General features: G+C 43.4%; 5 protein-coding genes across 8 annotated transcripts in view; 2 read left to right on the forward strand and 3 right to left on the reverse strand.

Moving 5' to 3' along the window:
- Positions 1–3,460, forward strand: part of POF1B (POF1B actin binding protein) — a 54,090-nt gene extending 50,630 nt beyond the window's left edge. The window contains exon 16 of the mRNA XM_044427174.1: positions 204–3,460. Coding sequence (XP_044283109.1) covers positions 204–209 — 6 coding nt within the window. The 3' untranslated portion in view covers positions 210–3,460. The remainder of the gene's footprint in view (positions 1–203) is intronic.
- A 2,944-nt stretch (positions 3,461–6,404) lies between these two features.
- ZNF711 (zinc finger protein 711) lies at positions 6,405–31,659 on the reverse strand. 3 transcript variants are annotated; one of them, XM_044427261.1, is made up of 9 exons: positions 31,487–31,659; positions 27,214–27,315; positions 24,665–25,195; positions 17,001–17,159; positions 16,402–16,548; positions 14,687–14,824; positions 11,389–11,436; positions 10,398–10,541; positions 6,405–9,234 (listed from the first exon to the last, which is right to left on the reverse strand). In XM_044427261.1, exons 2-9 carry the CDS (start codon positions 27,296–27,298, stop codon positions 8,057–8,059), a joined length of 2,430 nt encoding a protein of 809 aa, XP_044283196.1. In that variant the 5' UTR covers positions 27,299–27,315; positions 31,487–31,659; the 3' UTR covers positions 6,405–8,056. The 3 variants fall into 3 exon arrangements, with proteins under 3 accessions (XP_044283196.1, XP_044283197.1, XP_044283198.1); XM_044427262.1 differs by lacking the exon at positions 10,398–10,541 and having other exon boundaries at positions 31,487–31,658; XM_044427263.1 differs by lacking the exons at positions 24,665–25,195; positions 27,214–27,315; positions 31,487–31,659 and adding an exon at positions 22,204–22,845.
- Positions 31,660–37,300: 5,641 nt separating this feature from the next.
- SATL1 (spermidine/spermine N1-acetyl transferase like 1) lies at positions 37,301–41,982 on the forward strand. Its single transcript, XM_044427175.1, has 6 exons — positions 37,301–37,384; positions 38,525–38,576; positions 39,740–39,820; positions 40,357–40,458; positions 40,905–40,945; positions 41,812–41,982. The coding sequence occupies exons 1-6, from the start codon at positions 37,301–37,303 to the stop codon at positions 41,980–41,982; spliced, it is 531 nt and encodes a 176-aa protein (XP_044283110.1).
- Positions 41,983–42,768: 786 nt separating this feature from the next.
- Positions 42,769–56,921, reverse strand: APOOL (apolipoprotein O like). Of its 2 annotated transcripts, XM_044427523.1 has the most exons (10): positions 56,895–56,920; positions 51,862–52,020; positions 49,684–49,788; positions 49,428–49,547; positions 47,470–47,524; positions 47,147–47,245; positions 44,969–45,060; positions 44,479–44,592; positions 43,794–43,959; positions 42,769–43,403 (listed from the first exon to the last, which is right to left on the reverse strand). In XM_044427523.1, the coding sequence occupies exons 3-10, from the start codon at positions 49,786–49,788 to the stop codon at positions 43,306–43,308; spliced, it is 849 nt and encodes a 282-aa protein (XP_044283458.1). In that variant the 5' UTR covers positions 51,862–52,020; positions 56,895–56,920; the 3' UTR covers positions 42,769–43,305. The 2 variants fall into 2 exon arrangements, with proteins under 2 accessions (XP_044283458.1, XP_044283457.1); XM_044427522.1 differs by lacking the exon at positions 51,862–52,020 and having other exon boundaries at positions 56,895–56,921.
- Positions 56,922–74,757: 17,836 nt separating this feature from the next.
- LOC123021920 (connector enhancer of kinase suppressor of ras 2-like) lies at positions 74,758–211,737 on the reverse strand. The gene is made up of 24 exons (XM_044427176.1): positions 211,683–211,737; positions 210,880–211,043; positions 197,897–198,099; positions 196,337–196,424; positions 187,030–187,071; positions 185,522–185,641; positions 178,314–178,373; positions 166,101–166,169; positions 155,931–156,077; positions 149,690–149,823; positions 146,264–146,475; positions 136,892–136,978; positions 135,364–135,617; positions 118,046–118,080; positions 110,445–110,493; positions 100,732–100,780; positions 97,354–97,529; positions 95,933–96,006; positions 86,812–86,883; positions 81,609–81,679; positions 80,847–80,950; positions 77,009–77,516; positions 75,759–75,958; positions 74,758–74,991 (listed from the first exon to the last, which is right to left on the reverse strand). The coding sequence occupies exons 1-24, from the start codon at positions 211,735–211,737 to the stop codon at positions 74,776–74,778; spliced, it is 3,189 nt and encodes a 1,062-aa protein (XP_044283111.1). The 3' UTR covers positions 74,758–74,775.
- Between the last annotated feature and the right edge of the window lie 76,621 nt (positions 211,738–288,358).

Below are 288,358 nucleotides of genomic sequence, written 5' to 3' on the forward strand. Positions count from 1 at the left end.
TGGGACAGTTTTAATTTGGTGCCGGTGGTGGGAGGGGAATGCAAAAATTGCAATTAGACTGGTTTGAGCATGAGATCAGGATAAATAGTATTTTATCTTTTCAAGCATCTCCCTAATGAGCACGTGCAGATACATAACATGTCTCGCTTGTTTTGAAAAAGGCACCGTTTGCTTCCCATTAAAGAACTGCTTGCTTCTTTCAGGAATGAACAAGTCCCACGGACAAGTCGCGGCTGATCAGAGGACTTTCACGTACAAATGAATCTTGTTAGAATATTTTTCGGCTTGTTTGTTCCCCGCCCTATCGCTTCAAGTCTAAGACGTTAGAGCAGCCAGGTTTGAAGGAAACCATGCCAGGCACAAAGGTTTCATGGTGGTGGGTGGGGTGGGTCAGTCTTGGTCCTCCAGGGGCCTTCAGCCTCAGCTTCTCTGCCGTGCTCCAGCCAGGCCTGCTTCCTTTTCCCATTAAGCGATGGGAATGGAGAAGCTGGCCCAGCACAGGCGTGGGCAGCTTCTGGGCTTGCAGGAGCTGATCGAGTTGTTCACAAGAGCCCTCCTACGGTCTGCAAGCCAGAGTGAGAGGAAACACAGTGGCTCAGCAAGCAGGGCAGCTGAACTGCAGCACCCTGTAAACCATCCTTTGGGACTATGTAGAACTCTGTGTGAACTCCCGTGTGTTATCACGGTCTTTGGCCCGGCAGAGCTCATACAGATGTTGACTAAAGCAGCTAATTACTCCTCACCTTTTATTCCGACAGATGAGAAATGAGCCTGAGAGTTAAACAAACAGCAGGAGATCAGCCACCACAGAGATGTTTCCTCACAGTTTTGCTTGCTCTGGTTTATTTGATCAAGCTGCATCTAGAGCGCTCTAGGCCCATGGCAGAGAGATCGGTGGTGGTGGATCAGCTGTTTTCCAGGAACTCTCCTTTGCTGTCACTTGCCCCTTGGTGAACCATGCCATTAGGTAGAGACACCTTTCTGCCCTCCAGCCTCTTCTTTGAAAACCAGACAGCTCAACAGAAGCAACCGTTACCCTTTAGCCAAAGTAATGTCCTTCCTGCATTTTAAAGAAAGACTTCAGTTGTACCAGTTTTGAAATCTAATCCTGTTTACTGCTCTGTCCTTTCATTGTTATTGTCACACTGCTCTCTCTGGTCAGGTAGAAAGGCTTGCACAACCAAAGTTAGGTTGTATGTAGTAAACCTGTAGTGTAGGTTGTATGTAGTAGATCTGTTGGTGTAAGGAAAAAAAAAACCCCTTACATGGTCAGTGTATGAATTGATCATTTTCCATTGTAGAACATGCATGGAAAAACTTAATGGATGCCATCCAAAGTAAATTACATCCGGTGTATGGGCATTTTCAGAAGTGACTTGGGAATTGTATTATCACCGTGCGATTTTGAGTTTGCCAGCACTCTTTGGATTCACATGAGCACAAGCAAAGTTTCATCTTACTCCACTCAAGCTATTGCTGATTCTGCGCCGTGCCACCTAGCTTGGGAAGTATGTAACTTTAGGATTGTGGTAGGGGATGGAAGAGCAGTGACATGTTTACAGAGGATGTCTTAACTATGCATGTAGCAGCATAGATTTCCTCCCAGTTGGATGCAGTTTGACCCAGCTTTCTCTGGACTGCCCTCATAATGAATGAAGCCCCTTTCTAGGTGGGAGAGCAGAAAGGGAGTGAACTGCCTTGTGCTTTCATGCTGAAAATTATGGGTGGTGTTGCAGCAAAAGTTTGTATCACTTCCCAAGTCACTGATAGGAACTGTGTTTGATAAACAAAAGTGGACAAGGGGAATAAACCAAAAAAAAAAGTCCTCAGGAGTGCTGGAATAGACTCAGCTCTCAAGAGGACAACGCCTTTTAAAAATACTGGCTCTGTTTTAACAGTGGGGACTGTTAGGAAGTGTACTTAAATTTTCCCGATACTGTAGTGACTGTATGGGATGCAATCCTATGCATGTTTAGATAATAATTTTTAAAATCCTGCAGTTCCCAGCAGGCCTATATAGACATTGTGCCTTAAATTTTATTTTCCTTTGTCATTTTCTATACTGAAAAACCCAGAGCCCAATAAAGCTATTTGTTAATGAAATAACAACTTGGCATTATTAGTGTGAATTGATTTCCTGATACTCCCTAGCAACTGCTTTAAGAGTGTAGCTCTGTTGATGCATATAGAAGTTATTCCTGTTGTAGTCTGTGGAATTTACTTTTGGGTAGACTTGGCCCTGAAGTATCCATATGTGAGTTGTATGTTTTGAAGGAGATTTGGTGAACTAAAAAACCAAACTCACTGGATATCTCTGTTCACACTGAGATGTCAGTGCGATCTGAAACTGCATGGAAATAAAATGTTCCGGGTGGTGGGTGGTTTGTTTCTATTTAATGTGACAGGAGGGCAAACCAGCTTGGAGCTCATTCTGTTATACATAAGCGAGTGAATTACTTGGAGGCTTATTGTTTCTTCTATTCTTTCTTTAGTGGTAACAATTACAAAATGGAAATGTCTCAATCATAATTGATTTAGAGAAGATTCTGCAATTCATAGGTCACAATGTCTGACCACCACATACAGGCTTGTGCCTCTTGTATTTATTACACTGCAGTTACACCCCATCTTTTCCTCTTGTGAGCAACCCAAGGTGACTTAGGTCCATTTTATCCTCGCAACAACAGCCCTGTGAGGTAGGTTGAGCTGAGAGCAAGTGCCTGGACTAAAGTCATCTAGTGTGCTTCAAGGCTAAGTGGGGACTGATCTGGGTTTTCAGCCAAGCGCAGTGGCTCTCAGTATGTTTTCTCCTGTTTTTTCCATTCCTGAGCAGGAAGAAAAAGCTGAGTAAGGCCCCCTGAGTTGGGTGCCATATGTGAGTAACTGATCTCTGCTGTCAATTGAATGGGCCTATTTATATTTTAAATATGTTTTATATTTATATTTTTGAATAGACCTATTTTAAAAGGGGAAAAAAGGAAATGGAATCTGTTTGAAGCTCTCGGTGTTTTTTGTTGTGCCAAAATACAGTTTGAAGTGCACCTCTCTGTCTCTTGCTTTCTTTTCTATACAATATTGCTGGAATCTGGGAAAGCAAAGTGTAGGGCAAAGTTGATTGTGAAGCCAGGAAATCACATGGCAAGTGGACAAGTATGCTTGGATATACCTGGCACAATTCCCAAGTACTTCTCTACTACAAAGCCAGAAGATGGAGAGTTTTGTGGCTAAATGGTTCAAAGTGGGAGTTGGGGTATGTAGTTTCAAAGCGTTGCTTTAATGGGTTTTTGCAATGATTTGGTTTGTGGGTGTGGATTCTCCTTTTCTTTTCTCCCAACTTAAGGGATAATGACCATTTTGGAGTCAACACATATAGTCTGTATCTGTATTGATAAGCCTTGACATTGTATAAAGGCAGATCTGACTGTCTTTCTTAAATAAAATAAAGATATTTGTAAGCTTGGTTTCTTAGCTATCCTTGGGACATCCTATTACTTTCATTCCTGGTGGTGAGTTGTTGAAAGTTGTTGCTGTTTCCCAGCTGTTAAAACCATATGATACAACATGATAACACAGAATATAAAACAAAATGTAAAATGTTTAAATGTACAGAATAAAAACAAGGTAAAATCTAAAAACACAGATTTTCAAGCACTTTTTCCTAGTGGTTTAAGTAAAACAAGCATGCAAACAAATGTGATGTATCTGGTAGTCAAGCTGCCAGTTTTGGGTTTACATTGAGAGCTAGGTGGACTCTTGCAACTGTAGCAGTTGCTTTGCTATGCAGGAACTTTAGCTGCTGCTAAAACACAGGAGCTCTCTGTGGGAGGGGTGTTGGCAACTCAAGCGTCAAAAGAGACCAACTACATATGGCCAAGCAAGCTGCTAATGTGGTCTGGTGCAGGCTCCCTCAACCCGGTCCCTTACCTGGGGTTGGGACTGGACTACAACTATCATCTCTCAGCATCAAGCCAGTTGCTTCTTTAGAACTGTTAACTGGGGCAGAACCTGTTTCTCTAGAATCTTTTTCCCGGTGACAAGGTTAACTGTTTTTAAGAATGCAATAAATTATATTCATGACTCTTGAAGTGTTGCTTATACTTTGCCCCCAAGATTCTGTGGAACAATTAGTCAGGCCCAATGACTTGAATACAGTATTTCACTTTGTCGCATCACAATGACCATATGAGTTGCTGGACCAAGGATCTACATTCCACAAGAAGGGCCCAACTTGGAGAAGATTCCTTTACCTCATTTTGAGAGACCCCGTTTCCTCTTCGTCCATCCTGCACTGTCTGCTGACATTGTTGCAAGGTGTAGGGAACTTCAATTCAGAGAGCAAAGTTGATGAAGCATCAGGATGGATCCAACCCTGATTTTGAAAATGCTCTTGTTAGCTTCAGAAGAGGGATTGCGTGAGGGTCAGGAGCTACCATTTGAGAAAGCTGAGCCCAGTATTTGGATCCTGATCAACATTTAAAAAAACATTTATCAAGTCAATTAGTACAATCAATGACCAACATCTTCAAGCACTAAAGAATTTTACAAACAAATAGTGGCAAGGAAGAAGAAAGTGAATGAGGTGGCAACATGAGCACTTAATCCAGGCAGTTTAGGACAAAAAACATAGTACTTTTCTGGAGAATGATATCTAATTATTCACTTAAGGATTTCTTCCCTTTAGACTCTCTTATATTGGTGATCAACTGGAATTCCTACTTTCATGCATTATATGTAGATTCAATGACCTTCCCCATGGCTCCATCAAAGTAAAAGAAAAATGTTTTTATGGCTGAATAAGCAGCTGTAAAGTCTATATGCTTCTGTGAAGAAGTAATCTTCCACATAAAGTATCAGTGATTTTATCATTATTCCAGTAAGGGTATCATCAGCATCATCTCATTTCATACTGCCCTTCTGTTAAAGCTCTCTGGGCAATTTACAACCGGAAAAAGACCCAGACAAAAAATACAGAAAAAGTCATAAAACGGGAAAAAATATACATTTTAAACTCCTAAAACAGACAATAGCTGAAATTACTTTGCAAAACATGTGGCTATGTAATCTCCCTCAAGCCCCTGGGTGGATTATGCTTTTGATAACATGGAAAGACCTTTTTCTTCTTTCCGTTTTATTAACTAGTTTTTATTGATACAAATTTTTAATTGTACATCCCTCCAACAGCTATTAATTATAGGGCAATTTTAGAAATAAATGACCCCCACCTAAAAATAGTACTTTTAACATTGGAAAACTGCATTTTCTTGGAAAGTACTCAAATTCCATTTAAACCATTTCTCTACATGAGTTTTTGCCCATTCCAAGAAAATTCAAAGGCACAACCATTTCACAAGCTTACTGTGATTGTGCTTTAGAGCATATTCCATTTGCTAGATGGAGAATTTTGATTTCAGAGCCATTTATTCTCAGCCCTGATCAGCAGGGTGAGGAACAGAGGCTTTTGCTTCCCATTTCTCCTTAAACGGATTTTGATCTTGATGGGTTTAGAGGCCTGTTTAGCTATTCTATCTTCCTAGGGGCAGGGGAAAAGATGCCCGTGTATAGATCCATGCCTTCTCCAGTCCCCTTTCACCCTTCCCTAGCCTTTTCTGAAGTTGCAAGAGTTTTAACGGAATAGGAGCTGTTGAGCAGCCATTTTAAGGGTGCAAGCCTATGTCCTTCTGACATTGTCTGAGGGGACATAGAATCTTTTGGCATCTGCAACCTTGGCACTGAGATTACCCAACCCACTTGTGACTGGCACAGGAAGAACTGTGCCAGCTGCCTCTCCAATAGTACAAATGTGCCTTGAAGCAGGGCCGGTGTGTTGGGGGCTGGGGCCATGCTTGCTATGCTACTGGTACCTCAACCATGTTCCCTCCCCTCCCCACCACTTTATCTGGATGGCTGAAAACAGGCATCTAAATGAAAGGTACAGGGCAGGGCAGTAGCCAAGATTGCTGCCGCTACCTCACCGGAGGACCATCATTTCGGAGGCTTGTGCGCTTTGAAAGCAGGAAGCACTCAACTGCACCTTCCATCACAGATTCATAGAATAGTAGAATTAGAAGGGGCTAAGAAGGCCATCGAGCAATCCCCTGCTCAGTGCAGGATTCCAAGTTAAACCATCCTTCTCAGATGGCTGTCCAGTTGCACATTGAATGTCTCTAGTGTGGGAGAGCCCACAATAACCGTAGGTAATTGGCTCCATTGTCATACTGCTCTAACAGTCAGGAAATTCTTCCCGATGTTCAGCTGGAACCTGGTTTCCTGCAACATAAGCCCTTTATTTCAGAAGGCAAGACATGGAATAATCAAGAAGAGATCCTGGCCTCTTAATAAATGGTTAATGATGAATTCATACTTCTCAATTAGCATGATCAAGGAATGCAAATTTTGTCAAAAAGTTTGGAGTGCAAGAGATGCATTTTATTGTATGCTCGTTACAATGAGTAACACATTTTGAAATAATAACCCCACATAACAGTGACAATCTTATTTTACAGCGTGTACATCATTTTTTACAGCCACATAAAACACAAGTAGTTTTCTAAGGTTTCCCAAAGTTAACTTTCTGAAGTTTAGAAATATAAAAAAAATTTATTCTCAAGGAACTGATTCTCATCTGGTGCAAAAACAAAGTATGAACATTATCCGAAACACAAACCCACAATAGAGTAGCATGAAGTAAAGTTACACTTTATCATGTGAACAGCTGTGTGCAAACATGAAGCAACTTAAAAAAAGTTTAAAAAAGGACACATTATATGCATAACATTTATGAACAGTTTTTAATTATTAAATAGCCCTAGACCAGCTTGTTATATTAAGCGCCATTTGATTTGCAGCATGCTAACACAAAGCATTGTTTAAAGGGATGCATATTTCAAATGTATACACTGTAAACTGAAAATCCATCTCCAAACTCTAGTGGCAGCATATTGTTCTGGTTAAATACTGCATATATAACTTTCTTACAGATTGAGAATGCATGTTTATAGTATGGTATACATTTCATATGAATTGATTAAAAAGGTGCAATTTTCATGTCTATACTGATTTTTTATTTGCAAGTAAAGACTGCAGTAGTCCTACCTTGCTAGGAACGCTGCTCCCTAAAGATTCTCTAGCCTTTCCCAAAAAGTGATTGCTTTCTATAGTGATACTGTTTTTAAGGGAAGATAGCAAACTAGCAAGAAAAAGAACAGTGCCAAGTCTTAGCACCAACAGCTGCATCCATCTATTTTTTTTCCTTTTTTAAAAAAATAATAATTAGATCAGTCAAAAGGTACTTTTTGTCATATGTGCCATACTGAACATTCAACTGCAGTTGCAGATAAAAAGGGAAATTATATACATACATGTCTTTAACCCTAGCACCGAACAACACCTTTTGAGTTCAAAACCATAATGCTTAATTTTTAATACCATATCTTGCAATAAAATAGGTTAGCATCTCTGAAACAAATGCTTAGAAATTGCTCATTGAACCTAAATGAACAAAGATTCCCAACAAAATATATGCTTGCTGTAAAAATAAACGAACAAAAAAGACCTAAAAATTGGATCAATCCTTGGATACTATTTCCAAGCATAATTAAAACACATAATGACCAAATTGACTGACTTCTATCTAGGTTCACTGTTCAAAAACTGCATCTGGTAGCCTTTCCTTAGCAAATATTTTTAATGGCTCCCATCCCTGGTTTTCATTAAGGAGGTAAATGGCGTCATTGATAAGGGCTAATGATTTTAGTGTTTTCTTTAGTTGAATAATGTATAATACTTTAAACAGAAGACATTCAAGGTCTCTTTCTGCAGCTTCCCAAACATTCATTCATCTCTCTGCATTTATAGTGTTCTTTAAGTTCTGATGAGCAACAATCATAGGGCTATGAGATCCTCTGTCAACCCTAAGACTTTTAAGACTTTTAATACAAAGAATGTAAAGTTATGATTTAATATCAAGCTTTGAAACCAGGAGAAACAGTTCGTGAGAGTTTTCTTCCCCAATTAGCATATCACAGTTTCTAAATTGCTTTCTTCCGCAGCTCATATTTTATATTTGGGCCTCTTTGTGGTGCCTCATTATATGCTGATTTTTCTCTGAAGGTCTACGGAATCCCTTTTTGCAGTACTCGCACCTGTGTGGATAGTCTTTTGTGTGTATCGATATGACATGCCGCTTGAAGCCTGATGCGTCTGTAGTGCTATACTCACAATACTGGCATTGATAGACTTTCCTTCCACTGTGGGTCTTCATGTGCTTCTTCAGTTCCATTTGCTGCCTAAATCCTCTCTTGCATCGCTTGCATTTAAAAGGCAGGTCCTTGGTATGAACTGAGAGGATATGCCCACTAAGTACAAAAGGATCTGAAGTCTTAAAGTCACAGTGCCTACACTGATGTATCTTTTTACCTTTATGGGTTTCACTGTGCTTTTTGAGCTCCGACGGACGATGGAAACCTTTTTCACATACCTCACATTTGTGAGGAAAGTCTTTTGTGTGAACGGATATTATGTGCCGTTTCAGATCACTTGAGTTGGTGCTCTTGTGATCACAGTGTGGGCACTGATGGGTCTTATGCCCTTGAAACAATTCTGTGTGCTGCTGGAGTTCCTTCTCATCTGTGAAGGCCTGTGGACAATGTTCACATTTAAAGGGCAAGTCAGTACCATGCTTGGTTTTGATGTGTGTCTTCAGATTGGACTGATCGGCACAACGGAAGACGCAATGCTGGCACTGGTAAGGCTTCTCCCCTGTGTGGGTCCTCATATGCTTTTTGAGCTCGGAAGGGTGGCGGAATCCTTTCCCACACTCAACACAGACGTGTGGAAAGTTCTTGCTGTGAACAGCGAGCAGGTGCCTATTGAGCAGTCCTTGCTCCGCAGTCTCATAGTCACAATATTTGCACTTGTGCAATTTAGGTTCCTTATCCCTTAAGATCAGTTTATTCGAACTAAGGGGGCTTGCTTCTCTGTATCGTCTGGTGTACTCCGTGAATTCGTGTGTTTTGTCAACTTTGTTTATAAGCTTATGGCTTTCCAGATGATTATGGAAGCTTACTTTCTTGTTAGTTGTGAAATCACAGTCTGTGCACTGGTATTTCTTCTTAATCATGTGATCTGGGTGGTTTTTCATATGCCTTTTTAAGAATCCCCTGGATTTAAATTTTTTCCCACATATGTGGCAAGGGTAGACTGTTAAGGGTTGTCCATCAGGACCTATTATAACAGCTGTTTTTAAAAAACAGAAAAATCATTTAGTAAATCCTAAGGAAAAAATAAGACTTTGAGGCATGCAAGAACACTGCACAGAAAGCAACACTCCCAGTAGTTTAGAAAGCTAACAGTGCAATCCTACACTTAATCTACTCAGAAGGCCCCTTTTTATGAGGTACTTGGGATTTACTCCCAGTAAAGTGTGTATAGTATTTCAGCCTGTGACAGCAAAAATGTTTAGAACTATGACAGTGTGGTCACACATTCTTCCCATTCTTCTATGATCTTCATTAGTTGGCATAAAGGATCCTTGCTTCAATGTGTTCTTAATACACTTCTCTATACGTGCACAACAGCTTCTGCAATGCATTGTGCAAACACCTTGTACAACATGGTTGCACAAACTTGTAAATGAGCTTGTGCAGGGAAGGTGGGTTTGACACTTGGATAAGGATGAACATGGGGTTTCTGCAAGCAATAGAAGCTTTGCACCAGCAGAATTACACCACTGGCCCCAACCCAGAAGATCTGCAATGATAAGTCAAGGTTCCCCTTTCTTTAAAAGAATCCTATCTCTATTTTCTTTTGTTCTAATATAATGAGTTAATTTAGTCATTACTGCCATCTATTGTACCAAACTTTCACAGAAGAAAGTTTTTAAGTCCCTCAATTCAATATCCTAGCCTGATCTATAGATTCCATTTCTAATTTTATTTAAGTGACAATTTTTACCCAACCAACCATAGATAAGGGAAGATACATGCTTTCTTCTTTCATTTCCTACTGGATCCTAAGTATTAGCTTTAAATGACATATTTTGTTTACACTATCTATTTATGCTATTAGCTACTGACATTAAATAATCTTCTAGGAAGGCCACTTTGCATGCACAAAACAGGAGAGAGAACTGCACTTTGGCCATTTTCAGCCAAATAAACCTAGAAATACACTAACATAAAAAGAACGTAGCAGCTACAGGAATGCTAGATGAAATGGTACTGTGAACAAGTCAGGAAACACACTGCTCACTTGAAGTAGCTGATAAAATGTAAGGAGACTCTAAAAAAGCTTGTGCTAGTTTCCAGTCAGAAAATGTCCAATGAGTCAAGCATGCAGAAACAGCTACACCTCTCTCTCAGTTTAATAATGTTAAAAGCTAGCCAAGAAAGTTGATTTACCTGTTTGCCACTGCCTTGCTTCCCCTCTTCTCCTTTTCTTGGCCTTCTGTTTAAGCAGTCTATTTGTGCTAATACTATCACAGATTTGCAGGTATTGTGTTGCATTACCATTTTTGTTTTCTAATCTTGCATCCAAGTTGGTTCCTGATATGAAATACCAGATACTCATCACAATGTTGCAAGCAATTTCCTTGTAAGAGCTTATTTAGAAAACTGAAGCTGTTTGCAGAAATTATGATCTGTTAGGTTTGTGTTTGCACTGAGACTTGAATATAACTTTGCTAGAAGCAACAGAATATACTTTTGTTTGATAGAACACATAGAAGGCAATGATTTGTTGCTGTTTTTTTTTAAATTTGGTAAGTTGTCTGGGAACATGGTTGGCTGAAGAGTGGGGTTAAAATACTTCGAATGAATGAATGAATGAGCAACAGGTATTATCATCCTCATATATTTTTGCTACATTCAGGCCATAATCCTATACACACTTACTTGGAAATAAGCTCCACTGAAATCAGCGGTATTTATTTCTGAGTACACATGCTTAGGATTGTGCTGCAAGTGTCTTATACTGAAATATTAATTGGTTCTAGAACTGGATGTGGTAGAGAAAGACACAAAGAACTAGTCCATCACAGACTCTGGACAGCTCTGTATTTCAATTCTGTTTCCCTCCCAGCTTCTTTCCTCTATCCATCAGCTTCCTCATGCAGCATCCTTACCCACCAATGAACCCAAAAGTTGTTACTTGTACTAGCTAGTGTCAGGTTTAAAGTCAAGAAGGAAGAACTGTGAGATAGTTTGCTTTGGTATTATCACAGCAGTGGCAGCTCTACACAAGCAGCACTGGAAATGATCAACGTAACATTTTTTCCTTTTAAATTTAGTTATCTGTAATGTTAATAGTCATATATAGATCGTGATGGAGCTTGTGTGTTGTTAAGAGCTCCTTTATAACAGCAAACATTTCAGCAATTCTTCATCATCTTACCTGGTATCTGACAGTCTTCATACCTCCTTGGAAGTCTTCTGTCATCTCCTAAAAGAGGAAAGTGTAGTTTGGTTCACAAATAGTAAGTTCATGAACATTTTTTGGAACAGTCAGGTAGAGAAGACAACTGAGCTAACAAGTAGCTTTTATAACTTGGCAAACTTTTTTCAAACACTCCAAGGGTGCCAACCCAAACTAATTTCACACAAAATTGTACTTAACATGTATGATTTCCACCAGCTACATCAAAAAATATGCATATGTCAGTTCTGAAGCACTCTTATTTTTATGCCATTAATGACCATCGACTTTTATTATGTGGACAAATAAGCACTAGTTGGCCTTTAAATGTCCACAAACACTTGTCCGATAAGTGCAGTTCAATAGAAATGTCATGCTATTTGGCAATCTAAATGCAAAGCATTTAGTTACTCTTTGAGGCACATATGACTCTCTCTTGCAACAAGTCAAAAGATTTGGTCTAATACTGTCTGCTCTGGGAGTAACTTCCAGGAATTAAGGCCTTTTCAATTTTTTTCATGTACCTGCCTTTGCTACTGTCCATGGGTAGGCAAGCTTTTCAGGTTGCAGGCACATTTGGCAGTTCAACAATTTGAGGCACCACCACAAAATGACATCCATGGGAGGCAAGTAACCCACCCAAAAGACTAAGCAAAGGGCAGAGGTGGGGTGAGAACTCCAATACACTAAGGAAGTCCTATGAGCCCAAAGATTTCAGCACCAACAGAAACAGGGAACTAAAAGGGAAGTTTTCAAAAGCTGCTGTGTGTATCTGCTCAGTTAATCAGAAGACTGTGGGCACTGGGCAGGTCTAAAGAAAGCATAGCAGCAGCCTCTTTGGCATGTTTGGTGTTCAGTTGCTTAAAAGAAAAAAATCTGAAATTTTCTTTTAGAGTGGGAAACATTAGCTTTTCCTTGCTGGTAATTTTGCCAGAAATACCATGGCAACTGCAGTAGCTATACTGGTAGATTCTAGCTTTGTACTGGGCTTAAACGGTTTGTACCTTCATTACATAACACTGTCTCAATTTGCCATCTAGTGGCAATACCTTTCAAAAGACGGAGAAGAGAAATGTTCAACTTCTCAATGTGGAGAGCAAATTGGTAACAGATGACAAAGAAAAGGCCAAAGTGCTCAATTTCTACTTTGGCTCAGTCTTTTTGCAAAAGCAGTTCTAAAACCACCACGGCAGAAATGAAGTACAAACTGAAGGGTCAGGACTGAAACTTGAGATTAATAAATGAAAAGTCAAGGAACACCTAATTTCTTAGAATGAATACTAATCTCCAGGGGTGGATGAACTGTATACTACAGTAATAAAGGAACTGGCAGAAGAACTCTCAGAACCACTGTCTGTTATCTTTTGAAAAATCATGACGCATGGGCTAAGTGCCAGAGGACTGGAGGGGAGCTAATGTTGTCCCTATCTTCAAAGAGGGCAAAAAGAAGGATCCTGGAAACTACAGACCAGTTAATCAGACATCAATCCTCGGGAAAATTCTGGAGCAGATAGTGAAGTAGTCAGTCTGTATGCATCTTGAAGACAATCGAGTAATTAGTAGAAGCCAGGATGAATTAAGAACATGTTTTTTTCAGAGCTTTTTTGATCAGGTAACCACCCTTGTGAACTGTGAGCTGTGGACCTAATGTATATTAATTTCAGCAAAGTTTTTGACAAAGTGCCAATTCTGGGCAGAGAACTAGACAAAAGTGAGCTCAATGGAACAACAATCAGGTAAATCCACAGTAGGTTACAGAACTGGAGTCAGGCTCTTCAATAGCACCCTCTCAAAGTGGGGAGAGGTAACAAGCAGGGATACCATAGGGCTCAGTCTTGGGACCAGTTCTCTTCAACATTCTTATTAATGATTTGGATGAGAAGGTGCAGGGAACGCTTATTAAATTTGCAGATGACACAAAATATGGAAAACAGAAATAAAATTCAATGTGATCTTGATAAGTGGAGCACTGGGCTGAAAACAGCAGAATGAAATTCAGTAGGGACAAATGCCAAGCTCTCCATCTACAAAAAGGCAACCAAATACACAGTTACAAGATGGGAGATATTAGTTTCAACACTACTACAAATGAGAAGGATCTTGAAATTGTTGTAGATCACAGCTGAATATGAGTCAACAACGTGTTGTGGCTGCAAAAAGGGCAAATGCTATTTTAGGCTGCATTAAGAGGTAGCATTTCCAAATCAAATGATATTTTAGTTCCTTTCTACTCAGCACTGCTTAGACCTCATCTAGAACACTGCACACTGCATCCCGTTCTGGGTACCACAGTTTAAGAAAGATGCAGACAAACTGGCAAAGGCTCAGAGAAGGCAACAGAGGTCATCTGGGGATTGGAACGAAGCCCCATGAGAAGTGATCAAAACAACTGGGTGTGTTTAGTCCTGAGAAGACTGACCATAAGTACAATAACACTCTTCAAGCACCAGAAAGGAGGGCCAGGATCTCTTTCAATCATTCCAGAGTGCAGGACATGGACTAATGGGCTCAAGTTACAGAAAGGTTGATTCCAACAGGACAGCAGGAAAAAATTCCCAACTGTTCAAGCAGTAAGCCAATAAAACCAATTACTTAGGGAGGCCATGAGCTTTCCCACACTGGAAGCATTCAAGATAAGAGTTGGAAAGGCAGCTGACAGGGATACTTTAACAAGAGTCCTGCATTGATCAGGGTGCTTGGACTCAGTGGCCTTATAGGCTCCTCCCAGCCCTACTATTCTGACTCTATGAAAAGCTTTTGTAAAGTTGTTTGGAAATAGAGCTTAGGTACCCTTTAGGTAAATGAGAAGGAGCTGGATTCATAGATGTGTGAATGGGTTTTCTACATTCTGCACATCTATACAGAATATCATCATTCATTTAATTTCTGTACCATCCAATAGGTAAAAATATGTTCATTGAGCAAAATCTGTGGCATTCCTTCACTAAATACTAAACTGAAAGACATCAGTTTACAAATACTATTTCAAGTATTTAATTATTATTTCAATCCATACAGGAACAGGAAAGGTCGAGAGCATTCTGGAGCACCTTTGAAATGTTGGCTGTGTGCTCCCAGCTCCAAAGTCATATTGTAAATTGAAAAACAATGCCAGTCATGCTGATTCATGCTTAAAACACCCAAAATCCAGAGTTGGGGGGAAAGATAGAATCCCAAAGCTATGATGGTTTTGGGATTTTTTTCCCTCCTGGATTTTGTTTATACATTAAAAGAGCAGGGAGAAAGGGGAGAAGAGACTCTCATGAAGTCACCCTACCATAAGCAGCGGCCCATGCAACAGGAACAAAAGTTTTATTCACACCAGAGTCTTCAAGCTGTGCATCGGGAAGAGATGTTGCTTCCTCTTCACCAACAATAACTTCCATGTAAACTTCATCTGCTATTTCAGCACAACCTAGATTTGGTTTTAAAGGAGACTTAGTTAATGACACTATCTATGCTACTTTAATTCTAGCCTACATAATTAAGGAAGCACTTACTCATGGGTACATATAGGAAATCTTATTTGTGTATGTTATTTATTTAGTGTCTATACTGCCAGACAGCTGAAGTGGCTCACAAAATACAAAACAAGGTAACAAAAAAAAATGTTTTTGGAATGTCCAAAAAGGCAGACATCAGAACAGTAAATTGTGGCAATAACTTACACTGGAAAGTCAGCATTCCTAAGGCTATTTCTATGAACACATGTTCTTTGCTGCAGATGGGTCCAGTTAGCAAGGCACCACTGCAGATGGGGGTCCAGTGTGGCAAAAAGCCTTTGTTAGAAGATCAGGGCTTGTATGGGATGAACATTTGTAGATGTGGTAAAATCTGATTACATTAGTAAGGGGATACAGACATAAAGAGAGGACCCAAATAATGAAATCCACAAGAAAACAGAACAAGGGATTACCAAGGAGATACAAGCAGCATAAGAAGTTTAAAATCTAAACGTGCACGTATGTCAGAGAAACTTGAAATGATTTCAGATTTCAATGAATTCTACAGAGCGGAATCTTTTGATGTGTTAATTCTTTTTACTTCCTGGAACTGTACACAAATTTAATTGTGAAAAAGTTACTGGGCAGAACAGTAATATACATACATTTGAAAACAAACTCATGGTGTATGTTTTTGCATACTTTTCTCAAGGGAAACATTCTGATTTTATCAGTGATTGAATAACAGAATGAAAGGCAGCTGACAATCATCATCATCAAAATGAACTGAAAGGAAAATAGTCAGGACTCACTTTTACTGAAGAACAGACTACTCTTACCCTTTCTTGGAGGCAGCAACTAAGGTTTTAGTTGTTTGGTCATTATAATCCTGCTTTACAGTCAGGGTCAATTGTAATATATGGAGACATGGGGGGCAATGCTTTATACTTCAAGCAGTAAAATCAAGCTGTTCTTTTTCCCTCCCTTCTCTGGTCTAGATTTCTGCACCTGAGTACATACATGGTCTGGTAATCCCTTACACAGACTGCTGATAGGTACCCATTTTCACACATTTACAAAACATCTCTTATTCCTATGCAAATGTCAACAGCAAGAAATTTCTGACATTCACTGTAACATATAAACTAAATCATACTGTACATGCTGTATAGGTATAAGCAAATCTAACAGCATAAAGGATTGTGCTACCTATAGCAGTTAGATAAGTGCCCATATCAGATCACCAAGTCAGTGATGTGGCAACATAATACAGAACCACAGCACACATGACTAGCTTTGTGATGACCTCTCAGTATGGATTTTGCAAATGCTAAGATTCTATTTTTTATTGACTGACATGCAAAATATGGCTTAAATAGTTGGAGAGCTAGGAATGGGTATGCTTGTTAGAACTTCTGCTATCTTTTGAGGCACAGAATCAACATTTTACAATATGAAGAAAAAGCCATTAAAATTTATAGTTCAAAAGTTGTAAAAGAAAGAAATGACAAGGTTAATTTATTAATGACACAAGAAATGTTGTTCTTACTAATATCTTCATCCTCCTGAGAGGAATCCTTAACCGCCATATAAACCATCTTCTCTCGCTGTACTCTGCCAACACCTCCTTGCTCTAGAACTCCAGCTACAGAATGCCCATTATGAAAGTCACTCTCTGTTACAATTTCTGTTCCACCTTGAAGAGAAGGAATAATTTTCATTTTGGTAAAAGTAACAGAAACAGTAAAATGTTTTGATTTCTCTTCTGTATGCTAAGTGAAATAAAAGGTGAACAAATGTTTTAAAGTACGATTAACATGTTTAATTTGTTTGTAGCATGATACAACAGTCGTGGGTTTAGGTATATAGCAGGAAAAACAAAATTAAAGGATTCTTTATAGAGCTTGGGAAGAGAGGTAAGTTCTAGAACTGGAGTGAGCTGACCAAAGCAGGAGGCATTTCAATCCATTTCAAATGTATGGACACACCATTCTTACTTTGGATTTGCAAGTTACTTGTTTAGCTTTTCTTATTAAAGGGGGTTTCACTGGAGGCCATGACAAAGAAGCATTAGTTTTACACAACGCAGGCAGTTAAATTTTGTTAAATATTACAAGCTACTGCAGGAACAGGAGTTAAAATACATACCTATTTCTACATCATCCTCAGCTTCAGCTTTAAATATGTAAACTTTAATAACTTCAGAACCAAACCCATCGTCTTTAGATACATCATCATGTGAAACCTCAGTGCTGATTTTTAATGGTGTGTTTCCAATATGGTCTAGCTTTTCCCCAACATCATCCACTACAAAAATAAAAAGAATACAGTTAAATTTGGGACAAGTGCAAAACAATTATTAGCAATGTTGCCCAAGCATTCTTAATTCATTTATGCCATTATGATTGCCATTACAAAGCTGGCATGCAAACCAATCATCTTTGTTTATTTTGTGAAGTTTTCACATAACAAAAATCTATTTGTTTTAATATTTATTATACAGTTTTAATTAATCAACACTGTTAATTTCACCACCAAAAATGATCAGCAAATGCACTGTAGAATGTATTTGTTACATTATAATATCTGATTAAGCGTCGAATAAGCCATGGTATTTTAACTTTGTATTGCTGGTTTTTTTCCTCCACTTCAAAATAAATAGTATTAAAGCATACAAATGCTATGCTACCAATTTAAAATAGAAATTAACACTGTCAATATTTATCTTTGCAAAATCTTCAGTATATCAAACAAAGCTAAGATTTTAATCACACAGATCTCGCTTGCTTTCCAAGGTAAAACATTTTTTTAAAAGATGTAATTGTGACAAAACTACAACAGAGTTGTAGAAAGTTACCCTGGAAGGGGTGGGGCAGAAAAATTAGTGAGTCACCCTGTAAGTGGTGGGGCAAATGTAAAACTTCCAATTTCTTAAGCCACAAAGTGCGACTGCCTACTTAATCTCCAACTCTCTGCTGTTGCATATTAATCCCCGCAAAAACATCCAACTGACCTTAAGCACAAATATGGCTGACGCAATTTCTTTCTTAATTCAAATATGTTAATGAACTACATATAGCAATCAGCGCATCTTGTTTAAGAATAAACCATGGCTAACACCAGTTCCAATGAAAGTCTTAACCATAGTTAAAGCTTGCAATGGAAAGGCAAGAAAGATGGTGTGCTGGGGGAAGGAAGCCTCTAATAAAGGGCTGGGAGCATTATTACTACATTGAAACTAAATCTTAATTGAAAAACAACAGCAGCACACTTAATTACTCCCTTTCAACAATTAACTGTAACATTAAGCAGGGATGCTTTGATCTAAGCAAATTTAGCACAATTTACTTCACTGGAAGTTGGAACTTCAGTGGCCAAAATAGCACTTCTGTGTAATAGCACTTCAAGCAAGAGGCCAAATACATTTGAAGAGATACATTCTTCCAGGGAAGTAAGCAAAGATTCACATATAAATACTTTTCTAAACACTTTTATAAAGCTAAGTACAACATGTATAACTAATAATATATAACACTAAAACAGTGCATCTTTTGCTTCATGTGTGCTCATATTGCCTATGCTGGATGTCATTTAATGATACCTGCTAAAACTGCAGCAGTTTTTGGTGCCACTGATGAAACTTGTATTTCAGAAGTCTGTGAACGAGTCAGAACAATGCTGGAGCTACTGAAAACAGAACTAAATAGAAATAAAAAAGCTAATCACTTAAAATTTTTAAAAAATTATCAGTAGTGCTACTGTTAACCATTGCAAAATCAAACTTCTGTCTTAATAAATGTTGTTGGATTTGTTTGTTTTTAAATGGGAAGGTTTTTTAATGGGCATAATCCATCCCCTCCTGCCTGTACAACTTGCATTCCTGCATGTATGTGAGGGCATCACCACAGATGAAGCCCTTCTCTTCAGCTCAGCTCAGAGATAAATGCAACAGTTCTCCAAACATGAACAGTGTACACACTGCAGACTTGGAGAAGAGTAAGGCTACTGGATTTGCATACAGAAAGTCCTTCCACCACAAGAAATGGTTAACTTGCCAAACAGATGAGGAAAGAAAAGGGCTCCCTCATGCAGTGGGTCAATGCTTGTGACTGTCATGCCTAAGGAGTATCAGGCTCTTTAGAAGCAGTGAAACTCCTGTTAGACTCAACAACCAAAGGATCTGTACTAAAACAGATGCTGTCAAAACATGCATAATACATGACATTTGGAAGACAATATTGCATTACTATAGTTTCCTTTAAACAAGGTTCTAGTTGAAATATTTTTGTTAGCCTTTTTGATACATAGACAAATTCTGCAAATTTGCATGCAATGGTTTATTTTTAGTCACAAAAATAATTCAGGGAGAACAAGAATGAGGATTTTTATGTGCAGTAATAACATAAACCTGTGGAACAAAATAAAGAATGCCATCTTGCCTTTTATGGTGCTAGGGAAGCCAAATTCAGAGGATAAACCAAAAATAAAGTTAGAAATTTCATTTATTTAGATACTGAAAGCTATTTGTAGTTACTTTAGTTATGCCACTTATAAACAAATGCAATTTTCATGCAAGTACCATACAAGTTTTGATTTGCTTTTTATTATCTTTTACCATTTTTATGTTTAAGAAGCAGAAATGTTGATTTTATAAGTTGCTCAAAAAACAGACAGACATGGGGCTGACTCTGTGTCTTTCTGCAAACAGAATGACATATGTCAACAGGAAATGTTATCAGTCTTTATCCTGAAGCCCCCCTATCCATGTCAGAAGGATAAAGAACCCATTGGAGTAATTTGGGGGAAAGGGGAGGATTGCAGTGGGAGGAGAGGAAGGGAAAGTTATGCTGTGCAAGTCCAAGTTGGCTTGCCCAACACTGGTGCCATCCATGGTCTCCTGCTGCACTGATCCAGTGTAAATTTCAGTGAATGAGTTCCGTATGAGAGAGATTCTAAAAAGACTGAGAGTTTGTTATAAGAACTCAAGTGTTCCAGTTGTAATTACAGTATTCCCCATTTCTTGACCACATGCTTTATCACAAACATGCCTACTCTAAAATAGTAACTGCATTGGGGAAAAAACCATTTAATCTGAGATAATCTACTGTAAAAATAAGAAAAGCATTTATAACATTATGTATGGTGGCATAAAAAACACAGGAGTAGTATCATACCTCTTAAAATACTCCCTGCTCCACAACATACTTGTTAGAAAGTGTTAACTTTCTGGTCTGAAACTTACCAGCCTTACAACACTTAATGTCCTAATTAACTGATACTTTGAAATAATAGCCCTGGAATTAGAGTTGAAAGAATTAACATTTGCTAAATTTTTAAAAATTCTATTTATACCCTGCCTTCTTTCCTTTCAAGGAACACAAAGCAACTTGCGTAATTCTCCTCCTCTCAGTCTTAGCTTTACAGCAACAACCCTGTGAGATTGAGTTGAGAGTATGCGACTGGCCCAAAGGTACCAGTTTGCTCCATGGCTGAATGGGGACTAGAACCCAGATCTCCTGAGTCCCAGTCACACACTCTTAACCACTATGCCACACTAGCCCTCAGTAAAAACAGTTACTTAAAAGGAAGAAAGCTTTAATCCAGTGATAAAATATCCTCAATGTAACCAAGAGGCAAGGCTAGGGTGTTTTAAATCAAATAAAGTGATCTAAATTTATAGAACAGAGTTTGCTATTAAATTTCTCTTGGTAATAGTTAAATATGAAAATATAAAAGCTGACTGGAACAATACTAGCTATCTGGAATAGCAGGTAAAAAACCTTTCCTATACTGGTGGTTTACACAGTAAGGAAAAGTGTTTAAATGTTTCCTCTATATACCCCAACTGAAACATTTAGGGTACAATCTTATGCATGTTAGGACAAAAAGAAGTCCTTCAACTCTCAGCATTTATGAGAGTTGAATGTTTACACCTGTCTAAAGGTGCAATCCTATGCATGTTAACCCAGAAAAGAAGTCCTACAGTGCCCAGCAGCCACTCATGCTGGTTAAGTTTACATGAATTTAGACTGATTGGGAAAAAGAAACCTTTAGGCTACATTCTATATACACTTACATGGTGGTAGCCCGACTAAACTCAGTGGGGCATATTTCTGAATAAGCATACAAATGAATATAGTGTAAGGTTGCAATTCTATATTCACTTACCTTGGAGTACAAACTCCATTGAGTTCAACAGGACTTTCAAGTAAAGTCCTATTACTTTCAAGTAATGCATAGAATTGCACTCTTAAGCTATAAGGCAATATATGATTCATTAGCAGTCATAGATGATAAGGATATGTTATGTTTTCTTAAGTAGTTAACCATGTTTTATTATATTTTAATTATTCTACTGAGTACAGCAGGACCCCTGTATCTGCTGGCTCAGTTACTCTGCATTTTCAGTTAAACATGGTTGATCTTGGCCCAAAAGAATCATAGAATAATTGAGTTGGAAGGGGGCAAGAAGGTCATCAGGTCCAATCCCCGGTTGTTGCAAGACACCAATGTATACCTCCCACTCAGTCAAAAAGTGTCATAAAATGCCAAAGGAAGTCTTAAAGTGCTTCCTGTAAGTGAACATTCTTGATTTAATAGGGCAAGAAAAATACTGAATGCTGAGGTAAGAACGAAAGAAATTGGGGAAAAGAAATGTATATAGTTTGAGTTTATTTTGCAGCTGCCCACTGCCACCACCATTTTATTAAGGGTTAGGATCAAAGTTAGGGTTAGGTTCTTTTATAAAAGTACAACAAATCATTTTGTCAAGGAATACCTTTTCTTTTTTTGTGGCTGAGGACAAAATCTGATGTAAAAGTATTAAACAAATGCACTGCACCTGTCAACTGAAACTTCACATCTGCTGTAGCTATATAACTGTATATTACTAAAGCAGACACACAAGTCTCCCCCCGCACCCCACTTAGTCTCCAGATTCAATGTTTCTTTATTTAGATGTTAAACTCACCTAGATTTAATATCCTTGCATTAATAATACACATGGGAAGATGTGTATAAAAATAAACAGGATTATAGAGTTATGAATATATACATTTCAGTCTCAAACACCTCAAATTTCAGTTTCAAAAGGCCATGATGTTGTTGTTAGTCGTGAAGTCATGTCCGACCCATTGCAACCCCATCCAGGCTCAAAAGGCCATACTATTCACCAAAAGCTTTGTTTTAAAACTAGTAGTGTCAGGACAATTACCTTCTGGGCCAGACAGTAAAAGCATGGAAGGAGAAAGAAACTAATTTATTCCTTAAAATAACAGCAATGATTGGAATATCCTATTAAGCTGTTCACAGCACAAGTCATAGTAATGAAAATTTCATTACCCCAGCTTACCTTTTAGCTGTTTCCAGGTGTGAGATGTTCAGATTCACTGTAGATTGCCAGCTCCCAACTCATGTGACGTCAAGGCATGCACTATGCTGGTGATACCCCACAGAAATCCGTGGGATACATGCCATAGTTTTATAGCTGTGCAAAATTTTTGAAAATTTGATTTTCCCAGTTTCGCTCTCACAGGGAACAATATAGGAATGTATTTATATTTTTAAAGAACTATGCAACATGGTATTGCAGGGGTGGATAACTTTGGGCCAAATGAATGATGTGGCCAGTCATTTTATTGCCCGTATCATCTTTTGTGAACATGTGGGCTGAAGCTTACATGCTCATGATCCATGGTGTAACTCTAGGCATCGGTGGTGACACACCTCACCATCCTGCCATTACTAGGGATGCTGGAACCCTAACAGAATGAATGAAGACATGCTCCTTATTGGGGGTAAATGACTCAGCAGCAAGAAAAAAGTTGCCCACCCTTGCTATACTGTAATAGATTTTTAAAAGGAGGTGGTGGTGATATATTACCTTACCCCTAAAAGACAGGTCCAGTGTGGTTCTGTAGTGGGCATAGGATCACCAGCATTGTGCATGCAGTGCCATCAAATGGATCAAGAGCTAGCAATCCACTGTGGGTGCCTGAACATCACAAACCTGAAAAACAAACAAACAAAAAAAGGAAGCTCTGTGTTACTTGTATGTTTTTTTTTTTAAATTCTACACTGGCTATCCAAGTTACACTTTGTATTTTTCATGAAATTCCTGTGACTGGTCATTATGAAAGTTAGATAACTTTTATAAATTTACCTTTCAAAAATGTACCCTTTTTTTAAATACATGAACTTCATTTGGAAAAATGTTCTCAAGATTTCAAAGAAGCCAAATTCGTGATGTCTTATGTGGCTATGCCACAACTGCAAAAGGTGTATTTGTTGGGGTGGGGGGGGGGGCAGTCAAAGATTACTGTAGTTTGTATCTTCCAAAATGTTACATTCTTGCCACGAATCCTTTTGCTTAACTATACAGACAGAATTTCAGTATAATACACATATGAATATTTGAAATTAATCAGATTAATTAAATTATATACATCTAATTTTTAGGAATCATTTATATTTTATTGATCAATACGTTTAATCTGGCCTTTCAGAATATGGAAATGTCTGCAATCTGGAAGCACTTCCACTAATTAGTCAGAATAGTCATTTCAATACATTTATTAGAGAGGACTCACTGTCTCAAAATGAAATAACACAATTTCCAAACTCTGAATAGTCCAGGTATCAGTGGGTAAGGGTAGGGGAAATAACAAACATATTGTCTGGAAAACTAAAAAAAACTAAACATAGTGTTTTCATCTCAACTGGCAGTTTGAAGTATACTGCTCATCTCTTGAATTATAAATTTTATTGAATAAAACTGCTGCCCATACAATTATCAGGAATTACAAGTCTGCACTGGGAATCAAAGGTTCATTCCCTTATGGATTAGCTGCATATGAACATACAACTGTTTAAACAAGCAACAGATCATGGAACATATGGGCTGTGTGATTATTTTATATGTGAGGTTAGATATTATCTGCTATCCAAAAACTGAACATTTTCTGATATCCCTTGAAATTCTGAAAAGGATACCCTGCTCCATTTTCATTGCATTTTCCCTGAATTTGATCTCCTGACCATGGTTAAGAGATCAGAACATCTCTTAAATGTGCTCAAGATACCAGGTATGCCACTCAGGCTCCACACACTCCTCCGCTTTCCTTTTAGCATCAAGCATGATCAGCTTTAAGGTCTGCAACATAGTTTAGCATTTTAGCAGCTTTACATCAAAATCTTTCAAGTTAGGGCACAATCCTATGCCTACATTGCCTAGGGAACAGTGGAAGCTGTTGGACTGTTTGTTTGTTTAAGCGGGCATAGGATTGTGCCCATAACCAGTTTTACATTCTGGTTTAATGCAAACTGCAGTTAATGAATGATTCTGTGCAGATGCAGCCACAGGTTGTGCTGAAAAGGAAGGAGAGGAAGACATTCAAGTGGGAGAGGGAAGAGCATTTGAGCACAAGTAAAGAAAAAAAGTACAGGATTCTGATGTATCCTGCAAACTCTGCATTCAAAAGAAATTGAGAACAGTGTATTGATACAGAGTCTCAATCTTCTCCTTTGTAGGCTACACAATGTCCAGTTCTGCTCACATTTTTTGTGTTCTAGATACTGTATCAGCCCTGTGGCTTTCCTCTGAATCCTTTCTTATTTCTTGTTATCTAATACCGGAATGCAATACTTCAGCATAATAACTACTGCTGAGTGAAGCTATTCTATTTCTTCCCTAATGCTAACAGGAAAGTAATACTCAAATTCACAACGGATTATACCGTTCATCATTAGATAATTTCTTGCCCAACCAGGCTCAAACTTGTGTGCGTGCGTGTGTGTATCTTTACTTCACTTACAAGATATCATTAAATAGTCTTCAGACGTGCTCTTGCCATCATCATCATCTTCAGTCTTGATAGTAACTGTAGAACCAGGAACAGTGCCAGCAGCTTGAATTACAGTTTCTGTATCTGAATTGGTTACAAGCACCTCTTCTGAAACCATTGTGGGAGAGTCAGCTCCTGACACAGAATCTTGTACCACATGTTCCAAATGTCCATCGGGGCCCGTTACCAGGTCAGCCACAAAAACCTGATCAGGAACTCTAACAGTTTCTGTTATTAGATCTGAAGTCAAAACATGATCACTGGTATCAAGTGCTTCTTCAATAGCAACATCAGCTTCCAATACAGATTCAGGAACTATCACACCTTCTGTAACTACATCAGTTTCAGTTATGATATCTGGTCCTTGGACAACTTCAGCTGCTAAGCCATGATCAAGGGTTATCCCATCATCTGTGACAACATCAGAAACTAGAACAGCTTCAGGGACTGATACAACAATATGGTCTCCATCAATATGAGCAGTACCAGCCATTCCAGTCACTGTAGAACAATTGTGAATGAGTAAATATATTAATACAGAGCTTCAACTATTTACTGGTATAGAAATGTAATAACTATTTGTATTGCTGTAGCACAGTAACATGCATCTAAGGAGTACAGCTAAATAGCTATCTAAACTCTTACAATATGGCTATAGTTCGTTCGTTCTCTCTCTCTCTCATATCCATATCCATATATATATATATAGACATAGAGAGTAAGAGTTCTGTAGCTGAGTGTGACAACAGAACACTTGAGATATGGCCTTCTGAAGGAAAGGATGCATGACAAGTTCTTATACAGTGTATACAAAGAATTCAGCTACACTGGTGAATATTTAATTGTGACTATTTGTTCAATTTCCACTTGTGCTACCCCAGAACTAGCAAATATTTCTGTGTCAACATAGAATTATGATGTCACATTCAAGCTAAGAAGGGGGTAAGAACCAAAAAAATCACAGGATTTACTTTTGAGTAAACATGCTTAGGATAGTTGTACATAAAATACAACTAGCTGAAAATTAATGTATGTGCTCTCCTGCCATCGAATATAGCAAGAATGGCAGATTTCAGGTCTGTAGGATCTATTTTGCTAGAACCCCAAAATCCAACCAGAGTAAGGTGCAAATGGCACACAGAAACTTGGAATATGTTGCAAATATGAGAACCGCATAGTGCTCATGTCCTTTCATGTCCCGAGGGTGTGGAATGGGCTTCCACGAGAGGTCGTTGAGGCCCCATCAGTGTGGCTGTTCAAGGATAGGCTGGACATCCACATGGTGGGCATGTCGTGAGCGGAGCCGGCTGGTGCCGGAGGTCAGACTAGATGGCCCGGGAAGCCCCTTCTGACTTGCTTTGTTTTCTATGTTTCTATGTTTCCACACAAAAACCTGTCTCTATTCATTTTTTATAAAATTAGCACCATAATTTAAGTGTGAGGGAATGATTTTGTTTCTGCTACTGTTAAATAATTAAGAATCTGAAATACTTGCTCATCTATCACAAATCACAACAGCTTTAGCAACAGATAGAGATCTACTTTCTGCCCACCTGATATAGATACTATTGTTTAACTAGAGGGCATGCTCACCTCCAAAAAGGTTGGGGCAGTCCTTAGTATGATATTGAAGCCTTCAGAATTGGACACACCATGTCCACCCCATCTGAATAAAGCAGTAGCCTCTGGGATCTCTAAGTTGTTCCCTGCCATGGTGTATCCCTATAACCCCCTTTAAAGAGAAGCCTACTGCTCCATTTTTCTAAGGGAATGCCCTGCCCCAAAGCAGGGGGCAAGAAACAACCACATAACTCTGTCCCTCAGATTAATCTCACCACCTTGGCTTTAAACTATTGACTACAAAGCTATGCAAACTGAGAGACTGAAGATGATATAGTGTGGAGTTCAAATATGTGGACATATTTAAATTAATGTAAGATGCAATCCTAAGTATGTTTAGACAGGAAAGGTCCTACAGCTCCCAGAATTCTGAAGTCAGTCAAGCTGGAGGGAATACTGGAAGCTGTAGGGGGGTCTTTTTTCTCCCAATCTAAGCAGAGGTCATATTATCCCCTTAAATTTAATCATGTACTTCACCAATCTGATAACCATGAGGTGCACATTTTAGCATCCCTTTACTATATGTCATGTCTGAGCTGTTTAGGCTTCATGGTCTTGGACCTGCAATGCTAAAAGGGCACACAGCCTCTTTTATGATGACAGAACATCAGAAATTGTTCTGCCAAATATTTTAGCAAAACCAAAATAAGAGATAGCAGCATTCTAGTGTGCACTTCAGTCCATATGCATCCTCCAGGCCTATACAAGGTAGAACTTGCAGCAGTACAGCACATGAGAGGCAGTCAATACCGGCATGACAATGTTCCATAACCAGGAATGCCAAACTCCTACTCGCTGCCCCACTTTTGGTACCCATGCCCTAGACTGTTCATTCACAATACAATGCAAACAATTAGCAACTATATTAAATAAAATAGAAGTTTATATTGCATTTTTACCAAAATCCTGCATAATCATAGTGTGAGGCATTTTAGATTCCTGTGTCTGCAGCCCAAGACTTCCACCACCTGGATCCATAATCATCTATGCTCATTCACAAACTGCAAAAAGGAAATATACAGAAATTACTATTTGCACTAATATTATACAGGTAATTGACTTAAAATACTGTTTTACCACTATGCAGAATTGAAAAGCAAATGTGATGTGCTCTTCCTCCTTTCTCAAAAATTATTTACAAATAATAGTTCAGCCAGCATCTCTTTTTATGTAAGCTACTCATATATATACAATGCTAAACATGCTTATGCAGAAATGAATCCCATTGTGATAAATTGTGATCAATGAGACTTACTCCCAGGAGTATATGTGCCTAGGATTTCAATCTAAAACATTGCTATTTACACTGAATATAGAGTGGTGCAGCTAGATAAAACACCATATATTGTAGATATGTTCAATTAAATAAGCAAATACTGTGCCTGCAATTTTTGGAGAACAAGGATTTTTTCACTGTTTTTACATGTTTAGAATATGAGGTAAGAGAGTTATGCAATGGATCAACTGCTGTCAAAGAAAAGGCTGATGTGCTATCCCACCACCACCACGAAAGACCATTTCTGAGCCTCTGCTCTTCCAAAACTAACCCAAACAATTTTATGGTATGTATATAAAAGTCTAATTCACCTCCAAAACTTCAACCCAAATTTCAGAATTTTCAGAACCAAATGAATTCTGAGACTTCATTAACTAGCAGTGCCATTTCTCAATACCATATTAATCCACTGGTTTGCAGTACTGATTCACTTTACAGTCCGTCAACTTTTTTCCTCTTATATAAAAAAAATAAAAATATTAGAAATGAAAAAATGGTATTTTCATAATGACATCAAACAGATGCATTTCTAAAATGTTTAACCTTTCAACATTTTAACCTTTTTATTATTTGGGGGCTCTGTCCATAATCTTATCATGACTTGCCACCTGCTGGATGGAAACATCCACAATTGGAGGTTTCTAAGCTTCCTGGAAGGCCAGGGTGTTAAGTGGAGGTGAGTCTCACTTTGTCCTTCCTTTAAAAATGGTGAAAGGCCTCTTAGTGGGTCTAATAGTTATGCTGATAAGAGAGATACATCTCTCCTCCTATTGGCACACCCCATTTTTCTTTTCTCTGTCTCAGATCAATGCTGACTTCAGAAGATAAGCCACCACAGAGCTTCCAGAGAATATTTAAGAAAAGATCTTCTCTTCCAAAGCTCTGGCTCTGTCTATGGCCTTGAAGGTAAAAATATGCAATATCCTATGGTTTCCCAGACACTATCTAGTTTTGTAGGATTATACCACAAAGGAATTTATTTATTCTTTATAACAAAGTTCATGTGAGCAATACACAGAATACACAAGCAACATTTGGCTTTTGCAATATTTGTAATACTATTACAGACATACATTACTATTAAATATACAGAAACATGAACCCTGCCACAAATCTTTGTTTCTTGAAGAAACACCACATTTGCAAAGAATTAAATGTATACTACCTATGGCACAAGCCAGTTCTGTAAATTAATTATCAACTGCCAGATATGTGCTGGAGAAACTGTAGTTTAAGGGGTTCACTTGAACATATGTGGTTATTCTATCTAAAAATCAAATCTTTCTGGCATGAATAGCGTGGTTAAATAAACTAACACAACAAACAATAATGATGAAACCCTATTACTTTTTTTCATTGCTTACTGGGGAAAATGAAGGACTGAATTGTAAAGATGGCAGTACTTTTGGGAGCTGCAAGAGCTGAGATTGTAAGGTTTCAGAAAGATGCCCAAGGGCTCTCATTTAGGAAATACCTTGATAGGATATGGACAATGGCATTGCTGGAAAAGCTAGCCATTCCCTTCCATCTGGATAGAGGGAAATAAAGATGATTTCATTAGAATTTGGTATCCATTCTTGAACTATATCAGATAGTCTGATAAGAGTGGATGGACCTCCTGCTGATTACCTGGATTTCTGGACTAGTAGGTTTTAATACCACAGAAACAGATCATTTAATAACTGGTTAACTTAATTGTTTTAATTGTCAATATTATATCAGTGAATTATGTATATAATATAAAAAAATTAAAAAAATACAAACTAACCATTCTCACTGAACAAAGAACAATCTCTAGTTCTTCAAAGTGCTCTCTCTCTCTCTGATAAATTTTGTATCCCCAAATGCAGGCAGGGCTGCTACCCAGCACTTAAGCAGCAGTGATTTGTGAATGGCTTTTTAAAGGATGCAGCTACAAATGTCTTTCACAGGTCTCAATGATCATGGCAGTGGGCAAGGCAATTTGGCAGGTTCACTATCAACCAGCTGCCAACTTGAGGCTGGATGAAAAGCTAATAGGATGGATGTGACCCACACACCACAGTTTGACCACTCTGAGACACAACACTGCAGGCTAAAAGACTGCCTCAAATTCTGTAGATAGTGAGATGCTGGATGATGAAGTGTAAATTGCAGTGCGAGACACACATATATTATGCATCTAAAAAAAGTACAGGGGCTCAAGAGAATTCATATCACCACATGTTAAGCCTATCATAGAATCATAGAATAGTGGAGCTGGAAGGGGCCAAGAAGGCCATCTGGTCCAACCCCCTGCTGTTGCAGGACACCAGTTGATGGAAGTGGCTTGATATACCCCATGAAATCTCGGCACGCACACATATAACTACCCCAAGGAAGGAGGAGGAGGAGGAGCAGCAGCAAGTATGCTCGCTTAGAGCTGGAAACCTAGTTCTCAATTCGTTTTCCTATTTACTTGAGAGTAAGTTCCACTGTGTGCCAACAAAGCTTGCTATTTCCCAAGGGACAAATTCCAGATTAGTAACCATGCAAAAAAAAAAATCTGTGACAGCAAACACGAAATGAAACGCATTTTATTATACGGATGTTATGAAGCAGATTTACGCCAACATTTTCTAAAGAAAGGCGTTTTAGAATTCTTAACACAAGCAGCAGCACAGGCAAGCAGCTGCAGTCCTACTGCACACTGCCTTCCGCGTAAACCTCAACTGAACTCAACCCGGAGCCCGCATCGGAGTCAGCGTGCGGAGAAGATCGCTACAGTCTCTGAGAAGTTAAAACTCTGCTCGCAAGCCAGCGGAGGGACTCGCGTCTTAAAATACTGTTCTGCAATGGTTTCCCCCCGCGCGCCCAGATCCGCGTTCGTGCTTGTGCCAAAGCAAGGGCTTCTCAAGTGTGCGCAAGAGGCTTCACAAAAATGCGCGTGCGTGAGGCGGCGGCGCGCATACCCACGAACACCACACACTCACTCGCACACACACAGCCTCCTCATCCTCTCGCTTCCAATCAGCGCCCGTGATGAGCAAACAATAAAGCGGCGCTTTGCAGCCCGAGTCGGGCGAAAGGGGGTGGGGTTGTACCCATCCTTCCCCGGGGCGGTGTTGCGCGGCCGAGGGAGGGCAGGGAGCCAGCCAGCGATGCCTAGCGCGGGGCCCGCGGACGAGACGGACAGCCGGGGGGCCCGTCGGCCGCAGGAGACACAAAGGCGCGCCCAGGGCAAGAGGACACGGGGCGGCTCTGGCTCGCAGCCCCCTCCGCGGAAGCCAAGGGAGGGCACTAGAGCGCGGGGGCGGCGAGCTCTCCCCGCACCGCCGGGTCTCGCTTCCACCCGCCGGGGCTGCCCCTCCTATCCGCCCATCTCAGCGTCTCGACACGTCCCGCTGCCCTACGAGGCCGCGGTTAGAGAGGCCTGGTACGGCGGCCGCTTAAAGCGAGGAGTAGAGGGGGAAAGGGGGGTGGGCGGGGAGAGGTTATTGCTGAGATCTGTTTTAGAAGAATCCGCTTGGGGAGGGGAGAGAAAAGGGCCGCCAGGCTGAATCTCGGCCGCCGCCATTTTGTTTTCCGCCATTTTCTGGCTGCCTCTCAGGCCTGGCCACAGCCCCGGCCGAACATTATGCGGCATTGCCGAAGCGAGGTTTTCACTCACTCGCTCCCTTCTTCGGGGGCCGCGCGGGTTCTACGCTGGGGCCAAACGAGAATCACGGTTTAAAAGCAGCGTAATAACGGCCGGCTGCGTGGGCGGCCCGCGTCGCCTCGGGTAGGCCTCGGGGCGCGGCCTTCGTCGAGGCCTAAGCGGCCTGGCGCGCCTCTACCCCCGCCTCCGCCCTTTTTTATTCTCAGTTTCAGTATTTCTCCCCCTTCGACCCCCGTCCTGCGACTGGACGCCCTTTTCACCCCACCCCACCCCTCCTCACCTTCGCTTGGCGGGCTCGGGCCCGGGCGGGTGGGGTGGAGGCCGGAGGACTCGGCCGCCTCGGCTGCCGCTTTTCGGGGCCTGGCATTCGGGGTCCGCCAGGTCCGAGGCCTGCACCAATCACAGGCTAGGGCTAGGAAACGGCAGGCGGGCGAGAGCGCGCGCGGCCTGCTCATTCACTCACACAGTCCCCCCTCCCTTCCCTTCCCTTCCCCTCCCCCCACCAGCCGCCTCGAGACCGGCCGTTACTGGAACACGTCATTCAAGCGCAGACGGCAGGCAGGCAGGCGCGCTCCCGCGCGCGCCCCGTTAGCTGCGCTCGCCTTGCCGCCGTCCCTGAGCATGCGTAGCAAGGCGAGTGAAGCTAGCGGCTGCCAATACCCTTTTGCCATTAGAGGTGAGAGAGGCAGCTGGGGATCGGGCGAACCGTAAACATTGGGGGAGACCCCCGTCCCGCCCAGTCTGACTGCGGTGGGAGGAACTGGGAGGAGGAGGGGATGGGAACCAAAGAAACGGGCCGTGATGGTGCATGGCTCTGGCTGCTGGCCTCCGCCGTGGAAGGTGTTCATACGATCTGATGGAATCCTAGAATAACGCCTGGCTGGGCACCGTCTCCTTTGTTGCTGTTGCAGTGGTATTATTTTTAAGGAAACGACGGAAAGTGCGGAATTTGCTTCAGGAGCATAATCTCAGCTTGCTTATAATAAGGCTAATAAAATTTGTACAAATTAGAATATATTCTTGTTTTAATAAAGCTAATTTGTGCAGGAATATATTCTTGCAGAATATATCAAATCGTTACAAAATAAAGGGTATTTTAAGCACAACTGGATTCAGTAGTTTTACTTGCACAGAACTGGGAGGGGGGTTGGGGGGTTGAAACATAACTATCCCTTCATAGAGTCTATAGGATTGTTGTGTTAAATATGGCATGTGCTATTGATGATGTTGCTACTATGCTGCAATTATGCGCAACTTACCTAGAAGTTGACTCCCATTAAATGTAATGACATTTGTGAGAAGCCATGCATAAAATTGTGCTCTAAAGCTCTCATCTTTACTGTGGAATTAATCACCAATGATTAGAGAATAACAGCTTATCCCACTAAACAGGGTATTTTAGACTGTAATCCTAAATACACTTACTACAGAGTAAATTCCACTGAACCCAAGGAGAGTCTGAGTAAAGACTCCTTTCACATCTTTTTGAACAGAAGCGATAGGGATGCATGCAGTCGTTGGAGGATTCTAAGCTCTTTTCCAAAGGAACACTAAAAACATCTTTAAAAATCTTAAATAAAATGAGTATGCATGCATTTACACAACCCCAGTAAATGTTAGTATTGTTTGCTCAGACACATTCATAAGGTCTAGAAGTTCCCCTTTCCAATGAGGTGGTCGTATACTGCAGTCACAGCATTGTAACAAGAAATGGGGCAGCTTTTTCACTCACTATACCTGTTTTACTTCTGTCTGCAATGCATGCCGCAGCATGCCCCTGACTGGCAGCAGGCATACAAGAGACCATGAAAAGGAAGCTTTGTATGGTGCGATTTCTCTGTTCTCTATCACAATCCCAAAATCTGAAGCTCCCAGCATTATCTTTGCAATGAGAAAACCGCACTTCACAAGCATGGCTTCACAGTTTCACCTTGATTCTCGCCTGATTGTGAATATTGTATTTATCACTTTTTAGGGGTTGGATGGATAGATGAAGCTGTGCCTCCAAGCCGCAGGAATTTTATTTTTGGAATCCTTGAATCGCTTAAGATTTTGTTCACATCCATATGACCAGAAGTGAGGGCAAGGGATATACTGTGTTGTGTGCATTCTCTACCAAATTTTGGAATATAAAACATACTGTGCAACTCATAGTCCGCTGGAACTCTTGCAAAAGGCTGATCTCTCTAGTTGAATAGCTGGATTCTTGTACATCCTTGCCATGCTACTGGTCATCTGGAAAGAACTGCCAAAGGATATTATTTTTAGAACTGCAACACTTGAGTTAAACAGAAGTAACAGTTGGACAAAAAAAGCAGGGCAGCATTTTAATTTTCAGTCTGGATTTTAGTTACCGATTTCCTAAAATTCAGGATTACAGTGAAACTCTTAACACAGGTTTCACAAGGGGGCACGACCAGGACAAAGATTTTCAAAGTATTGTTCAATTAACACTCGAGATCTAATATTTTGATGCCCTAACTTCGCATTCATAGCATCTGCTACTTGCAGTATTAAACCTGCACAAAATTCAATCACTATCGTTTGAAACGAAAAGCATGTGGGCATGGAGTTTGCTTAGGAAAAAACGAAATTGCTGATCTCGGGGAAACAATCCTAACATTCTGAAAATGTCTTCATGGACCACAACCCACGGATGGGTGTGTTTCTTCCCATCTTAACTGACATTTTGAAAGTGTACAAGATGACTCTGCTGAATACTTTCTGCAGAAGAAATACACCCAATGGAATTTATAATTCAATACTCCTCCAAGAGGAAGAGGTGGCCTTACTGTATTTCTCAGCTTTAATGGATGTGTGCTGCATCATCTTGATAGGAGTAGCTCCGCTGAGTCCCACTTAATGATTCTTTTTAAAGAAAACTGAAGAGGCTCAATGATAGATTTTTCACAGAAGAATGTTAAACCTTGTCATCTTGTGTGTTTTCCATATTCCTTGAAAGCTTCTAAGTGTATATATTTGGTCAGTGCCCAGTTCTTAAGGGCTGGTCTCATGATAGCCTGAGCAAAAGCTGATACACCTGATTTCTGTAAACAAAAAGGAAGATGAACATTGGCTAAGACACGGGAAAGATGACGAAAGGGAGGTGCAGAAGACATGAGAACCTGCTCCAGCTGCCTCCCATCTGGACCACTGGCACCAACTCCCGCTTCTATCGTGGCTACACTAACCACTATGGCTTAAGTTACTTCTCAGTGCCAGTTGCTGGTAAGCCCGGATGGGGGGGGGATGGGGGGGATGGGGGGTGCCTTGATCCTGCCTAATCTCAGAAGCTAAGCAGGGGCGGGCCTGGTTGAAATCTGGATGGGGGACTTCCATGTTGTGAACCACCCAGAGAGCTATGGGTGTTATAGAAATGGAATGGGTGAGTGGTGGTGATGATGATGATGGTATGATGATGATGACTTGCTTGTGAACTTCCCATTACAGCTTCTGGTTGGCCAAGATGGGAACAGGAGGCTGGGCTAAAGCGATTTTGGCCTGAGCAAGTGCAATTCACCATTAGGCTCACAGGTCATCAAATAGGTCCTTTTTACAGGGCTGCTATGGTGCAGAAGCGTGTTGGACTAGAACTTGGGAAAGCGGCGTTTTGGTCCCCATTCTGCCATGAAGCAACCATGAGCCAGTCAATGACTCTCACTCTAATCTCCCTCACAGGGTTGTTGTGAGGATAAAATGGAGATGAAAAGGATTATTCCTTTTCATGGATTCCTTGCAGGGAAAAAGTGGGATGTGAATTTTATAAATTTGTTTGCTTTACATTTCTATATTGCCCAATAGCTAAACATGCCCCTTTTTTCAAAAACCTACAAAACACTGCCCATTTTTATACAGATAAATTTTCCTTTCTATTTGTTTTTTACTCGATTTCTATCCCACCTTTTCTTTTTTGAAGAACTCAAAACAGTTTGCATCATATTCCTCCTACTGTCAATGTCATCCCCACAACAACCCTGTGAGGTAGGTTGGGCTGAGGGTCTGTGACTGGCCCAAAGCCATTCAGTTGGCCCAGCGGGCTTCCCACTCCCAAGCATAACTGCCCCCTGAAGTAGGGGAGCTTCTGGAAAGCCTGTACCCTCCCGCTCCCCTCACTAACTCTAATTGTTCTGCCCTTCCTTTGAATGTATCCTTTTCACTTTTTCCGCCAAGCACGATCCCACTTCTTGACTATCCCTGCACTTCCTGGGCTACGAAGTGCCATCTTTTTTCACCCCTTCAAAACCTTCTGCAAGACATACATTTTTCCACTGGCATTAGGCTAATCCACTTAGGATGCAATCCTATGCAGGTTAGACAGAAACAGAAACAGAGAAACAGAGCGAGTCAGAAGGGGCCTCCCAGGCCTTCTAGTCTGACCCCCAGCTCCGCTCACAACATGCCCACCATGTGCACGTCCAGCCTGTCCTTGAACACCCACACCGATGGGGCTTCAACCACCTCCTGTGGAAGCCCATTCCATACCCTAGGGGTCCTAACCATCAGGAAGTACTTCCTGGCATCCAAATTGGACCTCGGTTCCCTGAGCCGTGCTCCATTGGAATGCGTCCTGCCCTCCTCCGCAGAGGAAAACAGGTCTCTATCCGTAAGGTACCCATGTATACTTGGATTTTTACTTCATTTTTTAAAAAACATTTGTATACAGCTCTTCTTATAATACGAAGGATCGTTACTCTTGGCAATTAATGACATCTTACACATAACAGACAGCCAGTGCAAATGTCCATTGCGGGATGGATGGGGAAGAGGCAGAGGCTGGGAAGCCTCTCAGAAGTGAAGGACACCTTGCCCACAATTCCGGGGTATTTCTAAAATTAAATACTACCACCTACTGGTGGAAACCAAGCATCGCATGTATGGAAAAGCAAAAGATGCGCACCTGTAATAACAAGGTATTTGTTCCAGTCTTCGGTGTGGAGGGCGACATCTCCCTCCTTATCAGTCAAGATAGGTTATGTTGTGCTTGCAACCTGGGCTTTCTAACCCTAACCCAGCTGCTAGAACTATTCCTCTTCACCGGCACAACCTGCTTATTTACCTTCCTTTCTGTACCCTGCAATGGTGGTCAAGCACAAAGCCGAGGAAAAGATTCTTTTGCCTTCTTGTTCCCAGGCAGTCAAGCCAGAAAGAATTTTCTAAGAAAGAATATTCTGCCTGTACTCTCCCAAACAGCTCTGGAAAAGCAGAACCCAGAACAGTTCAGTTTCCTTCCATTTTTAACATTACAATGCACCTAGGGACCTGGTGCTAGTGAAAAGGGCCACAATGAAATGGGTTGAACATGCCTCCCTTCACCCAATTTGACTGAAGAGCAGCAATACTTATCTGGTCATGGAAAACCCTCTCAGATGGGGCTTCAACCACCTCTCGTGGAAGCCCATTCCATACCCTTGGGGTCCTAAGTGTCAGGAAGTACTTCCTGTCATCCAAAATGAACCTTGGTTCCTTAAGCTTGACTCTGCCGGAAGGTGTCCTGCCTTCCTCTGCAGGGGAGAACAGGTCTCTACCCACCTCCGTGTGGCACCCCCTCATGTACGTATATGTCGCCAACAGATCCCCTTGGAGTCTCCTCTTCTCCAGGCTGAAGAGACCCAGTTCCCTCAGTCTCGCCTCCTACAGCTTTCCCTGCAATCCAGCCACCATCCCTGTGGCCCTGCTCTGCACTGATTCCAACCTGGCTGTATCTTTCCTGTAATGTGGAGCCCAGAACTGAACACAATCAAGGCAGGGCAGGGGAGGTAAGGAATTGTGATGCTGACCTCATTGTGACACTTTGTATGATCAGTGCCTGCTGGCTTAGCCTTCAAGCAGAGGATCAGGTGGGATGGAAACTTAAGGACAGCAGCAAGAGGAGTGAAAACGAAACCCCCACGTCTATAAAGAAGACAGAAACAGAGAAGGCAAAAAGAGAGTGGGGAAAGTGGGTGAAGAAAACACTGTTGTTCTTTTCTCTGTCCTGCCTTGCCTCACAAAATCCCTTGGAGATGGTGAATGAAGGTCCCCTAGCAAAGGCTCAGCAGCACTTCGGGTCCCTTGTGGGAAGTGACCGACCTTTCTGCTGCTCTGGGGCCTCATTATGTCAACTGTTACTACCCTGAACCGCTTCCGGGTGCGTCCAGCAGAACCACGGGACTGCCCAGAACTCCTGCGTCTCATCAAAGTAAGAGGGAAAGCAGAAGACAAGCCCACCTGACCATCCCACCATGGGCCAGCAGATGGGTGCAACATAGTTGGGTATGGGGACTGCACTATCTAAGAGTGCAAGGTGCGATGTAGTTTTGGCAACCACGGTGCACTTTCTGCTGGCACAGTTAAACTCAGTTGTGCAGCATCTTAGGCCCAGGAGCCAAATCTGACTTGCCCCAGGTTCCCATCTGTCCCTGCAGGATTCCTGAGATGGCCATGGGATTCCACCACTTCCTACTGTTTGTGGTTTCCTGGCCTTTTGTGCAGTGTGCTCCCTTATTCTGGAAGCTTGGAATGCTTCTCCCAGGCTTAGTGGCAGTAAAAGGCTTTAAGGCAGGATGTGCTTGGATGCTTGTTCTTTGTAGCCTGCTGCTCCACCCCATAATGCAGCCTTCAAGAACTTTCCAAAATGGTATTGTGGTGAAAGACACTCTGTTGATCTTATGTGCTCTCAAGTCATCTCTGACTTATGGAGACCCCATGAATTAAAACCTCCCAAAATGTCATTATCTATGACAGCTCCATTCAGCTCTTTTCAGTTCAAGGCTGTGACTTCCTTTATGGGTTCAGACATCTCATATTTATTTTATTTATAGCATTTTTATGCCGCCCCCATCGCAGAAAGCCTCAGGGAGGCTTACAAAGAAGAGTATAAAAATATTTGGCCTTTTCTTCGACCTCTGACTTTCCCTAGCAGGACTGTTGTCTCCAGTGAGTCTTGCTTTCTGAGGATGGATCCGAAGTATGACAGCCTCACTTTCACCATGTGGTCAAGGACCCACTGGTTCATCATTCTGTCAGTTCAGGGAATTCACAAACCTCTCCTCTAGCACCATATATTACCAGCCATCTAGTGCAGAGTTACCTGAAAAGACCAGGCAGAATTATTTCTCTGTTGTCCAAGTGTTTCTGCACTATTTGGTAAAGACACCTACATTCCCTTAGGCTGTATCCCTAATATAGGGGAATCTATCTTTATATCAGGAGTTGTAGAAACTTCAGTTTATATACACCAGTGAAAGGACTCTGATTGACAGCAGTGGATAGGTGATATGTGTACTTTCTCCAAAGTTCTTCCATTATTTTCGTTGCCCTCTCTTTCTTCTCTTGGAAGGAACTAGCTGCTTATGAAAACATGCCTGAAGCTGTCAAAATAACAGAAACAGGTAAGGAAGAAGTGTAGCATGTTACAATGCAGACATTTTTAATTTATTGGCCTACTGCAGTTTAAACCTCACCCCTTGCCTCAAAAGAACTTGTAGAAGCATAGGCAGTTAACTTCTGTACCCCACCCTATCCACACATACATAGGAAGCACATTGGAGACATGGAGAAGGAATTTAACCTTTCTATTCCTTGTTGCAGCCCTAGAAAAGCTGTCCTGTTTCTACAGGGAGATAATTGCCCTGTTAATTTGTGGAAGTTAACTTCCTTTTCCGTATCTCCATTAATTATCCAGGTTGTCTCAGTACTGGCTTAGAGCAACAGACTAAGTTTTGGTTCCAGGCCAGGAGAGTCCTTCTGGGAGCTGTAGGTAGTTCCTGGATCCATCCATAACAATCCAGGAACTTGTTCTATTTCTCGGAGCTGGTGTACCGGAAATATCAGTCTTAGAGGGCTCTAAATCATGGCCCATGATAAGATTCTAGGCTAGCTTTCTCTCTAACTTGCTGTCTACACGCAGTCCTTTTATATCCTCTCCACCTCTGGGTGGTGGGGGGCGGGGTCCAAATAATTTTACCAAGGGATCTTCTGCCTGCAGAGTCCTGCCTTGCATCAGTTCTGTATATGGATATTAAAATCTGCCAAATTAGCACAGTAGCCTAATACAGTTTGTGCATGTGAAAGTTACTTCTTATTGCCAAAGAGGTCTCCAACAAAATTCCATGACTGGCATTCTCCTAATATTTTTGTCCTCCTAACCCACCATGACAGAACACCCAAATCTGCCCAGAGTTTGGATTTCTCTGGATTTCTTTTGCTATCACCCCTGCTGCCCAAATTATATTACTTCAGAATACATTTTCATTTTTTTAACTTGACTACCTCAACCATTTGTAGATTGCGAATCCTACCAAAGAAGTCTTTCTCTGACCATACAACTTCTCGATAGAGAACAAACACTTTTTCAATCAACCTATCTGTGCAAGGTTAAAAACTGCTTTTTATTGTTCTTGCCTTACTTAATTGGCAGCTTGTTTCCCATTCTGCATTTGAATGGCCAGAAAAACCCCTTCAGTGGGATTAACGGCCTACAAATCTTTGTAGGGGGACAGGTGTATCTTTGCTGAATTACCAGGTTACCTGCCAAATGCCTGTAACATTTCAGATTTACTTCAAGATGGGTTTGGAGCACGTCCTTTCTTCCAGTGTTTAGTAGCAGAAGCAATAAAGGAAGATGTAATGGCAGGTAAGCTTTAAACGGGAAAACATGGTGTCATTGATTTCCGCAGCAATCATTTTCACTGCTACACTTGGGCTGTTACGTTTTAAGGGGAAAACCCCCATACACAGTAAATCCGATTGAATACATGAAAGAACAAATTATTTGTTCTTGTTTCCAAGAGGCTTAAGGGGTAAGGGCAACTTTTCAACCAATAATAGAATAGCAGAGTAGGAAAGCATCTTGAAGTCACTAGTCCCACTTACTGTCAAGTGCAGGATTTGCGGTGCTGCAGCCCTGGCTTCCCCTCCATCACATCACACCCTTTCCCCCATTTGGCGGTCCCGCCGTGCAACCAGCACTCGTTCTTCTGCACCAACAGTGAGGGGACAGAGCAGGGGCTTCACCGCCAGGGCAAGCACGGAGGGCAGACAACTCCATGTTTGGGCTCTGAGCAATCACATGGCCTCTTAGGCCATGGCAGGGTAACCCTAATTAATTCAACATTCTTGAGTTCACAGTGGCAGGCGATTTTCTTACATATCAGATTTGTTTCTTCCCAGATCCTGATATTGTAGGTTTTGCTATGTACTACTACACCTATGACCCTTGGATTGGCAGGATGTTATACTTAGAAGACTTCTATGTCATGGATGAATATAGAGGTAAAGATAAAACTGCTTGCTCACAACCTCATTTCTAATGGAAGGCACTAGAATCGAGTGGCTAAACTGTTGTCCTAATCTTGGGAAGCCCAGGTTCAAATGCTGACTCAGTGGCATAAGCCTACTTGCAGGGTGGAGGAAGATGTGACGCCTCTTTCTCCACCTCTCCAGCATAGCCAATGGTGAGGGATGATGGAAATTGCAGTTCCAAAGCATGGGGGAAGAGCACACAGGTTCCATTCATGCCAGGCCTCCTGTTTTCCATCCCTAAAAGAAAAAGGATGTACAGCTGGGGGGGGGGGGGGGGGGGATATCATGCACACTCCTCAGAGCCCTTGGGAAGAAGGGTGGCGTAGCTATATGAACATTTTGCCAGTTAACTATTCATTCATATTTTTTGAATGTATACACTTAGGTAACTTGTATATTCAACTGTGTTTTGGCAGGCTGGGGCATTGGATCGGAACTCTTAAAAAGATTAAGCCAGGCAAGTTATTGTTGGAATATATGTGTATATATATATTCAATGGAAAAGTCATTCTGTACCCCCATATGCATGAGTACAATTCTTTAAAGGCAGCTGGCAGAAGAATAACCCTAAAAGCACTTTTTCAAATCTGCTCAGAGAAGCAGAAGGAAGGGCTGGGAAGGCTCCATGGTCAGTAGTTAGAATGCTGCTCCCGTTCACATAAGCCAGAGTAGTTGGAGGGTTGGACAGGCCCTCGCGAGACTTGAGAACCTGTGGGCTAGGTTAGGCTGAGAGTCTGTGACTGGCCCAAAGTCACCTAGCTGGCTCCATGCCCAGACGAGGACTAGAACCCAGGCTGCCCAAGTCCTGGTTTTGTGCTCTTAACTATGCTGGCTCAACTTTTATGCTGAGGCCTTTAAAGAGATACTTGGGTTAACCAGAGGACTGAGGGGTTACCCATCCTAGGTGTTTCACAGAGTCATTCTTCATCGTTGTTTTTAGCTGTTTTAAACTGTTTAATAGTGCTCTGATTTTGATACTTTTACTGTATTTCATTACTTTGTTTGAGGAACTGTTTCAATCCATCCAGAGATCTTCAGCTAGGGGATGGAATAGAAATGAAACAAATAATATTTGCATTGCTATCTAGTGTCCTTGGTACTAGATCTTTTGATACAAATAAACCAATCTGACTTGCTAATCTAGACGCTTAAAAATAAATTGCTTTGGCACAGATACAAGGTACAGCAGCCTTCTTTCACTAGCTCCAGGAATCATTGTCACTAGTACAAAAGTTCATTTTCAAATTATTCGCACTTTTCCTCTCCCCACCTGCCACGGGAACCTGAACCCCCAACACTGTTATCTCTCTTGGCTTTTCACAGATCGCCATCGATGCCAAATGTAACTGCATGCATTTTCTGGTGGTTGTTTGGAACCAGCCGTCCATCGAGTACTACATGAGACGAGGTGCTTCAGACCTTTCTACCGAAGAGGGCTGGCACCTCTTCCGCTTCGACAAAGAACATCTCGTCAAGATGGCTTCGGGAGAGTAAAAGCAAGATTTGACACCTGAGTGTCTGCCCCAGCCTGGAGTGCAGTCAAACTCACCAGGTCAGCAAAACTACCTCAACACAGGGCAGCAGTGGCGACAGGGATTAAAAGTGCTTTGCTTGTTTTGCAACAGGAATTCAATCGATACGATGCTGCCATTATTATTCAGCCTGCTATTCTTTAACTTTTCTTTTTGCTAACATGTCACACCTTTAAGTGCCATCCAGATTTCAAGTTCAAGCACCCATGTATATACATCAAGAGCACAGAACCTTCAACTGAAGGCCCAAGCCATGTTTACTCAGTTTCCCCAGATGCCCTTGGTTCTTTTTCTCAACCACCAAGGGGTGGTTTCTCTGCTGTTGCAACCCTAATCCCAGAAAGTTTAAAGGCTTCTCCAAAAGCTTAGTTACTGACAGTGAGGTTTCATGCTGAAATATGCGGTTACGTTTGCCCATCCTTGGCTCCGCCCCATGTACATTCGGCGCTACCTGCCCCTGGAACGGAGCTCCAAAGAGCATCTCCCAAACTGAACTCATCCTTCAGACCAAAACAGGTTCAGCAACCCTGTTGTAAATGGTGGAGGGAGGGAACGGGGGAACTATTTCCTTGCAGCAAAACATGCCGGCATGTTAGTTCTGCCCCCTTTGCATTTGCCTTCACTCCTTTTCCCGTCCACTACGAAAATGTGGCCTATGAAGAGCTTCTCCAAAATAGATTTTGGCCCTTGTGCCAGGGCAAGTTAAGCACCTTGTATAACACTACAATTATGCACCGAACCACAAGCATTTTGGGAACGTGATTTAAAATAAATCTTTAGTTTATATTTTATATATTTTGTAACACATCCTTTGTCAATATACTATGTCATCAATGTCCTCCCTCGCAATTTTTTAAGTGCTAGTTATATTTTAAAAGCCGTTTTATTAACTGGACGTTTTGGTGAACAGCTTCTTCCATTTCAAAAATTAATATAAAGAAAATAAAGAATATTTACATACTTTTTAAAGTATTCTTTCATCAGCTGAGCAGAAGCAGTACAGAAAACACTTTACCAAGTGATTCCCATTTATTACTTGCTTGACAACAACACTCTCATCTGAAGTCCTTTGCGCGCCTTATCAAGTTATACTTCCCAAAATAACTGTAAAATATTTTTCTATTTCCAGTAGAAAAAGGATACAGTGGGAATGATTAAATTGGCTGTACAGGACGGATTGAGAAAATGCTCAATCCAAGACTGGCACATAGAGTAGAATTACAAGTTGCATAATGCTTCCATTTTAATGTCCCATCATATTTTAAAGACTGGAGAGTTTGGCATATTAACTTCTGGTACTGTACATATCCACATCTTCCGGGCTGGACTGGCCATGGTCCATGAGGATGGGGTCTGGCTTAAATTTCGAAGTCTTCAATGCATCTGTTAAATAAATGGCACTGTTATGGTCTCTGTGTTTGGAATTGCCTGGTTAGGGCTGGCACCAGGGCCTGGCATTCTTGGGCAGCTGCTAGGGCTTGAGGCCCTTGGCAAGGCCCACAAGTGATACCTGACCCACCACTATTAATTATTTTCTCCTGGCCTGGCACCCAAGCAGTTCCCAGTTGCTGGGACTAGCTCCATTCTGAGTCTGACGCAGTGCCCTGCTTGGGCAACGAGGGAGATTAGGTTCAACTGTTAATGGCCACTTTGCCCAGGGCTTTCATACCCGGAAGTAGCCCTGAGTCGTGATAATCAGGAAGGGATCTGGTTAATGAAAACTGAACTGTGTCTACGACGTGAATGGCAGGGAGGACAATCTGAATGTTCTACCTGTTCTAACACTTGGCACCTTCACTTCAGCTGTTGATGGCACAGAATCTGTCTTCTCTGCATGAAACTGCATCTTGGATGCTTTTGCCTCTTCCTTTGATTCACCAGCAGTCTTGCAAGCTTCTGAGGTGCGATGCCCTGTTTCTGAGACTGGTCCTGGAACTTCCTGCAGATGAATGTAACCAAATTGTAAAGAAGCACAAAAGTGCAGTTTATGGTGATATTCAGTTTTGCATGTAACTTCCTTCCCCCATATTCTGATTGGAACACCACATCAGAAAATGAGTGTGAATATTGAAGCGTAACTGTGTTTTGGTGTGCATATGGATTCAAGAAGTGTAAATTAAGAATGTCTGCATTAAAATGTGAACCAAATGTTATTTCTCCCCCGTCCCTCAAGAAAGTGCCATGTGCACCGATGGAAATATATTACTAAACAGTAAGAAACAAGATATCTTTGAAGGTGGGCAGTGTTATCTTTCCCTCCCCGAACCCATCTAATATATCAAATATATTGCTAAAGTGAAAACCTCTTAAGCCCCTGAATCTCACAATGTGCAATAAAGTGATGTTGGGGTTCCACAACTTTTTATCATTTTGGCACGTGTATGTTAAGCACAGCGTAAGTCAACCGAAGCTGCCTGCACTTGGGATGCCCAATGCTGCTTCCTTGGAGAGCGCCTACCTGAGCATTTTTATCCTGGGTGAGTGGTTCTTTCACACCGGGGCTTTTCGTCCACAGCGATCCTATTGCTTCATAGGTTTTATGGCTTGCAGCATATATCTTTCCAACTGTTACCTAGTTTAATTTTAGAGATGTTATTATACTGAACAAATAGTTAAAAACAATCTAGGGCAGGCAAGGCTAATTGACTTCTCCAATGAAATTGTGTGGTTCAGCCAACACTAGAAGCAGCAGCTTGTATGGCAACCTCCTTTAGAGGTTTTACCTAGGGAGGTTGATGGCTCTCCCACAATAGAGGCATTCAGGACAGCCATCTGAGAGGGATGGTTTGACTTGGTGTCCTGCACGGAGCAAGAGAGTGGACACGATGACCTTCCTGGAGCCTTCCAACTCTACTAAGAGCCAGATCTTAAACTTTGAGTAACTAGGAGCAAGACTCCTAAGGCAAAGCAAGAAACTCCGAAGCACTACAAAATGCACAAGAGCTTACCTTTGTAAACAGTACTGACGGCACTGGATAGCAAAGTGATATGCTGAGGGTGCAAAGCCCCAAGGGATAAGCGATTTTCTTAAATCGAGACCCTGAAAAGAACAAAACAAAATCACTAAAGCAATCCTGAGCATAAAGTCGCAATCTCTTTGGAAGGATAAGCCACAAAGTTCTCCCATGCCTGTTTTCTGTGATTAAAAGTAGTTTTGCATGGAAAGTGTTCAAATCCGATGAGCCACATAAAGCCTGAGACGGTCCAGCATATGCGCCGCTTTGAAGAACAGCTGTGGTTAAGCAGCAGGCCACGTATTTTGCAGGCAGATGGTCTCAGGGTCAATCTTTGCTACCTCCAGGTAGGGCGGGAAAAATACGGGAACCCTGGAGGTCCACAGCTGGTCACTGCGGCTGTAGGGATTCTGCTGGTGCACTGCTCAAGAGACTCCCTATCTGAGCAGGCAGAGGGGATCTTGGCTGAGATCCTCCAGGCTATTAGTTACGGGAGACGTCCACATCCGTTCTGCGGGCACTGCTTATGCAGCATCTCAGAATTGCATGGGCTCCATGACAACCTCGGGACCATCCCAACAGAGGTACACTCGGATTTGTTTTGTTTTGACTTGGCATGGGAAAGATGATCTGATGGCGAGGACTTGGAATCGGTCCCTTTGGCCTGATGAGACGTAGGGTACTGGTGGCTTTTCCCCTCTGCGAGGGTGCGGGGCATATTAGGATGGTTCACCCTGCAGGCTAACAGCATGGGTGGTTTCCAAAGGGCTGTTAAGGGACTTTTCTGCTGCATCCTGGCTGATCTCTGGAGCAGAGAAGGGTGCTGGGTGGCTGCCAGGATTGCTCCTGAACAGCCATCTCAGTAGTAGAGCTCATCCACTATGCACGGTAAGCCCCAGAGCTGAGAGCAATGAAACAAGACAGGAGATGGTCTGAGCACAGATGGAGGAAACTCCTGGGTAGATGCAACTGAGCACTGGTATGGGCCTATAAATCAGGTATATTTAGGGGCATTGAGGGCAGCAAAAAACCCAATGTCTCATCGCATCTGTTCAATCTTCTCCCTAGCAAGGCTTTTCAGGGTCATCCAGGGCAGATTAGATAATGGTCCCAAGGACTTCTTTACCTGTCTAGCCTGCTGTAGAGCATTTGCTAGACACTTCCAGGGCGAACTCTATTGTCTATCATGACTTAGATTCCAGTTTTATGGCAGTTGCATCAAGAGAAGTATATCCAGCACACAGCCTGTTCCACTTTAATGGATGCATTTCAGCTTAAGGAGGTTGACAAGGTGCTTGGAAAGGTCTGTATTGGGTCCTTACCCCCTCTTGGCTTATAAAAGCTGGCAGGGAAGAAACATCCAGCTCGGCCAGGGAAGTAATGGCTCTTACGAAAGGGAGCGGTCCCATTCCACTTAAAGCGTGGTGGTGAGGCCATTCCTAAAAAAGCCCTCCCTGGACTGGAATGGCTTTTGCGACCCTGGACCAGTGGCCAAAGTAGTGGCCAACCAGCTCCAGGCACTCTTGAATAAGACTGACTTTCTGGTTCCATTTGGGATTGTGCCCTGTGCTATTTAACTGCTACAGGAAACTGCTGAATGGAGTCATCCAGAATTCTGGGCTGTGTTGCCACCAGGTACGCTGCTGACACACGGCTCTATTTCACTTGTCATCTTCTGAAGGTGAGGTTGCTGATGTGCTAAACTGATACCTAGCTCTGACAATGGGCTGGAGGATGGCTAGCAAACTGAAGCCCAGCCCAGCAAGGACCGAGATGCTGCTGGTGAGTGGTTCCTCCAGTCAGATGGAGGGTGCTCCACCTGTTCTGGGCTGGGTTGCAGTCCCCTTGATGGAGCAGCTTCGTAGCTGGTGGATCCTGCTGGAGCCGTCTTTGTCATTTGAGGCTCCATGGCCTCAATGCAGTGAACGTTAGTAGGCATGTCATGAGTGGAGCTGGCTGGAGCGGTGTGGTGACCAGATGGCCCGGGAGGCCCCTTCCGACTTCCTCTGTTTCTATGTTTCTATGAAGTAGCCCAGCTACATCCTTACCAGTTTAACATAGAGAAGAAACTTGCATCTAGAACTGTCATCTGGAAAGTTGCTTTTTTTCTTTTTCTTTTTTAACAAAGTAACATTTTCAATACACTGTAGCCTGTGAAGGCAAACTCCTTACCTTGTCTTGATAGCACTAGTCCAGTCAGTCCTGAAATTGTAATTACACCAACTTTGGGAAGAAATTCTGGAGGAGGATTCTTCAGATAAGCATACACATCTTAAAAGATAAACAACAATTACCATACTTGAATATGGTTTTCTAATTCCTTAGAACAGCACAGAGAAATGAAACATAGCTAAATGCAAACATTGCAAATGGGGCAATCTATTTTGAAGAGAAACCAAGGTATTGCCTCACCTCATTTTAACCAAGCTTGCAATTTACATGGCCAAATGTGAACAGAGAAGTTAGGTTTAGAGAAGTTACAAATACTCACCCACCTTTTCCAAACAGTATAGAAGACATGATTCCATTTTTGACAAAGAGACAAGCATTCTGCATAAAAATAAACAACAGTCACATTTCTCCATCTAATACTTAAGTAAATGTAGTTAGAAAGTCACATTTTTACCTACAAATATCAGATTACCTGGACAAAGCAGGAGAAACCACCCTTAGATCACTTTCCATTTTATTTTTAAGCTCTTCAGTTTGTGGGGGGGAGTGCAGAGCAAGAGGAAAGCAAGTGCTGATGCCAATGCACTTTGCTCTCCTCATCACCTGATGGACAGGTAATGATGGCTGGATTGTCATACATATCACCTCTTAGGAAATGGAGAGGAGACTCATGCCGTGCTGCTCCTTTCCCAGATGTGGGGCTAATTTTTATGATGCGTGCAAGAAAAGCTAACATCCTGCAAATGCTGCAAATGGCATCTAACTACCTCTAAGCCTTCCTAACGGGGATGGTGGGAGTCCGAAGTCCATCCCATCAGGGAGCCACCAGGCTGGCAAAGCCTGGAAAGAGTTGCTGCTCTTTTCATAAGGTAAAAATGTTTAGCTGGGGGCGGGGAGGGGGGGGCGTCTACATCAGCTCACAGCATGTTATATTTACATGATACGTTTATGTCAAGTGAGCCCTCCTACCTCCTCCTGATTGAATAATGGCTATGACTTAAAAAGCAATTTTATGAGGCACATCCAAGGTTTTGCATCGTCCCAAGGAAATTCCAGACACCTTTCCTTCGAACAACAGGCTCTCCGTGCCATTGCCTGAGATGCTTATGAAAGTTTTGCGTGGGTCTTGCCATACCTATGCGGAGGCACAGGACTTTTTGAGGAGTATACAACCAAATTCACTTGGGTATGCAAAACCATAGGACCCAGTCCAGAAATAACAAGATAATGTAGCCTTTCTACACCATATAGTCTAACATTTTTTTATGTGCATTGTATATTAATGCTGTCATGTCATCAACTATCTTGGAAGTCTGTTCCAAACATAATATAAATTTGGTAATTAAACAAATACAGAAACATCTCCTTCTGCTTCCACCACAGCTACTGACAAGGACTTAACAAGAAATTGTAATTCCATTGTACCAGTTTTACTCTTACCTGCTACAATGTAAGTCACATTTACATGGTGTTTTGCTTAGAGTTTTAATGTATCACATTTTCTAGCAACACCAGAAAATGTCAATGTTTTAGGCATCAACATCAAACAGTAAACCTTTACTTTTTAAATATTACACTTATATAAGGTAACATTATATATAAGGTTATTAACCATTCCTCAGCTAAAGTGCTGAAGAGTTTACTAAAACAAACAAGCAAAAACAATTCAACAGCTATATGGCAAATCAAGAACTGTATACAAATGATTGAAATGATGTATATATTCATCCTATGCATTTCATAACTATTCATTTCAGTTTATATTGCAGACTTTCTGTGAACAAAAATACTAGCACACATATTTGGAACTTACACCACAAGAGGTCACTAATCTCCCAGCTTAAGGAATACAACAAAATTTGAGGAGAGATTCGCAAAACATATCAAGCATATAAAAGCATATCAAGGCTTGAGGGAGACACAGAACTCAAATCCTAAAAGATAATAATTGTTCATTTTTGCTCCTAATTTTCCCACCACTACCATGAGAACAAAAGCAAAAAGACTTTTGCAAAGATGTTTTGAATGCAAACAAATTCTTTGGTGAACACTGGGTCTTCATGGCCCATAGGATTCTCCTTTAAAAAAAATATCTCTCTCTATTTTAAATTATTCATCAAAGAATTACTCCGATTTTGAAATGTACTGGGAAACTTGTACTACTCATATATACCAAGAGGAATCTTTGCTGTTTCATATCAGCCCCAGTGTTCCAGGGCATTCACTCATGGTGAAACATGTACAAGAATTCCTGGCCCATTAAGTTAACTCATATTCTTACCTTGCACGTATTAATATAGTAACTTGCGGTCATTCTTACTGAAGATATCCCAGTTTGCAACCGGCCAGGCTTTTCATCAACGTATCTTGAGTCCAGAGGTGGTGCATTATAAATTGGAAGCTGGAGGAGAAGGGGAAATGCAAGTGCTACATCAGTCTCACTAGACTTGTGCAAATATAGGAAAGTCATCCCTGTATTTATGCATGTGCCTTTTTGGTTAATTTTTAAAAGATCGAGAAGGCCTTTCAAATCGTACCTGATGTGCTTTAACACGATGGGATTTTGCTTCCTCCTCAGATGCAGCGTATACATTAATAGATGCAAATGCCAAAGCTGTAGGAAGAGCAGTCCATTTTACCATCTGGCAGGAAAGCAGAGGCCAAGGGAAATCAAGAAGGAAAATTAATTGCTGAATAGGAAAAAAATCTGTTTGTCAAATTTATATTGTTCAACAAAAATAGCTGCATTCACACATTGTTTTAAACCAAAATTCTGGCTTAATAAACCATGATGTGAAGAAGCAGTATTGACTCCTGCTTCATTCCTTCCTTTGAAAGCAGGTAAATGAACTTGGAAGACAGAGCTATTGAAATTCAGAATCATGCTTAAATGCACTGAAACAAGCCAGGATTCATAAACCAGGAAAAATGCTTATAACCCTGCCTCATTTGTACGTACTTACATGACAATCCAAGGTTCAGATGCCATGCAAGGCTCTCCCTTCCTGATATGCTTGCTTAATCTTACAAAGGGTGAAGTGAACACTCTGTGTGCATTAACAGCATCACCACATCATGTTTTTTAAAGCCAGAATACCTGACTTATAACCACATGCAAATGTGGACTTCTTACTTGTTAAGTCCACAGTGCAGTGGTGGCAATTTGTGGTGCTCCAGAACTTGGCCTACCATGTCCATCAGTCCTAACTATCATAGCCAATGATGAGAGACAATGGAAGTTGGACACCAAAAAGCTGGAGTGATACATGCGGCACCACGTGTTTTAGGCATAATGAACACCTATTCTTCAAGAACCAACGGCAAAAGTACATGCACATGGAATGACGTTTCAACAAACCGACCTCTTCTTGGAGGGGGGAGGAAGCAGCTTTCACAATGAAAGAGGTTCAGAATTACAAACACCGAAACGGTTAACACTATGCTAAGCATATTTAGGTGCTAGGGAAGTTTCTTATTGTAATTTCTGTAGCATTTACTTCCCTTGCCTGTAGCTTGAAAATATATAGTTCAGGACTGTTACTCATGAAGTGGACCTAAGCTCTGATACAGTACTCCACCGGTTTTTGTTTGTAAAGCTATCTGGGTGATGATGAGATAAAATGTAAATCTCTGTCTATGGTCTTACAATAAAAACAGCATTTATTACTTTAAATGTATCTATTGAGACAAAGATCTGATTTGCAAAAAATATTAAGCCATGGTGTAATTCAAAGAAATCTGGCTTGCTCTGGTGTCAAAATACTTCCTGTAAACCATTGTTTATTAACCAGCTACAAAACACGAACAGAAGGCATGGTTTGTTGTTGGCTTACACAGTTCAGCTTTGTAAAATTATGGATAGTTGTAAACTGTGCTGGATCAGGCCAGAGGCCTATCTAATCCAATGTTCTGTACTCACATTAGCCAACCAGATGCCCATGGGCAGCCCACAAGTGGGAAATTTGCAATCTCTCGTATGTGTTCACCAGTGTCTGGCACTGGGAGGTGTCAATATTTGATGTACTATATATCCGTCACAACTAGACTATCTTCCATTAATTTCTCTAATTCTCTTTTAAAACTATCCAAGTTAGCATCCACCACTCTGTTTTGTGACAAAAGAATTTCATGGATTTAACTATGTGCTGTTTACCATCTTGCCTCCAGTTTTACAGTAAAGAGCCACCATACCTGTACACAAGGTATCCTGCACTTTTATTTATTTTATTTTATTTAGAAAATTTTACTGCAGGAAATGCCTGACAGTCCTTACCATGGCCTTGTAAGTGGAGGAAGTTGTGTTATTCCTGTGGGGAGCGTTTTACAATTTTCTTTATTCATTAAAATATTTTAAAGACTGCTGCACCACACAAATATTAAAATAATTTAAACAATAACAAAGATTAAAAAGAAGAGTGTTGACCTCCCCCAAATTAAAGCGAACTGTTAATCCTGTCAAATCAGCAAACATTGAGTGCAACAGCAATGCCTTTATCTCTAGGTGAAAGCTCAGCAATTAAGGGCTAATCTAAGGTAGACTCCTACAGTTTCCAACATCATCTTTGCAGTGTCAGCTCGAAGTCCCTGTGATTTCAGAGCTGAGACTCCACGGGCTGAGCAGCCTCTTTGTCAGCATGGAAATCACAGAATCCCTAGTCTCTTTAGGGACGGAATTGCCCAACTGGGGTGCTAACACAGAAAAGGCCCTCTTTTACCTTTCCAGCAATGTTATCTTTCTCAGTGGTGGGGCATATAACAAGTCTCAGATGAGTATCACATGGGCAGGTTCATATGGGGGTAGGCTCTCTTTCAGATATCTCGGCCCCAAGCTGATGCAAGCAAACAGTTCTGAACTGAGCCCAACTGGAAGTGACCTGAATGGATGGAAATATGGTTCATAATTTTTTGCTTATATCTATATTTATTTATACACATTTATTTATAGCACTCATCAGACAGCAGGCTGCCTGCAGCATTTTGCACTCCCTGCAGCTCCTGGCCACTCAGGAGCAGTCCCATGAGGAGCGTGCTTCGACAGTCCGGCTGGGAAATTAAGTCATGCACAGAGTGTCTTTGTCATGCTGCATTAGTTGCATTCTACCCCAAGAAGCTCCTGTGCCGAAAACTGGCTGCTTACACTGTTTCTAAAGGAATTCTGAACTGCAAGGCAAGTCATCCCGTATAATGGTTAGATGAGATACACAACCTGGCCCACCACATTCAAGTTCAGCCTCCGGTTCACCATTCCACAATAGTACTATCTGGGCTTCCTTTGCATCCTGAGACCATAAGAGCCACGAAGGGTCCAGCTAGCTCAGCATCTGGCCACACGGTGTCAAGGGGCAGCCTGCTCACTGAAGGCCCCTTTAGTCCTGCAGTAACATTGCCTTCTGTGCCTGACTAAGCACCTATGCAATTTCCAGAACACATTTCACTTAAAAGACCGAATATGGAGCTGCCTGGCATCAAACTCTAGATTCTGTGTGCAATAGTGGGGGGAAATTAGAGCTAATTTTTGTTCTGAGGGTACTGGCTTAACTACTTTATGGGTTGAGGTCTCCTACCAACCCAATCTATTTCTGGCTCATTTTTCCTACATACCAATCCTAAAGCACTACCCAACTTAGTGATTAGGTCTGTAAAACTTGATAACCCACATTCATGGCTTCGGTGAGGAAATGAGAGTTGCCCTGAGCCCATTAGAGGCTCTGCAGCTGAAATGTGGATTATGTTGTTGTCTGAACCTGGCTGTGCTACAAGCTATGGCTTGTTAACCAAAAACAAACCATCATTTGTTGTTAGTCTGTGAACCGTGCATTGTTCACCATGGTTTGTTAGGTTCAGAAAACATAACCCATTCCGAGGGCACCCCACCATTCAATGACAGCCCACAATCAACCCTTGTATGTAGATTATCATGTTGCCTGTGCCCAGTGAGAATCAAATTAGCTACACCAAAGCATGAAAAGCAATAAAGCAAACTAATTCACTGCTTTGACAGAACAAAGACAAAGGGCGGCACATGAAAGGGAGGTGGAAAAAAAAAGGCAGAAGTTACTAATGTGAAGGAGCAAGGAAGAAACTGGATACAGTGGTATGCAAGGACTGTCAGTCCTGTAGCACCTTTTAAAAGAAAACAGGCAGAACTGGGGAGAGGAGGAAGGGAACATAGTTTCCATTTTCTCCAGAGCTACCATGTAATTAAGTCTCACACTTTGAACTTATAAAAGGAAACAAGCAAAAGCTTAGGGAGAATATTAGGAAGAGCACAGCAGCGTGGAGTGATGTACTCATAGGAAGGCACACGAGTGGAAAATGGGATCTGTGGGCAGACGACACCATCCTATGTGATTTATGGATGCCTGAAAAGCAGGGGGAGCTGCAGGCCTTTTTTCCTGTCTGAACGTGCATAGGTTCCTCCAACCTTTTGGAATGGGAGGAGGCCCTACGGAGAATCCCAAAGGTCTGGATTTGACCCCTGGGCTTGGAATTCCGCGTGGCTCTCCGAGGGATGCTTCACACACATTACTAGTTTGCTACAAGTCTGTGCGAAAAAGAGGGCTACGAAGAGGGTTACGCCCCTGTGCACCGTCACGTCAAAATTGCTCAAGCATCTATTTTGCCACCTGCAAACATGTTTGGAAACTGCCGCGCTGAGCACGCAGGCTGTGTGGGAAGATGTTTTATTTGTTCGATGAAGCTATATTTATTTTCACACACACATTGCAGAATATTTACAGGACTAAGAGCTGTGTGGTGACTTCTGGAATTAGCTCAGTTCTTGAGTGGCACTAATTGCTTTGCTTTGGGATGCCTACTGAAGTCAACTGTGTAAAGTCTAGCAAAATGCTTCTGTATATCACTTCACTGCCCAGTAATTATTTCAAGCAATTACTCAAAAAAAGAAAAAAAAAGGAAAAGGATTTATTCAGGGGAAAAATTCTATTAAATTCCAGGGCTCAGTCAGAACCTGCCTGACAAAACGATGTTGTTTTTGCTGCATTTGGAGAAACTCAAAGAGGAATTTAACATTTTATTACAATTTTCTTCCTTCCCTCTAAACTAGGGATCCTCAGTGCAGGGCCTACAGGTCCCAGTGTGCTCACAAAAGCCAGAGTGAGGTGCCAACTGAGTGATTTCTCCTCCCTGCAAGTGACTGGAGCAATTCCTCCATCCACTTGCATGAAAAGAAAGCCAGCCTTGCCAAAAGTGATGGAAAAGCAGCACTGAAGTCCACCTGTACTCTACAAAGAATCCCTAGCGGAGATGACCTACTTAAGTGGGGCAGATCCTCATGCAAGAGAATGGAAGGATTGTTCTAGACATGGGAAGAAAGAAAGCAGGAAATAGGAAACTGAGAAAAGCAGAAAGAGAAGAGTGGGCAAGCAAGCGAGCAAGATGTGGTAGTGCTGGTGGTGGGAAATCAAAGAGGAGGGGAGGGGGAAGAACGAACCCAGTGAGGACTGAGAATGCTGTGCGGACACAGAATATTGACTGACTGTTGAGATGGAGGGGAGGGGAAGACCAAGGCAACACTTTGTTGTAGCTTCTCCTAAAAATAAGGCCGTAAGATTAACCGCAGGATCAGCCTAAAGACCTACCAGGCTCAGCCTGATGTTCCCAGATGCTGGGGGAAGCTCACGAGCAGGATATGAGGGCAACATGATCTTCCCACATGTGCTCCATAGCAACTGGCACATGGACGTGCATGGATTTATATGTTTTATTTATATGTTGCCTTTTTTCCCTCAAGGGACTCAAGGTGGGTTACATAATTCTCCACTTCCTCTTAATCTTATCCCCACAACAACAACCCTGTGAAGTAGGTTGGGCTGAGAGTCTGTGACTGGCTCAAAATCACCCAGTTAACCCCATGGCTGAGTAATGACTAGAACCCAGATCTCCCGAGTCCCAGTCCCGTATTCAGAATAACAGGGTTAAATTGCAGGAACCTAGATTTCAGTTAGACACCAGGAAAAACTTCCTCAGAGCAATATGACAGTGGAACCTATCACACCTGGGGAGGTTGTGGGCTCTCCCATACTAGGCACTCAAGAAGCAATTTAAGTCATCTAAATGTGATGGTGTCACTAAATGCTTTGGCAAGGGGCGGCATAGAAATGTTCTAATAATAGTAAATAATAATAAATGTCTTGCACCATCAGGGGTTGGGTCCAGTGGCATTCTTGGCCCCTTCTCTGATTCTATGCAGGTATAATTCTCAATGTGTTCCTGGTCGGCAAGAAAACAAAGCTGAGACTCGCTTATTTTGGCCATATCATGTGATCAAGCTCATTAGAAAAAGATAGAATGCTTGGAATGCTCAGTGGCAAGAGAAAACCAGGTCACCAAAGAGCGAGGTGGTTAGACTCCATCAAAAAGGATGCAGCCAGAGCATAGCTCAGCTGAAAGAGGTGGCACGGAATCGGAAAGTGTGGTGAGATTTGGGCCATGGGATCTCTTATAGTCAGACATGACTGAACAGCTAAACAACTACATAGTTCTCAAGGCACATTAGCTTTAGTGTAGATGCAGCCTATGCAAATGGGGGCTCTAAAGGTTGCGACAGTAAGGATAAAAGGGGCACAGTCCCTTGGGGCAAAAAGGAACCGGTCTAGAGAAATGCCATTCCCCAAAGAGTCTACTGTCCCATGGATATCAGGGATGCAGCTGGAAGGAGGGCAGCGGAGTGTGGCTACTCAGGGACTTGGCTGGATCCTGCAGTCTCCGCATCCGTCTTCACCCTCACGGCTGCCTCCAAATTCTAACACCGTTAAGAATCTGTACAACCTTGAAATTTCCCCATTATTCTTGAAGAGGAGTGGAATGGCACAAGATGTGTGCTCTTCCACATGCTCTGGAACCCTCCCATCTGCGCGACCACTCGGGTTCAAGGCAGGTGCACAGGAAACCTAAAAAGTTCATGATCAGATGGAGTGCAAGAGGAAGAAGAGAGTTGTGTAGCACAAAGCTATACAGATTCAGTTCATTGTGTTCAGTTAGACTTCCTGCCTAGTGAGTGTGCGCAGGATTGCAACCTCATGGGCAAAGGAGGGGCACTTGTGCAAGCTACGTGCCCTCCGGTCTGTAGGGCCTCTCCCTTTAAAGCAAACACATGACTCTGTAACGTCCACATTCATTCATTCAGCGGAGGCAGCAGTGTGCCCGCCCGTGCAGGGATGCAACACGAGGCTACTCAGCGGCGCAGCCAGGGCCTCTCGGCACATGCTCAGGCGCCCAGCTCCACTCTTCACAGCTCTTCCTTAAAGTCACATTCTCATTTCCGCCATGAGGATTGGGGCAGGAGGAAGGGAAGGGAGAAAGGGATCAGAGTTATCACGTTCAAATTTCCACCCTGATTATTAGAGGAGAAGACGGGGGGTGGGTGCAGAAAAGAAGCAAAACTGGGTTACTGAGCAGCGCAAGGGGGACCTCTGCACATGGTCAGGGGCCCACCTCCATCCTACACAGCAGCTCCTTAAATTAAAAAAGCGTAAAAAGTCCGGCGTCGCGTCCAGATGTCCACACTGAGGACAAACAGAATTGGGCTCCTAGGAGGCGCCAAAGGAGGAACTCTGCACACGCTCAAGAGCCCGCCATCCAAAGGGACACTCCTAAAGTTCCGAGCAGCACAAGGCTGCCCTCGTTCAGGTTGCCGGCTTAGCTTTCGCCCTGAGAGCCGGGAAGGAAACGGCTCCCTCCCGCAGGAGCGGCGGAACCGAGAGATGACAGCAAGCGAGCCACTCACCTTGGCCGCCATTTTGGCTCCTCCTCCTCCTCCGCTAGGGAAGCAACCACGCCTGCGCGAGAGGTCACCGAGGGGGCGTGGCGCTGCGGGGAAGCCCGTCGCGGGTTGGTGGAGACGAGCGATGACGTAGAGGAGGCCTCCCCTCCCTTTCGCCCTCTCTCCCTCCCGACGCTCCCCGTGGTATGTGGGCGAGCTGCTCCCGTGCCCTCTGAGCGTTCGCCCTGTGGACGGGGGATGATGGGATCTGTTGTCCAAAGCATCTGGAGAGCGCTAACCAGGGAAGTGGGCGTCCTTGCGGCCCCTATGTCTTCCCCAAGGTGCACTCCCATCATCCGCAGCCGACAGAGCCGGCGGGGATGCTGGATGGGTATTGTTCTTAAGCCTTGCTGGTCCCTAAGACCAGAAATCGGAATTCCACTGCCAGTATTAGGACACACCAAGCAACGGTGGGCTAAACAAAGGTTTTCCGAAGGGGAGATGGGAATGGGGAAAGGCCGATTTGGGGTTATCCCAAGCATGATCGGACAGAAAAATAGCCCACAATTCCCGGGGGGCTTGATCCGTGATTCCCTCCATGCCCCGGGCGCACCTCCAGAATGGTTGGCCCTGCAGCTTCCTGCGATCTCACCTTTGGCTTGTGCTGGCTGGGGCTGACGGGGATGCCTTGCCCACCCCCTGCTTTCCCCCGGCTCGCCTCCCATCAGCCCCAGCTTGGTTGCCTATCCAGGCGAGGGAAACCCCTGACTTTTTGCCAGGACAGGATCCCTCCAGGTGGGCAAGTGATAGGAATTCACCCCAGTTAGCTTTCAGCAGTAGACGTGCTGATAGATACATAAATATTTTTTGGACCCTCCTTCTTGTACAACTAAAATAATGATGAAGAGGGCAATTTGGTTTCCAAAGCAGACGGAAAATCACAGAGGACTCGTTTATTCAAAGCCATATTGTTTTCTTTAATTGTAAGTTTAAAAAAAATCTAATGTATTAAAATATATTACTTTATTTTAAGGGTGTCAATAAAGCAATATGCATATAAGCTTCTACATTCTTATTTATTTCGTTTCTATGCCTCCCCAAAGCTGAAGATACTATAACAATTTAAAATATAAAACACAGTATAAAACTGCGGCATGAAACAGAGGCAAAAATCAAAGTAAAATCTAGCAACAGTTCAAAGATTTAAAACACATAAAAAGAATTTAAACAGAAGTGGATTCTGGAATGTGTCTTTTATACCATATTTATTCATCTGATTTGTATCCTGTCCTTCCCAGGATAAATGCTCAGGACAGCACAAAGAGCTTTGTGTTGGTCTATCTTGTTATTCTCACAATCACCCTATGAGGTTTGTCTATATGTTTTTGCCATTCATGTCCAATACAACACAACACTGTTTCATGAACTTTTGCATTTTGGGTCAGTAAAATGTTTTGTGCTAAAACCACACAGCCATTCTGGTTTACCAGAATTCCGTCTTCATGGGTTGTTAAAAAGAAAAACACCTTTCCCCTGCAATTTGGATCTAACCAGTGTTCACATGCAGGAGGTTCACTTTTGAGCAACACATATGTGTTTCACAAATTTTAAACTACTCCATTAAAATTGAAACTCCTTCTGCCCTCCTGGACCTTTTATGTTATTATGATCTCAGCATTATCTTTGCAATATCATTGCTCACCCTGCATGTTTACAGAGATTTTATTATTTTTAATATTACAAAAATCATTACAAATATAATTATAGTTTAACATGCAGTTCTGGAATTTAGCAAACCTGAATAAAAGACCTTGCTTTATACCTGAGGGATACGGAAAAACAACAAAAATAAACAAAGAAGTTCTTCAGAGCTGTCTGCCCTTCCTACACACATTAATAGAAGTGACGTTATTGTTGTTCCGAAGTCCCAGAGAAACCTTCAGCAACTTCTCAGATCCAGTGGCGGACTAATTATCTTCTCTTCTGTGATAATGAGGAGAAAAAACAAACTCTTGCAGCTTGGTGCCTGGAGATTTCGCATTCTGTGTTCTAATTATGAAGTTGTAAACCTGCATGCTTATATTTATTAATAGTATTTATATTTACTGATAATATATAACCGTATTTAAGAGCATGATGAAATTTAATGATCAGACTGAATGCAAATTGTTTTTGAGGGCTTTCAACATTTTAAACAACAAAAATTGAGAGAAAAAGAAAAAAAATGAGAACCAGTGTGGTGTTGGACTGGGACCATGGGGAACTTTGGATGGGTGACTCTGGGCCAGTCACTTGTTCCAAGACTATCCTACCTCACAGGGCTGTTGTTGTGAGGATAAAATGAAGCTATCTAAGTCACTGTAGCTTTTCTTCATGAGACGGAAAAAGGCAGGCTATAAATGAAATCCAGTAATTAAAACATGTAAATTTAAAATCACATTTCTATTTTAATTACTTGTTTCACTCTCCCCACCCCAGTTCATATAGTTATTTTTAAAGTCAGACTGTGGTGTGGAAAATATTGCTGAACTGAATTTTTTAAGAAGACGTTCTTTGTGGGAAAGATTTCTGGGAGGGTATGTTTTGTTTTTAATCTGCTCCTCCAAGAGGAAGGCTACTTTGCAGAATGTTCTCCAAATATTCTTCACCAATCATTCAAATACTGAATTATTTTTGGTGAGAAATGTTATTCCCATCTCTGACCCTCCATGATTCCTCAAAATTTGCACTGGCAGCAAACCGCACCTGCTACCAGCTCCTAGGAAGAACACTGGAGACACTGCCGGATGGTGATCCCAGTCCACGAGAAACTGTTGGAAATGTTCCTTCTCATAGAAACAGAGTACCATTCTCCACAGCTCCCCATCAGCCAATTTCTCTGGCCACAGCTAGACTGGAGAATTTCAAGAGGCTATTTGGTGCCAGCCTGGTGAGAAAGGATCTCCATCCACAGGTGCGGTGCTAAGGACCAGAAAGATCTAGGACTGAGACCCAGAATAATGCACACGGTTGCACATGCTCATTTACATATGCAAATGAGCTCTAAACTCTCTCAATGTGTGTGTGTCTAAAGGGCTCTGTCTCGTAAGGGCAGCTCTGTTTACAGAAATTGATCAATGAACAGGGAAGAGTGAAGCATATGTCCTTAAGAATGTCTATGGGGTCCTTCCCTGAGAACCACCCCTAAAAAGCAAGAGGGACATGGTTAGAAGCAGGGCCTTCTCCATGCTGGCTCCCCACCTTTGCCACACATTCCCCAAGGAGGAGCACCTGGAGCAGTCATTGCTTGCTTTCAGGTGCCAGGTAAAGCCCTTTTTATTTACTAGACATTTTAATAGAGCGATACATTCTATATTGTTTTTATGTGAACTCTTTTGCTAGTGTATCTCTTCCCATCAGTTGTCAGTGTTCCATATTTGGTTTTAACTGCTTCTATTATCTGCTCTGTTTTTATTCGCACCGTATATTTTTCTTATTCTGTAAACTGCCCAGAGAGCCCCATGGGCAGTATAAAAATATAACACATAAATAAATAAAGTAATATTTGATTTGATTTCAGGAAAAAGCCTCAGGCAGAAGGATTGAAAGCGTGTGGGAGGCAACAGCGAATACAACACATGTGGGCAAAAAACCAGCTAATAAAGGGACACTGGATGCAGCCAGGAGCCCGGGGCATCTGGGCCATGAAGCAGAGGGACCCTGACAGATTCAGGACTCCAAATGAAAGACTTGACTCTCCAAATTGAAGATATGGAGATGCAGCCCTGCTGGACCACTTTTATCACCATTTCTGGCCTTTCATCTATGCGGCAAAGGTATGCGCAACCTTCCTCTGTACTGAAAAGCATCCCAAGTAGTTTGCTTATCCTAAAAGTGGTGTCTTCCACAGTGTCAGAAAAAAGGTACTCATCACGGAGACATTCTCTCAAAGATATCCTTCAAATGGCCACCACTGATTTCCAAATTCCAGCCAAAATAACTTCCCCTTTTCTGAATTTTTTAAAAATATCTGATCCTGGTTCCTTGATCCCTGGGCAACTAACTCCACTAGCGGTGCTGAAATCTACATGAAAATATTTCCACTGCAAAAAGGCCATTTCATTACTGCCTGTTCCTAGGTATTTGGCTTCTTGTCCTGTTGCTTTGGCATAACATTAGTGAGTCAACGTGTTCCTCTCTCATAATGTCATTCCCATCAGTTGGGAATCCAGTTATGGCAGTGATGGAGCCACAAGAGGCAGCCTTACCTTCCTTTCATGTTGGCTCTGAGATATTGCCATCGATCCCTAACCTCATCACAGCTCAGGTTTGGCTGTGACAATGTCACAAAGTTGATTCAGAGGGAGGGCGATGCATCCCATCCTTTGTACCAGTTTGAAAACTTCTGGTATGCGATCCTGATTCTGTACGGTTGCACACTGCTAGCAGTGCCCGTTGGAGGTCATTGGCCCAACAAATACCTGGGGATGCTTTCTAGTCCTTTCTAGTTCTAGTTCTAGTCCTCTAGCAACAAAATGACTTGGGCCAGCCCTGCCTGGGTGTAAAGTCCCACACAGGCTCAATCAGGCATATTTCTGCATAGGCATGTCAGTCTTCAAGGTGCTACCATGTTGCTTTTCCAAGACTTCTAGTCGGAGAAGGTTCTGTAAAGGGATTCTAGGGCCGGGAGAGGAGGATCAGGGCTCCAGTGGAATATGAGAAATCCTAATAAGTATCAGCAAAAGCCACAGGTGGATCACCGAGTTTGGATCGAGTTTGGATTGTTATGGGCCACCACACAGATTTGCTTGCTAATCCACCTAACTGCACCCTAACTGCATCATTTTAAAGATTAAGCAATGCATTCCAGGTAATATGTCAAAACTGAGATGCATCACTTGGACAAATTAAAGTGGGTCTTCCACATGCAAGTAATTCACATGTTGGAGGAAGGAAAAATTGGATGTTTCCCTTAAGACAGTAATCCTATACTTACTTACCTGGAAGAAGATCCCATGGATCAATGGGCTTTTAGGAATGCTTGGTTAAGGATACAAAGTACCAAAGAAGAACAGTAAAAGGCCCCAATGGCAGAGAATCAGTTTATTGAAGTCCAAATTTACAACTTACGTTTTACAACTTTTTCTCCCAAACAAAAGCTACTTTTGAGTTTAGGAAGAATAAATGTCTTTTTTCAATAATGTACAGTCTATATATTTTTGTAATAAGTTAATATCTTTGAAAAAGAGCAATATGTTCCTTTTATAATGTTGCAGTGCAACTTACAACTTACACGTCTGTGCGATGTACCATGAGGTATATGCCCAGTGAGCAACACACAGTGAAGATTTTCCCCCCATTCCGCTTTGTAGACACGCAAAAAGTTAACAAGTTAACCTGTGGTGGGAAAAAAAATGCAGCCAAGTACAGTAATCCACAGAGAACCGATTTCCTTCACCCACCCAAAGGAGAAGAAAAAATGCCCTAAATCCCTAGCCTTCCTCCCCCTGGTGCTCCACAGCTGATTTTTAACTACAATTCCTATCTTCCCCGACCAACATGGGAGATGTCATTGGCCATGTTGGTTGGAAGTTATGAAAGTCCTGTTGCAATGCAGCTGAAGGGCACTGGATTAGGAAATATAGAAACTAGTGGATCATACCCCCAAGTAGGATAACATGAAAATACTTTGGTGAAAAGAAACAAACACAGAAAGATTTGTATTATCCAAGAGTTGGAATTTACCTGCCTGTAGCTGCAAGCCTATGCCTGCTTATCTGGGAATAAGCTCCACTGAGATCAGTGGAAGTTTTTTTAGGAGACACGTATAGGATTTCATTCCAAGTCCATTTTCTACCTCTGTAGGTCTGTGAAATGAAATGCTGTTACCTGTGAAGGGATGGAAGCATTGCCAGCCCAGGGAAGAGCAAAAATCTGCCAAAAGTTTTCAAACTACAAGGCAAAATGAAAGCTGCATTGGAAAAGATTGGATTCTTCCCTGGTTCAAAATTTAACATCCTATTTTGGTTGTCTTTCATGACTAGTTAGAAAAACATGCAGCAGGTTAAAAAAAAACTAAACAAATAGGCACGATACAGATGAACTGTTGCTTAAAGTTTTCACTCTTCTAGTTGTGGGGTGGGGTATGGTGGATGCCCTCTGGTAACGACATTTCCCTCAGTTACAGAAAAAGATTTCTAGATGACAAAAGACATTTTGAAATAATCAAGCACAACATAAAGTGTGATAAGTAACAGTTCTGCCTCTAATATATATATATATTTATATATGCATATTATTATGTAAACAGAAATGCTCAGAAGACAGAGGTTTTCCATGATGGTTTTGTTGTGTGCGTGGGTGTGTTTGTGTGTTTTTAAATACAAGGCGCTAGAGAATTTCTGTTGTTGTCTGAGAACAGTCCAAGTAAAAGTTTGGTTTATAACCTATTGCTACAGAAATTGTAAGAATGCTCAGTATTTACAAAAGTAAGACCATGGAGACCCCATACCATTGTCAACTGCAGGTGCTGCCTTTAATTTAAAAGATTTTTCAAATTGACCTTTTTCTGGCAGGAGATGGATGATGAGTTTTTGCAGAGGGTGGATGGTGGTGTGGAAAAGCCATTATGTCCTCTTTGTGGCTTCATTAAGACCCTCCAAACCAGCCTTCTGCAACCCCTCCAGACATTTTGGGTGACAAACCCCATCTGCCCAGCTGGCATGCTCAGTGGATGATGGGAATAGCAGTCCAAGGAAGTTGGGGAAGGCTATGCCAAACTAGAGTTTGGTCTGCAAACTTTGGAGGATGTTGAACAAATAGTATAGAAATGTATTCCCTCCTTTCTGAGGGGATTCCCTCCCTTCCTCACAGAATACAACTCCTTTCTTGTTTGAGTAAACCGTGGTTTGCTGTGACATCCAAACCATCAGACAGTGTTGGAACAGCCTGTACAACAAACCAGAATTGCAAGTCTTGTGGGGCCACCTCAGGTAGTCTGGGCACCGATTTCCAGCCCCTGGATCTTCTGGGGAGTTGTAATCCGGCCACCGAGTGGCTGGAATTGGCTGGTACAGCAGCTGCAACAAAAATAGCAGTTTGAAATTCAGCGGCAAGCTGCTAGAGAGACCCCAAAAGCTGTGTCTAAGTTAAAAACAATTCCTCTGCCTGGTGTTGAGTCTCTGTAGTGGGTTGCCACTGACGTCCAGGCCAAACTGCCTCTTTTTTGCCATTGCCAAAATTTTACAACGCGGGTGCTTTTGGGGGCTGCATTAGAGCCATATGTTGCCCATCCTGAATCTGTCAAACCACAGTCAGCTGGTTTGGATGTTGAGGGTGAATGAAAGCATTCCATCCTACACAAACCACGGCTTAGACAGTTGTCTGAATGGAACCGTCAGTGACGCAAGCCTCTTGCCCAGTGGTGATGTTGGTAAGTCTTCAGCAGGGGCACACAAGTCCTTAACTTGTCAGACTCAGAGGGGCAAGGCTATCCTCATAGAATCATAGGACAGTAGGGCTGGAAGGGGCCATGAAGGCCATCGAGTCCAACCCCTGCTGCCGCAGGACACCAAGTCCCACCATCCCACTCAGAGGGCTGCCCAGTTTCCCCTTGAATGTCTCCAGTGTGGGAGAGAGAGAAGGGGCATGGACGGAGGATGGGAGATCAAATGGAAGCGGCATGGAGGCAGAGATCTGCTCCGGGCTTCCCCGGCCACACAACACTTGGAAAGCTTGCAGGGAGGAAAGGGAGAGGCACCATAAGGATCCGTGACATGGTGGAGCCTGACCCCTCCCCTCCCCATCCCCTGCAATGTTCCTCCATGCTGGTTCCAAGGTTGGTCTTCTGTCCCTGGAGCAGTGGCCAGTGCAGAAAGAACCATGCATGGTGGATGGAGGGCACTCTGAGGTCGGAGCTCCACCTCCACCCTTGGAAAGCGTTTCGGAGGTTGGAACTGGAATTCCAGCCTTTCCTGTGGTCTCTGGTGGCCAGACGTTCATGGTTTATTGATACCTTTCCATGGACAACCTGGCCGGAAGCACACAGACTCGTGCTCCAGGGTTTTTCAACAGCTGTGGGTTTTCCCTCTGACCCAAGATGATGATGGGACAAAAGGAGGGAAACGATGCCCGTCTCTTGCCACTTCCAACTCTTAAAAACCCTCTCATCTGTCTCCAGCCTGAGCCTTCTTTCACAGTATGGGTTAAAAACCAGCAGCATACAACCGAGTGCTTTGCTACCTCAACCCCGAAATATCTGAAGTGCTTTGCTACTGCAAGCCCCCCAATTCGACAGCCTACTTCACAGTTTATATGCAAGTAAAGTGCAAGCCATAATACAAGAATGTTACACATTTTCATACACGTAAGCATCATCTTTTTAAAAAAGGCTCCCTATTCGTACAAGTCTCATGAATTATCTACTTAGTAAATTGGAGAGGAGTCACTTATGGCCCAACAACTGATGGTATAGTGCAGCTTCATGTCAAATGTAAAAGGATTCTTAATGCTAGTGCAGATGGGTGGTCTGTTTCCCTCATTCCTAACCCCCTTTCCAGATCTTTCCAGCCACTCCTGCAGCACAAAAGTAAAGCAATTTCCATTCTCTTCAATGGTCAACCACCCCCCCAAAAAAACCCCCCAACCATCATAGTTCAATGAAGGGATCTACAAGAGCTAATGAAGAATTCCCACAGTTCTCTGGTGGAAGCTCTGACAGGTAAACTAGGTCAAAAGTGGGAGAATAGTTTGTATTTGAGCACAGATGAACCCTAAGAGAAACGCTTGGGGTCTCTTTGCCTGAGGGTACGTAAAAGATGTCTAATAATTCAGCGACAGTGTTTTTTGGTTGTTTGCAATGAAGCAACAATGAAGTCTGCTGACTTCTGTCTTAGTTGTCCTCATGTTCTAACATGTTAGTGGCTTATTGCCTGTGACATGGTACTTCAGTTACCCAATGTCATGCACATGATGGGTAGGGTGTGTTTAGCAGCCGGTGTCGGGTGGGTAACAAATAAAATGGGGTTGGATCCAGTGGACATTTGGCTCTCAGAAAGATCAATGGGACTTAAGTTAGGACTGACTTGTGCTGCTCATTTCAGTGGGAACTAAGCGCAGCACATGTAGGCTGGATCCAAGGCATGGTCTCTTTTCTATAGGTATACATGAAAATAAACATTGTGATATTTCCTATCTTTTTAAAAGTGTGATCAACTAGGTAAGAACACAGGGCAAATATATTCCCCCAATCCCCATACCTCCCCCCAAAAACAAACAGTACATTTTCTTCTTTAAAATACCATTCATTCATTTTATTTCAGGGAGATTAAATTTAGACTTAAGTGCATAGAAAGTACACCATATGGAAATGAAAAATCCATTTTGAAAATAGAATATTTTATTTTGATATTTGTTAGATGCAGGCTGTTAAATGGAGAATATGTAGAAGTGAGGTCAGTCAAACTACCAAATTTGGAGACCAGAAAAATCCCAATTTGGCAATTAGACTCTGTATGCATAAAAGGTAGATCTGCATAGAGTTACTAACCATGGTTTGGTGGTGGGATGGACAAAAATAAAATAGTGGTTCTTGCAGAACTTCAAAACATTTGGCAATATGTTTACTATGGGGCTAGATCACCCCACTTTCATCTTTGGAAGCACTAAAATACACCCCGCTCCAGTTTTGCAGATGTTACCTACATAGGTTTATCTCTGCAGCTCTAACATCTGGAAAATTCCTTCTCCCTACAGCAAAAGCCACGATTCATAGGAAGCCACCATCTTTGGAAAAGCTATCTTTTAAATAACAGTTGTGTTGGACGACAACACTGATCAGCCATTCTGGCTGGAACAGACAAGAGTTGCAGTCCAACACACCCAAAGGACTCTAGCTTGGGGAAAGCCATCCCATAATTCTCCCCAGGCCTATAAGACTTACTGCACCGAATCCCACTTTCCCCAGGCCATCGATTGTACTGCTGTGAGGAAGAGTTCATAGACCCATTGCATTACAGACTCAAGGATCCTAACCTTGGAAGCAAGAGGGATGGCAGGCTTGGGCAAGCGTTCCCACGGACTACTGGCCACATTCCAGATGCTGATTCAGAATCAGAAGATGAGGAATGTTATCAGTGAGACTATGGAACATGGGTTAGCCCAGGGTTCTGGGAGGCAGTAGCAGGAGGAAGAAGAGGTGATTAACTCATGGCCAGATGCATCCTCGAGTCAGACAGTTCCTGGGAATGGCCAAGATGTACAGCCAGTGGGAGGGGCTGCCGGAGAGAAGGAATTCCCAGGCATAGATTGCTCCTGCCCTGCTGTGCTTGATCCCATGGCAAGCCAGGGATGAGAGGCGCAACTGGTGATCAGAAAGCGGAGAGGAGGCATGTTTGCCCCAAGAGTGCCCCTCCAGAAGGATTGGGGCCCAGGCACGCTCATAAGGAGAGTTCCTGGAAGCAAGCATTTGACCGGGTTCAACAAAGTGTGGAATGTGGTAGAACAGCATGTCCTACCTTCAAAGGCTAACAATGGGCAGAAGGAAGGATCAAGGTGTACCTGGGGAGAGATCGAGATGATCCACGATGGATAGGCGACTCTTAAAGGTATAAAAGCATTTGGACTCTTAGTGGGAGGGCTGATCTTTTTTTTGGAAATGAGAGCTGCTCAGTATTCCTGGGTGCATCAGTACAGAGCTTTTCTGGTAGGCCTTGCTGGAAGGTTTTTTCTCTCTCCCAAACCTGGCTGATCGGGTATCACAATCCCTAACAGGGTGATTTCTCTGCAAAGGCATTCCTCACACCTATTCTGCTATCCTTCTGGACTCAGGTTAAAATGATGCCCTGTGAGAAGGGACAGTGGCTTTTAATGGCTTGTATCAGTGGTTTCTTCTTTTGACAAGTCTGGTTGAATGGAATTTGTTTTAGTTATTTAAATAGCTTGGAATTCTGTTTTAAGTGTTGTATTGAACTTTTATGATGCATTTGTTATGTACTGTAGGAATTGTTGCACAAAGAAGTTTGATTATTGGGCAATACAGACAATAAAATGAAATAATAATAATAGTGAGAAAGGCACAGCTTTGCAGCAGTTGCCTTTGCTGTGTGAAACCAGGGGTCCATCTAACCTGGTATTATGAGCAGCAAGTCTCCAGGGTTTCAGGCAGGAATTTTTCCTAGTCCTATATGGAGAAGTCTGGGAAAACATCAGTAAACTGTAATTAAGAGCAATGGGAATATACCTGGATGTTTAACCGCAATCAGTCAAACCCCAAAACTATACAGCTTCAGGACTGCGGTTCCGCCTGGCTGGGGCGATGCCCTAGCTTTAGTTTTCTTCCACTTGCCATTCTGCTTGTTCCTAGTTGCATCTTATGCCCAGGCAGAAGGACCCAGAAGAAGGCCTGAATGAGCTCTAATGAAGTCTCAATCCTTGTTCGACCATCTGTTTGTGACATTATGACCCTCTCCATGCCATTTTAGTTTGTCACTGAGCATCCTAATCCAATCCTCTGGCCTTCCAGCTGTTGTTGGACTCTGCTCTCACCCCTCCTGACCACTGGCCATGCTGGCTGGGATTGATGGGATTTGGGAGTCTAACAGAAGCCAGAAGGCCAACAATTCTCTAGTCTTGCTTTACTTCTTCCCATACATAAATATGTCTTCCACTTGAGATCATGGTGTGGAGTTTTGTTTATTTCCCTTTAAAAAGAAATGGAAATAAACTGTGAATTTGTGCCAATGCTAGCGAACCACTTCTACAGTCACATACCAACCAGCAAACTACCTCCGTGGCACAGAATCAGGGAGGGAATTTCATGGCATTTGAAGTAGGCCATCAGGCATCTTGATAAACAACTCTGCCTTTCTTCTCACCTCCATCCCCCCAAACAGAAGCTACCAGATGTATTTCTGGAATGTGTTTTTGCACAAAATAACCTCTAGAAAATTAAGCAGGGAAAACAAGATGACAAATAGCGCTGGAGAAATAGCACTCACAAATAGTTCTTAATAATCAGGGGAGGGTTTTATATGAAGTGCTGCATTTCACACAAATATAACAGGTAGTGAGGCAACCAGCAGGGACAGCGGTCTTAGGACAAAGGATGGGTGCTACATTTTCTATTGCAGAACTTAGAAGAAACTTCCCAACATGAACCCCCCCCCCCCCGCCCAATGCTTTGGACTCCAACTCCCTGCACTTGTGACCATTGTAGGCTGGGATGGGAGTTGGAGTTCAAAACATCTGCAGGGCACCACATTGAGGAAGTCAGCTTTAAGAGAAACCTGAGAATCAGCTGCTTCGGAAGGCAGAGTTCAACTCTGCCCTCTGTTTGTATAAGTTATGGCATGGAGGTTCTACTCAAGGGCCATGGAAAGTTGGGAGTATGGTGGGAAAGACTTCTCCCTGTGTCTGCTCTTCCTCTCCATGCATTAGGTGTGCGGAAGCACAGGGAAACTGGCTAGCATACCTTCCAGCAACTCGCCCCGTGTGACCTGCTGCACTCAGATTCATGACTGCAGCTTCTTCTCTCAGCCCCCTGGGCCTTTCTACACAAGACTCTTCTTGTGCACTCATGGAAGCTCATGGGTCCCTTCTGCAACACGGCCCCTTTCTCAGGCCCGCTCTTGTGCTTTCCAGCTGTTTTCCTGGGGAATTTTGGAGCAAGAAGAATGCAGTATTTTCTGGAGGATGCTACAATTGGCTATGGAAGACGTTTCCAAATATCACTCTATATACTGGTGCCACCTTGTGATGTGTGTTGGAATATAGAACATCTGGAAAGGGGGTGAGAAGAACTACCTTTAGAAAAGAATGACAAAAAATCTGAAGAACTCGTGTGGCATGGTGTCTGGAGTGTTGGACTGACCCAGGAGAGCCAGGGTCTTATCCCCACTTGGCTATGGGTAAATTTGGGCTATGCACTAAGCTCACAGGGTTTCCGTGAGAGTAAAACAGTCTGAAGGAAGACTACATAAACTGCTTTGGGTCCCTCGCTAGAGGGAAAAAAAGGTAAATATATTAATAATACACTATTATAATAGTATAATATATTATAATAGCATATTATACTATTATATATACTATAATATAATACTATTATACTATAGGATTATAATAGTAGAATACTATTATACGATAGTAGTAGAATACTACTACTATTATAATAGTATATATAATAGTAGAATACTATTATAATAGTAGAATACTATTATACTATTAATATAGTAGTAGCAATATTATCATAAAATATAATGACAACAGCTGTAATGGATGTTCTTCCTTCTGAAAAGAAAATGGAAGGACAAGCCCCGGTAAAGCACCGAGCCTCATGCAAAGACCCCTATCATGTCAGAAACTTCTGGGGCTGCAATCAGGAAGCCTTGGCTCCATGCGCACTCCTTCACATGATCAGACACTAGAGTTGCATTTTGGAGCAACTTGTAGATGTATCCTCAGGTTTTGGACTGGACCTGTCCAGACAAGACAGACCCTAAAAGAGTTCCTGTCAGCCTGGGAGTTTTCCTAAGTCAAAACAGTGCCTGGCTCTGTTTCAGCTTGTCTTCTGCCTTCAGCTCCTCACATTATTCTTTGCCCTGACTCCCGACACCTAGCTTCCCTCGGGCAGCTTCCTCTGGATCGTGCCAGCACAACAAATATCCCTTGTGTCATTTACTGGAGCCCTAAAAGTCACCACAAGTGGGTGAAGTGGAAGGTCGTGGTTGGAGTTTCATGTGCAATGGTCACCTTTGCAGACTGTTGGGAACAACTGCATCCAGATGTTTGCACCCAGTTTGTGCCCTAAACCATCATCTGGAGTAGCTGGGAGCCCTCCAGAAGTCTTGAGCTGGGGATGATGGCAATGTAGTCCCAACACGTCTGGAGGGTGTCAGACTGGGGGTGGTGTTATGCAGAGAAAGTCAATCCTTTATTCTAATGATTGAGCAGAGGAGGTGGCGCCTGGTGCACAGCAAGGCAACCAAATGTTGGTTGCAGGAGCTTGCTCTGGAAAGGTGAGAACATTGAGCTAGTGCTTTTTTGGGCTAAATTAATAGAAGTATCACTTTGAAACCACACGAGGTGCTGGTTCCCCTCTATTTGGCACTAGCTAGACTCCATCTTGAGTGCTATGTCCAGTTCTGGGCACCACACTTCAAGAAAGATGCAAACTAGCTGGAAAGGTTCAGAGGAGGGCAGCAAGGATGATCCTGGGATGGGAAACAAAGCCCCATAAGGAGAGATGGGAAGGACTGGGCATGTTTAGCTTCAAGAAGAGAAGATCGAGGGGAGATGTGATAGCATTCTTCAAATAGTCGAAATGCTGTTCCAAAGGAGGAGGACAGGATCTCTTCTCAATCTTCCCAGAGTGCAGGGCATGGAATAATGGTCTCACGCTACAAGAAGCCAGGTTCTGGCTAGATATCAGGAAAGATTTCCTGGCTGTTGGAGCAGTACTGCAATGGAACCAATGACTTGGGAAGGTGGTAGGCTCTCCCACCCTGGAGGCATTCAAGAGACAGCTGGACAGCCATCACTGGCAGCCCTGCAATTATGGAACAAGCTCCCCAGTGAGGCCTGTTTGGCACTAACCTAGATATCTTTTCAGCACCAGGTGAATACCAGCTGCTCTGCAGGTCTTGCCACTTAATTTGTATCATCTATTGCAGCTTTTAAAAATTTGGTATCAAACTTGACTTTAAAATTCTGTGTTGTATCTCTAAGCTGTTTTTATTGTTATTTTCTTTTGTATTGTATGTTATCTGCTGCTGTGAACCACCCAGAGAGCTTCGCCTATTGAGTGGGAGAGAACAACAGCGGCAACCACAAATCGCAGAGAATTGCACTGAGCAGAGCTTGGGTCTGATGCCTTCTTGGCTCCTCCCGGCTTTATTAGACCACGATTCTAAGCATCAGCTGCTCTTGTTCCTTCTCCGCTTTCTCATTCTGGCCACCGCTTTCTTGCTTGCTTAGTATACTCCTCTTTCTCACCAGCACCACCCCCATCTGAACCAAAGCATGAGGAAGGTGCACAAGCAGAGAAGAGGATGAGCGGCTTTAGTGGCCCGTGACCTCCGCAAGCGTCCCGAGTGCCCCTTCACACCTGTGCAGACCCAGAGCAGATGGGACTTCACTGCCCCTGCTCTGCTCTGCAGGGGAGTCTCATGCACGTGTGAACTGAGTGCAAAGTAAACATGTGTATTCTTAGTGTACTGAGTTTCCTGCGGAAGGTTCTCAAGGAGATTAACACAGCATGGGTGTCTAAAAGCCATTGCCAAAATTATTATTCTAATGTATATATTTTAATTTTTATTTATGTGGTTTCTAATGTATTGTTGTAAGCCGCCCCGAGGCCTCGGCGAATGGGGCGGCATAAAAATGTTTTAATAAAAAAAACAAAAACATGTTTGCTGGAAGGAACAGTGAAAGGGAAAGCTAACTATAGCCATGTATATTCTATGCATTTAAAAACCAGTGCAGAGCACAGGTCTTAAATACTGGACCCCCTTCACCAGTGAAGGGGTGCCAGTGAAACAGTTCAGGGCTGATGCTGCTAATCCAGTGCCGAGGCTAATCTTGGGACCTCTCCAGGCTGCGCTCTACTGGGTGAGGCTTAAGGCATCGGCCGGCATCTGGCCAGGCCAGCATCCCCGGGCATCTCAGCTGGAGGTTCTTCCTGCCAGTTACTAGACCTTGGAAAGGCTCTTCAAGCATTAAGAAAGGGGAAGAACTGCATGTAAGCTGGGAAGCTATCAAGAAAAGGGGCCCTCGGGGGGAGGGATTGGGCCCCAGACCTGAGGTTTCCACCCATTGTGTGTATATTATTATTATTATTATTTTCAGTTCTGTGCCACCCCTAGCCAAAGCTCTCTGGGTGGATTACACAGTACCTGTGCATGTAGAGGCTACATAAATATACCCAGTAGATGCATCCTTTGGAATTCAGTTTGGAAGGGGAAGGAAAGACGGTACATACGTGTATAGCAATCTGTGCATGTATGTGCAATGTAGGCATGATTGCAAAGGTGTAGAGTGGCGAGAGGGGAGATGCATTGTTATTGCCAGATCGTCATGCCTTCAAGTCTCCTTTCTTTGCCAAAGGTCTGCCCAAGGCGAGTGGTAAACCTTCCATGCACAGCTCTCCCAGCGCTGCTGCTGAGCCTTGTCCACCTTCTCCGCAGGCCGGGTGGGATCTCCATGCGAGTGTCCCGGCCAGCTGTTTTGAACCGAGATTCTGCAGCGTGTGGTGAAGGGCTTGTCACAGTCTTCATGTAAACAAAAATACGGCAATCATTTCTGAACTTTTTTTTTTTTTTTTTTAAGAAAGGGTATCATATCCTGACTGCAAAAGTACCTTTAATGCTGGATTTATCACTGACTTAAGCTGCATTTATCAGCAGATCTGGCCCTATTATAAGGCAAAGTGAGGTGGCTTTCTGGGAAAACATGGGTGGAGGTGCCATTAAGGGGGAATATACTGTCAGTTACTTTGTTCCATTACTCTCTGTCTCTCTCTATATAGATATAGAGTGTGTATATCTATCCACCATGGGACTAATTTTTCTGCCTCAAGTAACCAAACAGCTTGGGGCATCTCTGTTTCCTCTTAGCAGCTACATCACTGTGGTCACAAGACTCCAGTAAGGCCCTGGTTGATTTTCGGGAGCCTTTATCCAGGCCTCTTTGTGGGAGCTGGGGAGAGGTCCCTTTGGTCACTTCCACAGGTCTCTTTGCTTCTTTTATTCCAACATGACTCGAACCCATACATAGGAAGGATTTAATTCAATTCTGGGAGGGACAGCATCAGTGCAGAAGTAACCGTTGTCCATTCTGACTTGGTTTGTTCTTTTCTGTGTTTCGAGGCAGCAAAGGACAACACCAGAATTTTAGGTTTCACAGGTCTGTGGTGCTAAATTCACAGTGGATAAATGCTGACATCCGGAATTGCTGCCATCTTCTCAGAAAGAGGGTCTGCAACTTATGGCCCCTTGCTGGTGCACGGGCGGCTGGAAGCTGCTTCGCGTGACAGCACCGTCTTGAACCTTGACCTCTTCCGTGCTATATACATGCATGCACGCATGCGTGCAGAGATGCATGCACACACACACGTGTGCGCACACGCGTGTGCACACGCGTCCACACAAGTGTCCAGGGCCGATCCTCTCCTGAAAAGCAGGCACGTTTTTGTAAAAATAGCACAGCATTTCAACGGCATGTACAGTTTGTGCCTGGTGAGGCAAAGGGAAAAGAGATTTTCCTGGAGAGAAGCTATACGTTTTAAGGCACAGCAAAAAGGAATTAGGTTTACCATTTCCGTGTCACTCCAGCTTTCTTACGTTCACAAAAGACATTTCCACTTACTGGAAATGCTGAAAAATCCAATGCTTGTTCTGTAGAAGTATCCAATAGATTTTTGTGTTTGCAATGCTTTATGTTTACAATTAGAAGAAGAGGAAGAGGAAGAGGAGAGAGAGGGAGAGAGAAAAAATGCAGAAGATATATGGGGAAGGGCATTTCTGAGTATTTAAAAATAAACCTCAGCTTTCATGTTATTTTATATATACATAGATATGGTTACATAAAATATATCTGCATATATAAAATAATAAGAGAGCTCTGCTACCTCCACTCTTGACTTTTAGTTCAGTACTCATGGATATACTGGGGTTATATTCTGCCCACTTACTCTTCTGCACTGCATCTTTCTAATGTAGAACCCAACAGCAAACCAACCACCAGACTAATTCCAAAGAAAATAGGACTGTCTCCTCATGCAATGCAGTAGGCATCCTGTGGCACTAGTTTCTTATCCAACCTATTTACAGTACAGCTGAGAACATTATTTACACGGGTTACAGTGTTTTGTCATGACAGATTTCTCATGGTCCCTCCCCGCCCGACCCCGACGCGTTCCCAGTGCTACATCCTGTCAGACATGTGTTTCGATGAAGGAATGTGTGTGTGTCAGCAGGGGAGTTGGGATTGCAAGTTCAGAGGCTCCGTTCTGGGTTTTTAGAGCAGCTCCGTACTCACAAATGTCCAGGAAAAACTCATAGTTCTTTGTTTTCCACTCTTTGAATTTCTTGGAGGTTAGGGTGGGATCATGAAGCAAGCTGTTGATCATGGCCAGATCTCCTTCCTTTGACTGCCGAAAGAGAAAAAGACAACATTCTGTTCAGGTAGAGAGTCAGATTTTTGTTAGCTGATGTAGATCTCGCTGCAGCACGCAACTTAGATTGCCATAAAACTGGAGTCTGCTATGATGGGCAACTTCAAGGCCCCCAAAGCTTTTCCTTCTTATGGCTCGTTATCTTTAAATGGTCTTGGAATGGACAGTCCTTCAAACAGAGGACTGTCTTCTGTAAAAGTGGACACCTTTTTACATGTACAAAGATACACCTATCTTTGCTATGAAATTCATTTTGTGAATGTGAACCAGACTTTCACCTTTCAACTTAACCTACTTTACCAGGCTGTTGTGAAAATAATGTGGACAACACCATATACACATTACCTGGAAATCCTTGGAAGAGGGTCAGGAATAACCAAGTAACAAAATAACATACAAATTATAAACAAAAATTCTAATTTTTTTGTTATTCATAACAGGGTTTAGGATATTGTACTGACTGGGAATGATTGATGGCAAAAGAAGAAGGGGACGGCAGAGGATGAGGTGGCTGGATGGAGTCACTGAAGCAGTTGGTGTGAGCTTTGCTGGACTCCGGGGATGGTGGAGGACAGGAGGGCCTGGAGGAGTGTTATCCATGGGGTTGCAATGTGGAGTGTTGCATGGAGTGTTATCCATGGGGTCGGATGTGACTTCGCGACTAGCAACAACAACAACTGGGCCTTCATGTTGATGCAACAGCAGTTTCTTTGTGTGCATAGTACGGCCAAGAAAACACTTACTTTTAAAGTGCTCTTGAGGACTCGGATGCGATGCAGCTTCTCATTAATAACAGGATCATTGCACCTTTTGACAAAGGACCTCCGAAATTCCTGCTTGGTGGAAGGACGTTGCTCCCCAAATGCTGACAAGCTGGCCTGCTCCAGAGACTTATACAGCTCATGCAAACCATCCACACTCTTTCCCTGATCTTCAGTGTGTTCTGAAAATAAAATCAGACTGACCTTTATGTCTTATATATTTACAGTGAAGAAAAGCAGTGGGTGAATGCGAAGCACAAGGCTTACTTTGCGAAGGTAATTCTAGCGTAGTGCTTAAATATGAGGCACAGCAACCTTACAGGAACCCTGTTGGTAAAATCTGGGGTGAAGTGAAAGCCTTTTAATCATAGAATTGTAGACTCACAGAAGAGTAGAGTTGGAAGGGGCCATGAAGGCCATCAGGTCCAACCCGTTGCTGTTGCAGGACACTGATTTTAACGTGTCGCTGCCTCTTTAATGAACACCTGTATCTCTGTTAAGGGCAGCATTGACTCAGTTAGTGAATATGAAGAAATGTGTGTATCTTGAACACCTCTCCCCTCCCCCTCCAAAAAAAAAAAAAACTTCTTACCCATCTGGAAGGCCAGATTTATTACTGGGTAAAGCTATTCCCAGGAAAAGCTATCCCCTGTGCCTGCTTCCATGAATCAACAAGGAAGCTGCCGGAAAAAGAGATGGTACAAGAATGCAAGGACTGAAGCCCAGGCATTTAAGAGCTAAGCGCTCAACCCACCAGATGGATGGACCTGTCAGATCGTGCCTCCTTCATTTTTAAATCTCTTTTTTACCACTCTGAATATGAAGGATGTGCACACTTTGGTGAGTTTTTATAAAAAAATAAATAACTGAAATGAATTTCTCAACCGTCCTGCACTCAACTGAAGCAAAAGCAACTCTGAGAGGGGCTTGGAGTTCTCCCAAGAGAAGCAAGGTTGCCAGAGCATGTCCTAGAAGGTGCTGTGGAATAAGATTCTGGGGATTCCTCCTGAAAGCAGCGATGATGCGATATCATGAGCATCCCAAGTGGCTCAGAGCAGGATAGGAACGAATGCAAAGTTTGAGTAGAAAAGTACTCAGCCCATCCTGTGATATATTATAAATATTTGGTCTCTGACTGTCTGCTAACATCCATGTTTGTGGCACGTTACAAATTCCACGGCAGAGCGTTTTGTGAACGGGTTGATGGCAAGCCATAGAAAACTTCTCCTTACCTTCTTCACACAAGCTACTCTGCCTTCTGATAGGCACCTTTTCTTCGGCTCTCTCTTCGGCTATCCCGCTGGATTTTAGCCGGCCTTTGACCCGAATCTCTCTGTTTCGTGGAAGGCTTTGACTACGCTGCTTCTGCGTTCTGGCATGAGAGCTGTGACCCCTTTGGCACTCCACCAGTGGGAAAGGACCATCTTGTTCATGGTTGTGTCGTCTTTGGACGGGCAGCGTTGCTTGCCGTCGCCTCTCCGGAGATGACCCAAGTCGTCCACTCACGTACTCGGGGTCAGAAGGAACAGTCTGGAGGAAGTGGAGGCCTGAGCTGGTCAACGGAGTTTCGATGAGATCTTGCCATGAACGTCTTTCTCTGTAGGAAGGTCTACAACTGGCCGAGTGTGTGCTCCCTGTTGGATCCTGTCGGGAATCCTCCGCTGAAGAATGAGAATAGGTTGATTCACTGGAGAAGTGTCGGCCATGCTTAGGCTCTGGGAAAGGACTTGAAGAATTCATCTAAAAATAATCAGACCATTCTGTTATTTGATTGGGCAATGGTGACACATGGGAAAAACACACCATGTGCTGAACAGTATGCGCCCTTCCCACCTTTAAACATTCTGTTACCAGTGTGGTTACGGATTCTGCTAGAGTTGCTTCCATGGTGATAATGGAACATCTGAAGATCTCCACCCACATGAGTTTGTGTGAGTTGCCCCGCTTTCTGTTGTGTTCCTCAACTGTGTCATCATAGTATCGTGGATACTATGGAGAGATGGATGGATGGGTGGATTCTTTGACATCCTGTTATTGGCTTGGAGCAACCACTAGAGAAGCAGCAACAATTGTGGTAAAAGAACATCTAAAGTGAGGTCTAACAGTGATGCTAACCAAGAGATCTGATTTGGAATCAAGGGTTGTAGTTCAGTGGTGAAACCTGATAAAGGTTCCAGGTTTGATGTTCAGCATCTCTAAGCAGGGCAGACAAAATTATTGCAGGAAACCCTGCAGAATCATGGCTGCTTGGATGCACCTGTGCTCTCACCTGGGAGAAGATAACATCCTATGCTCCCACAAAGATGCAACTCACAGCAACTTCCATACACAATCGTCGAATAATGTTTACGCAATCCTTGTTCTTGCTATCACACTTTTCTCTGCCCAACAGTGACTCCTGCTGAAGGGGCAGGATATTACCACTAAAGATTTTTCATAAGACTTACTCAGCATTTCTACAATGTAGAAGTACCTTGTAAAGGAGATCCGGCAGCCCCCTTCCCCAAAAAAGAACGCATAACTGGTTTTCCAGTTCTTTTGCTTTTTAAAAATCCCAATAAATTATTGGTGCTTAGGGCAGGAAGGCACCCAATGAAAGAAAAATGTGTTTAGGGGACTTCTGAACATACATGAATTATTTAGGGATCAATATTATTTTTAATGCAACAGTTAAAAAAGAGAGAGAGAGAGAGAAGGCAAAAAAGTGAAAAAGGGAGGGGCTTAACCTGTATCCCAGTTGATGGAACAGCATCACATGGGTGGAAATCAGTCTGAGCTTCACCCATGTGATGCTGTTGCCTCAGTCACTTTCTTTGGTTCTGTGAGGATCGCATCACTGACGCTGGAGAAAAATCTGAAAGAAAAATAGAAAGAGTCCTATCTGCACTTAGAAACACTGGTTAGATTAGTAAAAGCAGGCTGCACACTTTGGGTATCTCAGGAACGCACTGGCTAGCCACACAATTAACATGCTTTGCAAGTATTATATGGTTTTTACTTTTGCAACTTTCCACCCCCCACCTTTCTAATCAAGGAGCATCCTTATTGTAGGGTTACTAATATGGCAGAAAACTGATTTTGATGGACTGTGTCCAATTACAGGCTGCTTTGAAATGATTTAAAATCCCTGTAATTAAGGGTCAAGCTAGGTATGATCAGGAAATCATGCCTATTTATTCACACCTCTGCCCCAATCATATATAAAAGTGGGTGTATATTTTACACCAAAAATGAGTTCACACTTTACACCAAAAGGAGTGTGCTGATGAAGGGAACTGAATCCTTACTCTTTCTCAGCTTATCTCTTGATACAGTGTAGTTGGTTTAGACTTCAGGATAAACCATGGATTATTGGGACTGCATTGACTATAGCTGCCACTCCTGGTTTGCATTCTCTTTCTCTAACATGGCCACAAAGCAGAGGCTGGAAGCTTCTATTTCTATGCTTGGTCAACCATATTCTGTCATGTTATCTGATCATGAGAAACTATGATCAATCTTAATGATGGTTTGTTTGAAACATCAACTTCAAATCATGGTTTATGAAGCTGGCTTGTTTCAACAAAGCTTGGCTAAGATTAACTGCAAATTATGAGTAGCATATAATGCTATATTGTGGTTAATTTAATTAGAAGGTTTCTAGTCACCTTGCATTTGTACTAGAAGAAAAGGGGAAGAAGGAGTGCATGAGAGGGTAAGAAATCTAAGCAAATTCCTCTCACAATAAACTATAATTTATTGTGATATATTATTGTTTCAAAAATCAGAACAAAACTGAAAATAAAAAAGAAAATTAAAAGTTTTCCTACATGAAGCTTAAGTGAATCTATTACAATGAACACACACATACCATGTGACCCCTACTTATTTTATTTACTGCAATTCTTCAGAACATTTATGCATAGACTTCAACAAAGACAGCCTGGGTATTTGTGTTCTTGTGTTTTTCAGCCCTGTTCAAAACCTGAAATTTTTATATTATCCTACAGTGTTCTTGAAAGTTTCTGTTTGTCCTTCCAGTCTATTAGCTGTCAAAATGACACAGATAATCCATTTATGTGGACTGTCTGCTAAGTTCCAAGAGATGGGTAGATAAGAAGAACCTGTACATCTCTAAATATTGAAGGACTTTCTGTCACACAGTTGTGACATCCAGATGGATTCTGCAGCTTTAAACACTTTTCTTCACAACTGGACTCACAGGCCTCAGATCATTTCCAGAACTGTGGCCAACATCTTTTGGAAGTATTTCATTTTGCCTGTCCTAATTCTAAAGCCAGTGAATTTGAAAGCCAGTGAATTTGGTTGTTCGTATTACCCAACTGCAAGTGCTATTGGAGGGGGATTTTAAACAGCTCTTCCCCTTTCGACTTCCTTTATGCATAGCTAAAATAATGACTGCGGATAAAGAGTCCTTTGCTATCTAACTTGTTTTGTCCACAGGTGCGATTAACACCTTGTATTTCTTCAGGTCCATTCCTTGCCCTCCTTGCAGGATTCCCACTTTTCTAGTCCCCATCCACCCTCTCTGAAATCTGGCCATAATCACACCATCAGGAGTGAGACTTAATTTGAATTAAAAATGTAGTATCTGCTATCATTTTAATGGAATCATACCTCTAATGATAGCTAAGTACTCAGCAAAATACCTTTCCCAAATTACTTAATGACCCAGCATGACAGGTTATTTAAGGCACAATTCTAGGAATGTTTAAACAGAAAAAGTTCCACACTGCCAGCATTCCCCAGTAAACATGCACAGGACTGGTTGCATCATCAATGGTGCACTTCTATAGACACACACTTGTGAGTGAGCATCATTGAACATAGTGGGTCTTACTTCTGAGTAAACCTTTGAGCTTGAAAATTACCGAAAGCAAAACATCACCTCCCTTGGAAGGCTTTTCTTATCCATTCATGCCTACCCTTGGTCGGACAGATATGTAACATTCGCATTGTGTGCAAACGCAATGCAGGTTTGCTCTGCCTGGCTCAAATCATAAAGCTGTCCCCAAAATCAAGTGCAGCCCAAGAAGAGAAGTGGCCCAGCACGTGCCTCGTGTCACTTACTGAGGGGGTTCGGTGGTAGGTGTCGCACAGTGTTATGGGTCCCTCTTGCTTCAGCGTTAAGGAGCCGTCCATGTCCTCTTGGTCACTTTCACTCCAGTAATCTGCTGCAGAAATGTTTGCATGCTCCATTGAAAGGTGGCCTTCATCAGGCAACATTCCCCGAATGCCGGAGGTGCCAGCAGCGGTGGAACCATTTGTGTAACTGTGGCAAGGATTCCCGCTTTGCCGGAGGCCCGCGCATAGACTCTTCTTACTGGCACCATGCTGGATGCATGGATGTTGCCAGGGGACAGGCAGAGGCATGGATGATGGAGCTGGGGGAGGTTGTCTGAGTCCTGTCTCTATATCGGGGGTGCAGAACCTCAGGTTTGGGAGTCCAAATTTGAGTTCCTCAAGCATCCTTAGGCTTAATTGTGAGGAACTTGAGTGAGAGAATAGGGCATTACAGGGGGGAAAAGCACTCTGCTCTCTGTATCATATATGCCCCAGCATCTAAGCTCCAGTAGGTTTGGAAGACTGCCAGGGGTGACTTTAAGAGGCTTCCTAATGTGCCAATTTTTATAGAAAGAAATTGGGGCAGAGGATTGGCACAGGAGCACCTATTATCATGCTCTAGCAGATCTCTGGAACCAGAAATACTGAAGCTATCAAATGTGTTAATGAAAATAATCTATATGTTTAAGTTCCTGCTCAGGTGTCTGGAGCTTCTCTCTCAGCCCACCCTCTCATTCAGATTAATCCCAAACAAAAGCAAACATTTACCTTCATCTGGCCGGATATCTTTGTCGTCAGGCGTGTAACCAATGGCTGCTAGGCCAAGGCGATTCATCCATCTGACAAAAGGAAAAAGAGGGAATACATTGAATAAAAAGCAACCTGCTACAATTGCTGTGAAGCGCTCGCCTACATTCTTTGATCATACAAACTGGCCAGGTTTGCCTATTGGCCAGCGATGATGCTTATTCACCTTGTTGCCCTGCTGTGTTGTCCACACCCCGTTGTGGTGTTTCAGTGTGGCATGCTGAGTCCTGGGAAACCACAGCCAGGCCCCGTGGGGGGCTGCACACCATGGCAGATCCCCCCCCGGGTGGTGGCTGCAGTTGGGTTTGGAGGCATCGCAGGGGATGCCCTCGTGCTGCCCCTCTTGCGGCAGGTGCGATGCCTCCGGGCAACGGCGGCACAGACAGCGGCAGCGGACTCTCTGTGCCCTTCTCCCTCTGGCTTGCCAAGGAGGCATTCCCAAGAGGGCCCCCACAAACCGATCGTGGCCAGCAAAGCGAGGAGCCCCACTGCTCCCCACGGTTCCTCCTGGGATACCGTCTGGAGAACTGAGAGGGAAGAAAACGATGGATGGGAGAGTTACCGTGAGCATCCTGGTCTTTTTTCTGGCACATCCATGCAAAAATCTGTGCATGGTAGAAACTGTGCAGGATCGCTTGTCACATGCGAGTCCGGCCAATGAAAGCAAAGTCTTATGAAGCCAGGTAATGGAAGAGGGAAATGCAAGCTCTGGATACATTTGCGAGTCCTGATTTCTCCTCTGCCTCCCCGTTCATTGCTTCAGTGTCTGTTGCCTCTGTCAGCCACATCAAATGGAGTACTGGACTAGGCGTAACTTTTAATCTTCACAGTCTTGAATGATTTGGGCTCAAGTGACAGGAAGGACCCCTTTCTCCGCTATCTGGTAGCTCATATTCTGAGGTCATTCAAAGATGCTCCTCATATCAGACACCCTACCAGGAACAGGGGACCATTTGGGGGTGGGCTGGCCTCCATCGGGGATTTGTCAGGATCGCACGAAAGAAAGGGAACAAACACACTTGTGCATGCTCAGGCTTTTGTTCTGGGGGAGCACAAAGCCCCTTTCCCTCTGTGAGCGGCTTCTCCTCATTGGAACGGGCCTCTGAAATGGCCCGCAAGCATGGCTGGGGAGGCACTGGTGTCTCCCACAGGCAGCGATCCTCTCCTTCCCTCAGACTCGTGTGGTTTGGCTGCTGCGGCTGCACCCAGAGACGGGGAGAAGGAGAGGAGAGCCTAAGGGGTGGAGGAGAGGGGAGTGGTGCAGGCGCTCCTGGGACGGTGGACGAGGGGCCCAAGCAGGTTGCTGTGGGAGCAGGGAGAGGCAGGCCATGGAGGGAGGTATGAGAAGCAGTACCCCCCCCCCCGCCACGTAGAAGAGTATTGCACGTGCTGCCAGCACACATCACGCCGTGAGTGTGCTGCACCTTGGAGTGAGTGGCAGAGGATTGCACACGGCAACGGTAGCCATAGCAACAGGGCTGCCACTGCCTCCGGAGCAAGGAGGAGTCCGTCTGCTGGGCAGACCGGCTGCTGTGAGCAGATCGTGGCCCGCTCACCCAGAGCATCCTTCCCTCTGCTCGGATACCTCCGTTCCAGCAAGGCCCTCTGCTGAAGGAGGCATGCTGGGGCACTCCAGCGGGGAGAGGGACAAGAGGAGGATGCTCCAGCCGGGCAAGGCCATCAGGAGGCACGTCTGCCTTTGCGCTGCATCTGTGCTCATGTCTGCCCAAGCTCCGGATGCTTCCCCCATGGCGTGAGAGGAGCATGGGGTACACCTCTCCTCCCATGTTAGAAGCGGAGAGAGTTGGGCGGGCCACCCCCTCTCATCCTGCACCTCCATAGCCTGGAAAAAGAAAGGCTATTCTCCAGAAGGAACGGCCTTGTTATGGGGAATAGATGGCTGCCCCCTTATGCTAGTCAGAGAGAGGGCACGGAGGGCAGGTGAGCAGGTGCATTGCTCAGCTGTCCTGAGCAGCATTGCTCTCTTGGAAGGCCAGGCATCCTCCTTGGGTGCTCCTGGGCAGCTCAGAACACTGGGGGAGAGAACATTGTGGTGTCTGGACCTGAACTGTTTCTGGGCCAGCACTTAGGCCCAGTTTTTGGGCCAGATGTCCATGTTTACTCGCTTGAGAACTGGGCTGTTTGTGGCAGATGTGTTTGCCACCAGGAAGGAGAGCTGAGAAGGTGCCTGGGAGGCTTTCAGAAGACTCCTCTGTTAATGAAGCCCTGGGGTGGAAGACATTAATGCATCTGTGGCAAGCAGAGCAGGATAGTAGAGGCTAGAAGGCTGGAGCAGCTCATGTATCAGCTACTCTTTCCAGCAGACTCTGTGGCAGCTGCATGTCAGGACCTTGGAACCCACAATGCTGTGCTTGGACATCCAGGATGCTGAAGTGAACAGTGAAAACCACAGAACAGTCTGTCGCTTCTTGCTATGGGTTCAAGAAACCAAACATACTACGCAAAAAGCCACAACAGTGTTCAGCCCTGGGACGCATCCATTTTTGCACAAAGCACACAAACCTCACAAGTCAGGTGCACAGAAGCAGGAATCCACTTGGCAGCAAGCCTGCTGGCTCCGTACACACAAGCCCACCTTAGTTCTGGGTCCAGTTCAGGGTACTGGTTTTAACCTGGAAAGCTGTACATGGGTTAGGACCACAATGCCTGTGGGAACTCCTCTCCCAACTGAGATCTGCTCAGACACTGCACTTGCCCTCCAGGGCCTTCCTCTGAGTGCCAGCTCTGCAGGAAGCATGGAGGAGACAATGAGGGGGAGGGCTTTCTTGGTGGGCGGCCCCCTGCCTCTGGGACAGCCTCCTCACTGCAGCCCGGCTGGTGCCAAATTCGTCGTCTTTTTGCCAGCAGGTTAAGACTGCCCATTATACTGAGGCTTTGAAAGACTTGCTCTGATACCTGGGGTGTCAGGGGTGACATAGTCATTTTTTGTTATGGTTTGTTTTAGCTGTTTTAAACTTTTTAAAGTTTTTCTGCTTTTATGGTATTTTTGTCTGGTTTATTTTTATCTGTTTTATGGATTGTTGTAAACAGCCTGAAGAGCTTTGGCTGTGAAGAGGTACAGAAATGAAATATCATCATCACCGTCATCATCTAGGGCCATGGAAAGTTAATTTGGAGGAGTCCTGTGAAATTAAGATGGACTGGGGTTACCTCAACCACACGCATCTTTCTTATAAAAATACAATGTTTAATATGTGAACAGGATAAAAAACATGATCAGCAAGAATGGCTATCCCTATTAGATTAAAATTTGTCACTAGGATTTGAGGGACTATGCTGTGAAGGTAGACAATCAAACACTGCATTTCTTATATCTGGGATGTGAAAAATCATAAGCACTCATCATTAAGAATAAGTATTGTATTACTATTCATTAAACTCCCGCTATGGCTGCCTTTTAATTAGTTAATGACAAAGCAGAATATGCTACTTATCTGATTAAGAATCAATATTGTTCCTTTCTAATCTTTTCAAGAGTTCACAGTCCTTCCTAAATTACAGGCTCTTGCTTTGCTGTTATCAGCTTTTCAGGGGAGGCAAAGCACTGTGCTCCAGCCAAATATTTTCTGATGTCCTTTGCAAACGTCTTCTGTAGGAGGTAATTTGAAACATTAATAACATGCTACTTCTCTCTAATTGGAATTAATGTGGATGCCATCTGCATTTTATCGCATGGTTAAGTGTGATGATTTTGGTTTTGTTTTGTTTTTGAAACCCGAGAGTGATCTGCTGAATAAATATGGCATCCTTTGCCAAATTCCTTGTTCAGATGCAACGCGTACATAACAAGTGTGATATGGCTAAAGGGGATCGCTTTTGTGGATGGGGGCAATCGATTTCTCAAAGAGAGATCTCTAATTTTCAAGCATCCTTGTGGCTCAGCACTATTTATTGTTTTGCAAGGTGCTTAGGGACCAAGGAAAAGAAGAGACAAATGTATTAATACCGTGATTATTTTGTCATGTGCGAGTCTGGCAAAGTCTCTCTGCAAAAAAGCAGGATAGGAAGAATCCAACGGAAGGTGTTCTGCCTGAAGGTGAAGGCAAGTCATCATAAAAACAGACGCAAGTCCAGGGCAGACTGGACTTGAATCTCCTTCCCTGCAAATCAGCCTGCAAATTAGAAGCCAGTGTCTTACAAGGACATGCTCTCATTAAAACATGCAAACTGCCCTCCTGGAGCAGCAAAAAAGCTCACAGCAGTATAACTAGGTAATTTTAGGTCCCAGGTGTAGCAATCCTACGTTCCCTTGGAGAGTGTTCCAAGGACCATTAGATATAGTGCATTATTACTACTAGGGTCGGGATGAAGCCCAGTAGAATCCATCCCTCTAGAATTCGCAATATTCACAAAGCAAGCTGAGTGAAGGGGAAGTCCACAAAGGCTTGTGGAACAAAACCCGTGCAACCAGCAACCGTCTTCCGTGCCAGACGCTACAGGTGGTGTGGAAGAGGGTCATGTGGAGCTCCTTTCCTGGCGAGCACTCTGCAAAGAACCTTCTTCCATGCAGCTTCTGTGCCTGATCCTACCTAGTCTTGCAAGCTAAGTAGGGTTGGGCTGGGTTGAAATCTGGATAGGAGACCTGAGTCCTGCATGGAGCAGGCCGTTGGACCCAGCGGCCTGCTAGGAGCGAGAGGCAGGTGAGGCAGGTGAGGAAGCAGGCTGCAGTGGGGAAACAGATCAGGACCTTGCAGGGATCTTGTCAGCAGGCCTGTTTGGGAGCACGGCCCCTCCAGCAAGTACAAGACAAGGCCTGCTCTTGCTGTCAGCCTGGACCCTTGTCCCTTTTTGCATGCCAGTCAAAGACGTGGTTCAAAACAGATGAAGACTTTGTAAGATACAAGAAAGGGGCGTTTGGTGCAGGTTTTATCTGACCTGACAAATGCTGCTTAAGCCTGCAAAGGATGTTGTCATTTGCATCTTTAACATCATGGTTAGTTCGTTGATTTGAATGCCATGTATTTAAATACCAGACAGATTATATAGCAACTTCCCATCTCTTCACTGCCAAGGGGATTTAGGGAAGATTCAGGGAATAGGAAGCAGTATTTTCTTTGATTTTGCTGCTGCGTACACACACACACACACACACACACACACTTCACATTTCTGCAGTTCTTTGCAGATTATCAATGCATCTTACCTATTCATTTCTTCCAGGCTGTCAGTGGCAAAGTAGAAGCTTTTGATTTTGGGGTGACAGGCTTTGAAGGCACTATAAGAGAAACAGAAAGGAGGATTTTTCCCCCTCAGTTAAGGAAAAACTAGAAGTTTTATGTAAAATGTACATACACATACACTGGAAGAAAAAGTAGATGGTAAGATTGCCTTGATTTTTACTAAACAAGAATACTGAAAATAAGGCCTATTGTTCAATAAATTTATCAAATTGTTGTCTGTGTCATGATCTACTATAATAACTTAATGTTGCTAAGATTGCAATGTCCCGTACTCTGTCATATCATTTAGATATTAACTTCCAATTTGCTGCTATACACATTTTAGCTGCTGTGAGCAAATTTACAGTGACTTCAAACTCAGTCTTGTTAACAAAATCTTTAATATAGCACAATAGTACAAGCTTAGGACTCAACTGGTGATTTCATTAACCAACCTAAAATCTTACCCCCAAAGGGTCGTATAACTGGACAGTTCCAAAATACATGCAAAAAAGGTGTAACACAAATCTGAGTATGTGAAGTTAAATGAACTGAAAGTTCTTTTTAAAAGTTGCTTCCAAATGAGCTGGTGTTAATATATTTCATGTATACCCCCTTATCTATTTTCATTCCAGTTGGACATATATAGAGGGCTATTCTCTGTAATTTAGGACTTATTAGTCAGGGGAAGTCACATCTGGAACTCTGAGAAACTATTTGTTTGTTTATTAAATTTCTAACCCATCCCATTACCCTGGGTGAGTTACAGCAACAAAAAACAAAATGAAGTTCAAAATAGAATAAGATACAGATTAAAATACAATAAAACAACAATTACAAATAAAAAAATTAAAACCAGCATAAGATGCACTACAGTAATGAGATACCCACAGTTAAAATGCTGCTTAAAACAAGTTAACAATTAAAATGCTGTCAAGATAAAAAGGTTTTCGCCTGGCGTCTGAAAGAGTGTACAGCAGGTGCCAGGAGGACCTCTTTGGGGAGCTTGTTCCAGAGTCAGGGTGCCACTGCAGAAAAGGCCCTTCTTTGTGTTAGTGGCCTCCTTTTGGGCACCAGCACAAAATGGCTGCCACAAGAGGCACGGCTGGTCACGATGGCCAAGCAACTTCCCCAGAAGGAGGGAACAGAAAACCAAAATGAGGCCTGAGCAAGAACATGCAAAGCATCTCCTTTGATCCCATCAGCACCATTTCAAATCTAGTTCACAGAAAGAAAACGCCGTTTCTTTCCACCACCGCAACTCTCACCTAACGCATCCGGCCCTTTCACCTTTTGGCTCCTACCTTGGCTGAGCCCCATAGATGCAGGTTCCCCCACTCCCTCTTTTTCTATCATGGACGTGCCCACAAAAACAGCACCAACTCCAGGTTTCTGAAGGGACTTCTAAGAGTCCTCCCCTTCCATGGGTCCCCTCCCTCAGTGAGTCCACCATTGGGCGGCCATTACCACTCGCTGCTCTTCTTCATTCTTGCTCCTGCTTCCTTCCTTGACAGGCTGGGAGCTTGGAGCAAGAAGGCAGTGGGGTGGCTCTGGCTGCTCACCATTGTCATCGCCAAAACTACACGTTTCAGCAAACTGCTTGATGTCACATGTGGTTCTGTGATTGGATACGTGTGAGGTTTTAATGAGATTTTAGAGAACCTCTTGGACAGGAATACATTGACCCGTAAGAAGAAATCAGGGGTGATATTCCCAATTCTGGCCTCGATGGTAGAATTTTGCTTGACTTGATCCATAGAGGATATTGTATCTAGATACTTATATCTTCTGTCCACCATAATTATTTCTGGCTGGATTAGTGTTTTGTTTCCTTATCAAATCAGAGACTGTAGGATTAAAATGTTGGTAATATCAGACTATTCCCCAGTTTGTTTGGATTTCCTGCTTACAAATAGCTTGAGGCCTGCTGGTCTTTTGCACTGTTTCTTTGTCAAATGGCGCGTCTTTTAAAGATTCTTTTCTTACTGAGCAAGAAGAATAGTTTGAAATCAATGAGGGTTTAAGCAACTAATATTCCACTGAGTGAGAGGCTAATAAACCTTTTCATCCAGAGCCAAATTACTGCTTATGCATCTCATAAAAATAAAATTTAAAAGGGACAAGAAATAGCTCTAAGGGATGGGTTGAGAACTCTTGTAAATCAGCTTGCCACTTCACCAAATGCGCAACCAGTGTTGGATAAAACTGCTTGGTAGCAGGTAGAATTTGCCCTAGCTTGATTAAGGCAGACATACTGGGGAGATGGTGAACGTTCCAGTAAGATATTAGCAAATGGCCTTGGGGAAAGAAAAAAAACCCGAAATACTATATTGGTGATGAAAGACAATAGTGACAAGATACTTACTCATCCTGAGGATATACATTTTCAATTGTTCAAATTTTATTCAGAATTGTATAGCAGGAGCTGTGAAATATCAGAGCTGGATATGATGTATTTCCCCCCTCAGGTTAATTTTCCTTGTCAAGATATGTTACCAAGGCATTTTTAATGATGCCTTTGAAGATTGAGGAACTTGCAAAAGCAATAACTAACAGGCAAACAGGGTTAGTGCCTGGTCCAGATGGATTTCAAACTGAGTGGTATAAAATATTTTCTAGCTTTCTCATTCCCAAGTGTTATCATTTCTATAACTGTATTTTTGAAAAGAGCTAGCTCTCTTTTGTCAGCACTTAATGATGTTTACATTGCAACAATTCCTAAAACAGATAAAGAACCTATTCCCTGTGGTGATTATCAACACATTTCATCATTTAACATTGATATTAAAATACTAACTGTAATGAATTATTACAAAGTTAGTCCAACTGGGTCAGGTGGGATTCATTAAAAATAAGCAGGGGGCTGATAATCTTAGATTTATTTATTTATTTCATTTTTATGCTGCCTGATAGCTGAAGCTCTCTGGGCAGTTAGCGAAGCTTAAAAGCAGCAAAATCAAGAAGACACAGCGCTATAAGACAACAAATGATAAAACTAGAGCAATTGCAGCCCAATTAGCACAGAGGTATAGCAGTGGTACAGGATAAAATGCAGTATTAAAAATTAAAGTTTAAAAGTTAACTAGTAAAACATAAAACCTGGCACTGAAAAGAACAAAGAAGAGGCACCAGGTACCCCTGTTTGGGGAGCTCATTCCACTACCTGGATGTCACAACTGAAAAGACCCTTCTCCTGCTAGGCACCCTCCTTGGTTCCCTTGGAGGAGGCTCCCAGAGAAGGACCCCTTGCTTGTGGATTTGATTGCACTGAATCACATTTAATGCAAATTTAATGCAAATTGCTGTATTTTTCGCTCTACAAGACGCACTTCCCCCCCCCTCAAAAGGGGAAATGTCTGTGCGTCTTATAGAGCGAATGTGTGTGTGCCCGACACCTGGGACGCTGTCGGCCGCCTGCACCACGTGGCACCACCTGGCCGGCACGCGCTCGGCACGCCCTGCTCTGCCCCCACCCCCAGCACAGGTGAGAGCTGTGCCACTCAGGGGGAGGCGTGCGGAGGAGGAGGAGCTGCGGGCTTTAACCCGCCGGCTGCACAGAGAGACGGACTGCTCACCCCCACCACCCGGAAAGACCTGCCTCTGCCGCGCCGCCCGAAAGATCACCGCCTGCACGCTGCCGGCCCCACGTGGCACCACCTGGCCGGCATGCGCTCGGTGCGCCCTGCTCCGCCTCCCTCCTCCGGCGCAGGTGAGAGCTGTTAATCACAGGTCGGTGTGTGTTTTCAAATGGCAACCTGTCTTTTAATGAAGCCCATGGGGAAGTGATGGGGAATGTGCCTGTGATTATCAGGAAGCTTTCCATGGATCAGTTATCTGTTAGTTGATCAGACACATTTTTTTTAGGATCAGTGGATATTTGAACAGCATTACCTTCGTGTATGGAGTTTATTCTTCAAAGGCTACTTAGTCTGCTGTATGTTTGATTTACCGTACAATATCTCATTTTTTGTCAGAAGTTTTTTTCTATTATTTACTAGTAGGGCAGTGTGGACGTTACTGGCTTTTTTAGATTTGTTATTGAATTGTCTGCAGCAGCTCTTGTATAACTGGTGTAGATTGTGGATTCCTTCAATAATTCCACTACTGACTAAGCAAGTGACGTCAGTGATTGTGAGCAACAGAGCTTCATAAATTCTGGCTCTAGTGATGATGAGTTCTATGGGTTCAACGAAAACTAGAAGAGTACTCGAACTTTAAAGATTCTCTTTTGTTAATGACAGTGATGATGGTTCTTAATGCCACTGTTGACCGCTGTTCACTTTACAAGGGTGAAATACAGTATTACTGTATTCTGTTATAGTTTATTAAATAGTTTAGTAAACCATTTGATTCAGAATATTTTTTTCTTGTTTTCCTCCTCTAAAAACTGGGTGCGTCTTATGGTCAGGTATGTCTTATAGAGCGAAAAATATGGTAAATTGTCGTTAAATCAAATTTGATTGCATTAAATAAGGATAGAACACACATAGTTCTTATTATCTCTTTGGATATTGAAAAGACCTTTGATAAAACTGATTGGAAGTTTATCTTTGCCACACTGAACAATTTCAGGTTTCCTCCAGATGTTCAGAAATAGGTTAAAATTTTGGGTTAACCCTAGAGGCAGAGGGTTAACCTCAGAAGGTCCATCCTGCCAGGGCATGTTGTGAGATGTAGGACTTTTCCCCATCTAAACAAGCACAAGATCGTAGCCTTTTCCAATGTATGAAACTAGCACCTAAGACTTTATTTTCTTTCAGTAAAAAGAAGGATCTCTTTGTCTTGTGTGTGTACATGTGTGTGCGCACACACACACAAAAGCCTGGCTTGAGATTTGGGGTCTCAGTTGCTGGCCTCTCTTTTAGTATTATGCTCTAATTAAACTCCATTGGGGGGCAACGAAGAGCCGTTTTCAGAATGTTCACAAGAAACTCAAACCAGGTCACTGCTAGCCATATATGGAACACCTCTCAAGGTGTGACCTTTTTGGGCATGAGCTCGAAACCCTTTCAAAGCAGGCACTTGCTGTTTGCACAGGGATTGCTTAACCTCCTTCACCTCAACAAACCTGCCTTTCCCTGGCACAATAGCTCTTTGATGGCATTTGCTGGTGAATAAGCTGAAGAACTCTGCCTCGTGGAACATAGCAGGAAAGCAGAAACGAGAGCTGTATGTACGGAGGAATGAGGGCGGGGAAGGATGATGTATTGTAATCATTTCACCAGACCCCCTCCCCACCTCCTTTTGGGCATGTGCCATTAGCAGAGAGGCTGACACTTTGCCCACTATATTTATGCATTTGAAAGCCACAGGGATTGCAAAGCAACCTAGATGCTATTGCATAAGCGTCAATAGCAACCAACTAATCCTTTACCTTCCATCTACTCATCAGACTGATCTTCCACTCTGACAGAGTTTCCTTCCAGAAGTGCTCCATCTACTGCATGCTTTGCACATGCCAGTAAATCATTTGCTCCCAGCCTGGTGCCCTCCAGATGTGATGGGGTGACAACTTCCATCATCCCCAGAGAGCATAGCCGATGGCCATAGGAACATAGGAAGTCTCTAAACCAAGTCAGAGCTTTGGTCCAGCAAGCTCACATTGTTGGTAGTGACTGGCAGAGGCTCTCCAAGGTTTCAGAGGTGCCAGCCATGTCATCCTAAAACTCTTCAAGGAGCCTTTGGAATGCTGTGGATTCCATAAACCTCTTGGGGTGGACCATCCTAATCAGTCCTCCATCCCTGCAGCGGAGAAATAACCAGTAGGAGTCTAGACTGCAACAGGAACCTAGGACCAGCCTTAGGCTGAGTCAAACCTTGATCCATGCAGCTCAGCAGCCCTCTGTCTGGGGATGCCAAGGGTCAAAACTGGACCCTTCTACATGCAAAGCTGTGGACCTTCTCTAAAGCCAGCTGAGGATGCCTGGAGTCACCATTCATCACATCCAAAGGGTACCAGGTGGGGGGAGACTGCTGTAAGCTTTCCTCTTATTCAGCGGACTTGCTTGGATGCTTGAATGTACAGAAAAAGCCTGTTTTTCTACACACAAAACTCACCTTAATTTTTTTTTTTTTGATGTTGGCCAATAGAGGCTCTTCTATCTCCTGCAGTACAACTTAGCTCATGCAGTTCTTCCACTCTGCCTAAAAGCTCTTCACCTTCCCCTATTCCCTTGAGGGTGGACACTCATCACTTTGGTGCTCTCGCCTTTTCCTTTTGATGCTTGCAAACCACTCTCAGCTGCAGCACCAAGAAGTCACTGTACTAGCATGCGCTTGTGTCAAAACACATAGCTAGCAGATACTGCCAGAATGAAAGATAAATAAGCCAACAGCTGATTCAGTATTATTGCTGAATGCATGCCATCAAGCTGAATCAATTCTGTTTAAAGTAGACAAGATTGCAAGAGTTGTTTGAGGTAATTTATGGATTTGTGTATGAACTGGTGTGGTTCAAACCTCCTGGTCTAATATGCAGAGTATAAGCACTTTTACACTGACTTCTGCACTTTCAGACAATTCCAATGCAGTCCTCAGCTCAAAAATCACACCAAATGTGTTTTTAAGAGGTGTGTTTTGAGATGAAGTGCCTTTAAAATACATATTTACATTCTGTGTGGATCTCTTTTAAAAGGCTGTTGCTTCGTACAGAAATGGAATGGAACAGAGTGATGTGTGATTGCATGGCAATGCGAAATGGACGGATCCACTAATTCTTTGAAGACTCACAAGGGAGGCTTTCTGGAAGGGAAGTTCCAAGCATAACTGTGCCAAGGAAAGATCGTGGTTGTGCCCTTGCAGGAGTGTGGATGCACACAGACCTCTTGTGCTGCTGTGGGGTACCATGGGCCTGATCCTGTGCATGTGCGTTGGCCCACAGGACTGGACCATGGATAAGGGTTAGGGTTAGTCTTGTCCAGAGCGCCACTTCATTTGCTGCATGTTCGCATTACAACGGTCAACAGGCACTCCCGGGGCTGGTCCTAGGATTTTCGTAAGCCACACACCCTCAGTAGGGCTCTTCAATCAGAAAAAGGCTGCGTGTGCAAGCCCAGAACCTTTTCATGATGTTTCTTGGGCCTGCTCGAATGCTCCATGCAAAGCAACAACTGTGCTTTTGGGATGGTGTTGCCCATTGGAACAAACCAGAAATGGCGACTGGCTCCCAGTGACCCTGATACGTCATATTCTGTCCAAGAAAAGCCTGCAGAGACACAGTTCAAGGATCATCCTGACCATCACTGGAGGGATAGGATTGCTCCCCAGAGGTGAGCAGACACCAGACTTGCTGCTGATTTTATGCAGGAGCAGCAATCCTCTTCCGCCAGGGCCATTTCACCCCACAATGCATCCGATGGAATTGGATTAATCCTGTGAGAAATGAGCAGCACAGGCCTGAAGGAACATTTCTTCCTCCCTTGTCCCCTTAGATCCTCTTGTGAGTGCCCTTACTGAAGGAGGCAGTGAGAGAGAGGGCCTTAAAGAATGTCTAAGCAAAAGAGCACTATCCGGTGCCTACACTGTTACCTTTCCGCCACTAGGCTTTTCTGCCAGGCATCTGGAGAGTTTATGCCTTGATTTATGCATTCCTGTGCTATTTCCATTGTATGGTACTGTATTGTACTGTATCATCTTAAATATTTGTATTACATTTTAATCTTACATTTGCAATTCATGCAGAGAATTTTGGTTATTTGCTGGTTAAAAATAGGATCTGTGATTAGTAAAATAAGCCAGTTCAAGTAAGCAAGAAAGGAAAGAAATTTGAAAGAAGCACCAGACTTCTCTGCTACTGTCTCTGACAAAAGGAAAAGATGTCCCTACCGTCACTGGAGGTTATTGACTCCTATGTCATTGGGGTTCCTGATCCACTGCAACCTTTCTTTTGAGCTATCCATGGTATTCCATGGTACTCAACAAATTTTGGGGAAGGAATTCAGCCCCATGGATAGCTCTTAGAGTGGTCAGAAGCCAAAGCAAACAGCCCCATTGACCCAAAAGCCTGACTGAATCCCAACATACTCCTCAAAGTCCTCAGACACCCACTCCCTCCTTTCCTCTCTCCCATTTCATGTTCCTTTCTTTTGCTCTCTCCGCCCTCTCCCAGCCCCCTAATCCTATCACCGTGCTGAACAAATGCTTCTAAGAATATTCAGCACAACCACATTGCAGATTCTCTGCTTTACCACCCTCTGCACTGGGTAAACCCATCTGTATTTGTGGCAATCCGGCATGTTTTTGTGAAGATACCCTGGTGAAGTGACCAGATTGCTGCATCTTCAAAAACTGCATAGCACAAAACGCTGTTCTACTGGGATACAACAACCATTCCATTTGTTTTTGATTCACGCAGATTGTCACATATCTTAGCTGCAGCTCCCAAGAGATTTTCCTACTCTCTGGGGATTTCACTTCTCAGGTTTTGCCCAGGACATAAATGTGATCTCAATAAACCCTTTCTTCTATGCAGTTTGGCTTGCACTGAGAACTATTTCTCTGACTTTGATGTGTGAAGAAGTGAATGTTTACTTGTGTGTAAGATACAGGTCATTACATCTGACAAGATGCCTACAAAAATAGGACATTCCATTGATGAAGTTTGTCTCCAGACTAGAAAAAAAATAAAATGCACCTCCTCCTCCTCACAATATCACAGAGATGGTCTTCAGAAGATCTTGTCTGAACCTTCTAGATAAATAGAGCTAGTCCAAAATATCTCGAGATGATTTGATTTTTTTTTTTTTTGCTTTGTTTAGTTCTCAACCAATAGCTGGAAAACTTCAGACCTTTTCAGAGAGAAGATCCAGTGAAATATTCCCCCCTTCCAGCTTCACCATACAAATATGGAGAATACTGTAGAGAATGGGGAATGGTACCTGGAGGGGCCCAGGTAAAGCTAGGGAAGAATTCTGCCTGATACCTTGGCCAGAAGCTTCTGATCACTATGACCAGGACTGAGAGAGATGCACCAAAGGTCTGACTTGGAATTTGGCTGCTCCTAATTTCACGAATAACTGTTGTTCCAACCCTGATGGGGGAACTTGTTTGGACCAGCCTCCATAAGTACCATCTGCCCCATTGCAGCCTGCTCTTGCATATACATACTGCTTCCTCCGGCATTCGATGGCTCTGTCTATCCTGAACTCTGGTAAACTGATGAATCCCTCTGCTTTTTCATCCTGTGAAGAAAGAAAGAGGAGACATTGCTGACACAGGTGGAGAGGGGATCTTCTGCTTCCTTTTTTCATTGCAGGTACTAAGCTGTCAGCTCACTGAGCAAGCTGGAATTAATACCAGTTCCATTTGTAGAAGAGCTTTCAATAAGAAGGTGGCAAGTTTGAACCTATTTGGAACTAGGAGCTGCTCAAAAAGCTGCACTGTAGTTCCTTTTCATTTCTGTGGGAGGGGCAGGATTTCTGAAGGTGATGTTACAAGGCTAGTGAATTTGGCTAGTGCAGATCAGCAACTTTTGGTTCTTTTGCATGAGAATTCATCAAATTTCACAACGTATTTGGAGAGAAAGGGTGTGAAGTTAAACTTGAAAGTGGAAGAAGATGAAACAGATTCACCCAGTTCCTATCAGTTTCTGACCAGTCATCTATTTCCATATCTGCCCCAACCCTAAGATCATCTGCACAACCTATCTTCTGGTGGCCCTGCCAAATTAGGTGAGAATGGTGGCTACCCAGAAGAGGACCTCTTCAGTGGTGGAACCCCAGATGTGGAATGACCTCCTTGGAGAGGCTCACTGGGCACCTACATTATGATCTTTATAGCTTCAAGTGAAGGTCTGTTTATTGTTCCAGGGGTTTAGCCCTTTAGAGCACAATCTGTTGGAGGCTTATGAACATCCATTGGAAAGCCAAATGAGTGCTGGAGGCAATATTTGTGCATTTTAACTAGACAGCTATTTTTGGCTGTCTGGGTCACTTTGAAGAGAAGAAAGGAAGCTGGGATGTCATCAGGGCATCCTGATAGGCCCAGCCTCCTCCAGTACCTCCACTTCTCCACCCACTTAAGTCCCCTCCCAAGGTTAAGTTCCCAGCTCGAGAGAGGCGGCTGCAACTGTTCTTTCCACCCCAGCAGTGAGGAGGAGGGCCTGGGGACACAGAGATGGATGTAGATTATCGGGAGGGGAAAAGGCTTGAACTCCTTTCTGTAGCACCACTGCTGGAACAACATCCAGATTCCCTCACTCTCTCCCCTGTGTGTCGCAGAGAGTGGCATCCCTCGTGCGGGGGCATTTCTATGTGGAATGCAGAAGCGCTGGCTCCCCTCCTCAGACAGCCCTTCTGGTTTCTAGGCTAGGCACAGGGGATGGACTGCGCCTTTCGTCATTTCTTTGCCAGCCGGTTCACTCACCTGCATGGAATTCCTTTCCATCTGTAGTGGTTTCGGCTACTAGTTAACTAACAAGCTGACCTCTGGATCCTCAAATATCCTTTTTACCAAGAAGCATCATGACAATAGTCAAGGGTCCCCCCCCCCCCGCTTCTGTCTTCTTTCTAATTTTTGTGAGTACTCACATTCTGGTTAGTGTACCAATAGAGGGAAGAATCCTTCAGGACGAACCAGTATTTTTTCCACTTCTGGATGAAGTAGCCTTTGGCATCCTTTTTCTTCCATAACCAGCCTTCACAGTCTCCATGGCCCAAGTCTTTGCAGGAGATCCGGCGTCTGCTGCTGTTGTTTAATGACCCTCCTTGAAAGAAAACAGCAAGATGAGAAGGTCTGAACCTCGGAGGAAGGAAAGTTCAACATACTGTATATGGCTCCCTGTTCAGCCCTTCAAGGAAACCAATTTATTATTTCACATGGAGAGAGAAGTTAAGAAAAGTATAGCTTCTGGATTCCTGGCTAAGATGAGGTCAGAACGTAGGCTCTGCAAGCTCACATTCATGGTTGGTTCCAGAAGTTCCCTTTTGCTGACACAAGGAGTCTTAATCTGACAAGTGGCCTTGTCCTACAGGACCGAGGGAAACTTTGAATCCAAGCTTTGCTGAATGCCTTCATGACCCCAGGGCTCATAAAATCCCAATACATAAAATAAAAGTTGCCTGTTGGAGTACATCCCAAGAACAATGGCTTCAAATATCTCTACAATTAGTGAACTGTAGTTCTTGCCTACGCAGGGCTTCTATCTCACACTGGCTTGGTTTCTCGTCCACTATAAAAAGCCCCAGCCAAAAGCATAATTGGGGTTGCAAGAACATCTGAAAGACTTGGTCATTCTCTTGACTTTTGATTCTTGGTGCATCCCATAACATCAGATAATGGTATAGATTATTATGAATTTATCTCGCCTTATCTCTTTTTAAGGATGTGGAAATGACTAGGCAGTGTGCACTGCAAGTATTCCTATCAGAGGTTAAGGAGCATGTGAGCTTTGTAGGACGAACAGTAGAAACACTGCAACAGGAGGACTTTATCACCATCTTTTCAGAACAGTGAACTCAATAACCCTGAAATTTCATTCTCTCTTTAGCTCCTCCACCCCCACTTTTATCACCAGAAACAGAATTTCCCCTAATATTCATATCATTTTCCCTTAAAAGCCCAGGGCAAATTTAATTAAAACATTAGACTGTTCACTGTGAAAAATTGAGTTTACATTGTTATATTAATTATATTTGTCCTACATCTGTGAAGCAGAGTCAAGAGTTTAGATCACATTAAATCACTATTCTTTCTTCTGTGGAAACCCACAGCTAGGCTCCGAAAAGTTGATTCCTTTTGAAATGACATTCTGAATTCTAGCCAGTTTTAGAAGAGTTCCAGAAAATGCAAGTTGGAAAGAACGCTTTGGGTTTCTTGCCAGCAAAAAAGGACTGACTTCTCCTGTACAAAATCTGCCTGTTCACTAACATCATTATGGGAGGCTCTTTAGAGATTGACCAGGGTCCTTGGTCTATTGCAGCTTTTTCTGACTTTGTACCCCGCAGATGTCCGGGACTACAACTCCAGTGTTCCCAGCCAGCATTTCCAACGCTCATCATGTTGGCTGGGTTGATGCGCATTGTAGTTCAGCACAGGTGGAGTATTAGGTCTCAGCAGGCCAACCTACCGTGTTCCTAAGAAAACCCTTGAGGGGATTTCCCTGGGGTTTGGGAATGCTGGTGACACCCTGCTCTATCTCCCATTTCCATCAACGTTCAAGGAAGGTGTTCAGGCTCTGGATCAGCACCTGGCTTCAGTAATGGATAAGCTGAAGTTCCAGGTCAATAGAAAGGTGCGTTGGGGAACAGGGAGACAATGTCTCTCCCCATGACTTGGATGGGGCTGTATGTTTCCCAGGAGCCCGGCGGTTGGGGAGTACCCCCAGTGACCCCCTGACAAGCAGCCACAGCTTTTCCTCCTCTTTGCGGCAGCCAGAAGGTTGATAGGAAAACCTCTTCATGTGCCACGTGCAATGGATCGGGTTTTGCTTTCTTTGCTAACGCTGAGTGGCACTGAGCTAAGCCTATCAGAAGCTGACCTTGTGGGGACTGGGCACACGAAAGCAAAGAAGTTGTGGTCTTCACACCGCTCCCTGGTGTCCCCCTGAAGTTGGTGCCTGATTGGTTCAGCCTACTGCTATAAATCAAAGCCCTTTCATTTAAGCTGAAGAACCAAAGGGCCGTGGCCTCGACCAGCTGATGAGCAGAGTGCTTCCTCTTGCAAGAGAGTTGGCTAGAATTAGCAGTTGGCATCAGTACTAGCAGTACTCTGGGAGAGAGAAGGAGCAATCCTGCACATACGAGCGTTAATCCAACAGCGGGGAAATCTTCTCACCCCAAGCTCTAAGAAGTCTGAAATGTGCTGATCACAATTCTCAACGCTACCTGGACAATTAGGGCCAAATTGTGAAAGCGCCACAGGCCATTCTGCATGGTGAGATTTTCAGAACTCATTTGCTGCACGCTGCCTAGGTATACACATCCACTCAATGCTGCAGTTGCAGTTACGGCAAAGGTGGGCAACCTGCAGCAATCGGCCCAATTGCAAGCACTTCTGCAAGTCTGGACTCTAGCAAAAGCTCTGTCACTGCCCCAGCAGATCAACTGGTGGAGAAAGAGAAGGAACAGGGTCTTGGGAGGAGAGCAAAGAACCGGAGAGAATGAACCAGTGCTGTTGGTGAGAGCCAGTGTGGTGTAGTTTTCAAGAGTGCAGGGCTGGAACTCATTCAATCAGGGATTTAGTTCCTGCTCAGCCATGAGCTCACTGGGAGACTTTAGGCCAGTCACAGACCCTTTGCCCACCCTACCTGTCAGGCCTGTTGTTGTGAGGATGAGATTGAGAGGAGGAGGAGGAGGAGGAAAAGATTTAAGCTGCCTTGAGTTCCTTAGAATGAAGAAAGGCTGGGCATCAATATAATAAACAAATTAAAAAACGTGCTTATTTTTGCCTCGGGACTCAGCTCTGCCTACAGCTAGGATCCTACCCATGTCAGATCACTGTTCGAGGGAGATCACATTTGCAGAGGTTTGGGGGGCAAACACAACATTCTCCTAGTCACGCATAGTAGAGCAATATGTGATTGCTTTTCTCAACACTGATGCATGTATGCATGAGTGAATCAGGATTGGGAGCATGGTCCTTTGAGAAAGAAGGGTTTCCACCCATTTTGGTCCCAAAATTCTACGTACCCCCACAGTGGGGGAGTTAAAAAGGGATGACCCTGCAATCTGTAGAGGCTTCCCCTCCCATCACATGGGACATGTGGAGCTTCAGGATAAAAAGAGCAGGGGGGCTTAAGCCCACCTCTCCTGATGTTGAATCGGGCTAGGCATGCTTGGAAAACAATCATGCATAACTTCACCTGCGCGGGAATAAGAAAAGGATGTGTTTGTCCCCTAGAGATGACATTCCCACCAATCGCGGTCTTGATTTCTGAGTTTTGTAATACTTAGTAATCATGAACTTACCTTTGGGCCATTTTTTGCTTTTTACCCTCAGGGAAGCATAGTGAAAAGACTGAAGGTGATAGAAAGGAGACAAGACAGAAACACTCATCAGTTGTTAGGTAGCTTATGGGAAATTAAGCAAAACTGGAGGACAAAACCCAGGGCTGAACACCACTTGCATTGCTGCTTCTGATGCTGAGTACCCCACTCCCATTCTTAATACATTCATGCCGCCCAATGTTCTATGTAAGAACTAGGTGTCTTCTAACAGTGACAAGGATAAAGCCCGAAGGGCTGGAAGATGCTCGAAGGGTTTGGGGGGGGGGGTTTTTGTCAGGGCTCCACTTTCAAGGAACAACCAGGACATGTTGTGCTAGATGAGGCAGGAATCACATCAGGACCTTCGTTAGCACCCAAGAGTTGCAAGCCAACGTATCTGGAGAGCCACCAATTGGCAGACAAAATGGGCTAAGTCTCACGTAAGACAAATTCCTTTGCCCACATTCTTGCCAAATTTGGGTATTCGGTAGCATCCTTGCCTCTCAACGGGAAGGACCCACATAGCCATGGATAGTCAATGTCCCACCTTTCAATCCACCTAAGCCAGCGGCTATCAGCATATCCTGTGACACTGGAGACTTCGGAAGATGGTTTTGCCATCATCGAGAAGGACTTCTTTCTGTCTGCTCCGGTGCCACCACTGAACTGCTTCAGTAGGAAGAGAACAGGGCGATGGCAGCAAATCTCTCTGTCAGCCTAACTCCTCAACACCATGCATAATTTTATGAACCTGTAGTACATTCTCTTCCTACTTTTATCTCTTTTCTTACTAAGCAAAAAAGAGCCAGGCGCCATCCTTTCAGCATCTTTATTTGTTCTGCTGGCCTTATCTGGCTCAGAATAGAGCTGCCAAGATGTTAACGGGGACCGGCAGGTATTCACATATAACACTGGTCCTCTATCAGTTACACTGGCTGCCAATGGAAGTCTGGGCCCAATTTAAGGTGCTGGTGATGCCCTATAAAGCCCTACATGGCTTGGGTCCAGGGTACCTGAAGGAGCACCTTCTTCCCTATGTGCCCTCCTGCCCCTTGAGATCTGAGGCAGAGGTCCTGCTCTGGGAACCCTCCTTGAAGAAGATTAGGAAGGTGGCTACCCTGAGCAGGGCCTTCTCTCTGGTGGTGCCCTGACTGTGCAATATGCTCCCCAGAGAGGTTCACCTGGCACTGACGTTATATTCTTTTTGGCATCAGGTGAAAACCTTTTTATTTTCCTGCCATTTTAATGTTTAATTGATTTTAACTGGGGTTTCAGTATTTCAATTGTTGGATGCTGTGGTTTTTTGTTTTATTCTACTTATTCTATTGTAATCCATCCTGAGATGCTAGTGGCGGACAGGGAAGAAAATAAATAAATAAACAAACAAACAAATAAAAACCTATAAGAACCTTTCTGAGATGAGGCAACCATTATTGCATGGAGCATTTTGCATGTGTTGGTGTCAAGCCACATCACACAAACTCTACAGGGGAAGAAGCTTGCATGCCTGCTATAAAGCGAATCCTTGCTTCTCTTGTCCAAACTGAACCCAGTGCACAAGCAGTGACTCCTTCAGAAAAGTTTGCACCTCCAACAAAAAATGTCACATAGGTGCAGCCAAGATAAAAAGGTCTCCTTTATCTTTCAGCCAGAATACCTCCCATGCAATCCTCCCGATCCAGTCAAAATTCTAGGATGGCCAAGCCCCTGCCCCAAAATTTACAAGGGAAATTTGGACAAAACTGGAGCTATCAGAGGAAAGGAAGGGAAGGGAAGGACAAGGGTAAGGACAAGGGTAAGAACATTCACAGATTTACCACCAAAGAACTCTGGGCCATGAAATAGAAATGAAAATGATCCTATATGGATTCCCCTGGGAGTAAGACCCATTGAAAGCAATTCTATATATAGAATTGCACTCCATGAACCATTTTCACATTCACTTTATTACTTATTTTGAAGAGGAATGCCCTTTGCCCTTAGTTCTCCTTGGTCAGTGGTTGCATCTTAAATCAGGAGCAAGGCTTGTTTCCAGGGTACTGTGGTCTACTTAAAAATACCCCCCCTCCACCCCCAATTCCTTGCCAAAAGAAAGAAGAGTGCAGGCACTCTGTCATTTAAGGCAGTGGGAGCCTTCTGTTTGGGATTCTTTGGGATCAAGTAGCCAAGCAGAAAGCCAATAAATATCACTGCACACATGCGCTATTCCTTTATGCCAGAAGGAATCTTTCCTGACAGTCTAGCCTGAAATTAGGGATAAAAATAGCAGAAGGGCGGGCAGCTCAGCAGAGCAAGCTCTGTGTACACATCCATCAGAGCTACTGAGCTCACTCAAGTCCTGCCAAAAGATCAAGGAGCAAATTTCAACAAGATAGCACTATTAGCCTTAGACAATGAGCTGAGACACACGATCACTCTTTTGACAGAGGCTGTTTGCAGGCAAATCTGAATTATTCACTGGAAACCGTTCCCAGAACACATGGTGGGCTTTGTGGTTTGGATGTGGCACTCTTAATAGGTTTGCATTTGTTGGTTCTTTATAGTACATTGGCACTTGGTTTAGGAGGAGCAGAAAATACTCAGAACTAGGGATGTATGAAAAATCCATTTAGGGGATGGAAACTTGATGGATTTTTCCAGTTTGGCCAAAGTGGAGGATGAAATTGACAAGTTCTTTGACTGCTGGGATAAATGTAGCAGCGCATGGAGGCAATGGAGCTGACAAAGGTATTTACAAGAGGGCCATACGTCTCTGTGGGAATGTGCCGAAAGCAGATTTGCAATTGTGCACATTTATGTGAGATTGGGGGGGGGGGGAAATGCCCCATAGCACCATTTCTGCACATTTCAGATCCCTTCCTCAAACTGCACAAATTAGCATGGGTACAAATGGTGGAGCAGTCACCACCAAACAGGGCACCTTCTTCCAGAATTTGTCCCTTTTTGTTCTCAGAATGATTTGTCCACTATGTCCTCCCTGTTTGTTAGTATCGAGTCAAAGGTCCTCTTATTGCTTCCTCTGCTTTCTGTTGGAGGAAGTTATCAGCAACACATGTCAAGAAATCTCTTGGAGGGGATGTGTCTGGCAGAATCTGTCTCCCAACAGATCTTGGGACACATACTTCAATAAAATAAAAAGTGCGACTGCTCCCTTGTGGTGTAAAGGATTTATGCCCAAGCATGTATTAACTCCACAGGAAACAATGGGAGAAATTGCAGAAACTAGACAGCAGTACATCCCTTCCTCGTTCACTGCGAAAGACTCTGAAGATGGTGATCAAGAAAGTCAAAGAGATCAGAGAAAGCACAAGAGATTAGCATGCCTAAAAATAGGCATCAATCAGCCTCTTTCTTCTTGTTTTCCTCTTTGCGCACTGAGCAGCATATGCAATTGCGTTGTTCAAAACAAGATAATTGAGAAGGACTTTTGGGGGGGAGAGAGGGGGCAGGGAAAATCTAAGCAAGTTTATTGAGAAATGAGCAATCGGCTTAGCATTTAGCTTGAAGGGATGAAAGGCATGGAAAATTATCAAAAGTTCCACTCTACGCTATTCAGCAAAACAGCCACAAGCAAAACAAAGGGTCATAAACCCTTGCCAAAGGAGAGGCTGTAAACCTCGGCTTCTTTCCTTCACTCGTTCATTTAACAGGATCTCAAACAGCAGCAGCAGGTCTTGGATAGACCAAGATCTTAGAGGGCAGCTTGGAGCAAGATCTTAGAGGGCAGCTGATGGCACTGGAAGAGATGAGCAAATGAGACGAGCTCCGAATGAGACAGATTTGCACAAGCATAGAGAGTGCACACATTAGTGCTCCTACAGGAAGCAGGAAGGGGTTGTGGGCGAGTGTGTCTTGCTTACGCCTCCCTCCAAACCACACATGTTATATGTCATCCGTGCTCAGCATCCTCGGTACCGGATGCTGAGGCTGTGGCTTTCGTTCACACGGACTCACAAATGCCATGCGTGGCTGAATTGCCTGGGCAGCAGTGCCATTATCTCATTTCCCACATGATGAATCACATCAGAGGTTTAGGGCTGGGTGGATGATTGCACTACATATTTTGCTTGGCTTGGCTACTCTGCCGTCATTCAATGCCCTGGAATGTCCATTCTGTTCCCTGCTCTGAACTTTTTTTTTCAAGCTGCCTTGGCGGGGCTCCTCCTTCCTCAGCTGTAAATGGGTGCTTGGCTGCTGATGGATGCAAACTGTCACCCACGAATGACATCTGCTTAAGCCAGCCTCCTTGATGGGCAGATGACTGCCACGTCCCATTTGGGCCAACCTCCTGCTCAATGAGGGGCTCCAAGGTGAAGCACCCCAAACAGCTGTCCAGCTACATGTTGAAGGCCTCCAGGATGGGAGGGCCCATTATCACCCTCCACGTTTGGCCCATTGACCATATTACTCTAATGCAGTGGTTTTCAACAGCTGGCGTCCGTCTGCAGGAGATTTTCTGCCCGTCAGTGGAGCGGGGGCACATCTTGCTCACCACAGACTGGTGCGGGGACCTCGGTTTGCATCATGTTTGCAGGGGGTGTGTTGGTGTCTCTGGGGTGGGCAGGGAGGGGAATGATGGCGTGGTGGGAGTCAGCGGGGAGCCACGCTGCATCAATTTCGATATTTTGTTCTTTGATTGGCCTTTTATGTTGCTCGGTTTCTGGTAGTTTTGGACAATTTTCATTTTTTGGGATTGTGTTTGGAAACTAAGGCAAAGAATACTGCAATACGTGTATGGTGCTTTTTGTTTCTGCCTCAGTGGTCCCCGAGGTTGTTTCCTGTTTTTACCGGTCCCCAGCTGTGGAAAGGTTGAAAACCACTGCTATGATGGAATGGAGAGGCTAGATGTTCAGGGGGAGTCTAGCTTCCTGTTACTTCAGCTCATGATCCAGTGTCCTGCCATAATTGAGTAACAATCCTTAATTGAGTAACAATCCTTTCACTCTGCTATGTAGCAGCCTTTCAAGTAACTAAAGGATACCATCCCTTCCCCGCTCACTCTTCTCAAGCCTAAGCATAACCATTCCTTTCAGTCATGGAGCTTTGTTTCCAGGCCCTGATAGAAACAGAGAGAGACTCCGAAGGGGCCTCCTGGGCCCCCAGGCTCTAGCCAGCTCTGCTCACGACATGCCCACCACGTGCATGTCCTGCCTATCCTTGAACACCCGCACCGATGGGGCTTCAACCACCTCCCGTGAAGCCCGTTCCACACCCATTTCCCTGGGACTACAGTGCAAATGCAACTCCACTTCCATGCTGTGATAGCAGCAAATCTGCCATCTCCACATCTCCCGGTAATTAAGAAAATAAAAATAAAACCCTGATGCAGCAGACGGTGATGCGCTTCGCATTGTGTCTAGTTTGGCTGCACAGGCCACAAAGGGGAAGCAGAGGAAAGAGAGGCAGGAACGACGCACGGTCTTTGCCCGTCTGATCAGATAGGCATGCTTTTCATGTCTTGCAATGGCTGGCTGTGGCAGCAAGGCAAGATAGTAATTCATAAGAGGCTAACAGCACTGTGTTCTGATAAGGCGAAAAGAAAAATAAGCATTATTTTTCAATCCCTCCTTTCACAGGTGTCACAATTTCCTACAGTGCCCATATCAACCTGCACCATCAAAACACGGGAGGCACTGAGGGAACATTCCTGCTTCCTTTTTGCATTACTTAAAGCTGTATTCAAGCCCCCTGTGATAAGCCATTTAAGGACACTCGCTTTACTAGCGAGTGTATTGAGCACCTTCTCCTGCTCCTGTCACTTCTGCTCACACACAAAGCAAGTGCAGAAGGTGACATTTTTATTAGGTTTGGGTTCAACATACTTCCTTGCCTTCCAAATACTTCCATCCAGGTGCTTGCCCCTCCTGCCCCATGGAACAAGCCCCCCATTGCTGTGGGAATCTTTGTCCCCCTCTTTCCACTTTGCAGATGCATTGCAGTGTAAAATAAAGCTCTTTTTTAAAAAAAAGATAGTACTCTTTTGCCCTATGAGACATTTGCCTGCAGTTATTATTCGAGGAGCAGGCTGAGGACCCTTCCAGAGCAGCCTGGGAAGCAAGGGGTTAAAGCAGGGGTTCATCTGGGAGAAGCTGGATGAAGCAACAGGTGGCCAGGACCAGAACCCAACAGAGCCACATCCATCCCTTCCTGCTCTCTTTGCCGCTCCCCTTCCTCTTTCTTCACTTCTCTCTCCCGCCTTCTCTGGTTGGTTGCCGTGGAAGGGATATTTCACTCTTGCCAGGAATCTGAACATATCGTTTGCTGTGGAATTTAGTCAGTGCCTGCATGCCGTCCTAGGGATGCCGATTTAACACCTGGGTTAAAAAGAATTTCCTCCTCTCTGCTGCCCTGCAAGTGAATGATTGGTGAATTTGGAGCAGAAAGCGATTTATGGGCCTTTTGGTTCTTACCCAGTTCAAAAATTTCCCCGTGCTTTAAATGACTTGTTGGTCTGAGGAATAAGTTACAGTCTTTAAAATCTTCTTAACAAAGAGTACAATTCAGTCCTAAAATCTTCTGTTAGCCCTCCAGTAAACTTTTCAGTTAGTTGCATCCGACCGACAGTATTTAGGGAATTGGATCATTTGCAGAATAACCTGAGTTATCCTTTAAAAAAACAAACTCACTATCTCTGTCTGCAAGCTGGTTCCACCTGTATAAATGACAAATTTACTCTCAAATGCTACAGCTTACTCATTCTCTGTCAGAAGCCACATAAATCAAACTGTAAGACAATGAACGCCATCAGCAGCTGCTTTCCAAGTTTGTGCCTAGTTTGGAATTCTGAATGTCTACCTAATTGCCCACTTTGCTCTTCTCAGTTGCTTAGAATTCAGCTTGAAATGCAAGGTGGGGCTCTGAAAAGGCAAGACATGGCACCACCTCGGACTTGTGACTGTGAAAAACTACTGGATTAAAATACATAAATGGCTTGAGGAAATGCTACAAAAACCTTTAGCTTTTAAACATGAAGTTTTCCTATTAGGCATTATACTGGAAGATATTAACAAACAAGAAATGTATTTGACGTTACATGTAATTACTGCGGTGAGGATTGCATTTGCTCAACATTGGAAAAGTGAAGAATTACCCACCGACGAACTGATCCTAAGAAAGATTCTGGACTGTGCAGAAATGGATAGATTATCACTGAAGGAGAAAGAAGATACTGACTTCTATCAAACTTGGGAACTTTTTTATTATTGGCTGGAGAAACGGGACTTGGCTTAGATTTAAAGATGTCTTTAAGTTGTTATAAACGAATTTGATTATGACTATGGAATGTTAAAAAATATGTAGTAGGGGGCTGACCCGGTATGTCCAATGTATTTGATGATCGATGTTTTTAGTAGTAGTTTAAAAATCTTAATAAAAATCTTTAAAAAAAAAGAGGAAGAAATGGCACCACCAAGCCTTCTGTCCAGAGCACACGGCAGCTCAGCTCATGATTCTGCACGGGCTCCATGAAGAATCGCCTGCAGGGAGGGGACGTTCTTGGTGGGTGGGCAAGTGGCAGAATTGGCTGACAGCAAGTGGCAGAATGGCATATGACTTGCTTTCATTCTTCCCAATATGCCCATACAAGAAGCTTTGAAAAGCTAAGCTCATGCCCGGGGAAAATCCTCAGCATGATGGAGAAAGATCTGGCACAATGCCATCTAGGGATACAGCTCCGTGCCTGCTTTAGACAGAAAAGAATCCTCCAATTCCCTGCATTCTCCAGCTAGCTATGTTGCCCAGGGATGCATAGCTTTGCATCCTGAACAGCTATATTATTTGAAACAGGGCTATATTTGAATCTGCATCAGTCTCCACTGTCTTTTTCGCTCTTCACTTACTACGCTCAATCTTTCCCTCCTCCCTCTCTCCGCTCCCTCTCTCACACTGTTCAATCCACATTTTATAGCGCGTGTGTCTTTCTCGGTGTAGGTACTAGAGTAAAACTTGAGTGACTCCTGATTGTCTCAGGGCTGCACTAAGGCAAAGGGAAAGCTAAGGTTCGACACTGGAACTAAGTTAGTCAGCCCAACTTACTGGAAAGTAGCAGGTGAAGCAAATTCAATTTTTCCCCTGCAGTCATGAAGTGCTATGATTTAAGAGAGCTTAAGTGAAAATGTACACACTCCAACATTTTCTGTTTAAATCAGGGACAGCAGATCTTTTAAGATATAACAACTGCAGAAGCAGTGGCAAAGTGCAGAATGAAGGATCCAAAGAGGAGAAGTGTTTGTGCAGTGTGTCACAAGCGAAGCAACAGAGAAGGTCGTCTAGAGGGGGACCCTGTGAGACCGTGAAGTCCATGAGCTAAAAGGACCCAGCTGCACCACTGGCCTGGGGTGGCCATTTATGCAATGGAGATTAAAACTGGAGATAAAGGACATTGCCTATTTTTATAACAACTGTATATTTGACCTGGCTCGAAAACCTCTGGGAGTCTGCATTGCATCCGTGGGTGTGCCCAGAGCCACAACTGAATGGATGCAGAGACCATGTGTGCAGTTTACAAAGTGGGGTGAGGTGTACATGAAACTGTGCCGGGGTCTGCCAGGGACCCCCACCTCTCCTTTAGAGCAACAGTGCTGGGCATCGGAGACACAGTACACTGTTTCTCAAGCTCCTGCTCAGAAAGAAGTCAGCGTGTTCGTTCCTATGCATGTCAATTCAGAGGTGAGCTCCATTATGTCTGACAGTGCTTCTTCCCAGGTAAGCAAGCCAAGACCACACAAAAAGGCAGAACGCCGCATATGCCTCCTGATTCCACTTGTTGCCACAGTATGTGACTTTTTTTTTTAAAGAATGGCTATGTCAGTCACTCCTTATAAGAGAAAACTCCGGGGGAATGTACTCCCAAGATGGAATACAAAATGAGGCCAGTAAGAAACAAGAGGGAAGAGTCAGAATACATGGGAAACCCTGAAGCTTTCTGAAGCCTAAAGGTGTTTAAAGGGGAACTTGGGAAACTGAAGGGGATCATGGGAAGCTGCCTTATCCTGAGTCCATCTAGGCTGGTTTTGTTAATTGGTTACAGGCAGGAATTTCTGCGGTTCTGCCTAGAAATGCTGGGGCGTGACACTGGGACCCCTGCAGGTAAAACGTTGCCATTGCACTCCAGTTCTTCCTTAGAGTGAGCAACTCCCAGTACAGTCCACTAAAAGACAGCTTGTGCTCAGTAGCAATGGTAAGTGCCTGCTGGAAAAGAAAAGGCAAACGGGAGTAGGCATGAGTCAAATGCTCGGCCTGGAGGGAACGCCTGGTGGGAACCTGGAACAGGAAAATGCTTTTTTAGGGCTGCAAATTTGCACTGCAGCATTTTCTTGACCACTTCTTTGCTGCTGTAACAGCTAAAAGTGAACTTCCATGGTTAGGAGCTGCATATCTTTGATTCAAGACACTGGGGACAAACAGCAGGGAAACACCTCTACACCTTGCATTTCTGCATTCTCTGAAGCATCAGTTGCTGGAGACGGGGTGCTTCAGTGCACTAATCCAGGAAATGGTTTCTCATTTCTCAAGCAAAGGCACAACTTGAAGACCCATTATTTTGCAGCAACAAGCTGGGAAAACCTCTGTTATTCCAGCTCAGAAGAAGCAGTGGACTATCCAATATACCTATCAATATAGACAGACAATCCTTTCCACCCCCACTCCAGAAATAACAATAATTAGGATGCTAGAGTAGTTTATCAAGGATTTACCTTCCTCATGGATGTGACTCCTTGACGCTCAACGGCAGAACTCACATACCTGGAAAGAGATTGTGGAGGGGAGAAAAAGGAAAGAGTTCTTAAGTTCACACAAACACAGTCCGAAAGCAGTAGCTTCATTTGCATAGGTTTTAGTCTCTGCGGATTTTTCTGATGGCTCCATTGAAGCTTGACCACATGGTGTACGCACCTTCTGACACACAGACCTTGCCCGGAAAGGATGAACCAAGTAGTTCAGACCCCTCAGTGAGAACCACACAGACAGCCCTGCTAAAGTCTTCATGTCGTTGAAAACAAAGCGTGTCGTTTGAGTTTGTAAAGTATCTTTTTTTAAGCTATGGGAAAAACCCACCTCTCTTCAAAATGTAAGCTTACAAAACAAACACAAAAAACCCAGGGGGAAAATCAGTCTAGCAAAATGCAACTGGTGCCTAGGGAAGCATCTGGTTTGGCAATCCTCAAAGCTGATTAGCTGATCTCTGTTAATGCAACTGGAAGGGGTGGGGGTGGGGTTAGGGTTAGGGTTGGAGTAGTCTTCAGAATGATTGCAGGAGACACGGCACAGTTAGCACACAGAAAACTGTCTTATCCCGAGTCCATAAAGCCCTGCGCTTGTCCACTGTTGTTGGCAACACTCTCCAGGGGCTTGAGAGGCTTTCCCAGCTCCAGTGAGCATTCCAAGGACTGCACATCAGGCAAAGGTGTCCTAACACCGAGCTGGAACTGCAGTCCTTGATGTCTCCCGCCCTCCTTCACGGCACTGACTGCCCCGTGTTTTATTCCTCCTGAATTCCAGTCCCACTCACAGTTCAAAAATTAATGCCTGCCCAGGACCGTGATCGCCTCGTTGTGGATTTCCATTCATTTGCAACTCCCTGCGCTCCGCGTTGAATCACCCATGCACGAGTGTGCAATGAAAAATCTCAACAAAAACCCAACAAGTCATCAGGTGCAGACACATGTAGAATCACATGCATAAGATTCTCTTTTGTGCGCTCTTTTACTGATGTGCAACAGGCATTCTTGCAAAAAGAATCTTGATATGACCATACATCTTGCTATGCTCACCCTGTTTCTCCAACCACCAAGCTATTCCACCCACACCTGGTTTCCACCGGAAGGAACTTGCTGGTGGCTTGTAGGCATTTCGCAATATTATGAGTATATGGATTGAGCACAGATGAAGGCGGAGCTTCCGCCGGAGGTTTCCATCCTTTTTGGGCTGCTGGACGCAGGTGGAAGTTGGTTGATGCTCCCACAAAATGGCTACATGGGCCCTGCCTATCCCCAAACATCCATTTCCAAAGGCAAACTGGTGAGACTAAAAGGAAAGTAACAAGCCCACGAAACTGCTGCAAGTGTAAGGCCTACAAGCAGTCTGGGCTGCGGAATGCAGAGCTACTCTTCTGATTCAACAGTCTGCTCCTCCAATGCATGTTTCAGAGACAGCAAAATTGTGAGGCTAAGGGCAAAGGGGTTTGGCCAGAAAAATGAGCCGAAGGTGAGGTGAAGACTGACGGGCCCCCCATGCCATATCACATTCAATGCACAAAAAGTCCCCCCGTGGAAGAATGCAGACGGCTCAGAGAAGGCTCTTCCCCATCCTCTCCCACACGCCAGCAGGGTGAAGGTCTACCAGGATGATCAATAAGCGAGAACAGGGATGCAAGAATAGGTGACGGCAAAAAGAAAATAATTCTGGAGGGAGCTCTAGAGGGACCTTAGTGGGCGTGGAATGAGTTGGCTCAGGATAGCTGAGGGCACTCCAGATGTCTCAACTGCCTCCAGTGATCGCTCCAGGGTTTTGAAGGCCCCTTGGCAGGACACGTTCAACGGGCCGCCTCCCCCAGCGATTCTCCTCACCGCTGCCAGCAGCTGCTCCTGCCCCTCTTGCTCTTGCTCAGGGTTCAACCCTACCATTGCCTTGCTTGCTTGGAGACAGAGAGCCAGGATGAAGCCAGCCTCACCTCCACTGTTGCCTGTGCCATGGCGAGAGGCACGCCAGCCAGCGGGTCGCAATTCCGGGGGCTGTTGTCCCCTGCTGGCCCTTGGCAGGTTCCTATTATGCCTACCCTTGACTGCCCTTGACAGCAACATTGCAGGATGTCACACAGCCTGGAAGGTGTTTGGTCCCCAGATATTCCACCCAGGCAGCAGCAGCTTTTCTGAAGTGCAATTCAGAGCCAGGAAACAGCTGGCCCTTGACCCCCTGCTTTAAAGCAGATTCAAGGCCGCTGGTTCCGAGACGGCTCTCTCGCCTCTTCTGTGCTTTTGGCATTAGCGGCAGTCAGAGGCAATATCCCTCCCCGCCTCTGTTGCTCTGGCGTGTGCCGGTGTTCTTTCAGGGTCAGCGGCCTGATGCACTGGCAGAGGGTCCCAGCTGTGGCTGAGAAGCCACTTCTTCCTCCTTCCTGCTGCTTTTGCAGCGGAGGCTGCTGAGCAGAAATGTCAGTGACTCAGCCCCTCCCTGGCAGAGCAGAAAGGGCAGACATGGTTTGGTCGGGTTTTCTTCGAACAGCGCATGGTTTCTGATGCTGTGGGGCTCGAAACCTGGTGATGCCAGCATTCGCACGGCGGCTCGTTTTTTGATACTTGCTTTTCTTGCTGTGCCTCTAAAGCTGCAACACACGTTCTCACCTCAGTGGGTTGCTACTGAAAATGGCCTCCCTGTGCCAGGTCAAGCCCAGCCTGGGAATTTCCCAGCGGAGGCTGGGAAGGTCAACACGCTCTTGTCAGCTCTGTGGGCCTCCTTGCTTGCTAGGAAGGTGAAGCAAGCACCCCCGCGGTCAGGACTTGCAGATCAGAGTTGCACAACCCGGGGACAAAGCCGGCAGGCAACCCACAGAACTGATGGGGTCCTTTGTTTCACAGGCCAAGGGTTCCTCTGGACTGCAGGATGGAAAAACCCTGCGCTGATCAGCCACGTCTGAGACCCTCCTGCCAGACAGCTGTGCAAGCAAATCCAGCTGGGTCCTTTAATGATGGCCTGGAGTGACACGACACTGTAGGCACTCTGGTAGGAAGTAGCCCATCACAGACTGTGGCTTTGTTCTTGCCAGTGAGTAAGGCCAAAAAAACAGGGATGGGGCAATGATGCAGGAGAGGACACCCTGCCTGGAAGGAGGTCCCTCAGACTTGGAACTTGCCTCAGTCTGGATCTACCTCTTCCTCCTGCTGGGCCTTCAATTTTATCCCACCACAGAGAGACAACAGGCCGGGAAGACACGGGACCACAGCTGTCAGCCTCGTCTATGGCTTATTCTAATGGAGAGGTGTGATCTCTGTGGTTCCATCCTGACTAGATGGCACTGGGCTGAGCATTAACCTCCTAGCCCTTCCCACATGGTAAGGGATCCATCTGGAGGAGAAAACCACAGAAATGCAGGACAGCTTTCAATGCCGGGAGGGGCTGTCGAACGTCTTTCAGCCACAGGCCAAATTCCATTCCAGAGAAGCTCTGGAGGTCCATGTGTTCCAGTGATGGATGTGGCTGAAGGCAAAAGGGGCGCAGCAAAATATTCCAAGTGCCCGTATATCATAGCTTGAAGCACTTACTGCCGGCAACTGTGCCGTAGGCGAGGCATCCCTTTAGAATGAGAAAAAAACCACGCGAAAGCAGAGAAACCGCTCGGTGATCGCCCGTCGGGGGAAGAGGGAATGGCCAGGTGGGAAACTTGAGAGGGCTGCTTTGAGAATGTATTTGGCCTTTCCGAGTGAGGTTTGTGATTTTACAACCCTGATGTAGGATCAAATAACGGATGTTACAGATGAAAAATAACTCTTGGGAGACATTGGCAAGCTGTGTGTCAAGCTTGCAAGGCAAGCTTATGAAGAAATCCTAATAAATTTCTTATTGCTGTGTCCACAATGAACGGAAAATGCTTCTTGTTCATTTGAATGACCATCCAGTAACAATTCACCAAGTACACACAGGTCCTTAATATGCACGTATCAAGTGGGCAATAAGGACAAACATTTATGTAATTATGGTGCCGATATTTCTCCAGTTTGCACAGTGTTAATTAGGGTGAAAATGAAAGATTAAAAAAGAGTTGTTTCATTTAAACAACCCAGCAGGGTCCCCCAGACACATTCATAATCCATCACTGAGACTGTTTTTGTCTCCAAGCCTCTTCGAGAGGCTAATTTACATTTCCCATTAAATAAATAAAATGAGATGTAGAAAGTGAGGAACAAGGAAAGCAGATTCTGCTGGCACTGCCCAAGGGCAGACATTTCAATGGAGAAACTGGAGCTTCAAGGCAACATGGCAGCAGGGTGCATGGGAAGAACTCTGGGGAGTTGGACCAAATGCTTCTCCAGTCCAGCATTTTGTTTGCACAGGGGCCAAGCAGGCACTCAAAGAAGCCCAACAGCAGGACGCAAGTGCAACCCCACCCTGCTGCTTGTGTCCTCCAACCATCAGTGGGTAGAGTCTGCTCTGATCCTGGGATAAGACATAACCATCACGAATAGGAGTCATCAATGCTTTTATCTGCCAGACCAGCAGTTTCCGTTTTGTATATGTCCATTATGCATGGCCATTTTCACCTCCCATTTCTCCATGAATATCCAATGTGTTAAAAACATGCACCAATATTCATATTTACACAGAAGTTTTAACTTACTTTCCCACGAAAGGAACATTTCTAAACTTGCCTTTTCAAATGCATTGGAAATGACATGGAGAACAGGCTGTTCCACCAGCACCGCTACAAACCCTTTCTGTTCTCATTCATTTTTCCTTGTGAGTTGTTTTGGAAGGCCAGCTGTGTACAGGGCCTATCTGGTTGAATTAATTATACCTTAGTTGTTTCAGGAGCCTTTATGGCAGAGGGAAAAAATGGAAATGATTTCAAATAAAAGAAACAAGCTTGTATTTTTGAACCAGGAACCATAACACAAAATTGGGAGAAAGGAAAACAAAAAAAGCTTTGCGATAATTTGGTTCTGATCTGCACTTTACTGCAGCTGGCTGAAGTGAAAAGCCCTAGGCCACCCTTCCTGAACTTGGTACCCTCCAGATGTGCTGGGCTAAACTTGAGGAAGGTTGACCTATTCCTTTATTCCAGGGGAGAACTAGCGATGCAGTAGAAGAGATCAGTTCAGTTTGTCTGCTAACAAGAATTGACAGAGTTCTAATGATAAAATGTTGCCTGATAGACCATCCATCTGAGTCTACTTTGGGATTTTTCAACTTTTGACATTGAGTGTAAAAATGCTCCGAGTATTCAATACCGAATGCGTTTCTTTTAGTCTTAATGGACCTATGATTGACTGTACCACCTGTTTAAAAAAAAAATCTGCAAAATCTCTTTGAAGGGCTGGCAAAGAGTTGAAATGCATTGACCTCGTGTTGCATCGCATTGTAGCAATTTTGTAAAGACAAAATGTAGGCTGCAGGTGAGATCTCTTTAAAACGAGGTCCCTCCATTCTCATGGGAAGCAAAGATTAGGAAATACCAAACCTGTGCTTAATGTGGTTACTTTTTGCACACAGAAGCACCATAACACAATTAAGATTTTTCACTGCAAGAGGTAGAAAACTGGAATCCAGCACATAATACAAGTTTATATGGATTGATAAAATCCTCCTTCCCATTGTTACTCTTTACATGTAACAATGTAAGGACAGATTAAGGAAGTTAGGACAATGTAAGGAAGTTAGGACGGATGAACAGACAGTGACAACTAGGAAAAAAAATGCAGGCCAAGAGTTTCTGGGGGTCAGTAATGGACCCCTTGCTGGTCCACGGCCTTTGCAGGTGGCCAGCAATGCTGTTCTACACATTTCAAAATGCCCTCACTCTGCTGTGTTCGTAGAATCATAGAAGAGTAGAGTTGGAAGGGGCCATGAAGGCCATTGGGTCCAACCCCTGCTGTTGCAGGACACCACGTTACACCATCCCACTCAGAGGGCTGTCCAGTTTCTCTTTGAATGTCTCCCGTGTGGGAGAGCCACCACCTCTCTAGGAGGCTGGTTCCACTGTTGTATTGTTCACGTCAAGCACATCTTGAACTAAGAGCATAAATTATTTGCTAGAATTCCCTTGATCAAATTTCGGCTCAGACACATTCCCTTGGTTGATTTTAGTCATGTTACATTGTTCAGGCTACAGACTGCACCCCCTTCAGGAAAACGGGCACAATTTACAGAGTTGTCATGATGAGGATGAGGATGATGTGGTGGTGGTGGCGGTGATGATTTTCACACCTATACTGCCCAACGGCCAAAGCTTTCTGGGTGGTTTGCAGCAGTTCAACCTACAGTGGAATTGCTGAGATTCTAGATGCTCCGGTGTGCTGCCACGAGGCACTTTTCTGCTTGTGGGAAATGCCAGGATCGTGCGTTCCCAGACCTCCTTCCTGGATTCAACATGCATAAGCCAGCCAGACGGGACGTGGCCCTTCATGTCACTGCTGGAAGCAAGAATGAAGCCTCAGCCTCACTGGAGGGCAGTACCTTAGCTCAGCAGGGGATTCAGAGCAAGCTGTGCCTTCCACACAGATCTTCCCTCCAGCACCAGCTTCTGGAGGAAGCTGAATGGTCTTGTTGCCTGAGCCCAGTCAGAGCAGAGCATTGCAGGGGGCAAGTTTTTCTGGCAACAGGTACATGTAATATTCCTGAGGCTGATGAATAATCCATGGTAAAGGGTTGGGCATGATTGGAGCCTTTGGACCATGGGTTGTCTTTGAACCATGGGTTATTGTTGAAGGGTGTGTTATCATCTCATCTGAAGCCAGGGGAGAAAGCATGAAAGGAAACTGCTGAATGGGATCATCTGGAGTTTTGGAGGGTGTTGTCATGGGTAAGTCGATGACATGCAGTTTTGTTTCTCCTTTTCATCTTCCACAAGTCAGGCTAAACCAGTGCCCGATGGTGACAATGGAGTGGCTGAGTGGGGTTATGTTTTCTCAGCCCAGTCATTGCTGAATATTGTTTATTGCATAATCAAACATTTAGGGAGAAAATGGTCTCAAGTCAGATAAATTACTTGCATCATGTTTGTACAGGAATCAAGCTGGGACATGTTTCACTGGATAAAAATCGATGCAACAGGAACCTAACGTTGTTGCATTAGACCCATACTTAACTGCAAATGGATTTAATTGGATTGAGGGCTCCAAATTTCGAGTTGAATCCAAACTTAATGATGGAGTAGACCCATTGAAATCAATGTAACTTAAGTATGATGAGGTTTGGATCAAATCCTTTGAAAGCAGGAATTATTTGTTAAAAGAGGAATGGTACAACTTGAAGAGCAAATAAAAGCGCATTTGCTGAATCTTAACAGCCTAATTGCACTTTTCATCCCAATGTAAAGCTTCTGTAAAAAAAAAAAGTACAAGTCTACAATAATTTAAATCCTGCACTTGTTTCTTTCTCATCCAATAATCAGGTGACATGATTCAGGAGTATTTTCAACTCTGTTGATTATCTTCTACTGAAAATATATTTGGGACTATCTTGCAAATACAAAGTTTCTCAGGGTCTCAAAATGACAACTAAAATATTAAAGCTTGAATTCATACAAATGGCAGCAACTCTTTCTAAATATACTTCAAAAGAAAGAAGACAAAGATGTCGTTACCTTTCAGAGTCTCCAGTGACTGTATCTCCTGCTCTCTGCAGAAAAGAAGTGGTGGGAAAAGAAAGAAGTGAGGCTTAACAGTTAGGGTTTAAGTAGAAGAAAAAGAAAATGAAAGAGTTCCTTAACATGATCAAAGTTCCTTTATCTGCAGAATAGCCAGACCGCAAAAACAAAACAAATCAACAATCTACAGTTTTTACAGGAAGGAAGTTGAAAACTTGCACTCACTTTGAACAATGATTTTACAAGAGAAATGAAAAACAAAACACTGAATTGGCAATGTATAAAACAGAGATAAAGGTTATTATTTATTAGCTTTCTATTCTGCCCATTAGCTGGAATGGCTCTCTCATAAAGCTATTGTGTCCTTTTTTCCTTCTGTTTTAAAAACAAGTTTTCAAACCTTCTGAGATGGGCAATTGTATTTTAATTGTTAATTTAGCACAGAAAAACATCAATATAATAAACTGAAGGTCAAATGAGGAGAGTTCTGTCCATAAACTCCCCTACAGTTTTTAATACACCTGGAGTCCTGCACCTTTCTTTCTCTAAAACTGCATAGGACTGTACCCTTAACAGTTATGTGGTCAAATGTGGGTTTCTGTGGCTACGAATCCATGGGAAAAGAGGAAGGGATAATATTTTCATCAGGAAATTACACGGGGATGAGGAGGAGAGTTAGCTGTGGTTCTGATCTAAATCCAGTCATACACTTGTATCCTATGGCTGTCATTACATAGAAATAAATACAAAAGTCTAGTTTAGCTGGCTCTAAAACCAACTGTTGGCCTGTTTATGGTTGCCCATCTGTACCCTTGCATAGATATTGCCTGAGCTTATTTGATGTTACAGAATGTTCACAAGCACTCTAATCACAAAGGCTGATAGGCTGATAAACTGGATGGTTCAAAAACAGAGGTGCTAAATGGCTGGATGTACCTACCCAAGAACAGTAGTACTAGATGGTGGATGTTTGTATTCAAGAGCACAGCTATCCTATGGGGCTTGAATGTTATATAAGTGCAGAAGAATCCAGATGCACTGGCCTAGCCATTTTAGTGTGGTGGGAAGTAACACTAGGTGTGAAAGTATGTGGGTACCCACATGCAGATTTGTTTCAGAAACACACTTGGTTTCATACTCTGATCTCCTTTGGTGGATAGGTCAACGCAGCTCCCATGATATTCATGAGAAAGGCTAACTTAGGTGGGTTAAGCTCAGGCACAAGAGGTACATCCAGCAGAAGTGTCCTGGGAGGAAAGAATATGTCAGCTACTTTAGATGTCCATGAAGAATGCAAAGAAACAGGGGAACATTTTTTCCTTTTGCAAGTGAAACATGCAGGAAGATGGTGTCAGCTTGTGAAGCCAGTCAAACAGCTTGGAAGCTCAGATAGACGCACTCCAAAGTTGTCATTACATTTGTCTATTTGCAAACACTATTAAAAAGTGTGAACAATTTTAGAACTGCACTTTGGAACTTTGGCAAGTCAGTCGCTAGCAGTCACAACAGTGAGTGGTAAAGGACTTTGCCTCCCCCATGTGATATTTTTTAAAATCATAAGATTTGTGAATGTAAGAGCTGATGCAATCGATTAATTTTATTTAAAAGCGGCATATGGCTGCTAAGTACACTGAGCGACGCATTCAGCCCAGCCCTAGAAATGTTCATGCAAATTCCTATGGCTTTTTCTCTTCTGGGCAGATAATTTGAGGGATGGTTTTGGAAGACTTGTTAGAAGATCCTGAAGGCTTTGAGATATCTAGCTCAGGTGCTGCAGTGAAGGTAGGACAGAAGACAAGGGCAATTTTCATCTCCCCATTCTACTGCGACAAAATTCTCTATAGATAGGACTCAGCCTGTCTAAAAGCAGTGCACTGCCAGGGCCTCAGTTCATATTCCAGTCTCTCCTCTCCTCTCCTCTCCTCTCCTCTCCTCTCCTCTCCTCTCCACTCCTCTCCTCTCGTCTCGTCTCGTCTCCTCATCAAAACGTCTCCATTCTTCCAGAACGTAGAGTCTACCTCATGCTCGGGGCAGGTGGAACTCAGATTGTTGTTGCTTAAACCTATATTATTAGCTGCTTTGGGCTCATTCAGGAAAAGTATTGCACAAATGTTCTTAACAGAGGAATAAATAATGGATTCTAATAGGAAGCAGAACAGAATTTAATCAACTTTTCCCCAGATATTGTATATGCATTATTTTCGCTAATTTGTGCAATATATTATCTGGCAAATATGTTGGATGTGGGAGGTCCCTTGGCCTAAACTTGTACATACATCACCATTACATTTCTGCTTTAAAGTTTTATTTTATAGGATTTGTATGCTTGTTGGCAGTGAAGGCTACTGGAATGGTTCACATATGCATTCAAAAGAAATAAAAAGGATATTGAAAAACAGCAGAAATCTGAAAGCAAATGCTATTTTGGGCTGGATTAATAAAAGTATAACTTCCAAATCATGGGAAGTACTGGTTCCCCCCACCCCCATTGGGAACCCGTTTGGCCCAATCTGTATCAATCGACTAGGGAACCCTCAAGGGAAAAGTCCTTAGAGGTGGAATTTCAGTGGTCTCAGAAGGCTGACTTTCTGTTTTACCAAGGGGATAGAAAAATGGGAGGGATGGAGTGAAGCGTCCTCAGCCTCAGTACTCTAGACTGTGTTGTTGTGGAGGGGAGGGGAGGGGAGGGGAGGGCAAAGCACACACCACAGGCTATACAGAAAGGCAGCTTTTAATTCCCGGAAACCAGCAGAATTGTATTTGTTTGAGGCAGATATTGAGGTATTTTACCTCTTTGTAGAACATGTAAAAGTTAAAGAGGGTGGGGGGGGGGACACATCTGGTGGTAATTATCAGATTTAATTACCCTGCAATAGAAGCTGTGTGGTAGTGGCGATAAATATCAATTTGGCCTGATTGCTAATAGATTCCTTAACAAATCCTATGAAATGTGTATTAATGAACATTTGACACAGGAAACCCCACTTAGTTTGAGAGGGCTTCACCATGCAAGCGGGCTGAGCTGACTCCAAAGGAATTGCTTTTGCAACTGTCCTTCAGGGTCGCTGTGCCAGATCCTTAATTATAATATTTTTGACAATGCCTTCTCATATCACAATAATGGCCTGACGAAACACACTACTTCATGCATTCCAGCCATTAATTTGCTGTTCACAGGCTACATGGATTTGGAGACTTCTACAAGAGACATAGCACCTACTAAACATTTAGCAAGCTGAGGACAAAATGAAAATAGGAAACTGAATCTTGACTCCTATCCAAGGACGAGCAGATCTGTATGTTTCATTTTCTCCAGCTCTCAGCAGGATATAAATACAATGCATTAATAAATGAATAATACCAAAAGTAACTGATAAATTCTAGGAAGGCAGTTTCACTCTGGAGTCTCTCCTCCGTCAAAATGGCCACTTTCATGTCAGCAATGCATTCTGGGACACCCACATGTTCTCCCACTGGGTTCTGAACATTGCTGTCCTTGATGCCTTATCTCTGCTGCATGGCACGTGTAAAGCGATGCCGATGCGCTAACTGTGGGCACCCCTCCCTTCATCCATTCAGGAATGGCTTACATATTCTGGACAGACACTACAAGCCATCATGATCAAGAAAGGTGCTTGTCTGATCCCCAGGAAGCGCTGTGTCCGGATTTGTGGTACTCCATGCATTCGACTGGGGCATCACCCAGCATCATTAATCTTCCCCTTCCGCTGCTGTACCTTGGTGGGTTTGATAGATTTCTCCTGGGAGCTGTTCTGCTGTGGCTCTACCAGCCTCCATTTTTCTTAATTATTCTTCTTGTCATGTCTATAATACATTTCAGAGGATGGAAGCAAATGTCCGGTCTCCTCTCCAGAGCAAAATGTGCTTGGAATATGCTTCTCATCAGGACTGCGTTACTGGACAAGCTTTATGGTCCATGTCATTATCCAAGTTCATAATTCAGAAGAGTTCCCAAATCCAAGTCGGTTGCAGTTGATTTTTGGTAATTGACATGTGAATTAACACAGACCTCAGCAAGGTCACCAGCTTGTTTGAAAGTATCTCTCCCCTCTGTGCTCCTTCCAGAGGCTGTGTGACCAGAAAATTGGCTAGGGATCACAGGGCTAAGGCAACCTGGAGTACGCCTTTGATATAAATGCTTTTCTTTCCATTTACTTTTCAAAGCAAAGCAAAGCATTTACATGCAGCTTTGAATATTATTGTAGGATATTATGTAGAATATTATTCATTAGACTATAGTTACCAGGTTCTATCATGATGGGAAGTTGGTTAGTTGTCTCATCAGAACATAGAATAATTGAAATGGTTCCGCCAGGGTAAACTTTCTGCAACCCTGTGGAAATGTTGAAATGGCCACACTTGGACTCCGTGATCAGCGCTTATTAACCAGGTATCCACCTCAAAGGATGGGGCTAAAGCCTGACTCATCTGGAGAGCGACACATTGGGGCAGGCTGTTGAGGGATTCTTCACCCGAACAGATGTGCTGGAAAGGGGACGAAGCTCACTGCAGGGACAGATTTTACACATTCCTGCACATCCCCGAGAACTCAGTTTGGACGGAGGTCTGGAAGCTGTGTTGGAATCGCCTTTAAGGCGATGTGTGGTGATAGAAAAGCGTTTCCTGTATTGCTTCAGCTGTGATCTTTCTGGCCAATGCCACACACTGGACCCTGCACCCTGATTCCCCTCACGCCTGGTCTCTGCTCTTGTCCTCTTAAGGCAAAGTTAGCAGAGTTTGGAACATTGAGGGCACAATTGTAAGCTTGCTTACTTAAGAGTAAGTCTCACTGATCTACATAAGACCTTAATGCTAAGTAGATGCATGTAGGAGTGCGCGCTAGTGCTTCCAGGTCTGATGGCCCAGCTGAAACATTTCTTGATCACAATCCATTTAAGCCTGCAAAGTGAATCACAGCTTGCCAACTCTGAGGATGTTCTTCCTGCGAAAGATTGAGGCATGCGTGGGAACGACTGGCAAATGCCTGTCAGCACCATTGTTTAAAGCAAGACTTCTGTCTCCGGGATGGCTAAATTAGTGTTTTCCACAGGAAAATTAGGATCTCCTCTTGGAAAGGTCTTAATGACCACCAGTGACATCCATGCAGCTCATGCCAAAAGGGTTTAATTGGGTGGGTGTGTGTGTGTTTGTTTTACTTCTTTACTGAATGAACCAATGTCTATATCATACAAAACCGACAACAAAGATGCATATTTTTGTTAAGCTGTATCTTAAGTAATGCATTAGATAAATTGGGTATGTACTAAGAAGGGAACAGGAGCAGAAAAACTAGAAGACGGTCTTCACCAGTGGAATCAGTGGAACTATGGAAGCACTTTCCAATGTTGGAGCATGTGAGGTGGAAGATGTCCAAGATGCAGCTGGACAGCCACATGAGAGGGTTGGCTTAACATGGAATCTTGCGTTGAGCAGGGGGTTGGACTTGATGGCCTTCTGCCCCCTTCCAACTCTACTATTCTATGATCCCATGATCCTTTGCTACCAAGGGTTAGCCTCCAGTGCTGCTCTTTAGAATATCTATATATATAGCAAGAGAGAAAGGGAGGGAGGAAGGAGGAAGCCTTTCTTTCTTCTCCTGTCTATTGTCTAGTTTGGCTCTCTAGCAAGAAAGATTAGCTGCTGAAAAGGATTAGCTGCTGTTACCCACGATTTTCACCATTCACTCCCCCCCCCCCCCGCCCAACATTTTTGATGTCTTCCATGCTTGGGATAAGATTGTAAATGTGTGGCTTTTGCAAGCATCATTTTCCTCACTGCTTTACTTATGGATTCAACCATATAAATGAGATTGGTTTATCTCATGACCTTCTGTTCATGGGGGATAGCTTCCCCTGATTATTCTTAGCAGAAGCTTTCTTTGTCATTGTGAAACAGACCTACTGATTTATTGCGATGTTTTAATTAAAGTAAGCTTCTCTGAATATCAGCCTCAACCTACTTTTTGATTGATTAGACCCAGTTCTTAATGGGATTGTGGAAGTGTCTCCAAATATCCACCATAATCAAGATCAGCCAAAGACAGAATATAATCTTTTCATGTCCTTGTAAATATTAAATTAATAATGGACATGTTGCTACCACTTGATCTCTCCTGGATGAAAATGGCGTATTGGTTTATCCCACCCCCCCATCCCAATTTCCCATCCGGAGCAAACATAATGACCCACTAGGGCTGTGATGGAGCTCCAAAGAATCCATCCATCCTGGAAGACTTCCTCTCCTGCTTGCCCCATCTTAGAAAGTGAGCCGAGCCAAGAAGTGGTCTAGAAACACTGGCAGAACAAACGCCGCACAACCAGCAAGTGCCTTCCATGTCAGGCACAGCGCAGCAGCTACTGCAAGTGGCACGGAGGAGGGGCGCTGCTTGCACAGGATTTGCTCAGGGCATGATTCCTGGCGAGCTTTGCACAAGCACTGGGCATGATTGCCAGGAATTCAGACCCTTAGCTGGGACAAAGTGGGCCATCGTTTGTGGAGCCAAGCCCAGGGAATCTGACTGATTTCCACTCTCAAAATGAGTTCGTTCCTCGTACGTTCCCAAGATGCACGTCTGCTCTGTTGGATTGCCCTACAATTTGGAAAGATGCATTTTTCTGGCAATTGTTGTTGGACTAAAATTCTGATTTTCGAAGCAGAGGAGCTTGGGTTTGCTTAAGATGACCCTCCTCACCCTCTCCATTGTCTGGTTACCTGACCATAAAAAGCCACCCAATGCGTAGACTCTCCAGACCTCCAGGAGCCATGCACAGCTTCTTATAGCCATGCCTCCAAAGTCACATTTCAGTGGGGGCCTATAGACACAGAACTGACTCTGGGGGGCAACATCCAACATGTCAAAGATGCACACAACCTATGGATACCTTTGGCATAATATGCAGGAAAGGACATATGAATTTCTCTTTGTAACATGATTAGGGTAGGGGTTGCTTGGCTAGTTGAGGGCCCTATCCAAGAGTAGGTTAACAGGAAAACTAGAAGGATTGAGGAGGTTCAGCTGGTGGTTGTGCAGCTGTGATTAGACCTAGCACCACAGGAAGAGCTGCGGTGCAATTGGGCACATGGTGATGGGCTGGCTTGGGCCTGGTCCAAGCTGAGGCTAATGCAGAATGCATCCAAGAAAGTGCTCACCTGGACACCCAGGTATGCTCACACAGGACTGATGCTCCAAGAGCCACCTATTAGCTACCAAGTCATGTTTAAACTTATGCTCTTGCCATACAAAGCCCTAAACAACTTGGGGCCAGGACACCGCACATATTGCCTTCCCTTCCGTACACCCAACTGGCTGTTCAGATCATCGGAAGAGGCCTTGCGGATCTTTCCCTTCTCAGTTGTGGGAAAAACCCCTTTCTTGTGTAGCTCAGCTGGCAAAACATTTGGATCTTCTAAATTCCTCCTGAAAATGCACCTGTGTATCCAGGCTTTCCACGAGCTATAATTAAATGAACCATGCTGTTCTACTCCGGTACTGCTGTATATGATTATATATTGTAGCTGTAACTGCATTGTTTTCCAAATTGTATTTTAAATGCCATTGAAATAGTGATTTTAACATCTATATGGATATTGCTTGGGGATTTTTTTTAGTTTAGTGGTACCGAAATAGGACAAATACGTAAGTTGTGAAACGTATCGTGCAAACATTTGTACAATGGCTTGCCTGATATTTTGCATAACTGGAATCAAAGTGGGCATGTGCAAGGGTAAAACCACATTTCCATGAGCAGAAGCCACTTTGAGTGAGCAAAAAGAAACCAGGAGACACAAGCATTGGCGATCCCAAGAAGTGCCTGAAACTTTGGAGTGCCAGGTGCAACACAGCATCCAAGGCGGAATAGGGAAATGGCCAGGTCAAGCAGGACCGGCAGGTTGCCTTCCCCCACCAGTGTGGCATTTATATAGTTGAACATTCGTGTGGACGTAATTGGGAGGTTTTCTTTTTTATTCCATGACATCTAATGTTGTGAGCCACTTTGGAAAGGCTCTGCAGTGTCGCATCTGCACTGCACAATATTTGCCCTGCTTTTAAAGCAACCACCCAGTCCTTGCCTTTCTGTTGTGAATAGGGCTTTGGGTCTGAAAGTGAGCAATTGTTTAAGTGTGCACTTCTGGAAAGGCACATGTCCACCAAAATGTATATTTTCACACCAGAACCTATGGGGAAAAAGTGTTCCTGTGGGTGTATCCTGTCTGTTGCTTGCAATATTTGAAAGAGGGAATGGAAGATGTTTCAGGCAGCCATGTCTATTTGAACCTGCTCATGGTGCAAAAGGATCGTGTGGGAGGAACTTTGGCTGCTTTTACGCCTATATAGGTACAAACAGCACCGATGATTCAAAATCAACTGGAATATGCACAGATCCTTAATAAGAGTGCAAAAGGCATTGCTATCATCATGTGATTTAGGTATGAGAAACTCATTTCAGAAATTCTTTTTTTAAAAACTTGGGGAGTGGGAGGTTGCAGTACACACTTTCCAGATGGAACATGGACTCAGATGAAATTTGTAATGTGATTTGTGGACCGCGTGTTCAACAGCATGTGTACATTTGAAAAATGTGTATGGAAAACCGTGCTTTTGAAAAGAATGCACATAAGCATGCTTTAATTAATAGGGCCAGAACATGTACCTTGCAAAGATGAGCACAACTGATGCATACATGTGGTACAACATGCATGAAAGTACATGTGAATTTCTATGCCAAAGAAAAAACAGAAAGCACCAAGTGATAAAGACATGAGATGGCATGAACTTCAAGGTGGAATGGGTGAACTTTAGCAAAATCAGGTTTTGTTTGTATGCACATGCCATGTCACTACATATTAATTTTAGGCAGTGCATCAGGTGTCGCTTCAAGAGGAACCAAATGGAGGAGTGCTAACTTTTGGAGGACACAGAGATTCCTGTCCCCACCCCTTGTTTTACAGTAGATAGTAATCCTTCTTGACTTAAGTCACTGTTTTTCTGAATGGAGCCTGTGTAATAAACACGCCAGCTTAGCAATAGCTGCAGTGAGAGAGGTTTAGAGGAGGTGTTTGATTGCCCACTTATGTTCTGTGTCTCCAAGGTTCTCCCACAATGCACAGAGAGTATGAAGATAAGCAGGATATTGAGCTACAGATGTAAACTGCCTGCCACTTTTATCACGGAGGCTGATGTGCTGTTCTTACCCCACCGCCCACATGCTATTTTCTTGTTGGTCGGAAAATTACTGATCCTTCATCCGAATCATTTTTTTCTCTGCCAAGCAGTAGTTTTGATGCCAGAAGGCTTAACTTATCTCCCTAGTTCAGTAAGTTGACACTAAACCCATCATAAGATACAAGAAAAACGATCACATTTGTGTGTGTCTCAATGAGTGCTTGGCTAAAAATAGGTTGCCTTTGAGGTTATTTCAGCCCCCACCCAGCTTGTTTATGAACAGCGGGGGGGGGGGGGGAGTGACGGGGAGAATGTTTCTCCCAGCAGCACACATTCACAATTTTTCTTTCAGTGCTGAAAGATAGAAATGTAGGAAAGAGAAGGAAGAAAAGGAATTGAAAAAGAAGAAAAATTGGTCAGCTTTAAAAAAAGTTTAATCTTGCCTATCTCCCCCTTTTGTTCTACCACAATAGCAACCAAGACCAGAAAGCTCTGAAAAATGCATCACTGCTTTGCTGAATATTTGTGAGAAGTGATTTGAGAATAAAGTTCAACAGATTGTGGTCTAACAGAGCAGGGGAAGCACCACCTGGACTACTTTTTATTAGTGGGGCGGGGGAATGTTATTTTCCACCCCCACCTATGAGACTCTGCTGCTCCTCCTGTGATTTGATGCAATCTTGGTAGTAGCTGGGGGAAATGAAATCTCACAATATATTGTTCTTTGTTTTATTGCAAAGCATCTTGGACTGGATTGGTCTTGAATGGGCCATTAAGCCCCCGAGCGTTACAAAAGACCGGTTTCTCTGGACATAAAGTTGCTGTTGAACTGGATCAACACAGCTGCCTGAATTTTTGTGCTCTCCTTGGAGATATGGCTGTGGAGACTGTCACAATGAGTACCAGAGCTTCAAAATTCACTCTAGCAGGTTTTCCAAGACTCCAAGAGCTCAAGAAAGAGCTTGAGCTCAAGAAAGAGCTTGAGATCAGCGGGAGAGGCCCTTCTCCAGGAACCCTCCGTGAAAGAAATTAGGAGGGTGGCTACTCGGAGGAGGGCTTTCTCTGTGGTGGCGCCTAAGTTATGGAATGCGCTCCCCAGAAAGGTCCGCCTGGCGCCGTCATTATTTGTTTTTCGGCGCCAGGCGAAGACCTTTTTATTTAAGTGGCATTTTAACTGTTAGTATTACTTGATCTTATCTGGCCAGGGTGGCTTATTTTATATTGGATTTTTGGATTTTTAATGTTTATATTTATTGTAATTTATATTATAATTACTTTTATTTATTGTTGTAAGCCGCCCCGAGAATTCGGCGAATGGGGCAGCATAAAAATGTTTTAATAAATAAATAAATAAATAAGAAAAAGTCCATTCCCATATGGTGAGGCTGGCCTGCTGGAGTGGATACCAGAGGCTTGGAAGGGGCACCAACAATCAAAGGAAGAGCTACCCTAGTGCCTCTTTGATTTACACACTCACATATTTATACAGCATTCATTATCACAGTGAGATGAACGTAAGTGTGAGGTCCATGATTTGTACTCACTTTTGATGGACGTGGTCATCCTTGTGCTGACATTTGGGACTGCAAAATTCTTGTGCATCTAGACAGGGGATGCATTCTTTGAGTGTGAAAACTTAGGCAAATGGAATTGCTCACACACAACAGGGGACACCAATAGACTTGGGAGAATCTCAAGTTCTGCAGAAGTGGGCAGACACACATAGGGCATGTTGGGGAAGCAAAACACTTAAGGGCGAGGAAGCTCACAAAACAGCCCAGCTGAGCTGGCTTGGGATGATGTCTAACTATGGAAGGGGAAGGAAGGAATAAAAAGTGGGTAAAAGATGGGGAAGGGAATGGCACACCCTAGAAATTGCTGGCTGGGGCCCTGGATGTGAGCACTCAGTACCACGTTTCAATATAGGACCCCCTTGTTTAAGGGGGTGCACTGTCTCTTAAAACAGCAGTGCTTCCGAACAGAGAGGCTTACTGAAAGTTATTAGCCTTATTAAGAGCAGGATGCAGAACAGTAAGATCTTTAAATTGCCTGTACAACCTTGTAGTGAAAAGGGTAGCGGTTCCTGAGATTAATATTTGAGTTAGTCCAGTGTTGCGTGAGAGCCCTGAACCTGGGCATCCGGCCAAGACTGCATTAGTTAAATACCCCATTTTATGAAGCAAAGTTTGAATCCTTAACATAATGTATGGAACCACTTCCAAATATTTTAATTTTAGGTTTTGATTCCATGCCATTTCCTAAACATTTATTTAACTAAAATGGTTCTGTGTAATTATCAGTTTCATGACTTTTGTAAAACTCCCAGTTTAATGTATCCAGCAGCTATTTGTATGGAAGGCATTTTATTTTATTTTTGCTTCTTCAAGGCACATTTTGTGAGGAAGAAATGAAGGGATGGAATACCAGGTACACAATTCATTGAACCAGAGACATATAGCTGTGTATCCCCATTTCAGGAGCAGGCTGGCACAACTCAGGGCCAGCGAGATGTTGGAGATCTTTGGGCCTTTGCCATACATCTAAAAATAGGAGGGGAAGGAAAAATGTCGAGGAGGAAAATGGAAGGAAGGGGAGTGGTATTTAACAAGTATTTAGTCACTTGTCGTTTGTGCGCTTCCCCCATTCCTTACCACAAGTCACTAGATGCACAATCGTGTGGCCGGAGGAGTGTGTGTACGGCAGAAAGGGAAGCAGTAACTAAATGCGTCAGCACTTCTAACTTTGCCAAAGATTGTATCTGAAGTTCAGAATATGATCCCAAGTGACACAAAAGCGTCTTTCTCTCTTCCCTCTCTGCAAGAATGACACAATAGCTTTCACAGAGGTCATAGAATCATGTAGTTGGAAGGGGGCTACAAAGGCTAAAGGTCCAGTGCCCTCATCCATGCAGGACTCAAGTCTCCCATCCAGATTCTAACCAGGACTGACTCTGCTTAGCTTCCAACATTAGGCAGAATTCTCTATCTCTCTGGTACACAGACATAGCAACCTTCTTGGTGCCAGGAGCTCTCAGACACAGGGTTTCCCCTGGCATCCAATGCATGGATGTTGCAGCACCTTGCAAATTTACATTTCCAAGGGGTCCTTGTCCTGTAGTGAAGTTGTAGCCATATTCTGGTTTGGCCTCAGTTTAGCCAGTGGCAGCTTCAAGAACCAGGGGACAATCATGTAGAAATGTTATAGAACAGAATCTCTGGCAACCACTAGGATGGAAACGGACCCAGTTCTCCACCATGAAGAGCAAACGGACAGAACAGATTAGAAAATAAGATATAAATCTGATCCATCTAGAGAAGGAAAGATGTTCAGGTGGCAAAAGACCACAGGCGCATTCTTTCTTTCAATTCAAGGAAGAGTCTTTGTTTGTCTGAAACTGCTATACATTTACAAAGACCCTCAAGGTCTGAAACTTCCTCGATGTTATTAATGGTCCAGACTATGTGCCAGGTTCCAGACTAGATCAAATCAGCACGATACACCGTGATAATGAATTTACTCTCGATGGCTGTGTCTCTGGCTAAATTGCCATTTTGAGCTTTCCGTCTATGTAAGGTTGAAGCTATGATTTTCAAAATGCACTCAATAGTTACCCTTAACCAACTGCTGTAAATTTTATTTCCTCGGTGCATTTTCCTCCATTATGCTATTAGCTTGCTTTTGGCTACCTGAGGTAAGTTTCTTGCTGCAGCTGTAATGAAAACAGTATTTTTAAAAAATTGCCCAACTGTGAAGGAGCCAAGGAAAGGTTGAAAAGAAACTCAGTTGGAATGCAGAGATCTTGAAAGCTGCCATTTCCTTTAAGAAAGACCTGCTGTATAAAGCAACTGACAGGGTTTTTTTAAGCTGTTGGCACCAGCAGTTACATTACTGGCTCACTTACTTTGGGGTTGATATTGTTATTAAAAGCAGTGGTCATACAAAGAAGATGTTAAACCTCTATGGTTGCTAAAGCTAAGAATGTCCGATCCTTCTCTCATTGGCAGGTTGCCCAGGAACTTCTTATTGAGCTCCTGTTGGTCACCTTCAAGGACCAAACCTGATTCTAATTCATAACCAAAACTGATTTTAATTTTGTATTTGTAAATCAATGTATTTTTTGTATTGTTATATTTAATGGTAATTTATTATGTACTATTGTATTTCAATGTATTTTATCATGTTGTAAGCCGCCCCGAGGTTTCGGCAAGGGGCGGCATAGAAATGTTATAATAATAATAATAATAATTCCTGGAGAGAAAGGCTTTCTGGAGGGATGGAACACCTACCCCTGAAAGCCTTCTCAGTGGTGGTGGCAACCAGTGTTACCATCACTATCTCAGCAGCAGTGGGAATCAGAAGATGCCACACTGGGGGCCATGTGGCCCCAGCATGCCTGCAGTCGGGCCTGTGAAATATGCCCGCCTGGGATGTGGCTGGAGGAATGTGACAGGACCTGGTGTCTCCACCCTGGACCTTGTTCCTCCCTTGCACATCGCTCCTACGTCAACCACCACTATGGCTATGATAGCTCTGCTCTCTAATGAATTAAAAATATCTTTATCATCCCTTTTCACGTGTCAGCTTCCCTGCAACTATAAGCAAAGATGGCTGCAGTTAAATCATAAACACACAGAAGACCATAAGAACACCACAATCAGTAAGATAAAGAAAAGAAAATAGTAATAAAGCAAGGATCAAGCGGTACCTAAAACATGAATATTACTGCTCGCTAAAAGCCTGAATTAATACAAACGTTTTAAACTGCTACCTGAGACTCAGAAAAGAAGGCAACAGGTGAATCTTTGTTGAGGGAGTTCCATGGCAGGACGGCTACCATAGAAAAGGTAAAATCGAAAGAAATCTCAGCTATCCCTAACTCAAATGGAAGAATCTGTAATTCTGGTAAGTAGATACAGGATGGGCTCACACAACACAAGAAGATATGATGAAATCTTGTCATGGTGGGACTGATGTGTTGACTGGACCCCGTTCAAGAGTCTCTGCTTTCTGAAGCCATGGAGAGAATCAGCAGTTCCCACATATCAGTGCTGCTTCACTCATCATCTGGAGCCAGGGTCATTGTTTTACCACTCTTAGTATAGAAACACCATAGAGTCCCCTGGCAAGAGCAACCCCAGAAGTGGCCAATTGTAGCCTTCACTTCTCCAGCAGCAGACACCTCACTGCTCTCTCTATTCCCATTGGCCAAGTCATGCATCTGTCTCCCTGTATCCTCTTGAAAACAGAGAGACAGTACGAAAATACACAGATGGAGAAGGGAGGAATACTACGACAATACGAGGAAAATGGGAACGGAGACAAAATGAAATGTGACACGTGTGATGGTTCAGCTGCACCCCATTAAGTGCACATTGCCAAGGAAAGCAAAGAGGGAAAGAAGATCTTTCCTTTTTTTCTTGCATATTCATGCAGGGAGATATGGCGATCTTAAACTGAGTGCCTTTTGTTTATTGGAACGGATGAAGCATAACGCACCCAACCCTAATACATAACAATTTAATTGTGTCTCAGCGGTTATCATTTTGAGTAGCTTCAGGAGGAATGCTGTGTGCACGAGAGAGGGAAGGAGCACAGAGAGCAAGAGCAGAAAAGTTCTTACTGGGAGAATTGCAGCTGAGCTTAGATGGAACCCCTGTTGCAGGTGGGCCCCCCTGGGCATCCAGGATCTACCAAACCACTGAGTTGATGTGAAGCCAGTTTCAATAGAAGATTGCAAAATGCCCCATTCTTTCCAAAGCAGGAGGGTTATCAATTGCAAGGAGGAACTATGTAGTCAATCTGCTTCCTCAACTAACACGTCGCTATCCCTCTCCCAGATCCAGAGCGTGACAACACAATGCAATGCTGAAGCTGCAGATTCACCTGCTTCATCGTCACAAGGTGGACCAAAAGTACTGAGCCTCCAGCCAAGCGAACCGCTTGTGTATATATTCAGGGTAGGGGGCTTCAAGGATTTATGACACCTCTGGAATAGTTAAATCTAATTTGTAAATTGCAGTTATGAGGTTCGGACCTGGCATTACCATTTCTCCAATGCCCCTTCGAGGATATGAAGGATTATTACTATTTATTATTCCATTTCTATAAGCTCTCTGGGAGGTTCACAACATTTAAGTCGCCCATCCAGATTTCAATCAGGGCCGATTCTGCTTAGCTTTCAAGATTAGGCAGGATAAGGCACTTTCTGTCTGTGTAGCTTCCGCGTAAATTAGTTAGTCCTGTATGAGTCTTTACTGACTGAAGGAGACTATCACATTGCAACCAAGGATGAAGGAAATACCAGCCTGCTCTGGGGATGGTCTGTTTTCCACGGAAATACCCTGGCAAGTTTCAGCATCTCTTTTTAGAGACATCAAAACAACCATCCTTTCTTAGGTACTGGGTGTGCCTGGTCTGACATCTGAAGCAGCCACATGAGAAACAACAAAACAATGCAAAAAATATAGCACACCGAAGTAAGTCTCCAGCGACTAAGATCTAGACTTGGTCCTTGGTTCCACGCCCCACACTCCACAACTAACAAAAGCAGAAGTCCTTAACAATTCCATGTCTTTGAGTTGTCTTGTAGTAGGGTGGCCAAGAAGAGGTAAAAAAAGGGAGACAGATTTGCACAACATTTGCATATACTACCTAATATGAATAGGTACAAACTGAAAAATTGGCACAACATTTGCATATACTACCTAATGTGAATAGATGCAAAGTGATTATTATCATTTCCATAGAAAAAATGTGGAAGTCTACGAATCTGTCTGTCCAGTCTTCCATCCAGATGCTAACATTTATTGGGCAACTTTTCTTATGGCTCTTCTTAGGGCTGCTTACTGTAAATTAGGCTTGGACAGGGCAGCCCTTCAAATCGATGTCACCTTCACACGGAGGGCAGTGCTCTGACAGCCTTCCAAATACAGGACTCTCCTCTGTAAAAGAAGGCCCATGGCCACCCCATCCTGCAGGGAGGAATGAATGAGGATTTGGTCACAGCTGAGCAGTAGATGCAACAGCAGGCCCTCTCAGCCACTTAAAAAGGTCTGTAAAACAATCTCTTTCCCATGACTTTTAATGGTTCTACTGGCCACTAGTGATGTGGCTTTGATTATAATTTATATCACGTTCAAGTTTAAATTTCAAGTTTTTTTATACTCTTACCCAGCCAGTCCCCAAGTTACGAGCATCCAAGTTACAAACCACCTGCACTTAAGAATGAACAAACTGCCATAAAGCATATTAATTTTTAAAAAAATAATGTGGAGAATTGTCATCATCATGGAGAGGAAGCAAAAGGGGAGAGAGGAGGCCTCCAAAGCATCACCATAGAGAGAAAGGAAACCAAAGGGGAAAGGGGGAGGTCTCTAAAGCATTGACATAGAGAGAAAGGAAACCAAAGGGGAAAGAGGGAGGTCTCCAAAGCATCACCATAGAAAGAAAGGAAGCGAAAGGTGGGGAGCTCCAAAGCAGGTCTTTCTACCCTTCCTATCTAGAAAAGGAAATCTCTCCAGAATTTCCTTTCTACAAAGAGGAGGCACTGGACAGTGGGGTGTGGGGAGGGTTGGGGGAGCAGCCTAGAGATATTCACGGTTCTTCCACTTTCATGGTGGTCCTGTACCTCTAAACCCTGTATATGTGGGAGGCCAACTATAAGTGATCTGACTTACCTACAAATTTGACTTGAAGACAAATTTCCATTTTCTCAGGATCAGAACTGGTTCGTAGCCCATTGACTGCCTGTATTATTGTACAATCTGAGTTTAGGCTCAGGAAGAATTTTTTTAGAACTAATAAATTGGTGTGCTTTTGATTGTTTTCTATTGAAACTATGTTACCTTGTGCATTTCCTTATTTGCAGTGGTGACCAGAAACAGAACTCAATGTGTTGTTCAGCTCTAAATGCTCCTTTTGTGTTTGTATTTTCATATTTGTGTTTTGTTCACTGCTAAGGTGGGATTGGTCTAGAAAGGCAACTTATAAACAAACATACAAACCAGCAAGCAAAGCCATGTGTCATTTGGGCCCAAATTCAGCATTTTTGTCTTGCTAATTTCAGTTCTAAAGGCTCAAAAAACATTCAGGAAGAAACAGCAAACCCATCAAATGGATGCCAGAAGCTTACATGATAAAGCGGGACAGTGTTGTTCTCAGCTGGAGAGAAATTCAAGACATCTTGTTGCCCAGGTTCAAGCCGTATGTTAACAGAAGAGGTCAACATTGATGGACTGATGGGATAATTGGGACTTCCACTGTTTTTGCCCTTTTTCCTCGACCTGTGGCCAGTATCCTGTTTGTTCTCCTTCTGAGTCAATGGCTCTTCCTGGATTACCAAGATCTTTTCATCACTCAAGTACCGCAGGAGTGAATTCTCAGAGTCTGTTGTTGGGTATATTGGGGGAAGGGGGGAGGGAGGGAGAGTAAGAGGAGAAACGTTGAGCTAAAGAGGTTTGTTGAACTAAGAAGAACTCAAGCATGCATGTGGATGGGGAAAATAAAAGCCTTGAGCTTCTCGATCTGCTTGTAGTTGAACTTCTTCAAGGCCACACATCACAAAGGCTTATTCAGGTAGCCCTCGGCTCTACCCAAGAGACACTCCAGACAAGTACACAAGAAACATCGCTATTCTATAACCTCTTAGCAGTGTGTTGCACCAAAGTAGCCACCGTTCTTTGAAATCACTGTTCTTTGGCACACTGCAGTTCTGTATAGCAGGATAACTACGAACTTCACATTACCGTTGTCCTTTTCCCAGGGAAATCAACAGACACACTGGGTGTCTGTTGTTTCACTTACTATCCAGTGCTTCCAAAACCCCTCCAATAGAATCCCCTCTTACTTTCATCTAAAGCGAATTTTTGAGGTCAATTAATTTAGATCAGACTCTCCAAATATTGGGTCCTCAAAAGGTGTTGGGCTACAACATCCATTATCTCGAACCACTGGCAAATCTGAATGGGGATGATGGGAGTTGTAAGCCATCATGAGACATTTTATCAGGAAGGATGGGGTAAAAATGTTTTAAGTAAGTAAATAAATAAGTTGTGGCCCAACAACATTTAAGGAAAAAAAGAACAGCTTTCCTGGATCAGACCATTCTGTCGATATGGTGGCCAACCAGTTGTCCCATGGGAAGCTGCCAAGCAGGACCCATGTTCCACAGAAGCAGACCCAGAGTTGCGATCATCTGACAGAGAAATTCTTGCTTGGGAAAAATGTCTGAGAAGCACCAAAGGCAGCCAAAGGGCTAAATCAGCAGAACAGGTTGGGTGCTGTACAATGGGCAGCAATAATGCGACCTGTCTAGGCATTTTGGACCACAGCTCCCATAATTCCTTGGTTGTTGACCCATGCTTGCTCAGGTAGATGTATATTGTAGAATAGAACACTGGGAAGGCAGCCAGTTGTTTACAGTGGATAAAACAATAAGAGAAGGTCACTGGCTCTCTCTCTCACCCAGTTTAAGCTACCTTACAGGGCCGCTACATTTCAAAAAGGTGCGTGTGGGGAAGCCATGTTCCCTCGCTAGCAAAGCCAGTGGTGAGGAACGGTGGATGTGCAGTCCAAGGGGTAGGGCATATCTCTGGGCGTAGAGGAGGAGTCTGAATGGAAGGAGAAAAAAATCAGGTAGATGCAGGCATGCAATCACTCACCTCGGCTTCCCCGCTTGTACATATTTGGCTCTTTGGAGTCTCTGATCCAGCTGTACTCTGTTGGCATAGAGACTGGCCTCAGATCACCTGGAAGAATGCAAATGGAGACCAATTAACATCTTGGAAGTCATGAAAAGAAGGGCTACTTTGAACTACTTACCATCTGCTGCAGTTAGCAGGAGATGAATATACTTCCCAGAACGTGCTGGAATTGTAAGACAGTTTGCCAAAGGCTCACCTGCTTGGATGCAACACCTTCCTATGCAGGCCAGGCCAGGACACTTGTAGAAAACATAACCCTAACTTATTGTTTAGATGGGGCGTGAAACCTCTGTCCTGACTGGACACTAAATCTGACCCACCCAGGGGACAAACCAGCCATTTGGTTTCCTTATATGCCCTTTCTCCTGGCCACATCCCTGCTTCCTTGACTGACAATCATTTGGTACTTTCCCAGCTCTCTTAGCTGAACTGCTCCCTCCTCCAGCATACTTAGCTGCAGCAAGATCTTTAAGGGAAAATGGGATGGTATTTTTAGCACCAGCCCTTTTTTGCTTGTGTCCTGCCTACCTTTCCTTCAGCCCTTCTTGCCCCTGGAATGCAGTTCCCAAGAGCTTCCCTGAAATTGAATTCAGTCCTTGACCTGAAATAATTTCTGTGCTCTTGCTTCAGAACAAGGATGCATCCTTTCACATCCTGTCACCTGGATACACGCAGAACCAACAGGGCTTCTGGGCTGATAGAAGTTCCATTTTGATTAATTTCCAATTACAGCCCATGTCAGTCCATTCATTTTGGTAAATCTGCTATGCTTTGTACATGTGAGGTACCAATTTCACCACTTAACTACATTCCATAGAAGGGAGGGAACAATGGAAGGAAGCAAAATATTCTGAAAATGTAATGTCAAGTAAAATCTGTAAAAATATGGGGCCCAGCTTACTCCAAGGCACTGAAGTATTCCACAATGTGAAGCTGGGAAAGAATTCCGCAATATGAAGGGTGGTACAGGAGTATCCTCAACTGAACATTTAAATCGATCAGATCCTGTGGAGACCTCAAAAATGCATGGTTTGCGTGCTTGGAGAGTTGGGTTTGTCCAGAACTTCAAAAGTGTTCTTAAGTTCACAAGTCCATTTGTTCTGAGATAAGCATTTCTGTACACAATTTGCCCACTGCAGTCATTTCTGCAAGGAGTGTTTTTAATTCAGCACATTTACTTCCATTATAACTTTCATTTTTGTGTGCTTTTCCTCCTAATAGGCACCTTTTCATATGCATATTTTGATTGGAAAACTTCATCACAAAATTCAGAGAACTGTGAATTTCAAAGGATACTTGAAGTTCCGTTCACGTCTCAGTTCAAAAGTGTGAAATTAGGTAGATTCCTTTTAAAATGCAAGCAAAATGAATTTATCCTCCATCCCTGCTCCAGACTTCACATATTGATTGATACTTAGCTCGGCGTTTGTGTGTGTGTGTGTGTGTGCGCGCGCGCAAGCTCTATGCCAGATCGCTGTCCTGCAATTTTGAAAACACCTTGCAAGTCTGCAAGGGCCATGATGAAGGGCTTATTAATGGCATGGAAGCACAAGGTGATGCTCACAGTTTTTGTTACCCTCACTGCACTCATTGATTTATTCCCACATCAAGTTCTCCACATAGGACTTCAGTGAATAGTTTTAGTAAATGCTCAGCTCAGCACTGGATCAATTACTGTTGCACACTGGAGATAATTTGAATGCAGGCCAGATTGGAGGCGGTGCTGTTTCTTGATTTGCATGGCAGAAAATTTAGGCTGTACCATTCCAAATGGTGGATGGGGAAGACCATCACCCAGATACAGCCCAGTTTATATTTCTTTCTATGCAAGTCAAAGGAGACAGTACCATCATCATGCACATGGCGGGGAGGGGGGCGATAAGGGTTGCACCACAAAACTAGCTGTTGGGGGAACCCATCCTGGAGAATGGTTCTTAGAGGATCAGGCTGCTTTCTGCGGGGAGGGACTTCCCCACATTAGCTGCTTTCATAATTGCAGTCTGGGAAAAAATGAACTAAACCCATTTTTAAAGAATGAATGATTCTTGGCTGAAAGAATAGCACAATGGAAACAATTTTAAAATAAAAAGTAAAAAATACCTGAAAATATTTCTACTGCAGTATTGGCCAGTTCCTGACACAGATTACTTCCTGTAACTAATGACTTAATGAATTATATTTATAGCTCACCTTTTTTCCTTCTAAGGAACTCGATGTAGCTTAACCTAATTCTCCTCCCACCCCAATCTTACCCCGTGAGATAGAGTCTGAGACTGGCCAGTCACCCAGTTGGCTCCATGGCTGAGTGGGGAATCGATCTCGGATCACCTGAGTCCCAGACCTGCACTCTTAACCATTGGGTCACACTGGCTCATGCATGTGCGAGCTTATTACAGGCTTATCTCCACAAGAAGAACTTCCACATATGATATCAATTTAAACTCAGTTTTGCAATGGGGAACAGTTCATACAGGATAAATATGCATGAACCATCCGCCTCTATAGTTTCATTAGGATATTTGTTAGCTTTTTAAAAATAAAGAGCCTCTTGACAGAGACCTTCTACCAGTGTCTGGACATCCTGCTTGCCTAGAAGATGTTTAGGAAGGTACCTGGTACCCAGACATTAAAAGCATATCTTCATGTTACACAAAGGGAACGGCTGCCAATCCTGCATTCCCAATGAGCTGACATCTATTGCCTATATGCTTGCTAAAGCCATGCTTGTCTCCACTTAAGAACGTAAGAAGTGCCATGCTGGATCAGGGGAAAGGCGTATCTAATCTAGCTTCACACAGAGTGACCAACCAGGTACCTGTACAGAACCCACAAAAGGGGATGAATGCAGCAGCACCCTCCCATCCATGTTCCCCAGCAACTGGTGTGCATAAGCATGCAGCCTCTGATATTGGAAGTAACGTATACTCATCAGGGCTAGTAGCTATTGATAGCTTTTTGCAGCATGACTATCTAACCACTTCCTAAAACAATTAAAATTAGTGAGCAGTGAAGTGGCCAAGTTTTCCGGTGACACCAGATGATTTAGGGTGGTTAGAAGAAGAGGCAATTGTTGTTCTTACTATGTGCCATCAAGCCATGACCCATGGCGACCCTATGAATGAAAGCCCTCGAAATGGTCCTGTCTGAGGGCTGTCATTCAGCCCTCTCAGGTTCAAGGCTGTGGCTTCCTTTATGGATTCAATCCATCTCCTATTTAGTCTTCCCTTTTGTCTTCTGCCTTCAACTTTCCCTAATACTTGTCTTCTCCAGGGAGGCTTGCCTTCTCCTGTTTCTGAAGTATGGCAGCCTCAGTTTGCTCATTTTTGCTCCTAGGGAAAGTCCTGGCTTGATTTGATCCAGGGTAGACTTGTTTGTGTTTCAGTCAGTCCAGTGTATTCACAAAGCTCTCCTCCTGCTCCACGTTTCAACTGCATCCGTTTTCTTCCTGTTAGCTTTCTTCATTGTCCAACTTCCACACTCATAGACTGTGACTGCAAATACAATAGTGCTGGTGATCTTGACCTTGGTCTTCAGTGAAATGTCCTCACACTTTATGGTCTTTTTATTTCCTTCATTGGTGCCCTTCCAAGTCTCAATCTTCTTCAAATTTCTTGGCTGCTGTTTCCCTTTGAATTGATGGCTGCATCAGTGAAGGCCAATGTTAGAAGCTCCAAAAAGATCTCCCTAAACTGGGAGAATGGCCATCAAAATGACAAATGTAGTTCAGTATAAACAAGTGTAAAGTAACGCCAGTTGGGACAAAAATTTCCAACATCAAGTACGAACAGAAGAGATCTGAGTTAGTGCTCAAGAAAGAGATCTTGGGACAACTCAGTGTAAACCTACTGGAGTGCTTCCGCTACAGACAGTATAGAGATGATGATGATGATGATGATGATGATGATGATGGTCAGCCCAGTGTTCAGATATTGTGAAAAAAGCAAACCCCATATTACATTTAATTAGGAACGGAATTGTAAATAAAATTGCCAATATCATATTATCATTATACCAATTTCTTTTCACTACACTTAGACTATTGTATATAGTTCTGGATGCCACACCAAAACAGATCATCCTATAGTTGGATAATGTGTTGAAAAGGATAACTAAAATGACCAAGGGTGCTCGAAGCAACTCAGCCACGAAAAAACAGATGTTACAACAGATGTGATTGCTTGATGCAGAAGAAAAGATGACTAAGGGAGACAAAGGGGATAGAATGTGTGGAGAAAATGGAGAGGGGGACATTTCTCTCCCTTTCTTACAGTACTGGAACTTGTGGTCAACTCATGAAGCTGATTGGCGGGAGATGCCGGATGGGTAAAAGGACTGCCGCCTCGAACAGTGTATGGGCACTGCCATGAGTTGTAGAAATGACTCCAGAAGGGGACTGGGAAAAAATCATGGAGGAGAAGTTAACTCTTGGCTATTAGTCCTGATGGGCATATGCTGCTTCTGGTATCCAAGGACGTCTGCCTGTGTACACCAGTTGCTGGGGAACATGGGAAGGTGCTCTTGCTTTCTTGCCTAGTTTTGTGGACAGCTATGTAGCAATATGTGCACAAAAGGCACTAGCGGAACTCTTAGTTTGATCCACCAAGGCATTCCTTATGCTCTTAGGCAGAGTAGAAGAAAAAATTACTTCCTTTTATCAATATTGGATCCTCCACTGATCAGTTTCAAGGGACGGTCCTTAATTATAATATTATAAGAGAGAGAAAAAATGTCTCCCTCTCTGCACTTTTTCCAACACCATGAAACAATATGTGTTGTTAACGTATTACATTTTCAAACATGCACTTAAAGTATCTTTGAGAAATCCTTCAAAAATGTCATGTGCAAATGAGCATTCAGCCGCTGCTGTTTAAAGCTTGTTAATTCCATGTTTTGAATGTCTCACACAGAGAATGTCAGGGTTGGGGCATTTGGTTCATGCATTCCCAGTGCAGATGAATGACTAACTACAAATGTCTGCAGGGTGGAAAGGAAGAAAGGAGAATAAAATTATTTGAAACCCTGACTTTCAAAGAATGCGTTATTCAAGGAAATCTGTCTGTTATGAGTGTCACCACACAGAATGTGTGCTTCAGCACCCCAAATTTGAGGGAAAAAGGGTGGGGAGAAGCTGGAGAAACAGTATCATTAAGAATGAAATGCTTCTGTAAAACTGGGTATTTGAAATCTCATCCTTTTGACCTTGTCAGGCTGCATCATCATCAACAAACACATAAAACTACCCTCCAGATCATGAGTCAACTCCCATCTGAGATACTCAGCCAATACAAACAGACATACACACACACTGAAACACATTCCGCAAATGCCAGTCCAGCTCCGGGTTTGTGGCTGTTTGCTTTAGACATTCAAGTTATTTTCTGAAGCATTAGACATTGACCAAAAATAAAACCATGGCTACAAACGAGGCTGAATACAATCAAGAGTTTCTGTTCCCTTTTCGTCCCAGCCTGATAGCTCATTTCCACAATTTTGCCATTTTAGGGTGGGTTGGTCAGGGAAGGGGAAAGCAAATCACGCACACCAAGCAAGCAAGCAACAAAGATTTGAACATGCAGCTGGATAAATGGAGCTTACTGTTTACTGATTTTTGGCACACATCCACTATTCTTCTGCCTGTTATATAAGCTGCCATTCATTCAAAAAGTCTTCATGGCCCCTTCCAACTACTATTCTATGACTCTATGAGAAGGAATCTGCAAATACTGGAGGAATGGATTCCTCTAGGATGCATCCCAACCCTAGACCTAAGATGTTTTCACAAAACCTTATGTACCAGGAGCAATTCCTTAAATTCCAATGGATTTATTTTTGACATGCATTTTTAGAGAGGGAAGGGAAATCTACATCTGTTGGTGAGGAGCTGACGGAGCAGATGATGCCCGATAATGTGCAAAACAGAAACAGTGTGAATTACACAAGATCCCTGTATCCCTGAGTGGGAGGTTACGTCAGCAACCCTGCTCATTATAAAATGATGGCGCTACATCCCTGTGAACCCCTGCCTGCATGACAATACCACATGCCATAATTTGTACATATTACTGCATCAATGTTTGCTAGCAGGCTCTGTGGAGTCCCAAAGCTCGATAAAGAGCCATATTTGGTTCATGCAGATTCAGGGGACACCCAATTTATTGGAATGAGTCCCAGATGTCTCCAAAGGGGTCTCATTTGGTGTGGGCTTCACCAACAGCGAAGACACACAGCTAGAAAGAACCCTTGTGCATTTTAAGCAAGCAGTCTTAATCTGTTCCTCTTCACATTCTTTTCCTCAAAGAGATGCCATAGACTAAATGTGAACATCAGATGAAAATCTAAACACTATCGGAAGCAGACATTGGCATAACGTAGTTGGTCTTAACTGTAATTCATTGTTCCCTTGGATTTTATGAAACAGCCAAATCCACCTTATTGGCTCACGTTTCAAAAAGCCATTCCAGTTTATCTTTGATCTTTCTATTAAGGCAAAATGCCAATGAGATTTTTTGCTTGGGAAAACGACTGAGAATGAAGAGCAAAGTTGTACTGAGCCCTGCGTAAGTTCTCTTGAATAACTCAACCCAGCAAAACACTGATTTATATGTAGGGAGGGGAGAAATCACACAATCATTCTGTTGCTTCTAGCCCAGTTCTCCAGCCTATCAAGATCATTTTGAACTTTGCCCGTCTTCCAGGGGATTAGCTCTCCCAATCAGTGTTGTGTCACCTGCAGATCTGATGAGTATTCCCTGCACCTCTTCATTCAAGTCATTAAGAAAAACGTTGAAGAGCACTGGGCCCAGGAATGAGCCCTGAGGTAGCCCACTCGCTACTTCTCCCCAGTGTGGGAAGATGCCAATAGAAACACAGAAACAGAGTGAGTCAGAAGAGGTCTCCTGGGCCATCTAGTCTGACCCCTGCACTCTGAGTCTGTAGCCAACTATGAATCTCCCTGATAGTTGTCCATCTTGCCCATTTTTAGCAAGTGTTTTGATCAGAATGCCATGGGGAAACTTGTCAAAAGCTTTGCTGAAATAAAATATATGATGTTCACAGCATTCCCGCAGTTCACCGGGGAGGTTACCCAATCAAAAAATGTGATCGGATTAGGCTGGCAAGACTTGTTCTTGATAAATCCATGTTGGCTTCTAGTAATTACTCCATTGCTTGCAAGGTGCTTCCAGGCTGACTTTATTATCTGCTCCAGAATTTTTCCAGGGATTGGTATCGGACTGATTGCTCTGCAATTCCCAGGATCCTCCTTTTGCCCATATTGAGGAATGGGACATTTGCCCTCTTTGAAGTCATTTGAAACTCCACTTGTCCTCCATGATTTCTCAAAGATAAGAGAGAGTCAACATCAGGGGTTTTGTGTCTGAATGCATCAGGGTGGACAAGTCTTTTTCCTCTTTTGACCCTTGTGGGTAAGTTTTGGGGGTGGCATTCAGTGGTGGGCAGAATTGAAGCTAGGGGTAGGCAGATAAGGAGACCCACTCCTGTTTCTGAAGCTGCATTCTGTCTCTCTCTCCCTCTCCCCATTCCCCATTCTTTCCACCAGACATGCTCCCAGGGCTAGGGCTGGTTGTATTTATTTACTATTACATCTATATCCTGCCATTTTCCCTCATGCAAAGAACCTGAGGGAGCTTAAATGGACTGTTTCCTCTCCATTTTATACTCACCACAACCCTGCGGAATAAGTCAGGCTGAGAGACAGAGTCTGCCCCAAAATCACCCAGACAAGGAAGAATTTTCCTCAGCCCTATCTCTCCCACCCGCCTGATCTCTAAAAGCTGGGCAGCGAGGCAGCTTTCAGCTATTATGCCTGACTGAAAAATCTATGAACCATGAATTTGAGCCAGTTGAAGAATTAGCAAGGCAGTGCATCTTTCAGCCTGAGGGATAAACTCCATTTTGGGCAAGGTTGCCAGTGGTGTGCAGAGCTGATGGCAAAAGGGGTGTGGGCAATGGCAAAGGCAAAAGATTTGGGCCAGGAATAAATAAAAGGCCAGTTTTGTGCTGCTTGAAGCTCTGTGAATAAGTAAATGTTAGGAAAGGCTTCTCAGCTTTCAGAAGGAAAAAAACATGAATGTGTCAGGAGACCACGCAGCTATTGGCAGGGCAAGGGCTGTGGCCACCCTGGGAACAGTGGATGGCTAGATCTGGCTCCCAGGTGGATCAGTCTTAATCCACAGGCCTGAGGGTCTACACCCATGTTCTAAGGAAGCTGCTGTAGCTTTGAATTAGGTGTGCTCTGAAAAAGAGGGGCAGAGTGATGGCTGATTGCCCTGACAAAACATCTATGTATGCCAGTTAGGGATGTACGAGAAATGTTCATCAAGGTTTACTCAGTCTATCCCTTCTGGATTGGACATGAATTTGGATATAATCTCAGCTTGAGTTGAAGGTGGAACATTCTGAAAGAAATCAGAACCAATCTTCCAATGCTCTTTGGGAAAATATGCACCGATTTTCAAGTAAAAGGAGAAAAGCAAAGATACCAATCTGCTACAGGCTCATGTCAAAACGAGCTTTTAGGTGGAATTTGGAGAACTTTGCAGGCCTACGCATTTTTAATGGCAATCCTGAAATCTTACAGCTGAAGATGCTTAAAAAGCCTTTTAGGAGAATTTAGGTAAGCCTGAAAATTGCTGGTTGATCCATCCCTCTTCTAGGGCTTTTGCTAGCACAATCCCACCATTTATTTTCAAGACGATGGCTTTAATTCTGGCAGGTATGCAGAAAGAATAACTTACATTGCTTCTGGACAGTTTTGATTAATGCTTTTCTCACTGATATGTAAATCAAGAGAGCCTCTACAAATATCAAAGAATAGGATCACATACTGTCAGATGTGCTAAAGCTGAACTTCAGTCTAACTTGTGGTAGAAATTAAGGATCATGAGTGCACAAAATTAAGAAACGGAGCAGCTGATGTGCATCATGTACTTACGCTTCTCTCCACAAATGAATGGAGGATCAGTCAAGCAAGAGCTATTTGTCATGGAAGCCAAATTAAACCTGCATGTTCAGAGACATTATGCCAGGGCTGGCAGACTCCTGCCTGCATGTCCTGCCCATCAGTTCCCCAGATGCATTTGTCTTGCAGCTGTAGGAATCATGATGGACCAGTGGTCAGCTATAATGCATCAGATGTACTGGAAGCCACGTTCTGGCCACGCATATCACCTACACTAGTTGTGGTTGTTAAACATGGCACATCAGAATGAGGTCTTCATCTTCCCAGCTGAATTTTGGCTAGGAGTCTAGCTATCCATGTAAGAAAGAAGCTCAACTAATCCCTTTAAAAGTGAAATCCAGGAAGTGTACCATGTGTGGGAGTCTTTTCTCTTCGCCGCACCCCAGTTGCTCTGCCTCTTTCATATTCGGAACTTACAGGATGGCCCTCGCCTTCAATTAATGTGTAATATTTCCCACTTTCGTGCTCTAAAAAGTAGCTTGGAGACTCGGAGCCCTTCAGCCCAGACTTCCCAACTCCGTATTTGCTGATGTCATCACAGGGCATGAGTCCAATGTCATCTCTAGGAAGGAAGGAAGGAAAGAAGGAGAATGAGAAATATATGAATCAGTAATTATGGTCTGCAAAAAGAGAGCTGCTGCTTATCTCATCAGTGCTGAAATGCAAAGAGCAAGAATGCTGCAGGTTATTACATCGCCATTGTCATTGTGACCACCACCACTACCACTTCAATGCTATTATATTCTACTTTTCCTCAGAAATTTCATTTGAGGTTTCCAGTGCTGCCACCTCCCCACCAACTTCAATCCCAAAGTAATAGTAGGAAAGGCTAAGCCATGGGGTCCTCTTTAAAAAGAAGATATGGCAAAATGGCAACACATCTATGGACTTTCCCTTTGGCCTCAGTGGAAGATGCCAAAGACCATTATGATCTGACTGGGGTGTTGGGTTTTTGACCACTCCACATAGTCTCCATCATTTTCTAAACTGGAGAACATCACATCAACTCAGGCAACCTTTAAGGAAGAAAGAAATGAAGTGTGCATTCACCAGTATTAAAGGCCAAAGCAGGGGTAAACGCAACACCTAAGTAGAATGAAGTGAAGCGCTACTAGTGGCCTGTGTTATGTGCAATATCATCTTGCCTTCACCTTGGCCTTGAAATCATTGCATTTCAAGGAATCAAGAATTCCTAGCAATAGGAGACTTCAACTACCATACTGTTTGGTGGAGATCGTCTCCCAGTGTTTGCTGGGAGACGATCTCCACCAAACACAGAATTTGCAACAAATTCCTGACATGTCTTGCTGACCACATTCAGGAAGTAATGAGCAGATTGGCTTGGCCCTTGCAAATAGGATCAATGAAATCGCAGCCAGAAGATCTTTGATTGTGACAGTGTACTGCTGTATTTTCTTGATCTTATGGAAAGCTAAACATGCACATGGTCAAATATGTATTTTGGATTTCAGGAAAGCAGCTTATAATATGCTCAGAGAAATGCTAGGTAGGATTCCTTGACTAGATATGCTAACAGGAAAAGAAGCCCAAGATGGAGAGGCATTTCTGAATAAGGTGTTAGTAAAGGGACACTCGCAGACAATGCTATTGAGAAAGGAAAGTGGAAAATAGGTAGGGATAGACATATTACTACTACTATTACTACATTACATTTCTATACTGCCCATAGCCAAAGCTATCAGCAATTCATAACACTGAAGTCACCCATCCAAGTTTCAATCAGGCCTGACCCTGCTTAGCTTCCAAGATTAATCAGGATCAGGCACTTCAGGCTATATTGAAGCTCATGTGAGTGATGCTTGAACTTGCCAAGATTCTCCAAATGGCATCTTGCTGCTCATCATTGCTGATCATTGTTTGTTTCATATGAACTGGAAAATGGAATAAAACAAACAGCTAGCAAATCTGAAAGTTGCACAAATAATCCCAGATATGTGCCAATGTCTAAAACCGCATACATAGCTGTACCCTTTGAGAAAGTTGTGCACATTCCAAAATGTGGACATTTTTCAAAACATTCAGAGTTTGAGAAAATAGTGCATTTTGAGAAAGTAGCACAGTTTCAACATTTGTGCATTTTGAAAAAGGCTGTGTATGAAAGGCAAGTTCAAAAGAAATGCATTTCTATTTGTGTTTTGAGGGTATTTTCAAGTTATTTGTGAAATGAGAGGAAATTCTCATACAGCCCTAGAGACATGTAGAAAAAGCTTAGCGATAATCTGAAAATGGAAAAAAGACATACATTTTAAAAATGGAAGAAAAGACAGCTCACCAAGAAGTAAGGATGAGTACTTATCACCAAAGATAAGTTTAGACTTCTAGGGACAGTGTCAGGAAAGCTAGAACTCAGAACAAGCTGAGAATACAAGAGGTATCAGAATGTTTACTTCGTATATGTTTGAAGAAAGAAGAGGGAAATGGCAGACCCCTTGTCAGTAAGAGAAGTGAAAAGTTAACATTGCCTAAAACAAATTGTAACTGCCTTTCTCCTATTTTTATCTCAATTTTTCCTTAGAAGGAAATTTGCATGAGCAACTGGTGCAGAGTTGGGTCAAAACTGTACATCAGAACCCACAAGGAGAGAAACAGGAAATGGCTACCATTACGGAGCCCATGTCTTCAACACCGATGAATTCTATCTTAGGGGGCCAAGGGACATAAAAGCTTAACAACTTACCAGTGAACATGGTCAAGGATATGGAAAAGAAGTCCTGTGAGAAATGTTTGGGAGAACCGAATAAGTTTTGTCTGGAGAAAAAGCACCAAGAAGGGACATGCTAGCACTTTTTCAGACAGCAGAAGGATTGCCAAACTGAAATTGGCTTAAGATGTAGGGGGAGTTTTGGCATTAAGAGCAGGTCATGGAAGTAGATCCTTTGCTCAAGGTCTTCATGCAGAGGCTGGTAAGCCGTCTGTTGGATGTTGTAACACAGAATTACCTGCACTGAACAGGGTATTGGACAAGTTGTAGATCCATTCTTTGAAAGAAAACATTTGCTCTTATGTCTCCCTTTCTCCCCTTCCGGATTCACATCAGGTCTACCACCTGCACTGTCCACAATGTTGCCAAAGCAACCTCCCATTAACTCCTAAGTATGTATGTTTAGAAATCTCCACAGAGTGGCACTATGTTGGGAAAGGAAGACTGTATCATCCCAGGGCCAGCCTGAAACATATTGGAACTTTCAGAGGAAGATCCCCAGATGGTTTTTCTTAGTGGTGGACAAATCTAATGATAAATATCAGGGCATCATAGGCTTGTTTCTGCAAAAGTAAGTCCTCTTCAGTTCATTTTGACTGAATGCACTACGGACCCTAATATTGCAGAGTACCTGAATTCAGGGAGGATTTTAAGGATGCTCAGTGGAATGGATGAAGGATATCATTTCAAGTCTTATGCCCATGAAGGCCATTTGGTACAATCTGAAGACATGTATCTTTAGGAGCTGTCCATTTTCTTCTGAGATGAGCCTAGAAGGTTATGCTGGAACGTAATATGTGCTTTTCCCAGGCATTGTGCAGAATCGGGAAAACCTTTGTCTGGACATCAGGCAAAACGCATTGTGTTCAATGGGACTCAGGAATTAAAAATGAGTCTGGAGCACCTGCTCATCCCATAAAAAGTCCTTGAATGCAAAACAAAACCGTACAACAAAAGCCATATATCAAATAATTTTAAGCTTGGCTCCAACCTGCTCCCTAGTCTGATCCTTTGATTCTAAAAGCCCGCATTCTCATCCATGTAATAGGTGTACCTGGGGCCATAGAGTCCGGACATAGGTGATAAGATGAAAACGTCTTGGAGAGTTGAGTTGTCCATTTTGGAGCTCATACCCATTGTGCTGGTTGGTGTTGTGGAGCTGCTTGTTGGGCTGGTTGGAATAACAGGCTGGGGAGAGAAAAAGAAAGGGTGTACACTGAATAAACTAGCCAGTTTTATCCCTTTCCACCTTTTTCGATTCAACACAGCTGGGATGTACATCGTCTCAGCAGGCATCGGCCTCGTGGAAGTGCCTTCCCTTGAAACTGTCACCTTCTCTAAACTGAGATTTGTGGGTTGCTTTTTCCTAACTAGCAAACGCATTGGAAGCCAAAAGGTTATGCTTCTGTAGGTATTAACTAATTCATCTCTCCAATTAATAATCTTCCATGCAATTGTGTTCTTCTGCAAACAAATGAACAAAAGCAATCCCCTAACCCTCCCCTTCCCTGCTTACTACATCACTGATCTGGCGACCTCACATGCAACACAAGTAAGACCCAAGATTCAGTCTTCAAGATCCACCTCCAGTTATGGGATCCCAGCAAGGAGGGAAGGGAAATTCTTTCACTGCCTGAAGGTAAAAGAGACTATTACCAATTATGGAAACCTCTGAGTAACCAAGCTGGGCTGTCATGGCACATGCCTCAGTGACATCCCAGTTGGAATACTGGAAGGTCCAGAAATTTCAACTGGTTCATTGAGCTGTAGCCAGACTGTTGACTGGGGCTGGTTACAGGGAGCACACGACTCCTTTGCTGAAACAGCTTCCTTGCTTCTGCGCCATCTCTGTCCAGGCATAATTCAAGGTGCTGGTTACACCCTACAAAGCCCTATTCAGCTTGGGGTCAGACCATCTGAAAGGCTGCATTTTCCTTATGAGCGTGTCCACATCCTAAGATGTCCAGGAGAGACCCTTCTCTGGGTCCCACCATATTCATAGGCAGGTCTCGGTGCTGCCCCATAGCCCTGGTCCTCTCTTGCCAGGGAGACCACATTGGCATCTAGGGATTCTGGCAGCCTCCCTGTCATGGTTTTGGAGGCAGACAAGAACTTTTCTGCTCTGACAGGTCTCCGGGAAGCATCTGGACCTATGAGATTACATTAGACTACTGTTGTTGTCTAAAATATGTTCACTGCTTATATTGTTTGTATGGCTGTTTTAATTTTGGAACTTAATTTTAATCCTTCAGCAGATTTAATTGCATTGTGCATATTTCTATTCATGTTGTAATGGTATAAGTTTTTAAGCAGACTTTAGTCCCACTGCTGCAAGAAGGTGGAATAGAACAATGGCAGCAACAACTCACAACCTGAGGCCATTCACACAAGCACACATTGCAACAAGCAATCCCCTACAGTTTCCACTGTACATGGGGCTTTTTTGGGGAGGTAGCTTCCTTCCTATGTTTTTGGAGACTATTTTTGGGAGCTATGCTCTTTTGGGGGCAGAGAGAGAAAATATCTTGACATTTTCTTAGAAAAGAAGTTTTCCAAGAAAATTTGGCTACAGTTTAGTTTTAAAGGTGACTTTTATTTCTGATGGGAGGTTTGGGCTAAAAGGCAGAGTATTTGCTTGTTATCATGTACATCAACCACTGTTCTGATTACACTTGAAGGGTTCTAGTAAAAACAAACTCCATTTCTATGAAAATCCACAATGATGTGCACTTTGTAATTCACAGTCACATTTTTAATGTCAACTGTGTTTTGGCCCTTCTACTGATATTCAAAGCAATCTGCCTCAACTTATTCCCATCTAGATGTGTTCAACTGGATGCATTCCACTACAGTGTTTATTTCTCCTCCAGCCATTTATCTTATTGACTGGGAATGATGTGAATGGTAGTCCAAAACATAAAGGCAGCACCGGGCTGGGGGAGGTTGGTCTAAAGTAACAATTGTGTCCACAACAGATTAATGGGGATTTCTTTTGAAAAATCACTTGGAAATGCTTGAATCGGGCAGCAGGTAGAGCAGCCAACAATAATTCACGATCGCTTTGATTGTTTCCATTCTGGCAAATAAATAATGCCTATCTTCTAAATCATACTTCTTTGGTCCAAAAGCCTGAAAACAGGCAGGCTGTGAAATTCAAGAGGGACTTTACATTTCTCCTTAAAAGGATAGGCAGAAAAAGAGGGGAGGGAGTGAAGGAAAGGGATAGCTGTGATATGATGGAAATGGAGAATGATTTGGCTTGGTAGTATTGATTTTGCCCGAGAGAGCTGACGAATGAGAAGCAGTTGGCTGAGAGCAGCTAGCAGAAGATGCAGTGATTGTAATTGTGTACTCCCTCCATTTGGAATCCCAGTAATAATAATAAAAAGATATGAAGGGAAAGTCGTTAGATTTATGCCCTCTTCTCTCAAAGGAACAATTCTCAGGAAATGCATTGCACTCAATTTGTAGGTCACTGCTGAGCTGATGAAGTACAGTGGCCAGGCATCCAAGCCAGGATCTTCCACCTGCAAAACTGGACTGCCATGAGCCATTAGGGGCAGCAATATAAATCCCCTGAAGCGCAACAGATTTTACTTTTGAGTAGATAGGCACAGACGCATAGAATAGTAGAGCTGGAAGGGCCAGAGGGCCATCAGGTCCAACCCCCTGGGTCAGTGCACAACTCCAGGTTAATCCATCGCTTTTAGAAGACTGTCCAGTTGCATCTTGGATGGCTCCAGTGTGGGAGAGCCCACCACCTCCTTAGGGCATTGGTTCCATTGTCATACTGATCTCACAGTCAGGAAGTCCTCCTTGACATTCAGCCAGAACCTGGCTTTCTGTAGCTTGAGCCGATTATTCCACATTCTGCACTCTGGGAAGCTTGAGAAGTCCTTCCTTTTTTGATGGCCTTTCCAGTACTTGTAGAATGCTATCATCTCTCTCCTCAGTCTTTTCCTCTTTTCCTTTCAATGCCCAGTACTTCTAGTCTTTCCTCATAGGGCTTTGTTTCGCTGCCCTTCTCTGAATGCTTTCTGATTTGTTTGCATCTATTTTGTGAGCCGTCCAGAGAGGCAGAGTGATTGGAGGGCCAAATACATACATAAATAAATAAATATATTAAACTGTGGCACCCAGCACTGGACACAGTACTCCAGATGAGGCCTAATAGTATTGAGTAAAGGGGAACTAGTATTTCACATGATTTGGAAGGGATACTTCTATTCATGCAGCCTAAAATAGCATTTGCCCTTCTTACAGCCACATCACATTGTTAATTTCTATTCAAGCTTGTGATCTATCACAATTCCAAGATCCTTCCCATTTGGCACTATTTTTGAGTATACTCTATGCTGGGCCCAGACTGAAGATAGCTTCCCCTGATATTTATAAGTAATCTCTCCTACTAGCAAGGCCTACAAAGTGCCTCTAGATATTATGTTTCCCAATCTTCCAAATCAGGACAGGTATAAGAACTATAAGAAGCTGTTCCCCTTCTTGCATAGTAGTGGCACATCATGGCCATTCAGTGTTTGCATCACTGTTTTTAAGACTTCACGTCCTGCTTTTCCATTCTGCCAGACTGGCCAACCAGCTTAATGACAGTACATAATAAGCAGATAAAACATATAAAAATCCAGTAAAATGTAAACATGGCCAATAAACCTACAGGAGCATTGTTAATTAAACAACAGAGTTAAAGGATGAAAAGTTAATTGTTTTTGTTCTTTTATCAGTTTTATCCTTCTGTTGTTCACTGCTCCAGAATCTGCCTAGGTAAGGAGCAACGTATAAATACTGGGTAGAAGATAAAATAAACATAAATAAATAAATACATATTATCCCCTCACATGCATGCACACCTGCCAGCCTTAAGCTAGGTGTTGAGGCAATCACTGCATCCTCTATGGGTCCCAGGACATTTTTTCTCTGCCAGTCTTGGGTCTTGGTTTGCATCTCGCTTCAGTTAGGTTTGAATGAACCCCTCAGTATCGCTTCCTCCTGTATTCATGGTTTTAAATCAAGGTGTTTCTGCCCTAAATATAATCACGTCTGCCAGTTCTGGCAAGGCCTTATCAAAGCCAAACTGAAGTCAAATGCTCAACCATCTCTATTATCCAAATGCAACAGGTACCATATTGTCCTGGCTTGCTGTGTAGCTAACAAAGATGAGAAGCCTGTAAGAAGAAGAGAGGAGCAACCTTCTTTCAGCATCACACACATGGAAGACGGCACGGGGATTTATGATCAGATGCATGGAACAGATAGAAACTAGAGAATGTCCTCTGCGGTGCACATTCTATAGGGATATTTGCGCCGCACTCATTTCCCCACCGATGAATCACTTCCCGGGCTGTAAGGAACAACAATAAATCTATATACTGCTGCCTGACACGAATCCAACATTAACATACAGTGTCACTAAATTCTTTGCAGCTGCGATGGGTGTCCAAAGACAGATCCTGAGGGAGGGTGCTTCTACCTAGCTGGATGAAAGACAAAGTCTGTGAATGCCACTTACTCAGGATGACTGATATGAACTAGGGTAGCAGTATATTGTGTTGAAGTAATTACTAATCCGACTGGGGTTTTATGACAGATGACCTTTAATGTATTTTTAAAATCTATTTATTTATTTATTTGAATTAAGCTGGTCTTGACTGTAATAAAGTTCTATCTATCTATCTACACAGGGATGCCAGCCCAAACTTTCAACATGCTCAGGGCTCTGAGCCTAAGATGGATGGATCACTTTGTTTCAGGTCTTTTGTCTGTTAAATATCAAGTTCTTTACATTCTGTCCATGAAAAAATTTTCAAATTTTGATTAATTGTCCTCAAAACTGAACTGAAAATAAATTCTCACCTATCACTGCTGGGAATGAGAAAGACAGTAGCTCTTGGCCTGCATTCTCAAGGCTGCTGACTGGAATTTAGAGGAGGAGGAGGAGGAGGAAAAGCAGGAGGGGCCTCGGAATGTGGGCCAATTCCAGATGTTGAGATGAGAGAAGCGGAGATGCTTATCTCAAGGCCGGACTCCCCAGGTGCTCAGGTGGCCTCTGAGAACAACCAAGATGGACAGTTAGTGGGAGGGGGCTTGGACAGGGGAGCTTCTCAGAGACAGAGGGGAGCGGGGTCACAGTTCTTGAGCTCAGGGTGCAATCTTGGCAGAGGAGGGCAGCCCAAGTAGAGGATTGGTGTGCAGAGAGAAGGCATTCTCATTTCCAAAAGGCCCATCCCAAAAGGATGGGGCCCAAACACTCATAAGGAGAGTTCCTGGAAGTAAATACGAGTCTGGGTTCAATGAACCACTCTGTGAGTACTCAGAGGTTCCTTCTGGGTGGTTTCGCTTCTGGAAAACATTTTGGTCAATGAAGAACATTTTGAAAGTTCTGTGGCTTTGATTGTGTGAAGGGAGGAAACCAGCTCATGACAATCACTCACTTCACTTGGCATCTGATTTTGGCAAAGTGGAGAAGGGTCAAAGGAAACCATTGCAGAAGATGTGGTCACGGACTGTCTGGAGGTCAGGTAAGCAACAACAAAGGGCCAGAGGCAGAGTAGTCACCAGAAGACAGGATATGAGCAGGTACCAGGCTGGATAGAGGAGAAGCAAAGGGCCAGAGGCAGGAACATGGACAATGATCAGGTTTAGAAAATGTGAGGCAGGGAGACTGAAGAACACAGATCAGAGCAAGAGTTGCATGGAACCAGAACGCCTCCATGTCCCAGTTGCTGTGAAACATAAGCAGGAGGGTGCTACTGTAGCCGGGTTATACTTGCGAGTTTCCCACTGGCAGCTGATTGGCCAGCTGTGCAAAAGGGACTGGACTAGGTACGATTTTGAGTCAGCTCCACACGACTCCACTTACATTCTTATGCTTCCCTGTGTATTCCCAGGACTTTGTAAAGGGTGCCAGATGTAGCAAGCCAGAGCATGTTTGTCCTTTCCTGCGATGAGAAAACTGGGGCTGATTCCTCATATGTACTGCACGATACCAACCCAGTCTTAAACACTTCTCCTGGTGTCTATGGAGAGGCAGCTCTCTGTTGAATATGCTTGCTTTTGCTCTGAAGAAAGGCAAAATTCACAACTAAACTAAGGAGAGCAAAGGGCAGAATCACCAAAAACCCAGAAGCGTACACTGGAGCTGTTCTAGCTCTGTGCACCATCCAAGGACTAACCAGACTACTTGGAAGCTGAATGCTACTTCTTAGCCCCAGAAAAACAAGATTTCACCTTGCATGAAATAGTGATTACCAGAAAGAAACATGCCTGCAAGTTAGCCTTACCTGAAGAGCAAGGGGTTTCCACCTCACATTTTTCAGGAGAGCAGGAGCGGAGACCAGGGTGTTTTGAGGGCGTTTCTTCAGGGTTAAGATTACACCATTAGGGTCTTCTCGCAACGCATTTACAAGGTTCTTTAACTGCCAGCCAACCTGAAGAGAAATCCCATAGTGGAATTTTGAAATTTTGTTTCCTTCCTTCCTTCCTAGTTTCCTAAAACAGCGAAGGGTGCTCTGTACAGCTTTCTGCTTGATGGACAAGGGAAGTGCTAGGTTATAAATTTTGTTTAAGTATTGCAGATTATTCTTGGAATTTAGGTTCAACATATTGAAAGCTTTCCTTCAACAGAAAAGGTAACTGCAACTTGCTTTATTTTCTTGTTGTATTTTTAATTTGGCAATATTGTGATAAAATATCAAGTGCAGGACAAAAATCCCTCCCTGCTTAATAGCAGTGATGCACTGTTCTAATTTTTATACCTTCTAAACAAACTGAATTATTGCTTTTAATTATCTTTTCTACTGAAGTATCAGTGTGTTTCACTGGAGGATTACAGAACAGCAGCTTCAGAATAATTACAAAATGAATCCTTGGCTTTGTAATAGAACCTGTTAATTTGGGGATGGCAGGGCAAGTGAAGTTTGCCAGCATATTGTAGAACAATATTGGTGCAATTTCTTCAAGGTGTTTAATTAAAGATAAAACATCATTTATTTGAGTTATGGAAAACTCTATGGAGGGGAACTGAGTTTCTTAAGTTATTGCATACTATAACTACCATTGGAAATTAAACCTCCACTAGCAGCCCAGGGTCACACTTCACCCCTCTCCAAAGTGCTTAGGAGTGTTCCATGGTTGCTTAAGCATGCAAAAGAAAGAGAGATCCATCTCTCATTTGGAGGACCCCACATTTACAAGAGCAGATGAAGAACTTCCCTCATTGTTCTCATGAATAAACATTTCATCATCTCATAAAATGCAATGGTTAAGTAATGTTTTGAAATGGCTGCTAACCATCTGGGGATATATATATATATATGTGTGTGTGTGTGTGTGTGTGTGTGTGTGTGGAACAGAGGAAAGGGATTTGTTTTTATATCCTTCTTATAGACCGTTTCTGGAACTGCCATTTGAGATTTCACTGGCAGGTGTGCAGAGAAAAAGAGGCAGGTGGGAGCCCACTTCTCAGCAAAGTTTCAACAGCCACTTTTTCAAAGCCTGTCAGGTTGTTGGCATGTGCAAACGGGGTGCAAGAACAGAACAATGCAGTCTGGAATGCTTGTCAGGGATGTCAGCCAGGCAGGCTTGTCCTTTTCCTGGTTCCTCTATTCCATTCACCACTCTTGTCATCTTTATCCTACAATATCCTTTATCCTCCTACAATTCTGTGATCATTAAGAAGGCTTTCTGAGGAAGTTTCCTTTAAGGTTCCCCCACCAACTTTTATTTCTGCCAATGTGTCTATATGGAGCTTCTCGTGGCTCCCACCAGCCCCTTTATGCTTTCTGGGAAGGAGCGCCCTTGCAGACGAGAGACGCTGCAATGTGGTGGTTGAGTGTTGGACTGGCAGCTGAGAGATCCCATTTGGCCATGAACTTTGTCGAGGAGTCTCAGCATCATAGGGTAGTTGTTTGGAGAATAAAAGATGGCATGAAGGAAAAATATGGAAGCCTCTTTGGGTTCCTCTCAACGGGGAAAATTGCAGGATGTAATAATAGTAATAATAATAGCCACACCTTCTTGTGGAACCCGTCTTCCAACCCTTCTCCATCACTGGTCTCAGGCATTCTGCTCCTCCCTCTCTGTTGGGATGGCTTTTGAAAGGACTCTCAAGAGAATGGCCCCACTTTGGTGGCACCTTATCACCTCTGCCCTTTTTGTCGTTTTCTGATCAGGATTTTATGCAATTCACACCTTCTGCTCCAAACATGGAGGCAGAAACAATCTATGGTTGAAGTTCATACATTTCTGAGTTGCAATGTGATTTCTGGACCCCACCCCCAAAATGTATCCAACACCATTCACATGTTTCATTAAGGCAGACATTTCAAAATGTATGCATTTCGATGATGCACCATTTGGAAAACTGCACAGGGAAATAAATTGGGTTCTCATGTGGAAACAAGGGGACAAAGTTTGCCATTTCAGTTACAAACCAGGATAAGCTTTGAGTTGGACTTTGCAGAACTTCAATGTACTCAATTCTCGCTGATTCACACATCCCTAATTTGCATGAAAATTCATATGTATTTCTTTACACAGTTCTCTACATGCATTTTTTCCTAATATGCACACTTTATGCAAGTAATTTTCCTCGTGTTATGCATTTTAACATTATTTTTCATATTATAACATACATAGTTCTGCACTTTTTATTACTGGAATGCTTCAATGAAAAATTGGAGCAAGTGCACATTTCCACCCTTTCTGCGAAGATTAATAGACTGTAGAAGTAGGTCAAGATCCTAAAAGCACTTAGAATGCAATCCTATGGCTGCTAGACAGACCCTAATGGGGTCCCAGCTCCAACAACAGAACTTGTTCACAGCTCAGAGCTGGGACTCCAGACCTGGAGCACCCCCCACCACCCCAGAGATGCTTTTTTTTTGTGGGGGGGAGCAGGGAGGAGAGGAGATTGGCTTTACCAGAGTATGCAGCATTCTGATAGCAGCTCAGCCTCCTCTCCTCCTGCTCCAAGGCCACACTCTCTGCCAGAATCAGCCATCTTGGTATTTGCATAGCAGGAAGAATGCAAAGGCAAAATTTGCCTCTCTGCTTTTCCAGCTAAGTACAGGATGCCCATAATTCTCTGAGTTCAGTGATTGTCCTGCTTAATCAGGAGTCAACACACTGCACACAATTGTACTTACTTCTGAGTAAACAGACAAGCAGTTGCCCCATTATTAATACTAATTTAACTAACAGAAGTTCTTGCTTCAGGCATAAGCAAAATAATTTATGAGCTGATTTCTTTTAATCTAATGAATGTCCTTGGATATAAATCAATTGTAAGTTCATTACTAAACCTTCTTCTTCTTTCTGGTCTCTACATTTAGTTAGATATCAACAAAGTGTAATTTTCTTAACATTTAATCTTGTCTCAGAGAAGCAGCTGAAATTTCAGAGTGGGGTGTATGCCTTACAATCTGGGAGCCTTGCGATTTTCACCAGCTCCTTCTTGCTAAAGACGACTAAATAATTAATGTTCTGAAGATAAATTGCTCTAAGGAGAAAACTTAATGAGGAAGCCATTAAAGTACTAAGAATATTTGCAATTGAGGGCAACTTGCCCTGAATGTCAGCAGGCTGCAATGGAAAGCACCTAGGACATTATCGATTGTATTGCTGAGTTATTATATTTGGACGAAAATAGAAAGATTAAATCATGGTAGACTGGAATCCTTGATAGGGACTAGAACATTGAGCTCACCACCCAACACTGAACCTGAAGAATCAGGAAGTCCAATGTCCCTTGAATAAATTCCATGCCTACCTGGACTCACAGTCCACAAGTCCTCAAGAATTACAACAGCAAACCTAGACAGAAGTTACGGTCAAAGACCAGCTCAAAGTCTAAAGCAAACCTGTTGACCTCAAAGAGGGCAGTCTTCCCAGAGTCAGTACATCTCCACCCTCTCCCTTATTATTTCCCTTTAAAATACCCTAAAGAAGCACAACAGGGAAGGAAGAAGTCAGGTAAAGGTTGAAGCATGCTTCTTTTCTGGGCACCGGCCAGCCAGAAGCCACAAGATAAGGTGACCAAAAGTGTACACAATATTCCAAGCATGGTTGCACTAAGGATTTGTAAAGGGTTAGTACAATCCTGGCAGTTCCATTTTCTAATCTTTTCCTAATTATGCCTGTCATGCAGTTTGCCTTTTTCACAGCAGCTGCACGGTGAGCCGGCATTTTGATCAACAAATCATCAGCACCACACGCTCACCCATCTAGCCTAATATCATCATCTGCTAGCTGAGACCCAATTAGCTGGAGATATGCAAGGATTCAAATTGGGACCATTTGTTGTATCGCTGAGCTAAGGGTTCAGTGTATCAGATGTTGCCAGTTCCAGAAGCCAAAGAGAAAAGAGCCCAGTACTCAAGGAAATTCCTTGGGAGAATTACCAGTTGTAAGATCTTCAAAAGGGTCACTCCTATATAAAACCACTTCATCAGATCTTACCAATAAATGTCATCCTTTCTGTTTGGGCCTGGACTAAGACTAGACTACTAGACTTTTCCTGTTTCTGTTAATTAACCTGGCAAATCTAGGATGGTTGGTGTGATCACCAATTACTGTTGTTGTGGATGATTGCCTATTTTGTATACATGTAAGTTTTTATTGATCACGGATTGCACTTTTAACTATTAATGGCCACGAGACCTCAAACTGTGTAAAATTTTGCCCTGTAAACTAATTAAAACATTTCATGAATCTGCTGAAGTGGATGCTATAAAAGATTTATCTTTTTAAGAATGAATATGTTAAGGCATTTAAGGTGTCAGCAGATGTCAACTAAAATAGTTCCATTTTGGGAGGAGCTAGCGCTTACATCAAGATAGTTATTTGAATCTGGTCAAACTGTACATTCAGCTGCTTAACTTTAGAACAGATACCAAAATCTTGGTTTTCTTCCATAGGAGGGTGACTCCTTGAATACTGAAAGCATTCTTAGGATGAGCTGCCTGTAATTGTCTGAACTCAGAAAGATCGGGGACTTCCAATAAAGGCTTGCTGCTGTAGTTCTCCTACTCTGCAAAAGACAGCCACTTTTGGTCACATTCCCAATATTATGGTTGGGAATCTAAAGGCAGAGAAATGTGAGGAATTTGGTTTGTGAAGAATATCCACTGATTCCTTGGTTTCACCTTCCCAGACTCTGTTCCACTTTGCAGTGGCTCAGAATCCAAGTTCCTGGTCAGCGAGTCCAGGGATCATGGGGCGCTCACCAGGAATCAAGCCCCATGTGCTGCACGCATAATGCCTTTCTTCTGCACCTTCCCCAACTGCAAGTGGGGAAGAAGGTTGGCCTCTGAGAGCATGGTTGGCACACCTGCCTTCTGCACCCCTTTCCTGGCCACCCCAATGGGGGCGATGGCAGCAAGTGAGGAAGAAGGTTGGGCACCAGGAACGTGGATCATGTGGTGCTTTTCTGCACACCCTGGTGGCAGCATCAACGGCAGAGTGCAGGAGAGGAGTTTGGCTGCTGGGGATGGTGGCCAGAGAAGGCTGCCAATTGCACAGCCAGGAGTTCACAAGCATTCATGGATTTCTCTTGGCTTGGCTTGGCTTGCTTGCTTGCTCTGTAGGACTGGGCTGAGCATGAGGGGAAGTCTGCAGATTCTGGAGGGACTGTTTCTGAAAGGGGTCATCGCAACCCGATCTAAGAGTATATATTGTATCAGAAGGAGAGCAACCACTTACAGAAATGGAATTGCTCAGCGGCTTGGAAGATATTTGCCTTCCTCGGTTACCAGGGGGGAGTTTATATGCTGACATAGCTGAGGAACCGTGTGTTCCCAGGGAAACTAGCAAAGGGGAGTCTGTCCAAATTGTAAAGTATGGTGCTTAGTGTGACCACAGGGCACCTGAATGGCTTAAAATCTGTCTGGGAGGCAGTTATAATATCCCCTGTATTTGACCCAAACTGGAAAGCACTGAGGTCGTATTTCCCACTATGAATTTTTGTTCAGCTCAGAAAGAATGTGTTAAAAGCAATATATGACATTCGATATCCTTCTTTATCTCCTGGATGTTGGTGCGATGGACCTGCTCTTAGTGGACCTGCTCCAGGATGTGTGTGCTAACGTCACGTGTGCACTATAAATTTAATGAATCAAGTAACTAAATACAATAAATGAGGATGTGAATACTTGTGCATGTGTGTGCATTTCTTTAAATCACAGGCATGGAAATTGGATCACAACTGGATCAAAACTGGCACGAACCAGAAATAGAGAGATTCATCTATCCCTAGTTTGGGGATACGGCGAAATGTGTAGGTTAGTTGTTCTATATGCAGGGGTGGAGGGAACGGATAGGCATACCAGCCCTAGTTTGGTTTATGATATCAGTGTTGCTACTGAAGCTGAGTGAGCAGGTGTCTAGTAGGAGCTACTGTTATTTTCTTATCAGCTTTGCCACTTGGACTGCAAAGAATTATCTACAGCAATATTACACCAGGCTAACCCTCGCTAGGGCTATAGGATTATTCATTAAGTCTAGTAAACCAGTATTTATGATAAAACTAGTCTTTTTAAGCATCTGGATGAAGCTCATGGGTTGCCAATTTAAGCAGAACAAAAATGTGCCAATTGCCCAAGAAAGCAGACTGAAGAAGTGACAAATTCCATTACCAAGCGTGATGAAAGCAATCTGTGAATGTTGAAGTAGCCAGTTACAAACGGGGGTGCCGTCTCAAAGAAACTGTTGTAAGTATTCCAATTTACGATTAGTGCACTTCCCCCACAGTTGATGGTGATTTAATTAGCAAAGCTTCTTCTGGACGCTTGAAACTGATGAAGAACAGAAGGGCTTTGATTTTTCTGCAGACTGTTCCTACCTACTGAAACAAGCATTTGTGTAACTAATTGGGAATTTGTATATTGAATGATTCCTTAATTAAAAGGGCAAAAACTGTTGGGAGGCAATGTTAAGGCTGCCTGGTCAAAAATAAAAAGAATAAATTCCACATAAGAGATTCCAGCTGTGATGTGGCTTGCATCCCAGCACAGTTGTCTGGTACAATTCAAGGCCTTTAAAATATCCCTTTCAGCCATTGCTGTCTTTTTAAAATTAGATTTCTATCTATTCATATCTCTAAAGCTTAAGCACAGTTATAATCTCTGCATCTGTTGATACACACACACATCATGTGACAGAAATCAAACAAAGTACACTCTGTTCAGAAGGTAAACGATGGTTCCTCTACAAAACCAGCCTAGACAGAAATCTCTGACATCTCTTTCATCTTACCAGGCTGGTTTCACACAACTTGACAAGTCAAAGTATTGGTTGAATATGGATTGGCTGTGGGTTGTTGTTAAATTGTGGGTTGTTTTGCTGTGTGGACTCAGCATGGTTTGCTAACCTCAGAGGGTTCTTGAAGAGAACCCATCCTAACCCATGGTTTGATGTTGGGCTGATGATGGGTTTTCCCTGGTTAACAAACCATGGTTTCTTAGTGTGGCTGGGTTCCCACAATGCAACAATCCACATTTCAACAACAAAACGCACTCGTTTCATACACTGGCTTGTTGCGATATGTGAATCAGGTCTTAAGGTCACACAGAATTACATGAAAGCCATTATGCCTTGTGAAACATGCCTAGGAGTATATCTTAAGGCAATAAATAGGAAGCAAGAAGTGACAGCTAGAAAAAGGTGATTAGATTAGATAGTAGACCAGAGGTACAGTAAGTTCCGGTATAATTATTAGTAGTCTGCATAAGAAATGTATTTTTCCCTTAATGAAGCATGGGACTATGGATACATACACACACGAAAAAGAAAGATATGTTACTTCTGGACAATCTCCATCACCACCATTGAAAAGAAAAATACACTCTTTACAATGCACATAGCTAATATGGGTGCCCAGGAAAGAGAAAAGTCACCCCCTTCATTTTCATTATTAAAAGTTGCATTCATTTGCATATTTGCTTTCCATTTATGTTCATCACTGATTTAGAACTAATTCACTTTCATTATTCTCATTAACTTTCACTTCTGTTTTAAATGGGACATTCAGCTAATCTGCTGCTCTCTTGCTGGTGTTTTCTATGAAAATGACAAGATGTTCTTGGGCATTCTCTGACACTTCAGAGGATCAGATCTGCCAAATTTCAGAGCAATAGGACAAACATTTTCTGTTTTAGAGCCAATTAAATTACATACATGGATACAAACTTAACTGTGTCCCCACCCCATCTGGATCCAGTACACTGTCAATGACTGGTGCAGATATGAAATTAGTTAATTTTTCATCTGCAACTTATTTGTTTCAAATCCCATTTGTTTTTGTAACTAAACTCATGGAGGTCATTATTTTTTTTCTTTTATTTTAAAGATAAAGCTATATCCCTAAGAAGCAGGCTCTGAGGATTTTGTTCTCTCTGCACTTTTAAGTAAACTGATCTAATTTGCAATTTTGAGACTGATTCACTTAGCAGAATGCATTCATCCTTCAGCTTTTGCATTTCTCCAAAATTTTGCAATATAGCTCGCAGCTCCAAATGTACCAGACTGCAAACACAGATTACATATATTGGGATTACAGTAGTACCGTGGGGCAAAAAGAATACCAATATATATATTTTTATGCAAACACATTCAAATAAAATTCATTTTTTCATGCTTTTTATAACCACATGCAAGATTGACATAAACCAGACTGGCTAATCCATCCTTACGAATAATGAGCTTCTGACATTGTCTTCAAGATGTGGTGATGGACAATTTTTTATTCTTAGATTTATATCCAGACTTTTAAGTTCCTTAAAAATTATTCTCCTGCTGCTGCTCTTAATCATATCCCTGCAGCAACCATGTGAGCTAGGCCAGGCTGAGAACCTGTGACTGTCCCAAAGCCACCCAGTGGGCTTCACTGCCAACTGGGGACTAGAATCCAGAACATCTGAGTCCCAGACTAGTGCTCTTAACCACTACAACGCACTGGCTCTCTTGGTTAGACAGATTTTAAAAATATTAGGCGTGGTTGCTAAACAGACTCTCTAATACAGAACTGGTACACTTCTCTTTATCACCTCCTCAAAAACAGAGGGTATTAATCATATTTCATATCTCGTTTGTGAGTTTCCAAATGCAACTCATATCACTGCCCACAGTGTTGAAAGGGCAAAGCTCTGGGGAATTAAATACTAAATGCAGGGTCAGTAAGCAGTCCCAACACAAGGACATCCAGAGAACAGCTATGCTATCAAAGAAACAAAAGGCAGTCGTCTAGCAACTGGTGCAGAGACATTGTCCCAATATGCTGTGTTTACAACAGAAGGCTTTTAAGACGGAAGACACCTTGAGGAGCAATCCCCAACCTCCTCTTCATCTTTGCAAGCTTCAGTTCTCAGGAGAAGCCAACACCTCCAGGAAAAAGCTGCTATTTAGCAGCCAGATAAAAGCCCTGCAGGACTGAAACTTCCAGAAGAATTCTCCTGGCTTAAATATAAATACCTTTCAGTTGTGCTCTCAGATAACGTTAATGGAATTGTCCCTACTCCACTTCTTTGGCTGCTGTCCTTGGTCCTGAAAAGTCTCAGATGTGCTCCGGTTGCCTACTCCACGTTATGCCTCCTTGCCTGAGCTGTGATAGGATCTGAGATGGAGTGGGCAAGCTGGATATGAAACTGAAGCTTATACATGCCAAGCATGGACTCTGCTACTGTGGTATGACTCCTCCCCTTTACATAGGAAGGGTCACTACAAGCTCTTTGGTTCCTATCTGGACATGGAAATTATTACTCTAAAATTGGCAACCCTTGAGAATATTAAAAAGCTGAAAGCTGGATCTATACCTTGGTCATGCTTGGAGTAGATCCACTGAAATCAAAGCAACAACTTAATCACGACTATTACTTTCAATGGAACTATCCCAACCATGATTGAGTCTGGATCCATCCAAGAGTATCAAAATCTTTGTTGAAGGTCTTTGTCCTGGATACAATCTGTTTAATCACGTCTGTCAGTAGAGAGATTGATCACTGTATTTCCATTTTTGTATAATGTCAAGTATGGCCAAAATACTTGGATAGTCTCTAGTGAGTTTTAGAGAAGCTCATGGGAAACTTGAGCCTCAGCAACCTGAAATGAGCGTTTGCAATGTCCTGATGATTTATTGAGAGGGAGGTGCTTTGCTTAGGGGGAGATGCTGTGAGAAGGGCAGAAGTGAGGTGCAGAAAGACAGAGCTTTGGGTGCTATGCTGCCTACCCTGCCCCCTAAGCTATTTTACCATCTTTGGGTAGACTGGCAGATGCTGCCCCATTGTCATTGTTGAAGTAAGATTCAGCTACAATTTTGGTCAACTTCCATTTGCAGAGGAGGACAGGAGCAGGGATGCCATTTTGGCCTTGGGCAGCAAAGCGTCTTGGGCTGGCTTTGCCAACTTCTGTGCTGTAGGAGGAGACAAAGACGGCTATGGTATTATCTGAAAAGTACTCACCACAGTTTGATGGTTGACCTGGATCACCTCATCCCCTGCATGGATTTTCTTACACTGGTCTGCTGGAGACTGGAGGCAAGAGAAAGCGGGGAAAGGAAGCTTGACAATAGGAAGGTGCTACTTTTCAGGTTTCGTCACCATACTACTTAAAACAACCAGCCAAGATTCCCTAAAAATCGTCATTCTGTCTGAACACTAAAGGCTGAAATAGACATTACTTTAAATGTGTGCCTGGCAGCAATATCTTATTTTCATTTTTATTCTCGAATAGGTGCAGTGGACCCAATCCAGATCTTAAATGTCCAGCTACCCACTGCCCATATAACTAAGATCCTGAGACAGATCTCGTATCTGGAGGAATTCTCAACTCTTGTACTTAAATCCATGTGGCAAAGTTATGACTCCTTTTGAGACATCTTTCCTTCAGGAGGAACAAGAACTGGCCAATCGTACTTGGAAGTGGGGATTCGCATCCTAGCAAAGGGTCTACAGGAGCAGAAATGGCTCATAATACATGTCCTGCGAAAAGCAAGGCACTAGTAAGTACTGTGGTGGTCTTGCAAGAGTCGGCTTTCACAAACTGAACACCCAAGCTCCGGTGCCAAACACTGCTGAATTTTTCACACAGCTTGCTATATTTGGAATATCACACATGGCAAGCATGTTAAAAAGGGCAGTTCCTCCATGTTGAATAAAGTCACTTGAGGAAGTCACTTTTTCATTTTCTGCTTATTTGTTTGCTTGCTTTTTATAATCTTATTTCAATGCCACCCAATAATTGATGTCCTCTGTGGGGTTTATAGTGCTAATCTCATGTGGTCACATCTCTGAAAAGTGAACTGTACTTTCCTTAGACTTCTCCTTTCATGAAATGACTGGAGCTTACTTTATGTATTCTGACAAAACAAACTTGATGGTAGCCAACACTAGGAATAACTCTCCGTCTCGGCATGTCAAAATCAATCCCATGTAGCTGCTGAAAAGACAATGTTTCAACCCTGTATGGTTGTAAAATCCTAAGGAAGTCTGCAGAGAGCCATTCAGCCTGTTTGCTTTGCCTGGTTCACACATGCAAATCTAATTGCATGCCCTCTCAACACTGGCCAACCAAAGCACTGATTATTCAAGCAGGGGTGGAGGGGAGAAGCGTGTTTCTGCTTCTGCTGCTGCTCTCTGATATGCAATCTCCGGGTTGGGCCGTACAGATGTGCTGCTCAATTGTTCTGCTGCTACATCAGCTGATGTCTGATAAATAAATTCTAAATAAATTTTCTAAATAAATGTCTGGACCACGCACAGAGGCAGCAGGTCCAGCAGTACCAACCGGCCCTCGGTGCCTGCAGAGGCCAAGAAGCACCACCATTGATGCTTCTGCAGAGTCTGCCAGCCACCCTTTTAAATGCCCCACTATGTCCCTGGTATATTAGCACATGGGGCCACCATTTTCATGTTCCAGGATGCTCTGAAGGCCTGATATGCTGGGAACTGGATTGCCATGATTGAAAGTATTGGGTTATTGCTACAGCTACAAGATGAATAAGATGGCAGCTGGGAAGGGGCACTGACAAAGGACCCCCCCCCCCCCGAAAGCACATTGCAGAGAGGCTGTTCAAAGCTCAATCAAGCTCTACACCACAGGCAGAATATTCAGACCACATGGTAAATTAACACTTGGACAGAGTTCATTTACACTTGTGTCATGCTTTTTCGCTCCATTATGTGTTTACCAATGCACACAGCAGTCCTGTGAAGGGATGGGAAAATGAACCGAATGTGAGATCATAAGGACACCCCATACTTTCCCTTGCTGCTTGTCTTATGATGAATTTCTATTTGCATTTGTGGTCACCTCATTTGCAAATAGGAGATTTGCGCAAATCCAGCAAATGTGATTGAATTGCACATTTTTACAAATCACATCATGAATGAGATGAACACAAGCATTTCTAGCTGCCCTTGGAGCATCTCTGCCCTTCATAAAATATAAGAAGGTAGGAAAAACCACACTGAATCAGTCTAATGTGGTTGTGTAGTACAGGCCCGGGGAATGGCCCACATTCTCCAAAAGTGGTTTTGGACATGCACATGGTAGATGTGTCATGAGTGGAGCCAGGGGTCAGACTAGTTGGCCCAGGAGGCCCCTTCTGACTTGCTCTGTTTCTGTGTTTCTATGCTCACAAGCAGGGGATAAGTGCAAAAGCACCCTCCTTCCAATGTTCTCCAGAAAATGGCATATAGAACCATGTTTCCACTGACACTGGAGGTAATATATAACCATTGCTAGCTTTCTTTTCCCTGAATTTTTGTAATCCCTTTTGAAATCCACAGATTTATGTAAGATTGTCTCATGGATAAGCTTCACAGGAGCTCCACATGATGGAGATGCCCACGTGACCAGGTGTGCCAATGGTGGGGAGAAGGAATGATCCGCTGCAGAGGTTCCTTTGAAGACAACTGTGCTCAACATGTGGGTGTCAGAGGGCAAGACTAGCCAGCTTCCTTCTGTCAGTGACTCCAAGCAAGTAATGCCTCAACAGGGCTCTTGAGTGCAGAAAAATCAAGTGGGGTCCATGAATGTGTGACGCCGCTTTCTCCCTGCAACTTTTGCTTGGTTCTCTCAGCCTCAGATTTCTCCCAGGGCAGACTAGGCTTTTCTCCAGCTCATCTTTTTCGAGCTTTCTCTCTCCACCCTGCCATCCCTACATCTTGGCCCCGGTCCAGCTTTTTCTGCTTTTCAATTACTTCTTGTCTGGGTCAATTATTCGTTCAAAAGAGAAGCCAAATCAATTGGTTGAAGTGGTAGGAACGAAACGTCTTTGATGCTGCTTTGTATTTCATTGCATATCTTGAGCAGAAACAAAACAGGCAGCTGTGCCGATGTCCCACTTCTTTGTTCTAGATGAATGGCAGCCCTGAAAAGAGGAATGTTCGCCTCTGAAAGATTTATGGTTTTCATCCGGGCAGCTGGCAAATTCCTCTTATTAAAAATGTATAGGCACTGTAACAAGAGATGCTTATTTTCCTTTACTTCCCCCATCTCCCTCCCTCCCCCATGTCCTTAATAACTATTTTGTCTCTAGGAGGAACCCTTCTGGTGAAAAGAGGGAGGTGGAACCTGTAATAGAAAAGGGTAGGATCGATTCTGGATATGGTCCATCGCAGATCTAGAAAACACTGTGTGATCAAGTTGGACACCAGAACTGTGACTAAAGAAGAGAACTGGAGAAACAAGGATGTTGGGGCTTATTGGAAATCAGAACCTGCATAAAGATGGAGTGCACAGCCACCACGAACAAAAGGCTGCCCAGCGCAGCAAGATTCAAAAGCCAAGCTACCAAAGTGACAGAACACGGGAGCGAAAACCTAGCCTGTCTTCATAAGGCAGCCTGTAAGCCCATAAATAACATTAGAAAAATCAAAACAAAGAAGTTCTAACTTGGCCTAGATACTTGCTATGATGGCATTTCCATTAAATCTGTGACCCAAAGCACACTCAGGAACTAACTATGCAGAAGGAGGGAAGGGCTATGAAAAAATCTCATTTCTTTGCAAGAAGGAGGCATGGGAAACACACAAGCCCTCAACAATAACAAAGAGACGGTAAAAACTCAGGAAAATTGTTCAAAACAGGACAACAAACAAAAGCCAAAAACAAATACATTCAATCAACATCTCACTCATGCTCACTCTAAGATGTTGCAGTATTCTTCAGAGAAAGTGTATTTTGAGCAAGGAAAAAGAGATATTTTTATTTACTGTGCTGGTAATTGCAGCAAAAATACTGTCTTATTTTATTGACTTGTGTTATTGTCCATTTGGGATGTATTTATTTATTCCACTTATATCCCCCCCTTCTTCCCTGGAAGGAACACAAGGCAGTTACATCATCCTCTCCATTTTCCCCTGTGAGATAGGTTAGGTGGAGACTCAGTGACTCTCAGTAAACTTCATGGGGACTAGGAACCTGGATCCCCCAAGACCTGGTCCAACAATCTATCTGCTATACCACACTGGCTCTGCTTGTATCCAGATCTAGATGCACACAGAGGGGTCCATCTGCTCTGAATATGACCAGATTTGGATTCAGGCCGCACTTTCTGATGAGACAAGCACCATGCTCCCATCAGACACACCAAAGTTCCACTCCACGCCATCAAGGCCTGCCCCTTTGCTCTAAGTCTTCAGCCCTGCGCCTCAAGTTCTGGACCTCTCCTACGAGTTATTACAGTGGAATAGATAAGAAAGGCCTCAGAAGTAAAAAATAATTAACTTGCTGCTGCCCTTCAGAAAAAAATCATATTTGCATCAGCTAGTGATCCCCACACACTTGATTTACTTGGCAAAGTGAGTTGTTCTCTTTGCTTCTGCCATGCGCAATTCGCTGCTTGGCATGCAGAGGCCCTTGGCATCGTCCTCTCCACGAGGGCCATTCAGACATGGAGGCCTCCATTCGGTGTGCTAATGGCACCATCATCTAAGGCTAACTGCAGCAACGTAACATTTCTGGAAGCAGGGCGGGCGTTGAAGGAAGACCCAGACTGGCATCCTCCAAGAGCCCACCTCCCAGCAGGAGCCTACTGCCCAAAGCACCATTGCAAGGACGAGGAAGACCATGGGAAGCAACCCTAGCTGGGGACAGTGGTGGTGCCAAGGCAGACGCGTGGAGGAAGGAACCCACCAACGGTTTCTCGTCAATGGCCGTGAATAGCCTGGAACTGCCCGAGGCCCTTTCCCGCGCCCTTTTCCTTTCCCGTGCCAATAGGTCCCCCTTCAAAGGCCTTCTGTGACATGGCTCTGCTTCTTCTACAGCTTGTGCCCCCTCCACCTTTCCCACAACTTGGGATGTAAGATCTCAGAGAATATTAATGTACAATGAAGAGCATCTTAGCCTGCTCCTGTAAGTAGGGAGAGGAAAAAAAATACGAATTTGGCACAATGGCTGTTTCTCTCCGAAAAGCCTAAGTACTGGGTTTGTTTGAAGTTTCCTCCACCACGTGAGCACAAGTATTTTAGTTCTTGGCGGTTGCCAAAATGATTGCTTCCACTGAACCCTCTGTTTAGCATCTTTGCACCTGGGGTGGTTTTGTTTCATGTTTTTTGGGACAGATTAGGTTGAGGAAGGGTGGGAGCCTTGAGAGTACAACTCCACTACATTAAACACCACTGCCACAAATATGGGAGAAGGACCCATTCCAGGGGCCGAAAGGGGAGGACTGTAGAGGGAAGTAAGGCAGGGAGCAAAATGCTGGAAGCTACACAGGTAAAGGACCGTCTTTAAATTGTTGTGTCTTGCCTTTGCCAAGGATGGAGGGATGCACATTTTTAAAAAATGTATTTTCATATTCCTGACTGTCAGAGCAGTACAGCAATGGAACCCGTGACCTGGGGAGCTGGTGGGCTCTCCCCCACTGGAGGCATTCAAGATGCAGCTGGACTGCCTTCTGAGAGGGAGGGTTTAATCTGGAGTCCTGCACTGAGCAGGGGGTTGGATCTGATGACCTTCTGGCCCCTTACAACTCTACTATTCTATGACTCTTTCTCCCTGTTCAATTTCCAAGCAGAATATATCATAAGGAAAGCTGGATTAGAATCCGAGGAAGGCGCAAAAATTGGCAGAAGGTATATCAATAATTAAGATTTGCAGACGATGCCATACTACTGGCAAAAAGCCGGCAGTAACGAAATGACTCCCGATATAAGTGGAAGAAGAAAGTGCAAATCCTGGACTGTAGCTGAACGTCGAGAAAACAAAAATCATGATCACACAAGCATTGCATGACTTTACTGTCAAGCAATGCACAAATTGAAATTGTAACAGGTTTTGAGTACCTTGGCTCAATCATCAGCTCAGCCAAGATTGCAGACAAGGAATTCGGAGAAGATTGAGACTTGGAAGGGCAGCAGCGCAGGAACAAGAAAAGATTCCCAAGCGTAAGGATATTTCACTGGAGACCAAGGACAATATTATTCACATGACTGTATACCCAATCATTATGTATGAGCGTGAAAGCCAGACAGTGAAGAAAGCCGACAGAAGGAAAACTGATGCATTCAAAACATGGTGCTGGAGGAGAGCTTTGTGAATGTCCTGGACTGAAAGAAAGACAAACAGATGGATCCTAGACGGAATCAAGCCAAAAATCCCCCTGGAAGCTAAAATGAGAAAAGTGAGGATGTCCTACTTTGGGCACATCAAGAGAAGGCAAGACTCACTGGAGAAGACAGTGATGCTCAGGAAAGTCAAAGGGAGAAGAAGAAAAGAAAGAACGAATATGAGATGTGCCGATTCTATACGGAAGCTACAACCTTGAGTTTACAAGAGCTGAGCAGGGCTGTAAAGGGTAAGACAGTTCAGGGGTCATTTCATGGACAGGGTTGGAAAAGTTGAAGATGACTTGATGGCACCAAACAAAAGCAAATAGATCCTCTGTAGGGGGGGGAAACCCTGATTAGTCCACTTGAAAACATACTTAGCTGTAAACTGTCACAGAGTCATTGCTCTCTGTCTTTTCGACAAGTCTTGAAATTTGTGCAAACTGAACTATACTAAACTAAATGAAAACAGAAAGCACTAATTGTCCCTGCACTTGATAAATAAATAAATCCAGTGCGGTTTGTTGCTTTTTAGAAGCTCCGTGGAATTCCTTTAGGTTTAAGCAACAGGGAATACCAGTGTTTCCTCCGCAGGCTTCCCCCAGCCTGAGTTCTCAATGCAAGCTGGGCCCATTCAGTTCTGCCCACAAACATTCAGGCATCCCTGCTTGACTTGTTACAATACCTGCATGTTCAGTTTTGCTGAAAGTGAAATTTATTGTTAAACTGGGATCTGAAGGCTGTTCAAGAGAAACATTTGCTTGCCAAGATGACTGTTTTGAAACTTCTGTATGCAATGGAAGGAACAGAGGGAGTATGTGAATTATAGAATTACAGAGGTGCAAAGCTTGGAAAGCCACTCTGGTCTCAATGCAGGATGCAACCATAGCATCCTACTGCAAAGAGTGGCAAACACAAAGCCTTGACTAGTCTGTGTAGTTTTGTCTGACAGGAAAAAACAAAACTGCAAAATGAGCTAAACCTTGCCAGCTACTTTGCCTTGGATAACTTACTTGGCTTTTCTGCATGTGGAATTTGGAACACTTCTCTTTTCTTTTCTTTGCATTGTATGCACTAACTTGGCATATGATGTGAGGCAGCTTAGTGCAGAATTTACACAACAGTACAAAGCAGTTTAAAAACCATCGACTTCGGAGTCCAGTAGAGTCCATCAGCAGCAAGCTGCCCTGCTGATGACCGAAAGAAAGCAGGGGATAGGAAACAGCAGCTCTTGTGTTAACCTGAGAGCACTATACTGCATCCCGAAGGAGCAGAACTTTCTTGGGTCAGTTCCCTTCTGGGGAACAGAGCACTGGGTACTTTAATGCTGCTACACACTGCGTAAGCAAGAGCAGACCTGGTCATTATAGGTTGCTCAGAAGGAAGCAGCAAGCTGTCCCCCGAAGGCTGCTTTTTGACAGCGAGCTGCATAGAGAAATAAAAATAATGTGTTTGTTTCCCAGCAGCTCATTACTTTCCCTCAGCCCCTCTCTAAGCCCCTTCTAACACTTTCTCCATGCATGTGCCTCCTGGCCAGACTGGAGTAGCAATGTCCTTCTGGAAGGCTGCTTTGGAGGCTACTTGGAGTGAGCAGGGCAGATGCCTCTAAAAGGAGGAGGGCCAACTTCTTTCCATTCTCTTAACTTCAAGATTACTCACAGTTCTTCTTCCTTTATGCACTCCTACTTCACCTTCCTCTCCCCTTCCCCCCCCCCCCCCGCGGCTGGGGAAGGCTGGGAGCCAGGGGGCTTTTTCCTGTTGAAACAGGCACAGGGGCTGGGGCCTTACTCTGTCCAAGGGCAACAGCACTGACTGCAGTTACTGGCTACTCCACAGGGCAAAAAGGAAGCAGCAGGACCTCCGGCAATGTAGAGCCCTGTGAGACCAGGGGAAGGATGCATTGGCTTTTGGGGCAAAGCAGAGGAAGGAAAGGGGCAGGGGCTGCCGTGCTGTGGGGTGAAGCCCTAGAGGCAGTGGGAGGAAGCAGGGAGGAGAGTTGGATTCTCTCTTTAGCAGCAGGCGATTCTTTTGGTAGCCTCTTTGGCAGTAAAGGGGAAGCCATGGGGGCCTGCACAAATGGCCCCCAAAGACCACATTTTTAGAATGCTTTGAACCTGCATTCCCTTGTCATTGACCTTCAGAGATAGAAAAGGAGAGAATGATGGAGGTGGGGGAGCATAAGCCCCTTTGCAGGGCATGCCCAATTGTGATGAACAAGCAGTGATATAAATATCACAATAAAATTACTGTGCACACTTTGTTTCTGGGTTAGAAAGATGGTTATAATTTATTCTAAGCAGGTTTTTGAAACATCTGCAAGGACAATATAATAGTGCGATCATTTGTCTCCCATTTTCTAACAGTCTGAAATCTGCACATAATAAACAAATATTTGAGATATTGACATTTAAAGTTCAGTTCTCATGTCTTCATTTAAAGATTCCGTATTGTCTCTTCTAAGGGCCGTACCAGACCTGCTTGTTTGACTCAAAAGGGTGGTGGGGGGTTGTTTCATAGATCAAAATGAGTGCACAAAGGATGGAAGCAAGAACTTCCACTTGTCTCCATTCTCTACGATCTTTTCACGCCATAATACTTTTTCATGTCTTTCTTTAGCCTGTCTCTGATATTGGATGTGAGCCAGTCTGGGACAAAAAGAATCCGATAGTATCACAACTAGAGATGATAGACAAATTTGGGTGGGTCCATATGTCAATAAAATTTTTCATAACCAAATGTCTCACTTTCAAACCAGTATGTGAAGTAAAACAGAGCAATCCTTCCAAATGCACATCTCTCCATTTTGCAACAGAGTAGTCCAGTCGCACAAAAGTTGAAAATATTTGTGAAAACAGGGTCCAGAAATGCATTGCGTTAGGAAACCTGCTTGCAAGAAGGTCATAGATTAGGCAACATTTGTGTAAAAGGCATGTTAGGAGAAATGAAAAGGAGACATCCCGTAACTTAAAACACAGTCGCCACTGCTAATCACAATGGCAACAGTGCAGAACCTTTTTCAACCCCAAGGCCAAATTCCATTTCAGAGAAGCTTTCAGAGGCCACCTTCCCATCGCCCTGTGATAGCTGAAGCAGATTCAGAGTTAGAGCAAATCCAAAAGGCAAGCCAATAAATCAGGCAAATGGTCAAACACAACGGTATCGGCCCAGTTACTGGATCGGGCCAGTATAGCCAGACTGTATGAGCCAAGCACGGAATCAGGATGAGATACAAGCAAAGGGAGCACAGAGTTAAGTAGTCAGATCCAAGACACAATTTAAAAGCCGAGTCATACAGAAGGTCAAGTTTCAATCACAGACTAGGTCTGGAAAGCAAGGCATTGGAGCTGAAAGAACAATGTGGTTCCAGCACTGGCTAGAGTGAAACTGAACGCTTAGCTGCAGTGCATTATGGGATCTCCACCAAAAGACCTCCTGGGAAGGACGGCTTTGCTCTCAAGAAGTCCTCTTTTTAATTGTGCATTTCTCAAAGGATCCTATTGACTGGAAGTGCAACACCAGTGAAAGAAGTATGTTTCTGCTTGAAGTTCTTACTAACACAGCAGAATTTAGGAGAAGAATTTCAGCCTTCTAGAAAGTAAGAAAAATGCACAAGGGTTTGCGTTGCTGCCTGGGCCTGCCTTTCCTTTAAAGATTTCGGTTTAGCAGAATTTAAAATGGAGTGAACACTAGAGGGTGGAATCAGTACTGGCAGGGGAGGATTGGATTCCTGAACTAAACAGTCTTTTCCATCTCTAGTTAGCACTCTTTTGTAGCTTAATGCTTAATTATATATGAGTATTTTATAAGCCCATTTAATTTCCCAGACCCAAACATGCTTAATTAAGCAAGAGGCTTTGAAAAGTAACTTTATAACAATCAAAATGAGATGAGATATTGGAAGCAACGAGCAGAGAAGGAAGCAAGAAAGCTAGAAAGATAGGTAGCTGAGGTTAAGTCCTGTGACTACTCAATGAAGGACTGAATTTGATCATTATTAATATCAGGAAAGGTGCAGCCAAAGGAAAGCAAGCATGGGACTACAATCCCTTTGGAACAATCTATCATCCACCAAAAAGGATGTCTATGGAAATTACTGGAATTGATGCCTGTTTTTTGAACTGAGTTAGTAGCAGCAGGAGCAGAAAGATATAACAGATCTTCAACGGAGGAAGGGCTATTATGCAAAAACATCTTTAGAGGAAGAGCTTTCTTGTTTCTGCAACAGAGAAGGAAAGACTTAAGTCCTCTCTCTATTACGTCTTTCTCCCCAAAACCTATTAACTCCCCACCTGGGGATGCTATTAGCACTTTTAAAATCTGCATGGCAAATGCAAAGATGCTCTTGAAACTGCTTCAACAGTCTCCATGAAGCAGGAATGCAAGCGATTTCTTTGATGTGCTGCAAAATATCACATCTAGTCACTCTTAAGTTCTCCATTTGCTTTGTGATGGTGCTTTTTAGGATGGGACTCTCGAGTCTTCTAGGTGATAAGCTGTTTGACATTAGCATAATTCTTTCTTCGCCACAGTAACTGAAGTAATTTATTCACATTCCAAATGCTACACTATAATTTGACAAAGTATGACCAATATTTGATGGATCAGTTGGCAACTGAGATATAGATATCTGTCTATCTCCTGGCTTGTTTCTCTGCCTATTTGCTTTTTCACACATTCAAGGCTACTCCTAACACATTTAAAACAAAACACTCCATTTTCAATAGCTCTCTGTGTATGTGTGTTTAGAAAACTAGAAAATAGAATATACTGGCATAAACAGATCAGACACCAAATTCACTGTGTTAGCAGAGTAACTTCAGCTCCACAAGCAAAATGACTGTCAGACAGAAAGGTCTTTGACCAAATGGTGCAGATGAAAGACCAAAAAAAAAGGGGGGGGGGATAGATCCATTCTAAGATGAGAATTCCAATTTCCTTGCTAACTAATTCTCAGCTACTGATAGGGCATGGAAGAAATTCCCCTCAATAGATCTCAGTCCGTGGTGAAGAAATGGCCAACTATCTCTTCCTATGTTGACTCAAAAAAGGCAGAGATTTTTGCCTTTCCAGAGCAGCAGTGGTCTTTTGTTTTGCTTTATATTCCACCATTTCTCTTGCAGGTAACCCCAGGGGCATACCTGGTCCCTCCTCTTCTTCACCCTGTTCTTAGAGCAGCTTTGAGAGGCAGGTTAGGCTGAGGTTAAGTGACTAGCCAGATTTGTTAGACACTGGGGAACATTTTGTGAAAGCCGGGTCTGTACAGGTGGGATAGGCTCCACTTGGACCTGAATGGAACCAGACTGCTGGCACATAACGTAAAAAGGTGGGGGAAAGACAGCAGACGCTGAGAAGCTTCTGCTTGTGGTCAAATCATCTCAAGTGGACAAAGGGAGGAAGCGTCTGATTGCCCAAACATGGGAGGGGAGGAAATAGGGCAACAAGGTGAAATGAGACATGATGACCAGCTGGAGAGGAATGAGTACCAGAACAAACATGACACACGTCTGGAGAGGGACAATGGATTTAGGTAATCCAAATAATCTCTAGTGGATGAAGGGGAGGAAGTTCCAGATTGCCCAGCTGTAGGAGGTAACAAGGTTAGAGTAATGGAGAGGGCAAAGTGCCCAGGACATCATGTAAGACATAAATGTTGTGGAGCCATTAGGTAACAGTGACCATGCTGGTGCCAGACTTAATATACAGTTGGGTGGAAGACTGCCAAAGAGGTCAAGCACGGTTGCATTTGACTTTGAGAAGAGGAAACTTCTCAAAAATGAGGGAGCTGGTAGATGAAAAATCTAGGCTGTGCCTTATAATTAAAGCATTCCTTCTGTCTTTTGACACCTCTGTTAACCTACTGGGGTCTAGAAAAGGGCATCTATGTTCAGGATCTCTAAACTCAAATAAGCAGGCTACTGAGGGAATTCACCCTGGTTTATTCCATGTGAATCAGAACTAGAAAAAATAATGAGGCATAATTCATTAGGACTAGTTCAGCTCAACTGAAATGAGGATGGCTTAGGGGGTTGTTTCCACAGATGATGCCCAGTAAACAGCCAACAGTAACAATCGACTCATGGAAACAGAAGAACCAACATTATCAAAATGAGCTAAACATACATTTTCAGTAGTTCCAGTGATCACGTGGAGGCCATCATATGTTGACTTGATATACATTCCCTGAGAAAGAAGGAGATAAGAATAATTAATGTCCACAGGTGGAGAACAGCAGATGAACAAACGGGACCTGCCACAAAAAGTTGCAGTGTGGTTTAGAGTATTATGCAGGCAACTCTTTTGCAGAATACACCATTTCTTTTCTTGTTCTCCCTGGTTTTCCACCCAACCAGTAGCATCTCATTGTGAACCCATGGTCATAGGAAGTACATGGACTTTAAAGGTTCACAGCACTCTTTCTTTCTGATGAGAGAGTAGTACTATGTGTCCTTAAACTTGCTTATCTCAGCCTCAAGCTTATTGGTCCTTAAAATGGATCCAAGGGTGAAAGTAGCTTTGTTTGCTCACATCACCAAAATATTATTCCTGCTGAAATTGAGCGTGAAGGGCTTCAAAATGATCTTTCTGAATAGCCCACATAGCTACATAAATTCTTCATGTTGTCATTACCAGAAGCTCAGAACCAACTAGAAATGCGTAAGGGTTTCTTTTGGCTGAACTTGTCCAAAGCAAAAGGACTAGATTTGTATTTCCCGAATTACACAGATCAGAACAAATATCCATTTGTTTATGTACTTCTTGGAATTTTAGGAGATAGTTCTTGGATCAAAAAACATAAACAAAAGCTTTATAGAAGTATATATTTTTTTAATTGATGCATGCACCACATTTCTACCAAAAATACTGAAAATGCATTGAAGAAATGTGCATTGGTGAAAATGTGTATTTGAAAATAATGCATGCTTCTGTACATTTTAAAATTAAAAGATGCTGACTGGGGAGGAAATGGGATGGAATGGCCTGATGTGCAAACAGATGTGACACTGAAACATGGGACCTAGGTCCGAATGCACTTCTCCCCATTGAACCCTGCTTCTAAAGGACATCTGATGGCCCAGTCTTGGCCATAGGCTACTGGCTAGATGACCTCTGGTTTGCTCTGGTGAGGCAGTTCTCACCTAAAGTGAAAGAAGCAGCATTCTAGAGGAGGAGTATGTGAGGGATTCCATCGGAAAGCAGACATCCCTATGATTGGCTTGGTTCGGGTCCCCAGATTCTGGTTCACAGCCCATGTGCTAGTGCCAATGTATTGCAGTACAAGTCAAACCAGCAAACAGAAGTCCATCTGTAAGAAGACTGTGATTGGCATCCTTATTTTTCAGACTGCCTATGGAATTTTTACAAGTCAGCATTGGGAAAGTATGTGAGTAACAGTATTTTGCCAAATAGCAGTGGACCACCTGTTTGGGGTGGTGTTTTGGACAACAATAGGCCAAGTATGGCAGTTCTCAAGATTCTCACAAAAAGTGCTAAGCCCTTGTGTTTTTCAAGAGCCATTTCCTGGGAGGGTGGGTTTCCCTGTTGCACAACATCTGTATTCTAGAGCTGATGGCTAAGTATTCTTTCCTTGGTTTTAAGTCTATTTGCAGGCGAAACATGTTTTGCTGGTTGGAAGGGATATTTAAGCAAATTTTCCTGCTACTTTCCCCTAATTTGGACAATTGTGATGATATATCAATTCTTCCTCCCTCCCTCCCTCTTGATGGTTAGTGGCTGGCAGTAGTCATCTTTTCCCAGAATGCCCGGGATGCAGTTTCATTCCTGGGAATTCTGGGTGAAAATGGTGACTGTTAAACAAAATGAGGAATTGTTGTTAGGTTGCTAAGTTGCAAAGAAAGAAAAGATCACTGTGACTTGAATAACACATCTGCTGAACACTTTGAAGAAATTTGTTTCCGCAAAACAGGAGGTTGTTTTGTTTTTATGGTGGGAGTTTCTGACTCCCAGAAAAGTTGAATAGACACGTCTCATTCAAGAACATTCAGCTCAGCGCTTTCAGAATTCCTTTGAAGAGCTTGACTCTGCTGTGACTTACAATGAACAATGTAAACTCTGCAGGAGGTCAGAAGCAAGTTAGACAAGAATGAACAAAACTCGCTAGATTAAAATGAAGAAACTTCGAGAATCTATATATACACCACTGAGTTTGAGGACAAAGATACACTAAGTGTTAAAGAGGTACGCTATGAGCTCTTGCATCCAGAGATGAATAGTCCTGACAGGGTGCTAGGGTTCTGACTGCTCCCACCATCGTTCTGCCAAGGAGATTTCTAATATAAAAGGAAAATAGGCTTGTTTTCTCAACCTTTGGGGGGGAAATGTATGAATCTACCTGAGAGCTGAAATGCAATTCTGTCCTAAAAAGCTTCCCATCCCCTTGATCCTCAAACAGAAAGCTAACAAGCAAGCTTGTGCTCTTTCCAGCCATTATAGTTTCCTGTGAAAAGTAAAAGATGCCAGTGGGAGAAAAATAGAACTTCAAAATGAGAAGCATAAATGTGAATAAGATTAAACAACAAACAGTGTTTTTATCAGCAGAACCTACTTCTGTCATCTTCTCCACACTAGTGCATGGAGCATCATCTCATTATGAAGTTGATGGAGATTTATACACTGGCTTTATTCAGCTTGCCTTCCCTATATACCAATAGATGCACTTCTCTGTATTTTCTAGAACAGCCTTTTCCAAGCTGGTGCCCTCCAGATGTTTTAGAATAGAACTCTCATCAGTCACAACTAAGGATGTGAGAGGAGAGGATGTAAGGGTGTGTGTGAAAATGTAATACCTTTTGCCAATTTATTTCCTTCCCCAGATTCCAACCTGCCAACTCTGCACTTTTCTAAAACTGCCTGTAATTTGCACAATTAAAGAAAGAACGGCTAAGGAAGTTTGCCACCCTGTGAAAATTGGAAGATGAAAAGTGTGTCCCCCTTGCATGATTTGCCACAAAATGCACTAGGCCCATGTGCTTGTACATCCAGGTTTGCACAAACTGGCTAATTTTACCCAAACACACTAGGATGTTGTGCCCTTTTGGGTTTCCGTTTGCACAAATTGGCTGATTCTATGCATAACTCCTTGGCAGGGTTTTGATTTTTATTTATCTTTTTGGCCTATCTTAAGAGATGGAAGTTGGCCAAACTCTCCCGGCTCAACCCACATCCAAGTCATCCGTTCTCAAGTGGGCTTGAAGTCCACAAAGCAAACAAGAGACAGATTTCCATTTTGCCACATTCCTATGCCCAGCCAACATGTCAGGCATGATGGAAGATTGTTGTTGTTGTTGTTGTTGTTGTTGTTATTATTATTAGAACATTTCTATGATACAGTACAAGGCATCTGAAAATTGGAGGAGATAGCTTTGACTCCCTTTATTCACTTTTTTAAAATTTAGGAGATATATCCCACTACAACCACTTGAAGCTTACCAAAAACATGGATTCCAAAACGTCAAGGCGGCAGCTAACGTTATCCTTATTGGATGGAGATTCAACAGAAGGAGGATGGGGCTATTGGGGTCACACTAACTCTGAGCATTAACCATGTTGGCTGCATTTATGGGTGTTGTAGTCTAAAACGTTGAGAGTGTACCAGATTGCCTACTGTACTTATGGAATGCACTCCCCAGAGAGGTCCGCCTGGCGCCGTCGTTATTTGTTTTTCAGCGCCAGGCCAAGACCTTTTTATTTAAATGTTATTTTAATTGTTGAATTTATTTATTGATTTTATATTTATGCCAGGATGTCTCCAGATTTTATGTATTTGTATAGTTATTTATTTGTATTGGAAGCCACCCCGAGGCTTTTGCGAATGGGGCAGCATATACGTGTTCCAAGTAAATAAATAAATATAAATAAATACTCTACGCCACATTCTCCAGAAGAAACCACTCTGTTTTTGCCAGGGCCCCGATGCTCCCCAGAACCTGCTCATCATCACAAGGAAGCAGCTGTCAGAGATGCAAAATAGTTCCGTGACTCTGCAAGACTGGGAGGCTAGTTCAGTTCAGGAGAGATCAAAGGGACTCGGAGAGCAGCCTCTTCCCGTGAGCAGTGGTGACTGGGACATGCTCTTGGATCCTCACTCGGCACCGGGCACACTGCCTGACCCTTTTGCAGGGATTCACGTTCCGACCATGGCCACCAGCAGAAGGCAAGCCTTTGCAAGGGCAGCTGCTTGCATGGAAGGCTTGATGCAACCCTGGGTGAGATGGGATTTTCCCATCAGGCAGACATCTTGCTAGAAGCAGCTGCTTGCAGAAAGATTTCCTACTGCAGATGTCCAGATGTGCACAAGGATCAGGCAGCGTGTGCTGGGAGTGCCTCACCACCCCCTAATACACATGTGGTCTCCTCCTCATATCAGTTCTTCTTGAAGGGGACCTTTGGCAGAGGCAGTTTGCCTGGAGCTAACCGAGGGCCTGCTATGCAGGCCTGGTTGACCTACCGAACAACCAAGAGCTACCAAAAGCTGCTGGGACGCATTTGTTGAAACACTCTTTAGGGTACAAAGTAGTTTACAAGAATAAACACAATCAAATCCACCAAAACAATGCACACAATAAAGACGAGGGGGCACTGTGCGCGGATTCAGTGGTCTGACCAATTTCTAAGCAGTGTCATGAAACAGCAGCTGAACAATTGGAATTTTTACAGCCATTTCTAAATGCAAGTAAGCAATGAACTGCAATTATCATCACAGCTTTAGACCCTGCTTTCTGGCAGTTACAGCTCCAGCTTTCTACATGGATAGACTGTGGAGCAGATTATGATTCAGAGAGTGATTTAAGACACAGTCCTATTGACTGGACTTCTGGGGCTTCCGTTCTACCAAAAGGAGCAGCGATGAGTGTCTCCAGCTGCCTGTCCATCTGCCCTGCATTTTTTCAAGATGAGTATCCCACCACCACTTTTTTCCCTATCCAGGTGAAGAAGAGAAGACAGTCAGGGAGACCTCAACCCGTGTTCTCCAGATCCTCGCCTCCCCAACCCAGTGAAACACCCCTTCCCCTCCCTTTCTGGAGGTTCCAATCAGGAAGAGGCAGCTGACATGGTCATTTCCATGCTGACCTCAAGGGGAAGGGCTCTCTAGGTCCCCTTCAGAGGTCGGAGTGTTGTATCCAATCTTGGAAGAGTCTCAGAAGCAATCCTAAGGTTGTTGGGATGCAGAGATCATAGGACTGCTCCTATAGACATCAGTTCAGTGGCATAACTCCTCTCCTTGCTGGGAAACGCTCACCATGTATTGGGAGGACTTGGGTCAAGGAGAGAGAGAATTCTAGTCAATGCTTCTTCATGGAGGGGAAACTGTATAACGTCTCCTTCCTGAAATAACTCTTGGTTGTTCTTACTGTTGTTGGTTGTTCTTACTGATGCTATTCACAATACCATCCATTCAGTTATAATCTATACGTTCCAACCAGGAAGCATTACTCTTACACAAATCCCATTAATGTAAATGGAGTCGGCACAGGAATGACGCTTGGTTGATTGCCTCCTATATTGACAAAATGCTGAGTGAAATGAAGCAAAAATAGCATATCATTCTGAAAGAGAGACCTCCCCATTGGTCACCAGGGAAATTTCATATATAGAGGATTTGCTTGCAGCAGTTCTTGCCAGACCGGGGAGACTGTGATAACACTGCTTGCTGGAATCCAAATGAAAATGAAATAAATTCTCCATATATCAGGCACTGTTGTGCCAAGGCGCTTGCTGGGTTAGGCTTGCACGCAGATGGGAGCTGGGATAGATAAAGCTGTCAGATGCCATTCCATTAATTTCTCATTTTTCTGTCATTAAATTCATTCTGTGCCATGTCCACATCATTTTGTGCTTTTTTCTTCTAGAAGTCTGCATGAAAACTCACTTTTCTCCTTATGTATTTTTTTGCAAATGAGTTCTCTTAACATTGTGTGCAAACCTTCACATTTCTCCTTTTAGGAGGTTTTGTATGCATATTTTAAAGTGCTAACTATGTTACAATATTTGGGAAAGTTTACATATCATTGCAAATCTATGCTCAGGTTTGTGCGGAAGTAGGATCTGTGGTGCTGGGAATTCTATTCCATTTGAATCCAAAGGAATTCCACACATTTCCATTCTGGTAAGTAGAAAGGGGCATTATCAGTCCCCTCCTCCCCCAATTCTGTAAAAGTTTTGCACATTTTTCCTAGGTTCTATCATCTGTGCAATTGGTGACTTGCACACATGGCAATTTGTACAGTGAGGGAATCTTAAAATGTGCACCAAGTATGTTCTGATTTTTAATTTTTAATTGACAATTGTGTGAAACCTGAAGAAACACATTCCCCTCTTGTAAATATCCTTGTCAGTTCCATTCCCTACACACAGTTCTTCATTTATCCCAGTGGAACAGTCCATACTTCTAAAAGAACTCGTTGTCTTTCTCTCCCCACCTGCCACCCACATTGTTGGGAAATGCCGAAGCGGAAGATGAAATGGACTGCATCACATAGAAATGCAAGGTAGCCGAACAAGGCAAGCTTGCTGAATTGGCCCAATTCCTCACTAAATAAAAATGTTTTTCTTAGTGATGGAAAGTCAGCCGAGAGGAAGACTAATGGTTCTTTAGTATCAGGGAGTTCTAGAGCCTGGATGTAGCCTGGGAAAAGGCCATCCCACAAGGGTCTCCCTGGAATATCATAAAACCAAGGCAGATTTAGGTAGGGAAGGCTTCCAAATCAGTTGAAGCTAAGAAACAGCCTACATTGGTTTGTGAATTCCTGGTATTCACAGATTTGCTTATGTGGGTTTGACCAAACAGAGGTTAAATATCTTCTCTCTTTCAGTTTTTTAGAGGTAGGAATTGTGAGAATAAGGTCGAAACACTCACTGATGCCCATTAGGCCTCCATTTGGCTGGTCCTTCAAATGCCCCTCGGAATGTTGCTCTGTCCTAATATCAGTTCATTCTGGAGAAAATAGCTTTGTTGTTTTGAAATTGTTTTACCTGTTTTATTTTTTTAATCTTCCTGGTTTAAACTTTTAGTAGAGAACTGCCCTGATGAGTTTTTATTGATGGGCTATAGTGAAATGTTTCAGGTAAGTCAGTTCATAAGCAAGGGATCCATCCGTTGTAGCTAGGTATCCTAAGCATTTGTATTATGGTAATAATTTTAGTCCAAAATGTCCAGCCTGTAATATTTCTAAATATTGCTTGGCCAGAAATGGAAACAACACAAAAGAATCACGTAAGTGCATGGTGCCCCGTTCCGTTTTAACACTTTTAAAATTAATCGGTTAAAAATCGTCTGTAGCTGAATACAGTTTTGTGGAGGTGTTACTTACCAAACCTTCACTGGGCATTATGCTGGTAAGGTGAACGACTTCCAGGTGAGCTGACTGAGACACCAAAGAGTCGGACGAGAGTGAGATGATGTGATCACAGATACCAGAGAGTGTTTTACACTGGGTGGAGAAAGAGGGAGAGAGAGAGAGAGATCATTGCAAGCAATTTAAGGGACACAGTGAATGACTAAAGTTTAAAAAATGTCTCCTGCATGAGTAACAATTCAGTAACATTGTACAATTCTAAAGGCACAATTACAACAAAGAAAAAGGGTAGAAGACAGCAGAGGAAGCCCACGTGGCTTCACAGAAAGCATAGAGATGATCTGAAAACAACCCCCAAAAAGACCTATATAGGAAGAATAAAGGCAGGGAGCACGTTCCATGGATGGCGGAGGTGACAAACAGGCAGACGCGTCCCTGGTTGGCAAGATAACAAGGCTGAGACTTGCTTAGTTTGGCCACATCATGTGATCAAACCCATTGAAAAAAGATATACTACTTGGAATGCTCAGTGGCAAGAGAAAACCAGGTCGCCAAAGAGCGAGGTGGTTAGGCTCCATCAAAAAGGATGCAGCCACAGCATAGCTCAGCTGAAAGAGGTGGCACGGAATCGGAAAGTGTGGTGAGATTTGGGCCATGGGATCTCTTATAGTCAGACATGACTGAACAGCTGAACAGAACAGGATGCAAGGATGGCATCAGGAAGGCTAAAGCTAGGAATGGATTGAGGCTAGTGAGAGATGTTAAAAGGATGAAAGAGAGAAATTTCTCTCAAAATGAAATGCTTGTAAGAAGTAACCATTCTGAACCCAAACCCATTATGCCTGGCCCATTTCAGGAAAAATTACACTCAACTTGTCATAAATTGAGTAAATTCTAGGCATGACAAATCACCAGAAACTACTGTTAGCATAATCTATAAAGAAATACAGTCTCACTGTGAATTACTGACACACAAGGCTATAATTATTAACATGACACATCAATACATTAAAAAGACCAACAACGGTGTATAAATAGCGACATTGTTGCAGTAACTCCTTTAGAGCCACTTGGCAGTCAATGATGGTTTATCATCTGTTCTGGGTTTTAATAACATGACATTTGGTGCAGATGGGGCAGAGTTGGGAATGAGTGTGGTAGTTACTCTGGGTGTGCACTCCCAGGTTGCACTGATCTGGACTCTGAGTCGGGGGATGAAGGGGGGGCTGGGAATTGGGGGCTTCAGCCTTTGAGGTGGGAGACATGGAGGAGCTTATCTCAAGGCCCCTCTCTCCAGGCTCCAAGGCAAGCTTTGGGAATAACCAAGATGTAGGACTGCTGAGAGGGGTCATGGGAGAGGAGTTCTCAGGACCAGATGATGTTGGTCCAATTCTTTACACCATGGCATGGTGTCAGGAGTGGAGAACCAGGCAACTAGGTTAGCATACAGAGAAAAGGCATGCTTGTTTCCAAACAGGCCACCCTGGAGGGTTAACCAAGAAGAATGAAGCGTTTGTACTTACCACATGAAGAATTTTGTTTTCTGTTTCATACACCGTGCAATCCTGTAACAACAGGAAGAGGGAAAACTATTTAAACTCCATAGTGATCCACTTTGCTTCAGCTTTGTTAACAACGTCTTGAAACACAACTCAGCATTATTACCGTGGCTGCATATAGATTGCCCTACATAAGGGTGCGGAACCATTTCAGTGGAGGGCCAAATTCCATTTGGGGAAGCTCTCGGAGACTGTTTTCCAGTGGACAACCATCCAAATGGGATGGTGTAAATTGGTGACCTGCGACAACCCAGCAGCCTTTTTGGCCCCTTCCAAACTCTGCTGATCTGTGATTTTACATTGGTGGTGGGGACAAATGCAAAAGGGGTAGAACAAAAACCACCAGCATCTTTCAGCTCAAAGCACCTTTTGCCAGGACTCAAAATGGAAGCCATGCTTGATAATAATTAACTAGCGCACACACATACTTAGTTAAACCTCAGACTGGCTAGAACAAGTCGACGTTCGCCTATGATAAATTATATTATCAAGGACCAGCAATGGATTCCAACTGACAACAAACTCCAGTTTTTGCTTGCTTGTTTTTTAATCTGTAGTTTAATTGATTTTTTATGGATTTTAGGGGCTGCCAAGTTTTTAGTTTTTATAATGCTTTTAATTGGATTGTGAGCTGCCTAGAGGTGCTGTGGCACAGCGAGCAGCATACAAATGTTTTAAATAAAATAAAGAAAGAAGAAAGAGTTGTAGGGTGGCTCCTTGCCCTCCAACATGCTACTTCAAGGGAAAACACATGCAGAGAACAAACAAACTATAAGAAAAGTGCCTCCTCCTAGTTCTGGTATTCTGTGATTCTGGATCCAATCTGCTTCTGTCCACCTGAGCTATACAATGGATCATTGAGGAAATGAGCAACATGTGACCCATGGATTCTCCAAGGCTCATGAGAATTGTGTGTGCAAACGCCTGTGTGTTGAAAGGAACACAAGTCAAGCTTGCCCGACCGTGTTCTCTCGGTGACAGGGTCATCCCTGATATGTGCAGAGTTGCGGTTCCTGTCAAAATATTCATCTTTGCTATATTTTTCCCCCTTGGTTCAGTCTTTTCCCCTGTGCCTGTCAGTCTCCCTGACATGCATAGGCATACAAGGCCTCAGTCACAGAAATATCCACAATCCGAATTTGCTTCACTTTGTTTGCTCCCCTTTCTGAGCAATACTGAAATTTATCAAGAAAGCCAACCCACAAAACAAACCATAAACCAACAACACAAAAGGAAAATACCACTCCAAATTGCATTCAGTTAAGTGCAGGAAGAAAAAAAGATCAAGCCAACCACTTGACATTGTGAGCGAAGTGCATCTGGAATTATCTTTTGTGTTTGTGTGCATTTACATGATAATTGCTCAGAAAGGTTCAGGTGCATCACTGCTTCCGTTTCAGTCCTGCGGTCTCTGATGCAGCCGCTCCTGCCTTAGTGGGACCTTGGAAGTGACAGCAAATGTCACTTACGCACAATTTCACCAATCATGCATCCACTTAAAATAGATCACTCCGGTGCTGCTGCTTTTCCTTCATGCTGCATGGAGGGAAATACTCAAACATGCATAAGTATACTTTTTCCTTTTTTTTAAAGCTTGCCTTCCCTGCGCAGGGTGGTCTGGTCCTCACAACAGTTGGAAAAAGCAGATGAACAGCCAGGGTTGCTGAAGGCAGGACAGGCACATTCAACGGACAGGGAAAGAAGAATGATTTTTCCCTGACTGCATATAGAAAGGCAGTTATCACTGAAAGCAGCACCTATTTATAAGATGAACATTGATTCTACCTTTTAGAAACCTGAAGTCTACTGCAGAACTGGTTCACACGTGCCTGAAATTGCTTCTGCCGGGGGCTTTCTGCTCACACATGGCTCCCACACATGTGTATAGAACTTTTACCAGCAGTGAGCAACTTCTATCCCTAGATCTAAATGCAATACGTGGCCTAATTTAATGTGGCACTTGGCCTAAATTCAGAAGCCTTTTGCAAGCTAAAAGTTTAGATCTCTAGCAAAAGTGTTCACAGATCACAGGGCAAAGAGGAAGGGTGGGAGGGAAAGAAGAGGATATTGAGGGTGAAGTGGGGGGAGGGGGAAGGTATTGCCAGAATAGAATAGAATAGAATGGAATAGAACAGAACAGAACAGAACAGAATAGAATAGAATAGAGTAGGAGTGCCAGAAAGACGATAGATATATGGCAGAAACTAAGAGACAAAATGTATTGGCCCCATCCATGTCTTTGCTGGCTTCAACTCCACACAGAGCTTCCATGAAGACAGAATGAAGATCCAGGGTGAACTTGGTAAACTTGAACCCTGGGATGAAAGCAACAGAATGAGATTCAGTAGGGACAGCTGCCAAGTCCTTCACCTAGGAAAGAAGCTAAATGCATTGATACAAGATGGGGAATATGTGGCTCAAGAGAGGTGAAAAAGAAAAGGAACTTGGAGTAATTACGGACAATAGGCTGACCCAACAATGTGATGCAACTACCAAAAGGGCAAATGCCATTTTGGGATGCGTTAACCGAAGTATTACTTTCAAATCATGAGAAGTAGCAGTTCCCCTATAATCCTCACTAGTCAGACCTCACCTGGAATACTGTGTCCAGTTCTGGGCACCAATGTAGAAAGATGTAGAAAAATTAGAAAGGGTCCAGTGGAGGGCAACAAAAATGATTCAGGGTTGGAAACAGTGCCCTGTGAAAAGAGACTTAGAGGACTGGGCATGTTCATCCTTGAGAAGAGCAGACTGTGGGGTGGGGGGCATGATATCGTTCTATAAGTACTCAAAGGCTGTCAGAAAGAGGAAGGGCAAGATCTCTTCTTGCTGATGCCAGAGTGCAGGACACAGAATAATCAAATAAAGCTGTGACAACCCAGATTCAGGCTGGACATCAGGAAAAGCTTCCTCACTGCCAGAGCAATACGATAGTGGAGCCACTTGCCAAGAGAGGTGGTGGCTCTCCCACACTGGAGACATTCAGAAAGAAACTGGACAGCCATCTGAGTGGGATGGTGTAACGTGGTGTCCTGCAACAGCAGGGGGTTGGACCCGAAGGCCTTCAGGGCCCCTTCCAGCTCTACTCCTCTGTGATTCTATGTGGTCCCCAAGAGATTACCCCTGTGGGAATGTAGCTCTCATTAGAATAAAAATGTTCCCCATTCCTGCTTCATGCAGCTATTAATTAAATCCATACAGATGAGGAACGGCCCCCACCACCTCTTTCCCAGACTTTCTTCTCCACCCCCTGCCATCCATAGGACATATTCTGCTTAGAAGTGTCATGCCCACCAGGTTAATGATAAAATAAATAAAGATGGAAGCAAGGCAAGAATAGAAATTGCTGTTGGATGAGCAAAATGGAAGCAAGTTTCCAGCTGCTGACTCTCCCTAACCTATTATTTTGGAGTAACTGAATGCAACATTCCTTCCCTGAAAAAAAAGGCTTTTGTAGGAAGTACAGTTATTCTGAGCAAATCTGGTTCATCACCCCCAAGCATTATTCTAATGCTTTCTACCTGCCAGGTTATCTTCTTCAAACCAAACGTTCCACATGATTTTTACTCCAGCTCCTTCTTTAGATTTTCTCCCCTTTAAGCTGAAATGTCAGATGATTTCTTACAAGTCAAAGAGATCTGATATAATTGCATAGTGACTAGGAGGCTATCAAACTCTGGTGTTCAATATGGCTGTATGGGGGTGTACCAACCTTCAAAGCTTTCCCCCCTTCTTCATTTAAATGAAAAGAATTTTTATATAAAAAATTGCCATACTAAACATAGTGATATTTTTAATGCAGTGGCTTGGTTCTGAGTCTCTAACAGCATCTCCGAAACTAACGTTCATCTGAGAGGAAAATGCTTTGACTTGGGTAATCATTTCCATATTTTTAAAAAGGTACACACACACGCACACACAGTGACCTACTTCTCAATCTGCTGTAGAGCTGTGCCCTAAAACGTAATTCTATGTTTAGTGCTAGAATATATTAGGAATTATTATTATTGATATTATTTTCATTTTTATACCACCCCAAAATTAGAGCTCTCTGGGTGGTATAAATCAGTCCAAAAACTACAAAACAAAACAGAGAATAAAAATGCACTGAACACGTAAGGATAAAAGTTTTAAAAGTTTATAACAGCTAAAAAAGACAATAACAAGGAATAACTCTGCAAAATACCTGGGATGGTAATTCCCCCAAGCCAATCAGAGCCCAAGAAAGTTTTTAAAGGCCTTGGAGAAGAGGGTTAATTAACCTAGCACTGAAAAGAAGAGACATTTGGTACCAGCTGGGCCACAGTGGGGAGGTTGTTCCATGGAGAGGGGCCACCACTAAGAAAGTCTCCCCCCTTGTTGCCACCACCTGTGCTTCCCCTGGAGTTTGCACTCACAGGATGCACACAGAAGTTCAGTGCGATGTCTGAGTAGATCGTGGCTATGAGAGGTGCTCTCCCAGGCACTGTGGCCATAAACCATACAAGACCCTCATCCCGTCCATTGTTGCAGCCAGACTCCAGTTCAGCACATCCACAGCCTCACCTGCTGATGATGAAAAGGAGAAATAGAGCTGCGTGTCATCAGTATCCTGATGTCAAAGCACTCCAGAAGTCCAGATGACCTCACTGAGCAGGTTCATGTCACTAATAAATAGCATGGGGGGACAGAACCAGACCCCGGAGGAACTCCATGCTGGAGAACCTTGGGGGCTGAGCAATATTTAAAGCCCTCCAGATGAATTCCATGCTGCAGCAGTTCGCTTTCCTCCCAGGAAAAGAAAGCCTGCAATTCCCATCACACCATAGCCAGCTCTTCTAGCAGGAGCATGCTGGGAGTGGTAGGCCATTTTCTATCTAAACTTGCATAGGATTGTTCCCTTCATTTATATTAAAATGTCTAGGGGTGGGGGAGAGCAAACAAACCCTTTAAAACCATTGTTTAGTAAGCATTACTGAGATACTCAAATTGCAGTTCTGGTTGTTTTCATGCTTTTCTTGCATGCTCCCATTTCTCTTTGGTAATTTGAATTTATTGAAGGGAATCCAAAAGATAATTTGTAAAATTAAATACCTCAGTAGTGCAATCTAACTATACAGACAAGCACGCATGTGAACCTAAACAATTATGTTGTTACTCAAGAGATTTTTTTTTAATTAAAAGATCGTTTTCCTTTAATTTTTCTGCAGTTATAGCGAATTAGAAAATCTCTTGGTCAGATTGGCAAGACATTTATATGCTCAGATCTGGCTACCCTCACTTGGGGTAGCATCTAGAGAGAAGTTTTGTAAAATGTGCTCTATATGAGACTACCTTTGAAATATATTCAGGAGCCCTGGTGCAGATGGCTGGATTGTCGTCTGGGACGAAAATTGGTTTTCTGTTCATTTCTGCACACCATCTAAATGGCTCCAAGCGAACCAGGAGAGGCCGGTGTCACCTACGTCATGGAGCTCTCCATGGTACTGAACTCATCCCCAAACCAAGTTTACCGCTAAGAACCACCATGGATCACTTCCATAAAGCTCCAAAGAAAGATTGCAACGGATGAGGAGTCTGAGTCTTCCTTGGGGTTACCTTAGCTTTGCCATCATATTCTTTTACATGAGCCTGCCTACCAGTTAAGATCGATATCAGAAGCTGAAACAAACCCGGTGTTATGCATAGAGGAGGCGTACACAACTGCGGGGGATACAAAGACCCTATTTCTCCCCTTCAGGGCCACGCATACCACAGGCCTCATGGAATTCCCCCTGTGATTCATGGCAGTGTTTAGAAGTGGGTCATCAGACCACTTTACCATTTGGCAGGAGCAAATAGGTGGGTGTTTCCCCCACTGGAACAGCCGATTTCAGCACTGCTGTGGGTGGGGTGCAGTAGAGGAGAGCAGGGACTATGGATTACCTTCTAGCTCTGGTCAAAGGAAAATATTATGTTGGGGAAAGGTGGAGCACAAGGGGGCAACTGCACCAGCTAAACCTCCTTGCACCCAGAAGCCAGAATGGGTCAGATTGCATGTCCTGACCTTTATATAAGCTTTCTGTCATGCTTCCTGCTTCAAAGCAAGACTATCCATCCTTGCTGGTGAAGGACCTGTTTTCTCTTGCTCTTTTGCTTGCTCTTGCCTTACCTTTAACTTGTCCCCCACCCCCACCCGCATTATGAAGGAATAATGGAGTACCGGATAAACTAGCCCTTACCTGTCCCCTCTCCAAAACTAATCCTCCGTACAGGTAACTAACTTAACACATGCTTTACACTTTATCCTGGCCTTCGCACTCATCCTCTCCCTTTGTGTCATCCATCCTCTCCCTTTACTTGAACTTCTTTTCATTCTTCCAAGCTGGGGTGGGCAATATGTGACCACTGCGCTCCCATGATCCTGCCAAATATTCAGGATCATGGGAGTTGCAGGCCCAAATATCTGGAAGTCCACGAGTTGCCCACCCTTATTTCATGCTATGCTATATCATTGGAAGGGGAGAAGTTTAAAGATGATGTTTAAAATAAACAAACAGACTGCAGAAAGGTGATCTAAGAATTGGAAATAAGGTAGTTAAGTTACACTTGTTTTGATGATGGCGAATTCCTGTTTGTTCTTTTCAGAACCTCATCCACAGTTCTGATATAAAAGGTTACGGAAATGAAATAGTTAGAGAAGCACTATCTCGTCAGCCAAAGAACACAGAAATATGCAGTACATTCTCTCTGGACTTTATGAACGAGTAACCCTTTGAAGTTCTTTCTTCATTATTTCTACAGCAAGATGGTGGAGATGCAGAGGAAAGCACTCAGCCAGCTTTCCTGGCTACAGCCCAAGGCAAGTTCTCCTTCTTTTCCTAAATGAAAATGCTTCAATTGGAGCATCCATTTTTATCATGCACAGTTTCCATTTAACTCCTCAAACACCAGATTGTAGCCAGGCTTAATGCCTGCCTTCAGAGTTGATGTTCCCACCTACATTATTCCTTTTAATGTATGTGTTGCACATGCAACTTGAGCTTTCTTTACAGCAAATCTAATTATTTCAGGTCAAGAATAAAGGACTTCGGTGACAGAGTGTGTCTGGGGAAAATTATCCTCTGCCTTGTAGAGCAGAATGAATTAATTTTAAAGAACAGACCTGACTGAGGTTTCGGATGGCTTCTGTCTGGTTTAGCAAGCTTTCTTTTCCAAGATTAATTGGGATTCATTTTGTGTTAACTCGCGAACAACCCCCCCCACCCCACCAAAAAAACCCCCCACAGCCTATTTGCTTTTTACATCAACCTAATTTAAATTATGCTTTGGTTAGATGGAGCTTTATACCTAGGTGATGGCATAACTGCAGTATGGGAAGAGGCTGGGAAAGAGCCAAGATTCAGGTAGCAGATGGTCAATTAAGCAAGAGAACAAAGTACTTGAGGCCTGCAGTGGGGAAAGGGCAATGTTTTAAAAGAGAGAGAAAGCTAGGTAATGGCCCATCCTGGAGGATTCCAAAATGACAAATGGTAAGGAGAGATCTCTCCCTCTTCCTGCCCCCTATAATGCTAGAATTTGAGGGGCAGTTTATGAACCACATTGGTAGATGATTTTACACATGGCACACTGTGGATTTGGAGGATGCGCACAATAAGAAAACCCAACTGAGGTGGTTTTGTGAAAGAAGTGGATCAGGTGAAAGCACGAAGTCTTGCAAGACCACCAAGGGGAGATGAACAATTACTGTGCTTCATTTGTACCCTGCAAAGAATGAGATAGTAATTGTTTGCTCAGACAACAGAGGGAGGGGAAGGAAACAGAGGGAAATGAAAATAGAAGGTTATTTCAGTTAATGGCACTTTGGGGGTATGGAGTTTTTTCTGTTGAGGGGCACATTCTCTCAGGGTAATTTCTTGTGGTCTGCCTGCAGGATGGGTAGGTCAACTTCCCCTTCCTCTCCTCTGGCACCCTCTTCCTTCTGCTTCTGCCACTCCTTTCTTTGCCTGTTTCCCCCACATCTCTCTGTTTCTGCCTCCTCTTCTCTCCACTTTTTTTCTGGATCTCTCTTCACTCCACCCCCCCTACTTTTCCCACCATTTGGCTTCCTCATCAGTGTTTCTGTGCATGTATGACCAAGACTCTGCCTCTTCTTGCAGGGGCCCAAAAGACAGGAGATCCTTTTATTTTCCCAAGATTTTAAGTCCTAACTGTTGTTTAAATTGGGTTTTATCTGAAGATTGATGATGCTGTAGTACCATCCTGAGACTTTTGTGATAGTATAGTATAAAAAACTATCTATCTATCTATCTATCTATCTATCTATCTATCTATCTATCTATCTATCTGCATGCATAAGTATATATTATAACAACATGATATTTTAAAGTATAATGAAGACCAGAAAGAGAGAGTTCAGAAATAATAGGCAAGAGAGACTGGTCAACTTAAGCATGCATTGGGTCCCGAACTGCAGATCTAGTGAACAACAAATTAGGACAGGAATATTTGAAGAATTCATCCTCTCTGAACCCCAAGAGAAACTGATCTGATCTGCACATTCCAGAAAAATTGGAACTTGGCTCTCCTTCAGATTTTGCAAATCTCTAGATGTTGCTGCACAGTTCTTGGCTCAATAATCATATTGACATGCATTTATAAACAAGTATTTTGATAGGCAATACTTTCAGAACTGTATTTTTCAAGAAAATTCTTTCTCTCTCTTGCGCACACACACATGGAGGGAGGGAGAGAATCTGTATTTATATTTCAAGCAGATTAAAATGAAATGAATTTTCAAGCAGATTAAAATGCAGATTGATATGAAAAGGGGAAAAGTGAGCTTCCCAATGAGCATATGCAAAAATGACACATCGGAAATTATTTGATTTGCAAATGCATCAGTTAAGGCTTCGCTTTCTTTGCCAAAATATTAGAACATGAAAGGAATCAACTATACCAATCAATAAAGTCTGTTTGCACCAATAAGCCAGAATGGATTTTGATCCCTAAAAATGCTACCAGGCCAGGTTTAGCCACCAGAAGAGTCCAAAATGTGGCTTTGCTGGCTGCAACAAAAGATGGGAAATAACTCCATATGATCCACTGTGTGCAGCAAACTGGGAAAAGGTGCCTCTCTGGAATAATAAGCATTGCTAACCTTCTGATTGTGCATGTCTCTAAAGTTAGCAATGCCATCCATCTGTCCTTGCCCCTTACCTGGATTCCCTTGTGGTTCTTCCTAGCTGCAGCTTCCATGTGTGTTTTTTTTTCTTGATGGAGGTAATTCAGTATAAGATTAACTAGCCCTTACCTGTTGCACAATGGTTGTTAGTTCCAGGCACAGTTGAACGATGTTATTTTTCAGCAGTGAATATTCTGTCACGCTGACGAATGGAGACCTATTTAGGAAGAGGAGATTTTAGAAGTTACAAACCTTCTCATGTGCAATTCTTGTAATCAGACTAACATGATAATGAATATGTACTAGTGACTGTGACGGATGAATGCATATATACTGATTTGTTCAATTTTGTGCAGAGTTAATGAAAATATTAACTATTAATAATCAAAATGGGAGGAGGTTTGGTTTTCCTGATGACCCAGTCAACTGGCCATATGGATTTCTGCCTCTTTCAGCATAAATATTGATAGTGGGACTGAAAGCACAGTCGTTGGTAAAAACCAAGTGCCTGAATCATAATTTAAAGGTCTTAAATTTAAAATCCCTAAAATCTTCTAATGAGTAGGCATGGTCACGGAGCATAAGGCAATATGTTGTTTCTCTATATAAGCAAAGGTAGGAATGAACAGAACTAATAATTCCTCTCCATTATGATTTCAAGATTTCAGCATCCAAACAACTTCCACTTAAATTGCAATCAGAAAGATGGACAGCCACATTTTCATTTAAATAATTGTAATCAAAATTACCCATTGAACAATATGCAAAATAAAAAATCACTGACTAAAAATGTCCATTTCCCTTATAGGCTAAAGCATGAAAATACACATTTTTCAAGAATTTGCATGGCAGGGGCATCTGTGCAACTCTGAATTTGCACAAATGCATACAATTTCATTTGTACAATATCCAAGTCTGCCCATGGTGAAAGCCAGCATGCAACCTGCAAAACATAAAGTGACTAGATTTTACAATGCATGTACATCTTAGGACAGAACAGATTGTGTACACCCATTACTTGTATTTAAAAGTGCAGACAACTTTTCAATATACTCATAACAGTGACACTAAAATCACTATCGCATTTTCCTCCAAGTTTTAGCAGTTCAACTTTGCTGGAACGACTTCTGAAAATTCCTCCCAAGAATCTAATTCCCAACAGGTCCCGCCTTTTCAAATTTTAACCTGGAAACCATGTCCAGATTCTATGTATTAATTGAATTAAGATGGATTGCACCAACAACTCTAATTCAAGCACTGCGGCCCTTAATAGGGTATGAATCTCCCATGCTTATCAACTCCAGTCGAGACCAGATATGGCTGTTCCTTAGTCACTTTTCTCTGACATGTGAATTTGAAGAGAAAGATTCAAAATCTGGCAAGGAAGATTAATACCCATCTTCACCTCAAGTTGTGACAAATATAGAGAGGGGAATGCTGGAGAGAGTGAAAGAGAGATAGAAAGAAAGAGGGAGAGGAAAGAGAAAAAAGAGAAGCAGGGAGGAGGAAATACTATAAAGCAGTCTTCCTCAGTTTAGTGCCTCCAGATCTGTTGGCCTCAACTGCCATCAGCCCCAGCCAAAGCTGGGAATTGTAATCTATACACCTGGAAGAGACCAGTTTGGGGAATCTTGGAATAAGGAATACAGGTCTTGTTTCTTTCCAAAAGCCTGACACATGCTCAATTACCTGTCTAGCCAGGCAAGCAGGTTCTTGGCAGCACCAATCAGGTCAACCACAGAGGTAAGGAAGTCATTTGGCAGTCTTCTGGAGGCCCTCCCATCATAATGTCCACTCCTCCTCCTCCCCGTTATGAAGTTCTGAAGGTTCTTGGCAGAGGCATTCAGCTTGTGAGAAAGAGTTCTCAGGTTTTCTGTCTCCAGGCCATAATTCTGCAAGCAAAGAGGAAATGGAGAACATTTAAAAAGTGCTGGGGGAAGGGAGTGGAAAAAAGAAGAACATGGCGCAAACCTTTGATTTCAAGCATCTTTTAAACCTATAAAATAATTCTGCATTTAGATAAGGATATGGCTTCGCAGAACTGACATGTTTTCATTGCCTTTTACAACCACTATTATTTCTTTTAAATATTAATTTCTATTTGTTGCATTGGTGGAACATCTAACTGGCAAATGACCTTGCAGTAGCTTACTGTAATTCACAAACAAATTCCAGGGTGATGCATGATGTTCATTAAGAACAATTAAAATGCAAAGTATTTTTTATCTACAATTAAAACAGAAATAAAAAATACTGCCCTGTGTGGCAACAGATATGGATTTAGATAGCTGCATGCACAGTCCCAAATGCCAGCTCAGCAAACCTGAAAGAATTAGGAGGGGAATGTGGAACTAAGCAGACCAATGAGGAACTGGCTCTCTTAGAGAAAAGATCTGGGAACCACTGCCCAATCTCCTGGGTGAGCACCTGGGGATAATGGAGAAAGTCGTTGAGTTCGCACTTGCAAACCACTACTTGAACTGTCACTGTTATTCTTTTAAATTCACAATCCTCCACAATTAAAAGTGATAGATTTTAAAAAGTGTATATTAGGGACATTAATGTTAAAGGCATTGTATTAGGAAAAAGGTTTGCAGAAAAATAAATAAATAAAGGGCAAATTCAACAGCCTGCCTATAATATTAGGAGCAATGCATGCAAAGATGCCTGTGCGTTTTCATGCAAATTTATTTGCTTCTTTTGAAGAAGCCCCAAATTTAAGATGGGGCAATTCTCAATGTTTGGGAGTAACATGTCACCAATTCTGCATTTAGAATTTGATGGGCAGCAAGAAGAGGAGTACACTGACATGGCAGTGAAATGCAACTGAAGCCTATTCATAGTTGGCTCATTGTGCTTCTTTTTCAGTACCCCATTTTCTCTGTCCCCATGTTAACAAGGAAAGCCTGGCTTTAATCCCATCCACCTTGGGGATATATGACTTCAGCTTGCATTTGGCCCTCTACATCCTTCCAAGACTTCCATTTCACTCCGGTGCCCCTGTCCCAACTGTGGAAGCTGCCTAACTACATCCGAATGTTGACATTCGTATTGTTCCCACCCATGTCATTTTTAATCTGGAACATTACTTTGTTCCGGGGAGGCATTAGAAATCCTGAAAAGTAGGCTGTATGGAGCAGTTGCCATACCTGCAACAATGGCCAAAGGCAGTCTTGATTTCATTAGCCCTCTCCAATATTTGGTTTTGGTGCCATTTGGTATTTCAAGAACATTACACTTTTCAGAGACAAATCTCGAAGCCAGGCATGGAAAGGGCACTGCAGCTGAAGCTGCCTGATGAATTGAAGCCACCCTTCTCCAGCAAAACTCCTGACTGATGAAGCAACATCTTCATTCATCGTTACATAAAGTTCGTGATATTTACAGTGAGTGTTTTAAATAACACCATGAAGCTGGACGGGCCCCCGCAATGCTGAGATAGACACGCACTTCATCTCTTTATGTCAAGAATGTCTCATGTTTGGCTTTTTATGAAAGCTGCACGTAAATACTCCTGAATGACTAGCATTTGGATGTAGCTGGAGGGTTGAATTTGATTTTGAAATAATGTGAGTTAAATAAATTTGACATTGGGGTACACTAGCCATGGAACTGTAGACTTGGAGAAGGGCCCTGAAGAGGTGCCTGTTTACTCCGGCCTTCTCTTTCTGTTTTTTACTTGGTTGGTCTTGCTTGGTTGGTCTTTACCTGCTATTGCATTTTAGGAGTTTAGCAATGTTTTATTGTGGAGGTCTGCTTATGAACAATTGTGGGCTTAAAGTTGCAATGGTTGTTGTTTTTAATGATATGGATGTTACTATTGCAAGCTGCTTTGGGAGGAATCTTGCCCTGAATGGTAGCCTAGAACTGTTTTAAATAAATGAAGATGCTGCTGTTCAGAAGAGTTTCCCTCCCCACTTCAAAAACCTGTCCATATATCTATACGGTTGGGTTGGAACCATTTTGGCAGTGCAGGACAAGCAGACCTATTTGGCCCATTGCTTGCCATAAAGATGGGAGTACAAGCACAAGGGAAAAGGAAATACGCTTAGGAAGTTTTTGAAACCTTTTTGTTTTTGGTTTGACCATCTCTCTCATGCGTGCGTGCAAGCAAGGAGCATATGCACAAAACTCTTTCAGGCCAATTACAGAGCAGCTTTGGGATCTAAGGTGAACTGTTTGCAACATTTGCTTCAGAAACTTAGTGGAAAGGAATATTAAATTCAATAACCCATAGTAAGTACCCCTCTAGAATAACATTCCTGGGTTATTTATCCCTAAAACCAGCACTGGGTATATTTCATAGTCCCTAATATTGATTGGGGATGATCTTAAAAGCAGGGTTTTCAAGAAATCGGGATTAGCTTCTCTTGATTAAATTGGAAAGCTGTTCCAGGGAGGGAGGAGCTGTCTCCTTCTTTTAGGGAGGGTTCTCAGAAAAGATACTTGTCAAAGGTGAGTGGGTGAAAGACGATCCTTTCACTATCACTTAAAATCAGTCTTCAAAAAATGCAAGGAGATCGGCGAACATACGTCTGGGTCATGACAAGCAGTGCTTCTCTACAGAAGCAAAAGATACAATGATAGTAGTGTTAAAATGTGAGCTCTCCGATTATTAAATGAGATGTTAGAAAAAGCCTATTAAGCAGGAAAGTCTGCTTAAGGAATTCCCCGTGTCAGGTGTTATTCATGCCCTGCCAGTCTTGTCACTCCACAGCGGTGGTTTTAATTGGGTAATGATGATAATCACGTACTCCGTGGGCAAGAGACTGAGATCTCTGAGTAAGAGGCAATTGAACCCAACATGACCTAATTTTCACAATGTCTTATCACAGAAACCCACTTCCATATAATTTAACTTATCTTTTTGCAGGGAAAGTGTCTAGCAGAATTACTATAATGTTGACTTGCCAACGTTACTACAGCGCAATTTTTCTCACAGTACTGATTGATAAAGCTCGGTTTATGTTGAGGTGCCGTTGGGGTTGCAATGCTGGCATTCCAAAGAGGACTGGGTGAATCACTGACTATATTAATATAACTTGCTGGCCCTGTTTATTAGGGAATTTAAACCAGTTACACCGAAGAGGAATATTTCCACATTCCTAAGGAGGACGATCTTGTTCACTCTGACCAAAGCTTGCTGGAAGAATTTTAGTTCCTAGAACAACAATCTTACAGTGCAATTCCATCCCAAAAAGCTTGCTGGCTCTGGAACAGTAGGAACTGCATGCCTTTTTTTGTCTAAAGATGCAAGCTCAGTGACTTAATACAGATATACTTGAAAGTTCAGAATATTTGTGTGTGTGTGTTTAACTTCAAGTGAAAAAAGCAAAGGAAGAGTAATTGAGGATGAAAGCCAATGACAATTAGAGGAGTAAAAGCTTGTCCTGCCCCAGGTTAGAAGCTTATGAAAATGAAATAAGTATTTATTTCATGTTTACATGGAATTGTTTACATGGTATTGAAAACAGCAAATTAGGTATTTGGGGAGAGAGTTTCCTAAGCATACGAAATTGGCCCTCCTTAAGGGAGCCCCCTAATTTTACTTGGCGAGGCATGGTATCATGGCTTGTGGATGTCCTAGGTTTCAGTCCTATGTGGGTGCCAATAACCTGGCAAACTTGGTTTTAAGTTTTCAAGTTTTGAAATGACCGATTTGGCCAGATCACACTGATTCCATCTTATCAAGGTCCAAGAGAAAGAAGCCTCCATTTTGCAATCAGTTAGCATCTCTGCTAAAACTGAAGGTCTGGTATTCTGGGTGCTGGTACTGTAATGCAGATGCCCTGGCTGAGGTCTTCTCAAGGCCAAGATCCTCTGCTTAGGAAGTGATACTGAATGGTAAACTGTCCCAGGGTCTGAACAATGAGGCATCTCCTAGCCTCCATCTCAGAGCTGGGATCAGCCATCGCTAGGCAGTTAGCAGGCAAAAGATGAAAGATTTTTCAAGAATCTCCATCCAGGCAAAGGCGGAGGGTCGGAAGGAGATATATTCCATTGGAAAAAGAAATGGGAGGTGTTACTTTTCCAGCAGGGGTGCCATGAGAAAGTCTCTCAGGAAGGAGGAGAGCTTGAGGTAGGCACGAGGGGAGATTCATAGAATCACAGAATAGTAGAGTTGGAAGGGGCCAGAGGGTCATTGCATTATGCTTTGAAGCAATCGACTGTTATATAATACCTTTTCTTTTTAGAAGTAGCTTCCTCCCATTATATCTTTTTTGTGGCTGGGGGAAGGGGGAGGAATATCTTCAGATCAAAGTGCAAAGGGCCCTTCTATCCTTGCATTTCCTTATTAATACATTAAAATATTCACTGGGAAGCATTGGTTATATTAAGAAGCATCCTTTTTACAAAAAGGCTTCAAAGGAACCAAGGAAGGGCTGGAATGTCCAGGTTTCTTTAATGCCAAGCTTGTGTGGAATGAAGGGGAAGCCGGTTGAAAGAGGCTTTGTATCAAGTATTAGCCTGGGAGGGTGGGCATCCCTGAGCATAAAGTTGTCCAAAATTCAGGGCTATTTTAAATTATGCAAAGCTGGCATTGCCTCAAGGCAGCACTGAAGCAGCTGCACCTATATAGGATGCAGAGATAACGTGGGCACATCCGCTTTCTCCATGAATGTTCCTTTGCCTCAAGATCTAAGACCCAAGGTCACCTAACAATCTTCGTCAGCAAAACACCATCTGGAACCAACAGCTGAATCTACAAGTAGTCAGCAGAAAGGCATTCTTGGAGGACATTCATCATGAAGGGCCAAATTATCTGTTTTGGTTTTAATTTATGTCTTATTTTTCCAAGTTTGTCCCAAACATAAAGAAATTTCCAGTCTTAAGATTGGTTCATCTTGCACTTTTGAGAAGTCTTTTTTAGCTTCTTAAGAAAATCCACATGCATATTTGTGCCGATTTCCAACATACGCGTCTTTGTAAGCACTATTACCTAATAGAACCATTTTTGCAAGCCATTTCCCTAATGCAACACATTTTGTATGCAAATTTTTGTGTGCATATTTTGTAATGGAGAACTTCAAAATCTGGAGAGATGCAAATGTTGAAGGATAAGTCAGTTCTAGGTCACATCCTCACTGTGCTGAAAGATTGGCACCGTCTGACTACTAGAATGGTCAAGAATTGCCATGGAAAGCCCTAAATAACTTAGGATCAGGATACCTAGCAGATGGCCCTTCTTATAACCAACTGTCCATTAAGTTCACCAGAGGATGCTCTGCTAGCCATGCCAAGATTTCTGGACCACCACCATGGACTACTTCAAGCGGTGGGCTTTTTTGGTTGGGTTGCCCACCCTGTGCAACACCAGCCCCCCGCAGTACCTTTGTGGAGGCAGAAAATGTGGTATCTTTCAAACAACTCCTGAAAACACACCTGTTCACACTTTCCCCGGCCCATACACAAACCATGCTTTTTGCCTTTACTACTTCTTCACTGCTGCATATTCGTAATATAATTTTAATTATATTGTGTTGCTTTTTAAATTGCATTTTAAATGTGATTTGAATTATAAGTTTAATATATGTATTAAAACTGCTTAGGGTCTTTTAAAAAATATTTAGCAGAGAATAAGTAATAGGAACCAAGTGAATTGAACCAACCCTCTTCAGAGCAACCCTGAAATGGACACAACACAAGCAGGATTCTCCAAAAGTATTCACAAATTGTTGCATTTAAACAAAGTGCACATTTTTATCAAATAAAGTTTACGACTGCACAAAACAGAGCTATTTTGTTCTTTGGTTTATGGAAGAAGCTCTAGAATTTTGATCATGTTTGATTTATGTCATTTCCCTGTTCACTCAAAATTGAGCAGAAATCTCAAATGACTGTGGTAAAAAAAGAAGAATATCAGGCCGATGTTTGAAAAATCCGGCTGAATGCAATCGGGACTTGTTTGCTCAACCCCACGGATATTCCCAGAAGTGGGATGGCAGGGTAGGCAGTAAAGATGCAGAAGCTTTTGTTCTTAATTTTTTAATTGCCCATCAGCCTAGCACGAACCTGAACATACAAACTGATTACTGCCTAGGAAGGCCTCGGCCATTACAGGCAGCCTATAAATATATGTAAATAAAAAATACCTTTTATCATAATAGACCAATTATAATAGCTATGTATTGTTTTATCATTATTTATTAATGTACAGTTGATCTTACTGCACTTTATTGTAAACCACCCAGAGAGCCCTCTGGGCTATGGGTGTCTATAAAGGTTTCAAATAAATAAATATCCATTTTTTTCATGCATTCATCTAGTTACAGTTGTGCACAAGTGCACTGCAATTTTTTTGGAATGGCCACTGGTGTTCTGCATTTACTCAGTAACAACATGAAGGCAACACTATCTATGTAGGTCAATGCTGCCCACATTAAAAGTAAATTGTTTTTGTTTTAGTTGCTAAATGGATAGCTCACAGCAGGTGAACGTCTTAGGCTGACGTTTCCCAGATCCGACATCCTAGGGGCTTCCCTCTCCATAAATTCCATTCTGGATGTTCAGCTTTTGTCTCTAGATACCTTTGCTCTATAGCATCCCTTTCTGTTCTAATACCGTACTGTCGACATGGCAGGTGAAGTAGGAAAATGGACTATGGAGAAAAGAAGGCAACTACCAAAAATGACGAATGAGCAACTAACAAAATAAGGAGAAAGGGGAAGAAGGAATGCAAAAGAATGGAATACTAGCGGGTGCTTTATTCACTTTCCACTTTTCCAAGCAGGGAAGATTTCCAAGAGCAGCCATGCAGGGTTTGATTTACGTCGGAGTGCTGGTGAATTGTGACAGTTTTAGTGTTAATATAAGCAGGTAGACAAGCCAGAGAAACAACTCTTGAAGATAGTGGATAATAATTCGAGGTAAGCTAAGTGCTCGGCCATCTTAACTCTATAACCGATGCAGCTCATGGTTGCTGTGCGCCATCGGGTTCAAGTTTCATTTGTCACAACCAAACACCATGAAGGGCTACAACCAGACTTTGTTTTCCCAGTCCCATCTGTAGAATCTGGGGCACACTGCCCTCTCCAACAGCAGCAGAGCTGATTTTAGTGGCTGCCTTTTAGTGGCCACCATTTGATTCCCTGTTTTTCCACACCTGAGAAATGCCATAATTGGGCCTCTGTTTTATGTTTTCAGAATGCTCCCAACAGCCAGTAAAATCATTTCAGCAGCCATTGCCACCACAGGCACTTGCAAAGAATGAACAAAAGATAAAAGAAAAGGGCAGCTAAATGACAGAATGAACGAGACTCGTCCAATCTTCCACACCTGCCAAAACTCACTAAACACTGGCAACCGCCACTGACACGCATTCCTCGGCTGGTTCTGTTTGCTGCATGCCCCTCTTTTAAAGGCAAGAGGATCCAGAGGTACTGTGCTTAGTATTTGCCTTTTCCTGGATCTCACTGAAGAGGTTGAAACGATATTCTCTGCCAACTGAAAGTAAAATATCAAGGTGTGCCTTTGCAGCTGAAGTTTGGAGTTGCATAGAGAGTCGTGATTGGTCCGAGTGATCATTTTTCCTATTGCAACCTAAGACTGGGGACGTTGGACTATGAAAAAGCAAGACAAGAGGGAAATTGACTCATTTGAACTGTGGTGTTGGCGGAGGCTCCTCTGAATCCGTGGATACTTGTGAGCTCATGAACAAGCAGGTGCTGGAGCATATTAAACCGGACGTGTCCCTGGTCAGCAAGATAACAAGGCTGAGACTCGCTTATTTTGGCCACATCATGTGATCAGACTCATTGGAAACAGATATAATGCTTGGACTGCTAAGCGGCAAGAGAAAACCAGGTTGCCAAAGAGCGAGGTGATTAGACTCCATCCAAAATGATGTGGGCCAGAGCATAGTTCAGCTGAAAGAGGTGACATGTGTTCAGAAAGTGTGACGAGATTTGGCCCCTGGGATCTCTTATAGTCGGACACAACTGAACAGCTGAACAACAACAGAGAGACGTGATATCTTGCATCACCAGATTATGTCCCCCTTTTCTGATTGGCTGTTGTCCGGCAGCACTGCATCAACTGTGTATATCTTTGAAAGGTGCTCATTCTCTCTTTTTAAAGTGTATTTTTCATAGGCACACATTTTTACATGCAGCTTTCAAAATGCATGATCTTCTTGGTCTGTGGATCACATTGCAAGCTTGGAAATGCAGAGTGTTCCAGTTTTGACTGCAGATTGTATCTGAGCCCATTTTCAGGAGAAGGTTAATCCAGATAAAAATGAAAGAAATCCTTCATACATCCCTGGCTCAACCGGATATGTCCCTTATTTACTTAATATGCTCCATTTCTGTTTGACACAAAGACATCTGTGGGCGGCACCTTTCCTGGGCGGCAAACCAGGAATATTTGAGAATATTAGAGAGAATAAGTGGACCAGTAGAGTGAATGATGAGGACAAAGGAGAGGTAAACTCCAACCAGTTTAACTGCAAGGCAGGTTACACTTTCCCCATCCTTGAATTAGAAGATGGTTCCTAATATGCAATATGAGCCCTTTAAAAATAAGTAAGTCCCCATGCTGTTCTTTCAACATCTCACTCCTAACAGTGCAAAAGGAAGAGATTAAAAATGGCTAGGAAAAATAAAGAATAGCCCACACACGTACTATAGCAATGAACAGTGTATGAGTCAGAGCACATCTGGCAATATGGACTCAGTAAATTAATTTGGCCATGCACCAATGGACAGTAATCAAGTTTTGTGTCGGCCAATAAATGGCAGTGTAACGAAGTACCAAAGCTCGCATTAAGTTTAATCATGCTGAAGTTCTGCTGGCTTCAGAATGTGGCAGTGTGGTCTTGAACAAAATGGGTTGCAAAACGTCTGCAAATGTAACAGTTTTTACACAAACACACACACTTATTCTAACAGTGCTGTCTGATATCTACTCAGAGGTAAGTAATATTGAGGTGCTATATATTTGCAGGAGAAATTCCATTTCAGAGAAGCTCTTGGAGGCTGAATCCTGGTGGTGAGTGGGGCCAAATACTCCGGCTATTGGAACGTAAAGCCCTTAATGCCTGTAACTCAGCCTTTTCAACCTTCTAGAATGGCAAAAGATCACACAAAATCTAGGCAAGCTCACAAAGATTGGTGATTGGAGGAAAGGGGATGGTGACTGTCAGGGAAGGGGGAAGACGAATTTGAGTTGGATGCCAAGAATTGGATTCATATCTAGGAAGTGGCGAGATCTGCATCCCAGGCCTGGAGTATACGATTGCAGACTTGAGACTGTACACATTTCTGCATGATTTAGTAGTAGGTACACCCCCTCTTCTTTCTGATCCACTGCCCGGGGGGAGGCAGGGAAGTAGTTGAGCACGCAGGTTCGAGCAATGTTGAAATGCCAGGCAGTGGGGTTTGGGCACATAACATATGCAACTGTGTTTCACCTCTTTGATTCATTCTAACTAAGTATTTTTCTTTCTTTTTATTTATTCATTTATTTATTTATTAAAACATTTTTAAGGTGGACAGACTGGTTCAGTCTTTCCTTCCCAGCCAAACCATTTTAACCTTCCGGTAGGCTCAATGATTTATATCTATCTATCTACCTACCTACCTACCTGTCACTAAGGCAGTGGGGGTGTGAGCTTGGGTGAACTCTGAGAGATGGTGGAGGACAGGAATGCCTGGAGGAATGTTGTCCATGGGGTCGGGATGGCTTGGGCAATATGGTGGCCCACAAAGCCACACACAGCCCTCATTGATCTTATTTTTTAAAAAATAAGCACACAAGGTAGTACCTGTAGATGCTCAAAGGACCAAATTTAGCTTCCTTTTGTTTTGCAGGTGCTACAGAAATGGCTGCCAAAAATATGGAACACCCATCTTCTGAGGTCAGGCAGACCCAACATTGCTTTGTTTTCCGCACCTCCTAAAAATATTTTTATTCAGGAAGACTTCCTTAACTGACCAGCCATGGTTTCATTGATATGGTTCAACTGATCTTGGTTTTAAGTACTTAACTTTATTCTTTTATTTGCTTTATTTTTTATGGCTCAGTGCTCCAAGATCTCCTTACTGGAATACTGAGTGGTAGAGAAATCTTGCAATTAAGTAGAGCTCAGAATCAAGGTGACTTGACCACTAGATGCTACATAGCACTGAGGAATCGTTTGCCATGAAATGTGGCCATACAGACCAACATCCAGAAGAACTATATCTCTTTAGCACTTACAGTAGAAAAATTCACCTGGAATATGTTTTACAGTTAGGTTGCCTTCATAGCAGGAGTGAAAGGCCCAAATGGTGTAGAAAGAACTGAACTTTGGTAAAAATGAGACATCTAACTCAGTAAATTCATCCCCACCCATTTCTGACCGGACTGTTAAGTCCCTTTGAGTAGTGAACACTCTTTCTCCATCTCTCTTGTTGCATTCTCCCAGCATTTGCTCCATGGGCACGTCTTGTTTAAGGCATCTAGGTTTCGTGTTGTTAATGCTATGGCACTGACAGGCAGCCTCTTGCAATATTATAGATCAAAAATATCACAGCAAAGCACAAACACTATCCCAAACTTTCATCATCCATTGTATATATTCTTTTTCAGCCTGCAAAAACAAAAGCAACGTAAAACACAGATCCTCAGGACAAAGGGAAATATTCCCCTTTCACAAAGGAAAAAGACCTCTCTAGAGGACATAAAGATTTGTCTTTCCACATATGTATAAGTAATTACCAAGCTGTTCCATTACAAGCATCTTATGGACTGAAAGCTACATTACAAAGGAAGCACTTTACAGTTATGAAGAACAATTATCTTGACTCTAAAAATAAATTAAAGAAAACAGAGGAGGGGGAATACTGGGATATCAGACATGCAGTATGCCTCTTGCAACTGTCACTTCCAAGGTACCTTTCAGTGTCTCCAAGAAAGAAAATCCATTTCCCTCTCTTTAAGCACTTATTTATGAAAATGAGAGTTTCAGTCTTAGATTAGGCAAATGCAATCTAAGCAAGTAAGCAAACAAAAACAGGCCTTTAATGTTACAGGCAGAGACTCTTCTCATCAGCCACTACCTGGAAACTTTTACCTATGGAGACGTCAGGAATTAAACACAGAATGTACACCAAGCACATATGCCAAACATGTGCTCTGTCTTGAGCTGTGGTCCCTTTTTATGATATCCTACTCTCAATATTAATTATAATGCCAGTCTATACTTACGGAACAACAACAGCAGCAGCAACAACAACGACGTTATGTCCTTGATGTGCACCGTGTACAAGCACAGTGGACCGGTCCCTGCAGTGATGTGACATGTTGCTTACATCTTGGCCTGTATTGTATGGCTAAAAATGGCCAGACCCTGTCAATGCATTTTCCTTCACTTCACTATTTAGTGAAGCTGGGATCTAGTTCATTGTATGGTTTGATGTAGGTTAGTGGTCCCTGCAATGCTAATTGTAAAGTCAGAGTTGGCAAACACATCTCTCGCCTTTACTCGGAGCAAGCTACAAGGGCAGAGTCATCTGGAAGGAGCAATTCTTTGCTAATTACTGCCAATTGCTCTTTTGGCTCATAAATACACATACAGAGCAGGAAGGAGATTATGGGGTTTACCTGAGCAGAATTCGCAGCTTTAGTCCAATGGCAATTCATAATTTTAGTGCAGCCTCATAGAAATGCCATCAACACGCTATGGGTTGATGGCTTGGCTTGGTCCACCAGGTACTGGCCCAATCTGTTGGATTTGGACTTCCCCCATCAGATTCCCTGCACATCTGGAGCCTTCAAGATTTTTAATACTGATGTGGAGGAAGTGGAAATACTTATCTAATTGGCAGATGACGCAGAATTGCACAGAGGAGCTTAGGTGACAGAAACATTTAAAGTGACCCTCAGAGGTTAGAAGAGTGGGTAGGAAATAACAAAATGACTGAGCAAATGAGACCAAGTATGACATTGTTCATTTAGGAAAAGGAAATTAAATGCACAGGTATAAAGTGAGGGATCACTGGCTTGGCAATAGTGTGTATCATGAATTTTGGCATTGTAGTATATTGCAAGCTGAATATGAGTCAGCAGTGTGATGTGGCTGCAAAAAAAGACAAATTAGGTTGTATCAACAGAAGTCTCATTTCAAACCATGGAAAGTGATAGAACTCTGTAGTTTCTGCTGGCCAGACTTCACCTCAAATACTGTTTCCAGTTGGGACACCGGATTCAAAGAAGGATGTGCATAAAAGGGGATGAGTCCAGAGAAGGAGGCAAGGATGATCAGGAACTAGAAACTAAGCCCTGTATGAAAAGATTGAAGGAACTGGACATGTTTAGTCTTAAGAAGAGAAGTTTGAAGGAAATGTGATAGAATTTTGCAATGACCTAAAGGATCGCCACATAGAAAAGTGCCACAGCCTCTTCTTGGTCATGTAAGATGTCTGAACATGAAACAACAGGGATAAGCTATAGACAGATTTTGGTTGAACATCAAGGGAAGCTCGGACCTGCTAGACCATGGAGACAATGGCCAGGGGGATGGGTGGCTCTCTCTGAAGACCATCTTGAAGGTCCAATATCTCCAAAATTCAAGGGGAAATTCAAATAAGGGGAATTTTGCACGCATCCCTAACTCTGTGCTTGACTACTTTGGATTGAAAGATGCAAAAGATCCACACGGAAGGCCATCGAAGAAAATGAGTCCCACTTACCAAAGCACAAAGCAGATCCACTGCTTCCAGGATGAGTTCTTGGTGGCCAATTCGAGTGACGCCCAACTCTTCAAGCTCCTGGTGAGTGATGTGCAGGAGCTGCTCTCCGCTGATTTTCTCTCTCTCGAAATTTTTAATGTATTGCTGCAGGCAGTCATCGAGGCCTAGGTTAAAACAGCATCAAGGGAGGTGCGTGGTTAGAAATTAAATGAAAGAATATCACTTGGCTGGTTCACTGCAACTTCTGTTCACTCTGGAATGAGAATATTTTCATCTTGATGACATATAAAAGGGCACTTTCAGAAAAGAAAACAGTAAGGGGTAACAGCATTTAATCCTGTGTGCCACAGTAGGAATCTTTTTATATCCATTTTTATATTGGGAAAACTGCCATTTTCAAAGGCAGCTAAGGAATGCATTAAATAATAGAGTAGTTAAATTGTATGGCACCCATCGGAAATTTAGCTTCTATCCCAAATCTAAGGGCAATGAAAAGCCATTTGTTCAGCTTTTGCAAAGGGTGATGAGTTTCACATGAGCAACAGACATGCTGTATTCACAGCCAGCTCTGGTATCCTCGTGCATGAGCATGCCATGAAATGCACATATATGCAACTGCCACATGTCTGTCACTCCACATGCTCTATGGAGCAGCACCGATCCAGCGTGCCTTCCCGATCGGCTCTTACTATTCCCTTCGACTGTGAAAATAAGTAGAGGTGTGAAGAGAGAGGAGGAAAGCGCTTACTGCGGGTTCCTCCTTACCCCACTCCCCTGCACACCAGGCTCCAGGCTACAGTTACGCCATTTTCTATGGGCAGTCTTGTAGAGGGACAATCTGCCATTGAAAGCATCCATATGTGCCAATATCCTTGTGCATGACTAGGGACCACCCCTGTTTTCAGAACCAGGTTCCTGCTTTTGCTTTTAGGGGACATCTACTTAGGATGCAGTCCAGGGCTCTCTGCACGTAAGCCTCTGAACTGTCACCCCTGGCCCCAGGGTTCACTGATGGCACATTTTCCACTGGTCAGAGATGGAGCAGCAAGCCAGGAGAAGACCTACTACCTCTCAAAGCCAGCATTGCTTCTAATCCCATGCCATCAGATAAAAGTAACATTTTTATCTAGATCAGGGTCAGGAGTGTGTCATCCAGATATTGTTTCCCATCAGCTCTTATCAGCATAGCCAATACTGAAGGAGGACAGGAATTGCAGTACAACAGGAATAAAACCATGCACCCTTGTCTAGATGCTGGAACCATTTTTTCGGGACAATAAGTAAGGACAGTATTTTTCCCGTGTTCTTGAAACTGCAAATACTGAAACTAATGCACCAACCTGCAATGCTAGCATGAAAAGTCACTGTCCCTGCACACTGCTCTTTCAGAAAACATTGTGACAAATGGTAATGTCACCAAGGAGAGAACAACAAGTGAGAAGAGAAAAGGAGATAAAAAGACCATGTCGGTTGTTAAAAAAATCAAAAGCAATTTTCCCCAAGTTCCTGTCCAAGTGTCTTGCTCCAGAATTCAGCAAATAAGTGTGTCATGCTCAGATAAAGACATTATGTTGAGCTAGGTTGATCTAAATATATTTCAGATGCCAGGTGCATCTATTTTGGAAAAGCAAAATTGGTAGATTTTATGACTCAGACTGCTCTTTTTAGATCCCTGGGGTATGGCTGTTTGGAAGACAATTACTTAGTGGTTAAACAAATATGGCAGTTGTCAGTGGAAGGAACAGAAAAAGTCACTGATGGAAAACCTGGTTGTCTTCTAGTGTGACAGCATACAGCCTATACAACAGAAAGCGTGGCCAGCTAAGACCATTGTGGCGATGAACACTGCCACCCATATTTTCAGTGAGTTCCGTGTCTTGCGCCTCCCACTGTTGGTTGCCAGACATCACACAATTGAAAAGGAACAAAAAACATCTTCTCCATGGTGCTTTCACCCAGACTGCTATCAGTGCACAGGGGCCTGCCAACTTGGAGGCTAAATGAATGAGCGGGGGCTGAAGAATCACAGTGAATGCTTTCTCCAGACAGCCCTTTTCTCTAGCTAGACCTTGTAGCTGGGACTTCTGACCTCCAGGACAATGTTGGGAAGGCACAGCATTTCATACAAAAATGTGGCTACTGGGGAACTAAAATGCAAATACAATATTAGGAAGATTGTTTACAGAAAGGGTGTATATAATGAAAATGTGTAAAATAAGGCATGCCTTAGAATAAATGTTTACACAAATGTTTGAGCTTTCATATGAACTTCACAACAAATTCTCCAAATTTGGATCAAACTTAAGTCTGGAAAAATTCCTGACACACACACACACACACACACTGCTGACTGGAAAAATGAGACTTTGAGACAAACCAAAATAGACAGACTCAGCCATCAAGCTGTACTGTGAGCAGAAACATATTTATGCAAGAGTGTCTCAGTATGACATGCTGAAAGAAACCTTGCCTTCTTTTCCTGGGTGCAATATGGGGCTGTAGCAAAGAGGAAGGCGAGGAAGCAGCCTAAGCTCCAGTAATGTATCTTGCTAACACTTCCATTTTTTTTTTTAACTTGAAAGAGAAATGCATTCACTTGGCTGAAGTCCTACACTCTGGTCCAGAAATCCAGATGTGTTCGCTTAATTGCTTGGCAATCAACGCAGGGGAAAAACTGATAATTATGTCCCTGTCTCCTGATAAAGCAGAGTTCTCAAGCAGGCCTACCCTTCTCACATTCCCATTCACATCTCTTACTGCGGCAAATTATAGGAAGGCTCGGAGACGGAGCTGCAGAACCAGGGACATGGTAAGGGATACTGGAAGCTGGAAATGGGAAGGTCCAGTCACACTCAGCTGCACTCTGAACCTTAAAGGAGCTGACCCTTGTGCTGAATTAAGTTTGGCCCAGGCTTAGCACTAGAGATATCTCCTTCAAAGTTCCTACTATGGCCCAGAGTGAATATGCTGCACCATGAAAATTGGAGGCACCAGCCTCCATTGGCAATAGGGGTGGAAGCGCACTTTCTGTGTCCCTTACAGATATTGCACTAAGTAATATCTGAGCTGGGCATTCCATTCCCCCATTTTATTTCTGTTTGTGGCTGAGATACTTAAAAGATCACCATTTCCCACATGAATCCATCCATAAAACAACATTGTCACTTCTGTGTGTTTCACCCCCGGAGTGGCTGGAAACACCAATGCTTAGACCAACATATTTGTTCAGTTTCAGCAGCTTGTTAAAACATCTGCATTCCTTGTGGTTTTTCAGGGATCTTTCCCCGCTATAAATGTATTAGCTCCACACTCTGATTTTAAGTTTCTTTCTGTCTCTCAGTCCTGCTGTGATGATGTTTAAACATTTTCACATTATTTTAAATATTAATTACATGCTACCCGGGGGCAGGGAAAGGCTATTTAGGCTCAAAGTGAACTTATAAATAAATGAAACCTAACACATTTGGGCTTCAGAATTTTGAGGAAGAATGTGGAGTGGAATCTCTAAAGAAGGAAAGGAGACTTTATGGCCCTTCAGAAATTGTTAGCCTAGAATTCCCAGCAGCCTTAGCTTCTGCCTAGGGTTGCTCTCCCTTGCTCCAAAGCAAACACAGCATCACTGTTGCTGAAAGTGTTCCTCTTATCTACCCAGATTTTATATTTGTGGTTAATTCAATGCTCTCCCATGATCTGAAAACCTATAAAATTCATAGAGCATCAGTGCAAGTGGAAGACAATCATTTTTCTTAACTGGCAAATTAAATCTGAAACTGAGGATTCACATTACCCCAGGATCTCACACCAACTTTCCCTAATAAGGGAACCATGATCTAAATATATTAATACTGTGCTAGGTTGACAAATGTTCTGATTCAGTATAAAGGCAGCTTTTTATGTTCCTACTTCATCATTACCTGCTGTCTCATTATTTTTTTCAGCAAGGGAAAATGGAAATACATATTCCGAAAGGGTATATGCAGAGCTAGAATTCAAACTTCAGCAGTTTCTCAAAAGGAGAGAGAGAAGGAAATATCACATCTTTTTGTGCTCTGAGAAGAATTCCTCCACAGTCTCAGAATTCATTAACAACTAATGGAACTTTGTGCAAAATGCACCAAAAAGTTGAACACGGAACATTGCAGCCCCAGAGGATACTAGTGTGAAAGGCTGACTGTGTTAAAATGGAAGATACTGATGTAAAATACGATCAGACAGTCGTTATCATCATGCAGGCTTTCAAATGGAGTCAGGTGTGCGAAATGTGTTTTATAACTACTCCTAAAAGGCTAGCTTTCAAAAAACCTACTGACCTTTTCCAATAGTGCACATCAGCCAGTCTTTCTTTCATGCTTTTTTTTATCATTCTCCAAATCTGGCTATGCTGGCTAGAAAGTTTTTTTTAAATAACAACTAAAGCCTTGTTCCTTTCAAAATGGGAAGAAAAAGTTACAGAATCAGCCATATTCCATTTATTGATATGCTACTATGACCAGGGAGTCTCTTTCTCTTCTCACATCCATTCAGTTATTCTCTGTCTATTAAAAGCAAACAGAGAAGCTCTCAAAAAATCCTTGTACAGTTTGTAAAACCCAACCAAACCCCAGTTTTCAAGAGGCTTTTTAAAGCGTGCACACAGAATGTAGCAAGCTGCAATCCAGACATATGGTGTTGCTATGCAGTCCAATTGAAATCAGTGGAACACAACACATGCTTACGTTTTCACACTGATTTCAATGGGATCAAACTTCTGTTTGGATCAAATGAGACCCCTGGGGACCAGTCAGCAGGGTCCCAACACCTGCTGACAGCTCCTCTGAAGTCAGAGAGAAAGGGACTCTCAGGGAACAAGGGAGTCATTCTGAGGAAGAGGAAAATGATCCTTTAGAAGTGACCTGTTCCTTGGAAGGTATTCTCTTGAACTGAGGATATTCCTCCGGGAAGTGGAGGGAAATTCTCAACCTTACGAACAGACACTCAGTAAATCTCTTGGTCCAGAAGGTAGCCATTCCAGAGTTCTCAAAGAATTCAAACTTGAAATTGCTTGCCTTCTTACCGAAATATTTAATATGCCCCTAAAACCAGCCTTTGTACCAGAGGATTGGAGAATGGCCTATGTGACACCATTTTTTAAAAAAAGGATTGAGGGGCAATCCAGGGAATGACAGGTCAGTTTTCCCTACATCTGTACGGCTTGAAAGTGTGATTGAAGAAAGAATTTGGGGGAAGGCACCATTGAAAAGGCTCTTTATGCTACCAGCCTCCCTTGGAGTGAGTATCAGGGGCAGAACCCAAACCTTGGTTACAATTCCAGGTAGACTGTGCTTCATCCTGTCCCAAATCATGCAGGGCTGTGTAGGTTAAAACCAGCACCCTAAGTTGGACCAGATGGACCAGAACTTGTATTATATGATCAGACCATCTGGTAAAAAGGCTGCCACATTTCACACAAGCTGAAGTTTCTGAGCAGTCTTCCCTCCCTAATCTAGTTGAGAGATTAGCTTCTAGTCAGTGTTGGGGCAACTGGTCAGTATTCTAGCTTCGAGGGTGCTGTCCATGGTTTTGAATATCAACTCAAGTATCTGATATAATCCAGTTGCTTGGTCCACTAGGCACCCCCTTGGCTAACTTATCACTCAGAACAGATGATGGACACCCAAGATAGCTACTGATAGGAACCATTCAATCAAGTACAAGTAACAGATCTCAGTCTGCTTGTAGCTTAGGATTAGAAACCATCCAGTACCAAAGTGGTTACATAGTCCCTGATATATTTTTTTATGTAGCAATATTCACCTTAGTTAGACCTGCCCATTATGTGTGCATTTCTAAGCAAAGACACCTGAACTTAGCGAAATTTATTTTTATATCAATGTACTCTAGTCTTATCTTCATCATTTTAAGTAATTTATTCATCTTCCAATCAAAGACAAGCATATTGCCCTAAAATGCATGCAGGTTCATCATGCCAAAACAAACAAACAAACCAAAAAACCCCCCAAAAAACCACCCACAAAACCACCCTAGTCAGGCAGCAAAATAAGGTGAGAATTGTTTTGAAATTCTTTGAGCCAGGTGTTAGCAGAACTTCAAAAAGGCCTTCAAAAAGGCTTGAAGAGCATACAGAATCATAATGGCCTTCACATTTCTCCCATATTCCACACTAGCGAGAGAGAGAGAGAGAACTTTCTCTCAACCCAAGCCAGTTTGCCTGTAGTCCCAATCTGGCAACCTGAGTCTCCCAGAGGATTGTGCCCTTTTCTTCAGGCCCCAACACCTTCCCCATCAGTACCAATCATTGGCTTTTGTGCTGTTTTTTCCACAGTGTAAGAGGTTTAAATCCTCCCCAAAGGCATAACGATTGGAAATAAGGACTTCAAGCTAAAACATACTGACATTGTTAGTATTTGGGCCCATCCTCTTCCTTCTTTCCCATCTACTACTGGAATGCAGCAATAGAAAGCTTCTCCAGAAAAGAACTTGGGTCATGGGCTAAAGGAGATTTCACAGCCCTGTTTTGACAAAAAGTTGGTTTATGGGTACAGCTGTTCTTGCATTTTTCCTATTCTGACTACTGGTGTTACTTCAAACATAATGCCAGACTTCGATGAGGTATTTCATGACTGAACCTCAGGCTTCTAGACTCCCTCTGCCCTTCCCTGCGTGTGCTTCAGTGTCCTCAGATATGTTTCCCTTTCATGGCAAATCACAGGTGAACTAGAGAGATTATGGATTGCAGTAAAAAGATGGTTTATGCATGTCAAAATTGCTTTGGTTGGCTATAATGCAATCTTCAGTTTGCTGAGAGAGAAAAAGGGTGGATGGAAGAGGTGATTGTAAGGAAGAGGCATGGGAAGAAGAGAGCATAAGAACCTAAGACAAGTCCAGTTCCAGGTTTGTCAAGGCTCCTGGACAAGATACACTCAATGGGCTGCCCTCACAATAATTCTACATTTTCAGCAGCATCATTACCCTGACCTGATGCTCCATAGTTTGGCATTTTGTCTGAGCTAACTCCTGGTGAGGTAAATGCAAAGGAAGACACATTCTGAAAAATAAAAAAGACTAACAGATTTGGGGAAAGTAAATGATTGTAAATTATTTGGGGGAAAAGTAAAGTATCGGGCAGCCTCATTCAACATGACGGTGTCCCACTTATACTGACTTCTGACGCTCAGCTTAACATTCCTTCCTATAAACACCAAAGTCAGTGTGAAATGGATTAAGTGCTTACAGGGTTGTTACATTGCTGGATACTCCCAACTTCAGGAAGCTGTTAAATAAGCAGGACAGCTTGGCATAATTAATTACACCACAGGCCCGTGGCAAATTCAAAGCAAAGGGAAAGAAAAAGAAAAGAAAAAAGGGGCCCCCATGTTGTTCTTTCGGCACTTGATTCCTTGGAAGGATTAGACACTCAACTTCTTCAAGGAAGAATATTTTAAAGTAAAGGTAAGTTACAGCTTCTCCCCAAAATCTACCCAAATAGTGAAAAATCTGTAAGGTTGGTACAGTTAAAGAATAAGACAATCTGTATCCAGGGTTGGTCTGAAATTTTCTGAACCCTAGCCCCATATTACTTTCCAACTCCTGAAAATGTAGAGTCAGTCCCTGGAAAATATTTGGCAAAATGGCTTCTTTAATTTTTCTCTCCACAAATAGTGTGGAGAAGTTCAGGCACCACTGTGAGTCCAATTGCAATATTAATTCATTATGGGTGGATTAGTAATGATGACAACAACTACAGCAACACACAGACTTGGCACATATTTGTTTTTTGAATTGCTTCTTTTGTCTGCCATAAGAATCAATAACTTAGTTTAATTCAATATCAATTAAGCTGCAATTTCTTGGAAGAAAGAAAATACTTTTTTTGCAACTTCCCTCAGTTCCTTGAAGAATTCTGCCTTGTTTCAAACAATGTATATTGAAATATATGGGCTTTGCTATAATGCTGATGAACCAGAAATGAAGGACAAGCGCTATAGGATGGATGCTTCAAGATGAACAAATTAAAGAAATGAATCCATAAATAAAGCTTCTATTCATGGAAGTTGTTCTTAGGTGAGCAGAAAGAGAGCTTTGTCTAGGGGTGATATAGAAATTAAATTGATACTACTACATATAGTAAATTTGGATCAAACAGTTTCCCTTGAATTTAACCCAATGGTTTCATGCAAAATGTATGCAAATGAAATCAATTAGGCTACCCATTTTCTTTTACTGAAGATTGCTCAGAAAGCCCAAACATTATTTTTGTTTTCCTTGCCTGTCTAAAAAATGCTGCACTTTCTTCCTTGAACCAGAATGCCTTATGATCTTAGTTATATGCCAAATAAAGCCTTCACTGTTCTAAAAGGGAACATCTTAGCTGAACTGGATTTAAAATTACTCAATATTTAGCACTGGGGTGAAGGAACATCATTTTCATCTATTTTCCTTTAAGCATGGTATTACTACTCCTACTACTATTAATATTTCGAGCTCTCTAATAGCCAAAGCTCATTTAATGGCTTACAAAGAAGCAAAACCTTAAAAAGCAATATAAAACATAATTTGCATATGTAAGAATGGAAAATATTCAACAATATACAATCAAGAATTGGTTAAAAACCTTATAAGATGTTGTTGGATGCCTGGAACTAGAGGGAAATGCTAATCTGGTGCTACAAGGCTGACACTGTTGCTACCAGACAGACCTCAGTGGGGAAAGCAATCCACATTTGGGAACGTCACTAAGAATTGCCACTCTTGTCAATAACCTCTGAGGGATGCCTGATCCTCAGGCAATGACAAAAAGTTCAAAGCGGGGAGGTGTTCCATCAAGTATTTTGGTCGAAGGCTTTATAAGTGAAAACAGCACTTTGATAGATCCCCTTCAAGTAAGTCTTCCCTGCCTCACAGATTTTACAGACATGGTCAGAGCAGGCAGACGTGACTTGTTTGGTGTTGAGTGAAAGAAAATGTCAGCTCAGAAGTTGGAAGAAGCTCAACTGCATGAGAACAGGATGCTCGGAGAGAAAGACAGCAATTAAGGACCAGAACATCTTAGTGATCCATACTCAATGAGTGGCATTTCTTTGCCTTAGTACCAGTCCAGTAAATGATGTCCATTAACCCTGCTTAGCACATCTGAACTATTATGCAGTCCATGTTCTTATTTTCAGCAAGGCCCTTCATTTCAAAGAAAGTGTCAGGAAGCACTTCCTGACAGTCAGGACCCCGAGGGTGTGGAATGGGCTTCCACGAGAGGTCGTTGAGGCCCCATTGGTGCGGGTGTTCAAGGATAGGCTGGACGTCCACATGGTGGGCATGTCGTGACCGGAGCCGGCTGGTGCCGGGGGTCAGACTAGATGGCCCGGGAGACCCCTTCTGACTCGCTCTGTTTCTATGTTTCTCTTTTGCAGAAGACAGATCCTGGACCAACCCTCATGTATTTAAAGAACTATTCTGCAGTGGGGCAGAGAGGGAAGTTTGTATCATATGATTTGGAATGGGGAAACAGCGGACACAGAGAGGACGTGTTCAAATAATGTAAGTTGTTGGCTGTTGTGGAAATGTGGATGGTGGTGTCTGAACCCAACTATACTAACAAGCCTGGCTTATAATCCATGAGCGGCCCATGAAGAGATCTCATGGTTTGTGGTTGAGTTATGAACTATGGGTTGTTCACCCTGCATTTTATAGGAGTGGGTTCAGGCAACCATGATAACCCGTGCTTCAATGACAACCCACAATCAACCCATGCTCAGCCCTTGATTGTGAGCTATCATAGTATCTGAACAAAGCCGAAGTGTTCCATCTCCCCATTTACACTCTGCATGATTTTCCTAGAAGAGAAGCCCCATTGGGCTTATGGGAGAAATGGGCAGATGCCCATGTCTCAATCCAGAAAGTTTTCCTAAAATGAGCTAGTTTTGTTTTGTAAAAGCACACACCATTTCTTAGCTTCAGGCTTGTTGTGTTCCCAATTACATTACTGGGAACATGATATCCCTTTACCAATTAACAATTACCCACTGAAGGAGAGTTAAGCAGAGCTAAATTACAGCCATGACCAACCAATGCTGCCTCTGTCTTTGTGCAACTGTCATCTCCCCAGGCCGCCTCTCCTGATCTCTAGGGATGCGCTAGAATGCGCTGTAACTTTCTTGCTTGCGCGCAGATCCTATTTTTAAAAATGACTATGCAAAGGACTTCAGAAATGTGTGTATTGGAAGGCAGGAATCAAGAAATGTTCAAGCCAAGCTTTTCCTCAAATACTAGTTTTCTATGTAACCTAGGTTTTGTCAGTTTATTAAGAGAATCGATTCATAAAATGATGTGATTCATTTCATTTCATTGACTGTTGTGATTATGTTCCTCCTTCTCTGAAAGGGGTTCAAAGTCTAACAGGAATCATCTTCACACATTGCTGAACTATGTGACAACTATGTGGCTACCTGAACCCTGAGATCAAGAGGGGGGTCCTTCTCAGAGAAACCCCTCCGAAGGAAGCAAGAAAGGTGGCTGCTGGGGAAGGGCCTTCTCGGGGGTGGCACTCCATCTGTGAAATCAGCTCCATAACGAGATGTGCCTGGCCCCTTTCAACTCTAGTATTCTGTGATCTATGTCCATTAAAAACATTTCTTTGCCATGATTTGAATGAGCAGGGTGAATTGGCTTTATTTGGAAACTCTGTGCATTTTACTGTGCTACTGCTGCTAAGAATTTTTAGTTACCAGATGCTTTCACACACTGGATTGTTTAATTGATTATTTTCCTGTTATTTTATTATGAAACCAGGCATTCTTAGGATCCATTACTCTTTACCCATTGCTGTATTGATTAGTTTTATTGTCATTTTAATATAATTGTAATTGTTCTGTAAGCTGCCCAGAGATCCTCACAGCTACAGGTGCATCATACAAATCCAACAAGCAGACAAGTAATTCCATCCCTGTGGAGGAGCTGACTGGGTAGATAAAGGGCCTTCACTTGATGATGCATTTTCAGACTTCCGTGTGGCTGGAAAGCTAGAGGATGGGACCCAGCAGAACCTGTAGGTGACTGGCAGTGTTCTCCAACTAAGAGTCACCAACTTCCTTTTTCCTTAAGGAAATCAACCCTGACTGCTCTTTAGAAGGCCAGGTACTGAAGATGAAACTCAAATACTTTGGCCATCCAATGAGAAAAAACAACTCACTGGAGAAGACCCTGATTCTGGGAATGATTGATGGCAAAAGGAGAAGCGGACGGCAGAGGTTGAGGTGGCTGGATGTGGTCACTGGGGCAGTGGGTGTGGGCTTGGGTGGACTCTGGGGGATGGTGGAGGACAGGAGAGCCTGAAGGAATGTTGTCCATGGGGTCATGATGTGTCAGGCATGACTTTGTGACTAAATAACAACAAGCATCAATGCAAACGGAATGGGCTAAGGGCCAGGACTTGGCGCAACACTCTGGTTTCCACTGAATGGAGTACGATTCCACTGAAGAGTCTTCTTTGTTGTCCCCATGACAAAGGAATGAAGCGTTTCTGCATGTGTCTGATAATAATTGGTTGCACTACCTTCATTCATTCGAATGGAGAGGCACTCAGTCATGTGAATCCCCATCAGCAGTCCAAGATGGCACAACCCAGAGATAGGGTCTCTTTTCCCAGCCAAAACCAGGCCTTAGGAGTCTTACCTCTGCCTGAATCTTCTTTTCTCGGTGTGGTACAAAATGCCTTTGAAGCCAACTGAACAATGGGCAAGCCAGTATTACTGGAATGTTGTATGTTTTCACATAAGCACACAATAGCCACGACTTATGGCAATATTTGCCTATTCAGGTTTCTGAATTACTCAGCTTCATTGTGTCAAGCTTAGACCAGAATTAATTGGTTTCTGTTGAATTTGGCACTGAGGTAACTGTCAGAATGTGCTGAATATCACTAGAGGGTTAAAAAAGAAGTGGGGGGAAATGTTGCTATTTTTAATCCTACAATTCCAGCCACCATGTGTCCCTGGATGCTGCTGAGAATTAAACAAACTAATCACAGGCCGAACAACAACAAAGCTGGAAAGAAAATTAAAAAAAATCCACACCAAGGACATTAATCTCTTGCTTAAAGCAATGTTTGCTCCACAAAGAATGGCACATGAAAAATCTTCTTCATCTGGCTGGGGTTAGGGAAAGAAATGTTGCCTTCCCACTTTGTTCTGCACAGTTATATTAATTATATTAATCACCATCGACTTTGTAAATTGCCATGTGTCCTCTTTTACAAGGGGAAGTCCTTCTTTGATGAACTATCAGAGGACGGTCCCTTTTTGCAAGGCGTTCTTTGTTTAAAGGGCTGCCTAGTCCAAGCCCAGTTTAAAAATAATTAAATTAGTTGCCTCTGGGCAGTGAGCTCACGGCATGGGGCACATGGACACCCTCGCCACGCCATACATCCATATTTCTATTTAAATTTTAGCAATTATTTCTCAGTTTGCCTCTATACAAAGAAATTAGCATATCAAACAATCAGGCAAATTCTGTTTCCATTATTCTTGTCTAGCTAAGACATAGCATATGTCTTAGCTAGACAAGCTAATGGAAACATAGCATATGAAATGCCAAGTTTACAATAAGTACTAGTGGTGACATCATTAACTTCAAAATTACCTGGTTCAGAAAGCTAATTTGATCATGTCATGCTTTTATCCTGTTCTTTTCACCTCAAAGGGGATCCATTTTCCCAAACGTTCTTGAGTATTGATTGCAATCTAACCTTGCATGCTTCACTTTGAATATTAAAACGGCAGCATCCCAAATGTCAGGGACCAGAGGAAATTATGGTTTTCCCAGGGTGTGCATGGATCCATAGTACGTACATTAAGTCTACTTCTGTCTGACATGCTGCCAGGCATTGTTGCGCCATTATGCAGAACCGAGGCTGAGAACTTTGCTTAGGCATGGAACACTCCAGGTAATCTACCATCTCTCCTTTCTCAAAAAGATGCTGTAAAAAATAAACTAAGATATTTCTATGTTATAACTAGGGCTGTCAGTTGATTAAATAAATCTCATTTGATTAGTCATCTAAGTTCTATTTGATTAAAGTTGCATAAGTTTGCTTATGAATAAAACAATAATTCTGAAGAAGAGTGATCTTTTTTCTTTTGAAGATGATGCTCCTGTCTTATGTTAAGAACAGTGCGCAAGAGGGATTTGAATGGGAACAGGGCCAAGAGAGATCACATCTGCTACTGTTCATGAAGCATGAGAGTCATTCACATATGAATTCAGAGAAAGCTGTGAACACAAATCAGGGCAGCATCTGCACCAACACAAGCCATCTTCTTTGACTGCACATTTAAGATAAAAAGCTCTTCCCCCATAAAAGGCTGATCATGTAACTGCCGGCCGCAGCGAAATTCTACCAAGCTTGAGTAGTACCAATAGGAGCACTGTGGACTTGCATCTTTTAACATTTATATTCTGTTAAAACCTGTAATGATCTCACAAAATTGATTAACAACAATTAACCTATTGTTCAGAGTTAATAGGAAGATCAGCCAGCCCTCAGTGACTGACCAGAGAAAGGAGGGGTTTCCACGTAGTCCCTCCCCCTTTCCTCCTGGAAAGATGGCTCCATCTTTCTTTTGCCCTGAAGCTGCAATGCGAAATAGGATGCATGCGCTTGTGCTACCTAGAGGAACCTCCTGGCGTGTATTTGGCATATTTTCTGCAGCCCATGATAACATAAAGTCCCCTGGTTTTGCAGAACATAGAAACAGAGTGAGTCAGAAGGGGCTTCCCAGGCCATCTAGTCTGACCCTCAGCTCTAGCCAGCTCTGCTCACGACATGCCCACCATGTGAACGTCCAGCCTATCCTTGAACACCCGCACCGATGGGGCCTCAACGACCTCCCGTGGAAGTGCTTCCTGACATCTAAATTGAACCTTGGTTCCCTGAACTTTGCTCTGTTGGAGCACTTCCTGCCCTCCTCTGCAGAGGAGAACAGGTCTCTACCCACCTCCGTGTGACATCCCCTCACATACCTGTATGTCACCAACAGATCCCCTCTGAGTCTCCTCTTCTCCAGGCTGAAAAGACCCAGTTCCCTCAGTCTCACCTGAACAGATTCCAGCAGTAAGACAACTATGCAAAGAAAGTGTGGGAGGAGTTCACTGGACAAGAGGAAGCCATCACTGAGCATCCTTCTCTCCAGGCATCCTTGTCTGGCATCCTTCTCTCCGTCCTCTGCCCCATGCACCAACCCTGATTTCTCAGTGCGTAGTATTCAGAGTATGCATCTCCAAGCAGTCTATGAACACTCCATCTGCTCTTCTGACAAAAGCAGATGCCAGCAATCCACCCCCCCAACCCCATCTCTGATAGGAATTGCAGTCCAGCAACAACGGAAGGGCCACAAGGTGCCTGGCTCTTGCTTCACATGATGCACATGCTTTTATTGTAAGCCGTCCCAAGACACTCATGGCGGGCGAGTTAGAAGAGCTTTTAATAAATAAATACATGCTGCAAAGTGAAGCACAAGTCAAAACTGCTGCGGTCCACCTACCCCTCTATATTTATTGCATATTGTATTGCATAGATTTCTTCTTCAAACTGCTTACAGATCTTACAAAATCAAGGAATATACAAGTTGTTCAAAGAAATGAAGTGGAAAAGAAAGGGCAGCTGCAAGCTTAGTGGGTGCTTTGTTTGTAATAAAAGGAGCAACGTCGTATAAATCAGCTCTGAGGAAGGTACTTCCAAGGGAAAGATTTTATTATTTTATTTTTAAACTTTTTTTTATCATGGCTTGTAATATTAGGAATAAACCAATGAATTTGAAGTGAGGGAGCCTGCAAGTAGCTAAGAGGCTGCTTCGACTGAACAGGGATGATAACAACTCTTTAGAAGAACGTTGAGGATCTGGGGTTTCAATTCCCGGAAATCAGCAGGGTTTTTAAAAAATGCAAGCGTGCCCGGAATTTGTCTCCTACCTGTTTCATAACTTGACTCCCTAGCCTGGTTTCCTGTTACTAATAGATAATTACTGGGATGTTTGCATGCTGCTGATAAATAGTTTGGGCAGGATTTCAAAAGCAAGGATGCGAGCAGGCAAATATTGAAACGCTTTAGACAACTGAATGGTTGGCAGCAGCACTAACCGAGGTAAAGGGTGCATCTCCCATGGGGGATTTAGCAAGCTGTGCAGCCTTGGCTCAGGAACTGATGGAGGCATGCTGTTGGGGTGAGGATGCTCTGACTTCATCGCTTTGGACTCTGGGGAATCAGCTGCAAAGCTGGTCCTTAATCTAGGACCTAAAGCATGTCAGGTGGGGATTCAGCTTGAGCATCTACTAGTGGCATTGCTGTCCACTGGATAAAAGCTGTGTGTGCGATTGCTGAGGACTGCCCAGAGAGCCCCGGCTGTTTGCAGAATAGAAACCCAGTCCATCAATCACAACATGGAGCTTGGCCTCATCAACAAGGAGGCTTAAAAAGATAAAGAAAGTAAGGAGGACCCCGTGATACTCCTTGACCTGCACAAAGCTTGCTTTGACCACTTTGGCATCTCTCTCCCCACACAAAACAGAAAGAAAAAGGAATTTAAATAGGAATACAATGCAGGCAATCATGGTGGACCAAACTGCAACCCGATGACTCACATCATTGCTTCCTGTTTCAACTCAGGGCTCTTTGGGCAGCATCCAGTGGTGTCATTCTGCAAATTCAAAGTCCCCTAGTGAAACTGCACTGACTCTTTTTGTTGTGCAAATGCAGATATATTATGTCCATGCAGCTGTTTGCAGCATCTGTGTCACAACCACTCACAGCTGCCCGTACAACCATTTGCACAAGCTTTTGCACAACTGCACATGCACAAGCATAACTTTAGCTGGATTCTGCTCTGGAGTGCAACTGGGAACACAAGCTTCTACTAGCAGAATGACGTGGTTGCATGCTGCCAATGGCAAACTGGACCCGTAACAGCCAGCCCTTCAAATAGAGACACCAAACTATTTGTTGTTGTTGATGTTGTTGTTAGTCACGAAGTCGTGTCCGACACATTGCGACCCCATGGACAACACTCCCCCAGGCCCTCCTGTCCTCCTCCATCCCCCGGAGTCCACTTAAGCTCACTCCAACTGCTTCAGTGACTCCATCCAGCCACCTCATCCTCTGCCGGCCCCTTCTCCTTTTGCCATCAATTGTTCCCAGCATCAGGGTCTTCTCCAGTGAGTCCTCCCTTCTCATTAGTGGCCAAAGTATTTGAGTTCCCTCTTCAGGATCTGGCCTTCTAAAGAGCGGTCAGGGTTGATCTCCTCTAGGACTGACCGGTTTGATCGCCTTGTGGTCCAAGGGACTCACAGGAGTCTCCGCCAGCTATTTAGGGTTGTTAAAACAAAAGGGATTGTGAGGGGCTCTCCAAAGGGATTCCACCAAGCAGGATAAGGGGCATCAAAATGGCAAGTGAAGAAGGCATAATGGGGCAAAGCAATAGCAATAATATCTCCGTCTTAAGTGCAGGCTGATGGGCTATAGACTAGCAATGACTGATCAAGAAAGGGAAGGTTGGAAGCTCACAGAAAATGTCAATACGGTGCACAGCAGCCGAGAAAAGGGCAACCTCCATTTCAGGCTTGATAAATAAAGGAATTGAAAATAAAACTCCCAAGATTGTACTCCCCTTGTACAAATATTTGGTGCGACTGCACTTAGAATATTGTTAGAATATTAGAAGATACTTAGAATATTAGATCTAATCACCTTAACCTGAGAAAGGCCATTACTGAGTTGGGAAACTAAAATGACGAAGGGGTTGGAGCAACTCCTCTAATGGTTACAACAACTGGTCTTGTTTAGCCTAGCTATTAAAATATTGCCCTCCTCACTGAAGGAGGCATTTTATGAAATGGGGTGGGGGATGACTAGCTGCCCCAAAAGATTTTTCATCAAGTATGTATAGATCTATGCACACTTCCCCATAGCTTCAGGCATGGAAGTCATAGAATAGTGTTGGAAGGGGCCTACAGGGCCATCAAGTCCAACATTTCTCAGTCCAAGACTCCAAGTCAACTGCCAGCTAAAGCAAATATGGACACATTACATATTGATGGCACTTCCATACTCATATATAGGAAAAATCAGTCCTTAATCAACTTCCATCTGCTCCCTGTATCTACTGTACTCTGCTTTATAAATGAATGTTTATGCATATATCAATATTCTATGCATTTGTATTTTAGTTTCTCCTCCTTCATAGAACTTGATGCAAAAGAAATCCTCAAGTGGTCTCCCATGCGGGCACTGACCAGATACAAACCAGCTAAACTTCAATAAACATTACTGATTAGAGCAGTCACAGGTTCCCAGATGTTGTTGGGCTACAACTCCCATCATCCCCCAGCCAGCATGACCAAAGTTTTGGAGAGACACATGTTCCCCACTAAAAACCGATATTTGGTCTGACCCAGCGAAGTTTTTTTAATTTACTTGTATCTGATTGTCAACCAACCATCAATCCACACATTACATATTGTCAACATCTGGGGAGAAATTCATATGACACAGGTTCCTGAAATATCCCTACATTCAGTTGAAAAATAAGCAAAAATGATTTGGATTGTGATATAGGGAAATGAGACCATTTACCAGAGCACAAGACATTCCAGAAAAAAATAGATGGATAGACAAGCATACCTTTCTGTGGCCAAAAGCATGTTCCTCCGAAAAAGCCATCCCTAACATTGAAGGAACGGCAATGAGAAGAAGGACCTTCTTGGTGGCTGCCCCAGCCTTTGAAATGGCTTCCTAGGGAGCTCCACCTGGCACTGCCGCTATTTTCATTTCAGTGCCAGGCGACAACTGCCCCCTTTCACAGGTTTTTTGAGGCTTGATTTTACTACCTGATCATAAGAGCTCACTACCACCAGCAGTTTTTAAAAATCTTATTATGGTTCACTGCTTAGAGAACCACACTGAGTCATTCAATGGCTTATAAATTTAAAAATAAATAAAATGCATTTAAGTATGCAGTTGGGTCAAGATGGATTTCTTCTCCACTGAGAGAGGTAATGCTCAGAGATCAGAGGTTGAGAGTAGACAAAGATGGTGCAGGTATACCCACTAATATTTTTTAAATATCAATCCCAATTTTCCCCTGAAAAGTAAAACAAACCTGGGGCAGTGTTTTACTAGCAGCAGGCATAAGAAAAATAAATACTATGCAAGTAGATGTTCCATTTGCAATGAACAAAGCATCTGAGAGTAATAGTTACAACTGATCATCTTCTAAAATGCTTTGATGTGCTCCATTAGCTGATATGATCATGTCCCTCTCTTCCTTTTCCAAATCCAGCTTCAAAGTCAGGCATTTTTCACTCCATAGGTGGTGAAATTATTGGTTGAGACACCTTTCTTGTATGGGAAATTAGCACTACGGTCCTATGACTGTTTGCAGCATCTTTCTTGGGGACGGGAACGTGTATTGAATGTTTCCAGTTGGTGGGCCATTATCTTGCTTTCCATCTTTGCTGGTATATTCTTCTCTACAGTTTTCCTGTATACTGTTTCCATATTGTTTCCACCTCAGTAGTCTTACCCTCCATGAATTAAAGCCAACCAAATTGATGCCTATGACCATTTTTCATGATAGCAACTACCGTAGTTTAATTATGCACTGCCTTAAGTCAGACTTTTAGCTGCCCTGAACCTTTCATAAATCAGTATTATGAGATGACCTCAGGTTCTAGTATTATGGGATTGAGGGGAAAAACATCTTCCTGACCTTTTTCTCTACATCATGTATCATTTTTGCCTTTTTTCTAAGCCAAACCATCTAAGATATCGTAACCTTTCTTTATAAGGGAATTTCTTCAATCTCTTGACCACTTTAGTTCTTCCAGCTTGACAACATCCTTTTTTGATGCCATGACCAGGACGACACACAATGCAAAACTATACATGGTACATCAGTGGTCCCCCAACCTCAAGGCATCCATGAAGGACTTCCCAACATGGCACTCATGGGCACTTGCATTTTGTAAAATGTGATTAACATTTCTAGGGGGTTTTTTAATGCACAGATCTAGAGTTGCATAAAATTCATCTAACTTTCTAGCCTTTTGTCAGAATATGGGCTGCTCTGGGGAGCCACCTGGTGGTCAGAAGCAGAACAGCCACCTTCGCATCGGTCCCTGGCCCTGCTGGAGCTCTCGGTCTCCTGATGGGCGCCAGCTGGGAACCCTGGGGGAAGAGAAATGTAAGAGCAAGCTCTTCCCTCCAGAATGAGCCTCAGCAACACGTCCTCCTGTTTGCTGCAGCGCTGCGTCTTGCCTGACCCAGATCCTGTCTGCATTCTTCCTCGCCGTGTTGTGATGTCGATTTCCCTGCTAGGTGGAGCTCAGTTCCTGCATCTGGTTCCTGCCCGGCCACGCCGCCTCAGCAACGCAGGTCTTCCTGCTAGCTGAGGTTCAGCTCCTGCACCTTGCCTGATTCTTGAGTGTCTGGTTCTTGCTGTGTCTTGCCGTGCCGCATCAGTGGGCTTTGCCTCACCTGATCTGCCTCATCTACATTGCTCCTGAATCCCACCCAGGTACCCTGTCTTGGGTACCTGCTCCCTGATCAATTGTCTTCTTCGTTTTTGACCCTTGGATTGTCCATGCCTACATCCTTGTCTGGCCCCAATTCTGGTTCCTCACCTCATCTTGTCCAAATTGGACTTTCCTATTGGAATTCACCCCACAATTCTGGATTCTGTATTGCCTCACGTTCTGGTACCCTGGTCCCAGTGCCTCTGTCTTTCGTCTTTCATCCATGTTCTAGCCTCTGACATGATTTTATAAAAGTTTCAGTAAAAGCAGACCAAATATCCAATATGTATCCATTTGAAATTGATGCCTTACACCCACATACTCAAGACTTGTAAGGGACCTCAATCAATTGCAATAGAAGAGATGAATATTTATCCTTCCAGTGTTATACTATAAGTCTTTTAGCTGCCACCAGAGTGAGAGAAATTCATTTATACTGGCCATTTGTTAATTTCCATGAAGCAGATAAATCATGTAAAAGTGCAAGTACATTGGTGAATGGTAAAGACTGTTGCAGTACATTTATCTATCTAATAAGTGCCTCACAAATAGAAGCAATTACTGGACACTACCAAAGCATATATTCCAAAGCACCATGAGCTGCACTGCATCACCAGCAATTAGTTGCATTAGGTAATTCCTTCTTTGTGGTTCCTGCTGAACGAAATTTTGCTGGATCAGAGGTAGGCACTTTTGTATCTACTTGCAACATCCATGGAGGGATGGAAGGCCATTGTTGAAGTCATAAACACTGATTAGGCATTCCATGGCAGTGCACATGGAAGCTTTTTAAATTCCCGAATGTGCCCAGCGATCCCAAAAAGTTTGGGGCCTCTGTGGTGCATTTCATGGTCCATGCTGAGGTTCAGAAAGTCTGAATTTAGTACATTCCCATGGAAATGTAAAGCAAACTCATCCATCTCTAGATGATCCAGGTTTTTGTTTTTGGACTAAGTATCACCAGTCAAGACACTACCTAATGTGATTGTAGCTAACCCGGGGGAGGATCCATGCAACAGAGTAAAAGAAAAAAAGGCCAGCACCTTGTGACAGCAGGGATAAATGGATAGGCCTCTTTCTAGTTCATGTTTTTATTCATAAGTCCATTCTGTTCCATTTGCACATCAGTCTACGATTTTTAAATCCACATGAGAAATTGTATTTGCATATATAGGACTATATCCCATGGTGCTCTGGCACTAATGCTAAGGACTTTGCACTACTGCAGACTAACAAATGCACAAAGTAACTAGCACAATGGAGAAAAGCAATGATTTGCCATGGAAATTCCACCGCAAATTGATGCTTCCCTCATTGCACTAACTGTGCAAGCATTGGCCTGGCTCGTAGCCATATGTTGCATTACCTGCTCACATAAGATGCTTGCACATTACCTCCGTATGCCTCTCTAAGGACACAATCCTATGCATGCTTAGAAACCAGTCAGCAAATGCGAGATCCTAAGCAGCTGAAAACTATGTGGAGGCCATATATATATGCATATCCTGCATAGCATTTAATGATAGTTGGAGGATCTGGTCGGTGGAGGCTGGTGGAGAAAAGGGACATGGGGGAAGCAACTGGTTCTCCCCCATTCCAGGCTATCCATTGCACAAACACACACTATTCTGTTCGGACGAGGCTCTTTGACCATGCTAAGCAGCAGAAAAGCTCCACATCATTGTAATTTCTTACATTTGTTGGAGATTCATCTCTCAATGACTAACTGCGATTATTACAATGTCTTAATATCTCCAGTCACAATCCATTGCACCAAAACATACTGGTAACTCTGGTCTCTCTAGCCATTACTTTCAAACAAATTTAATTGAAAAAGTACCACGTGGTTTTACTTCTTTTGAAAGAAGGACCGATGCCTCATAGTTTTAGGCATATCTCAACATTCACCATAAATACTGTACACACAATTACACAGCAACAATCAATTCATTAAAAATAGTAATTAAAAGCACACTGTAGGAGTATAGCTATGATTAAAATTAGCATTGCCTCTGTAATTTTATTAAGGAAACATTTTATAGCCAGAGTGATCCTAGATGCTTAAAAGGCAGGATGGACTTGTCATGTTTTCAGCAGAAGAATTTTCCCCACTTTGTAAAAGGGATGGTAAATTTCAAAAGGCAGAAGACTTTGTGCCAGAATATTCAAATGGTGTCTTGCATATGATAAAATTATTTAAACATATATTAATAATCTTAAACTTGCTTTGAGGAGCTATTGGAAGTAGCAGTTCTCTCTTTGCTGGTGGAGAAAGCACTTTAGCCCAGAGAGGGAGTTAAGTCCTGCCTCTCTGGAAGCCACCTCTGGGTGGTGGCAGAACTTTCCATCACCTTGGCTGACAAAAGCAGGGTGGGGTGCTGAAGATCCCTGGGGCCGTGGGCTCCCAGTGCACCCTCAAACAGAGCCTGGGTCAAAGCAACCCTCAGGACACACTTAAGTATGCTTAAATCTCTCCCACTGGAGGCAGGGGGAAATGGGGGAGGGAAAATGGTCAGCACTGCCTATCTGTGGTATGTAGAAGAAAATAGATGCGTTCAAAGCTGAAGGAGAGCTTTGCAAATACCCAGGAGTGACAGAAAGACAAACGAGTGGATCCTGGATCAAAGCCAGTCAGAACTCTCCCTGAAAGCAAAACAGACAACACTGAAGATCATGGGAAGGCAAGACTCATTGCAGAAGACAATTATATTAGGGAAAGTCAGAGGCACAAGCATAAAATGAAGACCAAATATGAGATGGATTGACTCCACAAAGGAAACCACCGCCCAGACTTGACACGTGTTGGCCAGGACTGTGACGAACAGGGCATGGTCATCCTTCGGGTCACCTTTCCTTAGAGATGACTTCAATGCAGTTAACAAATCCATAGATAAGTTCCTAATCATTTCACATATTAGTGAGAAAATTCAGCTAAATGCTATATCTTATGGAACATATACATATGACGTCCTATTAAAAAATAACCAATTGATTTCAAAATGAGCTAGATTTGGTTGAATGCACGTGTTTAAGTAACTGCACCAGACAATTTTTTTCCATTAAGTGTGGTGAAGCCAGTCTCTGACCTTTGTAAATTTTTGTGATAAAGCCTTCTTACCATGACTCAGTTTTATATCCATTACAGCAGTAGTTATGGAAAATGTTCCATTTTCCCTTCTCTACCTCTTAATCACACATGAAAATTCAGCAATAATATCCTTCCTAATGGTGAGTAGACTGAATATAATATTTAGAGTCCACAGGAAGTAACAGCTAGAGGTTGGCGAGCAACAGGGCTTGCAGTCATGAGTGCTATTCTGCTATCATTTCCACGCTCAGATCTGCAGAGGGGGCAGCCCTTCAGCTGGAGAAGTCCGAGGCTGGTTATGGATCAATGCAATGCAAGTCTAGAGACACGTCACAAACCGTCCATGGCCAGACCCAAAAGCAGCTTGCAGAGCAAGGCGAGGAGGAGTCCAGGAGGCAATGGCGCAGTTACACGGCTGAGGGGTCAAACTGGCAGGACAACACAGTAAGTGGCAGGTGTCTCCACACAGCTAGGCCTGGTGGCAAGGCAGGAGCAGGCCAAGATCGAAACGGAGGGAGACCAACCAGTGTTGCTGAAGCAGGTTCTGGAGGGAAGAGCCTGCTCTGAAATAGCTCTTCTCCCAGGGCTCAACAAGGCAGGGACTAATCCTGCAACTGCCAGGGTTCTTCTCTTGGTGCTAGGCCAGCAGATGGAGCCCTGGAGCTGCCCAGATCCTGACACCTTGTTCAGCTGCAAGTTGTACCTGACTCTTCGCAACCACATGGACAACATTCTTCCAGGTTCTCCTGTCCTCCACCATCCCCTGGAGTCCACCCAACCCCACACCCACCACCCCAGTGACCTCATCCAGCTACCTCAATCTCTGCTGTCCTTTTGCTGTCACTCGTTCCCAGTATCAGGGTCTTCTTCAATGATCCAGCTTGCAACATCTGGTTGGCTACAGTGAATACAGTGTGGCTCGTTGTACCGGGGCCAGCAGAGCTCCCTTCTCAGCTTGTTATGGAAGTGAGATCATCTGACAATCCACACGCTTCAGTCTAATAGTTTCTTTGTGGAAAGCGCTCACTAAAATGGGAGAAGCCTGACAGAACCATCTGTGGAGGGCAAATGTCTGATTGCTGGTCAGCAAGCTAATGGCTGTCTACCTGAACCTGACATAATTCATTTGTGCAATTTATAATTGCTACTCACACATCCCTTTCTCTCAGAAACCAAAGGCCAGTGCCTCTGCTGGGAACATACCCCACAGTAAAAGGCACAGCATTAATTAAAACACACATCGTAGCAGCTAACTGTGCAGCAGTACTTTTAAATAAATGGCAGTGAAAATTCTGCAAAGGCAGGACTGGTAAATCCTGCACCATCTTTATCATTAGCCATGAAAACTAATTGTAATCCCACTGGTAAATACCGATGATTGGGGTTATTCACTTTTCCAAAACTAGTCCATAATAACTAAAGTTATTCCACACTGCTGAGAAGCCTTTGCACAGTGAGCCACGAGAGGGCTTCTACTGTTAATGGGTTCATGGCATTCCAGCTTCCGGGGCTTCGGCTTCGGGGCCTGAAATAGCCAGGCTGGGAAGGATGAAATGCTGCTTGCTGTGTGTGCCCAGGTCTTCAGCAAGGAGGGACGAAGAGCACAAAGCACCGCCCCAGCCCTAAGCACCGAGGCTCAGCACCAATTGCCCATCTGAATTGTTTTGGCAGGGGAAAGAGTCTAGGGCGATTTTGGAAGGGGGCAAAAACATTCATGGGACGGAGTGGTTGGAGCAGAGGGGTTGGCAGAGGTGGAAGCACCCCTTTATTTCCAGTGGCTTAATGCTCTTTCACGAGCGGGTGTGCAGCCACTGGCAGTGAATAGCTGGTCCCTCCAAACACTACTGCAGTTGCGTGTAGCATCTTTGTAGGGCCACTGGAACTGCTGTGTTTCTGGCCAACTAGCTACTGGTGGACAAACTAGCTGTCCCATTCAACATCTGTATATGGATTCATGCTGTATACTTTTTCTTACTGTATACATTTTGTGTGTGTTGTTAAACATACACTGTTTATAGATGCATCTATTGACTAGAGTACATCTGTGTGTTTCCTGGAAATGTGTGTTTTTCTTTGCATTTTTCTTGAAAGTGCATTTTGCCGAACACAGACGGGGAAACCACTGAATTGCAGAAACCATTGCAGAATTGCAGAAACCATTGCAGAAACCACTGAATTGCACTGGGCTTCATGCTCACATCTTTGAAGTGTGAATTGAGTAAATGCATTAAAAAACGACTTGATGGATACTCCAGTGGATTGTCGAAGGGGGGAAAATGGTGGCCTTCCCAATGACAGATACTTTTTCATGGAATATCTTAAGAAACAATTTACAGGTATTCTAGGAGAAAAAAATAGCTGCTGCTGAAATTGTCTTTTCTATTGCTGGAAAAGATGCCACTCCTCCATGAGAAATGAAAGGGTACAAATGGTATAATGAAAATAAGCGCCATCAACACCTATTCATTAATCACTTTTTTTCTGATAACAAGTATAATTTAAATCAAACTAAGCCTGTGCACATTACAGACTAAATGTTTGAAAATAAGTCTGGATACTGCAACTAAAAGAAGAATATATAGTTTCCAGTGTACATAACAAGTATTATTTCAGAGATATATCAGCAATTGTGTGTATACACGCGCGCAAGCATGCACGTGTGTGCGCACATACACAAACACACACAGAGAATACACTCCTGTAATTCATGCAGAAGTCCTATTATGAAAATGATTACACTATAATAACACAATAATAAGAGAAGGAGGGGAAATTGAAATGCAGAGAAAGGAAGAAAAGGAAGGAAGAAGTTGAGTTATCAGCAATGACCACCAGATGCAGTTTTTCCTTATCCCTTGGAAATTCTACCATTGCTTGAGGAGTTTCTCCACTGAAGTATTTGCCTCTCTACTAATCGTTGGACACCTCACTGACTTTTACAGAGGAGAGTCTTCTGTCTGAAGGGGATACAAACCTTCCCCCTGCCCTCTGTTCCATGCTGAATAAATGTAGGAACCACATCCACAACTTTGCCTGCTTTTGGCTGTTGTCATGCCTACTGCTAGAAAGCAGACTGTGAAAAGTAATGGGGAAGCTGACAGGAAAAGCCTGGGGACACATTGCAAGCTTTAGCCCTGGAAAGCCGTAATTTGACAGCACAAGAACTTTCCTGCAAACTGGATAGTAACTCTGCTAGTGAGTTCATGGCAAGACAGATTCTTTCTACAAACTTTCTGGAAAAGATAGACAACAATGTACGCATGCACACACACACACCCCTATTTTGGTTCTACACATACCCTCATATTAGTGACTCCTTTAAATATATGCCAAGGCTTTGTGCCACCAGCAGAAGTGTGAAAATGGCAAATTGTTTGGTTTGGAAGAACAGCAATTCTATTCTGAGTGAAGTTTGGGACCAAGTATTTTCCATGTGCATGGCTCTCCAAAGTAGAAAAAGAAAATCTTCAAAGGCAATTCATCTGAAAAACATTGGCTCAGCAAATTTGTGTGCTTGCTCCTATTCTATTATTAATGGTATTTTTTGTCCAAGTGTTCTTTTCCTCATATCTCTCGGGGGAAGCCAAGAAGCAAAATAACAGATTGTTGAGAAGATGGAATCAAATTAAAAAATAAGGTTCAAGCAAATAGTTTGAGTTTGGTATGATTTGAAAACTTAAGATAGCACATACTGCAGCTGAGCCATGCTGTTGCACTTTATGTAAATCAGGACAAAATTATTCCTAAAACCAACTTATCTTCACTGCAGTCAACGGGATCAACTTTCTTTTCCAGTGATAAACATGGTGACGGGGATAGTGGAGAGATTAAGCAAACAGGTTTTAGGTACGGGATTTCCTTTCCAACAACACTGTTACTTTTTCACTCTTCTGTGTGAATAGAATGGATTACTGTACCTCATAGTCCACGTGTTTTTGTTTGTTTTGCTTTTTAAGATGTGAAATGTTACATCATTATCAACCTTACACAATCAAACAGCAAATACAACACACCTGTGCAGACTGGGCCCCACAGCAATAAATAAACCAAAGAGATCGCTCTTCTGGAGGTTTAACTCAGTGCTCCCATTCCAGGAATTCATGAAAGGGAATAGGGATATTTGGAATGAAATGGCAGCTTGAAAGAGAAGATCAAAGCCTAAAGACAGTCCTTTTATAGAACCTTATCAAGCCTCTTCAGTGCTTGGCCTAGCGGTCCAGCATACTTTGCAGGGGAATCTAACCCACACACACACATGGACGAAGTCAGAAATCAAAGGGGGCCTAGATATGTGCAACAAACAGCCTGGTTCAGAGTTTCATTCTCTAATGTGGGAGGGGGCTAGAGATACGTGTGTTTTCCTGCTGTTTCCATTGTGGTGTCAATATGAATGAGGAATGAGGCTCATTCTGGCAGGGGAGGGGACAGAAAAAAATGGGGAAAGAAACCCAAATATTTTTCACCCATTTCCCTCTGATTTGGAAAAGTGCAAGTGGGGGTGGGTGGAATTCTTCTCTAGCCCACGTCCCTTTTATGGGCTTCCGCTCCTGCTCAGTCCTTCACATCTCCAACAAGGCTATTAATTGATTTTCCTTTAGATCGATTCAAACAGAATCATCTGTTGTTCAATAAAGAAATTGCCTTTATGCATGTGCCAACTGGCCCGCCACCCCTTGCCATCCTCATTAGCAGTCCATGAGTGTGGAGGCAGAACCTTCTAGGTGGTGATGCCAAGGTTTTGGCATGTTTTCCCTTGGGGGATGTATGGATTGTTACATCTCTCCCACCTGTTTCATGGATTGCCAAGTGTATTTGTTCCGCTGTCCACACGTTGGTGGAATCAGACTTATTTCAGGGATGCACAGTGATGTCTTTCTTGCCTGCAGCTGCATCTGGACCCTGGTGCTTTCTCACGCTGTTGCAAGTCCCCCACAACAGTTTTCAAAAACTGTTCAGCCATGTCACAGTATCCACAACACTTGGAAAAATTCAGTCCACTATGAAATCCAGACACTGAATTCATAAAGATGCAAATTTGTCTGAGTCCATGGCACCTTTCTGCAGCATCCCCAACTTACAGGCTAGCTGAACACAAACTTCTCTTTTATGACACAATTTAAATGGAAATATAGTACAACAATTATTTCTCAGTTTGCATGGCACTTACCTTGTGGTAGTTTCAATAGCTAGTAAAGATCTTTAGTATTGTTTTAAATATCAGGTTTTCTATTATGTTTTACTATGTTATTATAGTTTATGGTTTTATAGGGGGGTTGTGACCCACTTGGAAAGCTTCACCTGTTGGGCACTGCAGAGAAGCAACTAACAAATGGAATTAGCATCCTGTGGTGTTGCCTCTAGGATTTGAGGCCAGATTTTAAGGCTGAGACCTCCCCCGCACCCTCCCAGTGAGTCTGCCTTCTTACCACTCTTGTCAACAGTTCCCCCTGTCTTCCTCCTGCATTTTTTCATCCCTTCCGGCCCATACCTGCTTGAAAGATTGAGAGCCAACAAGAAAGTCTGCAGCTGTATGTACAGTTCCTGCTTCTCACCACCTGGGTCAGAGTGACAGGGAGGTAAACAAGCAGGTTATGAGGAAGAGTAGGACAAGAGAAAGCAACTCCAGGGGGCTTCTCAGCATGTGCCCACCTTTCACCCTTCCCTTGCTGTCACCTGGATATCACACCTGGTCAGCTGGTCCCAGCCTGTGTGCTACAGAGAGGCAGTGTGTATTTCTCTTTTGATTCTAGCCATCATTATAGTTTTTCTTTCTTTAAGCAGCAGTTAAAAGAGCATTTTCTGTTTCTGGGACTCTTGGTACTTTGCCTTAACACAAACACCTTTTTTCCTTTTTCACCCAAATCTGGAGATACAGAATCATGAATGGTACTGGCATAACAAGATATTCAGGTCTGAACAGGAAGGCCTTCCCCTACTGTATAAATGTTCATATGCAGATTTATTGAAATGGCCACCCTCATTTTGGGTGATTCATAAATGTCAGGGGGCTTTATCCCCAGCAGTTGTGTGAGAATGTCCCATTTTGATGCCAGGCCTAAATTGCTGGCAGAAAGACCTGGCAAGTGGGCGGAGGTGGGGTCTGACTTTGGGACAATTATTGCTTCCCTGGGCTAGAGGAAACTTCACATGGCCCAGAGCTCATGGGGTCTTGGGAGCTAAAATGACCACTTCTTGCTTTGTCCATGCATACAGTGCATTATCCTCAGTATATGGCGACTTCCATGCTTGCGCATTATTGTGTAACTTAGCCATTTGTCATAGTTAGTAATTAAGCACCATAAGGTTATCTAATATGACAGCTTGTAGGGGAAGACCTATATTTTTTTCTATCGAGTGGAAATGTAATTATTTCATTTGACAAGTTAATGAAAATTGTTGACTCACATTAAAAACATTATTTTTCTGGGATATTTGTTCTGTATCGAGTCATCCGGTGACATTCATTTATCATGACTCAAATAAACCTTTCCAAATATAGGTTTTAATAAGGTTGGGGTAGAAGAAGATGTCAGCAACAAGGTAGTGGCAATATAATTACCTCCAGAGTGTAGCAGGAACCCAAAGTGTTTTATTAGTTCATTATATTATTAAGAAGTTTGCACTTTGTGTGCTTGACAGTTAATAAACAAACCTCTTAGAAAAAACAACAGTGCTGTACCTGATACCCTCCCTATTCGTTTTGACAAGTATTTGCACCACTCTGGAATTTCATTTCACATCGGATAACAAACGCTTTGTGCAATAAATAGTGAATACAGTTATCAGCATCTGTGCTGTGCAATTCCTGGTGTGATATTATTTCATGTCAGGGCAATGTCTAAATTTAGGACTGAAGTCTGACTTCCGCAGCCCAGCCTCCCTAAGACATCAGTTGCTGGAGGCTTGAGTTCAAAGGGTAACAGGCAGAAAATACTATTCTGTTGAGCAGGCCGAGGCTAGAATATCGACTTGCTTTCCAGAGGCTCACCAGCAGCATCATTTGCTCTATCTCTCTCTCTCTCCCCCCCCCCCCCACACCCCCTTCGCTCCACACGCAAATGCTTCCAGTAGAGGCAAGTACCATTTCATATACCAATTTTTAAGTAACACAGGGAAGCGGACCTTTTCTCTGTTGCCCTGGGGAGAGGAGGTCTACAAGTATTGGGTGGGAATTGTATGGAAGCAAATTGCAGCTAAATGCAGAGAGAAACTTCCCAGTGGTAGGAATGGTTCCACACTGGAACAAGCTGCCTCCAGAATGGTTTCCTGGGAGGGACTCTTCCTGGCCCAATTCAGGAGTATGGAAATTGTATTAAAGGATATCTGAGGGAACGCCTGCTTCCATATTTGCCCTCCTGCCCCTTGAGATCGGCAGCAGAGGCCCGCCTCCGGGAACCCGCCGTGAAAGACATTAGGAGGGTGAGTACCTGGAGGAGGGCTTTCTCTGCGGTGGCGCCCCATCTGTGGAATGCACTCCCCAGAAAGGTCCTCCTGGTGCCATCATTATTTGTTTTTCGGCACCAGGCCAAGACCTTTTTATTTAAACGATATTTTAAAAATGGTTAATATTATTTATAGTTTTTAAAATTTTTAGCCAGGATGTATCCAGATTTTATATGTACTTATTTGTTATGATTGTTTGTTTATGATGTTGGAAGCCGTCCCGAGGCTTAGGCGAATGGGACGGCATACAAAAATTCCAAATAAATAAATAAATATTATGGTGGAGGACTGACTTGTCCTCCATGCTCCAGGTGACACCCCTGGGCCTAGCCCTCTCCATAAGCACCACATGTTTTTCTCCATGTTAGGAAAGGCTTGAGAAGATGACTTGTTCAACACTAGAAGGAATAGCTGTGCGTACCATCTGAGAAGAGAAGTGCAGCAGAACCCTTGCTGTCTTTTATCTGAGATGAAAGATAACAGAGGAACCCCTTGAGCAGATCATCCTACAGAAGAGCAAGCCTTGGATGCCCAGGTCTCCATGCCTGAAGAATGAAACCTCAGCAAGCCAGATGTGCAGCCTGAGCCAGCTGTGCATAGACTGGACTCCCTCCTTCTCCTGATTTTTCTTTTATTTATTTGGGATATTTCTAGCCTGTCCAATCACTTTTGTCTCTGGATGGCTCACATTTTATTTCTGAAGGTTATAGAATCACTCTATTTGGGTTCAGAGGAGTGGCTTTATTTTATTTATTCAATGCTTGTCCCACCACATCGGTGATAAGGCCTTGTGTTTTGGGGCTCAGACTCTGCCTCTGTCTTGAATTTAGGTTCTTGGTCAAGCTACATTTTTATAGTGTCCCCTGCTTGCAGTCTGGGAAATCAGTTTTTTCTCGCTGGCCTTGCCCACCATGGAAACCATTTCATGAGAGCAGCCATGACACACTCAATGTTCCAAATATGCCCCCCAAGCCAAAAGGTTGGAGGACTTCTTGTGTACAGCCCTGCAAGCAGCTGGTCCAGCAAGTGCGCATGGTAAACATCTAGGAGAAAGTGGCTGTTTTAATTGGTGTTCTTGTTAGATTGTTTTAAAGTGTTTTATGAGTGTTGGATGGAACCCGGAAGTCAAGTTTTTAATCCCTGCTCAGCCATGAAGCTTTCTTGGATGACCTTGGGCTATTTCCTTTCTCTGCTTGAAATACCTTGCAAGGTCCATATGAGGAGAACATGAAGGGCAGTTAGTGGATGAGAGCCAGTGGTTAAGAGCATAGGGCTGAGACTCAGGTGACCTGGGTTCTAGTCCCTGCTCAGCCATGGAGCCAACTGGGTAACTCTGGGCCAGTCCCAGACTCTCAGCCCAACCTACCTCACAGGGTTGTTGTGGGGATAAGACTGAGAGCAGCAGGAGGAGAATGATGTAAGCCACTTTAGTTCTTTCAAAGAAAAAAGCAGGATATAAATCTAATAAACGAATGAAAATGCAAATGAACATAAGTATATACCATATGTGTTCTCCTTAGAGGGGGACCTGAAAATAAATAATGCAGGAAAAAAGAATAATCTTTTAATATTCAAACACTTGTTTCAGGTTTCTTGTACCTTTGGGTGTAAAATAAAAATGGCAAACTCATGGGCAAATGTAAAGTTCAAATTGTACCAATGTGCTGTAGAAACAACCTGAAGCATGATGAATGAAGCAAAGAGAGGGCGGGATGCAGGGAAAGTGGTCCTTCATTCAGACCAAAGAAAAAAACAACCATCCAGCAATCATTCCAATTCAAGATCTGACATCTGATGGCTGTGGTTATATCCGTGCTTCTTGGCTGTCACTATCAGTCAGTTTTACCGTTCCTTGTGATTGCGTTAAGCATAAAGATGAAAAACAGCAAAAGGAGCTGCTACTTGAGTACCCATCAAACGAACAAACACTTATATGTTTGCTGAGCAGAGAAAGCTGGAGAAGTTAATGAATATGATGCATTAGCAACCTGGTTGAAGAAATTATTTGTTCACAGAAGGTTGGATCCTCCTGGCATTCTGTGTATTTTCCCTTTTAAGGAAACCATTCTAAATTCCATTATTGGCCTTCTTGTTAAAATTACAGATCAACTGAAGAAATAGCAGGGTTGCGAGTGGGAAAGAGGGCTGCATAGAGCACATATTCTCAAGGGCTGCTGGTTGGGCATCAGAGGAATTGGAAAGAGGAAAGGGGGAGAGAGCAGGAGGAGGGCTGGGAATGTGGCCATCCCAAGACACTGAGATGGGAGAAACAGCGATGCTCACGTTTAAGGCAGGCTTCCCAGGTGGACAGACTTTCTCAGGGAATGATCGCAACGTGCAGTTGGCAGAAGCAGCCTTGGAGCAGGGGACACGGCCCTTGATTTGCTGCATGGCCAGCTGAGGAGGGTGGCCCATTTAGAGGCATCAGTAGATAGCCAAGCACAATTGAAAAAAGAGGGAACCTTTGGGGAGCATGGAGCAGGCTAGCTGGGAGCAATCCTGCTCTGTGCTTTAAAAAGGCATTGCTTGCAGCCAGCCACTCTCTCAAGAGTACCGGAGCTCAAACTCCCTCGGCTTTGCCAAAATATCTACACAAACACTAGAAGTCTCTGCAGGCAGCTGTGCTGAGCTGGAAGCAGCTGTGTGTGTGCCTTGGAAGGCTGGTATCCTAGTTCCAGCCATGATCATCCCTGATTGACTTTGGGCCAGCCACTGTCTGAGCCCAGTCTACCTAAGAAAGGGATCACTTACCAGGCCAGATGCTCTGCCTAACTTCAAGCTTTTGACAGCAAAGATGGGGTCTATGGTAGATCGTGCAATTTCTCCTGCTATGAAAAAAGCACTGAGCTTCCTGAATCCTTCTCCCCCACTTCCTGCTCCAATAAACATAGCGATTAAGAACTGGGCTAAATTTTTCCTGATTTAGCTTGAGAGAGAGAGAGAAAGAGAGAGAGAGAGATCCCAGGTTCATATTTTCAGAAAATATGAACCTTCCGTGAATATACAAATTTCCATGAACGTGTGCATTTTCATTTTTCCTGAATATTTGAGGAAATGGTCATTATTTAACTCCCAGTATTTATTCCTTGCATTAATATTTTGCCTTTTATCTTGCATGGAGCCCCGGGTGGCACACTTAAGCCTGCTCTTCTCCATTTTATCTTCAGAACAACCCTGTGAGGAAAGTTAGGCTGAGGTAGGTTTGCCCCACAATCACCCAGTGAGCTTCACAGCTAAGTGGAGACTAAAACCTGAATCTCCTGCATCCCAATCCAATGCACTAACCACTATACAACACTGCCAATGTCCTAGGTCTAAGTCACTGTGGAGGATGCAAAAGAGCAGCTAGGGTGCCCACATAGTGACTCCGCACAAAATTCAGTTGCTGGGATGCATGTGCGATAAATGGATGGTATGGACTGACTTAGTAAGATTTTGAGGGAAATACTCTGAGCACACTAACACGACAAATAAATTTAGAATTTAATATTGCTGCTAAGATTCCCTTATGACATCTTGCTGGCTATTTTTAGATACAGATTGCTGGACTGGAGGGACCTTTGGTGCAATCCAACAAAGGCAATTACCGTATTTTTCGCTCTATAAGATGCACCTGACCATAAGACGCACCTAGTTTTTAGAGGAGGGATCCATGGAAAGCTTCCTGATAATCACAGGCACATTTCCCATCACTTCCCATGGGCTTCATTAAAAGACGGGGTGCCATTTGAAAAAGCACACCGACCTGTGATTAACAGCTCTCACCAGCACCGGAGGAGGGGGGTGGAGCAGGGCACACCGAGTGCGTGCCGGCCAGGTGTGGTGCAGCCATGCCAGCGGTGGTCTTCCTGGGCAGTGGGGGTGTGCAGTCCGTCTCTCCGTGCGGCCGGCGGGTTAAAGGCTGCGGCTCCTCCTCCTCTGCACGCCTCCCCCTCAGTGGTACAACTCTCACCTGCGCCAGAGGGGGGAGCGGAGCAGGGTGCACCGAGTGTGTGCCGGCCAGGTGGTGCCACATGGTACAGGCAGTCAGCAGCGTCCCGGGCGTCGGGCACACACACATTTGCTCTATAAGATGCACAGACATTTTCCCCTCAAAAGCAAGGGGAAATGTCTGTGCGTCTTATAGAGCGAAAAATATGGTACTGTGTTTATATATACTGAATTCTGTTATGCCACCACTGATGATTTAAAAAAAAATCTGTGACCATGATCCCAGGGTTTGGGAACCAGAGATTTTTTAGCTCACCCCAATTCTGCAAAATTTTTAAAAATTTAATCTGGCTCACTGCCTCCCTTTTTTTCTTCTTCAAACAGGAAAAAGTGCACATTTCAAATGGGGAGAGTGTGTATTTTTGTGCAACTTCCATTTGATCTTACATTTTCACTCTCCCCTATCCAAGACTCCTTGCAAGCATTTGATAAAATTCTTCCAGTCAAACTTCAAAACCAGCTGACAGCTTTAAGAACTTGTAAGGCTGTTAGCTTCTCTCAAGCAATGCCACCCATTGATCTGTGAATAAATGTTCTGGCTTCAAGGCACATTATGGTTGTAAAGTTATTCCTTCAAATTTCAAACAGAAGGAGAAAGAAATTCCTTGTCTGATGCCTGCTATACTTAGAAAGGAAGTTAGCAATGAAAGGTATGGTACAGGCAGTCACTCCAGCTATCTGTCCTACTAGCTTCAGCAGCCAGCTTTGATCACTGTGGAAGAGACGGGGCAGATTTCACACATGCATAGACATCACTGGATTCGCAGTGCTTGCACTGGAAGACTGGCAAGTGAATGTGGGAAACTGACTCTGCTGGATGCACTTGAGCGAATGCAAGGCAACGCTGACGTGATTAGGGCCAAATGGAGAATTGCCAAAAGAGGATGGTGTTGCTGATGGTTTTGCACTTCCTACAGTTTCAGAGACGTGAACTTGGGCACTGCATCGAAGCAAAAAGAATTCAGGAGATGGCTCACTGCTAGCAATGCAAACGTGTCTTTCCCCCGCTCTTGTCACCATAGGTAGTTGAAAGAGAACTCTTGTTCCAGAGTCTTTGCCACCGTTTGGGTTCTCCAGACTGCTCTGAACAAAAGGTACCAGGGGAAAATAAGGCAGCCACTGCCAAGAACCACCCTTTTCTATGACCCCAGCACTGATGCCCTTGAACGGTTTGGAAAAGGCAGAATGAGAGGTGGTCATGGCAGCACAAAGAGAAGATTCTGTGGGGTGCTAACAGTGGAGCCAGGCTGTCCACAATGATCAAAAGTGAAATTTGTGTCCAGTGGTGCGAGAGTGCATTATTCTAATCTGTATGGATTATTTAATGTGCCCTATAAGCAATGCTTCCTAGGTGAATTACAAACCAGCTATGGAATTCTACCAAGCAGGACCTAGAGTTTTGACTAGCACATAAAAACCAGCATGTGCCGCAAGCTGAAATTTCTGCCTTAACTTGTTCACCTGTCGCCAGGTGGGAGGGGTGTGCCCCTTTGTTGGTGTTTAGAAGAGGCAAGGTGTTCTCTGACTCTGAAGTTGCCTAGAATTGAGAAAGCACAAGAAGCATGTCATTCTCCAGAAGATTGTGGACCAACTTTGGCCACCTAGTTCCTAATTATGATGCAGAGGATGTAGCTATATCACTTAAGAAGGAGAACTATCCAAACAGATGTGCATATGTTCACAAGGAGTGGAGCAAGAAAATCACTGACAAGGGGAAACTTTTAAGCACTGCCTCAAAAATAATGTTTGCACGCTCTCCCTAAAAACCCCTGTGCATACTTCTGTCTTAGCTCTTCTTATAAGCAAGATAAGTACGCCTGGTATGAATCACAGCAAAACTTTAAAGAAACTAAGTAGATTGCATGGCTAAACCAACAATTACATGGCTGTTTTACAGCCTATTGTTTTGCACCCTTAGAATATTAAATGTTTCAACAATTTCTTCTTAGAGGGAGCAGGAAATCTTCCAAGCACTTCCCCAACATTTACTAAGCAGTTTTTCCTAACATGCATGAAAGCTACATTTGAAGAAGTTGGTAATTACCAATTCAATGCACCAGCCACTACAACTTCTTAAGAATAATCATGTAATTAAGCAGCTTTACAAAATGTTTAAGGGAACTTTGTCATATCTTTAATTACATAAAACTAAAACCACTGATACGTTATAACCACACAAGAGAAAGTTGTACTCTAATTTCACAGATAGGTTTTTAAAAATATCCTTTTGCTTTCTCAAATGTTTGTTTTGAGCAATTTTCTGAATCATACACAGTGATGACTACACAATGCTTCAATGAAGTGATCCATCTCCATTTCCATGGAGATTCAATATGGCAGCATTTTGCACCCTGGAATCCTCCAGTTGCTAGGGACCACAACTCCCAGCATTGTTTACTATTAACTGTGATGGCTAAGGCTGAAGTCCAAATCATCTGGAGGACACCAGGTTGTGGAACTGCACAGCACAATGCACAAAACATATGGAATTTCTCCCCATTTCTTTTAGCTAACCAATGCAACCAACCTTTTTTTAAGGGTTTGCCAGAGAACACTGAGTGTAATAAGTTGTAGGAAGTTAATACCAGCCTCCCTGCAGCTCCCCAGCACCACCAAAGGGGGCCATGCCTTTGCCACTCAGCTTGAAGTCAGTGGAATTATATGCTAAGAAACACCCTTCCATTAATGCATAATTATTCTAAGCAGAATCAATGCAGCACATTTAATCAAGTTAAGCAGCTGAATTAGGTTTTATTTTTGTCATGTCTGCACCTCCTGGTGAAAAGGAGGGAGAATGTGTGAGCGTCTCACACATGGCACACTTCGGAGATTTCAAAACAAGAAGCCTGCACACGCTTCCTAGGGTAACAAATGAAAGACCATCCATTTCTTGTAAGACGGATCTATAAATTCTCGCTGGAAAAGTACATCATGCTACAGCATTATTCCACGGGCTCTGGAGGCGGGAACCATCCATCCCCCACTCTCCGCAATGCCCTTGGAACACAATGGAATACAAGTTAAAAAAGAATGGACTCTTCCACCACCATTGATCCATAAATTCCCCTGAAAAGCTAAATAATTTCACCCTCCTAGGAGATAGCAAAATGCCCCCATGCCAAAGCTCCATTTGCGCTTACCTCCACCACTCTGTTTAGAATGCTCTTAAGTAGACCTATAAATGTCATTTGTGTTACTTGTATAACATCTTATAATTCCCATCTGTATGAGAATAATAAGGACCCAGATTTATGAGTATCTAGCGAGGACAATCACAGACAGAAATAAAATCCTTGAACAGAGTTGGGAAAGGCAACTGCTTGAAACCTTGGGCAACTGCTCTAAGTGAGGGGAGATGTTTCTCAGCTATACAGAGCACTGATTTAAAAGTAGAACTGTGTTCCTTTAATTTTTAAAAAGATACAAATACAAAAAAAAAAAAAAAACCCACACAGGATACACAAAATAAAACTTAAAAAGTCACCCAGGACCATGGCTGTCTAGTATTCATTTTTCTGTTTTTTCAGAAATACCCCCTTCCATCCAAAATCGCAATAGATCCATTGGAGGTTTAGTACCCTCCCCTTTTATTAATACATGTTCAATAAACAAACCCCATATATTGTTAATTATTTTTCTTTACCGATCCTTTTTTCACTTTATCTTGCATGTCAACGTGTCATTAACTGTTATATTCCAAATGAATTCCAAGCATGTATTCAAGTGGGAATCAAGGTGTTGTGCAATGGAAATTGGTGAGGCAAAGAGGCAGGGCTGTGCGTTTGAATCCCATCCGTGTGTGGAATCCCAAGGCACATGTGTGTGAATTTCAAACTTCAGATCAATCCCTTCTCACACTACTCAAATCAGAAAGAGCCCCATTAAACATTTGTTCTAATGACAACAATGCACGAGGGGAAACACAGAAGATTCATATGCACCTAATATTACTGATGGAACTATTCATTGTCACGTGCCATCAAGTCATTTCCAATTCATGGTAACCCTTTGAATGAGAGCCTTCCAAAACATTCTGTCTTGGACAGCCCTGCTCAGCTCTTTATGGAATCAGTCTGTGATGAAAAGGAATGCCAGCAACTAATTCCACAATATAGTCAATTACATATTTGGCTCATGAACCCAGTTTGCTGTTTCTAAGCTGGAGAGTTGTTAACTAAACAGAGAGAGGCGAGAAGAATAAACTGAACCCCTCCACTATCTCATGATTTTGAGGTCCAAACCAATGTCACCTTTAACATGCAGGCTGGGAAAGCAATTCAATCTTGAACAGCCAGCGTCTCAAGTCTCACCTAAGCTCTGTTAAATATATACCATTCATAAAGAAAAGAAAGAGACTGTGTCATGGTCTAAATAGCTGGGAAGCCATTAGAGGGGGAAATGTGCAGCTGACCATAAAAAGAGCCCGAATGATGATATAAATCAGACGTTCATATACTTTGTCTTATGGTGCAATCCTATGCTGGCTGGAAAGCCTTTTTCCTGTCTAAATTTACATAGGGTGATTTAAGGTATAATCCTAACACCTATTTGAGCTAACATTAGATGCAGGTTGTATACTTGCTGAACTTTACATGCTTTCCCCGAGAACAAAAATCTTTCACCCCCACACCTGGATTTTTACAGCACTTCTGAAAGAGTCCCTTTAGGCATGTACAGAGTGTCAACACTTCCTCCAGGACTGGGCCAATGCAATGAGACCTAAGTAAAAAGTCATTGCTAAGCATTGTAAATAACATCAACATCGGTCTTATAGCAAGGTATGTTTTTTCCAGACCTCCGTAAAGGTACAGACTTAAACAGAAACAATGTTCTGCCACTGAGCTACAGACTTTGCCCAGGGTTGTAGTGGGGAACAAGGCAGAGATAAGGGATTAGAATTAAATATAATATATCGAGCTGGCACCATTCCCTTCAATGAGAAAAACACTAATATCTATACCAGTGTTTTTCAGGCTGTTGTCCGCTAAATGTGCCCCCTCATCCCCAGAATTTAAAGAGAAACGTCTGCACAACAATCTATATATGATTCATCAGTAGTGTTGCTTTGGATTTGGCTAAGCGCTGACCCAAACTGGGCTGACAAATTTAGAAGATGCCTGAATCAAAGCAGGGTTTTCCTCAGGGTAGATCAAATCCAGATTGACTGCTCCTGAGTTACATATGTTTCCATCACTCTTCCAGCAGATGACCAGAAGTAACTGAGCTAAGTAGGAGAGGGAGACATAATCTATCTCCTCCCTCTTCTGAAATCCTGCTTGGTCTGCTTTACTAATTAGAAGGGAGGAGCTACAAGCTTGTCCTATTCCAGTGCTGCTAAGCTATCCTGAGCCATCTTCTTACCTTCTGGAGTGGTCCTCTGTCTGAAGAAGCCCTAGCAGAGCTAACCTACAGGTAATCAGGTAAGGCAATCAGAGACAAGTGACTGGACAGGGTATTTCTCACTACTCGAACATGAATTCTGCCCATCAGACATCCATTCCTTGTGCTACTTTTCGGAGAAGGGAACTAAGGAACACTGAAGCCAGGTTACTAACTCCGATCCTTGAGCCAGCTGACCCCAGGGATCCAATCCTGTTCATAGCTAGTGTTTGCTGCAAAACTTCAAGCTCTTCAGTGCTTTGTCAGCCTGGGTGAGTCATGGGTGTTAGAAGTCACTGGAGTGTGTTGTGTCTGTTCCAACTGCTTGTCACCTCTCCAACAGCGCACAGGAGGAGAGGAGGAGAGCTCACAGACCCATGTGCCTGACAGAGCAGTAGCTGTAGGAAGCCTATTTACATTTTCAGTGACTTAATTCCCAACAAAAACAGGACACATACAGAGCTAATTTATTTCATCAGGGGGTGATTCTTGCATACCATTGGGATGTCTTAAGCTGGTCAGTCAAAGTTCAACTTCTCTGCCACTCTCAGTGATTTCAGAACTCCTAAGGCATATTCAGATGATCTCCACAGCCTCAGATCATTCAGAGTAAGGCTGTTTTGTGGGAGATCAAGACCATTCACATTATTGCATTCCTGATTCCTGGGCATGAAAACTGGGCAGTGAAGAAAGGTAACAGGAAGAGAACTGATGCATTTGAAACACGGAGCAGGAGGAGAGCTTTATGAATACCCTGGATCTACCAAAAAGATGGACTGCCAGAACTTTCCCTGGAAGCCAAAACGACAAAACAGAAATCAAAGGCAGAGGCAAAAGACTGAAGAGGGAGAAGATCACGAGCAAATTGAGTCAATTTTATAAAGGAAGCAGGGCTATGAGGCCAGGACATTTTTGGAGGGTGCTTGCTCACTGTAAGTTGGAGATAACTTGCTGGCATGAAATATATGCACACCCAGACACATACACAAAGTGAAAGGATGCTTCAGTTAGAGTGCATGTAGTAATAAATGCAACTAGCTTTATAAAGACTTGAAATGCATCGTATGAAAGATTATAACCTTCAGTGGAGGAGAAAATAATTTACAAAGGTATTTCTTTACTATCTGTTATATTTTTTAAGTTCCCATAAAAAAAAATAGTTGTTGTATTTTCATAGCCATTAACTAATGATCCCCAACCCAGATGGCTGGCCAGCTGTCTAAGCCTTCCTTAGTCAATCAAAATCTCCCTTCTCCAAGGAACCATTTCAGAGTGTTGGATAAGAACTGCCAAGACTCTAGTTAATAGAACAGCTTGCCATCAAATTTCACCTCGAGCCCAACAATAATTTCAAGCCAATCTTTGAGAATTCTGCTCAGGCAAGACATCCAAGAAATTTCAGAGGAAGTAAAAAGATGATGTGAGCAAACATTCTCCAGAGGTTCAAAACACACCCCACAAGCAAGATTTGGAAGGGAAGGTTGTGTAGAAGTACCCTCCAATTTCAATTTTCAGTGAAGAGTTTCTGTGAGACCAGCAACACTTTTTGGGAGCAGGGGGGCCTCCAGACACAACTGTTTTGGTAAGGAGACTGATAGCTCCCTAGTGTCAAGCACAAATAAAATTATATTGTATACAGATGCCATATAATTCCACTTTGTGTTAATTGAAAACTATTTTAAAACAGCCTCTCTTGTATTTTGACATTCCACCAGTCTCTTCCCACTCACTGGGCCAAATATGGCAGGGCTGACCTCGCTGCCTCTCCTGTGTCTTTAAATATTGCATGCAGTGCTAGCAGCTCAAAGAGTTTTATTTTTGCACTGAGTAAACAGACAGAGCTCTGCCAATTCACTTTTCCTGACATCTGCACAGGCAAAGCCACCACTTATCTTCCTAGATAGTCTATCAGTCCCCATGCACAGTCAAGGTAGCATCTCATTTTGTGATGAGATCGGTTAGGCAGAGAATGATTTGCTTGTGTTCTCACCAGTGAAATTGGTAGGTGAGCAGGGGTCTGAATTTGAATTTCATGCCTCCAGACCTGATGATCTAAACCCACTGCTGCTTACAGCCTGTTTCTGTGGATGCTTACTCAGAAATTTTGCTCAGCACAACAATTCCTATGCCTAAGAATCGCAGTGGTGGCTGCTCACTGCAGTTTGTCTTTTGCAGGCCACCAGCCCTCCATGTCTATTTCTAGACCACATATCCAAATGACATTCAAAACAGCTCACAAAAGCAGTGCACAAATCAATAAAGGAGCATAACGGAAACAGAACGGTAAATGCATCAAGCACATTTTATGTGCTATTCACATTATGAGCTAGCAGGTATATTGGAATTAAAATGCCCTTGAGGAGATGAAGGCACCTTTTTTCAATTGTTATCACAAGAACAGCCGCAATGCCTTTAAAACATACTTTGCCTACTAAGCAATTCAACTAGTGTCTCCATCGCAAATTCTTCAATGGCAAAATGTACCCATTTAAGCTACTGCCATTCAGCACCATCCAAGCAGCGAAATTGCAACAAGGGAGCAGAAGGGCCCTGTTCTAACAGTCCACAGAACTGGTCACATTTTCAATCCCAAGAATGGCCTGCAAAATCCTTGTCAAGAACAGTCGCCGAGGCTTACAAACAAAGTCTGTGCCAATGACTTTCACCAATGCTCACAAACTATGAGGGGAGGAGACCACTCCTCACCTGGGCTGCCTTGTCCCCTAGTTCTCATACACAGCAGCCCCTATTAAGGGGTTCCTTCTCTCACCATGGGAAAAAGGGCACTCCTATCAATTCCAGGCCATTTCTCCAATCCTCCTGAAAAGCACCTCCAAGGCAGCTCCTTCTCCTACAGCCATCAACACCGGCAGCTGTTTCAGCAGAAGATGAAAACAGGAAGGGTGGCCTCTCCACCAGCCATGTTGAAAAAATTAGTCCCCCCCTTCCTTCCCCAATCCTCTTTCATTGCACATTATGCCTTGGGTGAAGACTGCCTTGTTGACTGATTACATATATGTATATCCAACCTTTTAGGCAAAGGAATGAGACAAATACTTTAAACAAACCAAAATCCTTCCCATGGTGTGAACCAAATGGAGCGGCACTTTCCAGGTACCTTCAGCAAGCGTGCTCAGGCTATAGCTGCCTGCAGCTGCCGGGGCAGCATCTCCCAGGCAGGTGGAAATGAACTGAGCAGAGGAGATGAGAGTCAGAGTTGCCAACCTCTGAACCTGCAGGCACGTTCACAAATTTGAGAAATGGCTGTGGGCGCCACCACAAAATGGCTCCCATAGAGGATGTGGCCAGGTAGGCAAAGGGAAGCTAAAGAGGAAGGGGAAATCATGGTGGCCAAGAGGGAGTGGGCAGAGCAGAGCTAGAGAGGGAAAGAAGAATGATTGCCCTGAATCTTCCGAGACTTCTTCAAAGCCTGTTTGCTTTGCTTGAAAATGAGTGAGTGGAAGAGACAAAGGCGGGGCCAAATGAGGAAGGGCAGAGTCCACCTGTTTGGCCAAGGACACACCTGCAGGGCATGCAACTCCAGAGCAAGAAGGAAAGTCCCTCCCCACTCCTGAATATGCCTCCGTGCGCAAACAACCAAGTCATTTGGCAAACATTCCCCCTCATTTCCCTGTAATAAGAACAGTGGATGCCTCGGAGATGACATGCCAAAGTGAACGCTAAGGAATTTTTCCCTGGGATATTAAACACCCTGGCAGGCATGTGGGTTGCTTGTTCCATTGCTTCCAGCTTCTCTGCTCAATTCCCTCTTTCTGTTATTTGCATTAAACATTGATCGTATGGGGACACCCAGGAGAACCTTGATCAGGACCGAAGCCCAGTTCTGTCTGTTCTCATTTCTTTCTCCATGCTAGCCAGCCTCCCTGCTTCCATTCCTCCTCCCTGCCTTAGCACAAAACCACTGCTCTTTTCTGTCCCTTTCCTGGGTTCAGCTCATCTCCAGGCTTGAGCTGTTATCTTGCATGGTTTTTGATCCACCGGTTTCAATGGACCAGAAGGACAGCTGAAATCCATTACACTACAGTTTGCTGCTTGTGTTGGCGAATAGCAACAGCATCCCCTAGGAACAGGGTTGATGATTTATTCATCTCTGTTCCTAGGAGCAGTGTTGATGATAATAGTAACAACAATGAAAATAAAAGCAGCAGCTCCTCCAAACAGTGCCAGGCCAGGCAAACCAAGACTGCACAGGTGAGGCAGGGCACGTGACAAAGGCCAACTTAATCTGGAGCTAGCTTCTAAGACCTCCATGTCCGTGACCTGACAGAGGGAAGTGCTACCAATGGGACAAGTTGTCAGTTACAAATGACAATCCATTTGTAGATCTGAATGGGGATCCCTTCTCACAGCCAAGTCTAGGGGGCCCTTTTAGAAGGCCCCAACTAAGGTATGGACTCTCTGTAGGTTCCCAACCCTGCCTATCCTTGATGCCGATTCTCCTCAAATTGTAGACTGCCTATCTGGCATTCCACACACAATGAGAAATGGTTTTTCCAACATCACATAGAAAAGGTCTAGAAAGATAAGGGTTTGAGAGCCTTCCCTGGCAGCAGGAGCTTCCCAGCAGGGCTGATCATAATGGGTCCCCCCCGCCCCCCGCCGACCCCACCCCCCGCCGACCCCACCAAAACATGTCTTTTGGAAGTTTCTGGCAGGCTCAGATTACATGTGGAGGTCTCTTGCTTTGGGATCACATACACTGTACCAAAAGCCTGCCCGGTAGGGATTAGAGAGAAGACAGAAGATTCAGAACGGACAACCAACTGCCCTTTTGCTGGACCTAGTGGTACGATAACTTTCTAGCAAGGAGCAAGAATTTGATATGGAAAGCTTCAGAGCCAACCCAATTCTTCCATTATTACCAAATCCTGGCTCCAGTCAGGTTGCTATCCAGGTGGGGCTAACACACAATTCCGCCCTAGCCTTGTTCTATCCTGGCTCCTACTCTGGCTATTGGCCCAAAATCTTTAAAAGAATTAAACACACTGTTAGCCCATATTTGCATTAGGCATTCCCAAAATGCCCTACAGTGTATTTAAATACCAACCACACAATAAAACCCCCAATCACTTTAAACTGCTGGGAAAATCCTCAACAGTCAGTTAAAACCACTGAAATTCACTGGAAGCAATTAGTAATCAGGAAAACTGGACTAATAGCTAATCTGTTACCTTTTGTGAAATGCCAAGTTGGGCAACCTTTGGTAGGATGAGAAACTAAAGTCCTGGTCTTACCCCTGTCTCCACCAAATGTTAAACAATAATGTTAACAATAAAAATAATTATTTTTAAAGTAGGAGGCAATATGCTTTCCATAGTTAGCAGAAAAAATGTCACTTGCCAAAGTTAAGTAAGGTCCCATGGCAAGTGACCCTAAGGGAAATAGGAGTGGGAGTTTTTACAAAAACCATTCTAAAGGCGCAGTTACAAACAATTCCAAAAAAACAAAAGATAGAAGAAAACTGAAAAAAGCCAGTGTGGATCCACAATAAACTTCAAGCTGCAGGGCAAGAAAGAATACTTACAGCAAGGGAGGCTCTAGGACAGGCAAGAGGCAGTCACAATAACAGCCGAAGAAACTCATATTACTGAAACCAGTTCAGGAAGAAGCTTGCTCTTATATAACTTTCCCCAGGGCTCTTGTCAGATGTTGTCAGCAGAGAGGTGTTATTCTTGGACCCGTTATCCCTAACCATTGGCCATGTGTGTTGGTGCTGATGGGACGTTGAGCCCAGCAACATCTGATTGGCTGCACATTCAGTCTGGGATTCAGGCTGGTTTTCCTGACAGGGCATCTTAAGATGTCCATTTGCAAGTGGGGAAAGCACTGCTGTTGCTTTTAGCAGTTGGAGAGAAGAAGAAACTCTAGCAGAAGCAGCTTGTTCTGAGTGCTTGGAAAGGCTGCTTTTCCAGGAAGTGTGATTGTGGCGGGGCTTCAAGAAACAAAGCAAGCAAACAAACAAACAATGAGGGTGGATCAGAGCATTAGCAGCCTCCTGATTCCCGCTCAAGCCCTTCCTTCAGTTTGCTCACCAACACCAAGTCTCAGCAGCATTTTCATTGTCTGGGTTGTATTTAGCTACGCTCTACTAAACCTATCACCTATCAGCACAGAGCTGGCTGTGTTTCAGAGCCATATAAAGCTATCCTCACACACTGAATTGAGTGGCTCCTTGCATCATGGGACCAGCTAAGATGAAAGGCATTTTGTAATCATAAAAACATTGCTGTGTTGTGTAATAATGTCCTTAGTTACTCTACCTTGGACACAGACAAAATTCTAGAGGATGTAAAAGCTCTCAATGTCAACCGCATTCCCAGGATGCTCATTCAGTCCCAGGAATGGTTGCAATGCAAATGCAGAAGATAGCCTCAGAGGCAGAAAATCCACCAGCTTCCTTAACACAGAAAGAGGTTTCAAGCTTATACCGAGGCAGAAAAAGCAAATTCCTAGTCCTCCTGTTTAGTTTTGATTCGATACTCCAGTGTTGATCCTCACGTTGGCATGGACTTGCAAATGTCTCATGAATGGATTTGGAACTGAAGGAGATTAGTCTTTGGTGTTGAGATGGCAGTTGCTGGAGCCATTCATACATCACCACAAAAGATGGCCACTTAACTATACGGATGCATACATAGATGCAGATTTAGACATGACTATTCTTTGAATAAAACATAATGCTCATCACGGTTGGAAGGAATGCTGGACCAGCATATTGGCTAAGTGCTAATGGTTGACAGGCTGCTTCAAGGTCCCAATCCCTCTTCTTAGGAACCTTCATCTTCAAACCAGCCATCTGAGAAGTCTGCACTCTGCAAATAGTGCAAATGGTCATCCTAAGTTTGTATTGATATTTACTGGCTCTAGTAGTCACTTTTTCTTTTTAAGATGCCCCAGGGTGACTTACAACAGAATTCTTTTTGGCACCAAGTGTTTTCCCAGCATTTTAACAATCTTTTAAATTTTGTTTTTATATATCCCATTTTATTCCATACCACTGCTGTGCTTCTCTGCTGAATAATAGTTATTGCAAATGCAAATATGGTTTTGTTATTTTAAATTACGTTGAGTGTGTGTGTCTTTTTAACTTGTGATTTTAATTCTTGTTAACTTTCCATAGAGCCTCAGCTACTAGGTTGTATAAAAATGGATTGAATGAATGAATGAATGAATTTTCTTGCTTTGGCAATTCACATTCAGTCAGCAAGCATCCTCTTTCTCCATGTTCAAGTGACCCAGGCAAGAATTCAATCATGGCACATGGGCTATGCAGCTAGAAAAACCCTGAGGAAAAAAGTCAGCACTGGTTCTCAGTGCAGCTTGTAAAAACCAGCAAAGCTGAGCACATGTCAGGCTTCCCTGAATGCCTGATTTATAAGGAAAATGTCTCAGAATGTCAGCAGACCCAAATTTACCAGGCTGGACAAGCTACGTCTCCATAAATGCATTCTCAAATATTGCTGTGTGTTCCTAGATTGGAGGAGCTTTGTCAGTAAAGGAGAGCAGCAAGAATTCAAGGGGAGTCCAGCACAGACCTGAAGGACTGTCCTCAGATCTATTCAAGCAATGCATATGTGGAGTATTGGTTGTCACTTCTAACCATGCACGCACAAATATTTTTGCAGTCAAACAGGAGGAGGGTCTGCCCTGGCTTGCAAACAATCTTGGAGCATGGGATTTTATACGCAAATCTACCCCCCTTTTTTCTGCAAAGGAAAGTGGAGAAATAAGATCATACTTTACCTGATAAGAACATACTTTTATCTAAACTTCAGAACTGGAGCTACACAGAGTATTCCCCCAGGTTGGTTCCAGGGTAAATAGCAATGTGGCTGCCTCCATCAGTAGATATGGAGGTATTTTCAAGGCTTACGGTTGCTGCCATCTGGATTGCTCCTTCCCTTAGTTCTCTGCTTACAGTGGTCCGACGCATGGCAAAGAAGATGGTGAAGTTTATCCCACTACTTAACTCACCTTTAAAAAAGCCTTCTTCTGCTATCTTGCAATCCACTAAAGCTATTGCTAATACACAGAAGCACCCATAAAAAAGAAAAGACAGGAACTTATATAGGACCAACCCATTTGTATTCCATTTTTTCAGTGGCTGCTCCTACAAATTCTTATTTTGCAGGAAAAACAGTTCAAAGCAAGATCAGGGACTGCAGCTGAGATGGAGCTTTGGATCTCCAGGGTAATATTTAGCATAGCAGCAGCCAAAGAGCCCACTGAAATTGGCAGGGATAACTCCAGATTGCAAATGGGACAGAGCTTTTGTGTTGGGCCTGTTATAATCCAAGACCAGTTGCTTTTTTCAGCTGCAATCCTAATTAGAATATGCCTGGGAAGAAGCCCCTTTGCTTCAGTGGGGCTTACTTCTGAGTAGACATGCAAAAGATGTAGTTCAGTTGCAAGGATTTTTCATATTAATAAAACGCCAGTCCTCAATCAAACTGAACAATGCACTGCATTTGTTCAGTGTCAATTATGGATCCTAATTCATCATCATCAATAATTTTTTAAGTACCTGATCAAAGCTGGTTGATAATGCTGTAGTAGCATGAATGAGATTTCGTTGCATCTTAACAAGGACATTTCATTAAAAAAAACTTGAGTCATTTATATTTGAAAAACAGAGGAAGCAGGGCAAAGTTACTGCTTTTTTCTTTTTGTTTAAGGACGATTATCAAATGCATTTCCTATTTGAATGAAGGAGAACCACATCCAAGAGCGATGCTTATCATGCAAGTACACTTCCACTTTTAGCCTCTATCTGCACTACCGTTGCTTCATGCACCATTCTTGAGTTAAGGCTATGAATGCTCTAGGAATTTTTGCTATGCAGGCTATGATAGAAACCAAGCTGAACTTCACCTGCTGGATTTATGCACAGGTAGAATTGAGCACTGCTATCTGCATGTCTCTGAATGTTGCAATGCCTTGCTTGAATACAGAAGCATGCTGAAAAATACATACAAAATAACAAGATAAAGGGTGTGTTTTATGGTAAAATACATTTAGGAGAATCCAATCTGGGCAGCCCTCTAACCTCATGGGCATCACAGCTATTCTAGGTAAGTCAGGAGGAACACAAAGACAAGTGTCTCCTCATGGAACACTTCAAAGGACAATCAAGCTGTCTTGGTGTTGCTCTTCAGAGCACAAAGGAAAGGGGGTGAGGTACCACTAGGCCAGGATAACCCTGAGACAGTGCCTGTCCCCTCCCCTCTCTGCCCCCTGAAATGCCTACAACATGTCCCTCCATGGTGTGGTACTTTCCATGGTAGCTGGAAGATGGGCACTCCAAGCTTCAGGTTCCAGCTCTCACCTCAGAATGAATTTCTGAGGTTGAATTGCAAATAATTCTTTGGCCATCTGGATGTTGTCTCATAGCCACAGAACTTCAATGTTAGAAGAGAGTATTCTGTGAGGAAAATGGATTAAGAGTCTCATGTAATTATGAATGCAATTTTGGTAGAAGGTGTATGTGTTATTTTTAATTGCTGATCGACACAGGAATGGGACAGAATGGATTTATCAATGAACCCATGTGAAATTGTGGTGGACCAGAAATAAGCCGATTCATCTATCCCTATAGATGCACATAGTAAAATTAATCAGGTTTGTGTTGTTTGCAGTGTGTGTGGAATCTAGGAATTTGTGTAGACTCCCCCACCCAAAAACCCCCCCCTCTCTATTGTTTGTCATATGAAAACAGGGACACTTCTGAACTTAGAAGAGCTCTGTTCACCACACCAATCCCCCTTCTCTTCTTTTATTATTATTACCCACTTTTTCCCCAGAAAGAACCCAAGGTCACTTACATAATCCTTCCCACCTCCATTTTTCCCCTCACAACGATTCTGTGAGGCAGGTTAGGTCTGGGAGTCAGCAACTGGCCAAAAGTCATGATTGGTGTTGAGAACCCAGATCCCAGTCCAGTTCCATTACTCCTACACCATAGCGGCTGTTCTAATGAGAAAGACCAGTATTCAGCTGGTGGGGAACATTCCAGGCCCATTTCCAGCTGTCACTCAGGAAATTGCATTTACTAGATAGATGAGACATAGTCAAGACCAATGAAGTAGAGTTAGTGTGGCTGAGCAGGCTAGAAAGGTAAAGCCTGAGGTGGCAGGATCTGGCAGGAATCTTGGCAGATCACCATGGCTGCTATAGGCTGGAACTGACTCAAGAAAAGCTGTTGTCTCAGCAACATATAGAGGCCTCTGAGACTATGCAGGCTGCCAAGTCTGAGTCTGCTGTTAACTCTGGTCCCCCTGAGGAGCTATCTTCTTCATAAAGGCACTATCTAATTCTGCAGCCGAGAGGTCCAGCAGTGTGGAGGCAGTGAGGACTGCATTGAAGGGATGTCCTTTGAATACAAGGAGTCCCATAAAGCTACATCCTTCAGCTGGAAAGTACTGGATTAACAGGTAATGTATTCCTGGAATAAGCCTTCTCCATTGATCAGTACTTCTCTGAGCCAGAGAAAGAGGAGGTCAGAAAACATGACCAGCACTATTCCTCCTTCCTTAAATTGGTGACACCTTCAAAAGAAATTTGACCAGATCCATCACAAGAAAAGAGGTCAGGCAAGCAGATAGGTCCAATAGTTTGGGGAGAGAAGATGGAAGAAAAATGAGGAGGGAGGTGCTGAACTTTGGCAGAAGTTCACTAACATTCATGGTTCATGCAATATTTGAATAAACTGGTAACATCTCATTTAAATATGGCTTTGAAATAAAAATTAAGACTTGTGGATAGTTTAAATGAGACAGAAAACTCATTGGAGCCCTCTGGGAGAAGTAGTGGGCAAAACATTAAAATCCCCTTGTGTGTAGCAATACCTAGGGAAATGGTAAGCACTGAATGAGAGAAAATGCATATATAAATTTTCCTTTTTGAAAGGTACAGTCATGCCCAAATCCTTTCCTCAGAGGAGGGGAAAGAGAAACAGAAAGTCCCCAGCCTAGCTGTGCCAGAAACCCCATCAATTTCACAAGCTCCCCCAAGATCTCAGCCTGCCCTGCATCACCCCCAGGAGCAGAGGGAAGAGTGAGCCATACAGTCACTTGAGAGCTGCTAAACAAACCACACAGGTGTCCCATTCATACAAGACTACACTGGGGGAGGGTTAAGCCCATGTAGGTGGCTTCTTGGGTCAGCACCAGCTGTAAGTCAGGTAATAGGAAGCCTCCAGCTCCCCTGTTGGTCCCCAGTTTCAGCCAGGTCCATGGGGAAGCCACTGCACCTCAGGGGCTCTCCGGCAAGCATGTGTCAGTTTTGGGGGTATGTACACATAAGCATTTGATCTTTGGCACTTTCCTGAAAGCTGAGCTGTGAATACTTCCAGTGCTGGTATGCTTTGGTGCATTTAAGCTCCTTAGCTTTTTTCCTAATAGTTCTGTCTTATAGAGAGTATTCCTTCCTCCTTCCCTCCATCACACACACACGTTTATTGCTTTATGTTTCCTCTAATTCACCCCACCTTGCACTGCACATGCAGTTGAACCAGGGGGGTTTCCTGAAGCTAATTATGAAGCATATGTAGTATTGCCACTGTCTTGAGTTCCTTCAGATGATTTATGTCTCTCTTCTCTCACCATGTGTTACACATTGGAATATCTCACAATCAGACACACACTAAAGCAAGCACTGGATGTAATGGTGCCTGCTATTTGGCGGCACACGGATGCACCTGTGCTTTGGTAAAGGCTGTAGAAGAAGAACCTCAGTCAAGTTTTATATGCAATCACACCAAGATGGCATTCTCCTTTGTGCTGCATCTTTTCAAAGAGTTGATACTGCATCTGTTTGACTTTATTTGGAGTTCCAGAATCCAGGGAGAAACATGGATGAGAATTTCCGATCCATCACTAATCTGTTGCAACCTGCATTCAAAATTGTTTCCAGATCCACTGAAGACTATGTTCCGAGCGCAAAATGTTTTTCACTGTGTTCGAAGTTCCCAGATCACTCCACCAGGATCCCAGAGTCCTGCTTCATTTGCTATTATCTGTTCCAGGCTTCTTACCATGAACTTCCAATTTTATTAGAATTAAATCTTGTCCATGGGATGAGATGCACTGCCTTGCATGGGAACAAAAGCCCTAGCAAATACTCCACAAAATGCTTAGGTAACTGCTGTAGAGGAAGAAAGGAAGTTCCACGTATCAAATGGAGCAATACAATGCCACTGTCACTTGCATCAATAGCTGTAAGTTTCAGAAACCTTGTCAGCACTTTGCTGGTTCTTTCAATGACACACGTTCTCGGGGGCAGCTTATGCAAAGTCAAGACTGGTTAGTGACAAGCATGCCAGAGACTTCATTGCCCACTGGAGTGAACAAGCTCAGATTGCTGGCTTAAAAGACAAGGTGGGCTCTGTCCTAGAAGAGCTTTGGCACACGATGTGCTCCGGAGGCCCTGGGCTCGGAGGTTGCTTTCCTACTGAAGCTGTTAGAGCTGACCCCCACCTCAAGCCCAGCAAACATGCCCTGGGCATGCAAGACCATTTGATCCTTCCATTATTCCAGGACTCAGTGATGACTACAGCAGGTGCTCTGTTTTAACACAGTGCCATTAAACGTCAGAGCAAAGAGACTACTTTGTGTTCATTGCTGCCTGGCATTCTCCCTGCAGCAACGCAGCCCTCTATGGCTCTCCAAGTAAACAAGAACAAAAAGGTAAGCGCAGGCCATGCTTCCGGAGCTGGAAACTTCTCAAAGGAGACAGAAGCTTGGTTTGGATGAGAGAATGCAGGCTGCAAGTTTCTGCACACTTTCAGAGGAGTGAGACTCACCGAAAGCTGTGGAGGGAGCTCTTTCCGAGTGGTCAAGGATAAGATTGCGGTGCGTGCTCCTGAATGGGCTTCATTGTCACAACACTGCAAATGCACCATTGCTGGGGCCTGTCTGGGCTGTAGCAACCAGTACCTAACAAATGCCTGCTCTCTAAGACACAGTCCTAAAGGCCAGTAGCTCCAGGCTTGGACTAGAAGCTAAAACACACTGCTAGAGTGGGCTGGTCTTACTGAGAAGATTCCCATTTTGGAGAGCTAGAAGAACAGTCCTCTATTTGAAAGAGCCCTCTATTTGACGGCATTCTCCTATGGAGGTGGTGTCCTCTGTCTGACCGTCTGTCCACTCCACATCTTGTTCAATGCAATTCACACATGTTGATGCAACTGTAGAACCAATTCCTGTAGTTCAAATGCTGTACATCTTACCAGAGTATGGGAAACTGTGACCAGGTAACTTATCTGCTTGCTCAGTCTGCTCTCCAGGTGTTCCTCGTTGAGGGGCAACGTCAGGGCCCAGCTCTCCCGTCTGATTATTCTTTATCTTTACCCCAACTCGGCCCGGATAGCCCTTCAGCTAGAGAACCCCTTTCTAAATAGAGCTCATTCTTTTGCCTGTCTTTCGAGCAGGCAACTGTCCTCTAGGGAGGACATATGGCCACCCGACCATGTTGTAGTGTTGAAGAGTAAGTGCAGGAATGGGGAACTCATGTCAGCAACCCCTTGCTGAGGTGTGGCCAATTGGTAGATCCCCATCCATGCCGACCTTTGATGCCGGCCTCAGGGCCCTTGCGGGGACCCAGGAAGTCCACACAAGGATGCTGGCCTGGCAGTTCTAGATGAGCTCATCACTGCATTTAAAATAAAAGGCAGTCTCATGCATTCATAAAGAGTTGCTTAATGGTGATGTCTTCTTTGCACTGCAGCTGAGTTGCAATGGCCGCAACCCTGATTTTAAAGCACTGGGAGGAATGTCTTTTCCTTTTTATGCAAAAATTCAACAGAGAATGCTTTTGAAGAACCTCCTGAGCTTCCAGCTCAAGCAACTACTATTCATCTGAAAAAGCCCCCGTGTTTGGCTGCAACCCCTCCTCCTCCTCTGAGACACTCCTGAATCCTGACTGAAGAAAAGAGATTTCTAAAAATAGTCCAGGTCTTGCAAAATACTGAATTCTGCTCTGTCTCTGCCTGCCATAATTCTGCCAAAACATTCCCCCTCTGCTTATGTGCACTTCATTAAGCTATAATGCTGGTTATGACTCAGTGTTATATTTGTTTTGTTGAGGTGGGGGATAATGGGTCGTGGTGGAAAGGAGCAGTAGCAGCATTAACAGAAAATCAAGCAAATGACTGCCCCTACTAGATTTTCATCGCTCTGACTGTGTAGGATGTTAATTCACTTCCTCCAAAACAGAACTCATAAATGCATCTTTATCCAGGGGGTGCTAACTAACCAGCCACAGTTCCCCAAGGGCTTAGGCAAACAGCCTTTCCCATTTCCTGCTGTTGGAGCCTTTTATACCTGAAGATGCCAAGTTCTGAACCTGGAAAAAAATGCATGTGAATCAGCCCTAAGCCCCTGGGGGATCCAGCCCCCAAACTATTCCCCAGACCCCTGGATCTATTCTACATAGCCTTGAGTAACCACTAATGCAACTGTGGCAAGTTCTTAAAGAGATGGGAGTACCAGACCATCTTATTTGTCTCTTGAGAAACCTATATGCAGGTCAAGAAGCAACAGTGAGAACTGGACACGGAACCACTGATTGGTTCAAAATTGAGAAAGGACTTTGGCAAGGCTGTATACTGTCGCCCTGCCTATTTAACTTATATGCAGAGCACATCATGAGAAAGGCGGGGCTAGATGAATCACCAGTTGGAATTAAGATTGCTGAGAGAAATATCAACAACCTCAGATATGCAGATGATACCACTCTCATGGCAGAAAGTGAGCCTCTTGATGTGGGTGAAGGAGGAGAGCACAAAAGTTGACTTGAAACTCAACATTAAGAAAACTAAGATAATGACATCCAGTCCTCTCACTTCCTGGCAAATAGATGGGGAAGAAATGGAGGTAGTGACAGATTTTATTTTCCTGGGCTCCAAGATCACCACAGATGGGGACTGCAGCCAAGAAATTAAAAGACGCTTGTTCCTGGGGAGGAAAGTTATGGCAAATCTAGACAGCATACTAAAAAGCAGAGACATCACCCTGCCAACAAAAGTGCGTATAGTCATGGCTATGGCTTTCCCAGTAGCAATGTATGGCTGTGAAAGCTGGACCATAAGGAAGGCTGAGTGCAAAAGGACTGAGGCCTTTGAATTGTGCTGGAGGAGACTCCTGCGAGTTCCTTGGACCGCAAGGCGATCAAACTGGTCAGTCCTAGAGGAGATCAACCCTGACTGCTCTTTAGAAGGCCAGATCCTGAAGATGAAACTCAAATACTTTGGCCACCTAATGAGAAGGAAGGACTCCCTGGAGAAGAGTCTAATGCTTGGAACAATAGATGGCAAAAGAAGAAGGGGACGGCAGAGGATGAGGTGGCTGGATAGAATCACTGAAGCAGTCGGTGTGAGCTTAAGTGGACTCCAGGAGATGGTGGAGGACAGGAAGGCCTGGAGGAATGTTGTCCATGGGGTTGTGATGGGTTGGACATGACTTCACGACTAACAACAACAATGCAAATAGAACTTTTTATTCCAAACCCAATTGCCATGCAAGGGTGGTGGCAGCACCGATGTCTGAGGAGGAATGCAGTTGGGAGGAGAAGGTTTTGTTCACCCTTCCCTAGATGGCGTAATTAAATTTAGGGGCAGGGAATCTTCCACTGATGTTAACGGGATTTATTTTAAAGAAGGCTGAAGGCAAATTACTGTTTTGAGATCATCACTGAATGCTCTGTGGCACAGCGGTTGGAGAGGTGGACACAGACACAGGACTTCCAGGTTCTAGTCCCTGATTAAGCCCTCAAGTACCCCAGAGTGACCTAGGACCAGTCTCTTGTGCTCAGCCTAGCCAACCTCACAAGTTTGTGGTGGATGGGATAAAATGGAGAAGAGGAAGCCCATGCGGACCACCCCGGGTGCCTTGCGCAAGAAGAAAAGGCAAGGCACAAATGTAACAATAAATATTGCTGATAAATCTAATTCTATACTAATGTATATATTTTCGTGTTGTGCAGATTTGCATCCTATCCAACCAGACCAGGGATTACTTAAATGCTTAGCAGTAAAGCTGAAATCTTAAACAGACGTCAGGCTTACAGCAGATGCTTGGCTGTTCCCCCATGGCTGCTCCCGGGTTCTAATGGGAAAGGTAGTCTACTGCACAGATCTGAAGCCTGTCCCCAGCCTTCCTGCCCTGGTCCATCACAACCAGCCTCACCACAGACGGTGGGGACAGCTGGAGGAGGATTAGGAGAGGACTGTACCACTTCTGACTTCAAGAGGGTGTGGAGAGATTGTGTGGGCACGTAGGAAGCTGCCTTTTGGGAAGTCCAATGCTTGCTCCATCCAACCCAGTATGATTGACCCTGGCAGGCAGTGGCTTCCTGGGGTTCCAGGATCTGCCCCCCCCCCCCAGCCCTAACCCTGCAGAGCTGACTCTGCAATAAGGAAGATGGAGATGATTGCCTCTGGGGACAGGTACAACAGTCTTGTTGGTTCCTCATGAAGTCTTTGGTTATTCTTCCCTGCTGGAGGACAAGCCAGCTCTGGGCCTCTAAACTAGTCTGTTGCCTTCTATCACCGCTGGAGAAGAAAGATGCAACAAACAGGCCATTAAGCTTCTGCAGGTGGACTAATGAAGGAGTGCCTTTTGTCTACCTCTGGTGACAAAATGCCCTGAGCCAGGTCTACCTGCTAAGAGATGCCAGGGGCTGAGCCTAGGAACATCTGCATGCATCACCGAACTGTGGCCTCCTCCCACATAAGAACTAGGAAAAACAAACTCTGCAGGGCATTTGGCTTTTAAAGACACACCAGAACAAGAGGTTCTAAGTCCATTCCCTGCGCTGTCAGTTTTCCGCTGTGTAGCGTTTTTCTCAGAGGAGCATTCAACAGAGATACAGTTTGCTGTGCAAAAGTGAGGAATCATTTTCAGCCCATTTCTTGGGGCGAATTCAATTTTGCAAACACTCTCAGGGGCCATATTTCAGTGGTAGGGGGGCCTGAGGCCACAAATATTAAAAATACAAATAATAATAGTAATAATACTGCCAGCGTATTGTACCTTAAAGATTTTGCTGCCAGTAACTAAGCCTTGGGAGAGACATTTCGATTTCTTACAACAGAAAGAAAGCCACACAAAAGCTGGGAAGCTTGCAATAACTGCTGGGTGGGGAAAGGGGTGCTGCTGGGGGAAGGGGGCATGGCCCTTTGGGGGTCCACCCCGAGATCCGAGGAGGAATTGGTTTGGCTGCTGGGCCTGGGGGGTTTGCTCCTCTGCTGGTGTGGATGAGTGTGTAGATCAGTTTGGGAAAGATAACGCGTGGCACCGAATAAGCATGGCTTGTCTTCACCGTGAGGTGGCGGAACTGGTGGCTCCAGATAACTGACTTTGGATGCAGAACCAGTGACCTGGGGCATTGCCAAGGTTCAAGGGGTTATCAGGTATCAGGGCTGACAGATGGCTGTGTGGCTACCATTTTGAATCAGCCTCAGCATCCCTGCACAACACTATATCAGGGCATTGTGGGAAATTACAGTGGCGCAGATTGGAATGCTGCTTGCTGCCAGCTGGGGGGTCTATGATAGGGCACTTAGAAAGGTGACTCCTCCGCCTGAGGGGACCGGCGTGCCCAAAGCTAGTCTAGTTCAAAGCCTGAAGCCCTAAAAGAGGGAGCAGGGCCCTTGAAGCTGCACATCTGGAGTAAACATCTGGGCAACAGACAGGGTTTCTAACCCTGGCCACCTGGTCAGTCTTCCTCACTGTGCTGAGCTGTGTTGCATTTTTATTTACAGTATAGCTATCACTAAATTTCATTTTATACAGCTAGATGAGTATATGGAGATCGGTGATGTAATGCACATTGGTGTCAAGTGATACATTTCCTTTAACCCAGCTGGCATCAGTCATTTAGAGAAAATGGAACTGCTATTTTGAGTTTCTGAGCCAAGCCCAGAAATGTTTCAACCTAGCCCTTTCGATGCACGGGTATGCCTGCTTTGTAGCAACGTGTCATCAAACAGGAGTTTCCCAGATTTGCAGAAAACGGCACATAAAAATGGAAAAGCATGGTGAAACACCATCAGGCATTTCATTATCTTCCCACCCCAAAGCCTCGCATCTGTTATCCTACAGAAAATCCCGGAGAATCATCGAGAGCAGCATTCAGGACAAGCAGACAAGTCACAAAATAAGGAAGACACCCTGCAAAAAGCATCAATATGTTCCAGCTTCCAGGTAGAACTTATTCATGGGCTTTGCTCCCTGCTTGTAGCTCATTTCAGTCTGATTTTTAACTGATTTTTTAATGATAATGTGATGAGGAATTAATTATCTCAAAAATACTAATCAAGGATGAGAACCTGCTGAATGGAGATGGAAATGAAAAAGCCTAGCTACACGGCCAGGATTGAAATACACTGGAAGTAATTGGATAACTGATGGGCTGGGTGGTCCTCTTTCTCACGGCAACCGGCTTGTTCACCTGCTCTGGTCCAGTTCACAGTGACGTTGAATCTACTTACTCGCTGCTTCCCTGCCCATCTCTTGTCTGATGCTAGTAATGATGAGAAAGAGGATGAGGAGATAAGGAGGCAGACCCAGTTGGCCGAGGGGGCAACGAGGGTGTCCAAGGGTCCTCCAAAACCTGGAGCCAGAACTGGAATTGCGTCCAGTGAATCCTGGAGTTGTCCTCAATAAAATGGTGTTGTGGGTGGGAGTAAGAAAAGAAAGAAAGAGAGAAAAGGAAAAGAAAGACCCTCTGATTCCCGGGCTTCTCTTGAAAACAGGAATTACTTTTAATCCAGTTTAAGTTTCTTGCATGGATACACTCTTGGGGACTGAAGTGGATGAGTTGATTGAAAGGAAGTACATAGGGGAGGGACGTGCCACATAACAGGTGCAAGGCTTTTCGTCTGGAAGGTGATAAAATGTGCTTCTCCAGCATTCCAGAAAACTTTATTGTTTTTATGCATCACTTTTTGCAAAACCTTGAGACTCCCTTTTTATGACACAATGCTACAAAACAGATAGAGACTTAATGAGAGGCAAAAGAGAGAGACTGGTAAAGGGGGTTGCCAGAAAACTGTGTGAGTCGAATGTTAACAAGCCCATTCACGTCATCAGCATCTCTGCTTCTTATCCCTCTTCCCTTCCTTCCACCTTTCCTTATTATTTTATGAAACGTCTTGAAACTGGAGGATTACGTAGAAGGAAAGCCCTTTTGCTGAGAACATATAATTATTCTGAACAGGATCAATGCAGCATGGTTAATCAATTTGCCAGCTGAATTTGCTTGCAGTTTTGTTCGGGCTGCAGACTGCTTGGGAGAGGAAGGCAAGATTCAGCAGCTTTAGGTTAGGGAACTGGGCTTGCATGCGGCATTTACATCTGAACATTTATTATCATTGCAACTTCCAGATATTTGGCAAGCAAAACTCTGCTATCAGTCAGCAAGACTTGGAATAAATGATTCCATGTGAAGCTATGACTAAAGAGGTGCATTTCAGAAGGACCTGGAGATTTTACAAGCCTGGCTGTTTAATCACCTTGCAGGCTTTGAAGGACCACAATAGATTTTGCTGTCATTGTCATAGTCGCATTGTAAACATGTTTGTACACGTATGATGCTTCATTTATGCACACACGGCATCTCCCTGCTGCAAAAGAAATGCATCTAAAGGCAGATAAAGCAGCCCGCCCCCAGTTCCCAAAGGAGTGTTATAACTGGGATACTAAAACAAATGTGATACGATTTAACAGCAAAAACGCCTATAATTTTGATGCCGGCTCTGGTCAAGGAAGCAGCTGAAATCCAGTGGAGCAAGAGCAGGTCCGGAAATGTTATCATCACCATCATTAATGGGGAATTTCCTCCCAAAAGCAAACACCTGCTAGAAAAGGAGGATCAAAATTCCCTCTCCAAGTCTGCTGTGATCCATTTGACTCGCTTACTCACCCCCTGCCCAAGCCAACGCTGTTTTCATGGTTTAAAGATCTGTAGATTCAACGTGAAGTTGCCATTCCTGTAATGTCTACTCTGGATCTTACGGACAGTGGTGTAGTGGGGTCAGGACTCACTGGGATGCAGCACCAGTACTTTTGATTACTAGGGTTTCTGACACAATCTGTCATCCATCCTCACTCTGAGATATAGAATATAGAATTCCCTATTTCCTCCAAGAAATTGAATTCCCTATTTCCTCTGAGCTGAGCTACTGTCAGGGTCTTTGTTTGTTTTGTCAATGTATGCACAATATATCCACACACATTTTTAAGTCATAAAACATAAAACTTCTAGGTAGCCCTGTCAAAAAACCCATGTAAAATGAAGCCTGAGGTTTGACAGCTACCTGTAAATAGGACGGCTTGCACTTGTCCATCTTTCTAAGCACCTGGAGTTTCAGGAAAGGTGCAAGGCACTGAGAACTACGTCACCCTATTTAGCAAGCAAAAATCTCCTTGTGGTGTTGCTTTCACTTGACGGCTTGCCATTTGACAGCTATCAGGCAAGTGCAAAGTAGCAAGTAGAAGTATTTTCAGCCCCTCCAGTCAGAGTCCGTGGTCAGTACTGCACTTTGACGGCAGACATTTGACCAAGTGAGGTTTTCCAAGGCGGACACAATTGTGCACCTACAACTGACTGTGCAAGGGTTTTTAAAAGAAAAAAATCAGGACATGTAACAAAAAATGGAAATCCAAGCACTGGCTCAGCTTGGTACAGATGGAGTCAAGACTGGGGTGGGGGAGAGGGACAGCTAGAATGATAGTTGGAGGAAAGCCCATTCATTTTCTGCCCTCCAAATGGAATTCTCATACATCCGCAAGTCCTGCTTTTTGTTCTCTCGCAGCAGCTAGCCAGAAGCCTTTGGGAAAGCCATTGGCAGGACAAGGGGCAAGTAACTGGGAGTAAACCCCATTGAAGACAATCAGACTTACTTTTGAATAGCTATGTATATGATTGTACTGATCACCTATGTTAGTCTCACCTGCAAACTGATCTGACTGAATCTGCATAAAAATACCTGGATTACCTCATCTTTAGATAGCAATGTGTGAGAGAAAGGCACATCCCTTTAATTAGTTAGAAGACTTAATGAAGTTTATCTAACAATTAGCTTCTGTGGAAACAGATCAATGAACTATCTGGAGTATTAACACTGCATTGCTGGAAAGCATGCAAAAATATTACAAGTAAAATATATTCATAAACTAGTTCGACATTGGTGTGTTTATGGTATGCATTAATGTTTCCCAGTGAACATCTTGATTTGATGCCAAGTATGTTCATTGATGAATTGGGTACAACACCAAATACAAGTTAATCTATGTATATACTAATGATTTTAATATACATAGTTAAGCACTTTATTATTGCATCATTAAACACCAAGTATCAAGAAAATCCTATCATTTCAAACACTGCCATCACAGAATGAATTTTTTTCTTGCCTCAATCCATACATTCATTCATATTTTAGAAAGCGAGAAGGTTCATGGCAAAGGTGCAGAAATAGGAATGGAAAATGCAGTGTCGTTTAAGAAACAAATGCCTGCCGGTACCATATCATGAATGCCTGTGATTCTCCAAATTCAGAGAGTGGAGGCATCCAACTGAGCGTGGATGGTGCAAGAAGGCAAGGACCACCTTGCTGCTTCAACCATCCGGATGCTTAACCCCTTGCATCCCAGGGCAGCCTCACTCTTTCCCTCCCACCACAGAGTGCGCCCACTCCTGTGCAAGCTGCAAAATCACATACGAGACTTCAGAGCAATAGGAATCCATGGAGAGACAACTTTGGAATCATTTCTGAGCCCCAGCTCCAACCTATCCAAAGATCACTTAGATGGCATCCAGTGGCCATAGGATTGTACCCTAGAAGAAAGACACAAGATAAAATCTTTCATCTTTGGACTCTTTGTGTTCCATCTCCACTTCTCCCTCTTTAAGTCGCCCACCACTCCAATAAGTGAGTGCTCTAAATTTTGCTTGGCACGATTATACAAAGGCACTCTGTTATACAGAGTTATCCAGAATCAATACAGAGTTTTATAAAAGCCCTTCCCTTCCCTTTCCTCATCCCACCCTTTTAAAATCAATTTCTCAAGGGTTCTTGCAGTTTTCACAGGGAATCTGCCATGTGTGAGCCAGATAGGCCACTGCAGAGGATATTTTAAAGAAAAAATGCAGAGACAAAGGCCAAATGCCACCTTGGCTGCTTCTGGAACACTCGGGGCTCCTAATGGGAAAGGAAGTAGAAAGATCATTTGGTCAGGGTCTGGCCAGAAGCCCTGTGGATCAGGTAATCGTTATATGGGCATTAAAAGGTGCTTATACTAATCTAATCTAATGTTTGTCCACTCAGACCAATAGTGGCTCTCTACAAATTTAGATTTAGTCCTCTTTTCACTGCCAGAGGACAAACTGGAACCTTTGGCATGTGAAGCAACAGCTGTGCCACCAAGCCACACCATTTCCTCTCCTGTGCTGCTTAGCAGGGGCTGCAGCTTAATGTGACAGACCACAGATTTTTCGTTCAGAGAGACTCCTGGACAAAACTGTGGAGAACCAGTGCTGCCAGTCCACATTGAGAATACTGGGCTGAAATGCTCAGGGCTGAAGCTTTTGCACCCATTCCAGAGGATCAGGGTAAGGGGGAAAGAGGTGGAAGATGCCTGGCAACTGACAGTATGTCCGCTCTCTATTTCTTCTCCTGGCCCTTGCCCTGGAAAAGACCTCTAGTTAGCCTAGATTCTGAAAGTAGAATCAATAAGACAAAGCACATTTTGGGGAGAGGGGCAGGATGGTTAAGGTAGCTTTGAATATTGTTCACTTTGCTGGTTTCCCACCCTGTGTTCTCTTCAAACTAGTAATGGAAGCAGAAGTGGAAGTGGAAACAGGAGGAAGAGGAATGCCTGAATCCCTCAGGATTCAGATGTGCTCTTTCAGATACGCACAGAAGTCCTAGGTTACACTAATTCTGAGCTCAATGAATCATAAAATCAGAGAACCATACAGTTGGCCTAACAGGCCATCACTGTCCAACTGCCTGCTCAATGCCAGACTCAAGTCGCCCATCCAGATTTCAACCTGGCCTGACCCTGCTTCGCTTCCAAGATTAGGCAGGATCAGGCACTTCAGGCTATATGGAAGCTCTAAATGAAGCTCTTAATGAAGCCACATTAAGGTGCCAGGCAGACTGTTTCAACAGGATTAGAAGCGTAAAGTTATAGTGAGTTGGAGGTGATTGTTTCCAATTTGTGAGCCATGAAGCATTCTGGCAAAGAGGTTCCTTTCATACCAACAGAGGTAGATTGTCACTTTTTGGAGGGCCAGTTGCTGGCCTTGGTCCGGTCTTTTAAACAAGGCATACAAGTACTGTATTTACTATTTCAATGTATCTTTAAGCAAATAAAATGAAAATCCACCATTCTAGTCCAGAGCAAAATGTTCACAACCACTGAAAGCAAAGCAAAGCAAAGCAAAAAGCAAAGCAAAGCAAAGCATTCACTTGTAACCATTTACAAGCACAACTAGAAGTATCCCTGAAATAAAAACCTATGGGCAATATCATTCTGCTAAGCACAAAATTTAGCAGAGCTTTACTAGGGGCATCTGAGTTGGTGGAATAGCACTATCAAATACTACCCTGCATTGGTGGAGACCAGAAGCTGCAATTTACCCAGTCAAACTATTTGCCCAGTCCTGTCTCCTGGGACTTGCAGTGGCTGCCCAGGGCCTCAGGCAGCAAAGGCCGTTTTAATGGGATATGTCAGGGGTTGAGCCCTTTGGGCTTTTGGGGGAAACAGGTGCACAGAAACTGAGCTCTAGAGCTTCCCCAGAATGCTAGAGAGAAAAGTCACTGATCTGAAGCCGAAGTCCTGCCAAAATTGAAGAACATCTGGGTGGCAGTGACCCCCTCCCCACAATACAAGAGAGGTAAAGGGGAGCTCCACATCCTGGATGAGTCAACAGAGAAGATCCTAAGGATGAGCGTTAGGGCTGGATCCTGGTGTGAACTGTGTGTTGACACCAACTCCTGCATAGCACAGGGGAAACCTTGAGCTGCCCACTCCCTGAAGTAGTAAATGGAAGATGGTCATGCTGCCCTGCCTTAACATGATGATTACATCACCAGTCTCCTCTAATAAAGCCATCTGGGCCAATGCAAGCAATCCATTTTGGCTACGTGGTGGTGCCACTGAGGGGCATTTGTGTCCATTGTGCCAAAACAGCGGGCATGCCCTAATTTGGACAAGTCCTCGCCTGACCACAGATCACACTTTACTTGCAGTATAATTTTGAATGATCTTTTTTCCCCTCCCTCTGTGTGGCTGCACAGTTCACGCTACCATCTCTGTGCTGCGATGGACTAAATGCTCAAAAGGAGAAGAATCCAATCTTGTAATGTCGGGATGACAGTCATTTAAAATGAAGCTCGCGTGTCTGTCCACGTTCCAAAAGCCCACTGCCAAAGCCAACCTCCAGCCACTGCACATGCTCCTGTTCAATTGCACAAAATTGAATTTCCAAAGAGCCCATAATTGCTGTAAGGAATCCCCCTTGAATTTGTTATGTCATGACAAGCAAGAGGAAAGTCTTGTTTCAAAAGACAAGCACCGTGTCTGTAATCAAACCGTGCCACTTTTTATTGAGGTACCTGGGTTTCAATTAGACTTAGAGCCACCTGTTACAATTGGCCATTGTTAAATGCCTATGAAGTGGGAGAGGGGATCCTAACCCCTCTTCCATGGAGGCACGCACACCCTAAAGCCCCTCTCCCCTGAGACATTTTTCTCCTGCTGGGACTCTGATTGGAAGCAGATAGGGAAAGGAATGGCACGATTAGACAGCTCTGGAGCCTGGAGTTGATGGTTTTAAGGTGGGGGTCCTTGAGTGGATCACTTCAATTGTGAAGCTGACTACTAATATTTCTCTGTCCTCCCTCCCACTGCCGTTCCATGCCCTAAAACTGATTCTAAATTCCCAGTATCTTAGAACTGCAACAAAGCTGTGTGTCAATTCTATAGTTGCTTTGTAGCAATTAGGCACAACCCACATTGTGATACAGGGTTTGTTACTTTGTGAAGTGTCTTGTTTGCCCAAGTATTTATGATACATCAGTGAGAGTAGTTTCTGTATCTGCTATTCAAAAAACTGCTCACACACTTAAGTGGGCAGAGGACTGCTCATTCCACTAGCTGTGGATATTCTTTCTCAGCTACCATGCCAATCTATAGAAGCAAGATACAAGGATAGATTCTGAATCCAGCAAGCAGCACTCATTTCCATCACCTTTTTAAAAGAAAGAGCAAATGCACCAGTTGCCTGCTACTGTACTAGCATCATATCTGGGCTATAAAGACAACATTTTTACTTTGCAAAACATTTCTGGAGACATTAAGAAAAAAGCTCCACAGCCTAAATCACAAGACTGATTCTCTCTTGGCCACCGACCTTTTATGGTTCCTCTGCCCCTAGATATCGCACGTATCAGGTGATTTGGAGACCTTCCCTGACTGAGCTAGTTTGGGATAATGAGTGCTGTCTATTTGTCTCAAGTGATGCCTTCTGGAGAAAGCTACTCTGCATTCTTTAGATATCACCCACCTACATGGTAGTATATGGGAGTGTAACACATACTATTTTGCTGACTTAAACACTTAGGCAAACTGTTGGGTGAGTGGGTGGTGGTGGTGGAGGCTGGAGAGAAGAAAGAGTGTGCATATTCCATCCATTTCCAAGAAAGTCTACTATTTATATTGTGATTTAGCATGGTAGCATGTAATATGAGCAATTTATCTGAGGGCTGCAACCTGGATCACTGCCGTCCAGCATACTCAGGGCATATGATGAAGATTTTGGAAAACAATGTCATCGTGATATAGGCTGTCCTGTTCTCCTTTCTGTTAATTTAAATTTGTGTGCACACACACAGACACGCATTTTTTAAAAGGAAGGGGAAAAGGAACACTGCTATAAACTTCCAGAATCACGCTACATGAAATCATATCTTTGCACATGTAAATCTGTATGTATACTACATTATTGCTAATGCATTAACTTGGAATATGGATAGAGAAACAGAGGTGCCTTCTCCACGATCGTGTGCACAAGTACCACAACCAAAGGTCACACCAGAGGTTCTTTTCTAATGCAGAAGACAGGAGGGGAGGAGTGGCTCTGAAAGGCCCAACGCTTCCTACCCTTTCCCACTTTGCTCAGTGTAAAAAGATACCAGCCACATGATGATCAGCAGCGAGCCTACACCCTTCATCCAAACACTCTCTTCTGAGGCCACAAACCAAGAGTCCAAAGGACTTGTCTGCCTGACGAGCACTAGACAACACAAGGGAGGGATGGGGCTGGATTCATCATCTTTCCTGAATCCTGGATTTTTTTTCTTGTCCTGAAGAGTTTCCCAGCCCGGCTCATTCTGGGAGGGCCTTCCTTGCCCTCTCCATATATGGCAGCAAAAGCTCTGTCCAAAGTGCTGGAGGACTGTCACAGTGGATGCACGTAATAAAGCCGAGAAGCCACCGGGAAAGCTGGGTGAAGCGTGACTCCGAGCAGCCAGCACGCATGAGGTTCAAACCTCAGCGGGGCTGTCCTTTGATTCCTCCCCCAGTTCCTTGTTGTTGCAATCGTTGTTTTAAACCCTCCCGAACTACAGTTCCTGGTGCTGCCTGCGAAGTGTCACCTGTTCTGACTGCACCGGAGAGCTGATCGAGACAGGTTTTTTTAAGGAGAGCCAGGCATGACACCACGCAACAAGCGCATGGGCTCTTTCAAAGGCATGCCAGACACATCTGATAGTTCTGTCAGCATCGGCACTCACGTATGTGCCCGGCTATGGAGATTCCAGGGGCACTTTTTGCCTTGGGGGGTCAAAGAACCCAGCCTCTTCACCCAGGCACCATTGTCTCACTCAGTCCACTCGCTGGGGATGAGACAGCACACAGATTTCCCACCGCCACCCCAAAAAACCCTGCGAAAACTCTGCAATCAATGCACACCCCCAACGGTGTGGCGTGAGGCGGGGACCGGAGACACACACAACAATCTATCACGCCAAAAGCACAGGTGAGCCAGATAAAGAGAGCGACATTGTAAGACGGAAAGACACTTACCTTTCATCCAATCCACTACTTGTTTGGGTGTCCACTTGCTGATAGGTTCCATAACAAGGGCCATCATCGGATCACTCTTGTCATTCACACGGCGAGGAGGAGGAGGAGGAGGAAGAATTGAGAAAAAAAGAAGACTGAGGAGCAAAAAAATGAAAAAAAAAAAAAAAGGTGGGTGGGTGAGAGGGGAATGCACGAGAATCTTAGTGCATGGCTGGAGGAGAAAGCGGCAGGATTTCACAACGCAGTTCCCAAAGATGAGCCGAGGCTTTGTCCCTCCAGGTTCTCTGCCTGCTCTGATTCAGTAATGTATAAAATTACGCTGCTGGAACAGCTATTCAAGCACCTCCCCTGCTGCACACAGCCAGCAACTCTCTGGAGCTCAGTGAATCAGGAAATGGTGCAGTATGTCTCTACTTACTTACCTCCCTCCTTCCCCAAAGGCAGCCTCTCCCCCAGCCTCTCCCCCACCCCCACCCAGATAGCCAGTGAACTACTTATTCAGGCTGGCCGAAATATGAAATTACTGTGCATACCTCAGCTCCGTTCCAGCACCACCAGCACCTTCCACTCCTATTCCAGACTCCAGGGCTGGATTTTCTCCCCCCTTGCTAGCTCAGAAATCAGGGATGCAAGGGAAGGAGCTGGTGCTGCTGGTGGGGAAGGGATTGCTGGAAGACAAAAAGGAAATCGGGTTTAAAATAACAGGATTGCTAACTGGGAGTTGATAGCAGATTGCCTCTCTCGGCTTAGTGGCTGAAGATGCTGACTGTCACTGGCAAATTCGGATTCAAAGAAATCATGCTAGCATTTGGCAGCTGGCGGAAAAAAATGCTGAGCATCTCCATAATCACGCAGGATGTCACTGGAATGTGAAACCATGGAATTCGGGATGTCAGATGCAGGAAGCCAAGTTGCAGCCCGGCAGAACTCCTGCGGGGGGAAGGTGGTGCTCCCCACATCGCGCACGCACGCACACCCTGCCTCTCCACCAGTCCCCCTCTGAGCTCAGACCTCAGGGCCCGTCTCCATTAGCACGCCTTGTCCATGGCAAAAGCAAAGCACAGCGCCTCCCAAAGCCGCTTCTCCGCTGTCATTGGCCATGACTCGGAGTGCAGGGAGCCACAATTTGGAAGCGTCCTGAAACTCACTGGGGAGGGTCAGAATTGCCCAGGGCGCTGTAGCGAAACTTCTGAGACTTGGTGAGCTGGGAAGAGGGTAAAGATGCCAGTATTAGAAAGGAGAACCCTGCAAAGAGTCCTGTGGCACCAGAACATTCATTTCAGTGTAATCTTTTGGGGACAGTGACCCCCTGCATCAGATGCACGAAGGGTTAACCTCAAATTAGCAAGTTTATCTGCACATGCTTGGGGAGGGCGTGTGCGGATCTTGGCATAAGGTACAGGCAGCGGTGATGACTGTGAATATTTGAGGGTGACACGCACGCAGACACACACACGTGTTCTCTCTCCCCCCCTTCCCCCCCCCCCCCGACAAAGCAGGCTGTCCATTACAGCTTGTGTCAGAATAAATGACTTTTTGCAGCTTTTGCTGCAACAAGCGAAGAGATGACTTCTCTGGAAATGAGTGATTAGAGCACCAAGTACATTGTTCCGGAGTCCTAGCAGGGTCTTCCATCGTTTCAGACAAATGCCTTCTGTTGTGGCATTCGCTGTGCTTTCTGTCAGGGCTGAAGAGGTGTGGTTGCAAGATAGCTCTAATTCATGAGGGAGACAAAAGGAATGGACCATAACATGCTTCCTTCCTCTGGAACAGCAACTTCCTGCAGAATGTTCTGAATTCTCCCTCTCCGTGCCTGGACATGTCCATCCAGGCAACCATTTCCATCTTTTACAGTCCGGAAATGTAGCATGACCTCAGGACCAGACGGACTTGCCACCCAGCGTTGCTTATTGGAGCACATGAGTTTGTGGGAAGTTGAAATACATTTCTAGAAGGTGTACACAATTTCCTGCTGGAGGGTCTCTCTCCAAAGTAAGCCCCAGCTTATTTTTGGCTCCCTGACAAGCAAAAGAAACCGAATGCTCAGGGTTCTCCCCAGGGTAAATGCCCATAAGACTTTACAGGGGAACTTGAGGCAGTTTGGCAAAGATTAGAAAGATTAACTCTGAGGACCTTCTTCTCATGTTTCTAGGGAATGTCCAACAGGGTAAGAGCAGCACCCACCCCTGCAAACCCATGACTGAGGGACACCTCCATGTTAAGTCATTCAAGAGAGAGATGCTTCTGGTGAGCTTTCACAGCTAACCTTTCTGGTGCAAAATCACTGAAAGCTGTGATGCTTAGCTACTGACAGTGAGAGGTTTAAGTTAAAATAGGCTTGTCCTTTTGATCCTTTGGCTCTGACCCATTTTGCCTTTGGCTTCACCCTCAAATGGAACACAGCCTCCAAGAGAGTCTCCAGAACTGAACATGTTCCTCAGGATGCAAGAAGGTCAGCACTCTTGGGATGGGGCCATCAGACAAACGCACCTGGCCTTGAAACCCTCACACCAGGAGAGGAAGTTTCTTTGGTGGCTGGATGGTCCTCTTCCCCAGCTGTCCTTGCACAACCACTAAGCACAGGGATATTTTTCTTTCCTTCCCTGGGGTGTTGTTTGCTTCACAAAGAACATTGCTTCTTCTGAACATAGGGACTGTCTTCTCCTGTCCAGAATTGCCTGCTCCTGGTCTGTTTCTACAACTGTTCTTCACCCTGATGTTGAAGTTAAGGAGGTCCCACATTAGCAGCTCTGGTTGCTGGCACACCTTTGCTGTGGATGGGTCTCCTGGCTAGTAAGCCAATCTGGTATTCAGCCTCTGAAGTGACCTTCCAAAGTGCCAAATACATTTGGAATGAGTCCCACAAGTTCACACTTCAGGCAGTTAAATCAGGCACTGCTGTTTTGAAGCTTTCTATGTTGGATGCCCCACAGAAGCTTGTTCAAGATGCCAACTGCACTACACACAGATGTGTTTCTGCGATAATGTTGTGTCATGCCCGGCATTGCCAAATCATATGCAACTACAACTTCCCTTGTGGCGATGTGTCAGGGGTTTGATCTATGCACCTTCCAACTCCACAAGATAACATTGCATTTACTTCCCTGGGTTCAGATCAGGGTAATGGCACACCTGAAACCAGTGTAAAGGTAAAGTAAGAGGTAAAGCAAAGCATCCACAGGCTCTGAGAACCAATCACAACAAACTGACCCTATAGTTAGGCAGTTATTTATTTCCACTAGAGTGGGAGAGTTGGGAGTTAATTCCCTAAATCCAGTTGTTGTAAACTGGAAACATGGACCACATCTGTTAAAAGCAGGTTTCCTGAGCCAGAAGCCAACCAGATATGTTTGGCTACAACCCCTATCATTCTCAGACAGCATGCTGGTTTGGAATGATGGGAGTTGTAGTCTAACACATCTGGAGACCATCCAGTTGGGAAAGGCTGTGTTAACCAGATTTAGTATGTAAACCAGGCTTCCCCTATTAGCAACTGAGTTATAGCTCAGAGGTGACACACACACACATTGTGGGCATCAGGGCAAAATGTGCCAAAGATCTGCCATAATATGGCTGTGAAAAGCCAGACACCGCAATAGCTTTAGACTTAAGATTTCCTCTGATTAGGAATCCATCTTACATATCCTAATATATGCCTGTCCTGCTTTACACATGCAAAGGAATGCCTGTCCTGAAAGTTCTTCCTCTTGTGTTGTTTGCCTTAATCACATTCAATCCTATTATTTTACTCTAGCAAATGGGTAATCCTCCACCCTGACCCCTCACCCTTCCCCAAACAGCATATTTAACTAATAGGTTATAAAAGTACAGACTCTGCCTGCATGCCACATGCATTTCCCCTACGTCTGAATAAGCTGCAAATGTTCTTTTGATTGAACACTTCCAGCAGACTCTCTTTGGTTTTTCTTGTCGCATGCAAAGGGTCCATGGTTTAAATCTTGGTATCTCCAGGCAGGGCTTAAACCCCAGTGTGTTGCTGCCAGTCAGTAGAAACAGCACTGCATGACTTTCTTTTCCATTTCAACAGGTGATTATAGATTCTCATGATTGCTTTCTGATTCTGACCAGGCAATATATTGATAAAATAGATGCTATGATTAATGCTCACATGCCTGATAACAATTCTGATTATATTCCCCGATTCTTTCAGCAGATTAGTTGATATTGCTTGTAATCATTTGGTTGCTAGCAGGGACTTTACTGAGATTTTAGATACACTGCTGGATAGGAGTAAGCCTGTTCCAAAGGCCTGTATGGGAGAACCTGGTTTGATTATGCAAGGCAAAGTTTGCACGCAGGGGAAGAAACTATGCTTTGATTTCATTGCTATATCAGAAATGCTACGTAACATCGAGGTTTGTAAGTTCAGTTAGCCAATAATCTCAGATCACACTCATTTGTCTGAGGTTACCATTTTCAAATTTGCCAAGGCAGCCAGTCTTCAGAAACACAATGTTTCTCTTAATGAAGAGGTGTTGAAAAATAAGATTTCTGCTGAACCAGTTGAGTACTGTGAAGATAATGAAGGCAAGACTGATTCTAGCCCCGCTGAGTGGGTGGCCTTTTGAGCAGGGCTGAATTATTGCCTATGCTTTTTATAAGATCTTGTTTTTTAAAAGCAGCAAATAATACTGAATAAGAATTTGGAATCTTTTATAACTCAGTTTAACATTTCTTCAGACTGCACCAATTTTATCAGGAACTGCTGGAAGTTAAATATGAGCTGAATAATTTGCGCTTAACAGCGGGCAGATATTGCTTTAAACTGTTTAGGACAAGTAAGCTGGGTGAGAACATGGAAGAGGGTCTTCTTGGTGGCTGCTGCCCCAAAGCTCTAGAATGCCCTTCCCAGAGAGGTTAGATTGGTATCATCTTTGCCAAGTTCTGAGAGACAGACAAAAAGGTGTTTGGGGATAGTCTGGGCCTAATCAAATTGCATCGGACTATCTCTGTTCTCTTAGTTGTTTTTACAGTTGTTTTAATTTTTATATTCTAGCTGATTACATGTATTTCATATATTTATTAATGTCTTTCTTAAATTAAGAAAAATACTTAATTTTGTAAGCCAACTTGAATTCCATTAAGGGGAATAGGTGGAATATAATACGATAAATTAATTCTGCATGCATATACTTTTCACAATGACAGCTTCTTATAGCTTCTTTGCATATGGAAGAAATTAAAGGAACCACTAATATAAAGCATGGAAAATCACCAGGTCCAGGTGGGTTTCCAACTGAGTAGTATAAAATATTTTACATCCTCTCAAACTTGGTTGGAGCTGTTGTTCTTTCTCTCCTGCTACACAAGGCAGAACAAAGCCTTCCTACTTTATTATGTGAAAGCTGACCAGCTAGGCTGGTTTGTAGTATGCAAGAAGAGTGTTCCAAAGGTCAATAACCAAAGAGAAAAGCAATATTAGAATGTGGACCATAAGAGAAATGTGGCTTAATGACAAGAGCTTTATTCCAAATGGAATACTTTCCCTCCCTTCCAAAGTAAAAAGAGCAAACCACACCTTCAGGGTGGTCCCTCCTGTTCAAGGTTTAGTGAGGGTGATGGCTTTAGGTCCACTACCCCATCCCCTCACCTCAGCCCGCTCACTAAACTTTTCCACTTAACTTGAAACTCTCCCAATTCTCAGCAACTGCCTGGCTTGTCTCTGGATCCATTGCCTTGGCATTCCAGCTGTGGAATCGGATCCCTCTTCCTAATCTGAATCAAAATCAAATGGAGAGACATCAGATAATCCTAGATTTAACAGCTTTAAACTTGGATAGAACAGGAAAGGTGTCTGTTGTATCATGAAATACTGAAAAGGACTCTGACAATTTTCATTAGAAATTCCTTTTTGCTGCACTGAGTAAAATTTGGCTTTCCTGCTGAATTTTTGAAAAGAGTTATAATTTTATATTCAGGTCCTGGAGCTAGAGTTGTGACTTTCTTTATTTGGCTTTCCTTTTGCTTGGGAAAGGTAATAGCCAAGGATGCCTGCTTTATCTATTGACATTTATGTTTGCAATTCCTAGCATGCGTAATTAGACAGAATAGTTGTATCATCTTTGTGCATGAATATTTAGAATTTAAAATTATGCCTTATGCAGATGATGTCTTTCTATTTATTTCGCAACTCCAACCCTTTATTACCATTTTAATGTGTCAGAGTCTCTTTACCAAAGGCAAGAATGAATTCCAGGACCCACAGGGAAGATTGAATCACCATGGAACCCAGTGTTTCTATTGGTGAGATCACCCAGGGCCCCTGCATTTACGATAGCAGTCTCCACCACAACTACAAGCTTTTAGAACATACACAGAGTGTTTTATAGATTCTGAGTCACATGACATAGCAGCTGATCAGGTGATGACACAGTGAAAAATAATGTGAGAAACCTGTAAAAGGTAAAGGTTTCCTCTTGACCTTAAGTCCAGTCATGCCTGACTCTAGGGGGCAGTGCTCATCTCTGTTTCCTGGCCGAGGGAGCCAGCCAGCGTTTGTCCGTTTGTCCGTAGACAGTCTCCGTGGTCATGAGGAGACTTAGTGCAAACAATAGCCTTGATTACAAAGGATTAACATAATGATCACTGAGGCACAGGGATTATTGTGCGTCTTGTCATACAAATAAGGGTGATTGCAATACTGCCACGAAAACTTGACTAGCTATCTTATCAGCTATTTGCTGTTAGCACAAGAATATACTTGGGAGCCCCATTCTGCAAAGGCTTTTCCAGCCAAAGGTAGTAGCCATCTCTTAAAAGAACAGTTTGAAAAGAACATGAAACAGAAGCCCATTTTGGAATCTAGGTACCCTCTGAGAAAGAGGTGCAGAGATGTTGCAGGTTTGATTTTATAACACAAAGGCACATACAAGCAACTGTTTCTAGCAGGATTTATCTGAATTTTCCCAGCAAATGCAGTTGATTAATGCCAGTTTGGGGCTATTAAGTCAACTGGTCAAAGCCTAAAATTATCAGACCCAGGCTGGGCAGGAACGGAATTGCCCAGACTGAAGGAGAGATTTACTGTCAGGAGTAATTACTCACAGGAGTTTTTCCATCTCGAGTCCATCTGCAGAGTCCGTTGGCAGTTTCCAGGATGCCAAAATGGAAACTGTCAGCTCTGCACAATAATGGTGTGATTGCCCCCAGCTGGGAAAGTTGCTACATCTGTGCTGGGAGGCGGTCATGGCCCCACTAGTCAGGATAAAAGACCCAGGTCTTGGAATGACCATCCTGCATTCAGCCAAGCATCTTACTTGCTTGGAGTTTGTTCTGCTTTGTGACAAGGGACTCCATGCAAAATAACTGGCTGTATTTAAAGAGCAGGAGAAGGGACACTGTCTTATTTTCTTTGTTTAGAGTGCATGGATATTGGCATATCTGGGTGACTGAGAAAGGTCTGAGCTTGTATTCAGACCTATCTTGGTTTAATGTGTGTAGAATTCATGAGTCAACCCTGCTTAGTGTACATTTTTCGAGTCCAACATTAGCAGAGCCTCCTTCTACCCTTAGTCAGAGGGGTAGATATTGGGTTTATGGGGATTACTCCATTCAAACATTTGCAGATGTGCCTGTGCTGAAGGGGGACTAGGTTGAAGTCAGGGACAAAGTTAGGTGTGTGCAGGGACTTATGAGGTCCATGTGAATCATGTGTTGGAGTGGTGTTTTTCCAGAAACTTTGCAGAGGCCAACTCCAAACACCATTGCATCTGCTCCATTCCCAGGCTCCCAAGCAGAAAGACTGCTGCTGCTCTATGAAGGCTCCTTCAGACCAAACAACAGACCTACATTTTATTTTCAGCATCTTCTCCCCAGGAGAATTTCTGTCTAACTACAGCAGATGCATAAATCAGACAGGCTTTGCAGGAAATAGGAGTGCAGGGATGGCTGACCTAAAAAAGAGAGAGAGGGAGAGAAGCTGAGCTCCTCCGTGATAATGCACCACTACCCCTCCTTTTAAAAGGATTCCAGGGAAGCAGGTGCCTAAAGGCAGGTGAGGAGGCTGCACAGTGGTGAGGGCTCTGCAGGGATGGAAGAATGCCCCCTCCTAGTGCTGGGAGAGAATCTTTGCTTGGAGGCAACAGCATCTGGGGGGCTGCTGAGGAGGGTCACACCTGCCCTCCCTCACATGGGTGGGGTAAGGCTCCACTCTCCTGGAGCTGTGGGTGTGCAGGGGGGTGTCTTTCAGTCTGGGAACTAGCTCCCCTTTTTGTGTGGAAACAGTGCACCTCGGGCAGCTGGAAGAAAGGACCGCCACTGCCTGTGGTGTAGCCCGGTGAGAACTCCCTGTGGCTGAGAAATAGGGATGCCAGCCTGACATCAAAGGCTTGGACCAGGGCGACTCTCCAGGGTCCTTGTTATGGATGATGCCCTCCTCGAACTTCTTGAGGGTGTGCAGCTTGTTCTTGCATTGGGCAGCGGTGCGGGAGAAGCCCCATTTCTGCACCTGTTCAGAGGAAAAGGGGAAGAGGTTCTCATGGTGTGTGGCATTCATTGGCTCCCATACCACTGGGCAATGTGAAGACAGAGGGAAAAAGCAGCATGAGGCAGCCAATCAGAGTGCCACTGCAGCTGCCTCAGCAGTTGCTAGGCAGAGAAGGGGAGCAAAAATAAAAAAAAATAGGCACCGGAGCATCTGCTGATGCCACGGACACTCCTGCAGCCAAACCTGATGGCGGAGGGAGGGAAACTGTGGAGGAACAGGCCACCTGGAGCCACACACAACAACGTGCAATGCCGAAACGTGGCAATCTGAGAAAAAGTTGCCAGTTCTTCATGAGGATTCAAGGAACGCACCGTGCTTCACTGTCCTGGACGAACCCAAGCATAAGAGCCAGCTAGCTCCAGCATGGCTTGCCCTTTTGTGTGTACGGAGCCAGTAGGTGGTCTAGATGGAGAACCTCAGGGACCCTCCTCTGCTGGATCTTCCTGGGATTGCAGTGCAAGCCCTGCCCTGCGATCCTTGGCATTAACACTCCAAAGGCGCCTCTAATACCAGATATGGGGACACTGTGTGTCCCGTGAGATCTGGCTTATTACTCGCTGAAGTAGCAAGAAAGCAGCAGAACTAAATAATTTAAAGAGGCCTGATGCTCCGTTAACAGTCGCCATGCCTTGAAAATGCAGTCGAAATTCAGGAGCACACACTGCGTCATTCACTTCAAAATAACTTCCTTCCACAGGATTCCCACCAAGGGCTGATTGCAAAACTTGCCCCTTGTTGGGAGAAACATTGATTATCTGTATGCCTTGCAAAAGAAAAAAAAAAGCCCAGTTTCTCCCTTCAAGCTACAGAAATGAATGGTTGTTTTAAATTATCCAGCTTGAAATCAAAAAGAGGCTGGATCTTAAATGCAACACATGAGTCTTCCATGAAAGCCGGCATGCCATTAACAACATCAGCCCACTACATGGGCTGCGGTTTGTCTTTCTGCTATCTCTTTCATAGGTTTCCAGGCTTGGTTGTGCTGAAGATAATGGAGTTCCATTGGTTTAAACAATTCATTGCGTTAGAGGGTTATCTTGGCTGGGTCCCTGCCAGGCTGTGTGCCCACATGAAAGCCTATCAGAGGACAGTCCCCTGTCTGATAGGCTGTGAAGTCCAAGTCAAGTTTTCTTGTAAAGATGCATAAAAACAGGGACAGGAGGAGCCCTGAAGAGAATCTGGACAGTAGAATGCAGGTTCACCAGCCCCCTGGTCACAGCTGATAGCCACGTATGAATTGGCAGGAAAGGATGTGCGTTACTAAAAAGGACACAAGAAGATAGTGGTTCTCATGATGTTTGCAAACACTACTTTATAAATATAGATGCATATTAGAAATGATTATCAGAATTTAAATTAAAATGCACAACCTCTCACCACATGATACATTGACCAGGAGTTCTGTGTATCTTGTTTGAATCATAGAATAGTAGAGTTGGAAGGGGCCATGAAGGCCATCAGGTCCAACGCGCTGCTGTTGCAGGACACCAGTTCACACCATCCCACTCAGATGGCTGCCCAGTTTCTGTTTGAATGTGTCCAGTGAGGGAGAGTTTGGTCAGACTCTTCTTGGTGCTGATTGCTGACTGGCAACTTCAAGCTTCTATCGGTCTTTTGGGATTGGAATTGGACAGGGCAATCCTTCAAACAGAGGATGAGACCCTGGCAGCCCTCCAAAGAGAGGACTGTCATCCACAGAAAAACCAGTGTCATGTGATGGTTAGAGCATTGGACTGGGGATAGGGAGGTCTGGTTCTTGCCCCCACCATGGCCATGAAGCTCACTGGGTGACTTTGGGTCTGTTACTCAATCCAAATCAGACCACAAATATCATCTTTTAATCATGTTATAATCCAAGTGGTGGTGTATATGTGTTCTTTTGTGGGGAGGGGAGAATCTGTGTTTTCCACTTAATAAGCTGTTTTTGGTCCAGTCTTTAAACAGGCTTAATGTATATAAAGGTAACACATTTCCAGGTTTACTACTTATTTACTACACAAAAATGGCAATTTAACAAAATACAAGTCAGACAATCAGTAGTTGGATGTTTGACAGTTTTAGGGTTTGTTTCATTTTCTCAAGAAAGTAAAAGATCCCTGCTCCGCCTTGAACTTTGAAATGTAAACAGCATGGTTGTGAGCCTCATACCAACCCATGTTATTCTGAGCCCCCGGAAAGGTGGCAGAAATCTGATGCATTCTGAAATATGCTAATGTAATGCAAATTACTGTATGCACTAACTTCTGCAGCATCCTTTGATGCACCTCCCGAGTGGGATACACAAGTCTCATTAGCATTATAATATCCATAATAGGCAGAAGATATAAATAGGATGAAAATTAAAGACAAGCAGCCTGCCAGCTTCCTTAAAAGAGATGTTGCTATGAAAAGGCAGGTTATCCCCTT

The sequence above is a fragment of the Varanus komodoensis genome, unplaced genomic scaffold (assembly GCF_004798865.1).
Source record: "Varanus komodoensis strain SLA01 unplaced genomic scaffold, ASM479886v1 scaffold18_3, whole genome shotgun sequence".
Taxonomy (NCBI): domain Eukaryota; kingdom Metazoa; phylum Chordata; class Lepidosauria; order Squamata; family Varanidae; genus Varanus; species Varanus komodoensis.

Coding starts and splice junctions, on each gene's coding strand:
- ZNF711 (XM_044427261.1), bottom strand. CDS start 27,298: ATGATTATGGATCCAGGTGGTGGAAGTCTTGGGCTGCAGACACAGGAA. Junction 17,160..24,664: donor AGACTATTTAATGATATCTT/GTAAGTGAAGTA, acceptor TTATTTTTGTAG/TGGATGATGTTGGGGAAAAG. Junction 11,437..14,686: donor TGCATGGGCCGCTGCTTATG/GTAGGGTGACTT, acceptor TTCCTCTTTTAG/GAGATGACAGAAGACTTCCA.
- SATL1 (XM_044427175.1), top strand. CDS start 37,301: ATGTCAACTGTTACTACCCTGAACCGCTTCCGGGTGCGTCCAGCAGAA. Junction 38,577..39,739: donor TGTCAAAATAACAGAAACAG/GTAAGGAAGAAG, acceptor GTAACATTTCAG/ATTTACTTCAAGATGGGTTT. Junction 39,821..40,356: donor AAAGGAAGATGTAATGGCAG/GTAAGCTTTAAA, acceptor GTTTCTTCCCAG/ATCCTGATATTGTAGGTTTT.
- APOOL (XM_044427522.1), bottom strand. Junction 49,548..49,683: donor ATCGTGTTAAAGCACATCAG/GTACGATTTGAA, acceptor CTTCTCCTCCAG/CTTCCAATTTATAATGCACC. Junction 43,404..43,793: donor GGTGCCAAGTGTTAGAACAG/GTAGAACATTCA, acceptor TTTATTTAACAG/ATGCATTGAAGACTTCGAAA.
- LOC123021920 (XM_044427176.1), bottom strand. CDS start 211,737: ATGGATGCTTTCAATGGCAGATTGTCCCTCTACAAGACTGCCCATAGA. Junction 136,979..146,263: donor AGAAAAGACTCCCACACATG/GTACACTTCCTG, acceptor GCATTCTTCCAG/GTGATCTGAGGCCAGTCTCT. Junction 97,530..100,731: donor AAGCAAAAAATGGCCCAAAG/GTAAGTTCATGA, acceptor TTTTCTTTCAAG/GAGGGTCATTAAACAACAGC.